Raw genomic sequence first — 288,358 nt, 5'->3', positions numbered from 1 at the left:
TTCTCTGAGCGTCCATGACTCTTCTTCAGCTTCAGTAGCAAACTCAAGCTATTAACAAATTTTCTATAGTTTCAGTTCAAAAACAGTTAAAATCCCAGTGGACTTTTTTTGTGAAACTTGACAAATTAATTCAAAAAATTTAATATAAAAGCAATGGATCTAGAATAGTCAAAGGAATTTTACAAAGAAAAGAAAAAGCTGAGGGTCTTAATATTATCAAACTATAGCAATCCAGACATATGGTATTATTGACTAGTATAAGGATAGACAAACAGATCAATAGAGCAGAATAGATGGTCCAACACTTTACCTTCACTTATACAATCAACTGATTTTCAGCAAAAGTGCCAAAACCATTCAATCAGGAAAGGAAAATATTTTCAATGAATAACACTGTAACAACTAGATAATAATTTGGGAAAAAAATAAATCTCAATCCCTGCTTCACACCAAATACAAAATTAATTTATATTAATCACAGACATAAATGTATAAGCTAAAACTTTAAATCTTCTCAAAGAAAATATAAGATAAAATCCCTGTAAATTACTAAACAAGACAATGAAAATACTAACCATTAAAAGGATAAATTAAAAATTCAGAAGACTACATTAAAAATATAATAAGCCACAGCCTGAGGAAGAAAATTTACATTACATAGGACTTGTATTCAGAATATATAAAGAGTTCCTAACACTCAATAGCAAACAGGCAAACAACCCAGTTTAAAAATTAGCAAAATATGCAACACTTCACAAAAGATAGAAAAATAACCAGTAAGCACATAATAAAACACCCAAACTCATTACACATCAAAGAAATGCAAGTAAAACTCTCCATGAAACTGAAATGAAAGCTTAACGCATACATTAGAGTGCCTAAAATTAAAAGACTGACAATGCCAAATGTTGGCAAAGAAGTACAGCAACTGGAATTCATATACATGGAATGTGGAAGAATAAAGTGTTATCGCTACACTGGAAAACTGTTTGGTAGTTGCTTGTAAGGTTAAGCATATATGTCTCCTGCTGCTGCTGCTGCTAAGTTGCTTCAGTCATGTCCAACTCTTAGCGACCCCATGGACTGCAGCCTACCAGGCTCCTCCATCCATGGGATTGTCCAGGCAAGAGTACTGGAGTGGGGTGCCATCGCCTTCTCCAATGCATGAAAGTGAAAAGTGAAAGTGAAGACGTTCAGTCATGTCCGACTCTTAGCAACCCCATGGACTGCAGCCTACCAGGCTCCTCCATCCATGGGATTGTCCAGGCAAGAGTACTGGAGTAGGGTGCCATTGCCTTCTCCTAGGACCCAACAATTCCATTCCTAACTCTTTACCTAAGAGAAATGGACCATAAAAAGCATACACACAAATGTTCAAAGTATCCTTATTCATGATAGCCCAAAATTGGAAATAACACAAATGTCCATCAACAGATGCATGGCTAAATATATGGTATATTCATACTCAGCAATAAAAAGGAGAGAACTACTAATACAAACTACAGCATGGATGAATCTCAAAAATATGTTGAGTGAAAGAAGCCAGACACAAAAGAATACATACAGTATGACAGTATTTGTATAATAATAAAATCAGAACAATGGTTGTCTTGCATATGAGAAGGGAGATTGTGCAATAGACTAGAACTCTAGGGTGCTGGGAATGTTCTATCTTGATTGAGATGTGGTAGTTACATGAGTGCATATATTTGTCAAAACACTTTCTAAAAACCATGTACTTAAGATTGTATACTTATGATCTGTATTTAAATTATACCTCAAAAATTAACATTAAAAACCACTTTTGTAAATTACAGAGTGTTATAGAATACTAGAAAATGTTTTAGGTTTTAAAGTCCTCTGAGAAAAAGATGTGTTTGAGGTGGTTAAAGTGCTGAACTGATGCTAAACAATCAAATAGCGATGAGTATCTCATTTTCATTTGGATATTTGATATGATTGGCTAAAATATAATGAGTTTGTTTCATGACTTAAAAAATGAATATACAGTGCCTCCTAACCACCCTAGCTAACAATTTTTCTTTTTTTTTAAAGCTTGGTACCAAGAGTGATCTGTATGAAAATACAAAGAACCTTGAACTTTTACTAAAGTGTTGGCATATTCACTGTATGTATTGCTGAAAATTTTAGAGAAAAGCCTTGAATTGAGGTAGAAAAAAAATGGAAGTTTAAGATAGGACAATAGATATCACATTCTGTAATGCAAATTCTATTAATAATCATACAATATGAAAGTATGTGAATACAGCTAAAAGATGAAAACTGATTTAAATATACCAATTTACAATAAAATCTCTACTAAATTTTCCAGGAATAGTATGGAGGTTCCTTAAAAAAACAAAAGTAGATTCCAATAAGATCCAGTAAAGGTATGACAAACCTAGACAGTATATTAAAAAGCAAAGACATCACTTTGCTTACAAAGGTCCATATACTCAAGGATATGGTCTTTCCAGTAGTCATGTATGGATGTGAGAGCTGAATCATAAAGAATGCAAAGCACCAAAAGAATTGATAATTTCAAACTGTGGAGCTGGAAAAGACTCTTTAGAGTCCCCTGGACTGCAAGGAGACCGAGCCAGTCGGGTATAAAGGAAATCAACCTCGAGTACTCATTGGAAGGGCTGATGCTGAAACTGAAACTCCAATACTTTGATCACGTGATGCAAACAGCTGATTCACTGGGGAAAAAAACCTGATGCTGGGAAAAATTGAAGGCAGAAGGAGAAGAGGGTGACAGAGGATGAGGTGGTTGGATGGCAGCACTGATTCAAGCAACATGAATTTGGCCAAACTCTGGGAGATAGTGAGGGACAGCGAAGCCTGGCATGTGGCAGTCCACGGGGTCACAAAGAGTTGGACACTACTTGGCCACTGAACAACAACTGATCCAGTAATCCCACTCCTGGTCATATACCAATATCTAGAGGAAACTCTAATTCAGAAGGATACATGCACCCCAACGTTCACAGTAAGCACTGCTTATAATAGCCAAGTCGTGGACACATATGGGGTTTCCTGTGCGGTTAAGAGATAGTGGTAAAGAACCTGTCTGCCAATGAGGAGACATAAGAAATCCAGGCTCGATCCCTAGGTTGAGAAAATCCCCTGGAGGAGAGAATGGCAACCCACTCCATTATTCTTACCTGGAGAATCCCATGGACAGAGGAGTCTGATAGGCTACAGTCCATAGAGTTGCCAAGAGTTGGCCATATGTATGTATATGTATAATGGAATATTCCTCACCGATAGTAAAATAATAATATACTCAGCCATTTGCAGCAATATGGACCTAAAGATTACCATAGGGACTTCCCAGGTGGTGAAATGGTAAACAATCTACTGGCCAATGTTGGAGATGTAAGAGACGTGGGTTTGATCCCTGGGTCATGAAGATTCCCTGGAGTAGGAAATGGCAACCTGCTCCAGTAATTTTCCCTGGAAAATTCCATGGACAGAGGAGCCTGGAAGGCTACAGTCCAAGGATCACAAAGAGTCAGACGACTGAGCATGCATGCACCCACACAGATTATCATATTAAATGAACTAAGTCAAAGACAAATATCATATGATATCACCTACATGTGCAGTCTTTTAAAAATGATACAAATGAGCTTATTACAAAGAAGAAATAGCCTCACAGACATAGAAAACAAACTTATGGTTACCAAAGGTGGAAGGAATGGGGGAGAGATAAATTAGAAATCTGGGATTAGATACACACTGCTGCTGCTAAATCCCTTCAGTCGTGTCTGACTCTGTGTGACCCCATAGACAGCAGCCCACCAGGCTCTCCCTGTCCCTGGGATTCTCCAAGCAAGAACACTGGAGTGGGTTGCCATTTCCTTCTCCAATGTAGGAAAGTGAAAAGTGAAAAAAGTGAAGTTGTTCAGTCTTATCCAACTATTAGCAACCCCATGGACTGTATCCTACCAGGCTCCTCCACCCATGGGATTCTCCAGGCAAGAGTACTGGAGTGGGTGGCCATTGCCTTCTCTGAGATACACACTCAGTTCAGTTCAGTCTCTCAGTCGTGTCCAACTCTTTGCAACCCCATGAATTGCAGCATGCCAGGCCTCCCTGTCCATCACCAATTCCCAGAGTTCACTCAAACTCACGTCCATCAAGTCAGTGATGCTATTCAGCCATCTCATCCTCTGTCATCCCCTTCTCCTCCTGCTCCCAATCCCTCCCAACATGAGTCTTTTCCAATGAGTCAACTCTTCACATGAGGTAGCCAAAGTACTGGAGTTTCAGCTTAGCATCAGTCCTTCCAAAGAAATCCCAGGGCTGCTCTCCTTTAGAATGGACTGGTTGGATCCCCTTGTAGTACAAGGGACCCTCAAGAGTCTTCTCCAACACCACAGTTCAAAAGCATCAATTCTTTGGTGCTCAGCTTTCTTCACAGTCCAACTCTCACATCCATACATGACCACTGGAAAAACCATAGCCTTGACTAGATGGACCTTTGTTGGCAAAGTAATGTCTCTGCTTTTGAATATGCTATCTAGGTTGGTCATAACTTTTCTTCCAAGGAGTAAGTGTCTTTTAATTTCATGGCTGCAGTCACCATCTGCAGTGATTTTGGAGCCAAAAAAAATAAAGTTTGACACTGTTTCCACTGTTTCCCCATCTATTTCCCATGAAGTGATGGGACCAGATGCCATGATCTTCATTTTCTGAATGTTGAGCCTTAAGCCAACTATTTCACTCTCCACTTTCACTTTCATCAAGAGGCTTTTGAGTTCCTCTTCACTTTCTGCCATAAGAGTGGTGTCATCTGCATATCTGAGGTTATTGATATTTCTCCCCACAATCTTTTTCCAGCTTATGCTTCTTCCAGCCCAGCGTTTCTTATGATGTACTCTGCATATAAGTTAAATAAGCAGGGTGACAATATACAGCCTTGACATACTCCTTCTCCTATTTGGAACCAGTCTGTTGTTGCATGTCCAGGTCTAACTGTTACTTCCTGACCTGCATACAGATTTCTCAAGAGGCAGGTCAGGTGGTCTGGTATTCCCATCTCTTTCAGAATTTTCCACAGTTTATTGTGATCCACACAGTCAAAGGCTTTGGCATAGTCAACAAAGCAGAAATAGATGTTTTTCTGGAACTCTCTTGCTTTTTCGATGATCCAGCGGATGTTGGCAATTTGATCTCTGGTTCCTCTGCCTTTTCTAAAACCAGCTTGAACACACTACTGTATATAAAATAGATAAACAACAAGTACTTACTGCATAGCACAGGGAACTATATCAAATATTTTGTAGTAACCTACAATGGAGAAGTATCTAAAAAAGAATACATATATATATTTATTTATATATATGTATATGAATATGTGTGCAATCACATATATATATATGTGATTCAGTTATATATATATTTATATATATGTATAACTGAATCACCTTGCTGTACACCAGAAACATTGTAAATCAACTATACTTCAATAAAAATAAATTTTATGAAAAAAATAAATTCTCCAGGAATCAAATTCCCTTCCCTCTGTTTTTTAACATGCAATATAGACTCCTATTCACCTTCCATAAAGTACAAGGAGTAGCATAGTTTGTAGGTGTTAAATCCTAAGTGCTCTCCACACACTCCTCCCCAGACCCAAAATTAAACTGTCAGGGATGCCCTGCCCTAGGGTCGGGTCTACTGATTAAACACAAGAAGCCTCTCCTTCAGCTCTTGACTAGGCATAAAAGCATATCCCTTGGTAGAGGGCCAGGTCTTTGCCGGCTTTGGTCATTATCAGTCCCAGTATCTAAAGCATAGTAGGGGCCATATACATTTTTTAGACTTTGTGATTCAGTGAATGGACACTGACATGACAGTAACAGTTCATTTTAACTATTAAATGAAGGAACACATTCCAAGTGTTAGCAGAACACCTAACACCTAGGTTGAACTTCAACTCCTTTCCCCCTTTCTCTATGCAGAATATTTTTCCTCCTTCAGGAAGCTGCTTCCTCTTATTAGATGACTAGATCTCATTTGTTTTAGCCACCACAACCCAACCCCTTTCAAAAATAGGAAATAATCTGATATGATTTATAGCTATCAAAAGACTGATGACACTCTGATGATGTGACAATTCAGTTCAGTTCAGTTGCTCGGTCATGTTTGACTCTTTGCGACCCCATGGACTGCAGCACTCCAAGCTTCCCTGTCCATCTTCCCGAAGCTTGCTCAAACTCATGTTCATTGAGTCAGTGATGCCATCCAAGCACTCATCCTCCGTCGTCCCCTTCTCCTGCCTTCAGTCTTTCCCAGCATCAGGGTCTTTTCCAATGAGTCAGTTCTTCACATCAGGTGGCCAGAGTACTATGGTTTATATGTTTTAAAGTATTATGGTTTTTATGGCCATATTATGGTTTATATGCTTCCTCACCCAGTAATGGACTTTTAGACACTTTTAATTGGGGAACAAAATACCCTATACTCTAATATTTGATAAGAGTTTCCAGAGATATCTGGAAATACTGTGTGTGTGTGTGTGTGTGTGTGTGTAACGAGCTTGAATGCATATACATACATGAGTGTATGAGAAATATTGATTTGTAAAATTCCATCAATGGACTTAAGTGTTATAAATTCCACTCCTAGAAAATTAAAAAACTATCATAAAATTTCCAATTACAATCTGCCTTTCAAAGTTGTCTTAGAAGATCCCCTGAAGAAGGAAATGGCAACCCACTCCAGTATTCTTGCCTGGAGAATTCCATGGACAGAGTCTGGTGGGCTACAGTCCACAGGATTGCAAAGATTTGGACACAACTGAGCGACTAACAATTTCACGTTCACTTTTAGAAGGTACATTGTCAAAAATACTCATAAGATCGTTCATTTTTCTTCTCAAACACAGTCAGTCTTAAGTCTAAGAAAGGTCTAATCAAGCCAATGATTTTCAAGTTATCTTGATTGAATTTTCTTGATCTACTAGCATAGGCCAGCATAGGGAAGCATACCTTAGAATAGAATGGCATGAATAAAAATTTTAAAGCAACATTAAAAAAAAAAAAGAATAGAATGGCATGGATGTCATCAGAGTGCAAAGGAGGATTCTTTGTGAACATTGATAACATTTTATGAAATTTTGTTTCAGTTATATATTTGTGATGTGTGTGGGTCACAATGTAAAAAGTGTTCTTTAATGTAAGTCATGGTCAAAGAAGTTTGAAAGCCACTGCTCTATACAACAGCATAAAACACCCAGGCAACAGTGGAGGTGAGACAGTGCAAATCCAGTAAAAGAACAAGAGTTTAGATACATCTGTGCATGGAAGGGAAAGAGGGAATTCCCAGGCAACCTAAAGAGAGACTTCATTTAGTTCACTGAGACAATCTTAGTGAGGTAAAGAAGGAGAACAGAAAAATCCTCCTCCACTTCCCAGAAAAGGTATAACTGCCATAATTGTCAGAAACGACAGAAAGAACTCAAACTACCTGGAATGAGCTATGTAAAATATGAAGCACAAGTCAGGATTCTATTTATTCGGTGACTATATAAATATTGCGCTGTTTTTTGATGGAAAGGAATCTTTGACTCCTTCGGTAAATCATCTCATGGAGAAATCTACAACTGTGACGGCCTTATAATCTGTTCCCGTCTCACAGAATTTTAATTGAGCCATGCCAGTGCCATTTAGGGTGACAGCGGGGGTGTGGTTGGGGACTGTGTGTGGTCTTTCCCTTGCAGACAAATTCCTATTCTTTAAAGAGTATGAGGCAGAGACTGGACAGACTGCTGAGGGTTTATGCCCTCGAGCTGCTGGACGGGAGATGGCTTCCCCCCACCCCGTCACTGTGATCCTTAGGGTGTTTAGGTCAAGAGCTACCCAGCTCCCAGCCCAGGTCTGCTCCAAACCAGCGATCCTCCAGAAGTTCATTCTGCCCCCTTTCTTACTTCTCTTCTTTTTCTACATACACACACACTCCAGATGACTCATGCCTCTCTCCATCTTTATTCCACTTCTAGTTGAGTTTCTCAAAACAAAATATATAGTTGAAATTCACATTCTTGGTTAAGAGAGGTCTTAGAGTTGGAGCCACATAATGCTCATGTGTTTCCGCTCTTAGTCTGTCATTAAGAGCAAGCCTCCCTCAGCCCACCCAGGCCTTGAATCCTGCCTCTGTACCCAGCTGTGTGACTTCGTGTCTCACTGCTACAAACACAGGCTTGCCTGTCCAGATCTTCAAACTTTGCTTCCTAAATCCCACCCCACCCCCTGCTATAGTCAGCAAGCCATTCAGAATGCTCATCATCTCCTTGCTGTCAAACAGTCCCTAAATCCCAGCTTACCTAGGACACCCTTATCTACACCTGCTGTTCCAGAGTAACGCTTAGTAACACGCCCTTTCATTTTCAAAAGCACTCTAGAGTGAAAAATCACCTTTCCAATACCCACTCAGCCTGCTTGGTTAGCTCCCTTCCTGTGGCCTGCAGAGGCCCATCCCTTAGGTTTGTGATTCCAGGTTGGCCAAGACTCAGCATCTCCTATCTCCCAGCATCCTCTTGAACTTCCAGAATGGAAAGCTGTCCTGGCAGGAGGAAACTTAGAGAAAACTATGATGTTATCTTAGAGTCTTTGTGACTCTGTTTTAATGTTTTCTCATATTAGGTATCTTTTACTGCTGAACAACCCACCCCAAATTAGTGACTTGAAACAATGACAATCATTTATTATCTCTTATGGTTTCTGTGGTTTGGGAATTCCGAGGGGATATATTGGGGCCAGATTGTCTCTGCTCCAAAATGTCTGGGGCCTCAGCTGGAAGATCATTGAGGCCTGCAATTATCTGAAGGCATATTCACTCATACAGGGATGCTGTGGTCAGTCGAGGTCTGGCTGTTCGGTGCTGGCCATATTCACACATGGCCTTTCCATGTGACGAGGGCTTCCTTGCCGCATGGTGGCAGGGTTTCAAGGATTAGTACCTGAGCCAGGTGGAAACCAACCCGAGGTTCACTTCACATCCCTCCACAGCCTCCTTCCACCATATTCCATTGACCAAGGAAGATGTTGGCCGAGATCCAAGGGCAAAGGACATTCAACTCCCACCTCCATTAGCAGAAGTGCAGTCAACCCTATAAGAAGATCAAGTGAGATGGGATGTCTATATCCATGCTTGGAAAATAACCAGCCACTTCTTCCAAGCACCCCACCAGCCATAGGCAGGATGTCATCATTCTTGTTAACACTTTCTCTCAAAATTTTCCAAGAAGTCCTTCGATAGAATGACATGGAGTGATAATTTTCCAATCAAAAATGCTACTACAATCCCCTGTAGTTGAGATGCTGGTTACAGTTTCGTAAATCTCTGTATCTGATCCTCATAATCCTGTGAAGAAGATAGAGCAGACCTCACTCTCCCCATTTTTAAGCAAACACAAGGGAAACACAGCCACATCAGTAATTCACCCAAAGTCACTGAGCTGAGCACTCAGTACAGTCGCTCTGATGTCGAATCAGGTTTCTTTGCACCACCAACTAACCTCTGCCAATGAGAAAGCAGCATGGCACAGGGCCTCTCAGCCCAGACTTTGGACAAAACAAGCCTGAGCTTGAGTCCTGCTTCTCCAGCTTGGTGGCTTTGGACAAAAAGTTAACCTCCCTGAGTTTCCCCTTTCATCCCTAGAATGAAAGCAGTAAAAACCTACTTTGCAGAATTAAAAGACGATAATTAAGTGCCTAGAGCAGTGCCTAAAGCATCTTGGGAACTTAGTAGCTAAGAAGTTAATGTTAATGATGATATGTGATCTCATGGGTGACACTATCTATTTAGAAGCTGCTTTTTAAGAAGCAAATGCTAGGGAATTCCCTGGTGACTTAGTGGTAAAGAATCTGCTTGCCAATGCAAGGTCGATCCCTGGTCCAGGAAGATCCCACATGCCATGGAGCAACTAAGCCCGTGTGCCACAGCTATTAAGCCTGTGCTCTAGAGCCTGGCAGCCGCAACTATGGAAGCCTGTGTGCCCTAGAGCCACAAGAGAAGAGAAGCCACCGCAATGAGAAGCTTGCATACCACAACTAGAGAGTGGCCCCCCTCACTACAACCTCGGATTTTCAGAGAAAAACCCAAGCAACAACGAAGATGCAGCACAACAAAAAACAAACAATTTTTTTAAAGCAAATGCTAATCCTGGCCACACACAAGAAAAGGAAGATGCTCTACATCTGCATATAGATGGGGAACCATCCTTAATTTGTGTCTAAAAGCCAATCATCTTAGATCTTTCTCATAGAGATAGTGTTCAGTAATTTGAAGAAGAAACCTTACAAAGGGAATCCAATTCTCATCTATGTAAACATTATTAAAAGGAATATAGACTAATGATTAAATCACCAGCTCAAAAGGCTGCAGGTGATGGGAGGTTTCTTTGTTTTGCAGAGCAGGAATCCATGTTGCTAGTAAAGAATCTCGGGAATTGGCCAGCCCTGGATGGCTGGGGCAGAGCGTGAGGTCAACACTATTGAGAAGCTCTCAGCAAAATGCTCTCCTATGTTATTTAAATGTATGGCATCCATTTCTGTGAAGGTGGATCCCCATTCACCTAACGTTTTGCTCTTCTTGTTTAAAGAGAATAGAGTGTTTTGCTTTATCCAATGGCAAAGACTACTAGATATTTGTCATCAATGAGTGACAAGTGAAGAGACTAAATGAGTCAATGTTTACAGCCTCTGAGAAATTTATCTACACTGTGGGAGGCTGAGAGTCTCAGATGAAAGTCCGAGAAGCTGCCTCGTTAGACCCTGAGAAAAAGGCATTCTGTTAGAGTTCAGAAATTGTTTTCCTCTTTCTTCTATCCCATCACTTGGCTCTGAGGCTTCAATTCTGCTTCCAGGGCCAAAAGGACAGCAGATTCACTCATAAGAAAGCCCAAGGAATACTTAAAATGCAGAAGGCAGTCCTCAGCTCCTACTGGGTATAGTTCTCATTCATGTTAGCAGGAAGCCTGCCTACAGGGCAGGGCACCTCAATTGAGTTCTTTCTCTGCTTTGCTGGTTCTCGATCAAACTCGCCCTGTGGCTGCTTTAAGTGTTGATGTCTTGGCATCAAAAGGCAGGGAGACAGCTCCATTTCTTCTGGCGCCTAGCGCCGGCTCTTTGGAGAGGCTACCCACCCCCTACCCCGGGTTGCTTTGGAATTCTCCCTGTTTATAAACTAAGCCCACATTGTAGCATGCAGCGCTCCTCACTCGGCAGCAAGGGGGAGTCCAAACATCTTCAGTGACCCTCTAGGGTAACCAAATTCCTGAATTCCCTAACGGAGTAACTGACTGTCTGCCATCCTGCTGCTTGTAGCTGAACAGCATTCTGTGTTTTCCATAGCTTCTTCATACACTTGAAGAAGCTGTGGTCTCCTGTGGTCTGGCAGACTCCGTGAGGGAGGCACAGCAGATGTTGTTAGTCCATTTCACAGATGAGAAGACTGAGACTCATACAGTTTGATCATGCATCTGGTGCCTTCTGGGGCTGGGTCCTAACCTAGCCATTGCATCTTCCCCACAATGACTGACAGTTACTTTCTCTTCCTTGCCCTTCTCTGCTGATTTCCCTCTCTCCCTTCCCCTCTCTCACCCCCTCCCCTTCTCCCCTCCCTCCCTTCTTTCTTCTGTCCCCTCTCTCAATCTCTTTCTCTCCACACTTTCCTCAACTCCCTTATTCCAACAAGGATTTCAGGCAGGACCATGAACAACACAGAATTATAGAGCCAATTTCACTATTAATCCAGTGACTTTAACAAGAACTTACACATCTTTCAATGGAAATCCCTTTGCTTCTCTGTGACTCATTTTCTCCATCTATGAAGTAAGGATGCCATGTGGATAAATACAAGATAACAGAAACAGAAGCCAGACAAGCCCAGAGAAATACTGAAGTAGGAGACATGCAACCTGTATCTCTTTAGGTCAAATTCATGTGTGCCTTGACATAGAATTTTCACTGTCTCCTTTTAGAATTTGGAATTATGTTTGATTAGAGCACTTGGAGTTGCAGCCAAATCCAGAACATTCTCCCCACACTACCCTTTCTACTTGAAGAGACACATAAACTAACTATTTCAAAGGTCCAGTGAAGAGTGGAGCCTACTTGGTCTTCTAAATAAGACTATCTTAGCAATTTGAAACATTAGTTCAAATCCAGCTTAGGCAGTTGATAACTAGTCTCATTAATCATTACACCAATGTCTCCTAACAGCTCCTCTCACCTCAATTGCTATTGATTTGAAGATGTTTGGAGGCCTACATGATACTGAAATTACTCCAAACTATGTCTGATCTCATTTCCTCCCTTCTTATGAAAATTGATGACATGAAGACAAGCTTTCATGAGGGCCTGTCTCCAGCCTCCAGTCTGTGAGGGCTGTAATGCTTGGAGAACATTGACTCACTATGAGGATTTAAATACTTCAAAGCTAATCTAGAGAGTCAAAGAAAGGTAATATCTCAAAACCATGTCTCTTGGCTCTTAAAAGCTGTAGGTCCAGTTTGTAAATAAGAGTCTGGGTCATTCCACCCTGAGAAATGACCACCACCTGGAGAAACCTGATGAGATTGCAAATAATTCCTTAGGGGAAAAAATGCCTGTAAGACAATATCACTGGATCATTGCAAGGGTCTGTGTGTATTTTTGTCCTATTCCCATATCTTTCAAAATCTATTTTATATCTTCCTTAAATTGCTCATCTGATTTCCTCTCTCCAGAGGCCCTGAATATGTTTTAACTCATTAATTGACTGAATATATGACATTTTCTTGGAGAAGGCAATGGCACCCCACTCCAGTACTCTTGCTTGGAAACTCCCATGGATGAAGGAGCCTGGTAGGCTGCAGTCCATGGGGTCGCTGAGGGTCGGACACAACTGAGTGACTTCACTTTCACTTTTTACTTTCATGCATTGGAGAAGGAAATGGCAACCCACTCCAGCGTTCTTGCCTGGAGAATCCCAGGGACGGGGGAGCCTGGTGGGCTGCCGCCTATGGGGTCGCACAGGGTTGGACAAGACTGAAGCAATTTAGCAGCATCAGTAGCAGCAGCATGACATTTTCTATTTTTAATATATTCCCTCATAACATCAGGGAATTGCAAGGTGCCTGCTAAAAGTGACTGATAAAGAGCCTCTTGATGAGGGTGAAAGAGAAGAGAGAAAAAGCTGGCTTAAAAACCCAACATTAAAAAAACTAAGATCATGACATCCAGTCCCATCACTACACAGCAAATAGAAGGGAAAAAGTGGAGGCAGTGACAGATTTTCTTTCCTTCGGCTCCAAAATCACTGTGGACAGTGACTGCAGCCATGAAATTAAAAGACACTTGCTCCTTGGAAGGAAAGCTATGACAAACCTAGATGATGTATTAAAAAGCAAAGACATCACTTTGTCAACAAAGGTCCATATAGTTAAAGCTATGGTTTTTCCAGTAGTCATGCAGAGATGTGAGAGTTGGACCACAAAGAAGGTTGAGAGCTGAAGAATTGAGGCTTTCAAACTGTGGTGCTGGAGACGACTCTTGACAGTCCCTTAGACAGCAAGATCAAACCAGTCAATCCTAAAGGAAATCAACTCTGAATATTCACTGGAAGGACTGATGATGAAGCTGAAGCTCCAATCCTTTGGACACCTGATGCGAAGAGCCTACTCATTGGAAAAGACCCTGATGCTGGGAAAGATTGAGGGCAGGAGGAGATGAGGACAAAAGAGGATGAGATGGTTAGATGGCATCACCGACTCAATGAACATGAGTTTGAGCAAACTCCGGGAAATAGTGAAGAACAGGGAAGACCATTGTGCTGCAGTCCATGGACTCACAAAGAGTCGGACATGACTGAGCCACTGAACACACACACTATGTTCAAGAAGAGCAAATCAGTCTAGATCCATGATCTGGATCAAGTGAGGTGGAGTACCCTACTACATAGTACTGACTTTCTGATGCTCAGATGTATAATAGCCCAAAGCACAGTGAGGGGCCTCAGTGTGCTATTCCTGATGTTAGCCCAGCTAATCCAACCCTGGCTTCCTCTCACTGGGCCAGCAAGAACACTGGACAGCTGCCTGTTATGGTGGGCCTGGGCAGCCTTCACTTCTTGCCCAATCCAGTCCCTTGCTGAGGGGCTTAGAACCTAAAATCAGGAGCAGTAGATGGCCTGGCCACCCAGCATGCTATTTGCTTTTCACATGGGCCATCCAGAAATTTTCCAGGGTTTCTCTGAAACAAGGAAGGACTGTGGCTTCTGTCACTTGGTCCAGAGACATCTGTTGAATTTCTGTAGTCTGATCCCCTATTTCTCTGAAGTATCTTCTTAATGCCAAATGCTTGCCTTGAAAAGTAATTGACAAATGACCCCATTTTAACAAAGAATCAGGAACTAATTAAGAGATGAAAGTGAAAGTCACTCGGTCATGTCCGACTCTTTGCAACCCCATGGGCTATACCGTCCATGGAATTCTCCAGGCCAGAATACTGGAGTGGGTAGTGTTTCCCTTCTCCGGGGGATCTTCCCAACCCAGGGATTGAACCCAGGTCTCCTGCATTGCAGGCAGATTCTTTACCAACTGAGCTACAAGGGAAGCCCAAGAATACTGGAGTGGGTAGCCTATCCCTTCTCCATGGGATCCTCCCAACCCAGGAATCAAACCTGGGTCTCTTGCATTGCAGGCGGATTCTTCACCAACTGAGCTATCAGGGAATCTAATTAAGAGATGGGTACTTAATTAACTTGGCTATATGAAATCCTCTTATTTTTTTTTTAATTTTATTTTATTTAACTTTACAATATTGTATTGGTTTTGCCATATAACAAAATGAATCTGCCACAGGTATACATGTGTTCCCCATTCTGAACCTCCTCCCTCCTCCCTCCCCATACCATCCCTCTGGGTCGTCCCAGTGCACCAGCCCCAAACATCCAGCATCATGCATCGAACCTAGACTGGCGACTCGTTTCATATGTGATATTATACATATTTCAATGCCATTCTCCCAAATCATCCCACCCTCTCCCTCTCCCACAGAGTCCAAAAGACTGTTCTATACATCAGTGTCTCTTTTGCTGTCTCGTACACAGGGTTATTGTTACCATCTTTCTAAATTCCATATATATGCGTTAGTATACTGTATTGGTGTTTTTCTTTCTGGCTTACTTCACTCTGTATAATAGGCTCCAGTTTCATCCACCTCATTAGAACTGATTCAAATGTATTCTTTTTAATGGCTGAGTAATACTCCATGGTATATATGTACCACAGCTTTCTTATCCATTCATCTGCTGATGGACATCTAGGTTGCTTCCATGTCCTGGCTATTATAAACAGTGCTGCGATGAACATTGGGGTACACGTGTCTCTTTCCCTTCTGGTTTCCTCAGTGTGTATGCCCAGCAGTGGGATTGCTGGGTCATAAGGTAGTTCTATTTCCAGTTTTTTAAGGAATCTCCACACTGTTCTCCATAGTGGCTGTACTAGTTTGCATTCCCACCAACAGTGTAAGAGGGTTCCCTTTTCTCCACACCCTCTCCAGCATTTATTGCTTGTAGACTTTTGGATCGCAGCCATTCTGACTGGCGTGAAATGGTGCCTCATAGTGGTTTTGATTTGCATTTCTCTGATAATGAGTGATGTTGAGCATCTTTTCATGTGTTTGTTAGCCATCTGTATGTCTTCTTTGGAGAAATGTCTATTTAGTTCTCTGGCCCATTTTTTGATTGGGTCATTTATTTTTCTGGAGTTGAGCTGTAGGAGTTGCTTGTATATTTTTGAGATTAGTTGTTTGTCTGTTGCTTCATTTGCTATTATTTTCTCCCATTCTGAAGGCTGTCTTTTCACCTTGCTTATAGTTTCCTCTGTTGTGCAGAAGCTTTTAAGGTTAATTAGGTCCCATTTGTTTATTTTTGCTTTTATTTCCAATATTCTGGGAGGTGGGTCATAGAGGATCCTGCTGTGATGTATGTCGGAGAGTGTTTTGCCTATGTTCTCCTCTAGGAGTTCTATAGTTTCTGGTCTTACATTTAGATCTTTAATCCATTTTGAGTTTATTTTTGTGTATGGTGTTAGAAAGTGCTCTAGTTTCATTCTTTTACAAGTGGTTGACCAGTTTTCCCAGCACCACTTGTTAAAGAGATTGTCTTTATTTATTTTTTTTTTTTAAACACCCCACCTTCCCAGACCAGATACAGGAAGTAGAATAACACTGTCACACTTCTGCAGTCTCCACACTTGACTGCCTTCCAGTCTTTGATAGGATCTTCCTGAAGACCTGCTGCTGCTGCTGCTAAGTCGCTTCAGTCGTGTCGGACTCTTTGCGACCCCAGAGACGGCAGCCCACCAGGCTCCCCCGTCCCTGGGATTCTCCAGGCAAGAACACTGGAGTGGGTTGCCATTTCCTTCTCCAATGCATGAGTGAAAAGTGGAAGTGAAGTCGCTCAGTCGTTCCCAACTCTTAGCGACCCCATGGACTGCAGCCCACCAGGCTCCTCTGTCCATGGATTTTCCAGGCAAGAGTACTGGAGTGGGGTGCCATTGCCTTCTCCTAAGAGATTGTCTTTAATCCATTGTATATTCTTGCCTCCTTTGTCAAAGATAAGGTGTCCATATGTGCGTGGATTTACCTCTGGGCTTTCTTCGTTTGTGACAGATTCTTTATCTTCTTTAGAACCGCTGCCAGTATTTGGTTCATCATTTCAGCAGGGTCCAAGAGAGCCAATCAGATGGCATTCTTGAAGGAGCTGAGATCATAGGTTGCTACACAGTGGGTATCATTTGTATCTCCCTGGTTCTTCTTTTCATCACTGGCATGGAAATCACAGTACCTTCCAAAGAGGCAGAGGCTGAGTCTGCTTCCTACTATAAGAAAGCAAAACTCGATTTCCTAAGAAGTACAGGCAAAGTGACTCAGAGGCTAAGGATCTAACCATCACAAAAGGAAAAACAAACCAGATTTGAGTACTCTTGGTCTTGTGCCATCTTGGAGCTACCTTCCAGGAGGCAGAAGGGATGTGATCACAAGTAGCATGTGGTCTCATCTTCACAGATTGTGGCTCTGAGAAACTCAGGCCCATGTTTGGGGGAACAGACTTGCTCTAGCAAGGTGGGCCAGGTCCAAAAGAAGACCTCTTGGGAGAAATGGAGTATCCACTCCTCTTCTGTATCTGCAAGGGATCTCTAGGTGGTCTTAGGAAGACAAGGGTCCAGACGTCAGTGTGTGGTACTCATTTTCTCTTGACCTTTTTTTTCTGTTACCAAATCAGAGAGTTTGTTAGCATCTGTAACCATTTCTAATTAACATCCACATTCCCTTAAGCAACTGGAAAGCCAACCAAATAAATGTAGACGCTCTTAGGAAAGCAGAGTTTAATTTAAAAATGAAACAAAATAAAGAACTGCCACCTCACCTAGCTAACCCTAGTGTGTGAGAAAAGACCGCAGGATAAAGGCAGACTGCCTGGGCTGCTGAGTCAACAGTAGGAAAGAGCTTCTCATGCTGAAAAGGCAACCAACAGCCCTAGTAAATAAAGTCATATTTTTCTCACCTACCTATAACTTACCGGTTATAACTGCAGGAGGAGTAACTGTTCCCAGTGAAGCCTCACTCCTTGGCTTGCATGTTCATTCATTCATTTGTCCTGACACCAAACATTTATTTAGCATCCACTTATACTCCAGTGGTTTTCAATTTCAGGTTTCCATTCATTCATTCAGAAAGTACTTATTGTTAAACCCCTACTTATGGACCAAGCACTGTCTTGGTGCTAAATGTATGAGACATAATTCATAATATGAAAAATGTAGTCTAGTTAGTAATTCATGCTCTAGTCTCTCATCTAGTCATGCATCCGTTCACTCATTCCTCTGACACATATTTGCTGGAGACTGTGTGCAAGGCACCATATTAGGCACCGTGACAAACATGTTCATCCTCTCCTTCTCTACCTTATTTTTAACCCCTTTTATCACACATATGCCATCATCACCACTGCTAAACACAGAAGAAAAAACAAGCCCAACAATTTTGGGGACTTACATGTGCGTGTTTGTGTGTGTGTGGTTATTTTAGGGGGAGAGGTGAGAGGGTTTCAGGTGGGTGGGCAGTGGTATCTAGTTCCACGGGGCTCCTTCAAGGAGACACAGGTCCCATTCAGGGTGGGATCTAAGAAGGCAGATAACGGTTTCCATACAGCACAAAGTGAACCTTTGAGCCATGACTGCTGGGGAGCAACGGGATAAGCTGCCTCATGACTTGGCGAGCTTCTCACCCCAGTATGTGGTCAGAGGTCAGGCGATGAGCTGCCAAGGACAGCACAGAAGAGATGCTGCTGCCCAGGAGACTTCTGATCCCTGGTCTAGAGTCTCTTTCTATTCTGAGTTCTCATTACCAAAACAATCTCCCTGGCACCTTCTAAGTATTCAGAAAATACTTGTGAAATGAATGATTAAATAATCCTTCAACCATGTATTGAACCTTGAGGTTCTTGAAAGTACAAGCTGGGCCTTATTCATGCCTTGTAGTCCCAGGGCTCCAGCCCTCTCCAGGGCACCAGGGAAAGTCTGAAAGCCTTTGTATTAGAGGATACCCAAGCTCCCTTCTAAAAATTCTAGACAGAAACATCTTCTTGTGGTTTAGTTACCTGGCAGACTCTCTCAGCAAGCCTAGCATCCTTTATAGGCATACTCAGTCATCTTTTCCTTAAACTCCAAGCTTTGTTTTCTTCCCAGTTAGCAAATTGCTGATCCATCTCCCCCCACTATGAGGCCTTATGTTCCCAGGGAATTTGTTTTGCTATCAGCTAGAAAGGCAAAATAAGCTATATAAAGAAGCTGAATAACGCCTTCCCAAAGCAAACAGTAAGATTGGCTTCTGTGTTTGCTCTCTTTGGAGTCATCTGTGCTGTGCCCCTCTCTCTGGTGGCACCCATCATCATAAAGAGGATACGTGATTGCTGCTCGAAACCTAGTGAGTGATCTGTGGCACTGTGGGCCAGACACCACCGCCTGAAGAGAGCAGGAGGCAGGAGAAGCCAGAGTCGACTTCAGGATTCTTGGGCCCCAGGCCACACCGTAATTCAGGTTATCTCACTTTGCCAAGGAAGCTTATCAAAGAAGAGAACAGACTGACATTTTCTGGCCTTTTTGGTTTGCTCTCGGAATTTGAGGTTGGACATTAGCCTGGCTTTCTGCATCCTGGGAAGAGATAGTAGAAATTTGAGAATTTTATTCTTTGATACCACTGAATGTGTGGCCTGGTACAGCACTGTGCATGCTGATTTATTTTAGCAAAACAGCTCAAGACACAAAGAATTTCAAACTGGAACTAGGACCTGACCTGCCTATTCACGGCTGTGTCATTCAGGGACAGCCCAAATCTGGCAGAAATAGCTGAAATTTTCTGCCACAGAACTCAACCTGTTAATTTAGATGAAAATATTACTGAGTGAACACTGATTCTAAACTCCCTCTACTCCAATAGGCCAAGAAACTTCCGGAAGCAATGTACACAGGCCAAGACCTGAGCTAGCAAGTGGCTAAGGAACATTTCACAGGTCATTTTGATGGCCAAATCTGAGAAAGCAATCACACTTTTAGCAAACGCACATGACCTTTCCAACAGCAGAAGGAATATCCAGTTCCTAGGACAGCTACAGAAAACTACTAAGCTTGTTTGCAAACATCTCTAAAATTACATTAAGTAACAAAGGAGTCAATATATCTTTTCCTGTTATTGATGTAAAGAAGACAATCAAATACACTGGCCTTCTCTGGCCTCTGGCTTTTATCTGTTAATGACCACCCCTGGGACTTCAAGTGCCATAGCTGTTCCTTGGGAAACCCTCTGTGTCATGATATGGAAGAGTCAGGATGAAGTGGGCCCAGTCCTTCAGGTAAACATGCTCTTGGATCGAACACACCAATCTGTCATCTCAGCAGAAAGACAGCATGGCATGGAATCCAAGAAAGGCAATTTTCTTTAAAACATTGAGGCAAGTACTTCTTTACCCCGAAGGGTAGGGCCTTGGCAGATCCTCTGCCCCCCAACACTCAGAGGAGCTCCCTAGACCAGGAGTCTCAGCATTGCCTGGGAACTTGTTAGAAAGGCAGCTTCTTGGGTCCTACCCAGATGCCCTGCCTCAGGAGCTCTGGGGTGGGGCCCAACAGTCGTGGGCTAACAGACACTCCAGGTAATTCCAGCACATGCTGATGTGGGAGAACCACGACCTATTTATGTAACTGAGTCTAAGTCATACTAAGTGTATATATGTTTGTGTGTACGTATACTACTATATTTATATGCATATTATAATCATGCATATACATAAGCACTAAAATTACTGACTTTTCAAAAAAGTCAGTTTAATACAACAGTAACTTTTATTGAAACCTCTGGCTAGTTGATGTGATAATGCTGAGTCCCTGGAGGACTACCTCCACATGCTTCCTGTGGTCTGAGTGCCAGAGAGGTTAAACAAATAACCCGGGAAATCAGGGGACTTTCTTTTGGCCAATTTAAAACAAACTATTAGGAATCTGATCTACCATTTAAGATTCTCTAAAAAAGTGAAATGCTTGGCCTGCTTTGCCATTTAGATGAGTCTGGTGAACAGAAAATTAAACAAATATTGGATATCTTCTTCAAAGAAGCTGATCAGAATAGTGGTAAAGAACATGGGCTTTGGAATTAGATAGACTGGGGTTTAAGTCCTTCTCTGGCACTTGCCAACCCAGTGAAACTGGGTAAATGTTCAACCCCTCTGGCTCTGCATGTAAGCCCTTCACTTATTTCTTCATTGATAAAATAGGAAGAGTGATAATACCGAGCTCTTAGGACTGGGGCTTCCCGCATAGCTCAGTTGGTAAAGAATCTGCCCACAATGCAGGAGTCCTGGGTTCGATCCCGGGGTCGGGAAGATCCGCTGAAGAAGGGATAGGCTACCCACTCATCCTGGAGAATTCCATGGGCTCTATAGTCCATGGGGTCGCAAAGAGCTGGACACGACTGAACGACTTGCACTTTCTTAGGCCCGATGTGAGGAATAAGTTGGATTGTACACATCATAGCATGCTTGATAGGTATCATCCCTCAAACATTGGGTCGCATTGATACTTTTACTGAGTTCATCCACAGCGAGTGTTATCAGATGTCCGGAGATTCCTCAGTACCAAATGCAGCTTCATTGGCTCTCCTTCCAATTCCTCAGGGACTATGTGAGACGATGAACGAGGACGAGAACCCTAGATTTTTGTGAAAATTCGGGAACGGTTGGAAAAGAGAGGGCTTTCCAGGTGGCGCTAGTGGTAAAGAAGCCTCCTGCCAATGCAGGGGGCGTAGAGACGACGCGGGTTCCACCCTTGGGTTGGGAAGATCCCCTGCAGGAGCGCACAGCGACCCACCCCAGTGTCCTTGCCTGAAGAACCCGGGGCAGAGGGGCCGGGCGGGCTACGGTCCGTGGGGTCGCACAGCCGGACGCGCCTGGGGATGGGAAGCAGGGCGCAGGCATGGGGTGAGGGGACTGGGGAGGGCGGAGGCTGCCCTATGTCTTTGGCCTCCGAAGCTCTGCGGTGGCCGCAGTTTTCCTTTCTCATTGTTAATGGCGTCTGGGCAGAGAGGCGCTCCGGAGCCAGACCTCTGAGGCTGTGTGTGGCGAGCCTGCAGGGGCTGGCAGTCGCTAAGGGCGGAAACCGCTGTTTGGGAGCTGCTGGCAGTTTAACTGTTTCTGATGCTCATTGCTGAGGATGAGAAAAAGGCAGGAGGGCCAGAGCATTCCATGTGGTGATTCTGCTCGTGGTAAGAGCTGCTTACCAAGAGAGCCAAAGGTTTCTTTGGAACCATAAGCTTATCAAGCGGCTTCTGGAAGGAGATTTTAGCTAGTTGCATGTCATAACATCAGTCTCCTAGACTCTTGTCTTGATTCTCTTTTTCTACGTATATCAAAAGAACTACTTGGCACATTTCAGAAGTCAATGATAACTGGAGGTTTACGGAGTCCTTGCTGAGCAGCTGAAATGATTTATCAGAGCCATTCCTACCGGGGCTGTGATCATTACTGTCCTCTAATATGCAAAGTAACCATAAGAGTGTAAATATCTCACAGCCTTTGGTGTGTGTGCTTCTGTCTCAAGGCTTGAGATACAGCTTAGTGTTGTCTTAAAGAAACAGAACATCCTCCAACGCATCGGTTTGGAAAAACAATAGGGGCATGGTTAACAAATCATGTAATAAAATACTATATTTGGGGAAAGATATTTTCAAGTGATATCAATACTCAATGCAATGCGAAGTTAAAAGAGCGAGAATGAAAGCCTTACAGAACAATGGATCTTGGGGTGTGGATTTCACCAGCAGCGGCAGCAGAGCCTATAAACTTGACAGAAATGCACATCGCCAGGGCCACCCACACCTACTGAATCAGAGACTCAAGGAATGAGCCATAGCAATGTGTCTTCCCAGACAGGTGAATCTGATGCCACCTTACAGTTTGAGAACCACTGATAGAGAGCATGAACCAATGTAACCACGTAAAATATATGCATATGGGAGAATATACACGAAAAGGTAAAGTAGTTCTCCCTGTGATAGGATTTTGGCTGATTTTTGCTTTTCCCTGTTTATCCTCTGTGGTTTTCATATATGCAACTTTTTCTAAAATGAACATATATAGCTTTTATATTTAGAGAAAAAGTAGGAGTAAAATTGTCAGATATTTCTTTTACACGTATATTACATCAACTCATAACATTAACATTTTCTTGAAGACAACTATTCATGCACCTTCAGTGTTCCTCCGTTTCTTATTACAATCCTACCTTCTTATGTTTTCTTTAATGAATTTTCTCATCTCTGCTGCCCTTTTACTGACTTTCTCACCCTTAAGTCTTGAAGTCTCTGCTAGTAACAAAAAAATAGGATTTGGAGACTGTTAAAAGTCTGTCTGCTTGGTTTGTCACAAGTAAGCAAATAGCTGTAGGTTTTGGGGGAGGGGGTTAAGCATGATATTTCCTTTTGTATATGAAAGTGAAAGTCATTCAGTTGTGTCCAACTCTTTGTGACCCCATGGACTGTAGCCCACCAGGTTCCTCTGTCCATGGAATTCTCCAGGCCAGAATACTGGAGTGGGTTGCCATTCGCTTCTCCAGGGGATCTTCCCAACCCAGGGATCGAACCCAGGCCTCCCTCAATGTAGGCAGATTCTTTACCATCTGAGCCATCAGGGAAACCCTTTTTATATATTTAGAGTTTAACACACTTTCAGGCATTAGTAACAATTTTTAGCTTCTGCATATATTTTCACACACAACTTACATTTTGTTTAGATTGATTTTTTTCACTACATCAACTCAAAGCATTTTTAACCACTAGACCACTCTAATTTCAAGAGTTCATTTACAAAGTAAGCAGGTATTGTGAGTTTGCATTCATATAAGGGGGTTTAAGTTCTAAAATGAGCAAATAAGGTAGATATCACATATAGTCAAAATTATTCCATCTGTGTGTGTGTGTGTGTGTGTGTGTTATTCGCTCAGTTGTGTCTAATTCTTTGCAACCCCATGGACTATAGCCTGCCAGGCTCCTCTGTCCTTGGAATTCTCCAGGCAAGAATACTGGAGTGGGTAGCCATTCCCTTCTCCAGGGGATCTTCCCGACTCAGTGATTGAACCCAGGCCTCCTGCATTGCAGGCAGGTTCTTTACTATCTGAGCCACCAGGGAAGTCCATTCCATCTCGGTAACAGATCATTATTCCTCAAGTCCTGGAAAAGACTTCACCTAGTACTAGATAACATGATTAGGGGCCATGTTATGCAAAAATGTACACCTTTCACGTACAGAATTACTTAGTGCTGTGAGATGCTCACCACATGAGCAGGCTCTCAGAGTCGGACCTGAATAAGAAAATAACAGACTGCTCCTCCTACCTTGCACTCATTTTCTAGAAGTGGCAGATTCTATTGCCTGAGCTGTTTAAATTATTTTGGAGGATTTGTTTTCGTCTGTTTTGGCTGATGATACATAAATGCATTTGCCTGAGTGAAATGCACATTCGCCATTCGCTGTGATTTCCCTGCATGTCTGCAGCATCTCCTGTTGTGTCCTAAGCGTCCTTCTCTCATCCTCCTCACATACGTGCTCCAGGCATGACTCTTCACCTCCTCCCTGGTATTTCAATCTTACCCATCCTTTAAACTCTTTTGCAAAAACTTCCTCCTGCACAAAGCCTTCCTAATCTTAGTAGAAAGCAATCCCCTTCATGCTTTGAATGTCTCTAGGACATTAATCACTGTTTATTGTACTGGTATTTAAGTGTGTTTTAGCTTGTCCAAGAAACTCTGGGCTTCCCAAAGCAGAATTCAAGTATCTTTCACACCAATCTTGGCTTTGAATCTTAGCTCTGCCCTTTCTAGCCAATTTTAACTAGCCAACATTTCTAAATCCTTCTGTACTTCCCTCCTCCTCCATAAAACAGGGATGGTCACAATACCAACTTCTGAAAATTCAAGTGGCTTTAAAGGAGACCCTGCACAGTAATGGGCAAACAGAATATCCAGCATATAGTAAGGGCTTCCGTGATGGCTTAGCAGGTAGAGAATCCGCCTGAATTGCAAGAGATGCAGGAGACACAGGTTCGATCCCTGGGTTGGGAAGATCCCCTGGAGGAGGAAATGGCAACCTACTCCAGCATTCTTTCCTGAAAAATCCCAGGGACAGAGGAGCCTGGCAGGCTACAGTCCATGGAGTATCAAGAGTTGGACCCAATGACGTACATGCACAGCACAGCAGCATATAGTAAACTCCAGTAAACATGAGCTGCTTTTATTTCTATCTCCATTGTGATTCCAATAGTACATTTTTGCTCCGTAAGTGTTTTTTTATTGAATGTATGAATGAATGAATACTATAGTTAGGTTCATACATAACCACTCTGAATTCTCAGTGCTCAATGGGGAGTTTGTAGTTGCAATTTGTCTATGAATCCATTAATGAACCCAAGACTCTCTTTTATTCTCAAGGCAGATATGGGGGCCGTTTGGGTAAATTTTCTGTCTTGAAGAAGCTGCCCCCTAACCATCTAGCTCAGACCTCATTCAGCTCTTTGTTTTCATCCATGAAATGGGAATTAGAACGTTGGTCTGTGATTTTGCCTAGACCCAAGGAGAACCCAAGGAGGACTAGGCCTTTAGGGAGAAATTTTATAAACAGAGACTGTTTGGGGTAATTTGAAGAATCAGAGCATGAATTTGTAAATTAGCATATTTGAGCTAGAGAGCTTCCAATCACATGGGACTCTAGATGTCGCTCAGTGAGGGCACAGGGCAAAACCAGCTGCTTTTTGGGTTTGTCAAGCATCTCAAGTTATTTCTCAGGAGTTGGGGTTTGGCAAAGCCTGAAACCCACATTGCCAAGTCCTCCTTTCCCCCTTAATTTTTAAGCTCATGTGTATTTTAAGGGAAATTTAATCCGTATGTTTCTGTTTCCTTTACACTTAACTCATAAAAATGGTTTGTCAGGGCAATTTGATGTCCCAAAAATCTTTGGAGCCTTTATAATGATATTTTTTAACCTTTCCCCCCCTTCCCTTAGACACAGGAAATTGCATTTTTTAAAAGAAAATGAATCAAACTGAAAGTCTCAAGGTCAGTGTTGATGGGTCAGATACACAATCTCATGGAACTGAGCATTTGCAAACATGGCATCTTCCCCTGCTGCCCCTGCAGGACTCTGGGGGTGAGAGAAAGATCAATTTCACATGCAGGCAGATGGCAGGTATTGGCAGTGTGTTCTGACAGAGTCCTCAAATATTTGATGGTTTGCCCATCAAGCTGAGAGTCCCTCTCCCATCCATAGTTCTGTATTGAGAGATCTGCTGCTTAGAATTTGGTTCCCTTTGCCTTGGTCAAATCCTAAAGTTAGCATCACAAATTCATGCACAGAAGTAATCTAAGAGAAGTCAGATGGCTAATTCTAAAACACAGTAATTGTTTTCTAATCTAGTTTGCCACATCATCCCTAGAGAGAGAAAACAGAAGTTAGCATGTTTGTATTAATCGCCAGAAGAAGTGTTCTCACAGGGTTCTGTAAAGATGGCACACCTCTAGGGTTAGTGAGTCTGCTCTCACAAGAAGCATTCACACAATCCTCAGATATCCACAGTGCAGGTAGAAATATGCCATGCACTGGCACCACATCTCAGTCATACGAGGGATTATCTGGGGTTGTTTGACCTGCATCAGACCCAGGTTTATGGCAATGCTGCCTCTTCGACCATCAGCTGGAGTTAAACTCCAGACAGGCTTTTTTCTGGCAGCATGTTCACTGCTGGACCGGATTGGGTCTTCTGGGTACTCAGGATCACAGACTCTCGTCTCACAGTGTATGGCGTGTGATAGTTTAGGACCAACCAACCACGGTGGTTCAGTTTAATCCAAAATGCCCTAAAACCATATGGCTGGCTTATTCTATCCCATTTTCACTATGATTTTAGCCTTTGTAACACAATGGCCCAAACTGAGACTTTCTCTGCCCTGTGGACCAAGAAGCTATGTGAGCATTCAACTCCCAAAACAAAACTGCTAATAGGAAATGCAATCAAAAAATGTCCTGGTGGCTCTGTCATTTCCAAATGGGGTTAAGTACAGAAGAGTTTGACTCATTGAATGATGAAGATTCTGAGTTTGGAAGTACTTCTATCACTGAGTTAGCTTATGATAGAAATGGAACAGTGAAAATTTAGACCAGAATGGCTGACAGAAGGGTAAAAGATGGGCATGTCTGAGGCAGGTGAATACCAAACCAGGGTACTGAGACTGCATGTTGCTTTGATTTTGGATACTGGATAAGAAAAGAAAAGGTAGGAAGTGGCCAGTTTTGGAAATTCAAGGAGTCCGTGGGGCTTGATAGATATCAAGGTTTTATACAAGTATTAAGTGTTAGGCAAGTGAGCTAGTCAGAAATCTTCCATTCTTTAACAGTCTGCTGCTGCTGCTAACTCACTTCAGTTGTGTCTGACTCTATGCAACTCCATAGATGGCAGCCCACCAGGCTCCCCCATCCCTGGGATTCTTCAGGCAAGAACACTGGAGTGGGTTGCCATTTCCTTCTCCAGTGCATGAAAGTGAAAAGTGAAAATGAAGTCGTTCAGTCGTGTCCAACTCTTCGCAACCCCATGGACTACAGCCTACCAGGCTCCTCTGCCCATGGGATTTTCCAGGCAAGTGTACTGGAGTGGGGTGCCATTGCCTTCTCCCTTCAACAGTCTAGACAGTGCTAAATATATCAAATGTTCTTTAAAAATTACCTGTTTGAGCCAAAACCTAGGTAAAATGCTTAACACAATGAATTCACATGATAACTTTATAAGCAAATTGTCATTATCCGTATTTTACAGATGAGGAACCCGGAGCTCTTAGATTCATTTACTGGGGAGATTAAGTAACCTGTGCAAATTAACATAGTTAATGAAAGTGATGAAATTCAGAAACAAGTCAGTCCAACTCCAAAGCCCATGCTCCTTCTTTCAGTTCAGTTCAGTTCAGTCGCTCAGTCGTGTCCAACTCTTTGCAACCCCTTGAATCACAGCACACCAGGCCTCCCTGTCCATCACCAACTCCCGGAGTTCACCCAGATTCATGTCCATCAAGTCAGTGATGCCATCCAGCCATCTCATCCTCTGTCATCCCCTTCTCCTCCTGCCCCCAATCCCTCCCAGCATCAGAGTCTTTTCCAATGAGTCAACTCTTCGCATGAGGTGGCCAAAGTACTGGAGTTTCAGCTTTAGCATCATTCCTTCCAAAGAAATCCCAGGGCTGATCTCCTTCAGAATGGACTGGTTGGATCTCCTTGCAGTCCAAGGGACTCTCAAGAGTCTTCTCCAACACCACAGTTCAAAAGCATCAATTCTTCGGCGCTCAGCCTTCTTCACAGTCCAACTCTCACATCCATACATGACCACAGGAAAAACCATAGCCTTGACTAAACAAACCTTTGTTGGCAAAGTAATGTCTCTGCTTTTGAATGTGCTATCTAGGTTGGTCATAACTTTCCTTCCAAGGAGTAAGCATCTTTTAATTTCATGGCTGCAGTCACCATCTGCAGTGATTTTGGAGCCCAGAAAAATAAAGTCTGACACTGTTTCCACTGTTTCCCCATCTATTTCCCATGAAGTGATGGGACCAGATGCCATGATCTTCGTTTTCTGAATGTTGAGCTTTAAGCCGACTTTTTCACTCTCCACTTTCACTTTCATCAAGAGGCTTTTGAGTTCCTCTTCACTTTCTGCCATAAGGGTGGTGTCATCTGCATATCTGAGGTTATTGATATTTCTCCCGGCAATCTTGATTCCAGCTTGTGCTTCTTCCAGTCCAGCGTTTCTCGTGATGTACTCTGCATAAAAGTTAAATAAGCAGGGTGACAATATACAGCCTTGACGTACTCCTTTTCCTATTTGGAACCAGTCTGTTGTTCCATGTCCAGTTCTAACTGTTGCTTCCTGACCTGCATACAAATTTCTCAAGAGGCAGATCAGAACGAAACACACTAACAACAAAAGATCAGAAAGAGAAATTAAGGAAACAATTCCATTTACCATCACATATAAAAGAATAAAACCTTTTGTATAGGAATAAACCTATCCAGGAGAAGCAAAAGATACTCTAAAAACTATAAGATGTTGATGAAGGAAATAAAAAACAACATAAACAGATAAAAAGATACACTGTGTCCTTCAACTGAGAAAATAAATGTTGTCAAAATGACTATACTCCCCAAGGGATCTACAGATTTAATGTAGTACTTATCAAATTACCAATGGCATTTTTTCACAGAACTAGAAAAAAAGTTTTTAATTTATATGGAAACACAAACAACCCCACCTGTATAGCCAAAGTAATCTTGAGAAAGAAATACAGAGTTGGAGGAATCAAGCTCTCTGACTTCAGCCTATACTACAAAGATAACAGTCATCAAAGCAATGTGGTACTGGCAGAAAAACAGAAGTATATATTAATGAAACAAGATAGAAAGCCCAGAAATAAACCCATGCATCTATGGTGAGTTAGTCTATGACAGAGGAGGCAAGAATATACAATGGAGAAAAGACAGTCTCTTCAATTAGTGGTGATGGAAAAACTGAACAGCTACACATAAAAGAATAAAGTTAGAATATTCTCTAATACCAAACACAAAAATAAACCCAAAATGAATGGATGAAACATGAATAATATACAACCAAAATGAAGTACTATACAGCCTACACTCTGTCTACTAGACAAGGCCACTTCCTTTGGCTTCCTTTGGCATTATAGTTCCTTTGATTTTTGAGTAAGTTATTTACCAAAGTGACTTTACCATTTTACATTCCCATGAGCAAAATATGTGATCCACATTCACTGCATCCTCACCAGCATTTGGTGTTATCAGCTATTTTAAATTTCAACCATTTGATGTTTGTACTTATATCCCATTGTGGTTTTAATCTGCATTCCCCTAATAGCTAGTGATGGTGAACATAATCTCATATGTTTATTACTTATTTTTTATCTGTCTATTCTCTTTGTTGACATGTTTCTTCTTATCTTTTGCCCATTTTCTAGTTGCAATGTTTGGATTTTAATTTTTGAGTTTTGAGAACTCTTTATATGTTCCATATATGAAGTCTATTGTCAGACATGTGGTTTGAAAATATTTTTTTCCCAATCTGCAGCTTGTGTTTTTATCCTCTTAACAGGAACATCTACAAAGCAAAAATTGATCTTGAAAAGGAAAATTTGATAAAATTTTCCTTTTGTGTATTGTGCTTTGAGCATCAAGTCTAAGAACTCTTTGCCCAGTCCTAGATCCTGAAGGCTTTCCCTTATATTTTTTCTAGAAGTGTTATATTTTTCATAATTAAGTCCATAATCCATTTTGAGTTAATTTTCACATAAAGTCTGAGGTTTAGCTCAAGTTTCTTTTCTTTTTTTTGGCCTAATTGCTCCCGTACCACTCTGTTTCCTCCACTGGATTATTTTTACACCTTAGTCAAAAGATCTTAGGTGACCATATTTGTGTGAGATAATTTCTGAATTCTCTATTCCTTTCCATTAATCTGTGGGTCTATTTTACCCATACCACACAGCCTTGATTACCGTAGCTATCTGATGAGTCTGTAGCTATATGAAATTGAGTAGACTGACTCCACCCACCTTAGTTTTCTTTTTCAAAATGGTTTCACTATAATAGTTTCTTTGTCTTTCCACCTACATCTTGGAAAAATTTGTTCTATACTTACAAAAATTCTTGCTGGGATGTTTATAGTAGTTATATTAAAACTCTATGTCCACTTGGGTGAAATTTGCATCTTTATTATGTTTTTTCATAGCAACGCATTTTATTGCATTTGTTTTTCATGGAAAAGAATTTTATTTTCAATGTAGCAGTGTGTACATGTCAATCCCAAACTCCCAATCTGTCTCTCCCCTCAACACTTTCCCCTTGGTCCCCAGAAGTTCATTCTCTAAGTCTGTGAATCTGTTTCCATTTTGCAAATAAGTGCAATTGTATAATTTCTTTTCAGATTCCACATATCAGTGATATTAAATGGCATTTGTCTTTGTCTGACTTACTTTACTCAGTATGACAATCTCCAGGGCCATCCATGTTGCTGCCAACGTTATTCTTTCTCTTTAATGGCTGGGTAATATTCCATTGTGTATATGGACCACATCTTCTTTATCCATTCATCTGTTGATGGACATTTAGGTTGCTTCCATGTCTTTGCTATTGTAAACAATGCTACAGTGAATATCAGGATGCATGTATCCTTTTGAATCACGTTTTGCTCTGGGTTTGTGCCCAAGAGTGGGATTGCTGGATCATATGGAAACTCTATTTTTAGTTTTTTAGGGAAACTGTATACTGTTCTCCATAGTAGATGTACCAGTTTACATTCCCACCAACATTGTATGAGGGTTCCCTTTTCTCCTCATTCTCTCCAGCATTTAATGTTTGCAGATTTTTTGATGATGGACATTCTGACCGATGTGAAGTGATATCTCATTGTAGGTTTGATTTGCATTTCTCTAATAATTAGTGATGTTGAGCATCTTTTCACGTTTCTCTTGTCCATCTACATGTCTTCTTTGGAGAAATATCTCTTTAGGTCCTCTGCCTATTTTGTATTGGGTTTGTTGTTGTTATTGTTTTTAATCGAGCCATATGAGCTGCTTGTAAACTTTGGAGATTAATCCTTTGCTGGTTACATTGTTGGAAAATATTTTCTCCCATTCTGTAGGTTGTCTTTTTATTTCGTTTATGATTTTATTTACTGTGCAAATGCTTTTGAGTTTAGTTAGGACCCATTTGTTTATTTTTTGTTTTTATTTCCATGACTCTTTGAGATAGATTGAGAAAGATATTGCTGTGATTTATGACAAAGAGCATTCTGCCTATGTTTTCCTCTAGGAGTTTTATAGTATCCAGTCTTACATTTGGGTCTTTAATACATTTTGAGCTTATTTTTGTGTATGGTGTTAGAGAATTTTTTTTTTCAATTGGAGGATAATTGCTTTACAGTATTGCATTGGCTTCTACCAAACATCAACATGAATCAACCATAGGTTTACCCATGTCCCCTCCCACTTGAAAATCCCTCTCCCCTCCCCTCTAGGTTGTTATCGAGCCCCAGTTTGAGTTCCCTGACTCATACAGAAAATTACCATTAGCTATCTATTTTACATCCAGTAATATATATTTCCATGTCACTCTGTCCATACCTCCCACCCTCTCCTTCTTCCCCCACTCCACCAGCTGTGTCCATAACTCTGTTCTCATTGTCTGTGTCTCCACTGCTGCTCTGCAAATAGATTCATCAGTACCATCTTTCTAGATTCCATATATATGTGTTATATGATAATTGTTTTTCTCTTTCTGACTTACTTCAGCCTGTATAATAGGCTCTAGGTTCATCCAACTCATTAGGACTGACTTAAATGCATTCCTTTATATGCCTGAGTAATATGCCATTGTATATATGTACCACAGCTTCTTTACCCATTCATCTGTCGATGGACATCTAGGTTGCTTCCATTTCCTAGCTATTGTAAATAGAGCTGCAATGAACATTGGGTTACACGTGTCTTTTTGAATTTTGGTTTCCTCAGGATATATGCCTAGTGGTGGGATTCCTGTGTCACGTGGTGGTTTTATTCCTAGTTTTTTAAGGAATCTCCATACTGCTCTCCATAGTGGTTGTATCAATTTGCATTCCCACCAACAGTGAAAGAGGGTTTCCTTTTCTCCACACCCTCTCCAGTATGTTTTGTTTGTAGATTTGTTGATGATGGCCATTCTGACCAGTGTGAGGTGATATCTCATCATAGTTTTGATTTGCATTTCCCTAATACTGAGTAATAGAGATCTCTTCAAGAAAATTAGAGATACCAAGGGAACATTTCATGCAAAGATGGGCTCTATAAAGGACAGAAATGGTATGGAACTAACAGAAGAAGAAGATATTAAGAAGAGGCGTCAGGAATACACAAAAGAACTGTACAAAAAAGATCTTCACAACCCACATAATCATGATGGTGTGATCACTCACCTAGAGCCAGACATCCTGGAATGTGAAGTCAAGTGGGCCTTAGAAAGCATCACTACGAACAAAGCTAGTGGAGGTGATGGCATTCCAGTTGAGCTATTCCAAATCCTGAAAGATGATGCTGTGAAAGTGCTACACTCAATATGCCAGCAAATTTGGAAAACTCAGCAGTGCCCACAGGACTGGAAAAGGTCAGTCTTCATTCCAATCTCAAAGAAAGACAATGCCAAAGAATGCTCAAACTACCGCACAATTGAACTTATCTCACATGCTAGTAATGTAATGCTCAAAATTCTCCAAGGCAGGCTTCAGCAATACGTGAACCATGAACTTCCAGATGTTCAAGCTGGTTTTAGAAAAGGCAGAGGAACCAGAGATCAAGTTGCCAACATCCTCTGGATCATGGAAAAAGCAAGAGAGTTCCAGAAAGACATCTATTTCTGCTTTATTGACTATGCCAAAGCCTTTGACTGTATTGATCACAATAAACTGTGGAAAATTCTGAAAGAGATGGGAATCCCAGACCACCTGACCTGCCTCTTGAGAAACCTGTATATACAGGTCAGGAAGCAACAGTTAGAACTGGACATGGAACAACAGACTGGTTCCAAATAGGAAAAGGAGTACGTCAAGGCTGTATACTGTCACCCTGCTTATTTAACTTCTATGCAGAGTACATCATGAGAAATGCTGGGCTGGAAGAAACACAAGCTGGAATCAAGATTGCCGGGAGAAATATCAATAACCTCAGATACACAGATGACACCAGCCTTATGGCAGAAAGTGAAGAGGAACTAAAAAGCCTCTTGATGAAAGTGGAAGAGGAGAGTGAAAAAGTTGGCTTAAAGCTCAACATTCAGAAAATGAAGATCATGGCATCTGGTCCCATCACTTCATGGGAAACAGATGGGGAAACAGTGGAAACAGTGTCAGACTTTATTTTGGGGGGCTCCAAAATCACTGTAGATGGTGATTACAGCCATGAAATTAAAAGACGCTTACTGTTTGGAAGGAAAGTTATAACCAACCTAGATAGCATATTCAAAAGCTGAGACATTACTTTGCCAAGAAAGGTCCATCTAGTCAAGGCTATGGTTTTTCCAATGGTCATATATGGATGTGAGAGTTGGACTGTGAAGAAGTCTGAGAGCCGAAGAATTGATGCTTTTGAACTGTGGTGTTGGAGAAGACTCTTGAGAGTCCCTTAGACTGCAAGGAGATCCAACCAGTCCATTCTGAAGGAGATCAGCCCTTGGATTTCTTTGGAAGGACTGATGCTAAAGCTGAAACTCCAATACTTTGGCCACCTCGTGCAAAGACTTGACTCATTGGAAAAGACTCTGATGCTGGGAGGGATTGGGGGCAGGAGGAGAAGGGGACGACAGAGGATGAGATGGCTGAATGGCATCACCGACTCGATGGACATGAATTTGGGTGAACTCCGGGAGTTGGTGATGGACAGGGTGGCCTGGCATTCTGCAATTCATATGGTCACAAAGAGTCGGACACAACTGAGCGACTGAACTGAACTGAATAGTGAGTAATGATGAGCATCTTTTCATGTGCTTATTAGCCATTTATCATCTTCTTTGGAGAAAAGTTTGTTTTTGTCTTTTGCCCATTTTTTGATTGGGTTCTTCCTTTTTCCTGGTGTTGAGCTGCTTGTATATTTTTGAAATTGATACTTTGTCAGTTGTTTTTTGAGAAGATAAACAAAATTGACAAACCATTAAGCCAGACTCATCAAGAAAAAAAGGGAGAAGAATCAAATCAACAAAATTAGAAATGAAAAAGGAGAAGTTGCAATAGACAATGCAGAAATACTAAGGATCATAAGAGACTATTACAAACAACTGTATGACAATAAAATGGACAACCTGGAAGAAATGGACAACCTGGAAGAAATGGACAGATTCTTAGAAAAGTTCAATCTTCTAAGACTGAACTGGGAAGAAATAGAAATTATAAAGAATCTAATCACAAGCACTGAAATTGACACTATGATAAATAATTTCTCAAAAAAACAAAAGCCCAGGGCTGGGTAGCTTTACAAGTGAATTTTATCAAACATTTAGAGAGGAACTATTCCCTATCCTTCTAAAACTCTTCCAAAAACATAGCATAGGAAGGAACATTTCCGAACTCATTCTATGAGCCCACCATCACCCTGATACCAAAGCCAGACAAAGACAACACAAAAGAAAAAGAAAATTACAGGCCAATATCACTGATGAACATAGGTGCAAAAATCCTCAAGAAAATTCTAGCAAATGGAATTCAGCAACATATTAAAAGGTTCATACACTATGATCAAGTTGGGTTTACCCCTGGGATGCAAGGATTCTTCAATAAACACAAATCAATCCATGTGATATGCCGTATTAATAGATGAAAGATAAAAAACATATGATAATCTCAATAGATGCAGAAAAAGCTTTCGAGAAAATTCAACACCCATTTATGATAAAAAATCTTTCAAAAAATAGGTATAGAAGGAACCTACCTCAATATAATAAAAGCCATGCTTCCCTGGTGGCTCAGAGGTTAAAGCATCTGCCTGCAATGCGGGAGACCTGGGTTCGATCCCTGGGTTGGGAAGATCCCCTGGAGAAGGAAGTGGCAACCCACTCCAGTGTTCTTGCCTGGAGAATCCCATGGATGGAGGACCCGGGTGGGCTATAGTCCACGGGGTCACAGAGAATTGGACAAGACTGAGCGACTTCACTTTCACATGATAAACCCACAGCAGACATTATTTTCAATGGTGAAAACTGAAAACATTCCCTCTAAGATTAGGAACAAGACAAAGGTACCCACTCTCACCACTATCATTCATAGTTTTGGAAGTGCTAGCTATGGCAATCAGAGAAGAAAAAGAAATAAAAGGAAACCACATTGGAAAAGAAGAAGTAATACTCTTACTGTTTGCAGATGATATGATACTATATGTAGAAAACCCTAAAGATACCATCAGAAAATTAATAGAGCTAATCAGTGAATTTAGCAAAGTGGTAGGATACAAAATCAATGCACAGAAATCACTTGCATTCCTATACATTAATAATTAAATATCAGAAAGAGAAATTAAGCAATCAATCCCATTTACCATTGCAGCAAATAGATGAAATACCTAAGAATAAACCTACCTAAGGAGACAAAAGAGTTATATACAAAAAACTATAAGATACTAATGAAAGAAATCAAAGATAACATAAATGGATGAAGAGATATTCCATGTTCCTGGATTGGAAGAATCAATATTATGAAACTGACTATACTACCAAATGTAATCTACAGATTCAATGCAATCCCTATCAAATTACCAATGGCATTTTTCACAGAACTAGAATAAACATTTTAAATTCATATGGAAACACAAAGACCCCCCAATAGCCAAAACACTCTTGAGAAAGAAGAATGGAGCTGGAGGAATCAACATTCCTGACTTCAGACTATACTACAAAGCTATAGTCATCAAGACAGTATGGTACTGGCACAAAAATAGAAATATAGACCAATGGAACAAAAGAGAAAGCCCAGAGATAAACCCACACAACTAAGGATAGCTTATTTTTGACAAAGGCAGCAAGAATATACAATGGAGCAAAGATAGTCTCTACAATAAATGGTGCTGGGAAAACAGGACATCTACATGTAAAAGAATGAAATTAAAACACTTCCTAACACCATACACAAAGATAAATTCAAAATGGATTAAAGACGTAAATGCAAGATCAAAAACTATAAAATTCCTTGAGGAAAACATAGGCAGAACACTTACATAAACCACAGCAAGAACCTCTATAACCTAGAGTAATGGAAATAGAAACAAGTGGGACATAATTAAACTTAAAAGCTTTTGCACAGCAAATGAAACTATAAGCAAGGTAGAAAGACAATCTTCAGAATGGGAAAAAAATAATAGCAAATGAAACAATTGACTAGAAAAAGTTATAATTTCATTTTTTTTTACATAGCTGTCATTATCCAAGCAGCACTTATTGAAGAGACTGTCTTGTCTTTATTTTATTAGTCTTGCCTCTATTGTTATGAACTCATTGGTCGTACAGGCTTTTTTGGGGGTTTCCTATCCTGTTCCATTGATTTTCACTTCCGTTTCTGTGCTAGCACCATACTGTTTCATGACTATAGCTTTGTAGTATAGTCTGAAGTCAGAGAACCTGATTCCTCCATCCCTGTATTTCCTTCTCAAGATTGCTTTGGCCATGCCAGTTGGGTCTTTTGTATTTCCATAAAAATTAGAAATTTTTTCTAGTTCTCTGAAAAATACCAATAGTAATTTCATAGGGAATCTGCAGACTCCTTGGGAAATAAAGTCATTTTGACAATGTCAATTCTTCCAGTCCAAGAACATAGTGTATCTCTCCATCTGTGATGTCTTTTATTTCTTTCATCAGCATCTTACAGTTTTCTGAGTACGTGTCTTTTGTCTCCTTAGGTAGGTATATTCCTAGGCATTTTATTCTTTTTGATGTGATGATAAATGGGATTGTTTCTTTAATTTCTCTTTCCTATCTTTTGTTGTTAATGTATAGAAATGCAACATATATCTGTGTTTTAATTTTGTATCCTGAACGTTATCAAATTCATTTATAAGCTCTAGTAGTTTTATTTTTTTTTTTCCATGTAATGGTACTATTGAATTTATTTATTTATTTATTTATTTTTTAATCATAACTGGAGATTTTATTTTTATTTTTTTAATTTTATTTTATTTTTAAACCTGAAACACCTTTAAGATTTTCTATGTATAGTATCGTATCATCTGCAAACAGTGACACTATTACTTCTTCCTTTCCAATTTGGATTTCTTTTCTTTTTTTTCTCTGATTCATGTGACTAGGACTCACAAAACTATGTTGAATAAAAGTGAACATCTTTATCTTGTTTCTGATCTTAGAGGAAATGCTTTCCAGTTGTCACTGTTGAGTATGATGTTATCTGTAGGTCTGTCCTTTATTAAGCTGAGGAAGGTTTCCTCTATGCCCACTTTCTGGAGAGTTTTTATCATAAATGGGTATTGGATTTTGTCAAAAGCTTTTTCTACATCTATTGAGATTATCATATGGATTTTATTCTTCAATTTGTTAATCAATCACACTGACTGATTTGTGGACATTGAAAAATCTTTGCATCCCTGGGATAAATCCCACTTCATCATGATGCTTGATCCCTTTAAAGTGTTGTTGGGTTTGGATTGTCAGTATTTTGCTAAGCATGTTTGCATCTGTGTTCATCAGTGATATGGTCTGTAATTTTCTTTTTTGTGGTATCTGTGCCTGGGTTTTGTGTTAGAGTGATGTTGGCCTTATACACTGAGTTTGGGTGTATTCCTTCCTCTGCAATGTTTTCAAATACTTGGAGAAGACTAAGTGTTAATTCTTTTCCAAATGTTTGATATATCTTGCCTGTGAAGCCATCTCATCCTGGACTTTTGTTTGCTCTGAGCTTTTCAATCACAGTTTCAGTTTCAATATTTATGATTGATTTTGTTCACGTTTTCTATTTTTTCCTGGTTCAGTCTTGGGATATTGTACCTTTCTAAGAATTTGTCCCTTTCTTCCAGGTTGTCATTTTATTGGCATCTATTTGCCTATAGTAGTCTCTTATGATCCTTTGTATTTCTGTAGTATCTGTTGTAACTTCTCCATTTTCATTTCTAATTTTATTGAATAGAGCCCTCTCCTTTTTTTTCCCCCTTTGATAAGTCTGGCTAAAGGTTTGTCATTTTGTTTATCTTTTCAAAGAACCAGCTTTTAGTCTCATTGATCTTTTCTATTATCTTCCCCATTTCTATTTCATTTATTTCTGCTCTGATCTTTATGACTTCTTCCCTTCTACTAACTTTGGGTTTTGTTTGTTCCTTTCTCTAGTTCCTTTATGTGCAAGGTTAAGTAGTTTGCATTTTTTCTTATTTTCTGAGGTGAGATTATGTTGCTGTAAATTTCCCTCTTAGAACTGCTTTTGCTGGGTCCCTTAGGTTTTGGATCACTGTGCTTTTGTTTTCATTTGTCTCTAGGTATATTTTTTCTCTTTGATTTCTTTAGTGATCATTGGTTGCTTAGGCTCCATTTGTATTTTTTAGAGTTTTTTTTTTTCTTTTAGTTGATCTCTAATCTCATACCATTGTTGTTAGAAAATATGCTTGATGTGATTTCAATTTTCTTACATTTACCAAGGTTTGCCTTGTGGCCAAGCCTGTGAGCAATCCTTGAGAATGTTCCCGTGCAATTGAGAAGAATGTGTATACTGCTGCTTTGGGATGGAATGCTCTATAAATATCAATTAATTCCATCGGGTCTAATGTGTCATTTAAGGCCTGTGTTTCTGTGTTGATTTTCTGCCTGGATGATCTGTCAATTATTTAGGGGGAAATATTCAGCCTTTCGCAAGAGTCGGACATGACTGAGTGACTGAACTGAATTGAACTGAATTCAGTCTTTTGGTATGTAATATAATGTTAGCAATACATTTCTTGGTAGATGTTTTTTTTTTACCAAGCTGAGTATGTCCCCCATTACTATTTTTTTCTGAGAACTGCCAACATAAATGAGTGTTGAATTTTGTCTAATACTTTTTATGCATCAATTTATGTGATCACATGAATTTTTTTTTAATTTCTTCATATGGTGAATTATACTGTTTTATTTCCAAATATTGAGCCAGCCCTGCATGCCTTGCATAAATGCCACTTGGTCATGTTGTTTAATTCTTTTTATATATTGCTGGATTTGAATGCTAACATTTGGTTAATGATTTTTGCATAAACATTTATGAGACTATTGTGTGATTTAATTTTGTTGGTACTGTCTTTGGTTACATCAGAGTAACTTTAAGTTCTTAAGGTGAATTGAGATGTGTTCTCTCCTTTTCTGTGTTCTGAAAGAGACTATATAAAATTGGCACTAATTCTTCTCTAATAATTTGGTAAAATTCTCCTGTGAAACTACCTTGACCTAAGATTTCAATTTCTTTATTATTCTTTTAATAGCACTAATGTTCCCCATTTAATTCTTGATACTGTTAACCAGTGTCATTTTCTTCTTTGTCAACAGAGGTATCAATTTTATTTACCTTATCAAAGAAGCATCTCTTTGTTTCATTGGTTTTCTCTAATGTTTTTCTATTTTCGATTTCATTGACTTCTGCTCTTATCTTTATTATCTTCTCACTTTTGCTTACTTTATTTTGCTCTTATTTTTCTAGAAACAGAAATTAAATTCAAAGATCATTTCATTGAACATAAGAGCATTATTTTCATATGAAAAATGATCTGCTTATTAATGAGGAAAGGAAGTTTAAATTTTTCGTAATTAAAAATACAGTAATAGATGAACCATGAAGCCACTTTTAGCGTCTTAAATGACCTCCATAAGTTATAGGGAATATCAGAGGAAACATTAAAATGTCATTGTCTATAATTATGTACATTTAAAATTGAATTCAGACAACATCAATTTTATAAAGAGCTACATCTTTTCAGAAAAAAAAATTGTTCTGAATCATCACCTGTAGATGTATGAATATGTGGATTTCAAAATGATTTATCAAAAATGTATACAAATATTATTATAACCTGTAAAATACTTTTAAGAGGTCCAATGATAATTGCATCAGCAAAAAAAATCCTCTCAAAATTAAAAAATAGTTTTGAGATTCACTCATATTATCAAGTAACGTTCCATAGGATGACTAAACAATAATCTGTTGATCTGTTATCCTACTAATGATCTTTGGACTGTTTCCAGATTGGCTATTTTGACCAAAGTTACTGTAAATGGTCCTATACAACTCTTTTTGTAGATATTTATTTTCTTCTCTTTTGGATAAAAACCAAGATAGACTTGTAGAGTCAAATCCAGGTTCGATGCACGATACTGGATGCTTGGGGCTGGTGCACTGGGACAACCCAGAGGGATGGAATGGGGAGGGAGGAGGGAGGAGGGTTCAGGATGGGGAACACATGTATACCTGTGGCGGATTCATTTTGATATTTGGCAAAACTAATACAGTTATGTAAAGTTTAAAAATAAAATAAAATTAAAAAAAAAAAGTATATTATATTAAACTGCCAAACAGTTCTCCAAAATTGTTATACCATTTTACACTCCCTTCAGTAATCCAAGTGCATTCAGTTTATTCCTCACCATCCTCACTAGCATTTGATGTTAACCCTTGTAGTAGCTGTAAACTGGTATCTCAGTGTGGTTTTGTTTTGCAACTCTCTGTTGATTCGTCAAGTTGAGCACCCTTCCATGTGCTTATTGGCTATTTGTATATCTTCTGTTTTGATGTGTCTATTCAAGCCTTTAGCAGGGTAACTACTATTAATTCCATTTTATAGACAAGAAAACTGAGTCTGAAGTCAAGTGACTTGCCAAAGATTGATAGCTAAAAAGTAGCAAACAAATTTTTTAGCCACATTTCCTGAATCTGACTGGTATTTCATTTCCCAAGTACTGTATTTTTTTTTTATCCATCAGATCCCTGACCTCAGCTTTCCTTATCTGTACCAGTCTACAGCACATGAGGGCCTATTTGACAAGGTTTGGTAGAAGAAGGTACAGATGTGGGAATGATTTTAGGTTATCTGAAGGCAGCAGTGGCTTTTTCAAACAGAACTCAAACCATTGCACACTAATTCTGGGGTCCTTGTGTGATGTCCGACGCCATCTCAGGCAGCAATCTACTTGCAGCCTCAACTATTCAGTGCTGCCAAACCCAAAATTAGCTCTTCTTGTTCAAGAGCAAGTGTGTGTCACTGGCCTGCATGTAACTCTCTTCAGCCTATGTAGTTTTAATCAGCTAAAATAGCCACAATTTCTTCCACCCACATGTCACATTGCACTAAATTTATTTTTGGCTGATGAAGTGTAAATGCTTTTAAGTTCTTGATTTTCTCACTCATATATCTAAAGGAGAATATGTAGTGTGGTGTATGTGTGTTTTAATTTAAGAAGTAAATGTATTTTAGAGCTGGACTATACGAAAAATGCCCACTTTGATGCTGAAGGTAAATCACTGAAGGAGCAGTGAGACTGAATGACTGTTAATAGCTCTGGCTGTATTTGATATGCTGAGTTTGAGTGTTGAGGATCTGAGAAATAAGTGGGACTTTGTGACCTCCCTTTCAAACCAAGTGGAGACTATCCTAGTTAGATTGGCAGCGCAGACGGAAGGCGCCTGTTGCAGTCCTTTTAATCCTCTCGGAGCAAAGTCTTGGATTTTCCCCCTAAATAATGAATGAAGTGAATAAGCCATTGAGCCTCTAATTCCATTCAATGCCTTTGCTCTCCTGCGAGGGGTATCCGGTAGGTTTGACAATGCCACAGAAGAATTACATTGAGTACTTGGCATATGTAGTCCTTAAAAAGGCTCTGCTGAGCAAACTTACAAAGTGGCCAGGGCACCTCATTTGGCCCCTCCTGCGTCTGCTCTCATGGGATTTCAGAGTCTGGGACACAGTAAAGAAAGGGAAATGGGACAGAAGACGGAAGACAGAACTAGGCCAGAAATAAAAGGGCTGTGCCAACATTTGTAAGGAGAAAATGGGAATAATAGAGATGAGGCTAAATTTTAACAAGATGAATCCTTAAAGCCTTCTTTTTAAGTATTATTACAAATTCTTTAACTTTACTTTTATTTCTTCCTGTTTGTCTTTCTTCTTCATTAAATACCTCTTTAGCACTATGGGTCAGAAGCTCCAACATTTGCACAGCAAACTTGATCTGGCATTTTTAAAAAAAGGGAAAGAAGTTTTTCCTTTTTGCTAAGCGTAGTTTTAATGGTTAAAGTGGCATTTACAGTCCAGGGTTTACGTGGCAGTGTAGACTGCCTTTATCATTTATGGGTCCTGTCCTGCAGCTATAGGTCTTCATTATCGTGTTTGAATGAGCAAATAAAATTTACGTCTTCACTTTTCCTTTCCATTACGATTATGAATTCTCAACTCTTTGTGATTAATTACAAAGACTTCTGTCTTCTCTATGAAGATGTGGTATCATGAAATTATCAAAATAAACCATTTGTCAAGCTGGGAGATAGTCCTTGTAGAGATAGGCAGATGGGCAATCTGGTGAGGACTGGATCCCAAGGCATCCATGCAGCTATCATCTAAGGAACACACAGGCTGAAAATGAGATGGAGAAAGCAGCCTGTAAAAAAGGGCAGGCCTCTTCAGAGGTTCATTTATTTATCAGCTAACCAAGGATAAGAGGACCTGTTATGAAATTTGGTCACAGGCACCTAGAATTCAACTTAACAAGACTCAAACTCCAAACAGAAATATTTCTAGTTTTGAAATATAATTTTATGAAACTCCATTTTTGGCTGGCATTCAGGAGAAAAAATAAATGAAGATGTAAGGAGAATTTTCTCTATGGCTTGATTGACCACCAAAACTACCAATTATTACTCATGCAAATCATTCTTCAGTGAGTGAGGACTTAGGATAATCAAAGGATCAAATGCTCCCATGCAATGTGGTAAACCCATACAAAAGCATCAGCCCTACCAACAGCAACATCTTGTTGACTTTCTCCAAAGAAAATGTGAATAAATATAGGGCTCTATTAATAAAGGAAGGACATCTACATCATTTTTTAAAAACAAATATTCCTGATAAATAACACATGTGTTACAAGCAAAATTACATTGTACTGTAGGGAAAGAAAGTTCACCTATATAAATTCTGCAGCATTAGAACATACAGTAAACTCTCCATATTTGTGGGCTCTTCATCTGTGGATTCAATGAAGCACTGACGAAAAATACTCAGGAAAAAAATTTCAAAAAGATCTGAAAAGCAAACAAATTTGGCATGAACCAGCAACAGTTTGCATAGCATTTACATTGTATTCAATATTATAAACTATCTACAGGGGATATAAGGTATACAGAAGGATGTTCATAGGTTGTGTTGTGCCATGTAAGTCCCTTCAGTCGTGTCCAACTCTTTGCGACCCTGTGGACTGTAGCCCGCCAGGCTCCTCTGTCCATGGGATTCTCCAGGCAAGAATACTGGAGTGGAGTGTCGTGTCCTCCTCCAGGGGACACAATACCTCTCAAACCTAGGGAACAAACCCACATCTCCTGCAGTTCCCACATGGTAGGCAGATTCTTTACCACCACCAGGGAAGCCCACTCACAGGTTATATGCAAATACTATACCATTTATCAGAGCAGGCAATGGCAAGCCACTCCAGTACTCTTGCCTGGAAAATCCCATGGACGGAGGAGCCTGGTAGGCTGCAGTCCATGGGGTTGCTAAGAGTCGGACACAACTGAGCGACTTCACTTTCACTTTTCACTTTCATGCTTTGGAGAAGGAAATGGCAACCCACTCCCGTGTTCTTGCCTGGAGAATCCCAGGGACGGGGGAGCCTGGTGGGCTGCCGTCTGTGGGGTCGCGTAGGGTGGGACATGACTGAAGTGACTTAGCAGCAGCATACCATTTATATAAGGGACTGGAGCACTGGGTGGGGGGTATCATGGAACCAATATCCTGTGAATACAGATACAGAGCAACGACTGTATTTCCAGTACAGACCAAAAGTAGCTGAGTGGAAATAAAGCAATTTATCTTTGCAGTAGCATGTGCAAAGTGCTCTCAGAGGTCTTTTGATATCATGAGATGTTAGAATCAGAAGTGCCCTTCAAGATATTCTAGTTTAACCCCTTCAATTAATAGAGAAGAAAGTTGAAAGTGTTGTTTGGTTTTAAAAAGGAGTGGGGAGCAAGATAATCTTTCAGAAGATTCTAGCTGATGTCAAGAGACACTATATACCAACCTGCTCAGACTGTTCTGCAGAAAGGAACAATTCAGCATGCCTTCCTCTTTGACTCATAAGAAAAGTGTGAATTCCAACCACGTAGTTGGCTTTCTTGCTAGACTGTTGCTGATTTTGAAGTTAACAAAACTAAAGCCCATTGTGAAGCACTATTTGGAAAATCAGAACTAAACTTACACTCTTTGCATGATCATTTTTTTAAGAAGATGACAGATTGGGCCTGCAGGAGGGGAGAGATTCCACCCTTGCCAGGAATAAGAGGATTCTCTTTCTGGTTTGTTATTTTTATTGTTTTCCCCTGTGCTTCCAAGAGCAGGTTTATCACCAAGGCTGTGGACAAGGCTAGGAATGTGGTGGACAATATGACAACAACTTCCTGCCTGGGGTATCCCTGAATGGCCAGAACAGTCAACATATAATCAGACAATCTACAGCTGCACTGTTGCTGCTGATGTCTTCATTATGCCTGTGATATTCAGCTGGGTAATTCATTTCCCGAGCATGGCAATATCTCCTGATATGCTTAATGAGATGAATGTAATTTTGTAGCTTTTCAAAATGAACGTCTACCCTTGCACTTAGCTTTGTCCTAATATGGGAAACAATGATAGCTGCCATTCGGAAACAGCATTGTACTGTTCAGCTTTTTAGTGCAGGTTGGGTCACCAAACCACAAAGGCAGGAAACATTAGTGATTAGAATGACACACTAGATGTGGGTCACTTCATGTCCTTTATAATGACCTTTTTACCTGCCTCTGCATTTAACCTTTCTATGGCCACGACTGTATTCTACAAAATACAGCGGTCTTGCCAATGATGTAAAATTAGTTAATTAATGGTTCCAAAGATGTGGTGGGCTTTGACAGTCACTTACCAATGCTGTCCTGAAATGGAAGAACTACAGGAGAAATAAGAAATGTGACCCGTGGGTAGTATCCAACACCCTCGCTGCAATTTTTCTTTAAATTAAGGACAAAGTATAAAATTGGACAAGAACTTGGGAAAACTCTGGGAGATGGTAAAGAACAGGGAGGCCTGGCATGCTGCAACCATGGAGTCGCAAAGAGTCGGACACGATTTGGTGACTGAACCACAACAGCAAAGTATAAACTGCATTCCTCTGAGTTCTATTTAATTCAGTTGAATTAAACATAGATGTATTGAACATCATTTACTATGCACAGGTTGAGCTCAGAAACATGACTCAGCGACCCAAATGTCAGGCACGTCTGAGCCCTGCCCTCTTGGAGATCTCGATACAGTAAGGAAAGAAGAGACCCAAGTGACTCTAAGAAAGTTAAACTGTGCTAACAGCACAAAATAGCTACAGATGCCACAGAGACAGAAGAGAAAGACGCTTATTCCATTTGGGGAATATAAAAGAAAAGGTTACATGCCATCTCCAAAGCCCTCTACTTTCCAATCTGAATTCTTTTGAGAAATTCTGTTCTCCTTTAGAATCTTACTGGAGTCAACTTCTCATTTCTGAGAGTTAGGACTCGTTGTCTTATCTGATTTCTAAGTGCTTTCCAGTTATCACTGATGATGATCAGTCCCAAGTATCCCAAATGAAAATGGAGAAGTCAGCATAAAAGTAGGGCAGCTTATCTTTGTTTCTACTACCACACCTGCTTTCTTGACTTCATAAAAGTAAATCCTACTATACAGAGTCTTATTGGCAGCTGGAAAGTAGAAACAGATTCTATGCTAATACATTTAACTACACATTTTCATATTAAGATTTTCTTTAAAAAAAAACAGGAGGCAAAAAGAATACAACAGAGAGTAGGAAAAGTGGAAAAAGAGCATACTTATAACTCAGAAGTCATCTTCTTGTTGTTGTTTAGTCGCTAAGTCTTGTCTGACTCTGCAACCCCATGGACTGCAGCCCACCAGGCCCCCTTCCCAGGCAAGAATACTGGAGTGAGTTGCCATTTCCTTCTCCAAAGAAGTCATGTATCTTTCAGTATTTTGATTTATCAGCTTGACTACTTTAACTTGTATACTGAATCCTTATACAAGTCCTTATGGACTCCGGTTTCCATGCTTCCTGATGAAGAGTGATATGATTTCATGGGTAGGTATACATGTACACAAGGTTTTGAAATCATATATTCTGAAAGTCGCTTTATTGTCCTGATCTAAACAAATTCTTTCACTGAATTATAAGTGCATGAACAATATCAACATTTTAAAATTATTTGAGGTTTCTACACAACATTCTTAGAGGAAGTAAAGACACAAAAATGCCTTTGGCTTTGAGTTGAAAACAAAAGATCTCCCCAGAGAATTAGCAGAAATGAAAGCTGTGAATAGAGAGGATTCCCAGTGTTTCTGAGATGGTTCATCATCCTCCCCGACAACCTCTTTATAGCCCAAATCTCACTACACAGATGCATGATCAAGATCTATCTAGCAACCAATTTACTGTAAATGCTTTTCTTTATGATAAAATACAGTATATCAAGGAAGGTAGAATGTCTTGGGGGTGGTTGTAAGGAGAAGTAACCTGTGCTAATTCCTCTTGGAGAGATTTAGGTGAATGCTGCCACCTATTGATAGGTGAAATATATGCCACAAAATCCTACTCTGATGTGGTGTTGTGCTAATTAATGTTTATCAGAGCAGATCTCATTACTCAGTTGGCCAAAACATTTTAACAGCCCTAAGTTCATAATTCTTCATGTATTTGTGAGTTAAAAAAATAAGTATGTTATACTAATTTAAAACAACTCACAAATTATATTTCTGGTAAGAGGCAAAGGAGTGAGGTAGAAATGAGGTAAAAATGCCATGAGCTTTGCAATCAGAGATCTGCGTTGAGTCCCAGCTCAGCCCCTCAGCACATAAACAAGTTAATTGATCTCTCTGAACTCTAGTTTCCTCATCAAGAAAAAGTGGATAATCCTTTTTGTGTGAGGATTCAGTGATACTGCTGAATAACACACAGGAGGCATTTGATAAATGGCAGCATTTATTATTATTTTTCACAGAGTTATTAAAAGTAACTATTTCTGATGCAGGGATTGGTAATATGACAAACCACATCATGTATCCGACTCTGGTGAATTCTTCTGTGTGGTTCAATTATCCTTCAGCAATGCTGCTTGTCTAGTATAGTATCTTTGACATTCAAAATTAGGACAGTGTGAACATAAATATTAGAACTTGAAGTGTGCCAATTGAGAAAATGAGGATAAATGAGCTTCATTACCAAATGTCTCTGGACTGCCCTAGAGGATATATGGGGCTGAGCAGATAAAGAATTATGATAAAAACTTTGGAGTTGTGTATAAATGGGGCTTTGTGACCTGCTGGATAAGGTGGAGACTTAGAGCCAGACCTAGGAGGTTCACATTCCTGCCTCTGCATGGTGTGGGGGATCCTGGGCTCACACAGACAATAGGGGATTCATAGCTGGAGAATTCTAATGATGACTGAAAGGAGGGTGGCAGCCAGAACAAGAAGACTTTTCAGAAGCAGGACCCTGATTATCACATTGGTGCTACAGCCCAGCGAGAGGCTGCTGAGAGGCCGAATGAAGCCGTTCTTGGAAAGCTTTCAGTGAAGTGTTTGTAACCTCCTTAAGAGAATCCCATTTCTCAAAAATGCAACGCTGGAAAATCTCACATGATTAGTTCAGATAAACACCCTGTCATCAAATCACACTAGAAGTCATACGGACCATCTCTTTTTGAAGAGTCTTTTTGAATGTCATGAGTCTAGTTTCCAAGACATAGAGAGAAAAAAAAAAAACCAAAAGAGGGTATCTCAGGATATTTGAGGACCTTTACTTTTAGTCTGAAAGGTCAACTGGTGCTTAAAACAAAATAATCAAGAAATACCATGCCTATGAACAGTTTGCACCTTTTGAAAAGGTCTGCTTGGGACTGAATAGCCAATGCCCTCCCCCATCCCTTTTTCTTTTTTCTTTGGGGCTTAGAAATTGAGAGGGAGGAGGAGGAAGAGTTTCACATTCATTACTAACAACTTCACACATAATAAGCATGTTCAGATACACCCTGGGGTGTTAGTTTTCTTTTCCTATTTTTTTTTTTTTTTTTTTTGTCTCCTTTTTAGCAGCTTTCGATAAGTAGCACATTTTATTTTTGAAAAAAGAATCAGAGCCGTTACTGAGCAGCCGCGCCCTAAGGAAGGTCAGGAGATTAGGGAGCGGAAGTAGGCTGGCCAAACTCTTTGCTGACCACAGTAAGGGACTGCCGCTTTCTTCCCATAATTTAATTTTGAGACTCTGATGAAAAGGTACCCCCTTAAAAAAATCTTTGCTGGGGAAAAAAAAAAGAGTGAAAAATTGTTAGAAAATGATCATCAAAAAGTGATCAATTTAAATTTATGTCTTACAAACAAACCACATGGAATTAACCGCAGGGCAGATGTGTATTGGCAATGGACATTCTCAAAATATGGGCATGCTTTTGCAGGAGAGACTGGACATTAGTAGCTTCTGATGTTGGTGGGTTTTGGACTAATTTCACAAGTGTTCTGAAATTCTAAACGTTGCACTTCACAAATCAGAGACCAGTATAGTACTAAAAGGAACCTTTGAATTTAACTGGCCCAGCTCACTCATTTTACAAGTGGGAAAAATGAGACCTCACAATAGAAAGTAACTTGCCCAAGGTCACACAGCTGATGAGGAGAGCTCCATGGCTCAAGTTCAGAGTCCACACCCCAAACCAGGGTTCTTTCCACTGTAAATAATTCAGAGATGGGAAATTGCAAACCCTCACATTTAATTGGGAGATCTTCTTTCAAGGGAAATTCTACACCCGTCTCCTTGCAAATGGCCCTGGATCTTTGCAGGCATGTGTGCTAAGTCACTTCAGTTGTTGCTGACTCTTCGTGACCCTGTGGACTGTATCCCGCAAGTCTCCTCTGTTCATGGGATTCTCCAGGCAAGAATACTTGAGTGGGTTGCCATGCTGACCCAAGGATCGAACCCATGTCTCTTATGTCTCCTGCATTGGCATGCGGGTTCTTTACCACTAGTGCCTGCAACTTTAGCTGTGGCCGAATGGCTTCTTCAAAGCCACCTAGGCACATTCATCTGACTCCAAGGACTTGGTCTCCTGCTCTCTTCTCTGTCTTCAAAATGTGCTCAGAACATTACATGAATGCCTAAGTTATTTCTATGTTTGATTACTCGGATTGAGTAATGCCATCATGATCTGCCATCATGCAAGTTAAAACTCAACTTCTTTCACCATCTCACTTCCTCCACCTGTACCACTGACAAATTCTATAAGCTCTACCTCCAAAGAATGTCCCGTGTTCATCTCCTAATTTGTACACTCACAGACCCTTAACAGCAATGTCTTCCTGCTTACAGATTCTTACCACTTCAATTCATGATCCATGATGGCTAGACTAGAAGGATCTTTAGTCAGCTGCACATATATTCTCCTGCTCAAATCTCTGTCAACTGTACATAAAGTCCAAACTCTTTAACACAGTGTTTGAGTACTCTTTTTAGCCCCTGCCTACTTTTGAAACTTAAATTCCATTAGGTCCTCCCATTACCCCTTACCCAGCCCAACTGGACTACTTGTCAATCCCCAAATATTCCAGGAATTCTATGCATTGTCTCCATTCCTTTCTCTTCTTTCCAATGTCTGGAGGTTTTCATTCCTCCAGATCCAGTTTAAATGCAACCTTCTCTGTAAATCTTCCCTACGTATCCCAGAAGGAAGTAATAATTGTTCTGTTCCCTTAGCACATTGCTCATACTTTTATGACATGTATTTAATTCTGCCCTGTATTATAAGTCACATCTCCCTCACTAAATAGATCTCTCCTATCTTTCAAAAGGTATCTCATTCATCTTGGTACCCCTCCTCACCATAATGTTCCATCCAAAGCTTTGCACATAATAAGCGCTTTTCTTTCTTAATATTTATTCAGCATTTACTATCTATAAGACACTAGGCCAGGCAGGGTAAGGGCTGGATGAAAAAAAATTTTTTAAATAAGTAAAATGCAATCCCTGTCTTCAAAGGAGCTTTAATCAGTGAGACACACTCATGAATGACCTAAGCAAGTGAATTAACTGTGGGGGTGGAACTGGGTGGAGGGGAAGTGCTAAGTATGGACCAAACATTCTCAGTGTTCCAAATGAGAACTCTGATTTTATGATATGGAGGGTGGGGTGATGGAGGAGAGGTAGAGGAAAAGAAAGAGTACGTGAAAGTCACTCAGTCGTGTCCAAATCTTTGTGACCCTATGGACTATACAGTCCATGGAATTCTCCAGGCCAGAATACTGGAGTGGGTAGCCATGCCCTCCTCCAGGGGATCTTCCCAACCCAGGGACTGAACCCAGGTCTTCCACATTGCAGACAGATCCTTTACCAGCTGAGCCACCAGGGAAGCCCAAGAAAGAACAAGGCTGCTTAAAAAAGAAAGAAAGAAAGAAAGAAAATCAAAGAGCAGGCAGAGTTAGAAAGGAACTCATGTTTGTTGATAAATTGAATGTGCTGATCTGTATACGTGGAGGCACATGTACAACACCTACAGGGAAGAGACTATTGAATAGAGTATGAAACAGAATAGTTAGAAAATAAAATCATTACGGGATTCAAAAAACAACAACAACAACAAAAATGCTATCTCTGGGCTCTGGTCATTATTAGGTCTGACTGGTCCAACCCATCCTTCCCCCAATACCAGAGTAACCTTCCCAAAGAGGGACTATGATCGCTTAACTCTCTGTTCAGATGTTTGTTGTTGAATGAATCAGCATCAAATAATTGCAGGCTTTTGTTAAGTGTTTTGGAGAATACCAGTTTGTAGGGATGAGACAAACTCCCGGAAACAGCTGGAGAACAAAAAGCAAGAACATGCTGTGAAAGTGCTGGAGGTGGTATGGGACAAAGTAAATGTGTGATTGGACTAATGGAGACAGAATAGTCAGAGAAGACAAGCATTCAACGATGGCCACTTGGCAAGAAAAATTACACATACTAGATGGACGTGAGTCTGAGTGAACTCCGGGAGCTGGTGAGGGACAGGGAGGCCTGGTGTGCTGCGATTCATGGGGTCGCAAAGAGTCGGACACAACTGAGCGAGTGATCTGATCTGATCTGATCTGAAGTGAACTTTAGGGTTCCTTTCAGTTCTCAGACCCCTGTTATTCTTTGAGATGGTTTATTCATCATTAAATAAATACATGCTAAGTGCTTCAACAAAACACTAAGTATTTTTTGAACACCTTCTATAGGCCAGGAACTCTGCAAGACACTCGCGTCAGAGCAGTGAATAAAAGACTTTGTATTTAAACTCTTACATTAAATGGGAATGATTGATGTCAAACAATATGCAAAAAAAAAAAATTGTGATGGATATAATGATGGGAGGGTATAAAGTGCTATAGGACTACAGAGTAGGAACCCTAAAATCTCAGGGACTAGAAAAATATCCCTGAGAGATGATGTTTGAGTTGAGACTCTAAAACCGTACATTAGTTAGCCAGACAAAAGGGACTGAGCATTCAGACAGAAGAGAATCATATGCAGAATTCTGGAGTTAAGAGACAGCATTGCATGTCCAAGGACTTGAAAGATATTCAAAAAAGTTACAGCATGAAGGGCAAGTAGGAAGGTAACGAGAAATTAGGCTAGAGGGACAGTCAGAGCCAGACTATGGAGAATTTTGTGAAAGTATAATGGGGGTTAATATTTATTGATAATTTTTTCATAACATTCAATATTTGGCATAGTGCATCTAGCCTATGTAATAATAATCATAGTAATGTAGTAATGTAGTAATAATCATAGTAATAATAAATGTCTGTTGAAGAGTGGATTAAGAAATGGATGGATGAATGGTTCTGCTTTTCAATAGACATGGGCTCATGAAATGACTCGGTCCCAAGTGTTTGCTCCAAAAAGCAACACCACTAGTATAGGAGACATCACCCACTTAGTTTTGCATAGCGGATTGAACTAATGACCCCTGGGAGGCAGCCCCTAACCTCAGGAGAATTACTGAGAGTCACCTGGCTTACCCCAGCAGATGGAATTTAAGTCAATCTGCATCAAAAATCAAAGCCTTCCTAGAGGTAAGAGTAAAGTTTTACCTGGCAATCACTTAGGTTTAAGCTGTGAGAGGGTAGCCTGACTCTTTTTTAATCCTTGATGAAAAAATTAGCCTTCTCAACCTCAAGGGCATGCATATTCCCAAACGATTATTTCTATCAATGCCTCCATGGACAAATAAGTTCAAGAAGAGAAAAAGAGAAACTTTCCCTTTCAAATGAGAAAAAAGTACAATTGTGCAAAGCCAAACTGAACTCCTCCTTTGGACACCCAGGTTTTATGTCACTGAGCCTTATCTCGGATCTCAGCCCCAGAACAACTACTTGTTGGGGATGACTAAGCTGCCAGGATGAGGTGCGGTCTCTGTAAAGCGGGAAGACTTTCAAGAATACAAGATGCCACTCCCAGGATTCTAATTGATAACCAGGACATATATTAACACTCCACCCTCCTGCTTATAACCAAGAGACTTTCTCCTGATTTGTTACAGAGTCACATTCAAAGTAGGGGAGTTGATTAAGCTCCAGGTATAAATCACAGACCAGTGTCAGTGCCTAGGAAAAGGGTCCAAAATTATTTCTGAAGTCATTACAGAAGCTAAGCTTTCATTTGGAAGAAACAGAATCTGAATAGAGCTTTAGAAAGATTTTCAGTGCTGTTGCTAGGGACGTGTGTGTGTGTATCTATGTGTGTATATGTGTGAGTGTGTGTGCGTATTCACATGTACTCTCAATCAACAATGCCTCTGTAAACATAATAAGCAGCCTGTGGAGGTCATTTGCCATTTTATTTCAGAGAGAAATATGAAAAATGCCTACATAAGTGGCTTTCTAGGAAATCCATTCCGTGTCTCACTCGTCGCATAAAGCATAACCCCGTGAAAGGAGCCAGGTGCATCCAGATGTGTCTGTAATGAAAGCACTGGAATCTTCTTCCTAAAAACTGAGCCTTTAGGTGTCCTAAGTCCCAAGTCTGTTGATTACTTTCTCAGACCCAGCTCAGACAAAAACTGGCATTGGTTGAGCAGCCCCAGGGGGATTGGGACCTTTCTAAAGAAGTCCCTTGTTCCTACTAGGAGAAGGATTGCTCATGTGCCACGAGGTGAGAGGATACGGCTGCCACCTGTGTGCTTCTGGTCGCAAGCAGCTGTGGGCGTAAGAGGGTATCTGGCCCCAGGAGGCTGTGGACCATTTGCAGTCACAAACTGCTGGAAGGGCTCCAGGATGCCAGGCAATATTTCTTCCCCTGCAGTTCGTACAGGGCAAAGCTAACTGGCTGCTTCATCGCCCCTTTGCTCATCCTTGAGTAACAATCTTTTCCGATTCAGTCTTGTTTGCCATGAAGCTTATTTTCCCCGTGGGCCATTCCTAATGGACCTCACAGTTACAATAGGCTAAAGGTGCACAGAAGTCATAGTACCCTTTCACTATGTGCACAAGGGCTTGAGAAATCAATCCCTCCTGGGGCTGCAGTCCTGAGAATACACCTAGATTCTGAGCCAAGCTGTTTCCTTCCCCCATCCTCTCTCTGTACATCGCTGGCTCTTTTATTTTGCGTTGAGATACCTTAGTGATCATGACTTCGGCTCTTGCCTGTAGTGATCCTCCTTGCATTTCACTCTTTACACAGAATAGGAAGGAGGTTTGCTTGCTTTGCGCAGAGGCTGAGCCACAGGAGAAAGCAGAGCCAATGTGATTTATTGAATGAAAGCACTGGACAATTACCAGCAACTTGCTCCTCTGCTGCCTCAAACAACCTAAACTGGTAAGTCCAATTTATTGTTGTCTTTCTTCATGTGAATGTGAGGCTTTTTTAGTTACTGATTATTTTTAAAATATGTATGTGTTGCTATGGTTTAAATGATGTAAAAAAAATTTGCATCTTCCAAAGTTAGCTGCAGGCAGCTCATGAAGATTGCTCACAGGCCATACACAGTGGTTCTGCAATAACACATGCATGTTTACATGAATAGGTAAAAATGGGAAGAGGGAAGCCCCATTTCTGATAACTGGGCATTTTGTTTGTAGCAAGCTTACGGATATTTTGTGCTTGCATAACCGATTAGCATTAGCTACGAAAAATATGCTGTTCTTTTGTTGTGTGAGATCATTTTCCACTGGGGTTCCTGCTGCTGCTCCTGCTGCTGCTAAGTCGCTTCAGTCGTGTCCGACTCTGTGCGACCCCATAGACGGCAGCCCACCAGGCTCCCCCGTCCCTGGGATTCTCCAGACAAGAACACTGGAGTGGGTTGCCATTTCCTTCTCCAATGCAGGAAAGTGAAAAGTGAAAGTGAAGTCGCTCAGTCGTGCCTGACCCTCAGCGACCCCATGGACTGCAGCCTTCCAGGCTCCTCCATCCATGGGATGTTCCAGGCGAGAGTACTGGAGTGGGGTGCCATTGCCTTCTCCGACTGGGGTTCCTGAGTACCTACAAAATACCTGTGGGATCAGGAAAAGATGGATCCCATCACGCTGATAATCCTGAATACAAATCTAGGCACATTGCTGTCTTTAATCCAGCATGCAGGCTGGACATCCAGAGCAGAATGTTAGCATTCTGTCCATCCTGGTTTGGCATGATCATAAATAACATCATGATTGGATGTTGAGGATACCTGCCAAGGGGACGCAGTGAACATGCATGCAAACCCTTGCCTGATCCACTGCCACTTCTACACCCATGTTTCTTAAGTCTTTTATTCCATGAACATATATAGTTGGAAGGATGTCTTAAGTTTGAAAGTGGAATATTTTGAGTGCTCTGTTACCCATGCTGGTTGTTGGCCCAGCCAAGGCGGCTGGAAGTACCACTGACAAGACTGAGTTTGCTTCTAGGCTGGGCCTCCAAAATCCCTGCACTCATTTAATTTTCTCATGTTCTAAATAAGACATAAACGAATTTCTGCAGAGGGGGAAAGTGAATGGAGAAAATTATTGTTTTTCCTACCATCACCACCACCACTCTCTCTCCTTAGTCTTTTGTTTGCCTGGCTACTGCAAGACTTTATGGCATCATCAATCCATTTCTGGTGGACTCAGAGTCTACATAAATGTCATACAGAGTTTGATGTCTTTGGTGCATTCTCTCTGCAGTATATCACTGGCTGTTCAGATGAAGCTGTGGCCTTGAGTGCTGACAAGGATGGATGATGTTGGAACAGTGAACAGCATGTTTCTCTAAATACAAAGCAAAGTTAAGAAATCTGAGAGAGGGGTGGCCTTTTGCCTAGTAGAAAGTATCCCCAGGCTACTCAGTCACAAGAACAGGGTCATTCTCCTGCATGATTTGGCTGTTTCAGCAAATGATGGCATCCTAACAGGAGGGAGACAGCATTGTTTAGTGGCTAGAGATGTCAGGAAAGCCAGTCCCTTTTGGTTATTTCCTCAATGAAGTGTGTGTCTTCGAGAATTCATTTACTCTCCCTGAATCTCTATTCCTCCACTCTTTCCTTTCCTAGTTGTTTCAAAGAAGACACAGTAAGGTCAATTAATGTATCTATGAGTTACTACTTAGATCTTTCTTGTTAAAGGATGCAATAGGCAATCAAGATCACCATTAATGAGCTTTAATCCAGAGCCTGTGTAGCAAAACCCTACAGATGAGAGTTTACACGGGGATGAGGAGATGCATGCCCCCTCCCTCATCTAACAGAGATTACACTTAGAGCATTGGAAGGGGAGCATAGAGATGAAAAATGGCATTTTTAAAAAACTTAAAATTCAAATAAATTGGTCATGTAAATAATTTTTTCATTATATTGCACAGTAATAACTGATTTTCTATACTTGGATAACAAGATATTGAAGGTCTTAAATGTTTGAAATAAACAAACATGTGAATACTTTGGGAGAGTTAATTCAAGGATGAAAGAACTCCATGTAATGAATTTATGACAACTTTAAGATGTTCAAATTACTCCTGTACCCATGTACATGGAATTAGCAGCTGCAAATGTATTATGATTTGAGGTGTTCTAGAAGGTTCATCTTCTCAAAAAAAAAAAAAAATCCATCTCCAGGACTAAAATAAATGAAATTATTTTATCTGGGATTCAGTTAAGCATTGCTGTCCTTTATGAAACACAGATATTTCTTCAGTTCAGTTCAGTTCAGTTCAGTCCCTCAGTCATGTCCGACTCTTTGTGACCCCATGAATCACAGCACGCCAGGCCTCCCTGTCCATCACCAACTCCCGGAGTTTACTCAAACTCATGTCCATCAAGTCGGTGATGCCATCCAGCCATCTCATCCTCTGTCATCCCCTTCTCCTCCTACCCCCAATCCCTCCCAGCATCAGGGTCTTTTCCAATGAGTCAACTCTTCACATAAGGTGGCCAAAATATTAGAGTTTCAGCTTTAGCATCAGTCCTTCCAATGAATATCCAGGACTGATCTCCTTTAGAATGTATTAAAATGGGCTGGTTGGATCTCCTTGCAGTCCAAGGGACTCTCAAGGGTCTTCTCCAACACCACAGCTCAAAAGCATCAGTTCTTCAGTGCTCAGCTTTCTTCACAGTCCCAACTCTCACACCCATACATGGCCACTGGAAAAACCATAGCCTTGACTAGACGGACCTCTGTTGGCAAAATAATGTCTCTACTTTTGAATATGCTATCTAGGTTGGTCATAACTTTCCTTCCAAGGAGTAAGCATCTTTTAATTTCATGGCTTCAGTCACCATCTGCAGTGATTTTGGACCCCCAAAAAATAAAGTCTGACACTGTTTCCACTGTTTCCCCATCTATTTGCCATGAAGTGATGGGACCAGATGCCATTATCTTAGTTTTCTTAATGTTGAGCTTTAAGCCAACTTTTTCACTCTCCTCTTTCTTAGGACAGATAATAAATTAAGCCACTGATCCACATGCATATGAAATCCCTTCAGTTGTCTCCAACTCTTTGCAACCCCATGGACTGTAGCCCACCAGGCTTCTCTGTCCGTGGGGATTCTCCAGGCAAGAATACTGGAGTGGGTTGCCATGCCCTCCTCCAGGGGATCTTCCCAACCCAGGGATCAAACCTGCATCTCTAATATCTCCTGCATTGACAGGTGGGTTCTTTACCACTAGCGCCACCTGGGAAGGCCCAGTCACTGATATCTTACCATAAATGAATGTATTAAATATTTTAAATGCATGAGTTAAATGTATTTAAATGAATGTATTAAATATTTTGTACCTCAGGGGAAACCCAAAGAATGCTACATTAATATTATATTAATTCTATTGCTTTCTATCTATTTTATACCTGTCTCCAAGAGGTTCCTTCATAATTATTATTTCACTCTTGAACAGAAAACTAAATAGCCCTTAGGACAAGCTGCCTCATTTTTTAGTGAAATGCTTAGATTAGACAGTATCATCTAGACTTCCTCTAGGACCTTGAGAGTCACACTGTAGAAAGCTGGACTCGCCATCTTCCTTCTTTAAATCCACTTTTCCTCCTGTGTTTTTTTTTGTTTTGTTTTGTTTTTTAATTATTGGTGGAAGGCCTATGTACCTAGATAGCCAAGCAGAGAACATAGAAGTCAATTTCCTAATTCCTTGGCCTTTCCGTCCAATCACTCACCATGCTTGGTTCATTCTATCTTCTTCGCATTTTTAACCTGCCCAGCCCTCTCCATCTCTTCTGCCACCCACTGTAGTTGAAGTCACCCACTCCCACGGGGGCTTCTTCAAGACCTTGGTTTTCACTTGTCACTAGTCCTTGTCACCACCCTCTTCCCTTCTGGATGCCTCCATAGAAATTCTCTAAAAGTGCAAGCATCAGCTTTGTCTTAAAATCCTCTGCTGCTGCTGCTAAGTCGCTTCAGTCATGTCCAACTCTGTGCGACCCCAGAGACAGCAGCCCACCAGACTTCCCCATCCCTGGGATTCTCCAGGCAAGAACACTGGAGTGGGTTGCCATTTCCTTCTCCAATGCAGGGAAGTGAAAAGTGAAAGTGAAGTTGCTCAGTTGTGTCTGACTCCTAGCGACCCCATGGACTGCAGCCTACTAGGCCCCTCCGTCCATGGGATTTTCCAGGCAAGAGTACTGGAGTGGGGTGCCATTGCCTTCTCTGTAAAATCCTCTAGCGATTCCTATTATGAACAGGTTGAAATCTGTGCTGCTTAGCGTGGCATGTGAAGTCCTTGATGACCCGAGCATACGACTTCTCCAGGCTTCTTTCTCAAGGTCCTGGAACGGTGGGTGAAATGTACCAGTGACCATGTCAGAGCCCAGAAAACTCCCATCAGAGCTCCTATAGACACTGATCTACCAGCAACACCATGATGGTTCACATCTCCCATCAGAGCTCCTATAGACACTGATCTACCAGCAACACCATGATGGTTCACATCTCCATGTCCTAACCTGACCCAGCCTGCCAAGAATGCCTTTTTCTTTCCTTCCTACATTCCTGCTTGGGCACCACCTTCTCTAACCCCTTTCCCCATACCCACTTCTCCCATAACCACCTTCTGTCACCCACAAAGTTAATCACTTATTCCTTTTGCTACTTCTTGGCCTTTTAGACATTTGAGACCAGTGTCTAGACGTTAATTTATCAGATATAGACCCTTATTTCCTGGGTCTGAAACCTACACAGATGTAGGTTAGATGAGGCACTTAGTAGTGCCTCAATTTCTATGTCGAGTGAGGATGATAATAGCCCTTATTTCACAGGGCTATTGTGGGATTCAATGAATTGATACGTATATTATTATTCTAAACAGTGACTGTCTCAGAGAAGGTGCCAGGGAAGTAAAATATATTATTATTACATAATTTCACATATCACACTATTTCATAGCTGCATATACTTGTATAACTGCCTTCATTTTTAGCCTATGAGCCCCTTGGGGTACAGGTAGGTCAATTAACTTGTTTCAAATCACCCAGGACTTTTCCAGTTTTAGCACTCTAAGTCCTGCAACCAGGGAAACCGCTCAGTCCCAGGCAAACCAAGCCAACTGATTACCCTATGAGGACCCTACCTTGTTCACTTCTGAATAAGGGTCTAACACAGGGTACATAGGTTACAAAGTAGATTATCCATAAGGATTTATTGAACTATAGAACCACTATTAATTGTCTTTTCACTTTCTACCTCATAAATATACTTTCAAACTTCAAAAATCAGTCTTCTTCTTGCTGTGAAGTCACAGCTGACTTTTAAAAACTTATCACTGAATAACTGAATATATTATTTTTTGAAAAATGCAGAGGAACTGAAAAGGATGCTTCCACCCTGTTATATACAGTCAGCGTAATAGAATCGGCCACACGCTAGCAACCGAAGACATACTCGTCATGTTAAGCAGCAGAGAATGGGGGAAGGGGTCATACTTTTCTGTCTAGTGACAGGCAGGCTGGAGTCTAAAGGTCCCTAGTTCACCTCACAGCCTGAAGAGCAATCTTGTCCCAGTCAGAAATGTCCCCTTCACTAAATGTATCTGTCTACCCAGCTGTCAGAAGTGGCTAGAATTCCTGTTTCTAATATGCTTTGTTTTACCAGCACTCCTCATTCAAACTGGCTCAGTTCATTTTTCACAGCACAAATACAACAAGAAAGTTCCACAACCAAGCGCCTATGAGACAGGGACTCTGGACATGCCAGAACTCATAATGAGGGCAAGATCTTGTCTTCAGAATCAAGGTCTAAGAAGCTGATAGGCAGCCAGAGCAGAATAATAGCAGAGTTGCTAAGAGCAGGAGGTTTAGAGTCAGCGTTCCAATTCTACCTCCTCCATTTACTAGCTATAGGATCTTGGACAAATTACCTCACCCACCCTGGGCCTCAGTTTTCTTGTTTTTAAAATGATGATGTATTAGTAGTGCTGATTTCCTCATGAAAGTGAGAGTGAAGTTGCTCAGTTGTGTCTAAGTTTTTGCAACCCCATGGACTGTAGCCCACCAGGTTCCTCCATCCATGGGATTTTCCAGGCAAAAGTACTAGAGTGGGTTGCCATTTCCTTCTCCAGGGGGTCTTCCTGACCCAGGGATGAAACCTGGGTCTCCTGCATTGTAGGCAGACGCTTTACCATCTGAGCCACCAGGGAAGTCCTAATGGTCCTATGATTTCCTCATAGGATTGTTATTATATTTTGTCTTAGCCTATGAAAACAAAGCCTGAGGCACAGTCAATTGCAAATATTCTATTTGGTACTGACAGATGCAACCTCAGGGCATCAAACTTGAAGGAATAAAAGAAAATGAGCCAAAGAATGAGGGGGAACAAATACAGGTGGTTTGTAGCTGAACTAGCCAAAACATCACAAGAAAACACATATGGCTGTTTGGTTGCTGGTGACTGCTTCCAAGAAGCCTTCAAAACAGTCCACAGGGAAGGAATGGAGAGAAAACTATCTGCTGGATGCTCCCAGTCTCCTGACTTTCATGATCCAGCTTTCCCATATCTGGATAACGTTACCCAGTCCTTCACTGTAGCCGTGATTGAGGCTGGAGCCTCCCTCCGTGGGTCTAGTTGGGTCAGAGCTGTTGAAGCTACTGTTTGTTAGAACAAGCATGATGGGCCCGCCCTTCACTTGTGACAGCTGGGCCGTAAGAGACGGGCCGACAGCAGCGGCCACGGCTCTCTGTTTGAGCAAGCAGCCAAAGCCCAGGAAACAGGTAGTTTTGAAATAAATCTGAACAGACTCCACTCTCCGTAGGTTATTCTTGTCATTTTGGATGTGCATTGTCCAGGCTACTCTCACTCTTGCCTTACAGCTTGGCTATTCACAGGTCCAGGCCATAATATGTCAAAGAGCAGAAGTCTTTAATTTTCATTAAGTCCAATTTATCAGTTTATTTTATGGTTTGTGCTTTTTGGATCTCCTCTAAGAAATCATTATCTTATTCACGTTCACAAAGATTTTCTTTTATGTTTCCTTCTAGAAGTTTTAGTTTTAGCTTTCAAAGTTAGGTCGATGATCTATTTCAATTTAATTTGTATATATGATATGAAGTAGGAGTTAGGTTCTTTTCTGCATATGTATATCCCATTGTGCCATCACCCATTGTTTCAAAAGAATGCTGAAAAAATAATTTTTCTCTATTGAATTATCTTGACCCTTTGTGAAAAACCAACTGACCATATATGTTCAGGCTATTTCTGGGCTCTCTATGCTGCTTCAGTCTCCTATATGTCTATCCTTATGCCATTGTCTTTATATATACAGCAATCCTTACACCAGTACCATATCTTGATTATTGTAGCTTTATAAGTCTTGAAATAAGGTTGTGTAAGCAACTTTGTTCTCTTTTCAACGTTGTTTTGACTATTTTAGATTCTTTCCATTTTCATACAGCTTGTCAATTTCTAGAAAGAAAAACAGACTGCTAGAATTTGCTTGTGAGCTCATTGAATCTATAGCTCAGTTCGGAAGAACTAGCAGCTTAACAATACTAATTCTTCTGATCTGATCATGAAGAAGGTCTACCTTTATTTATTTAGGTCTTCTTTAATTCACATATTAATGTCATGTAGTTTTAACTATAGTTTTGCATATATTTTGTTGTATTTAGTTCTAAGTAGATTTTTGTATATTTATTAGATTGTTCTACAGAGGTTTTATGTCATCTACAAATGAAGACAGTCTTCCTTGTTTCTTTCCAATCTATGTGCCTTTATTTTTCTTATCTTACTTCACTGGCAAGGATGCCTAGTAAAACAGAAAAGGTAAGAATGGACAGTCTTGCATTTTTTCTGATCCTGGAAAGAAGGAGTTGGTTTGTAATCATTAAACATAATGTTGGCTATAAGTTTTTGTAGATTCTCTTTATCAGGTAGAAGAATTTCCCTTATATTCCTATTTTTTTTTAATTTATAAATGGTTGTTGACATTATCAAATGCTATTTTATATACATCTATAAAGATGACCATATGGCTTTTCCCCTTTATTCTGTTAGTGCAACAAATTATGGTGAATGCTATACTAGCTTGCTTTCCTGCAATAAACCATGGTTGATCATGATATTATGCTTTTTGTATACTGCTAAATCCAGTGTGGATGTGTCTGGTAATGAAAGTAAAGTCCAGTGCTGTAAAGAGCAGTATTGCGTAGGGATCTGGAGTGTTAGACCCACAAATCAAGGTAAATTGGACATGGTCAAGTAGAAAATGGCAAGAGTGATCATTAATATTTTAGGAAACAGTGAACTAAAATGGATGGAAATGGGTGAATTTAATACAGATGACCATTATATCTACTACTGTGGGCAAGAATCTCTTCGAAGAAATAGAGTAGTCCTTAGAGTCAACAAAAGAGTCCAAAATGTAGGAGTTGGGTGCAATCTCAAAAATGAGAGAATGATTTCAGTTCATTTCCAAGGCAAATCATACAGCATCACAGTAATCCAAGTCTATGACCCAACCACTAATGCCAAAGAAACTGAAATCGAATGGTTCTAGGAAGAACCTCAAGACCTTCTAGAACTGACACCAAAAAAAAGATGTCCTTTTCATCATAGGTGATTGGAATGCAAAAGTATGAAATCAGGAGATACCTGGAGTAACAAGCAAGTTTGACCTTAGAGTACAAACTGAAACAATACAAAATGAATTTTGCCAAGAGAATGCACTGGCCATAGCAAACACCTCTTCCAACACAAGAGATGACTCTACACATGGACATCCCCAGATGGTCAATACTGAAATCAGATTAATTATATTCTCTGCAGCCGAAGATGGAGAAGGTCTGTGTCATTCAGTCACTCAGACATGTCCAACTCTTTGTGACCCCATGGACTGCAGCACACCAGGCTTCCCCTTCCTTTCCTATCTCCCAGAGCTTGCACAAACTCATGTACATTGAGTCTGTGATGCCATCCAACCATCTCATCCTCTGTCATCCCCTTCTCCTCCTGCCTTCAATCTTTCCCAGCATCAAGGTCTTTTCTAAGACTTCAGCTCTTCGCATAAGGTGAAGGTCTATACAGTTGTCAAAATCAAGACCTGGAGCTGACTGTGACTCAGATCATGAGCTCTTTATTGTATAATTCAGGCTTAAATTGAAGAAAGTAGGGAAAACTACTAGACCATTCAGATATGACCTAAATCAAATCCCTTATAATTCTATAGTGGAGGTGACAAATAGAATTAGATCTAGTAGACAGAGTGCTAAAGAACTATGGATGGGGGTTCTTAATACTGTACAGGAGGCAATGACCAAAATCATCCCAAAGAAAAAGAAATGCAAGAAGGCAAAGTGGTTATCTGAGTAGGCCTTACAAATAGCTGAGAAAAGAAGAGAAGGAACAGGCAATGGAGAAAGGAAAAGATATACCCAACTGAATGCAGAGTTCCAGAGAATGGCAAGGAGAGATAAAATCTTAAGTGAACTGTGCAACAAAATAGAGGAAAACAATGGAATAGGAAAGACTAGAGATCTCTTCAAGAAAACTGAAGACATGAAGGCAATATTTCAGGCAAAGATGGGCACAGTAAAGGACAGAAACAGCAAGGACCTAACAGAAGCAGAAGAAATTAAGAAGAGGTGGCAAGAATACATAGAAGAACTGTACAAAAAAGTTCTCATGACCCAGATAACCACGATGGTGTGGTCACTCACCTAGAGCCAGACATCCTGGAGTGTGAAGTCAAGCGGGCCCTCGGAAGCTTTACTATGAACAAAGCTAGTGGAGGTGATGGAATTCCAGCTGAGCTCTTTCAAATCCTAAAAGATGATGCTGTGAAAGTGCTGCACTCAATATGCCAGAAAACTTGGAAAACTCAGTAGTGGCCACAGGACTGGAAAAGGTCAGTTTTCATTCCAATCCCGAAGAAAGGCAATGCCAAAGATGTTCAAACTACCATACAATTGTGCTCATTTCAGATGCTAGCAAGTAATGCTCAAAATCCTTCAAGTTAGGCTTCAACAGTACATGAAGTGGGAACTTCCCAATGTACAAGCTGAATTTAGAAAAGGCAGAGGAACCAGAGTTCAAATTCCCAACACCTACCAGATCATAGAAAAAGCAATAGAATTACAGGGAAAAAAAATCTACTTCTGCTTCATTGACTTTGCTAAACTCTTTTACTGTGATCACAACAAATTGTGGAAAATTCTTAAAAAGATTGGAATACCAGACCACCTTACCTGTCTCCTAAGAAACCTGTATGCAGATCAAGAAGCAACGATTGGAACTGGACATGGAACAAAGGATTGGTTCAAAATTGGAAAAGCAGTACATCAAGACTGTATATTGTCACCCTGCTTATTTAACTTATATGCAAAGTACAATCATGTGAAGTGCAGGCTGGATGAAACACAAGCTAGAATAAAGATTGCCAGGAGAAATATCAACAACTTCAGGTATACAGATGATACCACTCTAATGGCATAAAACAAAGAGGAACTAAAGAGCTTCTTGATGAAGGTGAAAGAGGAGAGTGAAAAAGCTGGCTTAAAGCTCAACACTCAAAAAACTAAGATCATGGCACCCAGTTTCATTACTTCATGACAAATAGATGGGGGAAAAGTGGAAACAGTGACAGATTTTATTTGTCTGGGGTGGGCTCCAAAATCACCATGGATGATGACTTCAGCCATGAAATTAAAAGACACTTGCTACAATATCTTTATTTCAAGTTAAACCTGCAAGAGGACAGCTTCATTGAACTCTTTGCTGTGCAACATGAGGACTTCACTAAAGAAGACCTGATGGAATCGAAGGCCCGGAGAAAGGACAAAGAGAGACAAGGGGAGGAAGTAACTGAAGAGAGTCACAGTGCAGCAAATGGCAAGGGGATTTTCTTTATTTGAGGAGCACTGTTCGTGTTTGTGGCACAGGAGCTGAATATAGAACAGTGCACGAAAGTTGCAGCAGCTATTTGGAACGCAATCCGGAGCTACCATGTCATCTATGATAAGAAAAAGACCAAACAATAGCTACTGCCAAACATCACTGGGTTGTTTTTTCAAGAGTGTATATAGAAATGAATCCAACAAAGAACCAGAACCTGTGCCAGCAGGGTCAAGAGTGAGTGAAGCTGCAGCTTGCCCTCCGTCTCCTTTGGCTGGCAATCCATCACCTCTACCATCTCCACCCCCTCTTCCTTCTCCAGGCAGTAACTCCTCTTGCCTGGTCACTCACTGCCAGCCCCTGGATGCCATCTTTTGTACAGTTCTACTGTACTTTTCAAGGTTCTGTACTGTAAGATATATAGTGTTTTATTTTTTGATTTTTTTATATATGTTTGTGTATAGGTATTATAAACCTATTACAGAACAGTACTATACAGCTGGTTGTGTTAGTTGGGTACCTAACTTTGTTAGACCTACCAACAAACTGGATTAACAAATGTGCTCTTAGAACGCAACTCATTCATATGTAGGGGACCCACATATATATAAAATAGATAAATAACAAGGACCAATTGTATAGCACAGGAAACTATATTCATTATCTTATAATAACTTATAATAGAAACTCTGAATAAAGAAAATATATAATCTTATATTCAACTGAATTGCTTTGCTGTACATTAGAAACTAACATGACACTGTAAATCAACTATACTTCCATTAAAAATTAAAATTAGAAAAGAAACCCTACCATTAAAAAATCGGCCCTCAAAATAAAAAAGAATCAAAGTTAAAAAAAAAAAGAGTGAATGATAATGATTCCTTCCATTTTTATGAAATTCTGGAAAATGGAACCAAATCTATAGTGTTAAAAAGCAGACCAATAATTGCTTGGGAACAGTGGACCTAAAATAAATATATATTCAGAAAATATTTATGGAACATCTATTTATTTCAAGCATTCTGTTAAACAATTGGTAAGTGTGCTGCTGCTGCTGCTGCTGCTAAGTTGCAGCAGTCGTGTCTGACTCTGTGTGACCCCATAGACGACAGCCCAGCAGGCTCCTCTGTCCCTGAGATTCTCCAGGCAAGAACACTGGAGTGGGTTGCCATTTCCTTCTCTAATGCAGAAAAGTGAAAAGTGAAAGTGAAGTCGCTCAGTCGTGTCCGACTCTTAGCGACCCCATGGACTGCAGCGCACCAGGCTCCTCTGTCCATGGGATCCTCCAGGCAAGAGTACTGGAGTGGGGTGCCATTGCCTTCTCCGTGGTATGTGTTACTTCACTTAAAACTTTAATACCCCTTTAGACATGACTATTAAAATTGAGATGGTAACACTGTTACAATGAGGAAATCGAAGCTAATATTTTGCTAAATATCATCCAGTTAATAAGTTAAAAAGCCAAAACCTGAAAGTAGATCAGACTTATATCAAAGTCCTTACTTTCGATACTGTACTTAAAACCACATCCTTCTGGCCTCTATGATTTTTCTGATGAAAAGTCAGCTCTAATTCATTTTGAGGATTCCTTGTACATAAGGAGTTATTTCTTGCTTGTTTTCAAGATTTTCCCTTTGTCTTTAGCTTTTGAAAGTTTAATTATGATGCATCTAGGTGTGATTCTCTTTAACTCTATCCAACTTGGTGTTCACTAAATTCTTGGGTGTGTGTTTTTCATCAGTTTGAGGAAGCTTTTGGCCATTATTTTTTCAATATTCTTTCTCCTTCTGAAACTCCTATTAAATGTATGTTGCTTTACTTGATGGTGTCACAAAGATCTCCAAAACAATTTTTATTCATTATTTTTTCCTTTTTGCTCCTAAAACTGATTTCAATTGACCTGTCTTTGAGTTGGCTGATTCTTTCTTCTGCCTTTTCAAATCCGATGTTGAGTCCCTCTAGTCAATTTTTCATTTCAGTTATTGTGCTTTTCTTTTTGTTAGTATTATGGGGTTTTGCTGCTGTTGGTTTTGTTTATTTTTGGCTGCACTGGGTCTCCACTCCTGCACACAGGCTTTCTCTAGTTGCAGTGAGAGAGGGGGGTCTACTCTTTGTTGTGGTGTATGAGCTTCTCATTGCAGTGGTTCCTCTCGTTGGGGAGCACAGGTTCTAGGCATGTGAGCTTCTGCAGTTGCACTACTTGGGCTCAGTGGTTGTAGCACAGAGGCAAATCAGGGATCAAACGTGTGTCTCTGTATCGGCAGGTGGATTCTTAACCACTGGATCACCAGTGAAGTCCCAATTATTGTACTTTTCAACTCCAGAATTTTGTTTGGTTCTGGCTTTGCTTAATAAATTCTACCTTTTATTGGTATTTTTTATATGGCGAGACATTCATTCTCTTGATTTCCTTTATTTCTTTAGACATAAATTCCTTTAGTTACTTGAACATATTTAAGATATCCAATTTAAGTCTTTGTCTAACAAGTCCAACATTTAGACTTCTTCAAGGGCAATAGTAACATATTGTTTTATTTCCTGTGAATGGAAAATAGCTTTGGTATATTTAATACTTTTTTCTGTTGAAAACTAGGCATCTTAAACAATATAATGTGGCAACTCTAGAAATCAGATTGTCCCCTAACTGAACTTGTAAAGTCCAGAACTAAATCTGTAAAGCCTGTATTTTCATCATATGTGGCCACTGAAGTCTTTGTTTGGTTAACTTTGTTGTTTTTCAGTCGTTCAGTCATGTCCAATTCTTTATGATCCCATGAAGTGCAGAATGTCAGGCTTCCCAGTCCTTCACCATCTTCCTGAGCTTGCTCAGCTCATGTCCATGGAGCTGGTGATGCCATCCAACCATCTCATCCTCTGTTGTCCGCTTCTCTTCCCACCTTCAATCTTTCCCAGCATCAGGGTCTTTTCTAATGAATTGGCTCTACACATCAGGTGACCAAATTATTGGAGCTTCAGCTTCAGCATCAATCCTTCCAATAAATATTCAGGATTGATTTCCTTTAAGATTGACTGGTTTGATCTCCTTGCAGTCCAAGGGACTCTCAAGAGTCATCTCCAACACCACAGTTCAAAAGTGTCAATTCTTCAATGCTCAGTCTTCTTTATGGTCCAACTCTCATATCCATACATGACTACCAGAAAAACCATAGCTTTGACTATACGGATTTTTGTTGGCAAAGTAATGTCTCTGCTTTTTAATATGCTGTCTAGGTTTATCATAGCTTTTCTTCCAAGGAGCAAGCATATTTTAATTTCGTGACTGCAGTCACCATCTGCAGTGATTTTGGAGCCCAAGAAAAAGTGGTCAGCTAATGATCAAATAAAATTTTCATTAAAGGGCTAGAATCAATCTTGGCAGAGTGGCTCTATGTGTATGTTGGGCACCTTCAATACTCATCAGGCAGTTGACAGCTCTGTGGTAGCCTTCATTCTCACTGGCACAGTGGTAAAGAATCTGCCTGTCTGTGGCGGATTCATTTTGATATTTGGCAAAACTAATACAATTATGTAAAATTTAAAAATAAAATAAAATTTTAAAAAAATAATAAAATAAAATAAATAAGCAAAAAAAAAAAAAAAAAAAAGAATCTGCCTGTCAATGCACGAGATGCAAGAGATGTGAGTTTAATCCCTGGGTGAGGAAGATCCCTTGGAGTAAGAAATGGCAACCCAGTCCAGTATTCTTTCCTAGAAAATTTCATGAAAAAAGGAGCCTGGTGGGCTACAGTCCATGGGGTCGCAAAGAGTCAGACACAGCTGAGTAGTTAGGCACACACAGCACTTAGCCTTTACATCCTGCTTGCACAGACCTCAAACTCAGACAGAGATGAGAGCTTAGGACCTTCTCAGGTATTTTACGAGAATCCTCTCTCATCTGGGAATGCCTGTGATCTGCTACATCCCCAGGAATGGGTCAGAACTCTTCAAAGTCTTCTTTGGACATCTAATTCTCCAACATTTTATTTTAAGCTTTCTGGTTACCTACTGTTTGTTACCACTCTTATCCGCCACCTCAGACAGCTATAATATTAAGTCATCACTGGTGTTTGTTTTCAAACACATGCCCCAGAGGAAAAGTTATTTGCACTTGATGAGCTCTGAGTTAGATCAAATTTTAAAAAGCCTTGTGAGTGAATTCTTTCAGGGAAACACCAGACATGTCAAAAAATCACAATTCTCTCAAGATGGGTTTTATCTCTATCACCATTCTGCACCATCCATTGGCTACCAGACTACAGTTTAGTCTTCAAGGCTACCGCTGAGTTGATAGGAGTGAAGCATGTTTTAAAATGCCACAAAGCTCACTATTCTTAGCAAATTCAGTTACTTTTCTTGAATAAACACTTCCTGCATTGCTGCAAAACTTTGGTTAATTTCCTGGGTTTTGAAAAATTAATTCGGACAATTTTTGCAAAGAAGAGGATCTTCAGCAGTCCTAATTTTGGCATTCCCACTGTCATACTTTTCTTTTGCTTTTAATATCTCTGTAAAATGTTTAATTAGGTATACCACTTGTAAATGGCAATTTAAAAATCTCAATTGGAGAATTTTATCTTTTATTAGGAAAAGTAAACCATTTGAATGTATTGTGCTCACTAATAATATATTCAGTCTTAACCCTACTCCTTCATTTTACATTTCATTTATTATATTTTCTACTTTTATTTATTTTTATTTTTCAAGTATTTTTAGACTTATTTTCATTCCCCCCTTCCCCCTAATAGTTTGAAGCTCTACTTACTATTTCTGTTTTACCATAAGTTACCATAAACATACAGATTAAAATATATAAATGTATTTTTATCACAATAAAGGCTAAGTAGTATAAGTACATAAAATCAGATTTCAAGACAATGTTTAAAACAAAGAAAACTAAATTATTACAGTGTACTTTGGTATTTCTACCTTAGGAAAAAGACTTGAAGTAACTTTAATAATTGCTGCTATTTATTGAGTGAGTATTATGCACCAAACAGGATGCTAACCTTTCAGTTGTGAATTTATTTAATCTTCACAACTCTGTAATAAATCTTTTTATACATAATTAGACTAGCTCAGAGAATTTTGTCAAAGTGTCCAAAGTTACATCAATTACAGATAACAATATCATGGTTCAAGCTTGGCTCTGCCAAATTCCAGAGCCAAAGTTATTCTGCTTCTCAAATGTTTTCCCCTTTCCATGGTGAAAATTTAAGAGCACATTTAGTTGGGAGGGGGGCGGTGGTTGTGTACATGTTTATGAGAACAGATAATAGAAAATTGTCCTCCTAAGTATCTCTTGTCAGACAAAATTCTATGTATAAAGGAGAAAAAGAAAATATGATGGGTGAAATCTGGAAACATGCTAAAGGATGGCCTGGAAGGAAGGGACAGCTGGGATGGTATGAGAAGGAAGTCAAAGAAAGAGAAGAAGCCAGTCTCTTCTGAGTGAAGGGAACAGATGGGAGATGAGTAAAGACAAAAGAGGCCACGTGGGTAGGTGTCATCAGTTAGAGGGAAAGTCACCAGAATTTGATCAATCGACAAGAATTTATTTACTGGACTCCTGGGCACTGTGAGAGATACTAAAGAATGTACGCTCATTTGGGGAATGATAATGATGAGGACAAGACAGATGGCTCGAACTGGGGCAATAATGCTGAAGGAAATGACTAGAGGCAGGAGGAGGCAGAAATAAATAAGACAATCCCCATATGAGCTAGCTTGCACATCAGATATCTGACATTTCTATGAGAATGGTAAGATATAGAGGAAATGCTATAGTTTCTATTGAATTATAGGTAAAAGATTTGTGGACAGAAGGAGAAAGGTGCCATATCACCTGCCCTTTCCATTTCTGCTTTTGTGTAAATTAAAAGATTATTGAAGATGAATGAAAATGCACCCCCAGGTACATACATTACTACAGACAATGCTTTACATCCTCCTTCTAAATGTAAATATGGCCGTTTAGTGAAGACTGGGTAGGGCCTGATGAAGACTATTAATATCAAATAGGTCTAGTCTCCTCAGTAGGCACTAAGAAGCCTTTGTGTTGAAGAAAATTACAAGCAAGATTTAATAGGTGCCTAAAGACGTTCAACAATGTAATGAAGAGGGATCTCCACTCATTAAATTGCAAAGAAGTCAAGGTTAGTTGGTGCTAGTGGAAATGGAACCCAATTCAGAGGCATGAGCAGAAATAAGCTTTCTAGGTAGACCCTTACTATATAATATATAATAGATTCTCATATGTGCATTCATTTTCTCTCAAGTATCTACTGAATATATTCTACAACAAAAATGATAGCTGCCAGGAGTCTTCTTATATTCTAAGTTCTTTACATTCGTTATTTCATCAAATCCTCACAACCATAATACATAATTGTTGTTATTGTCCCTATTTTATAAATGAGAAAAATGAGATTCAGACACATTAAAACAACTGACTCAATATCACATAGTCAGTAGGTAGAAGAGGAACAATTCACATCTTCAGTTCAGTTCAGTCGCTCAGTCATGTCCGACTCTTTGCAGCCCCATGGACTGCAGCACACCAGGCCTCCCTGTCCTTCACCATCTCCTGGAGCTTGCTCAAACTCATGTCCATCAAGTCAGTGATGCCATCCAACCATCTCATCCTCTGTCATCCCCTTCTCCTCCCGCCTTCAATCTTTCCCAGCATCAGGGTCTTTTCCAAGGAGTCAGTTCTTCACATCAGGTGGCCAAAGTATTGGAGCTTCAGCTTCAGCATCAGTCCTTCAAATGAATATTCAGGACTGATTTCCTTTAGGATGGACTGGTTTGATCTCCTTGCAGCCCAGGGGACTCTCAAGAGTCTTTTCCAATACCACAGTTTAAAACCATCAATTTTTCAGTGCTCAGCTTTCATTATAGTCCATCTCTCACATCCATACATGACTACTGGAAAAACCATAGCTTTGACTGTATGGACCTTTGTCAGCAAAGTAATGTCTCTGCTTTTTAATATGCTGTCTAGGTCAGTCATAACTTTTCTTCCAAGAAGCAAGCATATTTTAATTTCATGGCTGCAGACACCATCTGCAGTGATTTTTGGAGCTCAAGAAAATAAAGTCTGTCACTGTTTCCATTGTTTCCCCATCTATTTGCCATGAAGTGATGGGACAGGATGCCATGATCTTTGTTTTTTGAATGCTGAGTTTTAAGCCAACTTTTTCACTCTCCTCTTTCACTTTCATTAATCTGTGTTATATTTCTTTTACCCTGAGACAGGCATCTTTTAAGAAGTGGGGAGATAAAAATTAATACTTGGCAGTCTTTGTTCTTGTGAAACATATAGACAAGCTGGGAGAAAGAATGCCAAACAAACAGTTGGGATGGGATAAAATAGTATACCTGTAGCGGATTCATTTTGATATTTGGCAAAACTAATACAATTATGTAAAGTTTAAAAATAAAATAAAATTAAAAAAAAAATATTTACTGTAACAGGCATATACTGAGTGAATGAGTAAAGAAATACACACATTTGCCTGGAGGTGTCAGAAACTACTTGAGCCCACACTTTAAGGATCAGCAATTGTTTTCCCAGGGGATGAAGGCACAGATGGAATTTTAATACATACAAATCAGTGCATATAATGACCCAGAGGTAGGAAAGAGTTTGAACTATTTAGGAAACTCTAAGGCGGTCAGAAAGACTGAAACATAAAAAGTAGAAGTACAGTATCAGATGAAGCTAGAGAGGCAAGCACTTGTTTGTCAGGCTGAAGAAGGTAGGTAATACCTGTAGGAACTGGAGAATCATGGAACTCTATCCTATGAAGAGTTTGGTCAATAAAAGAGATTTTACAAGATATTATTTCAGAGCCCATAAGGCTAAAAAAAATTCAAAAACTGGAGATGTCCAGGTCACAGCTAAATGGTAGCAATACAAATAGAAAACACTATTAGAAATTTGAGAGCAGGAGGTGTGAAGGCAGCATGTTCCAGAGACCTGGGTGCAATGCACCAGAGATTGCACCAGGATAGAGACACTTTGCACATAACTAACTGCCTTAGCCAGTTATTCCATTCTTGCATTTGTTCACCCAATACATATATGCTAGGCAACCATAGCCTTGGCAGCATTAGTATTTCAACAGCAATACCTACATAATGGTGGATGGCTTTTGAAATCCATGGCTGATCTCCTGGAAATTGACATCAGGTATGAGTGGCAACCCACTCCAGTACTCTTGCCTGGAAAATCCCATGGATGGAGGAGCCGGGTAGGCTGCAATCCATGGGGTCGGGAAGAGTTGGACACGACTGAGCGACTTCACTTTCACTTTTCACTTTCCTGCATTGGAGAAGGAAGTGGCAACCCACTCCAGTGTTCCTGCCTGGAGAATCCCAGGGACAGCAGAGTCTGATGGGCTGCCATCTATGGGGTTGTACAGAGTCGGACACGACTGAAGCGACTTAGCAGCAGCAGAAGCATGATGTTGGTGAACATTGCTTCTTAAATTGAAGAAAGTAGGGAAAACCACTAGACCATTCAGGTATGACCTAAATCAAATCCCTTATGATTATACAGTGGAAGTGAGAAATAGATTTAAGGGACTAGATCTGATAGACAGAGTGCCTGATGAACTATGGACAGAGGTTCGTGACATTGTACAGGAGACAGGGATCAAGACCATCCTCATGGAAAAGAAATGCAAAAAAGCAAAATGGCTGTCTGAGGAGGCCTTACAAATAGCTGTGAAAAGAAGAGAAGTGAAAAGGGAAGATATAAGCATCTGAATGCAGAGTTCCAAAGAATAGCAAGGAGAGATAAGAAAGCCTTCCTCAGCTATCAGTGCAAAGAAATAGAGGAAAACAATAGAATGGGAAAGACTAGAGATCTCTTCAAGAAAATGAGAGATACCAAGGGAACATTTCATGCAAAGATGGGCTCAATAAAGGACAAAAATTGTATGGACCTAACGGAAGCAGAAGATATTAAGAAGAGCTGACAAGAATACACAGAAAGTGAAAAGTGAAGTCACTCAGTCATGTCCAACTCTTTGCAACCCCGTGGACTGTAGCCCACCAGGCTCCTCCGTCCATGGAATTCTCCAGGCAAGATTCCTGGAGTGGGTTGCCATTTCCTTCTCCAGGGGACCTTTCCGACCCAGGGATTGAACCCAGGTCTCCCACATTGCAGGCAGACACTTTTAACCTCTGAGCCACAAGGGAAGCCCCGAGAATACACAGAAGAACTGTACAAAAAAGATCTTCACAACCCACATAATCACGATGGTGTGATCACTCACCTAGAGCCAGACATCCTGGAATGTGAAGTCAAGTGGGCCTTAGAAAGCATCACTATAAACAAAGCTAGTGGAGGTGATGGAATTCCAGTTGAGCTATTTCAAATCCTGAAAGATGATGCTGTGAAAGTGCTGCACTCAATATACCAGCAAATTTGGAAAACTCAGCAGTGGCCACAGGACTGGAAAAGGTCAGTTTTCATTCCAATCCCAAAGAAAGGCAATGCCAAAGAATGCTCAAACTACTGCACAATTGCACTCATCTCACACGCTAGTAAAGTAATGCTCAAAATTCTCCAAACCAGGCTTCAGCAATATGTGAACCATGAACTTCCTGATGTTCAAGCTGGTTTTAGAAAAGGCAGAGGAACCAGAGATCAAATTGCAAACATCTGCCGGATCATGGGAAAAGCAAGAGAGTTCCAGAAAAACATCTATTTCTGCTTTATTGACTATGCCAAAGCCTTTGACTGTGTGGATCACAAGAAACTGTGGAAAATTCTGAAAGAGATGGGAATCCCAGACCACCTGACCTGCCTCTTGAGAAACCTGTATATACAGGTCAGGAAGCAACAGTTAGAACTGGACATGGAACAACAGACTGGTTCCAAATAGGAAAAGGAGTACGTCAAGGCTGTATATTGTCACCCTGCTTATTTAACTTATATGCAGAGTACATCATGAGAAACGCTGGGCTGGAAGAAACACAAGCTGGAATCAAGATTGCCGGGAGAAATAACAATAACTTCAGATATGCAGATGACACCAGCCTTATGGCAGAAAGTGAAGAGGAACTAAAAAGCCTCTTGATGAAAGTGAAAGAGGAGAATGAAAAAGTTGACCTAAAGCTCAACATTCAGAGAAGATCATGGCATCTGGTCCCATCACTTCATAGGAAATAGATGGGGAAACAGTGTCAGACTTTATTTTTATGGGCTCCAAAATAACTGCAGATGGTGATTGCAGCCATGAAATTAAAAGACGCTTACTCCTTGGAAGGAAAGTTATGACCAACCTAGATAGCATATTAAAAAACAGAGACATTACTTTGCCAACAAAGGTCCATCTAGTCAAGGCTATGGTTTTTCCAGTGGTCATGTATGGATGTGAGCGTTGGACTGTGAAGAAAGCTGAGTGCCGAATTGATGCCTTTGAACTGTGGTGTTGGAGAAGACTCTTGAGAGTCCCTTGGACTGCAAGGAGATCCAACCAGTCCATTCTCAAGGAGATCAGTCCTGGGTGTTCATTGAAGGACTGATGTTGAAGCTGAAACTCCAGTACTTTGGCCACCTCATGCAAAGAGTTGACTTATTGGAAAAGACTCTGATGCTGGTAGGGATTGGGGGCAGGAGGAGAAGGGGACGACAGAGGATGAGATGGCTGGATGGTATCACTGACTCAATGGACATGAGTTTGCGTAAACTCCAGGAGTTGGTGATGGACAGGGAGGCCTGGCGTGCTGCAGTTCATGGGGTCGCAGAGAGTCAGACACGACTGAGCGACTGAACTGAACTGATGATGTTGGTGAGGATCTGTTTACAGATATGTGGAATAGTAGTCTAATACTACTTGGAGAATGCCAGCAGTAAGTGTCCTGGAGGACTCTATCTGGAGTATCTGGGGTGACAAGGGATGAGCCTTTGGGTGTATTTGTTCAGTCACTAAGTTGTGTCCAACTCTTTGTGACCCCATGGACTGCAGCATGCCAGGCATCCCTGTCCTTCACTATCTCCCAGAGTTTGCTCAAATTCATGTCAGTGATGCCATCCAATCATCTCATCCTCTGACATCCCTTTTTCCTCCTGCCCTTCTTCCATCAGCATCAGGGTCTTCTCCAACGAGTCAGCTTTTCGCATCAGGTGGCCAAAGTATTGCAGCTTCAGCTTCAGCAACAATCCTTCCAATGAATATTCAATGTTGATTATCTTTAGGAGTGACTGGTTTGATCTCCTTGCCATCCAAGGGACTCTCAAGTCTTCTCTAGTACCACAATTCAAAAGCATCAATTCTCAGCCTTCTTTATTGTCCAACACTCACATCTATGCATGACAACTGAAAAAAAAACATAACTTTGACTAGATGGACGTTTGTCAGCAAAATGATGTCTCTGCTTTTTAATATGTGTCTAGGTTTGTCATAGCTTTTCTTCCAAGGAGCAAGCATCTTTTAATTTCATGGCTGCGGTCACCATCCACAGTGATTTTGGAGCTCCCCCAAAATAAAATCTACCACTGTTTCCAATTGTTCCCCATCAATTTGCTAAGAAGTGATGGCATTGGGTGCCATGATCTTAGTTTTTTGAGCCTATGGGTACATGAGTACAAATTCCCCAAAAGTCTGGGCACTAGAGTAGTTCAATGAATCTCATATAACAGGCACAGTTTAACACCTTGAGAGAAGAAGATCTTCAGGAAAAAACCACACTCTCTTATACACCCAACAGAAGATAGCATGTAAAGTATAAGTAGCAAAATTCCAATTATATAAAGCCAACAAGAATTGAACAGACACCCTGGGTTATAGAATTCAGATATTACCTCCCAGTGGGACAGAGATCGAAAGATTTTGAGTAGAGGCTCAAATCATACATATGTTTGTATGTGAATGTATTTGTTTATATAGTAAATGAATGTTGTCATTTCATTCTTGTCACCAATTATCTGTATGGCCATAAACAAGCTGTTTCCCTTCCCGGGGTTACAGCTTTCTCATCTATAAGGTGAAAAAGCTGGATCTGATGATCTCTAAGTTCCCTTCCAGCTATAATATTTTATTAAGATTCCAGATGGTTACTGGAGATGATAAAATTCTTTGTCAACTTATAATTACACTATGTAAATTATTATAACATTTGATTTTTCTCCTCCTAGGAATTGTCGTGTGAAGATGACCCAACAAATGCAGAATTTACATCTTTCTCAGTCAAAAAAACACAGCACCCCTTCGTCTCCCAATGCTGCCAAACGCCTGTACCGGAACCTCTCAGAGAAACTGAAAGGCAGCCACTCTTCATTTGATGAGGCCTATTTTAGGACAAGAACTGACCGGCTGAGTCTCAGAAAGACTTCGGTGGTAACAAAACTCTTTTTATTCCCATCTTGGTTTGATTTGTGCCGTTGTGTTTGGATTTAAGGAGATTTTAAGATGATCCTCATTAACTTCTGAACCTGATGTTTGCAAGTTTATAAATGTTGAGAGTCAAGTAAGGCAGGAACTGCACATTTATATCTTAGCCAAAGTTGGACTGACTGGGAGATTTCCCTTCCTTTTTCTTAATTTCTTTTCCTTTATTTCCCCTTAGTTTTTCTTTCTCTAATAAACCGAAGAACTCCCAAAAGAGAGAGTTTGAGATCAGATAGGCTTTCTTGGGAGATCCAGTGTTGATTCAAATACTGAATAAACAATGAACAATATTCTATTTACTTACTTATAATGTGTACCCTATATGCTTTCCAAAGGCTTTCAAGACAGAATCCAGGCAAAAAAAATGCAAATATATTATATAATGGTAAATAAATGGATCAATGATAATAATGGGGGACAGCAAAGGAGTAGGAGAGGGACAAAGGAAGGAAGAAAAAAAACTAGAAAAAGAAAACAGTGAGGTTAGAAAGGGAAATAGATATACTAAAATCCTAGGCAAAAACAGTACCTGAAATTTATCATTACATTTATCTCTGAGTTCCCAGTCGGTCAAAGAAGAAAGGGAAGGACAATTGGTAACAGCACTCCATTAGCTAATAATTGAAAGTATACCAAATGATATCTTCCTGTTGCTAAGTCCTCTGGCCTTTATAAGATACAGTGAATGGAAATGGCAACCCACTCCAGTATTCTTGCCTGGAGAATCCCAGGGATGGGGGAGCCTGGTGGGCTGCCGTCTATGGGGTCGCACAGAGTCGGACACGACTGAAGCGACTTAGCAGCAGCAGCAGAATTATGTAATGGAGAATAAAGAGTAGTACTGGGGATGTTTTGACATTCTCATATGGGAGGTTCTTATATTGCCCCCTTGGTAAAAGCTGAGCGCATAACATTAACATGATCAAGAAGGATGTCTATGCAGGGGTTTATTTCACCATTTGTTTGAGCTTAAAACAGAAATAAGCCCTAGCCTTCCCATATAGAAGCATACTGGAGTTCACCAAAAAAAGCATGGAGAAGGAAATGACTTAAGAGTGAGAACAAATGCGATGGCATATGAGAAATTAGACATACTAAGAATCACAAAAAAATACACAACTGTGTTGTTTGGAGAGGGAAGCATATTAACTTTGCACTTTGGTTTCTAATTTTTCTCATTTCAAACACATCTTCTAGGAGGACTTGGTTAAGCTATGGCCTAAGCATCAGAGGCTCTTCAGCTTTAGCAAATTGTCGACAAAACACTTTTTTAGTCAGCAGACTGCCATGTGGCAAAGAGAACTGCATATCAAATAGCTCCACCCCTTGGGTCCCCATGGTCAAAACAAGTATTTGCATCATAACTCTGTGTTTTCCTCAAATTTCATTCATGTGTTATGCACTCAGTTAAGCCAACCTACAGCCTTTGAAGGAAAAAATAGATTTTTGATGAGACTAAAAATAAAACCTGCCAACCTTAGTATTTGGTTACTAAAGGTTTAATCAGACAACCCATATGCTAGGTCAGGACCACTGGTATTTCAACATGTTTAACCACCAGGCAATTCCTGGAAAAGATACCAGATAAATGTATGAATAGTATATGTGTTGCTCTTCTCCCATGAGCTATAAAAATATGTATTTGAGATAATTCTAAAGGTTTTCTCCTTTGTTTATTATTAATATTCTGAAAGAAACTTTCAAAGGAAATATATTGTCTCTAGCTATTTTTTTTCTATAGGTGATTTGTAGCCAATGAATATTGAAATTTTGGCCTTCTCAGGCAGCAAAGCAGTTTGTTACCTAATCCACTGAAACCTTCCCTGAACACTACCTCTTGATTCCCTCATCTGAGGTTTCAGAAATGCGAGGTATTCAGTGACTGTGACTCCAGGTTGAGAAAGCGCAGAGGTTAGTACAAAGGAGTTAGGGAGTCAGTCTGCAGGCAGTGTGGATCTATTAGAAATTTGTAAATAGCGAAGGGACATGTAGCATTGTAAATTTTAGAAAGATTACTCTTGTATGGAGTAGTGATGGAGGAGACTCAGACAAGAAACAGGTAGGTCGTTGCCATAATCTGGGAACAGTCTGAGCAACAGTCTGGACATGCGGCTGGAAAAGGAGGGGCTAACAGAGAAAGGGCATGTACTCTCAATTGCAAGCTAGTCAAAATGTAAGTTACCTGAGCTATGTTATCTATGCCAGCATTCTCCATACTACGTTTTGTAGAACATTATTCCAGGACAGTTAAAACAAACACAATGAAAAATATCTTCTGTGGAAAAAATTATTTGAAACAGGTCATATTTCTCACCTATGAGAGGATCATAATTGCATATTAAAATTAGTAAAGGCCTTGGGACTTCCCTAGTAGCTCAGGGGCAAAGAATCTGCCTGCCAATACACAAGACACAGGTTCTATCCCTGATCTGGGAAGATGCTACTTGCCACAGAGCAACTAAGTCCATGCAACATAGCTATTGAGCCCATGCTCTAGAGCTAGCGAGCCTCAACTGCGGAGCCCACAAGCCACAGTTACTGAAGTCCGTGTGCCCTAGAGCCCATGCTCCATAACAAGTGAAGCTTCTGCAATGAGAAGCTTATGCACCACAGCTAGAGAGGCGCCCCCACAGCAGCACAGCTAGAAAAAACCCATGCAGCAACAAGGACCCAGCACAGCCAAAAATAAAATAAAATTAGTTTTTAAAAGATGTTAAAACATAATAGTATACAGAAAATTATGTTCAGTCCAGTTCAGTCGCTCAGTCATGTCCAACTCTTTGCAACCCCATGGACTGCAGCACACCAGGCTTCCCTGTCCATCACCAACTCCCAAAGCTTACTCAAACTCATGTTCATGGAGTTGGTGATGCCATCCAACCATCTCATCCTCCATCGTCCCCTTCTCCTCCTGCCTTCAATCTTTCCCAACATCAGGGTCTTTTCCAGTGAGTCAGTTCTTCACATCAGGTGGCCAAAATATAAAATAAAATTATTTTTTAAAAGATGTTAAAAATAATAATAATATACAGAAATTATGTAATGTAATTTATTTTAAAAAAATTAGCAAAGACCTTGAGAGGTCTTACAGTAAAATAATGCAATAACTTGATGTAATCTAATATTGACCAATTTCATTTGACCATATGTTACTTTCTTCATAGAACACCTCATAATGGCCTCCTGAACAGTATTCCACAGAAGACTGTTTTGAGAAAAACTGATGTTTGCTTTTATCTATAGACTGTATACTGAATTGTCTCCATGCATCTAATTGTACAGATCTTTTCAATGCTCATTAGAAAGATGGAGGGAGGGCCCAACAGGGTTTGCTTTAGAGACCTTGGAGTAAAAGGGCTTCTCTGGTGGCTCAGTCGATAAAGAAACTGCCTGCAATGCAGGAAACCCAGGTTCGATTCCTGGGTCAGGAAGATTCCCTGGAGAAGGAAATGGCTACCCACTCCAGTATTCTTGCCTTGGAAATCCCATGGACAGAGGAGCCTGGTCGGCTACAGCCCATGGGGTAGCAAGAATCGGACAGGACTTAGTGACTAAACCACCACCACCATCATACCACTTATAAGTGGAAATGTAGTCCCTGAAGCAGTCCCTGAAATCTACAACAGCCAGGCCATGAAGACAAGCTGGTCGATGAAACTGTGCTAACCTACTTCATTCTTCTCCAGAACTTCCAGGGCAATGAAGCCATGTTTGAAGCAGTTGAACAGCAAGACATGGATGCTGTGCAGATCCTCCTGTATCAGTACACACCAGAAGAACTAGATCTCAACACACCTAACAGTGAGGGGTTGACACCTCTGGATATTGCCATCATGACCAACAATGTACCCATTGCTAGGATTCTTCTGAAGACAGGGGCCCGAGAAAGTCCACACTGTAAGTAAACTTGAGAATAAAACATATACTATTAAGGCCAGACCCCAGCTTTATACCACGGAAGTAGTCGTTACTGGCCGTTGGAAAGAATGATTGACTAACCGTAGGCTCTGAAATCCTTTACATGTTTTCATAAACTGTCATGCAGATAGTGATGGTGCTTATATGTCTAAACATCCAGTTACACTTTAAATAGAATATACGCAGTGGTATTGAACAGGAACCTCAAAGGAACTTCCTCTTAAGAATTCAACGCAAGTTTTAAGATATGCGAAATACCCCAAACAAGGCTATAGCACAGGAAGTATACACAGAGAAAAGAATGAGATAGAAAAAAGAATGAGCGTGTGTGTGTTCGTGTCTTTCTATTCACAGTCAATATGGTGGCTCCATTCATTTATTCACTTAATCAGCAAACACCAAAGAAAGGCCACGTTCTAAGGACTTGGAATGCAGTGGTGAGCAAGATAAAATCTCTGCACTTATAGAACTTATATTCCAGTGGAGGAGGTTTCCAACAAGCCAGAAAATAAATCAAATATAAATTCAAATAGTGATAAACACTAAGAAGAAATAAAGTGAATGAATGGGTAGAGATGGATAGAGTGGGACTATTTTAATAGAGTTGGGCAAGAGGAGTGTCTCTGGTGTAGTGACACGTGCTCCTAGTCCTAGATGATGCAAGGGATGATCTATGAGAAGATCTGGGGCTAAATCTAGGCAGAGTGAATGGCAGGTAGAAAGGTTCTGAGGCAGGCAGGAATGAGACTGCCATGTTTCTGAAGAACAAGAAGGCCAGAGTGGCTAAAGCAAAATGAACACAGGGGAGAGTGATGGCTGAGGGAGATGTCACCAGGACCAGATCCTTCAGGATTAGAGAGGCCACGGCAAGATGCTTCACTTTGATTGTAAGTGTGATAGAGACATAGTGAAACAGTTTAAGCAGATGAAAGACACCTTCTGGGGAATTCCCTGGCAGTCCCATGGTTAGAACTCCACACTTTCACTGCTAGGGCCCAGGTTCAATCCCTGTCAGGGAACTAAGATCCTGCAAGCCACATGACATGGCAAAAAAAAAAAAAAAGAAAGACATTCTGCTTTACGTTTTAAAAGATCCCTGCAGTGCTCTGCAGAGAAGACACAATGATGAGAGTAATTGTGAAATTGTAAAAACCAGCTAGGAAGCCCTTCTAATGGTCCAGGAGACAGATGCCAGTTACTTGGATTAGCACAGTAGTGACATTGATGGTGAGTAGGGGTGGAATTCTGGATGGATTTTTTAACAGCTTTATTGAAATATAATTTACGTGCCATATAATTCACCCACTTATCATGTATAATTTAAAGATTTTTAGTTGCACAGGCTTGTGCAACCATCATCACAATCAATTTTAGACCATTTTCATCACCCCAAAAGAAACCCCATACCCTTCCGCTATCACACCCCCAACTGCCCACTCCTCTCAGCCCTGGACAACTACTGTGTGTTTCTATAGATTTGCCTATTCTGGACATTTCACATAAATGGAAGCATTTAATATGTGATCTTTTGTGAATGGCTTCTTTCTGAATGTATTTTGAAGTAGAACTGATAGTACTTGCCAAAGGGAGCTGCTCTGGGGCCATCGACCCTGCCCAGGAGTGGATGGGATAAAATCACACAGCCCTTGCCCTGTGCCAGGCACTATTCTGAGCACTTTACATGTATTGACTCCTTTAATCCTCACACAACATTCTGAGGTAGGCACTCACATTCCCCTAGGTGCAAACTCTCTGACCCAATGACCACAGTGGCTCTGAGCCACCGTTTTTATGTTTCCTAAAAGAAAAAAGTAAACTCATCAAATTGTTAGTTTGACTAATACTGATTCACTCACTTCCAAGTGGTGAGACCCAGAAGGCTGAAAGAGAAGCAACAAATATATAATTAGAGGTCACATCTATGCTCCTAAATTTCATAAAACCCCGCCACCCAAAGACTAGGTACAGAGGCAGATCCTTGTATCAGAAAACTCTTTCTTTTAAAAATGCTAAGCTCACCACATCCATGTCAAAAAGAATGAGGATTTGGGTTCAGTAGCATGGGGCTCTTCAGTAAGAGCTCCTTCGTCAAAAGTGCCGCTTCTTTTTAGTGGAACTGGAGGATTTGGATGGATGGGCAAAGAAGGATGGAAGAAATGAGAAAGGTTTATTTGCTGCCTTCCAATTTATGTTGCAATAATGTCTGTCCCAAAGATCCAGTGAGAGAGCAGTGGAGAGAGAATCAAGGGGTCTGAACACAGAGAATGCAGACTGAGCCCCATTCTATAGGAACAAGGAGACCATTCATCCAGATGTTGCCTGCACTGAGCTGGATGAAACATTACTCTTACTTACCTGAGACGCTACAAAAAATGTCTGCATTTTCCACGAAACCAGTAAGACTCCCAATCCCCCCCAATCCCCTTTGTGCATAATTAAATCTCCATAAAAGAACCCAAGTACTAAATATCTAGTTAAACCAAAAGAAAATTCATTGAAAAGATCCCTGGTTTTTCCTCATTCCCTGTGCGATGATAACCACATTATCATCACCAAGTTGTAAAGGATAGTGAGAGAGAAACCCAGCTTTTAGCCTCTGGGAAATATGATACCTAAGTCACCTCGGCCACCCAAAAAGTTAAAGAGACAGGATCATGTATAGACTCCCACATGTGTAAGAATGGCAAAGGACAACTGATTGAGGGCCTATGAAATCTCCACATACATTCTCTCCAGTTTTTACACTGGCCCTTCAGGATAATGTTATTAACTCCATTTTGAAGACGAGGAATTTGTGATTCTGAGAGGTTATGTGACTGACCAAAGATCACACATCGAGCAAATGAATAAGGGTGTCAAGGATTGAAGTCCAAGTGTGTGGGATACCGTACCTGGGGTCCTGCTGTGCAAATTTACTGTCTTTCCAAGTAACCAGGATGGAAGGCTGTGGCCACTAGGCCCCTTTCCCTTTCCCTTTTTGCTATTTGCTAAAATTCCACTGTGTGTTTCTTTGTTCTGTTCTGTGCCCTGAGCTGCTATTTCTGTGGGAAAAAAAGCAGGATAGAAGAACACAATCTGTTTTCAGGGATTTTTAATTCACTTTATGTATCAAGTATAAAAGAAATCAAATTGCTTCTGTGCGTGAGTATGAGTCAGCCCATGAGAAAAACAGTCTGGCAGCCAGAACCAGGTAAGTAAGCACCTGTTGCAAACCGTTCCACAGAAGCAGTAGAGGCAGGATAGAAGAGTAAAAATAATAATACTAACAATGAGGTCTTCAGTTCTTAGAGTATTTTACACATTGCGAAAATGCTTTTGCTTACATGTGATCCTGACCACTGGTTTGTGAGATGAGAGTTGCCCAAAATAACAAAAGACCAATAATTCATCCAGTGCTCCAAAGCTAATAAGTGGTGGACCCACAATTTGAAACCCTGATCTTCTATATTAAATGCTTTGGTGTTTAGTATTAAATGTATTTAGTATTTGGTATTAAATGTTTTAGGTATTTGTAGAAAAGTATTAGCCCACTTCCTGACACAATGTGGATATTCAGTTCCTTTCTTCACTGACTCTCCTCTGCCTGTCCATCTTCTATTGCCTGTCAAATATTCAGGATTTCTAATAGGGTAAAATTTCTGTCTTCCCTTCCCCTGTGTGTTCCCTTCTGAAAACAGCCCAATACTCTTTTCACTATGCCAACCAAAGATTTCAACATAATGCAGAAGAAAGTCCTCTGTATTTGTCTCCATTTCAAAACAGGAATCACAAAAACACAGATATGTTTGGGGACTTAACCTCCTAAGCCATTGGTCAGGCATGTTGTCCAGATTTTAACCCCTCAATTCATAGAGCTATATGGAGCTGTTCTTAATAAACATGGCTTGAAATTCAGCCATGTACATTTCCTTATTCGTAAGCGAAGTGCCAGAAGCGGCCACCCAAATTTGCACACTGCCCCAAGGTTAAATATATACAGAACTTCAGCCTGCTCGTTAGATGAATCAACTGTCTTTATTTGGCAACTTTTTTCTGTTCCTCCCACCTTTAGGTGAGCAGCACAAAGTAATATTCATTCCTTCTAGAAGAAAACATCAGCCATTATTGAAGTAGAATCCCACATAGGTGTGCCGAGCTTAGGAAACAGGCCCAGAATCTCAAAGGACCAGACCTAGGAAAACTAATGCACAGAGGTACTTCAGGATACCTGGGGACTATCTCTTTGACTTTTTCACCCACTGAGTATCCCCCTTGCTATAACACATACTCAGTTGAACAACTGCTATCTGAGAAAGACTTGCTCCGTATCTGAAAGTCCCCTGTCATAAACCCCTCCCTTATTCCAACTCATATCCTGCCCTCCCCTTGGACTCACACTTCCACAGTCTCCAGAGGAGTTTACTGAATCATCGGTGCTTTTCTGAGGTTGCTACCTACTTGGCATCATTTAGTCTCTCCCCATGGACAGAGGAGCCTGGCAGGCAGAGTTGGACCTGACTGAGTGGCTAAGCACAGCACAGCATAGGCTGTATAAACAGTGATCATAAAGAAACTAGTTATTTTTGGACACCTACCATATGCAAATCTGCCCACTCACATGAATGTTATCTCATCTTTTGATCCCAACCCCTGGCACACAGTAGGAGCTGAGAAATTTTCAGGTGAAATGTTAAGACCTGTCTTATGCTGTTGGGAATCACAGGTATTGAATTTTAGCACACATACATGAGCACTCACACACACAGTGCATGAAGAAGACTTTGTCTTCCAGTAATTTACACTGTGGGGAACTTTCTGTGGCTGCCATTACTGTGTCTTCCAGGCACTGTTTTGAAATTTGGTTGCAGACATAGCCTGACTTTTTGTTTTTACACTGATTAATAACATGGCAGACTGTTCTTCTTTCTGCCCTTTCCTATAGCTGCATTCTCCCTTCTGCCCAGACCCTCTCCTCCCTCTCTGCATTCCGTTGTGAACTCCTCTCTCTTGCCTTCCCTTGGGTACTGCCTGTGGCACTAGGAAACGTCTCCCAGAATTAGTTATGTTCAGTTACTTCCTAAAACGCAATCTCAGACGAGCTGTCATCTGAGTGTGGTGCAGACACCAATGTCAAAATTTGGCAGCCTTGTCAGGATGCACCACTCGCTTCTGCAGTAGTCGAGGGTCCATGCTGCTGCTGGGACTGGTTCAGGGCACGTCTAAGAGGTGTGACTATAAACTAATGAGGCTGGCTTTATGTAAACAAACACACCAGAAAGTCTACAATCCGCACGAATGTTATCCTGTAACGGGGTCCTCATGGGAGACCCCACACTTGCTTCAACAGGGCTGCCATTGCTCTAAACACTTTTAGATTTGTCCTCAGAGCCAGTTTATGAGAAAATCTGACTCGTTGCTTAGAGTCACACCTGATTTTTGTTCCAAAACAGCGTTGCTCAGCGTCATCACCCTCCCTGTTTACCAGACGTGGCTGCCAATGATTTAGAAAGGTTTCCTGAAATCAAATCCACCCCCAAAAGACAATGATTTTCAACCATTAAAACTATGTAAAGGACAAGGCTTAAGCCGGTCTCTAGAATGTGTCCCCAGATATTTTTGTCTGCTTCATTAAAATAGATGTACAAACCATCACCATGACTTATGAACTTGCTCCTCCTCAAACCTTATCCCATACTGCTCAGCCCTCACCTGTGATATGCAAACCTCCATTCCATTCCTCAAACACACCTCACTATCTTATTAGAGGGCCTTTGTATGGCTATTCTCCATGCTTGAAAAGATTGAGTGCTTTTAATCTTGATCATTACATTGCCAACTCCTTCTTAACATTTCAGTTCAAATTTCACATCTTCAAGAGAGGCTTTCTTTGGCCACCAAGTCCAAGGTCTAAAGTCTCTTTCTTTCTTTTTTTTTTTTCACCTTGAGTTTACAGGGATCTTTAGTCTCTTTTAGCAATTTAAAGATGTTGGGAGCAGCGATAGAAAGTATATAGAAAAAGGATGTAAGGCAAGAACTGTTCTCCATATCCACTGTTTTGGGCATGGGAGGCCATTTTTTTAAACAAGATTTTACCTATTTCATTTTTATGTAAATAAGTGTATTAGGCTAGACTTTGCTGTAGTAACAAAAATACCCTCCCCCAATTTCAGTGAACTTACCACAAAGGTTTATGTATGGCTTATGCAAGCTTGCTTGGGTTCAGGCCACCCTCCCTGGGCAGTTGACCTCCATGCTTGAGTGAGAGGAACTGGGTGGCATAGAGTTGTACATAGTCTTAAGAGTTTATTCTGCAAGTAAAGCCACTTCTGATCACATTAGTTTATTTTAGTTTTCTGCATAGCACTGAAATCACTATACAGTATTTTCTCACTGTTTTGATTTCCTTATTTTCTCTCTCCTCTGCATTAGAATGTAAACTCCAAAGAGCAAAATTTGTCTCATTGGTCACTCCATCCCCATCAAAGAGTAGGCACTTGATAAATAGTGTTTAGTTGAACTGAATAAATCCCAAGACTACTTCTACTTCTTTTGAAGGGTGTGAGTACCTTATTAATTTCGAAGGGAATAATTTTACTAAATATCAAGTGAATTTACCTCTTTTATTTCCAAATAATTTTTGAGACATCAGGTGTCTATAGCCTAAGTTCCAGTCACTTGCTTTTCAAGAGTTGATAACTGTTCTTTCATTCTTTTTTTTTAATTTTTAAATATTCCTGCAACACTGAATGTATTCTCCTTTCCCAAAATTAAAACATGCATAAGGTATAAAGATACCTTTGTTGGCCAACCCAACACCACATGTGCACATGCACACACTCACTGTCCAGGCTTCTGTCCCTCAATTCAACCAACATAACCACTGCTCTGCTCTAAAGACAGGATTGCGCCAGAGGATCCACTTCCAAACTTACTCAAGTGACTGCTGGTGAGAGGCCTGTGTTCCTTCCTGTATGCGCCTCTGCATTGCAGTGCTCCCTACCATGGCAATTGGCTTCCCCTGCTGCTGCTGCTGCTGCTGCTGCTAAGTCGCTTCAGTCGTGTCCGACTCTGTGCGACCCCATAGACAGCAGCCCACCAGGCTCCCCTGTCCCTGGGATTCTCCAGGCAAGAACACTGGAGTGGGTTGCCATTTCCTTCTCCAGTGAATGAAAGTGAAAAGTGAAAGTGAAGTTGCTGAGTCTTGTCAGACTCTTAGCGACCCCATGGACTGCAGCCCACCAGGCTCCTCCATCCATGGGATTTTCCAGGCAAGAGTGCTGGAGTGGGGTGCCATTGCCTTCTCCTTGGCTTCCCCCAGAGGACATTATTTAAGAGAGAGAGAGACCAACCTCGATGGAAGCACCAGTCTCTTTTGTAACCTAACACCAGAGGCGATATGTTATCACTTTTGCTGAATCTTGCTGATCTTGATGTCCAGCGCAGATCAGCTCTGGTACAAGGTGTGAAAACTAGGACAACGAGATCACTAAGGGGTCTCTTAAAGGCTGGCTCCTCTACTACCTATCTAAGACCATTGAGAATTAAACGCAATAGGTTTAAAACATTTCCCTGGCACATGGTAAATGGTCAAATAAATTGTTAGCCAATATAACTCTCAGAAACAAAATAAAACAAGCCAGGATTTTCTGGTAGAGAATTTAACTATTTTACCCATCTGTTGTATGGTCTGTGCTGTGAAAACACTGTCCAATATAAGCGCTTTTTAAAGTTTGTAGGATTTTGTGTTCTAAAACTACACTGTCAGGCATAGACATACGACTGCTGAGTACTTGAAATGTGTCCAGTCCAAATTAAAATGTGTTTTAAATGTAAAATTTACAATGAATTTTTAGGGTTTAAATACCATATATATATAATTAATAATTTTATACTGATTCCATGTTGAAATGATACTGTTTGGATCTATTAAGTTAAATATATCATGAAAATTAATTTCACCTATTTCTTTTTGCTTTTTTACTGTCACTACTAGGAATTTTTAAATGATGTAACACACTGTATTTCTATTGGACAGCTCTAAAAAATCAGCAGAAGTTACAGCTATCTTACTTCATCTTTAACCCCTCTATGACATTATGGAGAAATCTGCTTTGGATTTTCTAAATAAGTTCTGCAATTATTTTGTGTGTTTGTTTCAGAGAAAATGTCCATTTGCCCCTTGGAGTTTGGGAGAGGTGGGCAGAAAATCTCTCTATGTCAATAGCTCTAGCTTCTTAAAGAGCAACAATTACAACTTACGCTATATAATGTGGACTTTGTGCGTCCACATTCTGCTGAAAGTAGCAGAGAAAAACATTCCAGAGCCCCATGTCCAAGTTGTAATGAGTTCTAAGAGAAGAAAGTTCACAGTAATTGAAATGAAACGTTCAATCTCCAAATCACTAAAACGTTTTGGGAATCACACTCTCAAAGTCCTTGGGAAAACCTGAAAATAAGACGAGGGGTTGAGACCCAAGTGAATTTTGAGCCCTGAATCTTATTAAGACAGGTAAATTGCAACTTATGTTTTGAGTTTTTTTAATTAAAAAACATTTAATTATTAAAATATCTCTATATTACTTCTTTTGACGTTCCTAGCTGGAAACAAGTCAGCTGTGAGGTTGTTAGAAATCACAAGTCATTTATGATCAGCAAAGATAAATTTTATTAACTGCTATTCTTGGTTGCTCAGAGGATATTGGCTTACAATGCAAGGTTTATACATAAGTGACCTTGTTTTCTCCTTTGAAATTAAAGATAGGGTTGAAATTGACACCACTGAGTATATAATATATTTTTGAATGGAAGCTAAAACAGAGCATTTGTATCTGGGGCAAGAGATTTTTATTTTTTGATGGAAGAACACAAGGTATTTTATAAAAACAAGTATTTGATATATGTTTGTGTGCCTCTTAAGTATAACACAGACCAATGGGTTTAATAAAAATTATATAAACCTGTGCTAATTGAGAGTCTTCCGTGTACAGTTACTGGTGAGTGATGAGTTCCCCTCATGAAGAAAATCATACAGAACCAAGGGTACTATAGGAAGAGGCACCTAAGGCTAGTGGTAAACATCCTTCTACCACTGAGTTTAAATGATTATCTTATTGCCCCGTATTTCTCACCAGTGGAAACAAGGGAAATGCCAATGACAATAGAAAAGTTATCACTACATTGCAAAATAGCGTATCATTAGTAATGGGCAAGTGTATTTTTTTAAGTAAGCCAAATGAATCATTCCCTGGAAGTGTCAATAAAAAATTAAAACTAGTTTACATTTTACTCTTTTATATTTTTCAAGCTTTAAGCAATTTAGGCCCCAATTCACCAATTGCAAGGTAAAAGAAAAAAAATTAAGGCTAATAAGTAGTTGCCAATCAGTAGGTTAGATTCTGATGGTGAAGAAAATCCACTCGGTCTGATTATTACTTATCTCAGGATTTAAACAGTAACCGTAATTGTATTCTTTGAACACCAAGTTCCTGCCCCTCCCCCCGTTCCCACCCCAGCAGTTAATTAGCTGGGCAGGTCTTAGAACAAATACCCACTCAGAAACACTGGGTGGTAGAAATGCTGTTGATAATTAAGTACCACAATAGCATGGAGCCTATTTCAGGAGCCAAGTGGTCTTGCCCCAGCCGAACCGCTCACCACACACTCACAGACCCTCTATTATGCTGGCTATGTCTGCACAGAGGGATAGTTGCCTGACTGGAGAAGGGATCAACTGCAGTAAGAGTGAAAAGACCAAACCTCGCAAACAGGTCCCGGAGTTCCGGACTCAAGGGGAAAATATCCAGAGAGTAGAAGTAAAAGGAGAATGGATCCAAGAAGGGAAGTCACGGGCAGGAAAATTGATCACAGAATAGACGCTAACCTTTCTAGTTTCTCTGTCCAAACGAACCACCAACATAAGCTCACCAATCTTGTGCCAAATAGATAGCACTTAGAAAAGAGCAATACATAAAGAATAGGTTGATCTGCATTCCATTTGGGTTTAGAGGAAGTTCACCGAGTTGAAGGTTTTTAAGTTGGAACATCATCCCACCTCCCTGGATATCAGTTTATCTTTAAAAATAAGGGGGTTGAAAACGTTCTCATTCTGGGTAGAAAAAATAGGAATGAGATTCCCCACACAATCTCCAAGGTGTCAAAAAGCTTAACAGACACATCATTACTCAAGATAAAACTACACAGTCTAAATATGATTATCATATTTACCTGCTTTTCCTTAAAACATTAACTCAGTTTGTTAGGTTTGATTATCTAATGCTGAACAGACGCTTCTATTGGCAGTTATATAGGTCATTATTAATAGGGAGAAAAATGATTAAGTCAGCTGATTTGGCAGTCAATAAAGAAAATCTTTCAAGAGAGAGTGTTTTATTAAACTATTAAAAAATCCATAGGATAAAAATAATAAAAGGTTTGCTTGGTGAAATGGTTTGAAACCACTGGCTCAAGTTAGTACCTCTCCAACTCGTGCATGAAATTACCTCTAACGGAAGCAAGTGAGTAGGTATATTCCCAGGGGCACCTGGGAACTTAGCCTGGAAAAAAAAAGAGAGAAAGAGATCTGTAATCTTTCTTTTCTAATCTTCATTTTTTTAGGAATATGTTCCACTCTTCTCCATAAGAGAAGAGCTTGTTTTAACTTCTAAATAATTTGCTTTCATCAAAATCTGCCTAGAAAATTCAATGTTCCTGAAAGACAGACATATTTATTCTGAGACTTCAGAGATACCCACTGAACTCCAACAATACCACCACCATACTGTGTTGTAAGTCAGATGTCCCAGTTTGAGAAGCACATGTAGCTAAACCATCTTGGAAAACTTACTCGGCCATAAAATTCTCTGTATCTTTCTTGTTATTCTATGAAGAGGTGAATGCTTTTATTTTAAAGATTCGGAGTCCTTTTACCACTACAACTCAAATAGCATCAAGTCTACAGTCTAGGAATAGAGGCAAAGTCTAGAAGCAAAATGTGTTGTGCTAGGAAAAGCAGGAAAAATTTCAGGGGGAGCCAAGCACAGCTCAGGAGAAGCTGTCCATCTGAAATACCACCTGGAATTCACACCAGTAATAACTGTTGTGGATATTAAAAATTAATAGGGGGGATTTCATAGTATTAGAAAAATTTATTTTTATAAATCATGTGTCTCTCGCCCAAGTGTTGACGCATGCATGCAATTCAAACATCAGGCTCACAATAAAAGCTCCCTGAATGACTTAGCAAGGACAATTCCCCCATTTTGTCCATAATTTGGAGTAGAAGAAGGCGGGGGGAGTGGGTAAAGGGTGCAGTTACTGGGTCAATTAATCAACCTGAAAACTCTGACACAAACTCTGACGCCTAACCTATGTCTAAAAATACACAAACGTATACGAATTTGTTTTAAACTGTCAATGCCTATATTTAGGACCTTCCCAGCAAGGCTATAATGAGACTGTGTTTGAGGGCTTCAGTCATAGCAGACTCTACCATTAATCTGAAGTTAGTTAAATTAACAGCATTTAGTACTGACTTGTCAATCTCACTGCTTCAGGAAATTGCACCTTGAGGCTACTAATATTGCCAATTTTTCCACAGGAGTATGCGCCTGCGTGTGTGAATGTGTATTTTTTTTTTTCTCCAGAACCTCTGTGTTCATACAGCATCATTGCTTCCCTACACCCACAGCACTTACATTATCATTTATTCTGGCCTCCTTTAGCCTTCCCAAGGGGTTCTGCATAGTGTAGCTTCTCAGTGAAAGAGTTTTTTAGCTCTATATTTGTTTGTTTATTTTTCTGTCATGGCTCATGACTGAGGCTTTAAAAAAAGTGTGACAGTATTTAGAGTACATGATTGACTCTTACAGCAACGTGCATTAACCATGACAAACCTGCAGCAAAACACAGTCCTGAGTGTTCTAAACAGCAACTTTAAAAAGAAAGAAAAAACGAAAAAGACTCAACTAATTTTTCATTGACTTCATCTGTAAATAAATTTAGATTGATGGTAAGCAGGGGCAATAATAAATTAGTATTCATTTCCTGTAATTAACGCAAACATGCCTATTAACACACGACAATATGAATATATAACCACGTAATTTCCATTTCAAAATACACCTAAAATTTTTCACTTTGTGTTATCTTCATAATATTTTCCCTCTTAATTAGAAGAATAAAATGGTTAGATATCTTTCCCACCCACCAGGGGGAAATATTGTTTTGGTCACAGAGAGTGTCAAACACGTTTTGGTAACAGATGTGCAGAACCTGGTTCTGCTCTGTTATATTATTTGTGTGATCCTCTACCCTATGCATGCTAAGGTTCTCTTCTCTTATTTATCACTAACCAGGAAGAGCTCCACCAAAGTGGCCAAGTGACCACCTAGGCAGGCCCTCACATGCATGAGTGCCATGATTGGACAGCAAGAAGCAGACTCCCAATCTGACATAAGAATTTGAAATGTTCTGTCACTGACATGAACGTTCACTCACACAGGTTGGGTAAATAATATGATGTGAATCAAATAAAGATTATTACACACACTGAATTAAAAAAAAAATACCAAGCCTGACAACCTCTCTTGGCAAGAGGAGTTAGTCTAACTTGCTCTCTTGGGCACGGGCATCTCTAGAAATCATTCGGACAGTCAGAGCACAATTAAAGGGTAAAACTGATCAAAGATCACACCCAAGTCATCCAACCATCAGGACTCACTGGTTCTACTGTGGCAGCAACAGTGGAACACTTTGTTAACAATCCCCGGGTTGGGAAGATCCCCTGGCGAAGGGATAGGCTACCCACTCCAGTATTCTGGCCTGGAAAATTCCATGGACTGTATAGTCCATGGGGTCGCAAAGAGTCAGACACGACTGAGCGACTCTCACTTTGTTAGCAATAAATAAATTGACTAACAATAACAAAATTACCACTAAGTAAAATCCCTATGAGCTAGAAAGAGTATAAAAACAGAAGATTTCATCAGGTTCTACAAAAACAAAAAAACAGCAAAAACCAAAAACACATCTTCAGCAGAATGCAACTTGCCTCATGGATGACTTTCCTTAAGACCTTGCTAGTCCCACAAAGCTTTTGCCCGTAAGTGTTTGTACCTCTGAAGATCCTGGAAACAAGAACGTGCAACATGAAAGAGAAGTGGGCCTCTGCCAGCGGCATTCTAATGACCTCTGCTAGGCAGCTATTTGGGCCAGAGGGCACTGGGAATCTCTTAAACTGATATGTTTACCATTTAATCTAGTTGTGTCACCAATTAGACCTTATCACAGTAAGATAGCTAATAATGAATGTAGATTCCACTTTCCCCAGGCATTTTTAAAAACTCGTAGTAGACTCCCAGATACCCTGTCAACAAAGCAGAGTTTCCCCGGAAAGAAAAAGCGAGTCAGCCCATCTCTTTCCTTCCAGTTGTCAGCCTGGAAAGCCGATCTATGCACCTCAACACACTGGTGCAGGAAGCCCAGGAGAGGGTGAGCGAACTGTCTGCTCAGGTGGAGAATGAAGGATTCAGTCTGGACAACACAGAGAAAGAGAAACAGCTGAAAGCTTGGGAGTGGAGGTACCGACTCTACAGACGCATGAAGACAGGCTTTGAACATGCCAGTGAGTATAAGCAGAGGACTTGTTCGTTTAACTAGTCTGAACCCTGGTTTGAGACAGCAGGACTTCTTTCACTGATTTTTTGCCACTCGAGGGATCACGGATGGCCGTTGTCAGCCTCTTTGGAGCAGGGGTTCTGGGAGGCTGTCAAAGGGGCTTTTGTCTTGCTTGATTTTCTGGCTCCTGATAGGTTCTTTGACCACAGCCATGAGGCTTTAGTGCTGCTGGCTGCCCTCCATCGTGTCACACTCATCTAGCACTTTCCTCCCGCTACACCCTAATGTCTAATGACCTGGATGGTCTGATTCCCTAAGTGGCTTTATTTTGAGATGTGGAGGTGGAAAAATACTTGTTTGCCCATTTGTCCAGTTTCTGCTTCAAGTTCAAGATTAAGTTGTTTTCAACTCTCTACTATATACAGCTTATATAAACTGACCTTCAGAAACACAGCCAACAGAGAAGGGTAACCAACCTATGAATTACGCTTTTGTCTGCACTTCCATTCTCTTTACCAGTTCTTTTGTTAATTTAAGGAAAGCTTTGTTTCGGGATAATACTCCTTAGCATTGGAAGGCACAGCTTAGTGTCACCGTGATATAAAAATTCATATACAATCCAAACACTTGTGAAACATTAAACTCTTATTCCAAAAGGTGATCTTATTTAAACAACAAAAAAATTAGACTTGAAATGTTTAATATAAGGAAAAGCTCAGTTCCTTAATTTGGGAACTATCTGCCTCTGCTTCGTGATAAACACCAAAGGCAGAGAAATTCTTGTTTTCTGTAGTATCGTATTCTAACTACCAAATCTAGGCCTAATCCTTTCTCTTGAAGCAAATAGCTTAAGTAACATTAATGAAAGGTTGCTTTTAATATTAACAATCCCTTTAGTAATGCTAATAACATGCTTTAAATAAAAAGCATTTCAATAATTGTTGAAATTATTTTCAGCAACTGTTTCAATAAATGCATTTACCATTGTACCTCATTTAGGATAGATTAATACTAGAATTAATACTAGAATCATCAAATCATTAACTTGATGCCATTTTAAAATTTTTTTCTAAATTAAAAAACATCTTCTGGGTGTCAAAAAGTACCCTGAGTAACAGAAGTCCTTTAAAACCTGGGGTTAGTGGACATGACATTTGCCCACAAAGTCTTTCTTAGAAAAATAGTATGTGATGTCATCGGAGGCAGAGAGAGAGCAAGTCAAGTTAGCATTCCATACTGGGAAGAGCCCAGAATTGGGCATCTGAAGCCATGGACTTTCATCCTAGCTTTATATTTACTGTGTTCTTGAACCAGTAATTCGGCCTCTTTGGGTTGAAGTTTCCTCATCCTAAAAGTGTGGATGTGGTTACTCATTCTTTCTACCCAACAGGGTTGCAAAAAGGCTCCAGTGAAATGATTTACATGAAAGTAGTCTCTACCTACAATATTGATTCCTGCTAACACTTTCTGACCTCCTCTCCACTGGTCCAGCCCAATCTTCTATTGTGTTTCTAAGACACTTTGAGAAGGCTTAACTGGTATTATTTACCCCTTCAGAAGATGTTCTAATGCTCAAATAAGACCACGATGGCAACAAATAAAGGCCATTGAGGCTTCTAATGAAAATGCTCAAAGGCAAAAGCTATTAGGCTCTACAAACAAATGTCTCCATCGTGTGTGTTTCAGGGTATCCTTTGAAGAGACAGGAACATTGTTTGAAAAGGATTTGCTCTGTTAAGATCCTTGTGTTTCTCCTTCTGTCCCAGGAGCCCCCGAAGCACCAAGCAGTGCTTGTCTCACGGTAACCAGCAGCACATCACTCACTGCCAGCTTTCAAGAGCCTCTTAGTGTTAACGCAGCTGTAGTAACCAGATATAAAGGTACTGGATTCCAAATATTTTTGTCACTGCTTCTCCTTAAAATACAAACTGCTGTTTGAGGATCAATTGCACATTTTGCATGTTTTTTTTTTCTGCTGAAAAGATTTTTTTCATCCCATTTACTTTTTCAAGCTGAAGTATTTCCATAGGCATTCACACAGAGAGTGATAAGGTGATGGAGAGTGTCACAGACTAATAGTATTAATATTTCATTCTTGCTTGCAGAGCAAGCACCTCCTCTGTGTAGAGCATTCACTTGTGGACAGTTCTGAGTAGGACACGCTAAAGAAGCCGCCTCTGTCTACAGGGCTCAGAGGTTAAAGATATAGCACATACTGAATAGGGGGCATATGAATTAGTAGCTGTAATAGCAGGTAACTAGGGTTGATAATTAAAACAACAATAATATTGGAGGTCAGAGAAGGAGGAGGGATGGTTAAATGATAGAATTGGAAAGGCCCCAGTGAAGCAGTGGCAACTGGGCCTGGCTTTTAAGGATGCCTGAGATTTGAGCCAGAGATATTCGAAGGAAAGTAACTCCAAGTGAAGGGAACAGTGAGCACACATACAAAAGCAAGAACATTCCAGAACAAGTAGAGGAGAGCAAGGGAGCTTGCAGTGCAGTAGCTCCAGGACAGAGTTCATGAGAAGAAGCAGTGAAATATACAATTGGAAAGTGGAACTAGGGTTAGAAGGGAGGGATAGAATGAGGCTTGAAATCAAGATTAAGGAATTTAGACTTGATCTGATGAACTCTGCAGACCACTGAATAAGATAGGGACTAAATCAGAGCTAGATTTTTCAAACATTCAAGTTCCAACACTGTGTGTGATGTAGCTTCCCAGGTGGCAGTAGTGGTAAAGAACCCACCTGCCAATGTAGGAGCATGAAATACACGGGTTCAATCCCTGGGTCAGGAATATTCCCTGGGGAGGGCATGGCAACCCACTCCAGTATTCTTGCCTGGAGAATCCCATGAACAGAGGAGCCTGGCGGGCTACAGTCTATAGGGTCGCAGAGAGTCGGACACGACTGAAGTGACTTAGCACGCACGCACATTCAGTGTATTGGAAGACATGTGGATTTGGAATAAGGAAATAAATTAGGAAGCTATTATATTCAGGAGAGAGGTCGTGACAGCCTGACCTCACTGCTATAGTAGCCCTGGGAAAGGAGAGAGCCCACAGGAGAAAGATTTTACGGAGATGCTATGAGGATAACAGCCAAGGCTTACGTAGTGCTTACCACGCTCCAGGCACTGTGTAAAGCCTTTACATGTATTAACTCTATTCCTCACAACAACCTTATAAGGTAGGTGCTGTTATGGTTCCCATTTGCAGATGAGAAAACTGAAGCAATGAAATGATGAACTTACCTCAAGACTCACAGTGGAGCCAGAAATATCACATTATGTTGACTCTTGAATGTGATGGACAAAAAAGAAAGAAATCTATTTTCCTGATTCAGGAGGACGTATGAAAATTCCCTGAACAATTCTAAAACTTGATAAGACTCTCCACACATATTCTGAAATGCCAGGCCACAAGGCTGAATTTCTGTGTTCAGGTCACTGCAATTCCCATGGACCACAAAAATGTCCAAGTAGTGTATGCTTCCTTTCTCCTTCTAGGGCCTGTTCCCAGGAGGACTTTCTACGTCTCCAAATTACCCACAATTTGTAGCTTTCTGAGTTACTTGGAATTTTCCAGATATCTCCACTATTTTTTATATCTTAGGTAAAACAGCATTGAACTGTTTATCACTTTGGGTTTTCTGTATCAAGCTAAGAGAGGGCAGCCTGAGGAAACAGCAGATAAATGAGACCACCAAGAATGGCTGCCCACAGCCATCCTTCAATTCAATTCTGATACTTTCTGTTGGATGCCAAGATTTTCTGAAATTCAGAGCAAGTGTTTGCAAGCAATGTTAGACATGACATTTTCCTTTCTTTCTACCTCCCTCCAGCCCAGGGCTTTGATAAAGAGTTTCATCAATGCTGCCCAACTTGACATTTTCTTCTTACTTTTGATTAGTGTGCTATCAGGAGCTAATTAATCCAGACTGTCAGCTATTTAATGCCCAACCATAATGCCAGCAAATTCAATCAACATTCACATATTAACACGTATCGTCTCAGGAGACTTGCATTTGGGTGAAGTTGAAATGAAAGGTCACAAATGGGTTTTGTTAGAGACTGGAGAGGCTTAATTAAGTATTATAAATAGAATTGTCTGTTGCATTATGGAGTAGGTTTCCTTGTGTTAATTTATAAGGTCATAAATTGAGTCCTTAACCTGACCACTCTCAAGGGTTATTTAAAACAGCTGCCAGCTTACTGTTGGAGAAGGCAATGGCACCCCACTCCAGTACTTTTGCCTAGAAAATCCCATGGACGGAGGAGCCTGGTAGGCTATGGTCCATGGGGTCGCTAGAGTCAGACACGACTGAGCGACTTCACTTTCACTTTTCACTTTCATGCATTGGAGAAGGAAATGGCAACCCACTCCAGTGTTCTTGCCTGGAGAATCCCAGGGACGGGAAGCCTGGTGGGCTGCCGTCTATGGGGTCGCACAGAGTTGGACACGACTGAAGCGACGTAGTAGCAGCTTACTGTACCTAGAGACAGCAGGACAGTTTTTAATTCAGCGTTGAAGTAATTAATTATGGAAATACTAACAAAACTACACTGAGACAAGGCTAACTGTTTTCTTTGCATTTAAAAAGAAGAAGAAACAATTAAGAAATCCACAAAATGAAGTGACAGTTATTTAATTGGTTAGAGGGAAGGTTTAACCCTGCAGTATTTAGGGTTTGGCAAAAACATATTGCTCTCCAGAACTTTTGGGTTCAGCAAAACCTCAAGCCTATTTTGACAACTGGATATTTTCCCCCTTCATGCTTAAGCCAGTTTTTGAAAGAAAATCTGAATCCTTCTGTTGCTTCTTATTTACATTCAACTCATCAACATGTCGGAGAAGGCAATGGCACCCCACTCCAGTACTCTTGCCTGGAAAATCCAATGGGCGGAGGGGCCTGGTGGGCTGCAGTCCATGGGGTCGCTAAGAGTCGGCACGACCGAGCAGCTTCACTTTCACTTTTCACTTTCCTGCATTGGAGAAGGCAATGGCAACCCACTCCAGTGTTCTTGCCTGGAGAATCCCAGGGACGGGGGAGCCTGGTGGGCTGCCGTCTATGGGGTCACACAGAGTCGGACACGACTGAAGTGACTTAGCAGCAGAAGCAGCACCAACATGTGGTTTTTTGTTTTGTTTTTTGTTTTCAAAAAACATTCACTGATATCCAGAAATCTATTAGAGAGCATCTCTTTATACACCAGGCCAACAGGCATCACAACTTGGAGATTAAAGGCATCCATTTCAGCTCAAAACCCAGAAAACGATCTTGAGTGAGACTCTGTAGACTCTCTGCCTGCATGTTCCTTGAAAACAGTAAAATGGAGCTCAGAGAGCTAGTCTATTTCTAGGTGTTTCTTCCTTGCATTCCAAGAGTGCTTACATCTTTTGGTCCCATCTCACCAGTTTTCATGGCTTACAGAGCAAAACAAGAGTTATTTCAGATGCTCTGATGCTTTGGACAAGTGCCAGAACTTCGTTCCACATTTTCTCCTTGCTGCCTTGGGTGACCTACCCGGAGCTCTCATTTGCAGAGGATATGTCATTTCCCAGCAGTCCCAAAGCAGAAAATTATTTCAAAAGTGACTTTACTGCCCTTTGCAGGGCTGAGGGTGGATAGGACAGCATCCTTTAACAGGTGCGGTGCAGCATCTGTTTTCCATCTACAGGATGATTCATTTTCTAGCTTTTTTTTAAAAAAGCAGGCCTTGAAGTGGTGACACTTTGCAATCTGCCAATGACAAGATGCTGTGGCTGCTTCAGTGCATGTGGGCAGTACCTTGGTTTGGATGACGTCCTTCCCCACCTCTCTTCCCATCTTGTTCCCTAAGAGATTAGAAACTGCCTCCCTGATTCCTTCCTACAAAGGCTTGAATAGCAAATTATTGAACTGCTCCTCATTTCATGGCATTTTCAAAAATAAATAAAAAAGCACTTTTTCCCGCAGAGACTGCCAGGACCTTTCGGGAGTTGGTAGCGTATCTGCTTCTTCAAAGACCAGGCTGGTGCTTCTGCCAACCACTTCCTCCGGTTTCTTTCTCAGAAGGAGAGGAAGCCAAAGCATTCCAGAGAGATGTCTGGGGGCACTGCAGCTTCTAGGAGGGAAGGTCCACCATCTGCACATTAAAACCCTCAGGGTTGATAATTTACAATGATAGTGTGAACTTGATTATGATTTGATCACTTAGGCCGTCTTTTCATAAGACTTAAGAAAAATCTGACTTCACAAGACTTGGGTACACACTGCTCAGTACTTTATACTATTTTTTACCCCTTCTATTTTTTTCCTCCTATATGTTGTAATTGGAAAGATACTTGTCTAAATAGAAAAATATATTGCATAGGAAATATAATTATTTTCCATGTTTAATTAATTGAAGAATTGATCTGATCATAAGCATGAGGGGACTACTTTACTTTACTTTACTACATTACTAGACTGAAGTGATATCATTCCACAAAGTGATATTTATAGCTTTATTTAGCTTGTTTGGGCAGAAGTGAAGCCTTAAGTATGCAATGAAAGCAACTCAGAGAGGCAGAAGTTGTTACATCCAGAGGACATACAATGCAATGCATTAACTTTTTGCACACAAGTGAAAATGTGGAAGCAAGTTGAGTGACATGTATGATGAGGAAAAACAGAAGATCCAGTGAGAGTGACAGAATGCCTACACTACTCAAAAGTCATTTCTTCTAAGCTGCGATAGCCTTTGTATCCTAGTCCATCATTCCTCCACTAGTAACTCAGTAGTCAGCATCCAGCCAGCTTACTCTCCAACCAACCTGTAAAGTTTTCTGTAGTAACATATGTCGTGAATCATATCCTTTCTGCACTGTCTTCATTTAGAAAAAAAAAAATCTAACTTTCAAAACACACAGTCCAGAATTACACAAAAGAAAAAATCAAATAAATATCAAGTGATGTCATTTACACATGGAATCTAAAAAAGAAAAATGATACAAAGGTACTTATTTACCAAACAGAAACAGACTCACAGACTTAGAGAAGGAACTCACGGTTACTGGGGGGACGTTGGGGGCAAGGGATAGTCAGGGAGTCTGGGATCAACAGGTACACTCTGCTGTATTTAAAATGGATAACCAACAAGGTCCTACTGTGTAGCACAGGGAACTCTGCTTGGTGTTACGTGGCAGCCTGGATGGGAGGGGAGTTTGGGGGAGGATGGGTGCATATATATGTGTGACTGAGTCCCTTTGTTGTCCACTTGAAACTATTACAATATTGTTGATTGGCTATACTCCAATTTAAAATTAAAAGTTTAAAAAAATAAATAAAAGTTTAAGACTTTAAAAATTTAAGAAAAAGTTGAGATTTACCCTTTTCTCAAGGTTACATCTCTATCACCAAGTTATCCTCTGTTATGAGTTTAATGTGTAGACTTACAAAACCTTTCTTGATGTATGTGCACATATGTGTATATACACCCAGATGTGTAGTATTGTTTGTGTACTCTAAGATAAAATCATGCTCTTTGTCTAGTTACACAGTTAGATGTTTTTTCAGTTCAACAATATACATGTCAGTGTGTTTGGATATTCATCCTTTTAAATAGTTATATAATATTCCTATTCCATAGACAGAGGGATCATAGTGTATTTAATCATTTGCCCACTGATGAATATAGGTGGTTTCAATTTTTTTCCTATTTTACAATGTTTCAGCCCTTGTATATGTCTCTTTTACCTGTGGAAATATTTTTTCCTGGGATTTTAAACTGGAAGTGGAAATATTTATATAGTCCCATACTCTGTCTCACTGCCTATACCTATGCTAATACCATATAATAATGTCATAGTATATTTTAACATCTGGTGTGGCAATATCCCATGGATGGAGGAGCCTAGTAGGCTGCAGTCCATGGGGTCGCTAAGAGTAGGCACGACCGAGCAGCTTCACTTTCAGTTTTCACTTTCATGCATTGGAGAAGGAAATGGCAACCCACTCCAGTGTTCTTGCCTGGAGAATCCCAGGGACGGGGGAGCCTGGTGGGCTGCCGTCTGTAGGGTCACACACAGTCGGACATGACTGGAGCAACTTAGCAGCAGCAGCAGCAGCATGGCAATATGTTCCTCCAAGATGAATTTTTAAACTGCATCATATTCCTAAATTAATTTGGAGAGACTTCTCACCCATGACATATATTTCCAACAAAGCTGAGTTTTACATTTTCAGGAAAGTTTAATAGCTATTTATTTATTGATCTTCATTCCTGTAAAGTTTCGTGCTGAATGTATTTTTACAGTTCATTATAAATGAACTCTCTTTTCAAGATATTTTCTAATGGGCTATTGTGGTACAGTTGAAGAACTCTTGCTAATTTTAGAACAATCTTTAGTTGACTGCTTTACTAAACTTAGATAGCCTCTTTCGTCCCAATAGATTGTCTTGCATCTCATGAATTTTGTCATTTCATCTTCAAGAAAGGATCATTTTGTCCCTTCCTTTCTAATACTTTTCATTTCTTTTCAGATATCACTTTATTAACTAGAATCAATATGAGTTCTAGTTCCCACTATATTGCATATAGTAACTAGAATAGTAGGTATTCTTCTCTCTTACCTTCTTTGTCAACATGTATCTAATATTTTACTATTAAGTATGATGTCTACTGTAATTTTCTGGTAGATACCTTTTGCAAAGTTATGAAAGTTTAGTTTAGATTATGATTATTGATAGAGTGGTGAACACAATTTTTAAATATCGTCTGTGGTTAGAGCCCCTTTAGAACCTCAAAAGTCATATATTTGTGAGTTTCCTTTTAGAATTTTGATTATTTGTCTGTTTTATTGGTTTGTTTGAAAAATTGACTTTTTGATTCATAAAGTCTATTATTGCTTATTTTCTATTTTATTAATTCGTGGCTTTATCTTTGCCAATTCTATTGCTTTCTGTGGGTTTACTTTAATGTTTCTTTCCTAGTTTTGTGGTGTTTTTTTATTTGAAGGCTTAATTTACTTGTTTATGTGTCTTCATTTCTAATTCATGGATTTTAAGCTATAATTTATCCCCTGATTAATATTTTGTCCATATCCAAAAAGTTTAAAATGTATTGCTATAATGATCATTTATTTATAAATAATCTGTAATATGTTTCATTTCCACTTGAATCAAAGTTTTTAGATGAGTCACCTTAAACTTGTAACTGGCCATACATTTTTACTATGGTTTATTGTTAATTTATAATTTTATTCTATTATAATAAGAACATTTTAAAATGTGGACTGTATTCTGTTGAGATTTTTTTTTTTTTATTCCTACTTGTTGCTAACCAATGAATCAGTGGATATATGTACCACACTTGGTGTTTGAAATGCAGACAATTCCACTGGGTATAAAGTGTGAATGTGTGTGTGTTATTTAAATCCCTGTCTTTTTCTAAAGTACTTGTCCCTTTGATCTTTGATCTCTGAGAAGCTGTTTTATTTGTCTTGCCTAATACCCTCAGTTTCTGTTTATGATTAATATTGCTTTCTATGTTTTCATTTGCCTTCTGTCTTTTTGTATTTCTTTTATTTTCAACTTTCCATGACATTTGAAATACCTTTGTCTCTTGTAAAAAAGTATAGAAACAAATTCATATACTCTGAGAGTCTCTTTCTATACACTTTTAATTTTTTTGTCCCAAGTGATGTATCCTTATAAGAATAGGATTAAAAGGCAAATTTGCGTGAAAAAACAGCCATTACTTGCTCCATTTTTACCATCCTTCTTCCCCTCAGAGCCAGCCACCTTTAACTCCTCTACTACTCATGGTTATGCTATGCTAAGTCACTTCAGTCGTGTCCAGCTCTGTGCGACCCCATAGACGGCAGCCCACCTGGCTCCTCTGTCCCTGGGAATTCTCCAGGCAAGAACACTGGAGTGGGTTGCCATTTCCTTCTCCAATGCATGAAAGTGAAAAGTGAAAGTGAAGTCGCTTAGTCGTGTCCGACTCCTAGCCACCCCATGGACTGCAGTCCACCAGGCTCCTCCGTCCATGGGATTTTCCAGGCAAGAGTACTGGAGTGGGGTGCCATTGCCTTCTCCACTCATGGTTACACGTCTTCTTTAATTAATATGCTTCTATCACTATTTTTTATCAATTGCAGGTTTTATGTATGCAATAGAACTAAAACAGAATTTAACTCTCATTATACCACACACTTTCTTATTCTCTCAATTTAATTATATTTCCATTTTTAGTTAAGGCAACAATGTTTATATACACTATTAGCTTTTGACATTCCAAAATAAAGTATTAATGGCATATTTGATTATATTTCCTTCCCTATGTATTTTTTCTCAATTCTCTAATTTTCTTTTTCTCTTTCTTACCCTACTTCAGTTCAGTTCAGTTCAGTCACTGAGTCGTGTCTGACTCTTTGCGACCCCATGAACGGCAGCACACCAGGCCTCCCTGTCCATCACCAACTCCCGGAGTTTACCATTATTTTATTCAAAATTAATTTCAAACAGTCCTTTCAGAGTAGTATCTATTTCCCCAAGAGTGGTATTTACTTTCCCTCTCAGAATACTCTCTGCTCATGTTCCACTGTATAATAATAGCTCATTAGGTTTCCATTAGGGAAAGGCTCATTCAAATCACAATGAAATATTACTGCATGTATATTACAGTAGCAAAAACTCAGCACCAAATGACTAGAATGCAGAGATATCAGGTCACCCATACATTGCTAGTGGGAATGTAAAATGATACAGGCACTTTGAAAAACAGTTTGACAATTTCTTCAAAAACTAAACATGAAACTACCATTCATCCTACCAATTGCATTACTAGGCATTTATCCTACAAATTTTGTGTTTATGTAAAATCCTGTATATAATGTTTGTAGCAGCTTTATTTGTAATTGTCCCAAACTGCAACAGTTCAGATGTCCTTCAACAGGTGAATGACTAAACAAACTACGGTACATTCAAGCCATGGAATAATACTCAGCAATAAAAAGGAACAAAATTATTGATATACTCAACAACCTGGGTGAATCTCCAGAGATGTATGCTGAGTAAAAAGCCAATCCACAAAAGCTTCATAGTATATCATTCCATTTATATGGCACTCTTGAAATAACAAAATTAGAAAAGTGAAGAACAGATTAGTGGTTGCAGGAATTAATGAGGAAATAAGGAGGAGATAAATGAATATGCATGACTCACTTTTTTGTTTTCTAATGAATTGATATATTCTGGCATACTTATTGCCTGGAGACTCCCATGCACAGAGGAGCCTGGTGGGCTGCAGTCCATGGGGTTGGGAAGAGTCGGATACGACTGAGCGAGTTCACTTTCACTTTTTACTTTCATGCATTGGAGAAGGAAATGGCAACCCACTCCAGTGTTCTTGCCTGGAGAATCCCAGGAACGGAGGAGCCTGGTGGGCTGCCGTCTATGGGGTCGCACAGAGTAGGACACGGCTGAAGCGACTTAGCAGCAGCAGCAGCATACTTATTTACCTTTTAAGAGATTTGGAGAGAAAAGGGGTAGGCAAACATGCGTCAGTTTAGCATCTTAATTCAATCTCCAAGTCACTTCTCTTTCTTAGCCAGACTGTATGCTCAGTAAACATTACCTAATACTAACATTATCCTAAGCCAACATACTAATGAAATCATAACTGCTATTTCAAAAAGTTATGTGAGCTAGGTGAGGACAAACTTGAAACCGGTTTTTACTCAGCTAGTGAAAGATTATTCCTAACATTGATGTCTTCTTCTTGTTATATTTGGAAAATGATAGACCCTTAGAGTAATGAGTTTGGGGAACATTTTTCTCTGATGTATGAGGTGTTTGTTGAAGGCAGAAATCTTGGTTTTCACTTTTCCCTTCACATCCTACATTCCAGCAGCCTTGACCTTCTTTCTGATCCTAAACCATTTCCCCCCACTGTGAGTTCTTTACACATGATGATCCCTCTACCAAATACAATAACGATGGAAGATGTAAACAACCCACTCACATTGATAGGCAGATCTTCCAGACATAAAATCAATAAACCAACAGAGATCCTAGGTGATACAACAGAACAGTTAGACTTATGATATTTTCAGAACATTATATCCAAAAAACCCAGAATATATACATTCTTTTCAAGTGCTGTACATGGAACCATCTCTAGGACTGACTATATACAAGGACATAAAATATAAAATATCCCTTCAATGACTTTAAGAAGGTAGAAATCATTTCAAACAGCTTTACAGATCACAGCAGCATGAAACTAAAAACCAACCACAGAAAGAGAAACAAAGAAAAAAAATTACATGGAGACTAAACAATAAACTACTGAAAAACCAATGGGTCAATGATGTAATCAAAGAGGAATTAAAAATATGTTGAGACAAGTAACAATGAAAACACAATCCTACAAAATCTATGAGATGCAGCAAAAGTAGATCTCAGAGGAAAGTTCATAGCAATCCAGACCTTCCTCAGAAAAAAAAAAAGGAAGAAAAATTCCAAATAAAATCCTAACATACCATTTAAAAGAATTAGAAAAAGAAAAAAAGCAAAACCTAAAGACAGCAGAAGGAATAATAAAGATCAGAGAGGAAGTGAATAAAACAGATATTTTTAAAAAGTTGCTGAGTTGCTAAGTCTCCCTCCACTCTTTGTGACCCCATGGACGGCAGCATTCCAGGCTTCCCTGTCTTTCACTATCTCCCAGAGTTTGCTCAAATTTCTGTCCATTGAGTCAAAGATGCCATGCAATCATCTCACCCTCTGCCATCCCCTTCTCCTCCTACCATCAAACTTTCCTAGGATCAGGATCTTTTCCAGTGACTCAGCAGTTCCCATGAGGTGGAAACTTCGGCTTCAGCATCAGTCCTTCCAATGAATACTCAGGGTTGATTTCATTTAGGACTGACTGATTTGATCTCCTTGCAGTCCAAGGGACTCTCAAGAGTCTTCTCCAACACCACAGTTCAAAAGCATCAATTCTTTGGCTCTCAGTCTTCTTTAAGGTCCAACTCTCACATCCATACATGACTACTGGAAAAATCATAGCTTTGACTATATGGAACTTTTTTGTCAAAGTGATGTCTCTGCTTTTTAATACATAGTCCAGGTTTATCATAGTTTTTCTTCCAAGGACCAAGTGTCCTTTAATTTTTGTGGCTCTAGTCACCATCAGAAGTGACTTGGAGCCCAAAAAAGTAAAATCTGTCACTGTTTCCACTTTTTCCTCATCTATTTGTCATGAAATGATGGGTCCAGATGCCATGATCTTAGTTTTCTGAATGTTGAGTTTTAAGCCAGCTTTTTCATTTTTCTCTTTCACCCTCATCAAGAGGTATTTTAGTTCCCCTTCACTTTCTGCCATTAGAGTGGTGTCATCTGCATATCCAAGGTTGTTGATATTTCTCCCAGCAATCTCGATTCCAGCTTGTGATTCATCCATCCCTGCATTTCACGTGATGTACTCTGCACAGAAGTTAAATATAAGTTATACAGCCTTCATGTACTCCTTTCCCAATTTTGAACCAGTCCATTGTTCCATGTCTGGTTCTAACTGTTTTTTCTTGTCCTGCATACAGGTTTCTCAGGAGTCAGGTAAAGTGGTCTGGTATTCCTAACTCGTTAAGAATTTTCCACAATTTGTTGTGATTCACAGAGTCAAAGGCTTTAGCATAGTCAATGAAGCAGAAGTAGATGTTTTTTCCCTGGAATTCTCTTGCTTTTTCTATGATCCAGTGGGTGTTGGCAATTCAGTCTCTGATTCCTCTGCTTTTTCTAAATCCAGTTTGTACATCTGGAATTCTCAGTTCATGTACTATTGAAGCCTAGCTTGAAGAAGTTTGAGTATTATCTTGTTAGCATGTGAAATGAGCACAATTGTATGATAGTTTGAACATTCTATGGCCTTGCCTCTCTTTGTGATTGGAATAAAAACTTTTTCCAGTCCTGTGGCCACTACTGAGTTTTCCAAATTTCCTGGCATATTGAGTGCAGCACTTTCACAGCATCACCTTTTAGGATTTGAAATGGCTCAGCTGGAAATCCATTACCTCCTCTAGCTTTGTTCATAGTAATGCTTCCTAAGGCCTACCTTACTTCATACTCCAGGATGTCTGGCTCTATGTAAGTGGCCTCATCATCATGGTTATCCAAGTCATTAAGAAGGTTTTTGTATACTTCTTCTGTGTATTCTTTCCACCTCTTCTTAATTTCTCCTGCTTCTATTAGGTTCTTATTATTTATGTCCTTTATTATGCCATTCTTTGCATGAAATTCCCTTGGTAGTCTCTTGAAGAGAGCTCTAGTCTTTCCCATTCTATTGTTTTCCTCTATTTCTTTGAACTGTTCACTTAAGAGGGTGTTCTTATCTCTCCTTGCTATTCTTTGAAACTCTTGTATTCAGATGGGTATAGCTTTCCTTTTCTCCTTTGCATTTAGCTTCTCTTCTTTTTTTTTTAATATAAATTTATTTATTTTAATTGGAGGCTAATTACTTTACAGTATCGTATTGGCTTTGCCATACATTGACATGAATCCGCCACATGTGTAAGGCCTCCTCAGACAACCACTTTGCCTCTTGCATTTCCTTTTCCTGTGGATGATTTTAGTCACTACCTCCTGTACAATATTATGAACCCCCATCCATAGTTCTTCAGGCACTCTGTCTACCAGAACTAATCCTTTGAATCTATTTGTCACCTCCACTGTAGAATCATAATGGATTTTATTTGGTTGGCTCATATCTGAATGGTATAGTGGTTTTCTCCACTTTCTTCAAATTTAAGCCAGAAATTTGCAATAATGAGCTCATGATCTCAACCACAGTCAGCTCCAGGTCTTGTTTTTGTTGACTGTATAGAGCTTCTCCATCTTCAGCTGCAAAGAATATAATCAATTTGATTTCAGTATTGACTATCTGGCAATGTCCATGTGTAGAGCCATTTCTTGTGTTGTTGGAAGAGGGCATTTGCTATGACCAGTGAGTTCTCTCGGCAAAACTCTGTTAGCTTTTACCATGCTTCATTTTGTACTTCATAGCCAAACTTGCCTGTTACTCCAGATATCTCTTGACTTCCTACTTTTACATTCCAGTCCCCTGGGGTGAAAAGAACATCTCCTTTGGCAATAGTTCTAGAAGGTTCAACTTCAGCTTCTTTGGCATTAGTGGTTGAGGTATAGATTTGGATTACTGTGATGTTAAATGCAAAAAAAAAAAAAAAGTAGGGAAAAATCAATAAAATCAATAACTGGTTCTTTGAAAGGGCAAACATAATTGTCAAACCTCTGACCAGGGTCATCCATAAAAGAGAGAGGAACCAAATGAAAAAAGTAAGACATGAAAGAGGAGAAATAACCTCTGCAGAAATAAAAAAATAATAAGAGAATACTATGAACAATTATATGTCAACAAATTGGACACACTGGAAGAAATGTACTTGTTTCTAGAAACATGCAACCCCCCAGAACTGAATCAAGATGAAATAGATAATTTGAACATACCAGTCACCAGAAGTGAGATAGAATCTGTAATTAAAAGCAAACAAACCAACTCCCTGCAAACAAATATCTAGGACCAAATGACTTCACTGGGAAATTCTACCAAACATATGAAGAGGAACTTATACCAATCCTTCTCAAAGTCTTCCAAAAGATAGAAATGGGAGGAACATCCCCAAAGCAATTCTAAGAAGCCACCATCACCTGATACCAAAACCAGAAGGTGACAATACCAAAAAAGAAAAGTACAGGCAATATCTTTGAAGAATAGAGATGCAAAAATACTTGACAAAATATTAGCAACCAAATACAACAATATAAAAAAAACACCTCATATTCTACAATCAAGTTGGATTCATCCCAGGGTCACAAGGATGGTTCAGCTTATGCAAACCCATCAATGTGATAAATGAAAGAAAAGACAAAACCACATGAACATCTTAATAGATGTAGAAAAAGCACCTATAAAAATTCAACATCCATTCATGATAAAAAGTCTTATCAAAGTAGGTAAACAGGGAACATCTCTCAACATAATACAAGATACTTATGACAGACCTACAACCAACATAATACTCAATGGTGAAAGGCTGAAACCTTTCCTGCTAAAATCTGGAACAAGACAAGGACGCTCAGTTCATTTCAGTCACTCAGTCATGTCTGACTCTTTGCGACCCCATGGACTGCAGCACGCCAGACCTCCCATCCATCACCAACTCCTGGAGTTTACTCAGACTCATGTTTATTAAGTTGGTGATGCCATCCAACTATCTCATCCTCTGTTGTCCCCTTCTCCTCCTGCCTTAAATCTTTCCCAATCTTTCCCAGGGCCTTTTCAAGTGAGTCAGTTCTTAACATCAGGTGGCCAAAGTATTAGAGCTTCAGCTTCAGCATCAGTCCTTCCAATGACTATTCAGGATTGATTTCCTTTAGGATGGACTGGTTGGATCTCCTTGCAGTCAAAGAGACTCTCAGGAGTCTTCTCCAACACCACAGTTCTATAGCATCAATTCTTTGATGCTCAGCTTTCTTTATAGTCCAACCCTCATTTCCATACATGACTACTGGGAAAACTATAGCTTTGACAAAATGGCCCTTTGTTGGCAAAGGTTGCTTTTTAATATGCTGTCTAGATTGGTCATAACTTCTCTTCCAAGGAGCAAGCATCTTTTAATTTCATGGCTGCAGTCCCCATCTGCAGTGATTTTGGAGCCCAAAAAAATAAATTCTGTCACTGTTTCCACTGTTTCCCCATCTATTTGCCATGAAGTGATGGGACAAGATGCCATGATCTTAGTTTTCTGGATGTTGAATTTTAAGCCAACTTTTTCACTCTCCTCTTTCACTTTCATCAAGGGGCTCTTTAGTTCTTCTTTGCTTTCTGCCATAAGGGTGGTGTCATCTGTATATCTGAGGTTATTGATATTTCTCCCAGCAGTGTTGATTCCAGCTTGTGTTCCAATAGATGCTGGAACTCTCTTCATTTTTCGATGATTCAACAGATGTTGGCAATTCAATCGTTGGTTCCTCTGCCTTTTCTAAATCCAGCTTGAACATCTGGAAGTTAATGGTTCATGTATTGCTGAAGCCTGGCTTGGAGAATTTTGAGTATTACTCTGCTAGTGTGTGAGATAAGGATGCTTACTCTCACATTTTACTCAACATAGTACTGGAAGTTTCAGCCACACCAATCAGATATGAAAAGGAAATAAAAGATTCCCAAGTTGGAAGAGAAGAGGTAAAGTTGTCATTATAGCCCTGTAGATTCCACACAAAACCTAGTAGAACTGATAAACAAACTCAGCAAAGTAGCAGGATACAAGATTAACATAGAGAAATCTGTTGCATTTCTTTATACTAATAATGAAATATCAGAAATAGAAAGCAAAAAAAGGAAGTTGAAAAACTTATATGCTGAGAACTATAAAATATTTTATGACCAACCTAGATAGCATATTCAAAAGCAGAGACATTACTTTGCCAACAAAGGTCTATCTAGTCAAGGCTATGGTTTTTCCAGTGGTCATGTATGGATGTGAGAGTTGGACTGTGAAGAAAGCTGAGCACCGAAGAATTGATGCTTTTGAACTGTGGTGTTGGAGAAGAGTCTTGAGAGTCCCTTGGACTGCAAGGACATCCAACCAGTCCATTCTAAAAGAGATCGGTCCTGGGTGTTCTTTGGAAGGAATGATGCTAAAGCTGAAACTCCAGTACTTTGGCCACCTCATGCAAAGAGTTGACTCATTGGAAAAGACTCTGATGCTGGGAGGGATTATGGGCAGGAGGAGAAGGGGACGACAGAGGATGAGATGGCTGGATGGCATCACCAACTCAATGGACGTGAGTTTGAGTGAACTCCAGGAGATGGTGATGGACAGGGAGGCCTGGCGTGCTGCAATTCATGGGGTCACAAAGAGTTGGACATGACTGACCGACTGAACTTAACTGAACTGATAAAATATTGATAAACTGATCTACAGATTTAATGTAATCCCTATTAAATTATTCATGACACTTTGTATAGAACTAGAACAAATAATTCTAAAATTTATACAAAACCATAAAAGACCCAGAATTGCTAAAGCAATTCTGAAGAAAAAGAACAAATCTGAAGGCATAACCATCCCAGACTTCAGACAATACTACAAAGCTACAATAATCGAAATAGCATGGTAATGGCACAAAAACATACAAATCAATGGAACAGAGTAGAGAGCCCAGAAGTAAACCCACATATCAACAGTCAATTAATCTTTGACAAAGGAGTCAAGAATATACAATGAAGAAAAGAAAGTCTCTTCAGCAGGTGGTGTTGAGAAAACTAGACAGCCACATGTAAATCAATGAAGTTAGAATACACCCTTACACCACACACACACACACACACACACACACAAACTCAAACTGGCTTAAAGACTTAAATATAAGATATGACACCATAAAACTCTGAGAAGAGAATGTAGGCAAAACATTCTCTGACACAAGTCATACCAATAATTTCTTAGATCAGTCTCCCAAGGCAAAAGAAATAAAAGCAAAAATAAACACATAGGACCTAATGAAACTTAGAAGCTTTTGCATGCAAAGGAAAGAATAAACAAAAGGACAACCTATAGACTCAGAGAAAATATTTGCAGACAATGAGGCCAACAAGGGATTATTTTCCAAAATATATAAACAACCCATGCAACTCAATAACAAACAAAGACAAAACATTGTAAATCAACTATAATTTAAAAAACAATGATCCCTCTGCCTAGAACATTGCTTCCCATTCTCTGCCCACTGATTGTTCATGTCTCTATTGAAAGTAATTTCTTCAAGAGAAGCATCTTCTAGTCTTTAATATAAATCAGCCTATTGTAAGTTCTATTATGTCTTTCACCTTTTCTCCAAAGTAACGGTCTTGGATTATAAATATCTCTAATTTTGTGATACATTTTTAAGTTTAAACATGTTTCTTTATTATAGAACTCATTAGAGTCATTAATATCTTATATATAATAATGAATTATTCCCCAAATTTAACTTGAGCATCGTTGGATGTTTCATGGGAATAATGGTTTCCTGAGGCCCTGAGAATGTTTTGTTAGTTTCGGGTGTACACCAAAGTGATTCAATTATACATTTATATTTGTATATATATTATTTTTTACATTCATTTCCATTATGGTTTATTATAGGATATTGAGTATAGTTCCCTGTGCTATACAATAGAACCTTGTTGTTCATCTATTTTATATATAGTAGCTTGTGTCTGCTAACACGAAACTCATAATTTATCCCTCCCAAAACCTCTCTCCCCTTTGGTAGCCAAAATCTTATTTTCTATGTCTGAGTCAGTTTCTGTTTCATAAATAATTCTACTGTGTCATATTATAGGTTTCACATATAAGTGATATCATTTGGTATTTGTCTCTCTCTATCTGACTTTGCTCCCGCCATACAATAATCTCTAGGCTTATCCATGTTGCTGCAAATGGTATTATTTTGTTCTCTTTTATGGTCTATTAATATTTCATTGTGGATTTCCTTGGTCATTCATGATAAAGAATCTGTCTTCCAGTGCAGGAGATGTAAGTTCAATCCCTGAGTCGGGACAATCTCCTGGAGAAGGAGATGGCAACCCACTCCTCTATTCTTGTCTGGTCCATGAACAGAGGAGCCTGGTGGTCCATAGTCCATGGGGTCACAAAAAACCTGGACATGACTTAGTGACTAAACAACAACAACACTCTTTTGTATGCATGTATGTGTGTGTGTGTGTATATCTTTATTTGTTATTCTTTATTATATAACTCATTAGAGTCATTAATATCTAGTATATATAATAAATTATTTCCCAAGTTTGAGCATCATTGGATGTTTCATGGGAATAGTGTTTCACCAAGTCCTGGGAATATTTAGGATAGTAATTCTCAGACTAAGCTGAATGATAGGATCACTTTAGGGTTCACGCCAGGGTCGATTTCAAGACCAGTCAAATCTGAGTCTTGGTAGGATAGGAACCCAAGCACAGATAGTTTTCAAGAGCTATGAGATGGCTCTAATATGCAGCTTGGTTGTTAATGTGTGGTCATGTTTTTTATATCTGCACCTCCCTTCAGACTGTAAGCCTCATATGAACAGGGACTTTTTTTTTTCATCTCTGTGCTCCTAGAACTTAGCACAGGACTCAAAGTTTTTATGGTAGGTACTCAATTCATTGGCACAATGAATACAATAAACGCAGTTTTCCTTGTTTATGGTGCTCAGAGGTTAGTGGAGAAAATAAAACTCACCCACATAAGAATTCAGTTCACTGCTGCTGCTGCTAAGTCACTTCAGTCGTGTCCAACTCTGTGTGACCCCATAGACCGCAGCCCACCAGGCTCCCCCGTCCCTGGGATTCTCCAGGCAAGAACACTGGAGGGGGTTGCCATTTCCTTCTCCAAAGCATGGAAGTGAAAAGTGAAAGTGAAGTTGCTCAGTCGTGTCCGACTTAGCGATCCCATGGACTACAGCCTACCAGGCTCCTCCATCCATGGGGTTTTCCAGGCAAGAGTACTGGAGTGGGGTGCCATTGCCTTCTCCGATTCAGTTCATAGTATAAAGAAAATAGGGCTTGTCATAGACCAAAGTGTTGAGGCTGGAGTTTTTAATTGGCTTTGTCCAATACCCTCTTTTATTGAACCTCACCCTTCATCCCTGCACTTTATATGTAGTTTATATTTCCCTTCTCAGCGACCCCCTCCCCTTGCCTTCAGTTTCATTCTTCTGTACTATGCTGTCTGCCCTAAACTCGCTGTCTTCAACACACTCGCCACTGGAAAGTTTCTGCAAAGGTGAGTAGTGTAGTTTATTTCTTCCTCCTCCCTCTCACACACCCCTCCAGGAACTCTGCAGCCATGAACCTCTTGGCAGAGAGTGAAGCCTACCAGGCAGCTCTTTATTGCCTTGCAACAGTGAGATTCCTCTTCATACTTCCTCCTGAGGAAAAATCAGCCTGCCAGTCGAGATTTAACAGCGGAGCGGTGCACAGTTAGGTGCCAAGCCCCGCTTCCCCTTCAACCAGTCACATCACCACCTCACACCACCATGCCCAGCCCTGGACTGAACACACTGTATCACTTACCCGCTGCGAGCCTGGCAGTTGCTGAGCCCAGACGCCACAGGGGCTGCTGAGTCTCCAGGGGTCACAGAGGCAGGTCTCCACTCAAGGCCCAGCTCTGTCCACAACTGCCCAACTAGGCATACAGCTGGCACTACAGATGATGAGCCACTTTCTGAGCCACCCTCTCCCCATGGAGATTTTCTCTTGATTCGCTTTTGGCCAGAACCCTTTGCAGCATTATAGTTTGTCAATAGTCCGCGACTGCTTTCTAGAATTTCTCTCCAGGAGAAAGTGTGTTTTTCTAAGAAATAGGTGTTGTAGCCTGAAGCCTAATTTCATGTGAGGGCTCACAAATGAAACAAAAATAATCACCCTGAAGCCTGAGCACTGAGGGGGCTCTCCACGCGGTGAAGAGTGCTTCCTTTTGGGAGGTGGGAGGCAGGGGGTGGTCCTTTGTGCTTCTTAAGTACAAATTTTCCAATTATAAAAATAACATATGTTCCTTATATCACCCAGAGTCCCAGGAGAAAACACACTCAGCATGAATTTTGAAGAAAGGGAATATTTACATAGAATTGAACAGTGTTTATAAGTGAACAAGGAATAGCAAAGCATGCAAGACTAGCGACACTGGGAAGCTGTTATCACCCCTTCTCTTGAAAGAGCAAGGGGAAAAGCCGGGGTGGGGACACCAGGCAGGAGTTGCTGTATGAAAGGATACAACTAGCCTCTGACTGAGGCACTGGATGAGCCCAATTAGAAGGCGCTGGAGGAAGCATCCATAGAGGTCAGCCTCTAGAGAGACCAGAGCAGCACAGAAAAGGTGAAAAAAATGTTCTGGGGTGAAAAGAGAGTGTAAGGAAAGAAGCAAAAACAAGCATAATAATTATAGAACATTACAAGGAAAATTTAAACAGAGAAACAAATCATTCATCCTTAATCCCACATTCCAAAGAAGTCTCCTCCTTAAAGGAATGCCCAGTATTTATTGGTATATCCATTAAAACTGATATCATATATATAATGATGATGATGAACATTTGTCAAGCCATGTGCCAGGCATTGGGTCAAGGCTTTACAAGCATTGCTTCTCCTAAACCTCACACAGCTCTATGGAATAGGTACAGTTATCACCCTTTCCTCATAAATGGGGAGCCTAAGGCAAAGAGGGGAATTTGCTGGAGGTCCTATAGCCACGCTAGAGTTCAACAGAACCTCCGTCATCTGTCCCAGAGCCTCTACTCCTGATGACTGTACCTCACTGCCTTTTCCACTTCACATCCCCGTGTTACAGCTTTTGCTTTGAAGAAGTCCTGCTTTAATCCATACTTAACATTATATGGAATACGCATTTTCCTGATTCTTGGCCATTCAAGTTGCTTCCAACTATTTCACTACTATAAATGCTGCTGCCATGAACATCTCTGTATTTAGAGTTTTTCCTGCACTCTGGAATATTTTTTAAAGGAGAATTCTACTAATTTTTCCTCCATTTTAAATTCAGTCTTGACTTTTCTATTGCCTCTGAGTCACAAAGTTGTAAATAGCTAACTGTGGACATGGGAAATAATATTAAAATTCTCCTATTCTACCACCTACCCCACCCCCAAAGAAAAGAAAAATAAAGAAAAGTGTGGGGGGCGAGGGGGAAGCATAATAAGGCTTGGCATGAACAGAAGATGTTCATGGCAGCAGCATTTATAGTCATGAAATGGTTGGAAGCAACTTGAATAGCCAACAATCAGGAAAATATGTATAACATAAAATGTTAAGTATGGATTAAAGCAGGACTTCTTCAAAGCAAAAGGAGTTTCAGTTTACAAGCAATAGCTTCTAAATAGATTGAGGATCCATCACCCCTGCTTAATCCCTCTGACCCAGGTGGTAAATGGGGACACGACCACGAGCAATGAGTGTAGGGCACACAAGAAGTGCTGTCCACACATTAACCAAATCTAAGCGAATGGCATTGAATCTTTTCTATTCTGATCAACCACTTCTGATTAAGTCTCTGCCAGAGTACCCTGATGGATAAAAACAATTCACCAGGAAAACTTAAGTCAGACTGTTAACTGCAGAAGAAGAGTTTTCCATTGACAAAGGAAAGATGTAGGATATTCCACAAAGTGCTTTAAATTCTAAAAATGTGCATTGGGTTTAGGGACATTCATCCCACCACTCTTACATACAATAATCAATATCTCACTCAAGGAAAATGAGACAAGCTATATTCTAAAAACTACCTAGCCTTGTTGGCAAGCATTTGTCAAAATCTTGATTTGCCTCTTCTATACAGTGTGCTGATTATGGCATGGTATGACTGAAGTCAAAGTGTCCAAGTAACGCTGTCTCCTGGGAGCCCATGATCCATGAAGGATTGTGTCCTTGCAAACTTTGGTGGCAGAGCACGAGTCTGCATGAACAGGTCACTCCTTGTATGGTAGGAGAAGCCCTAACCAGCAAGTCAGGGGGCTGCTGTTCTAGCCCTGGTTCTGCTCTAACTAGCTAGATAACATCCCTGGGTAAGCCAAGTCTCCTCTTTGAGCTACAGTTCTCTCCTCTGAATAAATGAGGGCATAAGATTAGATCAGTGGTTTTCAAACTGATCCACGGACTCCTGCTGCTGCTACTGCTAAGTTGCTTCAGTCGTGTCCGACTCTGTGCAACCCCACAGACGGCAGCCCACCAGGCTCTCCCGTCCCTGGGATTCTCCAGGCAAGAACACTGGAGTGGGTTGCCATTTCCTTCTCCAATGCATGAAAGTGAAAAGTGACAGTGAAGTCACTCAGTCGTGCTGACTCCTAGCGACCCCATGGACTGCAGCCCACCAGGCTACTCCGTCCATGGGAGCTTCCAGGCAAGAGTACTGGAGTGGGGTGCCATCGCTTTCTCCGATGGACTCCTAGGTCTCCACAGAGATGCCTCAGGACAATGTGGGAGGGCAGGATTGGGGGTAGGTGGAACTGCAGGAGGTTTTCCAGACTCTGCAGTCTAAATAAAGTCAAACTCATTAAAAAAAAAATCTTCAGCAGAAAGACTATAAGCAACATAAAAAATACAAAATTTCTTACAATAGACACAGACCCATCTTTCTAACGTATAGACAGATTTTAAAATCTGTAAGAAAAAATGAAGGATGGATAGTTCATAGAGAAACACAGATGGTCCCTAAACATATAAAAAGGAGTTCAAGTTCTCTCATTGTTAAAGAAATGGAATTTAAAACTGATCTGAAATATCACTTCTCACCTCTGTGAATGGCAAAAATCCAAAAGTTTTAATATTCTCTATATAGATTAGACTCTAGGAAATAGTAACTCTCATATAATAATGCTGGAAGAATAAATTTTTATGACCCTTATGGGGGGCAATTTGGCAATATCTATCAAAATTACAAATTCAAACAATTACAAAATGCAAATAGCAAATGTTTTTAACCGAGCAATCCGTATTAGGGATATTTATCCTATAGATGCATTTATAGATGTATAATATAAAATATGCACAAGATTATTCACATGATTGTAAGAGTAAAAAAAAAAGAGTAAATACATCATATTCAGTTTATAAGAGTAAAATATAGACTTATCTATCAAAAATGTGCATGCGTGCTAAGTCGCTTCAGTCATGTCCGACTCCTTGTGACCCTATGGACTGCAGCCCACCAGGCTCCTCTGTTCATGGGATTCTCCAGGCAAGAATACTGTAGTGTGTTGCCATGCCCTCCTTCAGGGGATCTTCCCAATCCAGGGATCGAACTTATGTCTCATGTGTCTCCTGCGCTGGCAGGCAGACTCTATACCACCGTGTGATTGCTAAGTCATGTCCGACTCTGCGACCTCATGGACTGTAGCCTGCCAGGGTCCCCTGTCCATGGGATTTTCCAGGCAAGAATGCTGGAGTGGATTGTCATTTCCTCCTCCAGGGCTTTACCACTAGTGCCACCTATTCTAATTAAATTACCATACATTGTAAAAATCAATTTATATTGAATGGAAAGATCTCCAGGAAAAATTAAGCTTAAAAGAAGTTTAGAAGAGTACATATAAATATACTACCTTTTGTGTAAAATGAGGGTGGGGTGCTGATCTATATTCTTATTTGCTTGCATATGCATGAATAAATTCGGGAAGGTTATATAAGACACTAAGAACAGTGTATACCCATGAAGGGCAAATCTGGGAACTGACAAGATAATAGACGAGGAACTGACCGAGACTTATCCCTGTAATATTGTTTACACCTTTTGGTTTTTGAACCACATGAATCTATTCAAAACATTAAATTTAATTTTAAAAAGATCCAGAAATAAATAAATAAAGTTCATGGGATACAGAGAAAAACATGTGAGTCAATGAAAAAAGACCTATCAGACAAAAGATACCATGAAGTGATAGCCTTTATGGAAAAAGTGAGGCCAGGAAGAGAGACAATTTTCTCCCCAAACCCGGGAGAAGAAATGCTCAAAAGTAATCCTTTAAAAAATGAGAAAGAAAAAAAAAAATGAGAAAGAGAACAAAATTTTTCTATAAATTTCCAATGTTTTTCCTGTATTTACAATCATGAGAGAATAATACATAAACTAAAGTGGGAAAATTATTTCAAATCTTTTAAAGGGAAAGAGAAAAGTATCTGTTGCTATCATTTCCATGACCATACTGGGTGAATTCCATGGAGCAGGCTTCCATGTTATTCAATAACAAATTTCTCCAAAGAAGTGTTTTGTAGTGCTTATTTAAGCTATCAGGAAAATGAAGAGTCTTAAATGACAAGAGTGTTTACATATTTAATTTTTGTGTAACATTAGAACGGTAAAAGCTCTCTCTTTAAGACGGGGAATATATGACACATGCAGTTAATTTCCACATTAAATTATTGATTGAAAAATATACACATTATCCTATCCTAATCTAAGATTAGGTCAGGTCAAATTTTATTGCTTTTGGCCAAGGGCTTTTGTAAGACTTACAAGGCTAAGAGCAAGTAGAGGGTTATCTTTGGAAAATCAGAACGAGATTCTGAGTGGGAAAATACTTAGCATTTCAGAGGTAATTTCATGAAATTCATCATGAGACTAGCACGTCACTGTGTTGATTTAACTGGAACTTTATAAGATCACTTTAGCAATGGTTTCTGAAACTGCCAAGTTTCATGTATTCATTTGACAATAAATAATTACCCTTTTCTAGATTGATCTGTAATGGATGCAAATTTGAGCTACCTCCAAGAATTCTCTGACATGAGACCAAATAAATACGGCAAAAGAAAAAAGGGAAGAAAAAGTGGGTGATCCTTCAGCTTAGGGATCCAAAAGTAAATATTTGATGGGTTAAAGGTATCTAACAGTATCTACCTTCAAACTTGGACATGGACATGGAATCTGGAAAGAGTTTAATTATTCTGTCAGAGTAAAAAAAAATTTGTATCTGATTAAAAAAAAAAGAAAAACACACACACACAAAAAAAACCCACCAATCTAGCATATAGGGCATATTGAACAAAGTGTTATCCTTTAGATTGGTTTATGAAGAAATGTAGTAAAAATGGTAGCACTAATAGTAGGAAATGTTTACTGAATTTTTTACAATGTGCCAAGCTAAATGGTTTATCTGTATTATCTCATTTAATCCTTTCAACAGTCTTATGAGATAGGATCTATTCTTCTCTTCATTTTGTGGGGGGACATTAAGAAGTTGCCCAAGTTGTACAGCTAATAGGTGATAAAGTCAGAATAAATACATTTCTCCAAACAACATACCCATAACAGCACATTGGACCTCCATTTATGTTAAAACATATACAGGCTTTTATTGCTCTGTAGTAGGTCAGAGCTAACTCATAATCAATAGATTCTTTGTATTTGATTAAGGCTTCTGAAACATAGGCTTGAAATAAGGGAATATCAACCATTCCTAGCACAAAACTGCCAAAGTATCAGAGGACTTCAAGATAGAAAATAATTTAGAACTTACAAAGAATTTTAGGCTATATTTTCTGTAGATCATTTCCATTCCATATGTCCATATCAGAAACAAGTTCAGTTCAGTTCAGTCTCTCAGCTGTGTCTGAGTCTTTGTAACCCCGTGGACTACAGCATGTGAGGCTCCCCTGTCCATCACCAACTCCCAGAGCTTGCTCAAACTCATGGCCATCAAGTCAGTGATGCCATCCAACCATCTCATCTTCTGTCATCCCATTCTCTGAATGGCATGAAAAGCCTTTCAGTCTTTCCCAGCATCAGAGTCCTTTCCAGTGAGACAGTTCTTTGCATCAGGTGGTCAAAGTGCTGGAGCTTCAGCTTCAGCATCAGTCCTTCCAATGAATATGTAGGACTGATCTCCTTTGGGATGGACTGGTTGGATCTCCTTGCTGTCCAAGGGACTCTCAAGAGTCTTCTCCAACATCACAGTTCAAAAGCATCAATTCTTCGGCACTTAGCTTTCTTTATGGTCCAACTCTCACGTCCATACACGACTACTGGAAAAACCATAGCTTTGACTATATGGACCTTTATCAGTAAAGAAATGTTAGACTGGAATAAATTCAGAACCATATTTTAGCAAAGTGCCTAGACGCTTTCTTCAGTGACTATAATTACTGCAACTATTTTCAATATGAACTTTCTAGAAAAAATATTTTATTAAGCTTAAATAGCTACATATTTAAATTTCTTATTGACCAATTAGCTGGTCCACCATAGTATTTTGGGTGTCTTTCTGAAAATTGTAATAAGTGTTTATGGGAGTTTTCTCTCCCTATGTACATTTGTTATTTATCTTTCCTCCATCTGTTTTCTTTGAGACATTCTGTTAAATCTATATTCCTATTATGAATTAACAGAGGTTTACATTGCTAGTGAATTAGGATAAAGACACCTGTGGAAATGATGGGAGCTTTTATGTAGACCTGCCAGGGATACTCTCCTGTATTATCTTTGTGGTAGAGGAAGACAGCAATCAGATTCTTTATTCTCAAAAACTACATTTAATTCACAGACTCATTTTCACAAATAAAACAGGGAAGGGAGTCAGAAAAACTAAGATTAGATGTTTGGGTTATCAAAAGCTTTCATTTCTTTTACAACTTTGAAAATATAAAAAAGTAAAGACAGAACTAAACTATGGTGTAGTCTCTAGTATTGACATCCTTCCTGGTTACAAACATAACCAGTTTCTGAAAGATCAGCATAACAGATTCTGTGGAGGCAGTTAAACTGATACAAAACTTCTCCACTTCAGACTGGGTTTGAAGGAATTAAAAAGGACTAATAACTAATAGCTGGGGGTTGGGAGGAAGTCATGAGATCATGTTACTTAGAAATAGTGAAGCTAAGTGCTTTTAAGGTGTTGTTTTGGGTTTTGTTTTAATTTGCATCATATAACTTATTTCTTCTTCCTATGAGATTCCAAAGAAGGAACTGGGTTGCAATAAACTTTAAATCTCACCCAGGGAAAATGTACACTTAGAAGACAGAGTAGACATCTTTTCCCCAATTCCTCCTGCTAAATACAACTAAAAACACTAGATACCCTATATAGAAAAAGCATAAGAAGATCCTGAAAGAAAAGAAGGCAGACTGTCTAAGAACTTTGAGACTCAAGAACCACACAGAAGTCACTTCCCTGGGTTTTCCTTTGCCTTATCTATTCAGGACTTGGAGCTAAAGAAGCCAGAACTATTGGTTGCAGACCAAAAAAAAAAAAAAAAAGCCTAACAAAAGCTCTCTCTAGCCAAAGAACCAGGAAAGGGGCAGATTAGCAAGACAGAAAAACGTTAGACAATAATGGCTCTACTCCAGCCAGATACCATAGGAAAAAACTGTGACCCCCATCCCCAGCCTTGGCAATAAAGGCCAAGAGGGGAACCCAGACTCCCCCATTGCCAGACTCTAATGAAGAAGCCACACACTTCTGCCAGGGTAGTGTCAGAGAAAACCAAAGAGAAATTTCATCCCTGCTGGTCTGTAACAAGGTCCCCTTTTCTTCCGGGGTGGAGTCAGGAGAGGTCTAGTGAAATGTGGGAAATTTCACCATTGTTCATTGTTAACAAAGTCACCCTGAAGCTGGAACATCCACCCTGCCCAGCCGTAATGACGATGGTGACCCCCTCTCCTCCGCTATTAGTGGAGGCCAAGTGGGAAAACTGGAGTTCCAGCAGTTAGAGGGAGTTCCCTGCTTCCCCTGCTGGAGTGATATCCGAGAAAGCCAGCTCAAATAGAAGTTTAAAAAATACCCCAAGTCTCATCAAATAATACAAAAATGTCTAGTCATCATTTGAAAATCACTCACTGAAAGAAAGAAATCTATCGGTAGGTGTCAGGACACCAGAGATGAAGAGTTTTCTGACAGTGTCTACTTCAGCAGTGATGTTTCAAAGGCAAGTACAAAGATGCTTGGCACAAACAAAAAACAGAAATTCTAAAGCAAAATAATAGGAAGTCTTAGCAAAGAAATAGAAGATGTATAGAAGAATTAAATGCAAACTGTACAACTGAAAAATGCAATTATAGAAATACAAAGCTCAGTGGATGTGCTTAACAGCAGAATGGAGTGGGCAGAGGGGGAAAGAGTTAGTCACCTAGAAGACAGAACAATAGTAATTACCCAGTTTGAAAAGCAAGTTGAAAACAGACTGAAAAAAAAATAATAGTCTCAAAGACCAGTGGGATTATAATGAAAGATCTAATATTTATGTTCTTAGAGTAATAGAAAGGGGGAGGGGGGAAGGGCATTGCTGAAAAAGCACTAAAAGAAATAATGACGGAAAACGTCCCAACTCTGGCGAAGGATGGAAATCTGTATTCAAGTAGCTAAGCTACCCAAACGAGATCAACCAAAAGAAATCCATACCACATGACAGTCAAGTTTCTGAAAACTAAAGACAAAGGAAAACAACTCTTGAAATCACTAAGAACAAATACATTCAAATGACACTGGATTTCTCACCAGAAACCATGGACTTCAGACAGAGGTGGAATAATAATTTTCAATGATGAAAGAAAAGAACTGACGACTCAGAATCCTATACCCAGCAAAATTACTTATCAAAGATTTTCTTGGTAGATTTAGACAATGCTGTTTCAAATTTATATTGACAGGCAAAGAAATTAAAATAGCTACAATAATTCTCCCAGAACTAATTAGTGAAGGGTAGAAGGGATTAGTCTACCCAATTCCAAGATTTCTTGTATAGCTGCCATAATCAAGACTGTGCTTTTGTTGGTGGAAGGACAGACACAAAGATCAGTGGAACAGAAAAGACCCCAGAATTAGAGTCACACAAATAGGCTCAACTGATTTTTTGACAAAGGTGCGAAAGCAACTCAGTAGAGGGGAGATAATGTTTTCAAAAAATAGTGCTAGAGAAATTGGATGTCCACAGAGGGAGAAAAAAGAAACGTTACTCTAGGATTCAAACCTTGTTCAAAAATTAAGGTGAAGTGAAACATGGACTTAAATATGGGAAGGAATAGAAAAAATTAAACCTATTTTAATTTGTGGACATCACGAGCAACTTTTTATTTCCTTTAAATCTTATGTTCCTTATTTTAAAAAATAAATATTTTCTTCAAAGCTGTAGAAAAAGTCAATGAATGATATGATTTTCATAATGATTATAAAACTCTTTTTAAGAATGCCTAAAATATTAGGTATTTCTACAGAAAGAACGATGGGCTTCCCTGGTAGCTCAGTCGATAAAGAATCTGCCTGCAGTGCAGCAGACCCAGGTTCAATCCCTGGGTCAGGAAGATCCCCTAGAGAAGGAAATGGCAACCACTCCAGTATCCTTGCCTGAAAAATGCCATGGACAGAGAAGCCTAGCGGGCTGCAGTCCATGGGGTCACAAAGAGTCAGAGATGACTGAGCAACTAACTCTAGCTAACTAACTAACTATGGAAAGAATGATAGTCTCATTTACTTAAAAGCTTCTTCCTAGGGGCTTGTGAATAAATCCCTATCCTAACAACTCTATGATGAAGAGAGCTCTACAGAAGTTTATCAGTATCTCTTTCAATGAGATTCAAATAGCTCCTTCATGACCTTGCTTTTCCTCCTTCCTCCTTACAGCAAGTTATCGACAAATAACTAAATCATGTCCTCTCTCCTATTATGCCTGTTTTTTTTCCTAAAACATGAGTTTAATGAAGGAGGAACAAGTATTATTTTTTAAATATAAGCAATCACAATTCCCTTCCTCAGTCTTTGAATTTGTTCTCAGTTCCTCTGCTTGTTAGCTGTGTGACCCTGTTGTTCAGTCACTAAGACATGTCTGACTCTTTGCAGCCCAAAGGACTGCAGCATGCCAGGCTTCCCTGTCCTTCACTATCTCCTGGAGTTTGCTCTAATTCATGTCCATTGAGTTGGTGATGTCATCCAGCAATCTCATCCTCTGTCACCCACTTCTCCTCTTGCCCTCAATCTTTCCCAGCATCAGGGTCTTTTCCAAAGAGTCAGCTCTTTCACTTTCATCAAGAGCCACTTTCTGCCATTAGAGTGGTATCATCTGCATATCTGAGGTTGTTGATATTTCTCCCTGCAATTTTGACTTCAGCTTGTGAGTCATCCAGCTTGGCGTTTCACATGATGTACTCTGCATAGAAGTTAAATAAACAAGGTGACAACGTACAGCCTTGATGTACTCCTTTTCCAGTTTTGAACCAGTCCCTTGTTCCATGTCCAGTTCTAACTGTTGCTTTTTGACCTGCATACAGGTTTCTCAGGAGGCAGGTAAGGTGGTCTGGTATTCCTGCCTCTTTAAGACTTTTCCACAGTTTGTTGTGATCTACACAATTAAAGGCTTTAGTGTAGTCAACGATGCAGAAGTAGATGTTTTTCTGGAATTCCCTTGATTTCTCTATGATCCAGTGGAGGTTGGCAATTTGATCTCTTGTTCTTCTGCCTTTTCTAAATCCAGCTTGTACCTCTGGAAGTTCTCAGTTCATGTACTATTGAGATCTAGCTTGAAGGATTTTGAGCATTATCTTGCTAGCAGGTGAGATGAGCTCAACTGTTCTGTAGTTTGAACAATTTCTGGAATTGCCTTTCTTTGTGGTTGGAACGAAAACTGACCTTTCCAGTCCTGTGGCCATTGCTGAGTTTTCCAAATTTGTTGGCATATTTAACAGTATCATCTTTTAGAATTTCAAATAGTTCAGCTGGAATTCCATCAGCTCCATTAGTTTTGTGTGTAGTAATACTTCCAACTGCCTACTTGACATCACACTCCAGGATGTCTGGCTCTAGGTGAGTGACCACACCATTATGGTTATCCGGGTCAGGAAGAACTTTTCTCCTGGTGGCCCAGACAGTAAAGAATCCACCTGCAATGCAGGAGACCTGGGTTTGATCCCCGGATTGGGAAGATCCCCTGGAGGAGGGCATGGTAACCCACTCCAGTACTCTTGCCTGGAAAATCCCATGGACAGAGGAGCCTGGTGGGCTACAGTCCATGGGGTTGCAAAGAGTCAGACATGACTGATGACTAAGCACATGCAAACAAGAACTTTTCTGTCTACTTCTTCTATGTATTCTTGCCACCTCTTCTTAATCTCTTCTGCTTCTGTTAGGTCTTTGCTGTTCAGTCCTTTATTGTGCCCATATTTGCATGAAATATTTCCTTGGTATCTCCAATTTTCTTGATGAGATCTCTAGTTTTTCCTGTTCTATTGTTTTCCTCTATTTCTTTGCATTGTTCACTTAAGAGGGGTTTCTTATATCTCATTGCTCTTCTCTGGAATGCTGCATTCAGTTGGGTATATCTTTCTCTTTCTCCTTTGCCCTTCACTTCTCTTCTTTTCTCAGCTATTTGTAAGGCCTCCTCAGACAACCACTTTGCCTTCTTGCATTTCTTTTTCTTTGGGATGGTTTTGATCACCACCACCTATTATAATGTTATGAACCTCTGTCCATAGTTCTTCAGGCCTTCTGTCTACCAAATCTAATCCCTTGAAGCTATTTGTCACCTCCACTGATTTAGGTCATACCTGAATGGTCTAGTAGTTTTCCCTACTTTCTTCATTTTAAGCCTGAATTTTGCAATAAGAAGCTCATGATCTGAGCCACTGTGGTGTTGGAGAAGACTCTTGAGAGTCCCTTGGACTGCAAGGAGAGCCAACCAGTCCATCCTAAAGGAAATCAACCCTGAATATTCATTGGAAGGACTGATGTTGAAGTTGAAGCTCCAGTACTTTGGCCACCTGATGCAAAGAGCTGACTCTTTGAAAAGACCCTGATCATGGGAATGATTGAAGGCAGGAGGAGAAGGGGATGACAGAGAATGAGATGGTTGGATGACATCACCAACTCAGTGGACATGAGTTTGAGTAAACTTCAGAAGTTGGTGATGGACAGGGAGGCCTGGTGTGCTGCAGTCCATGGGGTCACAAAAAGTCAGACATGACTGAGCAACTGAACTGAATTGAACTGGTCTGAGCCACAGTCAGCTCAGGTATTGTTTTTGCTGACTGTATAGAGCTTCTCCATCTTCCCCTACAAAGAATATGATGAAACTGATTTCAGTATTGACCATTTGGTAATGTATGGACACACCATGGACACATGGGTGTAGAGTAATCTCTTGTGTTGTAGGAAGAGAGTGTTTGCTATGACCAGTATGTTCTCTTTGCAAATTTCTGTTAGCATTTGCCCTGCTTCATTTTGCACTACAAGGCCAAACTTTCCTGTTACTTCACGTATCTCTTGACTTCCTACTTTTGCCTTCCAGTCCCCTGTGATGAAAAGGACATCTTTTTGGTGTTAGTTCTAGAAGGTGTTTTAGGTCTTCAGAGAACCATTCAACTTCAGCTTCTTTAGCACTAGTGGTCGGGGCATAGACTTGGATTACTGTGATGTTGAATAGTTTGCCTTGGAAACGAACCAAGATCATTCTGTCATTTTTGAGAGCGCACCCAAGTACTGCATTTCAGACTCTTTTGTTGGCTAGGAGGGCTACTCCACTTTTTCTAAGTGATTCTTGCCTACAATAGTAGATATAATGCTCATCTGAATTAAATTTTGAGCAAGTACTTAATTCCTCTGGCCTCAGTTTCTTCCTAAAGTAGGAAAGCAATGGTTGTGCTATTTTCAGTCATAAAATCGATCCACAATTATTTCAATGATATACAGTCTAAAATAACTGAAAGCACAATAACTATTAAGGAGAAGAAAAGTTGAGCCAGTTTTGAGAGGTGAAGACCCAAAGGACATTTTCTTTGCCCTGAGGCATCTGCTTGTTATCACCAGAGAGCTGTTAGAATTCTCCAGGCTTCCCAGGTGGCTCAGTGGTAAAGAACCTGCCTGCCAGTGCAGGAGACACCAGAGACACGGGTTTGATCCTGGGTGGGAAGATCCCCTGGAGGAGGAAATGGCAACCTGCTCCAGTGTTCTTGCGGGGGAGAATCCCACAGACAGAGGAGCCTGGCGGGCTACCATCCATGGGATCACAAAGAGTCAGACCCAACCGAGCACACACGTTAGAATTCTCCAAAGTCCACGTCTTTTCTTTCTCCAAGAAGTTAGGTCTTAAGATAGCTTTGTCCCAAAGGAGAAAGGGCACTTCCTTATAGGCTTCACCTTTCCTACATGACTGTTTTCTTGAATCAGAATATACTTTGTTTGGTTTTTTAGTCAGGGAGAGAGAATATAATTTCTTGCTAATTCTATCTCAGTGATTTTCACTTGAATAGTTTTAACTTCCCAACAGAAATGGTTTGCTAAAACTTCCCCATGATTTCTAAGTAAAGATATTCTTTTAAATGATACCTATCTTTCTTTTCTGATATTATTCTTCCATGTTTAAACAGTCCAATCTACCTAACACTGTGGTAGTAATTTCTTTGTTAATTAATAAAGCTAAGGAATGTATTTGTGTTGGCTGGATGTTCTTTAAGATCAGAGGATAAAGATTTGGACTTAAGGATCTTTCGCTCATATCCTCTGATCTAATTCTGGAAAATCAAAACCCAGTCAAAGTTAGCAAAAGGATTGGAATATCTTTAATGGTCTTAAGAGATGACCCTTTGTTTTAAAACATTAAAACAGAGTGAAAAAAAGGATAAAATTAAAGATTTTAAGGTATAAATATAAAAATATATAAAATCAATTTTAGAAAAGAGTTTTACTTAAAATGGTGATGTTGTGAGAGCCAAAATACAGCAATAAAATAGTAAAATACTAGGAGCCACATAAGATATGCATAGTACATAATGAAAGAAAAATCCAGGATCCTGGAATTTAATAACCAAAGAAAAGCAGAGATCATGTGGACCAACTTAATCTTTTAAAACTATGGAAACCGAGACCCAGAGAGGTGAAGAGACTTGCTGAAGGTACAAAACTATCTGGCAGAGCCAAGATAAAAGTCCTAGATTCCTCCTCCTAATTCACTATTATTTTGCCCATAGCATATTACTTCCCAAGAAAAAAATCACCAGAAATCACACAGAGGTCTGAAGCCTCAGCTAGGAACTTCAGGGGTTAAGGCGCCTGGCCCATAATCTGAGCAATTTGTAGAACTGAGGTGAGATTTCTTGAGTTTGCAGAGGTTGAGAATTCTCAACAAAAGGAGCCTGTTTAATTCTGATCCCCTTGGGATTAGAGTAAAATGCTGAGAGCCCTTAGATGCTTGCTACTTCTGCTGACATCAGAAGTTTACATCTCAGGCCTCAGATTCTTGCATTTCTAACTGGTATGGATCATGGTAACCAATACATCAGGTCAGAATCTCCAGACAGTTGGTCAACCCTCAATCAATGCACAGGACTAGCCCACTGGCCTTCCCTCTCCAGAACTTGAAAAAGAAACAGAAATGTAAGAGATTGATTTTCCTCTTTATGTAGTTTCTCTCAAGTACAACCAGCTTTAAGTGGTGATGACATGGGTCCATCCTCCTTAACATATAGACAATATTTTCACAACCTGGTCCCAACATTCCCTTCCATCTGCATCTCCCACCTCTTATCATCTTGCATTCTAAAGCCAAAACTACAGAGCAGCTCGCCTTACCCTGGGTTCGTCATACAACCTCATGCCTTCATGCACTTTCACATGCTGTTCCCTCTGTAAGACATGCCCTCCCACCTTCTCCCAACATCTAGACTGAACAAATAGACAGCTGGATGGATGAACGAATGGCAAATAAATGAGAGAATGAATAAATATAATTTGAGAAGCACCAGAAAAACCTGCCATCTTAAAGCAGCTCCAGCCCCCACTCAAAAAATTAAAATTAAGCCTCTATTATTTGAATAGTCTCAGCTTCCTTCTTGTATCACGCCAGTGTTGTTATAGTCAACCACGAGGTGTTTATATAGTTTAAATAATGATTATGATATTGCAGTTGGAGTCTTGAGCACAAAAGATGTGACATTATACCTACGGTGCATGTGGTTGGGCATAACCCTGGGTATTTCCATGGGAGTGCAGCATATACCTGTAACCCATTATGTTTCCAGTAGAGGAAACAAGTTTGGAAACTTTGTAGTAGCAATAATGCCCTACATTATTATCTTTTGATAAAAACACTTTGGGGGAAAAACGAATAATCAAAATATATAAGTGAAAATAGTCTCACCGCATGTCTTTACACTGTTAGCCATCATTCATACTTTGATGTAAAGCAATTTATTATTAGACGTGCCTTTAATTTTTATTAGATGTTGAACTTCCTCTGTGACAGCTGGGTTCAGAATTTGGATGATGGGAGAAGACAAGGTGGTAATTTTGGAAGCTTGGCACAGTGGTGCAAGAGAGTAGCCTTATTTGGAGGAATGGGATAACTCAGTGAGGAACATACAGACATTGCTCTGGGTGAACAGGAGAGAGAGACCCAGGAAAAGGGGAGTTAGAAGGCCCTAAGGAGAATTCTAAATTGTTTCACAATCTTCATCCTTTCCTTCCTTTGATGCACATTCAATGAACAGGGCACAATCCCAAGAAAAATGGAACTCAGGCTCTAGAAGACTGGTTCTAAACAACTTTGATATCATTCTCCCTTAGAAAACCTCGTGGACACAATGGCTTTGCCTGCCCAGGAAAAACACAGAACAAAACAAACCAAAAAATGCACTTATTCGTATACCCAGTATATTTTATCTATAACTTCTGGACTTTCATAGACACTGTGAAGCCAAGACTTGTAGATTTTATAGTAGTCCATTAACTTTAGGTTAAGGACTCCATGGCTGGTTAATATTTGCAGACTGTTCCAAAGTTTGGCAAGTATTTTTCATATCATTATGTCATTTAACAAGCCAGTTCACCAGGCATTCTGTCATCTTACTCATGAGGAAATAGTACATCAGCCTGGTTTTTCAGAGAATATCCTCTATCACTATCCATATGGAAAATACCTAGAGGAAAAGCCAGGAGCTGGTACCAGTGGTTGCCTCTGGGAAGCAAGTTAAGGAAGAATATAACTTTCTGTAGTGTTTGTATATTTTCTGTGTGTGATGTCACTTAAAAAAAATACTAAAGATATCAGATCTCCTACTTTAAACTTGCATTTTTATCCATTTCAATAGGTGGAAAACTTAGAAAAATCAGATATTTTCAATGTCTTCTGAAAATGAAAGCTTTTATTACAAATTTATAGATCATTTTAAAATCACTTATCTCCCAACACTAGTCAGATCATTTATAGGTAAATAATACATTTTAAAAGTAAATATCTTTGCAGCATGGTGAGGTGGTATCTCGCAAATATGTCACTTATATATGTAACAATTAAATGTTTTATTGGGTGTCCTTGGCTTTTTACTTGCAAATTAGTTTTCAGTAGAATTATTGGACTGTGAAGTTTTATGCCAGACTTTTTGATACAGTAAATACTAAAATAAGTAAAATTTCTCTTCCTTCTCCAGTCTCAGGCAGCATTTAGCCAAACCTCCCTAACTCCAACACACATGCATTTTTAACCATTTCTTCTCTTTGTGTGCTATTAAAATTTTTAATAACTAAAAATTAACTAAAAAAGTAACTAAATAATCAGTTCATCGTACATGCTATTTAAAAATCAAAACCCTGAATCATGAGATGCTTATTACTTTTCTATTTTAAAGCTTAAAGAAATAAAATAAGTGGTAGGACATTTTTAAACAAATAGTGATGATGAATACCTTGATGTGACACTTTACCATTCAAAACGATTCAAAATAAATTGAGTGGTGATCATTAAGATGCCGGAAACACTTAATTTCAGCTGTGACCCAACTCCAGTAGGTTTTGCAGTTTCTATTAAAATGGAAGAATCTAGTCCCTAAAGGGGAAAGCTAAAGCCGTGTAATTGTTTTTGGCTTCTGACTGGACTTGCATTTACTGCTGGAGCTCAGTGGCAGAACTGGTGATGCAATTGTGAACTTGAAGAAGAGCCACAGGGAGAGACACGTTCCAGGTCTGGAGCTGCAGGCTCCCAGAGGCCTGGTCCTCGCCTACGAGGGTGAAAGCAACAGCGTGTTTGAACAGCAGCAATTATATGACGTGGTTCAAGCATCTGTCAGCACCATTCACCAGTTACTCCGAGGAGATTCATCTTAGTAACTGAGTCGAAATGAGGTGGGTGGGGGGAGGGGGAAGAACTGTATAGAAAGGTCACAGTTCTCAGGCATGCCAGACCTTCATGGGAAATCTAAGTTATCCAGGCACAGTGTTGGTAGTGAATGAGTGGGCAGACACTCCAAATATTATAAACCATAGGCCCTCCGGAAAAGAAAGAGTTTGGGGGCCATGTGTAACACAGGCATGTGGTGTCTGTAAGAACGAAGTCAGAAATTCTGCAGCTGAGTTGTAATACCGGCACGTACTAGCTGTGTGAAAGTCAGTGAAACATTCTCAGGAATTAGCTCTCTTACTTAAGATGTAAGAATAAGCAGCGTCTGGGAGATCTAAATGCCTCTCATTACTCTCCTTGCACCAACACTGGTCATCAAGTTAAAACATGAGCTGATCATGTCATTCCCCTGCTCATTAACCTTCACTGGCCCCCAAGAGATAAAATCCAACCCTCAGCACTGCATCAAGGACTTTCACGTATCAGCCCATCCCTCAGCCCCCACATCCTTCTTTCCTCTGCTGTGACTTATCATGCTCAACTCTTTCAACCCTCAATTTCTCCCCCTGGAATGCCCTTCTCTGTGTGGCAAAATCCCACTTAATCTTCAAAACCCAGACCAAATATCACCTTCCTTTATTCCACCCCCTCCTAGCTTTGACGGTCCTTAGAACTTCAACAACATTTTGTTCACCTGCAAGATCACATCTTACTGTAGTTGCCTGTATCTTTATCCATCTGCCCATTGGTTTGTGAGTCCTAGGGCAAGGGTGATGTCTTATTCCTGTGTATATCCCCATCACCCAGCACAGTGCCTTCCAATCTTAAAGATGCTCAAAGAATTATGTAATCGTATATGGAAATGCGAATACATGAAGGCGTTTTGAAACTGGAAACTGTGATTAGCATTAGTAAAGGTGAAGAGGGAATCCCAGGCGGCACTAGTGGTAAAGAGGCTGCCTGCCAGTACAGGAGACTTAAGAGATGCAGGTTCAATCCTTGGGTTGGGGAGATCCCCTGAAGGAGGGCACAGCAACCCCTCCAATATTCTTGCTTGGAGAATCCCATGGGCAGAGGAGCCTGGTGGCCTAGAGTTCATAGGGCCTCAAAGAGTCAGACACGACTAAAGTGACTTAGCATCCACTCATGCACAATGGTGAAGAATCTGAACAATAAGGAGAATTTGGCCCCAGAATTTTCTATCAGAACACTTCTTATTCTAGATGCCACACTTTTTCCCACAACCCTGCAGAGGAATGGGTGGGTGCACAAGCAGATGAGCCCCTTGGTGTTACAAGGCACGGCACACCCTAATAATTGTGGGACAGAGTTGGTCCATGGAACAATACCTTCATCTGACAGGTAATTGAAGATTCAGAAGGAATCTCTCCGATTTTCTCAAAATTAAAACTCACAGATCTGTGTAGTTCTATGTTTTCCTCTCTACAGCCACTGTTTCCGTCACCTCTCAGTACATGCTAAAGTTTCATTTAGCTATAAGGGAAAGAGGCACTGGATTTTTGAGACCAGACAGACACAGGTTTGAAATCTGACCCTCCCATTCATTCCCAGTGTGTGGCCTTGGCCAGTGTACTCAGTCTTGAAGAGTCTTTGACCTCACCTCTAAAATGAGAAAAATGCATAAGGCTTGTGGAAGTCAAATGAGAAAAATGTGGAAGAAGGTATTGCAAACTAAAAATGTTTTGGAACTGTAAGTTCTTATTCTCCTGATGAGAAGTAGACTTATCAGCCACATGCTCACCTTCTTTTGTTACTTCTTCTCCCATTTCTCTCTCTGGGATTCTTTGCAGAGGACCCACAGTATGGATATACATCTCAATGGGCTTGGGTCTGGTTTTGCATAGAGGAGTATTTGCTCCAACGCCCAGTAAGTGTGATCTACTTTCTTCTCTGCAAAGGAGAACTTTTGCAAGGGAAATAACAATTTCAGCAGCCCCTGTGGTAACAAAGCATTTCTTTGATCTCTTGCCACTATCTGAGTGTTGTTTGGAAAGCTACTTAAGGATGAAAGTATCCTCCAAGAAACCTACTGTCAAAGAAGATTTCAGCTCACCTCAAATTCAACCAGCTCTTGAGGTTTTGCATGTGGAAAAATGAGATGGGGACAGCTACATAAGTATTGAATGAGCAATGAGATGTCAATGTTTTTATTACTGCTTGCAACTGAACTCTGAGTCAAGCTGAGACTCATTAAATATACCTGAAGGGAGAGCATGGTTTTTGATATGACTAGGATATTTGATTTGGAAATTTTTAAGTATACCGTGTTGCTAATAGCTCTTAGTTTAAAAAAAAAAAAAATAGAATAGAACTCCAGTATTCACCATTTCATATGAGAGTTTGAAATGCCAAATATTTGAATTTATATAAAAATTTGGCTCATAAATGTCTCAGTGAATAGGAAAAGGTATATCGTTGTAGCTAACGAGAAGTCAGGCAATGTCCTCCTCTTTACAAAGGGCAAGATAATGCCAGCCCGGAGCTGGTAGCCTGTCTCACATGAATCACAGCACTAGTAGAATCTTTCTGGTCTCCCTGACTACAGCCTTGCCTCTCTCCAGTTTTTCTCCCATAAACCATAATAGAGGGCTTTCTAAAATGTAAATCTGATCATATGAAGGCCTGATCTTTCAATAGGTACAAAATGCCTTCAAAATAATGTTGATACTTGTTACCATGATGAGCTCCTGCCTCCCTATGGAATCTCATCACTGATTAAAGTCACACTCTCATCCCATGCACCTCTTCTCTTCTCCATAACTGCCCTGCCATCCCCTGACCAGCTGTGATTCTGTGTCTCTGCATACCCAGAAGCTTCTGCTAGAATGCCTTTAACACATCCTTCAGGAATCTGCCCAGAGCCAGTTTGTCCAGAAAGTTATTCCTAACCACCCTCTCCTCAGATTTCTGAGGGTACCCCCCTCTAAGCCTGCCTCTATGTCAGCACTCATTGCATTATAACTTATCGGCTTGTCTTTCTCCCCCATTGAACTGTAATTATCTTGAGTTTTAAGATTAGGCTTCTTCACATTCATATCCCCAGCACTTTACATCATCTGGTGTCTAACAGGGCAGCACTGAAAGTCTTGTCAATCAGCCAAACAGTACTAGATTGAAAGTTGAACTTGATTTATTATCCCAAATATGTCAGCAATTATCATGGTGTTGGGTGTTGGACAAATAGATACAAAATTCAATAAACTCAACTATATTTATTGAGATACAATTACGTATGTATCCTTCTAATCAAGCCACATAATTCTTTTTCTCACCGTCTATGGGCCAGGTATCTTACTATGGATTTAAATATTGCCAATGGCTTTCCTTCCCTGCCTTATTATCTATATTAAAATAGATAAAAGGGTTTTCAAACTCTGGAGAGCTTTATCATCCCTACAAGTGGATGACCTCTTTTGAATGTTTGCAAAATAACAGTCTTGTTCCTCATTTTTAACTGTGAACATGGAAAAAATCTCTATTAAATAAATCATTGCAATCATTCATTTCCGACATCTTTATGGGAAACCCACTAAGTTCCATTTGTCCCCGAGGGCCAAGATAAAAGGCGTGGGTGAATCTGCCAGTTAAGCAGATGAGCTGTAAAACACTCAGCACATATTTTAAGTCCAAGCTACTGGTTCAAATATGTTTTGTAAGTATTGAAAACTTACAGATATCACGTATAAGTAGAAATGTTGAAACCAAAGACAACAAACAAAATAAAGATAACTAGAGCACTACCTCCAAGGAAAGGGATTATGCCCTTCAAATAGCTCCATCTAGGATTCTATGGAATACATTCTACATTGTGATGTATAACTTTTCAGAGGGAGCTGTGGGGGGAAAAAATACGTGTATGTTTCTTACAATATGAAGGGGTTTCTTTAATATTCTGAAGCCCATTTGGGATTTCTGGAACTCAAGCAAAGAATCCCTCTTTGAGCATATTGAGGTTCATGCCCTCATCATCAGCTAGTCTGATCCTCCACATAGAAGCAGAATCTGAGTCTGGGAATGGGGGACAGGGCTCTTTGTCTCCCTCAGAATCTCTGAAGGGCTTATTCTTGCCTTAAAATCTAAAACTGAATTTTTCAGGATCAATACAGGCACCTTGTTGAGTAATTCACAGTAGAATGTGAAAACAAATACGGAAGGGAAGTACCCCAAACACACATTCCCCTTGGTGAGATACAAAGGAAGGAGGACTGTGGTTAGCTGCCCTAAAGTGGTCTTATTCTTCCTTTTCTTTCTTCCTTTCCTCCCTCCTTTCATCCTTCCTCCTTTCCTTCCTTCTTTTTCTTTCCTCCTTTCTTCTTTTAAATTTTGTTTCTTTTTGACTGTGCTGCGTCTTCACTGCTGTATGCAGGCTTTTCTCTAGTTGCGGTGCACAGGCTTCTCATTTTGGTAGCCTTTCCTGTTGCAAAACACAGGCTTTAGGGCACAGGGGCTTCAGTAGCTGTGGCTCAGTGTTTAGTTGCTCCAGGGCATGTGGAATTTGCATTTGCAGGTCAATTCTTAATCACTGGCCCACCAGGGAAGTCCTCTTTCTCCCTCTCTTTCTCTCTCTCTTTTGTTTTTTCTTTTCCTCCCTTCTTTCCACTATCTTCTGCTGCTGCTAAGTCGCTTCAGTCGTGTCCGACTCTGTGCCACCCCATAGACGGCAGCCCACCAGGCTCCCCCATCCCTGGGATTCTTCAGGCAAGAACACTGGAGTGGGTTGCCATTTCCTTCTCCAATGCATGAAAGTGAAAAGTGAAAGTGAAGTCGCTCAGTCGTGTCCGACTCTAGCGACCCCACGGACTGCAGCCCACCAGGCTCCTCCGTCCATGGGATTTTCCAGGCAAGAGTACTGGAATGGGGTGCCATTGCCTTCTCCACTATCTTCAGTCCCTCTTAAACCACAAACAAGGAAATCACAGGATTGGAGACAAGGCTGGCCTTTGGGGAAACGAGACAGAGCTGCCAACCTGGAGCCCTGTCTTAGGTTCACACACTGGAAGTCAAATATTATAAGCACTTTCTACAAACTCTTCACAGCTGGGGCTTTCTCTAGCTTAAAAGACTTCAACATGGCTGTTAGTCCATTTATCACTTTCTCCTCATATGGGCTTGGGAGGAAGACAAACAGACAGAGGTTCAAATCCATATATAGCTTATATGTGCTGATAAGCTATATATCCTTAAGCTATTTATTCTTTGGGGTCTCAGTTTTCTCATTTGTAAAATGAGACAAATATTATCTGTGATACAGGATCATAGATACTCCAATAAATCAAAGTACTCCAATAAATATTAATAAATATCTTCCCAGTGTCCTCCAAAGATCACTGGGCATTAGCTTCCTCATAAACCATCATCTCTTTATGTCTAATTCAGGATTTTCTTTTTACCTTTTTGTGTGTGTGTGTAGCATTTTGCACATGCAATATTTTAAAAGGCAATCCATAACCTTTTGAAAAATAATTGGAGCAATTTTCATAGGAAAAACTGCCAACACATCTTTTGCCAATGTTTTTTTCCCATAATTAGAAAACACTGAGCCTAACTCACCATCAATGAAAAATACTCTTTCTTGGGGCACTTAAGGTACCTATAGCTACTGCTCTCTGAGAAATATGCTAGAATTCATGGCCCCTCATTAAAATGTGCCCCCAAACAATGCACTGTAGATAAGGTAGAAAAAGATGCTGTACACATTTTATTATTTCTTGGGGTCCAGCTGACAACAGGTGTTTTCTCGCTTTGACTCAGGAGGAAAAGGAAATAAGTGTCTGGCACTTTATTCAGTTAACAGCTATTTTTGAAACTATTATTATTATTCCATACAGGACACAATGTTGGTCACGATGGGGGATACAAAAATGAGTCAGATACAATGTCTTCCCTGAAGAAAATTAAGGGAAAAGTCATTTAACATGGTTTTTTGAATGCCCCCAGTGTGCAGATCCTCTTTTAGGCCCTGGGGATACAGTCGGGGAAAAACAGACAAAACATGAAGCTCGTATTTCTTGAATAAACACATAAATTTAAACAAGATGATTTTAGATAATGATAAGAACCCTAAGAAGGCAAAAGCAACCCACTCCAGTGTTCTTGCCTGGAGAATCCCATGGACGGAGAAGCCTGGTAGGCTGCAGTCCATGGGGTCGCACAGAGTCGGACACGACTGAAGCGACTTAGCAGCAGCAGCAGCAAGAACCCTAAAGAAAGAAAGATAATGTACTGGAGAGAGATGCCGATGAGCTTGGGAGAAATAACTTAGTAACTGAGAGAAAGAGAGTGCAGATGAAGCAAAATGGGTAGAAAGTAGGACAGGGGATTCCAAAGAAGTAGGCAGGCGCCAGATCATGACTCCTTGTAGACGAGAGGTCTACAAATTCTTTCTATAAAGGATCAGATAGTAAATATTTCAGGCTTTGCAGGCCATATGGTCTCTATTGCAACTATTCAAATCTGCCATTGAGACAATATGTAAAAGAATGAGCAGGGGTTGTGTTCCAATAAAATCTTATTTATGGATACTGAAATGTGAATTTCATATAATTTTCACAACTTACAGTACATTTTGATGCTTTTTTCAGTATAAAAACCATTCTTAGCTCACAGAACAAAAACAGGTGGCAGGCTGGATTTGGCCCACAGGGTCTCAGTTTGCCAACCCCTGTTGTAGACTACGTTAAGGTGTTTAGATTTCATAAGGTTATAAGGTTTCAATGAAGGAGAGTATTGTGATATTATTTATGTTTCAAAGAGACTGTTCTGGCTTCAGTAGACTAGGGGAAGGGGGAGCGGGTGTGAACAGAGGGAGAGACCGTCTGGTTCAGCTCTGAGACTGTCCTAGGAGTTCCAGTGTGAAATGGTGCTAGCTTGGATGAAGGTGATAATAATTGAGTTTAAAAAAATTAAAAGGAGAAAAACTTGAAATATGTTGTGCAGCTCGAGTTGAACATGCAGTCCATGAATCATTCTAATACAAAATAGAGAGCATTAATGTCAGAAAGAAGGACAGATAAAATTACTCTGAGGAAGCAGGAAGAAGGACCAAGGTTGAAGGAGCATGAGCCTTTCACTCAAGTAGGTTTTGATAAAGGAGATGGGAGACGCTTCAGGCTGGAAAGACAACTTGTTTCCTGAGAGTTGGCATGGTGATGGAGTAAGCACATTGGTCCGAGACACACTTGATCTCCCTGTATCTCCTGTCATTATCTAAAAAAAATAGACGATAATATTAAAGTGTAAGCTTCTTAAGACTAGGGGCCATGGCACTTGTTTTCTATATACACACAACCTAACTGAACAGTAATCTAATATCTATTCAATAAATATTTATTGACCTACTGCAATGCAGAAGACCTGGGTTCGATTCCTGGGTTGGGAAGATCCCCTGGAGAAGGAAATGGCAACCCACTCCAGTATTCTTGCCTGAAAAAATCCCATGTACAGAGGAGCCTGGCAGGCCACAATCCATGGGGTCACAAGCATTGGACACGACTTAGCAACTAGAGAGAGAGAGAGACCTACTATAAAGTAGTGAAGTGTTATTCACTTAGTCATGTCTGACTCTTTCAGACCCTGTGGACTATAGTTCACCAGGCTCCTCTGGCCATAACATTCTCCAGGCAAGAATACTGGAGTGGGTAGCCACTCCCTTCTCCAAGGATCTTCCCGACCCAGGGATCAAACCAGGTCTTCTGCATTGCAGGCAGATTCTTTACTGTTTGAGCCGCCAGGGTGGCATATACTAGCTATTCAGTTCAGTTCAGTCGCTCAGTCATGTCCGACTCTTTGTGACCCCATGAATCGCAGCATGCCAGGCCTCCCTGTCCATCACCAACTCCCAAAGTTTACCCAAACTCATGTCCATTGAGTCAGTGATGCCATCCAGCCATCTCATCCTCTGTCATCCCCTACTCCTCCTGCCCTCAATCCCGCCCAGCGTCAGAGTCTTTTCCAATGAGTCAGCTCTTTGCATGAGGTGGCCAAAGTATTGGAGCTTCAGCTTCAGCATCAGTCCTTCCAGTGAACACCCAGGACTGATCTCCTTTAGGATGGACTGGTTGGATCTCCTTGCAGTCCAAGGGACTCTCAAGAGTCTTTTCCAACACCACAGTTCAAAAGCATTAATTCTTCAGTGCTCAGCTTTCTTTACACTCCAATTCTCATACACGACTACTGGAGAAACCATAGCTTTGACTAGATGGACCTTTGTTGGCAAAGTAATGTCTCTGCTTTTGAATATGCTATCTAGGTTGGTCATACCTTTTCTTCCAAGGAGTAAGCATCTTTTAATTTCATGGCTGCAATCACCATCTGCAGTGATTTTGGAGCCCCCAAAAATAAAGTCTGACACTGTTCCCACTGTTTCCCCATCTATTTGCCATGAAGTGATGGGACCAGATGCCATGATCTTCATTTTCTGAATGTTGAGCTTTAAGCCAACTTTTTCACTCTCTTCTTTCACTTTCATCAAGTGGCCCTTTAGGTCCTCTTCAGTTCAGTTCAGTTCAGTCTCTCAGTCGTGTCCGACTCTTTGCGACCCCATGAATCACAGCACGCCAGGCCTCCCTGTCCATCACCAATTCCCGGAGTTCACTCAAACTCACGCCCATCAAGTCAGTGATGCCATCCAGCCATCTCATCCTCTGTCGTCCCCTTGTCCTCCCGCCCCCAATCCCTCCCAGCATCAGAGTCTTTTCCAATGAGTCAACTCTTCCCATGAGGTGGCCAGAGTACTGAAGTTTCAGCTTTAGCATCCATTCCTTCCAAAGAAATCCCAGGGCTGATCTCCTTCAGAATGGACTGATTGGATCTCCTTGCAGTCCAAGGGACTCTCAAGAGTCTTCTCCAACACCACAGTTCAAAAGCATCAATTCTTCGGCACTCAGCTATCTTCACAGTCCAACTCTCACATCCATACATGACCACTGGAAAAACCATAGCCTTGACTAGATGGACCTTTGTTGGCAAAGTAATGTCTCTGCTTTTGAATATGCTATCTAGTTTGGTCATACCTCTCCTTCCAAGGAGTAAGCGTCTTTTAATTTCATGGCTGCAGTCACCATCTGCAGTGATTTTGGAGCCCAAAAAAATAAAGTCTGATACCGTTTCCACTGTTTCCCCATCTATTTCCCAGGTCCTCTTCACTTTCTGCCATAAGGGTGGTGTCATCTGCATATCTGAGGTTATTGATATTTCTCCCAGCAATCTTGATTCCAGCTTGTGCTTCTTCCAGCCCAGCGTTTCTCATGACGTAGTCTGCATAGAAGTTAAATAAACAGGGTGACATTATACAGCCTTGACGTACTCCTTTTCCTATTTGGAACCAGTCTATTGTTCCATGTCCAGTTCTAACTGTTGCTTCCTGACCTGCATACAGGTTTCTCAAGAGGCAGATCAGATGGTCTGGTATTCCCACCTCCTTCAGAATTTTCCACAGTTTATTGTGATCAGAATATATATTCATAGCCATTGTCTTCACAGTGTTTTTAAGATTAAAAAGATAACTGAAATAATAGGTAATCACTATGCTACTATTAGGAGAAGGCAATGGCACCCCACTCCAGTACTCTTGCCTGGAAAATCCCATGGATGGAGGAGCCTGGTGGGCTGCAGTCCATGGGGTCGCTACGAGTCGGACAAGAGTCAGCGACTTCGCTTTCACTTTTCACTTTTCTGCATTGGAGAAGGCAATGGCAACCCACTCCAGTGTTTTTGCCTGGAGAATCCCAGGGACGGGGGAGCCTGGTGGGCTGCCGTCTATGGGGTTGCACAGAGTCGGACACGACTGAAGCGACTTAGCAGCAGCAGCAGCATGCTACTATTATCTATCTGAGACATGTAACAGGGGTGTTAATTTTATCTTGATGAGAGAACACTTTCGTGCAAAAGTGACATTTACAGTAGAAATGTAAGGGGAAGGAAGGGACAATGACAAAAGTCAGAAAGGAAAAAACAGTTCCAGCAAAATGAACGGTATGTGAGGAGAAGAAGAAGCTTGACATGCTTGAGGATCTAAAAATCAGAAGAAGAACTTGTAAGTGCATTGAAATTGAAGCTAGAAGAGGGAGAAGGTCCATGTTACCCAGGGCCTTGCAGACCAGGACAAAGGCAGAGGATATTATCACAGGCTCAAAAAAGTTTTTATGTGAGTTTTGGGTTCACACAGACCTGGCTTTAATTCCCAGTTCTGCACTTGTTAAATTGGCAGAATTATTTTAGCCTATCTTGCAGGAATATTGTGAGGAAAAACCATAGCAAAATTATCTGTGAAAGAACCTGGTCGATTTTCATTAAGTGTTAGTTTTCTTTTGCTGGAGCACAGAGCAAATGCAGAGAGTAGTGAAAAATAAGGCTCAGAAATTAGCTTAAACGCCCAGGAAAGAAGTTCTTATTTTGTAGGTCAAGGGAGCAAAATGGACCTAGGAGAACTGTCCCTCACTCATGTATGTCCACATATAAACCCCCTCAATTTGACTCAAGTCAAACCCTGTCAATTTGAGCCTGTACTCAATAATTCTATAAGAGTGGAGTGGGTGTCCAAAAATCATTTTGGCATGAGTCCTTTCCTTAGGTAGTTTAATGAGTTCAGGACAGTCCATGGAATTCTCCAGGCCACAACACTAGAGTGGGTAGCCTTTCCCTTCTCCAGGGGATCTTCCCAATCCAGGGACTGAACCCAGGTCTCCCGTATTGCAGGCGGATTGTTTACCAGCTAAACCACCATGGAAGCCCAAGAAGAAAAATGGGATGTTAAAACTCGGTATAGTAGATTTACCATAGCTAAGATATGAAAACAACTGTTCAGTGCCCACCAGTGGATGGATGGATGAATGAAGATGTGGGCCACACACACATACACACACCAGAATACTATTTAGCCACAAGAAAAGATGAAATCTTGCTATATGCAACAACACAGTGGACCTTGAGAGTATTAGGCTGACTCAGAAGGAGAAAAATATTGTGTGATTTCATTCTCATGTGGAAAATAAAAAATTTTAAACAACATAAATTAACAAAACAAACCAAATTAAAAACAAATGCATAGATATGGAGAAGAGAGTAGTAGTTACCCAAAATAAAGGGAGGTAGGGAGAGAACCAAACAGGTAAAAGGTGGCAATGTATGGTGACAGATGAAAACTAAATTTTTAGTGGCAAGCACAGTGGAGTGTGTACACAGGTAGAAACATAATGCTATACACATGAGACTTACAATGTTGAACACATGAGACTTATAATGTTGTAAACCAATGTTACCTCTATATTTTTCTTAATGGGTAGGAAAATTACCCCCCACCTCCAAAGCCAAATAGAATATTCTTCTCTGAATGAAAATTGTCATCTGGCAGAAAAGTTGGAATGCCTTTGCTTTCTTTTTAATTCCATGAGGATTCAATAGGATTTAGAAAGCTGTGAACTGATCACATATCTTGAAACTTGTGTGTATAAATCAGACAGCTGATCCTGCACTTTCCTACTCTGTATGCTTTAGAAAGTAAAACAGCTTGTCAGAGTCTCTCCCTGCAGACAAGAAGGGCATCACTCCACTGGAAGCAAAACAAAAACAAAAATCCTAGCATCTCAGGAAGCTCACAGAGCAGCTGTTACCCCATGGAACAGGTTTCAGATGCTGCCTATTCTCAGAGGAGGAGCATGGGACAGAGGTCCCAGCCTTCAGATCTCTACTTGTCACTTGGTCTTATGCCCCTGCTCTTGTCCACCTTTATCCATTGCAGCGTTTAAAAAGTTTACACTTCTTTAATGAACAAAAATTATTATCAAGAGAGTTTTTCTTAAAAAGCAGTCTAAAATAAGTGAAAATCTACTTAGGCATCTTATAACTTCAGGTTCCTTAAAAAAGCTTTAAAAATAGACTTATCATTGTTGTCATTTTTTCAGTTCAGTCGCTCAGTCGTGTCCAACTCTTTGCGACCCCATGAATCACAGCACACCAGGCCTCCCTGTCCATCACCAACTCCCGGAGTTCACCCAAATCCATGTCCATCGAGTTGGTGATGCCATCCAGCCATCTCATCCTCTGTCATCCCCTTCTCCTCCTGCCCCCAATCCTTCCCAGCATCAGAGTCTTTTCCAATGAGTCAACTCTTCCCATGAGGTGGCCAAAGTACTGGAGTTTCAGCCTTAGCATCAGTCCTTCCAAAGAACACCCAGGACTGATCTCCTTTAGAATGGACTGGTTGGATCTCCTTGCAGTCCAAGGGACGCTCAAGAGTCTTCTGCAACACCACAGTTCAAAAGCATCAATTCTTCGGTGCTCAGCTTTCTTCACAGTCCAACTCTCACATCCATACATGACCACTGGAAAAACCATAGCCTTGACTAGACAGACCTTTGTTGGCAAAGTAATGTCTCTGCTTTCGAATATGCTATCTAAGTTGGTCATAACTTTTCTTCCGAGGAGTAAGCATGTTTTAATTTTATGGCTGCAGTCACCATCTGCAGTGATTTTGGAGCCCAAAAATGTAAAGTCTGACACTGTTTCCACTGTTTCCCCATCTATTTCCCATGAAGTGATGGGACCAGATGCCATGATCTTCGTTTTCTGAATATTAAACTTTAAGCCAACTTTTTCACTCTCCACTTTCACTTTCATCAACAGGCTTTTTAGTTCCTCTTCACTTTCTGCCATAAGGGTGGTATCATCTGCATATCTGAGATTTTTTATATTTCTTCCAGCAATCTTGATTCCAGCTTGTGCTTCCTCCAGCCCAGCGTTTCTCATGATGTACTCTGCATATAAGTTAAATAAGCAGGGTGACAATATACAGCCTTGACGTACTCCTTTTCCTATTTGGAACCAGTCTGTTCCATGTCCAGGTCTAACTGTTGCTTTCTGACCTGCATACAGATTTCTCAACAAGCAGGTCAGGTGGTCTGGTATTTTCATCTCTTTCAGAAATTTCCACAGTTTATTGTGATCCACACAGTCAAAGGCTTTGGCATAGTCAATAAAGCAGAAATAGATGTTTTTCAGGAACTCTCTTGCCTTTTCAGTGATCCAGCAGATGTTGGCAGTTTGATCTCTGGTTCCTCTGCCTTTTCTAAAGCCACATGTTTTGAACATCTGGAAGTTCACAGTTCACGTATTGCTGAAGCCTGGCTTGGAGAATTTTGAGCATTACTTTACTAGCGTGTGCTGCTACTGCTAAGTCACTTCAGTCATGTCTGATTCTGTGCGACCCCATAGACGGCAGCCCACCAGGCTCCCCTGTCCCTGGGATTCTCCAGGCAAGAACACTGGAGTGGGTTGCCATTTCCTTCTCCAATGCATGAAAGTGAAAAGTGAAAGTGAAGTCGCTCAGTCGTGTCCGACTCTTAGCAACCCCATGGACTGCAGCCTACCAGGCTCCTCCGTCTATGGGATTTTCCAGGCAAGAGTACTGGAGTGGGGTGCCATTGCCTTCTCCATTACTAGCGTGTGAGATGAGTGCAATTGTGCAGTAGTTTGAGCATTCTTTGGCATTGCCTTTCTTTGGGATTGGAATGAAAACTGAACTTTTCCAGTCCTGTGGCCACTGCTGAGTTTTCCAAATTTGCTGGCATATTGAGTGCAGCACTTTCACAGCATCATCTTCGAGGATTTGAAATAGTTCAACTGGATTGTTTAGTCACTCAGTCATGTCCATCTCTTTGCAACACTATGGACTATAGCCCACCAGGTTCCTCTGCCCATGGAATTTTCCAGGCAAGATTACTGAAGCAGGTTGCCATTTCCTTTTCCAGGGGATCTTCCTGACCCAGGGATCAAACACGGGTCTCTATGTCTCCTGCATTGCTGGTGGAATCTTTACCACTGGGCCATGGGGGAAGCTCATAAAACTCAGTATTTACTTATAAAAATTAGTTTCATTCATGGAGGAAAAATTCAAACTTTATAAACTTGATGTAAAATATTACTAGTTACTTCATATTTGAGACAAACAGATCAAACCAAAAAGCTCTCATTTTCATAATACCCCTTAAATAACAAATTATCACACACATTTGTACATATGGGTGCACTATCTTCTTAGAATATTTTTATAAGTAACCTAAAATCTGATTTGACAAATCATTCAATTGAAAAGTACTGTACTGATTTTATTGTCAGTTTTGACTCAACAGTGGCTTTCAGCTTTACCCATATACACATAACATAAATTCCCAAATATTTGAGACAAATATTCTCAGATATTTGAGGAAAGCTGAAATTAATAAGGCTAATAAAATAACAAGTAACAAAGGCTTTCCCTAATCCTAGAGAATGAAGCAAAAAGAGAGATCTTGTAAGAAAAATTAGAAAAGGAGAAGAATTTGAAGTAAATTTGGCCTAGGACCCTTTTACATTGCTACTCCTTCTATTTGCACAAATTAAAGAATAAAAGAAACTAATAACTATTTCTCAGTGGAAAAGGCTGCAAGGAAAGGAACTCAGTTGAGTAGTGATGGAGAAAATACAACAAAGAATATAAAAATTTATAGCTACGATAAACAAGAAATGATGTCACAACCATTCTGAAGTTGAGAAATGGCAAGGAATAATCAACGAATTAGAAAAGCAGTAATCTGCTGGGCGTTTTATATGGCAATGTTCCAAAGAAAAAGGAAAAGTGAGAGGTTTGTAGGAATTAATGACCAATGTTTCCATTTTCAGGCCACAGTGTCTTAAAAGTGCCCATTCATAAAACCTAGATAATCATGAAATTAAATATTAATAACAATAATGTATAATAATAAAATATAATAAAGACTATAATAATAATGAAGCTGATGACCCTGTTTAGGCATGGCGCTCTTACAGGCCATCAGAGGGAATAGACTAGGATGTTTTGCCATATATACAGCCAACATTGAGGTTTTGGTTGGCCAGTCCATGGTGCTGCCATCCTTGTTACAATCAGGTCCACAGATGCCTGCCCTACAAGCTGCATGCTGTGCTGGTTCCTGGGCTAGTCCTGGCTTGGGCAAGCAGCACTGATGTAAGGAGTCTGAGCACCTGTACAGACCAGTGCCTGGGTCTTGGCCACTGGACAGACCTCCCAAATGGTAATTCCTTAGGAAATGAACATTTCTCCCAGATTCCTTCACTATGCCACTCCTGCCTCTTAAAAGGCTTACATACCTCATTTTCATCTTAGATAACAGACTGTTACCTAAGTTATCCTTGAGAAATCTACCCTCCATGGACACTATACCCTGCTAGTCAGGATACATCCACACTCATACTTTATCTGAGCAACCATCTGCACTTATCCGGTGGTATGATGGTCAATGTTAAACAGTTGGATCTCTGAGGAAAAAAAAGTACACATACACACACCAGCCTTTTCATAGATTTTACTGATAGGATATGTAGCCCACAATTTTAAAATAATAATAATAAAATATACCATACACTTCCTTATAAATCCCTCACAGCCTATCCCCTTCGTGGGTCACAGCCTTGTCCCAGCAAAGAGGCTTGTGTAACTCAATGAAGCTATGAGCTATACTGTGCAGGGCCACCCAAGACAGCCAGGTTATAGTGAAGACTTCTGACAAAATGTGGTCCACTGGAGAAGGAAATGGCAACCCACTCCAGTATTCTTGCCTAGAGAATCACATGGATAGTATAAAATGGCAAAAAGATATGATACATGCAGATGAGCCCCTGAGGTCAGAAGGTGTTCAATAGGCTACTGGAGAAAAGTAGAGGGCAATTGCCAGCAGTTCTAGTAAGAATGAAACGGCTGGGCCAAAGCAAGAATGATGCTTGGCTGCGGAGGTGTCTGATGGTGAGTAAAGTCCGATGCTGTAAAGAACAATACTACATAGGAACCTGCAATGCTAGGTCCATGAATCAAGGTAAATTGGTCATGGTCAGGCAGGAGATGGCAAGACTGAGCATCAACATCTTAGGAATCGGTGAACTAAAATGGACAGGAATGAGCTAATTTAGTTAAGCAGCCCATTATATCTACTACTGTGGGCAAGATTCCCTTAGAAGAAATGGAGTAGTCTTTATAGTCCACAAAAGAGTCTGAAATGCAGCACTTGGGTGCAATCTCAAAAATGACAGAAGAATCTCTGTTCATTTCCAAGGCGAACCTTTCAACATTACAATAATCCAAGTCTATGCAACAGTTAGAACTGCACATGGAACAACAGACTGGTTCCAAATAGGAAAAGGAGTACATCAAGGCTGTATATTGCCACCCTGCTTATTTAACTTCTATGCAGAGTACATTATGAGAAACACTGGGCTGGAAGAAGCACAAGCTGGAATCAAGATTGCCAGAAGAAATATCAATAACTTCAGATATGCAGATGACAGCACCCTTATGGCAGAAAGTGAAGAGGAACTAAAAAGCCTCTTGATGAAACTGAAAGAGGAGAGTGAAAAAGTTGGCTTAAAGCTCAACATTCAGAAAACGAAGATCATGGCATCTGGTCCCATCACTTCATGGGAAAAAGATGAGGAAACAGTGGAAACAGTGTCAGACTTTATTTTCCTGGGCTCCAAAATCACTGCAGATGGTGACTGCAGCCATGAAATTAAAAGACACTTACTCCTTGGAAGGAAAGTTATGACCAACCTAGATAGCATATTCAAAAGCAGAGACATTACTTTGCCAACAAAGGTTCGTCTAGTCAAGGCTATGGTTTTTCCAGTAGTCATGTATGGATGTGAGAGTTGGACTGTGAAGAAGGCTGAGCACTGAAGAATTGATGCTTTTGAACTGTGGTGTTGGAGAAGACGCTTGAGAGTCCCTTGGACTGCAAGGAGATCCAACCAGTCCATTCTGAAGGAGATCAGCCCTGGGATTTCTTTGGAAGGAATGATGCTAAAGCTGAAACTCCAGTACTTTGGCCACCTCATGGGAAGAGTTGACTCATTGGAAAAGACTCTGATGCTGGGAGGGATTGGGGGTGGGAGGAGAAGGGGACGACAGAGGATGAGATGGCTGGATGGCATCACTGACTCGATGGACATGAGTCTGAGTGAACTCTGGGAGTTGGTGATGGACAGGGAGGCCTGGCGTGCTGCGATTCATGGGGTCGCAAAGAGTTGGACAGGACTGAGCGACTGAACTGAACTGAACTGATGCCCCAATCACTGACGCTGAAAAAGAAGCTAAAGTTTACCTATTCTCTGAAGACCTACAACACCTTCTAGAACTAACACCAAAAAGAAAAGTGTCCTTTTCATCATAGGGGATTGGAATGCAAAAGTAGGAAGTCAAAAGATACCCAGAGTAACAGGCAAGTTTGGCCTTGGAGAGCAATCTGAAGCAGAGCAAAGGCTAACGGTTTGGTCAAGAGATCACTCTGGTCATAGAAAAAACCTCTTCCAACAACCCAAAAGATGAGTCTACACACTGACATCATCAGATGGTCAATACTAAAATCAGATTGATTATATTCTTTGCAGCCACAGATGAAGAAGCTCTAAAACAAGAACTGGAGCTGACTGTGACTCAGATCGTGAGCTCTTTATTGCAACATTCAAGCTTAAATTAAAGAAAGTAGGGAAAACCACTAGACCATTCAGGTATGACCCAAATCAAAACCCTTATGTTTATACACTGGAGGTGACAAATAGATTCAGGAGTTCAGCTCTGGTAGACAGAGTGCCTAAAGAACTATGGACAGAGGTTCATAACATTGTACAGGAGGCAGAGACCAAAACCATCTTAAAGAAAAAGAAATGCAAGAAGGCAAAGTGGTTGTCTGAGAAAGCTTTACAAATAGCTGAGAAAGAAAGGGAGAAGTGAAAGGCAAAGGAGAAAGGGAAAAACACGCCCAACTGAATGCAGAGTTCCAGAGAATATAGAGAATAGCAAAAAGAGATAAGAAAGCCTTAATTATAAAAATTAATTAATTTTTAAAAAAGAAAGCCTTCTTAAATGAAGACTGCAAAGAAACAGAGGAAAACAATAGAGTGGGAAAGACTAGAGATCTTTTCCAAAAAACTGGAAATATCAAGGGAATATTTCATCCAAGGATGGGCACAATAAAGGACAGAAACAGTAAGGACCTAACAGAAGCAGAAGAGATTAAGAAGAGGTGGCAAGAATACACAGAAGAACTATACAAAAAAGGTTTTTATGATCCAGCTAACCCAGATGGTATGATCACTGACCTACAACCAGACACCCTGGAGTGAGAAGTCAAGCGGGCCTTAGGCAGCATTGAAACTGAAAGTGAAAGTGAAAGCCGCTCAGCCGTGTCCGACTCTTTGTGACCCCATGGACTATACAGTCTATGGAATTCTCCAGACCAGGATACTGGAGTGGGTAGCCTTTCCTTTCTCCAGGGGATCTTCCCAACCCAGGGACTGAACCCAGGTCTCCCACATTGTGGGCAGATTCTTCACCAGCTGAGCCACAAGGGAAGCCTAAGAATATAGGAGTGGGTAGCCTATCCCTTCTCTAGTGGATCTTCCCTTCCCAGGAATCCAACTGGGGTCTCCTGCATTGCAGGTGGATTCTTTACCAACTGGGCTATCAGGAAAGTCCATTAGGAAGCATTACTTTGAACAAAATTAAAGGAGCTAATGGAATTCCACCTGAGCTATTTCAAATCCTAAAATATGATGTTGTTAAAGGGCTACACTCAATTGATCAACAAATTTGGAAAACTTAGCAGTGGCCACAGGACAGGAAAATGTCAGTTTTCATTCCAGTCCTAAAGAAGGGCAATGCCAAAGAATGTTCAAACTACCATACAACTGAACTCATTTCACATTCTAACAAGGTTATACTCAAAATCCTTCAAGCTAGGCTTCAGCAGTATGTGAACCGAGAACTTCCAGATATACAAGCTGGGTTTTGAGGAGGTAGAGGAACCACCAGAGATCAAATTGCCAACATCCATTGGATCATGGAGAAAACAAGGGAATTCCAGAAAAACATCTACTTCTGCCTCACTGACTATGCTAAAGCCTTTGTGTGGACCACAACAAAGTGGAAAATTCCTAAAGAGATGGGAATACCAGACCACTGTACCTGCCTCCCGAAAAACCTTATGCAGATCAAGAAGCAACAATCAGAACTGGACATGAAACAATGGATTGGTTCAAAATTGGGAAAGGTGTATGACAAGGCTGTATATTGTCACCCTGTTAAATTAACTTCTATGCAGAGTACATCATCCCAGCTTTGATGAATCACAAGCTAGAATCAAGATTGCTCAGAGAAATATCAACAACCTCAGATATGCAGATGGTACCACCCTGATGTCAGAAAGCAAAGAAGAACCTCCTGATGAGAGTGAAAAAGGAAAGTGAAAAACCTTGCTAGAAACTCAACATTAAAAAAATAGAGATCATGGCACCCAGTCCCATCACTTCATAGCAAATAGAAAGGGAAAAAGTGGAAGCAGTGACAGATTTTATTTCCTTGGGCTCCAAAATCACTGCAGATGGTGACTGCAGTCTTGAAATTAAAAGATGCTTACTCCTTGGAAGGAAAGCTATGACCAACCTAACAGCATATTCAAAAGCAGAGACATCACTTTGCCAACAAAGTTCCATAGAGTCAAGGCTCTGGTTTTTCCAGTGATCATATACAGATGTGAGAGTTGTCCATAAGGACAGGCTGAGTGCTGAAGAATTGATGCTTTCAAACTGTGGCACTGGAGAAGACTCTTGAGAGTCCTTTGGGCTTCAGGGAGATCAAACCAATCAATTCTAAAGGAAATCAACCCTGAATATTCTTGGAGGAACTACTGCTAAAACTGAAGCTCCAGTACTTTGGCCACCGATGTAAAGAACCGACTCATTGGAAAAGACCTTGATGCTTCAAAAGAGTGAGGGCAGGAGGAGAATCAAGTAATAGTTCTGAATACTGGAAGAATATTTCCTCAATTATTTTGTGTTATTCATAATATAACAGCCACAGAGACATTTAACTTTAATTTGAATTATTAACTCTCCATCACTTTCTTAAGTCTAGACTAGTGGTCAGCAAATTTCTCTACAAAGGACCAGAGAGTAAACATATTAGGCTTTGTGAGCTACATGTGGTCTCTGTCCCATATTCTGTGTGTGTGTGTGTGTGTGTGTGTGTGTGTGTGTGAATGCATGCATTTACAGTCCTTTAAAAATGTAAAAGCCTGACCTCTGGCAAGATTTGGCTTTTAACTATAGTTTGCAACACCTGGTTTAGACATTCCAGAAAATAAAAACTCAAGCTTTGGTTTCATAGCATTTGCTGACTTCTATGCTGCACATATTCCCACCACACCCAGTTTGAATGTGATGTCAGTAAACAGACTGGGGACATAAGTCTAGTAGTACATCATTATATCCTATTTCTACCAGACTGATAGAACATGTATCAATAATCTTAAGAGCATAACTAATAATAAAACGCAGTAAATTAGGAAGCCATGAGTTTTGATTATTTACTGTCTTTTTAACACAATTTATTTAACTATAAGATTATACAATTTAATTTTTAATGATGGCTATGTTTAACTTCTAGCTGGAAAAATTCCTGAAATTTTAACAATCAGCTCTTGGAAGCCATATGGGTCAACTCCAGCACCCACTGGAATTATCCGATCTAAATATGGTTGGAACCAAGCTCTGACTTTCTCCTTCTGCCTCTCTGTGCTGTCTCTAAAACACCCTATCGTATCACCTAATCTTAGATATGACATAAGGAGATTTTGCACTTTGTAGTTTGTGATAAATCTCAGACCTTCCTAACTTAATTTAATGTTTTAGGAAAATCCAGTAGATGACTCTAGTAAGGAAAGAGATCCTAAAAATGAAAAGAAAAAAAAAGTGATTTCTATATGATCTGGGATTGGGGGTATTATACTTCCAGTAACACCAGTAGTAGAGATTATTAAGACTTTCTCATCCCCAAACTGCAGAAATTACTGAAGAAATTTTTGCTTAAAGGCACCTCTGGTTAAGAGACCCAAAAAGTACAAGAGGTGAAGCTCTTTGAATCTCACTGAAGACGTTAAACTGATGGCAGCCGGGCCTCTGAAAGACTGACTGGTGTTCCTTCAACAAACACTTCATGCCATGCTTGGAAAAAGAGAAAGAACTCTTAGTAGTAGTAAGACTCACAAAAATTATGTATTTCATTTAGAAAGCAAAGAGGATTGAGAGAAAGTACGAATTCAGATGAGAGTCATAAGAGGAAAGCCATTAGGAGATAAAGAAGCAAATAGATCAGATTGTGGAGCTGAGTTTTGTTGCTGGCACTTATACTCTTTTGCAGTGTTATGCACTTTTCAAAAACCTGAACATTTAGAATCTCTTCATCATGTCTGTATCTATAGGTAGTCTGTCATATGTCAGGCAAAACTAAGACAGTACATAACCTATACAAGTAGAGCCATATTATTTTTATGGATGGCAGAATCTCACAATAAAGAATTGAATATAATCTTCCAATTCCAACTGCAGTTTTAGTCTTCTAGAAGCAATAGGTGCAGGAAGGATTTACTAGTGTCTCCCCCCACCCCCAAAAAAAGCCTTTTGCCCTTAATTTAAATCATTGTTTTTCTAGGGAAATTTAATTTGGGAAAAAAATGTTTTTCTAATTAACTGGAAGACTGTGTGCTATGCAAACAATAAAGATTCTTGTTTGAAAGTAATGCATGCCCCTGCTCCTCGAACTACCCAGGGAATTTAAAATAAAAAATGCAAGCGGCTCCAATCTCGTATGTTGCCAGACCTAAACAGAATTCCCAGATTCAGAGTTTTCACGTCAGTTCCCAATTTAAACCTCACAAGTGTGGAGTGGGTTCATGCTTTAGCAAGACAGATCTTCTCATCTCTAGAAATGACTATATTTGATCTTTCTCCGGATTTCTAGGCATGCTCCTCTCTCCCTCTCTCTTCCTCTTGTGCTATGGTTGGCCTGAAAGGTTAGAAACTGCACAATTAGATGGATCAAGGGAAGATTTCATAGTGCTCTGGTGCTGGGCTGGGCAGTCTAGCCAAATTCCATTCATTAGCTAAGGCGCTGGGTGAGTGTGGCCAGTAAAAATGCTGTTTTGGTTCCATAGAAGTGCTGATAGGGAATAGGAAATAAACTTTAATTTTGGGGGTCCTCAGAGGCAGTATAGACAAGTGAACAGCCTGGGATGCTGGGAATCTGAAAGCCAGGAATTAATCTCCATCTCAACTACTTATTAAGCAGCTCAAACAACTTCTGTTCTCTTTTGAGTGTAATTTTTTCTATTATAACACTGTTTTCTTATTCTTTAAGTACCAGGGTCAGATTTCTGTCTATCTTAGTCTTCAAGCATTCCAAAGTCATGAATCAAGGGTTCAGTTCACCCAATATATACTGAGCCACCTATATTGTGCTAGGTGCTAGGATAGATGCATGGTATTAATGGTATTGATGCAGCTTGGTTCAGGCTCTCAGAGAGCTCATAGACTAAAGAGGAGACAGATCTCTTAGATACAAAATAATAAAGTAAGTGCAATGTAACAATGTATTACAATTGCTCTGGGGAATTTTTCAAAGGGGCTTCCCTTGGAAAGCCAAGAAAAGCTGTGAAAAGGAAGGGTCCTGGAACCAGGAGTTTGAATGAAGTGGGTAGAAGATTTGGGGGAAGGCGAGCATACCAAAAGAGAAAACAGCATAAGCAATGGGCCTGAAGTCGAGTGGCTGGTGAGGCTCAAGTGGAAAGCTTGGTTAGGGCCTGGACAAGAAGATGCCTTTTACAGTCTGCCCGGCTGATGTGTGAAGAGGGTAGAACAACTTCTCTAGACTTTGAGTCATGTGAGATTTGAGGGAGAAGCTGGACAACAGCAAGTTTTAGATTTTTTTTTTTTAATCAATTGAAGAGAAACTAGACATTGCTGCAATGTTACCTCTTTATGCCTTTCCTTTTACACAGTCCTCATCACCACACAGTAGAGCATGCCTCACTGAGGCTCCGGCAGACTCTGGATGGCCTCTTCATTTATAACACTGTTACAACTCCAGGGTTTGTTAATCCCTCAAGCCACAACATGAGGCATGAAATTGACCTGCATTTTGACTAAGTTCTCTGCTTGCATACCCTAACGCTTCCAGTCATGCATTTTCTACCCTTCTCCCTGGGACATTTCTCCTTACATTATAGACTTCAAGTGACAAGGCCAAACCCTTAGGAGCTCTTTTTCTTCTTAAGCTTTCAGTCTGTGGTTTACATAACTGTCATCAGGAAAATGGTGATGGTTCAGCTAGAACTCTCTCGCCCAGCTGACATTTCTAAAGCTTAGATAAAAGCGAAATATTTGTTAAAATAGCAAATCACATTTAAAATATTCATAGCTATTTGATATAAATACACTGATTCACAGTTTGAGCCAGAGCCAAATGTTAAGAAATACTAACACCTAGGTTTTGTCTGGCACCTTTTTTACTAATGTTCAACTGCTGTGAGCTATTGCATGATTGAACCCTGCTTCTATGTCCCAGACCTAAGTAGAAACAGTTGCCCTAATCCTTATCTGAAAATTATAAGTCTTATATAGTCTTAAACTTCATATACACAGCTCCAACTCTTTAGGGATTTAGAGCAGACTTATAAGTGATTTTTCTCATGGCTTTAATATTAAATCTTTAAACTACCTACACATAACTTTCCAGAGAGACCTTACTAAGTTGCCTTCTTAGAACTCCCAATTGACTCTCAAAGTTATTTCTACTCACTCTATTTCCAGGAGTGAGCAGAATCACCTTTCTGTATGTCAAAAGAGCCCACCAACCCAAGGAAGTACATAGAGGGAAAACAACTACGTTTTTTCAGTCCATTCTAGGTTGTCCCAGAATGGACTGGCCATTCCAACGTGGAGAATTTTTTTCCTTTCACGTGAGTCTTCTCTTTCTCTAAATCCTTCCGCTGTTGAAATCTACACACATTATAAAACCAAATTAGACTTAAACGCTTAAACCTTTCTATTAACTCCTAAAGAGGACCATACCTCCCTACAAAACTGCTTCTATTTGTTTTTTTTTTTTTTTTTGCGTGCTGTTTTTCAAGAAGCCAGGCCCTCTTTTCCATCTGAAACATGCTTTGTAGAACGTATTTCAATAGAACATGACAGCATTTATTCAAAAATAAATTGTTGTTTCTTCAGAAATTGTAAAGACTGCATCTCTGAGAAACTTTTCATTAATCATTTATCAAATAATCTGCTCTTGTTCCCACTAATCCTTAGCCCTTCTTTTGGATATTACCCTGAATCCTCAGCCCAAAATCAGAAGCTCTTGATCCTCAGCCTTGGACTTGGGGCTTCACCACATCAGTCAACCATATATGTCTCAGTGGCAACCAAAGATATTTTTGTTTCTAGAATTTTCCTATATTCTTTGTTCTTTATAAATGTTCTTGCACATGTGCTACTGATTTTCATTTTGTTTGTGATAATTCCCTCAGTGACTGCTCTTTTTTCTTTAGCTTAAAATAATATGCAACATTATTCTCTGATTACAAACTCTCTCTAATTTGACTTTAGGAAACTTGGCTTTTTCAAGAGCTAAGCGCTCCTAAGCATAATAAAACATTTGGGAAAAAATTATACATATATACACACATATATAAAACACATATATTAAAATACATCCATAGATATATTTTTAGAATGTGTATTTATAATCAGGTATAGGCTTGATTTGAGAGTAAACACAAAACCTTAATCATTTGATTCTAATTAGACTTTATAATGTGCCTGAGAGCTTCAAAGGGCAAGAATTTGGAGAAAGAGAAGATTCACATGAGAAAAATATCTCTATGTTGGAAAACCAGTCTATTCTGAATTGTGTGTGTGTGAGCATGTGTACATATGCAAATGCACACAATAAAACAAATATATATGTATTTGATTTGTGAAATATTTAGTAAGCATCTTCTATGCACCAAGAACACAGATCCACGTGTGGATCTAGAGGGAAAAAATGACTAACTCTTTTCTTATTCTTAAATTTCCCAACGTCTAACAAGAAAAAGAGATACATACAATAAAGCATAATTATGTGCATTAAAGCTTATTTCTATACATATAAAGTACTTTGGGAACACAGAAAAAAAGATGTATTTAATTAATTATTCCTGAGGAATTTAGAGGGTTAGTAGGGTTTTGACAAGCAAAGTTGGAAGATGAACACAAGACAGAGGCATAAAAACATGCAGAATAATAGCCAGGCAACAGAGATTTATAAAGCAAGGACTTTGCTTTGGGAATGGCAGGACATAAGCATAGTAGAATAAGGTTGGGACTAGACTGTGAAGGTCCTTGAATGCCTTGTTAAGATTACATCTCACTTTGAAATCAACTAGACCCCGAGAAAAGATTTTAGGCAGAGAAACTAAATAATTTGATCTATATTTTAAAACTATAATGCAGGTTATAATAAGAAGATTGTATATAAGGATACGGATATGAACAGAAAAATCAATTAGGAGAGTTTATTAATTAGGCCTAAAAAAAAATCAATTGCAGAATGGATGCTCATGATTATGAGAGTCTGCTCTAGAATAGCTTCAGTGAGGGAAGAGAGGAAATTTATGGGTGGCATTTAAAAACAGAATTTACTGGGTATAGTAATCAACCGGTTGTGAGGAACTGGAGAAAAAGAGGAGGAAAGGATGCACCGAGTTTTAGGTTGGTAGACTAGATGTGTGGCAAAGTCATGAGTGGGAATTAAGAAAAAGAGAAGAGTAACATTCCTATAAGAAAAAGTACTTAATGGAGTACTTCCACAAGCAGAGGAATTGTCTTGAGTCTGGGGGAGCAGCAGGATTTAGACGGTTTGGCTTAATTTTGAAGTATTTAAGTGTCATAGAGAATATAATTTAAATCTTAAGGTTTATAGCTTGTCATCATGAGGTTTAGAAACATGCAGGCCTTGTCATCCATGTGACTTAAGCTCACGCTTCATTTAGGGTTGCCTCAAATCCTGCCGTGTATAAACGGTCACTTAAGACGCTTTTTACTGATGATGTACAATGTCTCTCTCCTGACCATGGGTTTATCCAGCCAGTGGAAAATGTTAGGAAAGAGCATGTCTCACAGTAAAATGGGGTGTTACAATTTGAGTGTTAGGTTTAACTGTGAATGAACACCCGTTCTGGAGATGTCAGGCGTATGGGGAGCACTAAAGAGGTCAGCCACAAATCCCAAATTCTCCAGCTGAAAAGAAGCCAATGAAAAAGCCTGGAAGACACTATCATGGAGGAGAAGCAAAGCCAGAGGAGTAGAGCGTAGGACACTAAAAAAAGAGAATTATTCTAGAAGGAGGAGTCAAATTATGCAGGAGGGCATGAAAGGAGGCTTCCTTATTTGTGAGAAGAATACCCCTGGGATCTTCAAGTAAATCTCTCAGTAAAATGGTGAACCAGAAACCAGACCTGGGGAACAAATAGAAGGTAATATCCTAATGAATCCTTCACTTCTAACATGTAATAAATAACTTATCTTCTATACACAACAAACTTGTATATAATATGTCTTAGCATGTGTGTATCTATACGCATAAATACATACCAGGTGGCACTGGGATAAAGAACCTGCCTGCCACTGCAGGAGACTTAAGAGATGCAGGTTCGATCTCTGGGTCAGGAAGATCCCCTGGAGAAGGGCATGGCAATCCACTCCTGTATTCTTGCCTAGAGAATCCCATGAACAGAAGAGCCTGGCCAGCTACAGTCCACGAGGTCACAAAGAGTCATACACGACTAAAGTGACTTAGCACACACAATCACTATTGAGTGAATGAGTGCTTTTTTCCTGCTTTTGTTTTAAAAAATAATGGTGGACATGGAAACTGCCTTACCCTGAGAATTGTTAGATTGCCAATATAGGGGAAAGATGATAAACTTCACTGTTTTTGAGAGAGATTCTTGATAGATGACTCTTCTTCCTTTTTCTTTCCCTATTTTTCTCTCTCCCTCTCTTTCCCCCCACCCTCCCGTTTCCATCCAGTGGAATGGAGCATGTCTAAAGACTTTTGTCCTCTGGCTGGAGAAATCATCATGGAAAACCTGCAGACCCTGAAATACACAATCACAGGACTTACAACGGTAAACGCCATGTCCTCCCGTCACACTCCCTGCTCCCCTGCCCCTGATGTCTGTGCTGGGATATTCGTAGCAAATGCCTACTTTGGAAGCAACAGCCAACGCCCATTCCTCTGGCAACAACTGCCACTCATTAAGCATGATATGTCTGGTATCCATAATCTGAACCCCACAAAGGAGAGAGCAGACAGCATGAACTACTTTGTAAGCTGCCATGTTCTACAGAGATCAGAAAAAGACTGGCCTCATGCAAGCCTTGAAAGCTGCTGCTTTCTGGATCACAGTTTAATCTCGGGGCTGGGGGGAGGGATCAAAGGCTCTCAGAGATCCAATTTTGACTCCCTGTCTGATGGTAAAAATAACAGCCTCATCTAACCCTCACCCCGACAGCCTCGGTTGAGATCAGTCATCAACTGGAGTCACACAATTTCCTGAGAGAAATCCTTTTCCCCTGATTACAGAAAAAAAAAAAAAAAAAAAGTGTGTCTAAATCTGCTTTCACAAAAAAAGAAATTATATATGGTGGCTGTACACTTCTCAGTAACTTGAACCAATTTAAACTGTAAATGAAAAACTGGAACAAACTGTGCTTATTTGTTTAACCAGTCTAAATGTTAATTATTTATAGAACTACAAGCTATATGAGCATATGAAATGCAGTATATAAAAAACACCTAACAACTCAGTTCAGACTGGAACAAACCCTATATTTCCTCAAACAATTAATGCAACTAAACTGGATCATCAATTTTGTTTTAACTAAAAAGGTTTCAGGTAAACTTGAACCTGTATTATTTTCTATCCAACTCAAATAATTAATATCTTAGGACCTTCAAATGTGAGAGGCAGAGGGAGAATTTTCTTGTTTTTCTAAAAGGCTAAAACAGTTATCTGTAAAGCATAATCCTGAAGCCCAGAATTAAAAAGCTGTGTTAGGTTGCACTTCTTCAAGTTTGAACCAGCTTATTCTAAGAGAATTCTTGGTGGTTGGGTCATCATCACAGAATCTTAACTTTTCATCTTACTTACACGTCTATACCAGGGGCCAAAACTATGGATTAGCAGAACAAACAAACCCCTGAGTGGGTGGCCCCCAGAGATGCTATCGGCATCTGATTCCCAACACTATAGCTCACACGATGGAAGAGGGCCAGAGAGAACCCAAGGGAATTTCCACTGCTTAAAAGAAAAAGTGATATGGTGATAAAAATGGAAAACTCTCCACAGAGGATTCTCTAATATTTGAACTAATTTTTATAGGGATTAAGTTTTTCCACTTGGCCGTCCAATGAGAGTAATGCAGACACTATCCTAATCACATAAAAGCCTAGAAGCAGATTTACACTTCTACAGAATCTCCATAACGTTGAGGTACATAGAAACCCATTTTTAATGTTATAAAAATTAAGTTTATAATAGGTAAGGCCACTATTATTAACTCCCTAGCCAAGGCTCTACAAAGATTGCTATTTTTTTTTTTTAACTTCAAACACTATTTTACAGATTTTACAAGCAACGTTTTAACAAGTGCTGACTTCTGAAATACCCTTCTGGGGGAGAAAAAAATATTCCTCAAAGCAAAAACATAAAACCATACAAAACATTTTAAAAACACTATAATCAGACGAAAAACAACTTAATTCTTTTTTACAAATTGACGCGTATGAGACCTCCCTGGTGGTCCAGTGGTTAAGACTCCACACCGTCACCGCAGCTGCACAGGGAACAGGTTGGATCCTGACCGGGGAACTGAGATCCCACCCGCCAGGGGCATGGCCAAAAATAAATAAATACAGAGAAGTCCAGTTTATTTACAATGTTATATTAGTTTCAGGTGTAGAATGTCGTGATCCAATATTTTTATAGATCATACGTCATTTGAAGTTATAAAATATCGGCTATATTCCCAGTGTTGTACATTACATACTTGCTGTGTCTTCTTAATTTTTTACCGAGTGGTTTCTACCTCTTAATTCTCTTCTCCTTTCTCTCTCCTCCCTACTTCTCTCTCCCTACTGGTAACCACTGATTGTTCTCTGTATCTGTGAGTCTGTTTCCTTTTTGTTATATTTACTAGTTTGTTTTATTTTTTAGACTCTACATATAAGTGATATCATACAGTATTTATCTTTTTCTGGTTTATTTCACTAAGCATAATATCCTCTGGGCCCATCCATGTTGTTGCAAATGGCAAAACTTCACTCTATGGCTGAGTCCATTGTCTGTGTGTATGTGTGTGTGTGTGTGTGTGTGTATGTGTGGTGTATATGCGTGTGTGTGTATCACATCTTCTTTATCCATTCATATGCCGATGGACACAGATTGCTTCCATACCTTGGTTATTGTAAATAATGCGGCTATGAACATTCAGATGAATATATCTTTTGAAATCAGTGTTTTGCTTTCTTTGGATAAATATCTGGATGTGGAATTGCTGGATCATATTGAAGTTCTTTTTTTTTTTTTTTTGAGGAACCTCCACACAGCCACAACTCCTTAATTCTTGATATCTTAAGACATTAAAGATATAAACTATTGTTTTAATAATGGTTTTTAAAAGGAAGTAACATCAAAGATTTAATTTAAAAAAATTGAGTAAAGAATATTTATTACAGTATTATTTATTGTATCGTAAAATGTGGAAACGATCTGCCCACCGATGAGGGATTGGTTAAATAAATAAATGTGTTTAACCAAAGTGGAGTACTATGCAACCACTGAAAGAATGGAGCAGACCTTTAATTATTAATCTGAAAATGTGTTCATTACAACTTGTCAATTTTATAAAGCAAGATGATCAGTTAGAAAAAGGTGATAGCATATGCCACTAGGGAGCAGAAAAAAAGGAAAAACAGATAAAGGGTGAGAAATTGCAGGTTTTGGTAAACCATACAGGACTATGACTTAAAAACTGGTGTATAATATTTGGGGGGAGGCCAGGAAAAACAACTATGATATTCCAATTTTGGAAAAAAGAAAGCACAAAGAAATTAAGAGGGCACCCCAAACACATCTATTATCATGTAAAACCATAGTAGTCAAGAAAAGCTAGACAGTTAAAGTGTGGGTCATGGGATGAATGAGTTCATCAGACACAGAGTAAAACTGACTAAATAAAAGTCCCAGTGCGTCATTCTCTCTGTTTCGATACTTTGCAGGGCCAACAGTATTTTGTCCAAGTGTCGGCTTATAACATGAAAGGATGGGGACCTGCTCAGACCACGACGCCAGCATGTGCCTCTCCTTCTAGTAGGTGGTGGCTGTGAGCTCTCCCAAGCCTGGCCAGGCTCCAACTCCAATTCCATCCTCGGGATGCCACTGCCATTCCCTCTCCCCACTGCTTCGGACTAACAAGACCTCCTCAGAGTAGCATCTGGCCACGTAATGAATGAGTCCTCTGCAGAAATGTTTCCCTGGGAGGCAACTCAGTGGAATGAAAGAAGGGGGAATCTGGAACCAGCAAAACTGAATTTGATACCCATTATACATTTTATTAGCTGCATGGCCTTAAAGATTTCCTTAAACTCTCTGGGTCTCAATTCAACATCTGTAGAATGGGTAGGATCATACCCTTCACAGGGCTTTTGTGGGGAGGTACTGAAATGTCATACTAGGACGGGCTGGCCCCGAGTACATGCAATCCACTTTAGCTCTCACCTCCCCTCCCTCACCAAAAGTCTAGCAAATCTTACTTACATTCCGTCCTTATTAACAGGCACTCTGCTACACTCTGCCAAAAACAAAATCTGTAATATTTGTAATGGTGGCGGAAAAACCCAGCAAAGCCCCTTAGTTTAAAATTAATAATTTATGTGTGGTATATTTGGTAATTCTCTATTAACCAGAAAATTTAATAAGAAGAAATATCTCCAGACATACCACAATATGACAGATTTTTCTGTATGATAAATCTATTGCTCTGAATTATATTTTAATTTAAAAAGAAATCTTCACTAATGTGATCATTTTAAATGGTATCACATGTTCTTGTGAAAGTGCAAACTGCTCCATCCTTTGTGGAAAACAATGTTTATATTATATCAACTGCTATAAGAACATTCATTTCTTTCTATCCCATAATTATACATCTAAGAATATAACCTAAAGAAACAGATGCAGAGACACAATCATGAACAAACATGGGCACTGCAGCAATATATTGATATAGTGAACTATCATGTGTGATGGGGAGAACAAATTCCAATATCAACTTCATGGTTAAATAAAACATGATGATTAGGGATCCACACTATAGAGCAATATACAACCGTTAAAAACGGTGTTTTTAAAAAACCAACATTGTATAGAAGACATTCATATAGTATAAGTTTTATATAAACAAATTTCACAGATTTTTCTCATTTAAACTGTGAGTCTGACCACAATTAGGTAGGTGCATCTGCATATAATTATTAAAATTTAACAGTGGATATTTAGGCTACAAGATTATAGGCTCTTTGGTTTCCTTTTTATACGTTTATGCATTTTTCAAGTATTCTAATAGCGCTTACCTGGGAGAAACCATGAACCAGGTGGTACATTATGAGCTCTCAGAGTTGGTATGTCACTTAACCCCAACAGCAGTGTTGTTCCCATCTTGTGGACAAACATCACCATGATCCTCTGCGTCACTATGAACACCAGCGCTGACATTTCTAAAGCTGCTCATACGCTGCATGTTGACCTAAGAATTTTATACTGATTAAGTCAATCTTCATAACAAACCTGTTGAGGTGATTTTTACTATTTTACTGATGAGGGAACTATTAATGTTGATGTACATAACACACACACATATAGCCCAACAACACAAAATTAGCAAGTACTGAAGCCAAGTCTAAACCCTGTGTCCCTTGCTCTTAACCACCATGCTCTCCTCCTCCTCTTCTAATAAGGAAATTAGGATTGAGAGAAGATGTTGCCTTGCCCAGGATCACAACTTTGGTACATGGCTGAGCCAGGATTAAGTCGGAACTAGTCAAGACTCTATGCAGTAACTAGCGCCCTGCTATCAGGCAGACAATCAGACTAAAAGCCAACCAGCCAATACCAACTCCTGCCTGCAGTGGATTATTGCTGTTGTTGTTCAGTCGCTCAGTCGTGTCTGACTCTTTATGACCCCATAGACTGCAGCACGCCAGGCTTCCCTGTCCTTCACTGTCTCCTGGAGATTGCTCAAATTCATGTCCATTGAGTCAAAGATGCCATCCAACCATCTCATCCTTGTCCTCCCTTCTCCTCCTGCCTTCAACCTTTCTCAGCAGCAGGGTCTTTTCCGGTGAGTTGGCTGTTCACATCAGGTGACCAAATTATTGGAGCTTCAGCTTCAGCATCAGTCCTTCCAATGAATATTCAGGGTTGATTTTCTTTAGGATTCACTGGTTTGATCTCCTTTTTGGCCAAGGGACTCTCAGAAGTCTTCTCCTACACCCCAGTTAGAAAGCATCAATTCTTCAGCGCTCAGCCTTCTTTATGGTTCAACTCTCACATCCATGCATGACTATTGAAAAACCATAGCTTTGGCTATACAGACCTTTTTCAGCAAAATGATGTCTCTGCTTTCCAATATGCTATCTAGGTTTGTTGCAGATTTTCTTCCAAGGAGCAACCATCTTTTAATTTCATGGCTGCAGTCAATGTCTGCAGTGATTTTGGAGTCCAAGAAAATAAAGTCTGTCATTATTTCCATTTTTTCCCATCTATTTGCAAGAAGTGATTGGACTGGATGCCATGATCTTAGTTTTTTGAATGTTGAGTTTTAAGACAGCTTTTTAACTCTCCTCTTTCACCTTCATCAAGAAGCTCTTTAATTCCTCTTCATTTTCTGCCACTGGATGATTATCAATATTTCTGAGGTTATTGATATTTCTCCTGGTTATTGATATTTCTGAGGTTATTGGTATTTCTTCTAGCAATCTTGATTCCAGATTGTGATTCATTCAGCCCAGCATTTCGCATGATGTACTCCACATATAAGTTAAATAAGCAGGGTGACAGTATACAGCCTTGATGTACTCCTTTCCCAATTTTGAACCAGTCCATTGTTCCATGTCCAGCTCTAACTGTTGCTCCTTGACTTGCATACAGGTTTCTTAGAGGCAGGTAAGATGGCCTGGTATTCCCATCTCTTCAAGAATTTTCCACAGTTTTTGTGATCCACACAAAGGCTTTAGCAGAGTCAATGAAGCAGGAGTAGATGTTTTTTCTGGAATTCTCTTGCTTTTTCTATGATCCAATAGATGTTGGCAATTTGATCTCTGGTTCCTCTGCCATTTCTAAACCCAGCTTGTACATCTGCAAGTTCTCAGTTCACGTACTACTGAAGCCTAGCTTGAAGGATTTTGAGCATTACCTTGCTAGCATGTGAAATAAGTGCAATTGTGCAGCAGTTTGAACATTCTTTGACATTGTCCTTCTTTGGGATTGGAATGACAACTGACCTTTTCCAGTCCTGTGGCCATTGCTGAGTTTTCCAAATTTGCTGGCATATTGAGTGCAGGACTTTCACAGCAGCATCCTTTAGGATTTTAAATCGTTCAGCTGGAATTCCCCATCACCTCCACTAGCTTTGCTCATAGTAATGCTTCCTAAGGCCCGCTTCACCCTCCAGGATGTCTGGCTCTAGGTGAGTGACCACACCATCATGGTTATTTGGGTCATTAAGAACTTTATTATAGAGTTCTTCTGTGTATTCTTGTCTCTTGTGGATTCAGATAGCTAAATCAGACCATACAAAGCCTTGGACCACAAATACCAAAGATCTCTAAGACTCCTGACTCCCCTAGCGTTTGTTGATTTAATAACTATTCCAGTCTTACCTGGGCATCTTTCTTACTGAAGGCTTGCCAGAAACACGTGTGGGGAATATTGCAAGATTAAGATAAGATACTACTATACTGTCTAGTATACTAAGATACTTAAGGATCCAATCTCATTCCAGGGTGGGACAGAGAGGAAGGATGTGTATTTTTGAAGATGGAAGGATAACAGGAATAGAAAAGCAAAAAAAAAAAAAAAAAAAAGGAGGGAAAAAACAGTATGCCTGAAGGTGTAAAAGGGGGGAAGCCACTCCAAATGCATACCCCACGCAAGTTCTGACTTATGTGTTTACTTATAAACATCAGATGGATCCTGGTTCTGTAAACCTCAAATTCTATTCAGATACTCTCCCTCACAGCTCATTTGAAGAGCTTTCTCCAGAATGAAAAGAACAGTTGTCCAGGGCTGGGAAGAGTTACTTATTACTCGGTAATTAACATAGCAAATGGCAACACTTTCTAAAACAGCACATTTGATTAGTAGGGGTATCTGGCAAAGAACTGAAATCGAAACATGTCATTACAGTCGCTGCAGACTTGCCATGTCACTTGGAAAGAACAATATAAAAACACTCTGGTTCTATTTATAAACAGAGTATGACATTGTGATGTAACATATATCAGCATTCAGATATTTACTAGAGGACAATGTATTCTAACATGACAGAGTAATTGGAAATTTGGTAATATGTTCCAGTAAGCTATAAAGCTTTTTAAAATATTTTTACAAAAGGCCTTAATGTGTTTTTATAGACTGATGTTAAACGGCATGGTACGTACCAAGAGAACAGGACCCAGACAGGCTTGTCTGAGTTACGATCAGGAGAGCCCTGATATCGCCAGCGAATGTAAGCTCTGCGTTGTGTTGCAACTGGAGTGTTCTTGTTACCAGAACAGTGAACAGTATTATGTGGCACAATCTGCTCTTTTCCTACCACACTAAGTTTATTCCTGTCAGGTTCCTGATTTCTTAATATATTTTCAATTTTCTTCCTCATCCCTAAAGTCTCCTATTTTATGTAGTCATCAGAACCTTCCAAACATCTATGAGAAAAACTCATTCTTTCCAAAAACCTTGGCATCACGTCCAGTGCTCACTAAGGCTGCAATTTAGCATTAGCAATTTTCTAATGTATCATAAAGTCATCAGTTCAAGCTCACCTCTGATGTAATAGGGCTCAGCTGAAAGGGCCAGGTCTAATTCATCTCCCCCTGAATTGATGGCAGTATTAACACTCATTAGAATGTATGAGTACGTTCAGAGTCATGTAGTAATTCAGCCACCCAGGAGTCTCGCTCAAGCAAACAGCTTTGCTCATCTTATCTGAGTACTTCAGATATATTCACCTAAGAGAAAAAAACACATAACAGCCTCTGGGAATTCATGAGAGCATTGTTTATTCTCACTGTGTCCAGATACCAGGGACACTATAGATAGTCCAAGGGCCACTTGGAATTTGTTTCCTTGGACATTTCTAAATTTCCCAGTAAAAGCTCTTTCCTAGCCCATTCTACATGAACACCATCATGTTTCAAGTCACAATGCTTTACCAACATTTAATGAGCATCTCCAGTGTGCCCAGAATAGTGCTTTACTTACATTATTCCTCTGAAACCACAAATAACCTAAAAAAGAGATTCAAAAGCTCACTTTACAGAGAAGAGCCCTGAGGCAGAGAGAAATTAAGTCACGGTTTCTGCCAACAAGGCACAGCATCCACAGAAAGCACCTATGCCAACTCCCTGTCTCGAGTCGACCACAACTAAGCCACAGCACAGACTCCAACCAGACTCCCACCCTCCCTCTCAACAGAAAACAAAAACAAAAACACCACCATGGTATAAGGAAATGAGCGCTGTACAGAGGGTCATGAGACTATGTTATAGTCCTGGCTACGCCACCAACAAGCTGAATAATTTAGAACTGGAATGGCTCTCTCCGGGCCTTCATTTTCTGAGAGGTGCAAAAGGAAGATGGGTACATGGTGAATAGATGAGAAGGAAGAGGGATTAGAAAATCTCCGAGGCCTTCCACTTCAAAGGGAATTATCTGCTAAGGTAAGAAATGATGTTTCCATATACACCATTCAGGGAGTTCACCAATGAGGTCCCTTCTTTTTAAATTATTACTTACATAAGGCTTGCCATGTAACACTGTGCTGAATATCTAATATAATACACCTCTCATTTAATCCTCACAAAAATCCTGCCAGATAGATACTATACCCCTTTTTCATACTACTGAGTCAAGTCGCTGTCAGCTTACAGATACCAAACTAGGAATCAGAAGTGTTAGGGTTTAAAACCAGACTTATCTGACTCCATAACCTGAGTCCTTTCTGACTATGCTGAACTGCTTGGCCTGGGATGGACCAGTCCAGAATGCTTTTACTGAACATAACTGCCATGGCAGCGTTCCCTCATAGCTCAGCTAGTAAAGAATCCACATGCAGTGCAGGAGATGCCGGTTAGATTCCTGGGTTGGGAAGATCCACTGGAGAAGGGAGAGGCTACCCACTCCAGTATTCTTGCCTGAGAATTCCATGGACTGTATAGTCCGTGGGGTCACAGAGAGTCAGACACAGCTGAGCAACTCTCACTTTCACTTCACTTTCAACTGTCATGGCATCAGCTTAGCAAGAGGCTGAACAAGAGAGACTCGCTATTTTAAAATAACTCTAGGTGGAAGGAACTTGAAACTTGTTCAATTAGAACTTAAGCCTCAGATATATTCATGAACTAACTGGCCTTTCTTGAAAAGAATGTCTACCAATTTTAGAGAAAGCATTTAAACTAAGAAGCACTTTAAGTTGCTGCTTTTGAAAGATCCAGAAAGTAAAAGCCAGGGGGAAAGAGATTAGAGGAGGAAAGGGATGGACTTTGAAATGGCTGACCTGCTGAAAATAAATAAATAAATAAATAAAACTAGAGTTGGAGACAGCAGAATTATAATCTTGATATTAGTCCCATACGGATTATTACTTTTGATATCATCATAGCCAAATGGAATGAAAATAGAAGGGGGAGAAAAATCTCAGTGGGTATTGCAATTTAAATTTGCCATGTAAGCTAATACTGTATATTTAGAGACTGAGCAGACAGGGTGGTTGGTGGCTCAGAGTATGTGGAGGAGCTGCCGTGCCAGCTAACCAAAGCAGACATTCATTAGAGCTAAAATGTAGATTTCCATTTCTTGGCATCTGACATGGGCTCTTTCCTTGGAAAGAAATGTCAATTTGGCCAAAAGTGTGAAACCTACAATAAAAGCATTGGGACTGTGGATTTCATCTAGTCTGCACATTCCCACCCCTTTCTTTCCTTCTGTGGGAATGCAGTCGCGACCTGGGGTGCTGAATGGAGAGGTGACAGGGGAACTGATTAGGACACGGATGCTCAAAAGGAGGGTAAGGAGCTGCGGGAGGGGACACTGGACTCCCAAATCCTCTATTTTCTTTTGGCTTTCGATTACCATTTTCTCTTGCCTTAAAACGGCCCAACACAAGACACCAACCACAATTACTGTTTTGTACAGGGCCTGAACAATGGCAGCTTCCAAACCCTTGGCAGTCCCTGCTCCTTGTGCGAGTGCTGGGTGCTCATCCACAGAGCCTGTGGGTAGTATAAGTACAACCCAGCTCCCGAGGCCAGGCAGGGAGGAGGCCTCTCCTACTTGAGAATTTCACTCTGTTTGTTTCTTTTGTTCAATAGACTGGAAAGACTATGACGACAGAGCACCCAGACACAAGGGACAGAGTGAAGTTTTGGAAGGTCTGCTGCAGCAGGTCCGAGCCCTTCATCAGCATTATAGTTGCCGGGGTAAGGATAAAAATCTCCTCCGGGCCATCGACTGAGGTCTCGGTGGCGCCGGTAATTTTAGCAGCTTCCTAACTGGGTCATACCTTCTCATTCATCAAGGAGGGAGAGAGATATTAATATTTGTACATCTGGAATCACTTTACAGCACTATCTTGCTTTAACCCTTGAGAAGAGACTCTCCCTTCCGTCCCTTCCTCTTTCTTGCGCACCCTCACTCCATAGGAACAGTTTGCACACAAGCACAGGAAAAATAGCGACTGCCACTAGTTTTGTTTAAACTGCACCTTCACAGAGCCTCTCCGTGTGCCGGGTCTTTGGGACGTTCACCCTCAGACTTTTTGCCTGCAACAAAAATTCTCTGAGCATCCTGTGGAAGCCCAACCAATTGTATCAGCAAACTTTTGTGTGTATTTATAATAAAGTTTACACGCAATTTCACTTTCAATATCTCTTTTCATCCTCATTTTGGAAATTATCCCTGAGGCTAAGTGACTTGACCAAGGCAAAATGCCAAGAAGAAACAGAATCAAGATACCAACCTAGATTTTCTGTCTCCAAGCCAGTCTTCTTGTTACACCTCAATTTGTGTCCCACTCTTCCATCAGGACAGGGCGCTGGCTTTTACTCTCCCCCTGAATTTTAATCTTTCCCTGTACTACTGCTCACGACAAAGTAGGGCACACCTTCTCTAGACATAGCTAACTATACCCAGAAAATCTCTGCAAAGCTTTAAAAAGATTATTTTCTACTTGAGCTGTTCAAATGGGACAGGGTCAGGTTTCTGATTGGTGTAATGATTTGTGGAGCAGGCACTTAGTTTTATTTGGAGAATTAAAAGTTCCATAAAGTTTTCATTTTCCATGCTCCTTCACCCATCAGAACTCTAACTGCATTGTATTCTCTAGAAGAGGGCACTGCTGGACCAGCTAGGTTAGAAATCTATGGTTGAAACTAAGAAATGCTAAACGGGTTTTGACTGGGTATAAGAAAATCATATTAAGCACTAGCAAAAGTTGTTCCCAGTTGCTATATAGCTATATAGAGCTGTTAAGAAATGCCAGCTATAGCTAGAAATGAGGGCAAGTGTTTGCAAGAAAATCATGTTCTAATGAGTGGCTGGTTCATTAGGAAATGTGAATATGCATGGAGGAAGCTTGAGAAGGAAACCCAAGGGGAATTTCATTCTTGGATCTCTAGGAAAACTTTAGCCAGAAAAGAGCCTTCAACATTCCACACTGGCCAAAATACCCTCAGTTCTCAGTTATCCAGGGCCCATTTAACCAAGTCAGGTGTTACCTAGGCTCCTTTCTCTTCTTCTGCCTTTCCATCATTTCCCTGTCCCTCAGCTCCTGCATGGCATGCAAAAATGATAAAGCAATTGGATAGATTTTTCTTTGCAACTCATAAGCCATTTTGTGTTTTCTGATAAAGATCAGAGGGGTGAAGCTAACACTATTCGTGGAATGAGGGATTGTTTTTTATATTATCTGAGGATTTAGATGCTCTCACCAATACCACTGGTTCACAGTCCAATAATCGAAAAATGATTGTCTTGACAGCTCAGTCATTTCTGTAGTTGCCATTCAACTTTTATCATGTACATATTTCCCCCCACAGGGATGTAAATATACACATGGCATCAAGCAAGATTTAAGGCATTAAGTAGAATTCCCAAAAGAGAAGAGTATTTTTATATTGAAATGAACATTGGATATTTAAACAGTATCTCAAGTGTGTTCCAAAGAAGAGTGGTTGCATAATTTGCTCAGCTGAAAGAGGGTCTCTGGTCAAGTAAATGTGGGAATTGTTACATTATATATCCCTTTACTGGAAATGTAAAATAGACATTAAATATTAAAGACTCTGATAAAAAGACATTTTGAATTTGGTTAAGCCAGCATTTTCCAAACTTATTTGGCCATTGTAAAACATTTTTCACAGAATTAGTGTTCCAAGGCACAAACTTTGAGGAACATTGACCTGCCATACTCCAGGATAAAACAAATGATCTTCCAAGATGATACAACATAAATCTTTCTAAGTCTAAAAGGATAAATGAAGGATAATTAGGTATGGCATACAGAAAACTATAAAACTTTAGTTTAAAATATTCAAGTACATTGATACTATGTGGTTTACAACTCTCGTAATTAGAAAAAAAACAATTATTTAAAAATCCCATTTTTACCACTTACTGTGTATACTTAAGAAGAGCATTTAACCTCTCCGAGCCATAACTTCCCTATCAGAAAAAGCCAGCATAATAATATCTATCTTTCAGGATTGTTATAAGAGTTAAATTAGATAATGGATTAAACTCATCTGGCATAGTGTAGGCACTTGGCAAACTCTAGCTTCTTTTTTCCCATTGTTCTTCCAGTTGAAGAATGGTGCACCCTCCATCCTCAGTGCTTTATATGTCCTGGAATTAAAATGGAATCACTGACCAATTGTAATGAGGCTGTAGTACTCAATAAACACAACAGCATATTCTAAATGCAGAACTAATAACAAAACATTCCTTCTCCTACCAAAGCCCTACACGGAAGACACCAAAACCCACATTAATTTCTTTATTTTTGGCTAAAGAACTGGCCACAGCTAATTCACAGCTTTAGAGATGGAAATTCAGTGGAGGTATTGCACAGCTTTTATTGTTCACAAGGTTAATGCCCTGACATACATAATGAAATATAAAGGAGTCAACTGTGTTCACTAAAGCAGTCCCCTACAGGAGTGAATTTCAATTATTTTCCAATTTTTCAACTGGCAAACATCAGCTGAAACATTGTCTACTACGTGTTAGGTGCTAGATGTACTGGTATGAATAAAATAAACTCTCTATGCTCTAAGCACTTGAAAGCTAAAGACCAGCTGCATTCAGAGTCCAGAAAGCTAATCATTGCTCCAGAACTCTGAACTAAGCAAAAACAGAATGGCAGCCACAGTGTTCTTGGGAGAGAAGTGAGCTTAAATCTTGTATCAGTCTGGTGGCTCAGACAGTAAAAAATAGTCTGCCTGCAATGCAGAAGACCTGCGTTCCATCCCTGAGTCAGGAAGATCCCCTGGAGAAGGGAATGGCTACCCACTCCAGCATTCTTGCCCGGAGAATTTCATAGACAGAGGAGCCTGGTGGGCTACCGTTCCTGAGGTTGCAAAGGGTTGGACACAACTGGGTGACTAACACTTTCACTTTCATCAGTCAAGATGGGCTATGTCATGCTGTGGTATCCAAATGAACTGCAAAATATTTATTTCTCCCATATGCTACTACTATATGTCACTGGTCAGCTGAGGGCTGGCTATCCATCAGTCTTGTCATGATACTCTTTCTAGAAATATTTGTCAGAACCCACGGGGGTTCTTGACACTTGAAGGTCTCATATGGACAAGACTAACATTCACACTCAAAATCCATTAGCAAAACTGGTCACATGGCCCCAACCCTACCACAAGAGCTCCAAGAAGTGTAATTCTACTGTTTGCCCAAACTGGAGGAGACCTGGAATATTTGACATTTTCATGGGCTCCTTCCCCAACTAGTAGCAGCATTTCTCATTTTCTCTTTTTTTAGCCTAATTTTTTTTGTTTAGTCTTCATTTTTAATTAAGTTATATACTTAATACTTCAGAGTTCAGTGGCCTGTACTCTGAAGCCAGATTATGTGGGTTCAAACACAGGCTGAACATTTACAAAGCTGTGTGATCTTAAGTAAATTCCCACCTTCTCTATACCTCACTTTGCTCACTTGTAAAATGCAAATAAGAATTATGTAAACCTGTCAGTTATTTGAGAACTGAATGACTTAAAATAAGTAAAGCATTAAGAAAAGCTTTATTGTTAAAGAAAAAGAATTTCTCCCATCATCTGTTTTCTATTTCCTAAAGGCTCAATTATTTTGATGTTTTTTCTCTATCTCTAAATAACAGGGTTATATTGCTAATTCCTGATTTTAAAAAATTATAGTTACTATTTCACTAAGGAAGATAATTATTTCTTTTTTATCCCTCCACTCTCTTACAAGCACATATAATTCCTACCCCCTTATCCTCCTTACCCCCCAGAGAAGAGAATGGCAATGCACTCCAATATTCTTGCCTGGAGAATCCCATGGACAAAGGAGCCTGGTGGGCTATAGTCCATGGGGTTACAAAGATTTGACATGACTGAGTGACTAAGCATGCATGCATCCTCCTAATATTGTAATTTTAATAAGGTCAATATTTACTGCTAATGCTATAATGATCATATAAATTTTATGATCATTTTCCTTTCCTACATAAACTTTTATTTCCCCTGTAGATAATACTCAACTTTTATTGTGTGTTTTTTTTGTCTTTCCGTGTTATAACTAATTAATCCCCAAGCTACTCTCCGGATCCATCAGTTTTTTTCTCAGTACAATCAGATACATAAGTATAGTTTTAAGTACATCTTCTTAAAGAAACCTCTCAGAGAGTCCTCTAACCTGCTCCAGTCTAGACTGGTTACTGTGTGCCTCCGTGTCTGTTATTGAGGATTCTTCTTGCCACTCTCCAATATTAGAGTTCTCTGTTTACCATCTCTTCCTTTGTCTGGGATTTGTCTGTCATTGGTGCAGCCTTTCCTCTAGTAGCTTCCTCATAGGATCCTTGGGAGCTAATTTTTGGATACATTAAGTGTCTGGAGATGTATTTATTTTATTTAAGGATTTGGATACATGTAGAATTCTCAACTGAAATAATTTTCCTTCATATTCATCATTTTCAAGCCTTTAGCGCTAAAAAGTCTGACACTATTCTGATTCCAGAAGTTTTATATGAAAGCTACTTTTTCCTGCCCTGGAAGTTTTTAAGTGGCATTGGAGAAGACTCTTGAGAGTCCCTTGGACTGCAAGGAGATCCAACCAGTCCATTCTGAAGGAGATCAGCCCTGGGATTTCTTTGGAAGGAATGATGCTAAAGCTGAAGCTCCAGTACTTTGGCCACCTCATGCGAAGAGTTGACTCATTGGAAAAGACTCTGATGCTGGGAGGGATTGGGGGCAAGAGGAGAAGGGGACGACAGAGGATGAGATGGCTGGATGGCATCACTGACTCGATGGACGTGAGTCTGTGTGAACTCTGGGAGTTGGTGATGCACAGGGAGGCCTGGCGTGCTGCAATTCATGGGGTCACAAAGAGTTGGACACGACTGAGCGACTGATCTGATCTGATCTGATAACTTCACTATTTTAAAATTTCACTGCTATGTCCCCTTTGAGTGGCTCTTTTTTTGTCTGTTGTGCTGCACATTTGGCAAGGCCTTTCAATATGGAAACTTACAGCTTTCAATTATGGGATATTTTCTTAAATTATTTCTTTAATTATTTCTTCCCCTCCTTTTGCTCTGCTCTCTCCCATGAGAACCCTAATTCAGATACTGAACCTCATAAACCAGCCCCTTCTGTTTTTTTTTCCTCTCCTACATTTTCATGTTCCTTTGCTCCACTTTCTTGCAGATTCCCCCAGTTTTATTTTTTGTTTGGCTTTCCAGACTTCAATAACATAGTTCTAGTTTCTGATGCTCTCTGTTGTTCTCTGAATATTTCTCTTACAGATACGTATCTCTTTTACAAGGATGCAAAGCTTTGCTTGTCTCTCAGGCTATTCATGATTGGCTTTTTTTCATTTTATGTTTTCTTTTTTCAACATAGAGTCCTCTCTAAACTGCTGTTTTGCTTGTTTTGGGCCGGTGCTTTTTCTGTTACCTGCTTTCCAAACTGCCCAGTGATCCCTGTAGTATATGTGCTCAGATTTAAGAGAACTCAATAGCTGTTGAGAAGCTTTGAACACAAGGATCGGGCTCTTAAAAAGACCCCAGATGACACCACCCTTATGGCAGAAAGTGAAGAGGAACTAAAAAGCCTCTTGATGAAAGTGAAAGAGGAGAGTGAAAAAGTTGGCTTAAAGCTCAACATTCAGAAAACGAAGATCATGGCATCTGGTCCCATCACTTCATGGGAAATAGATGGGGAAACAGTGGAAACAGTGGCAGACTTTATTTTTGGGGGCTCCAAAATCACTGAAGATGGTGACTGCAGCCATGAAATTAAAGGATGCTTACTCCTTGGAAGAAAAGTTATGACCAACCTAGATAGCATATTCAAAAGCAGAGACATTACTTTGCCAACAAAGGTCCGTCTAGTCAAGGCTATGGTTTTTCCAGTGGTCATGTATGGATGTGAGAGTTGGACTGTGAAGAAGGCTGAGCACCAAAGAATTGATGCTTTTGAACTGTGGTGTTGGAGAAGACTCCTGAGAGTGCCTTGGACTGCAAGGAGATCCAACCAGTCCATCCTAAAGGAGATCAGCCCTGGGATTTCTTTGGAAGGAATGATGCTAAAGCTGAAACTCCAGTACTTTGGCCACCTCATGTGAAGAGTTGACTCATTGGAAAAGACTCTGATGCTGGGAGGGATTGGGGGCAGGAGGAGAAGGGGATGACAGAGGATGAGATGGCTGGATGGCATCACCAACTCAATGGACATGAGTTTGAATGAACTCTGGGAGTTGGTGATGGACAAGGAGGCTTGGCGTGCTGCGATTCATGGGGTCGCAAAGAGTCGGACACGACTGAGCGAGTGAACTGAACTGAACTGAACTGCAGGGTGATTTGGCATAGCTTTATCTTTAGGAAAGTAATAAAGCCAATGTCAGAATCTTTAGGTGCATTCATATGCTAATCAGAGTCTCAACAGACACTATTTCCAGTGTTCTGCCTGGAGGATAGAAGTTTGAGTACCAGTGTTCTCAGAGTCCAGTGGGGAAATACGCTGTAAGGAAGCTTTCATTTAATCCACTTGTTTTGAGTACATACCACTCCCCTCTTCCATTTATAACCACACATATCATGTCTTTCACGCCAGAGAGCTCTGTTTTTATTCTTTCCTGAAATTAAGCTATGGTCTTTCATCTAGAATGAGGAAGGGATAGGGAAGGCCATCTAGACCTCTAACTACTTTTTAAACAGATTTCAACAAACCCTCCTCATTTTAGCTCCACATTCACCATTCACTTCCAGCAGTGTGTGATGCCCATGGGGTGAGTCATGTTACTTTCCAACTTTTTCCACTGTTGGTTAAGGATTCATCTTCCTCAAGTCTACTAAATCCCTCTGTCCATCTGCTTTCTAGCTATCAAAATTCACTTGCTTTTATCTCCTTTCCCATCTCTTGGTCTTTATAGATTTACATCCCTTCCTCTTTTAAAATCTCTTAAATTTTTAAATCTCTTAAGCAAGAGAATTCAAGAGAAACATCTATTTCAACTGGAAAAGGTCAGTTTTCATTCTAATCCCAAAGAAAGGCAATGCCAAAGAATGTTCAGATACCGCACAATTGCACTCATCTCACACTCTAGCAAAGTAATGGTCAAAATTCTCCAAGCCAGGCTTCAATAGTACATGAACCGTGAACTTCCAGATGTGCAAGCTGGATTTAGAAAAGGCAGAGGAACCAGAGATCAAACCACCAACATCCGTTGGATCATTGGAAAAGAAAGAGAATTCCAGAAAAACATCTACTTCTGCTTCATTGACTCTGCTAAAGCTTTTGACTGTGTGGATAACAACAAACTGTGGAAAATTCTTGAAGAGATGGGAATACCAGACCACCCTACCTGCCTCCTGAGAAACCTGTATGCAGGTCAAGAAGCAACAGTTAGAACTGGACATGGAACATTGGACTGGTTGCAAATTAGGGAAAGAGTACATCAAGTCTGTATATTGTCACCCAGCTTTAACTTATATACAGACTACACCATGCAAAATGCCAGGCTAAATGAAGCAAAATCTGGAATCAAGATTTCCAGGAGAAATATCAATAACCTCAGATATGCAGATGACCCCATCCTTATGGCAGAAAGCGAAGTGGAACTAAAGAGCCTCTTGATGAAGATGAAAGAGGAGAGTGAAAAAGCTGGCTTAAAACTCAGCATTCACAAAACGAAGATCATGACATCCAGTTCCATCACTTCATGGCAAATAGATGGGGACACAATGGAAACAGTGACAGACTTTATTTTCTTGGGCTCCAAAATTACTGCAGATGTTGACTGCAGCTATGAAATTAAAAGATGCTTGCTCCTTGGAAGAAAAGCTATGACCAGCCTAGGCAGCATGTTAAAAAGCAGAGACATTACTTTGCTGACAAAGGTCCATCTAGTCAAAGCTATGGTTTTTACATTAGTTATATATGGATGTGAGAGTTGAACCATAAAGAAGGCTGAGTGCTGAAGAACTGATGCTTTTGAACTGTGGTATTAGAGAAGACTCTTGAGAGTCCCTTGGACTGCAAGGAGATTGAACCAGTCAATCCTAAAGGAAATCAACCCTGAATATTCATTGGAAGGACTGATGCTGAAGTTGAAGCTCCAGTACTTTGGCCACCTGATGCAAAGAGCTAACTCATTAGAAAAGACACTGATGCTGGAAAAGAGTGAAGGCAGGAGAAGAGGATGACAGAGAATGAGATGGTTGGATGGCATCACTGACTCAATGGACATGAGTTTGACCAAGCTCCAGGAGATGGTGAAGGGAAGCCTGGCATGCTGCAGTCCATAGGGTCACAAAGAGTCAGACATGACTGAACGACTGAACAACAACAACTCTGCTTTTAGTGAGGTTTGGAAGAGAGTAGCATGTGATGAATATGTTCGTAGCATGTGATGAATATGTTCAGTGTGCTGCCTTTAATCAGAACTCCCAGCAGCATTTCAAGTAGGATATGGCCAGCCAAATTCATGTCCAAGTTAGAAGAAAATGCTTTCGCTTTGTCCTGGCAGGACTAACCACTATCAGCACAAGCTTGAAGCTGGCATGAAAGCTTGCATCAGTCAGCTCATTCCCAACTTGTCCTATAGGATCATAGGCAGAGCCACATGGGGCCTCAGGCACAGGCCATCTGCCCAGGTTTCCATGTCTAAGAGCAGTGATAGACTGTTCTCATCCCCAGTAACAAGTCTGTCAAGAGTTTGGTGACGACCCCAACAACCTCATCTTCCCTTCATTAATTATACTTAAGAATTAAATCAGTGATCATCTAGTTCAGCTTTAGGTAGCACTGCTTGCAAATACTGTTACAGAAAATCTACTACTTTTTTTTTTATAATTGAAAGATAATTGCTTTACAATGTTGTGTTGGTTTCTGCCATACAGCAACCTGGATCAGCCATAAATATACATATGTCCCCTCCCTCCCACCACCTACCCCATTCTACCCCTCTAGGTTATCACAGATAGCACCAGATAACCTACCACTCGGAGAAGGCAATGGCACCCCACTCCAGTACTCTTGCCTGGAAAATCCCATGGATGGAGGAGCCTGGTGGGCTGTAGTCCATGGGGTCATGAAGAGTCGAACACGGCTAAGTGACTTCACTTTCCCTTTTCACTTTCATGCATTGGAGAATGAAATGGCAACCCCCTCCAGTGTTCTTGCCTAGAGAATCCCAGGGACAGGGGAGCCTGGTGGGCTGCCGTCCATTGGGTCGCACAGAGTCGGACACGACTAAAGTGACTTAGCAGTAGCAGTTACCTATCACTAGGTTATCACTGAGCTGCCTGTGTTATACACCAACTTCCCACCAGCTGTCATTTTACATATGGTAATGTATACGTTCCAATGGTAGTGCTTTTATCAGTGAGAGCTCCAGATTGTAAATAAAAGAGCTAAACAGAAGCAATGGATGATTTGCTCATCACAGTAACCACAGAACCTAACATACAGCAGTGTCCCAATAAATATTTGTTCAGTGAATAAATGTATTATTCTGGGTACTGGTTTTTTTTTTTTTTTTTTTTTTTTTTTTTAGACAAACCTTAACCTCTCTATGTCAGTATCTTCTTCTGAATAATGAGGATGTTAAGCGTGCCTACAGCTATTTTTGTAAGCCAACATACACACTGGAAAAAACAAAAACTACCCCAGAATATTAGCAATGGTTCTGCTAAAGTGGCTGGATATCATGTGTGGGGTTTTGTTCATTTTCTATGCTCCAGACTTCCTGTAATGTGCCTATATTAATTTTATAATGAAAAAAAATTAATGGAATATGTAGTCTAATAAGAGTTTTGCCAACATTGAGAAGTGAATATTAAAAGGCAATATGGGCCGGGAACAAAAGTTGATTCTATTTCTTTTTATCCCACCTCGTAATAAATAAGGAGGATATAAACAGAACACCTGCGTGATTGCCCCTGGAGTTATAAACGTTACTCATCTTCAACAGTTTTGAGGAGCTATTCATTAACTGAGTTAACTACTGGTATCTCAAGATACAGAAACTTCTGGACAAAGTGAATGAGCTGAGTCCCTCTGAAACTGAATATAAGTGCCCTGAGAGGACAGGGGAGAGAAAGGCAAAAAGATGGGAGGAAGGCTCTGAGAGTGCTCTTCTTCCAGTGAAATTTACACTATATTTTTTTCTGTGTTCCAGAAAGTTCAAAATTGCAAACCTCGGGCCGCAAGCAGTCAGTCTCCAGGAGCCTGAAACACCTATTCCATTCCTCAAACAAGTTTGTGAAGACCTTGAAACGGTGGGTCCTTTGTAGTTTTTCCAGGAAGTCTTAGCATCTCAGGAATCTACTGATTTTGGTTCTGAGTGGAAACTCGGTAAATATTTCTGTTTTATTATTAAAAGAATATAAAACTCACCTTTGTTCTGAGAATCTGAACAAAAAAGTTATTTCTTTGTATTCTAGCCAATAAATTTGTGGTACTTAACAGGAATCTTTTCATAGGTATATTTCAAATTATCATTTATCATGCCCCAAAATATTATTTCCATGATTCAGGCTTGGAGAAGATGGTTGAGGACAATTTTTATTTTGCTTTTTCTTTTCAGGGGACTCTACATAGCTGTTATATTTTATTACAAAGACAATATGTTAGTCACCAATGAAGATCAAATACCGATTGTTGAAATAGATGACTCGCACACCAGTTCCATTACACAAGATTTTCTGTGGTTCACAAAGGTATCCTGAGTTCTAATTTTATTCTTCCCCACTTTGCACCAACAGTACCTCACATAAATCTCTAAAACTTTAGTTGAGAAGTTGAGGAGTCTCCAGTGAGCAAAATATTGGAGTGGGAGTAAATCATCTCAGTGGTCTCTTTTTGGCCCAATATGCCCTTTGTCATTAAAATGCTAAAATAGTATCTACACTACATTTTCAAAGCAAAGAAGCCTCCATCCTGTCAGATTGTGTCTCCACTATTCTGAGTTATGGGATCATTTGGCAAAGACTAAAATGGGGATCTGATTGTTTCATTAACATTCAGATCTTTTTCCAATTGGACAGAGATCAAAAAGTTGTTTTGCATGTATCTGAAAATGGACTGGAGAACAAACATCGGGTGTCAGGTTTCCTTCCCCCTGCTTTGCTTTGATGCCACATCCTAAATCATGCACTGGCTTGGATGATGATATGACCTCGTGAGTTCTTTTGCAGCTGTCTTGTATGTGGGAAGATATAAGGTGGTTGAGGCAAAGCGTACCGATCTCCATGTCCTCGTCCACAGTACTACAAACTCGGCAGAAGATGCTTGCAGCAACAGCCCAGCTACAGGTGAGGGGCTGGGTTTCAACGTAGATCTCCAAGGAAATTTTGGAAACACATGTCAGTTAAGTTACCAGTCCCACCTGGAAAGGGAAAGGGTGGGCTCCTTGCTGGTTTAGATCCTTAGACATATGAAGTCTTCTCGGATTCTCTGAGCTGTACACCTGTCTTTGTAGTGAACCTGTGCTTTTGGCACTCTCCTGGGGGAGGAACAGAGGTTTATCTTGAAGAATCTAGAAGTAAACAAGGAGTAAAGAGACCTGAATTCTGGATCTGATGTTAATCGGTCAACTCATTTCTGCTTTCTGGATCTGAGTTTCATCATTTGCACAATAAGAGTTTGACTAGCTCTCTTGATGAGTCCTGGATGTTTTGGCATCCTGTGGATCTGTATGAGTGTACAGAGATGGAAAAAGAGACCCTCAGATATTTCAAAGAGCTTCTTCGCTTGATGTTATGGGAAAACAAATCTATCTGCATACATTTTTAATAATTAAAAAACAAACCAAAAAAAAAAAAACCTCTTAAAGACTTATCTTTCATTCTGAATTTAACCCTTCTGTACTATTAACCCAATCAGATCATATCTCCAAGCCCTGCAAGAATCTTTGTCAGTTACAGAGCTCCTCTTAGAAATGACATTGAATTCTAGCCAGGCATTTCTGGGTTTCCCTTTCATTGTTCTGTTTTTGTTTCAATATTATCTGTATTTGTGGTTCTTAGCACAAGAAAACCTCTGCTACATAGAATTAGGATGTTTAAGGTATCAATGAGGCTTTATCAGAGATGGGTTGGTGATGGTGTTCAGTTGCTGGCTCGTGTCCAACTCTTTGTGACCCCATGAACTGCAGCACACCAAGCTTCCCTGTCCTTCATTAACTCCCAGAGTTTGCTCAAACTCGTGTCCATTGACTCAGTGATGCCATCCAACCATCTCATTCTCTGTCGCCCCCTTCTCCTCTTGCCCTCAATCTTCCCCAGCATCGGGGTCTTTTCCAGTGTGTCAGTTCTTCACATCAGGTGGCCAAAATATTGGAGCTTCAGCACCAGTTCTTCCAATGAATATGCAGGGTTGATTTCTTTTAGGATTAACTGGTTTGATCTCCTTGCAGTCCAAGGGACTCTCAAGAGTCTTCTCCAGAACCACAGTTCGAAAGCATCAATTCCTGGTGGCTCAGACAGTAAAAAGTCTGCCTGCAATGCAGAAGATCCAGGTTCGATCCCTGGGTCAGGAAGATCCCCTGGAGGAGAGCGTGGTGACCCACTCCAGGATTCTTGTCTGGAGAATTCCATGGACAGAGGAGCCTGGTGGGCTACAGTCCATGGGGTCGCAAAGAGTGGGACTTACCATGATAGGTATCTACCTACAAAGCTAGTGTATAACATAGGGAGCTCATCTTTCCCATTCTGTTGTTTTCCTCTATTTCTTTCATTGATCGCTGAGGAAGGCTTTCTTATCTCTCACTGTTATTATTTGAAACTCTTCATTCAAAAGGGCATACCTTTCCTTTTCTCCTTTGTCTTTAGCTTGTGTCTTCAGTAAGGTCTAAAAAACAAAAAGTGCCCTCAATTTCAACTCACTCTTTTTTTCATTAATTTATTTAACTGGAGGATAATTACAATATTGTGATTTTTTTTCCATACATCAACATGAATTGGTCACAGGTATACATATGTTCCCCCCATCCTGAATCCCCCTCCCACCTCCCTCCCCACCCTATGCCTCTGTGTTGTCCCAGAGCACCAGCTTCGGGTGCCCTGCTGTATATATATGGAATTTAGAAAGACAGTAACCGTGATCCTGCAGGCAGGGCAGCAAAGGAGTCACAGACGTAAAGAATAGAATTTGGACTCCGTGGGAGAAGGCACGGGTGGGATGATTGCGAGAATAGCACTGAAACATATACATTACCATATGTAAAATAGATGACGGCCAGTGCAAGTCCAACTCACTCTTGACTGCATAATCTTCTTTTTTTTTTTTTTTTACATCATCTTCTCCTTCAACTCAAGATGTTCTTGGAGCTGGGCCATAATGACTGTGCTAAATTCAAAGAGGCTTTTCCTTTCCTCACTGACCAGCTATAATTGGACTAAGCCGCTATACCTCAAAAACAGCTCTTTGTTTAGGATAAACTTCATTCTCAGTAGGCCCCTTGGTCCCTTAGTAAAGTTCTTTCTCAGGAGTCCTTAGCGGACCCTCCCATTAGCCTACCATACAACCCAGGAAAGTTTAGATTACGAACTGAACAACTTTAGAATTTCAAATGGGGCTCTTTATTTTATGTTTATTAGACTCTTCCCGAAACATCTTCATCTAATATCAGAGAAGGACTAGGCTGTCTCAAGTGATTGCATTTAAACACTGAGGGGCTAGAGAGAAGCTATAATGGTCAGTGTGCCCGACTCAACAATTCAGTTCAGTTCAGTTCAGTCGCTCAGTCGTGTCCGACTCTTTGCGACCCCATGAATCACAGCACACCAGGCCTCCCTTTCCATCACCAACTCCCGGAGTTCACACAGACTCACGTCCATAGAGTCAGTGATGCCATCCAGCCATCTCATCCTCTGTCGTCCCCTTCTCCTCCTGCCCCCAATCCCTCCCAGCATCAGAGTCTTCCAGTGAGTCAACTCTTCGCATGAGGTGGCCAAAGTACTGGAGTTTCAGCTTTAGCATTATTCCTTCCAAAGAAATCCCAGGGTTGATCTCCTTCAGAATGGACTGGTTGGATCTCCTTGAAGTCCAAGGGACTCTCAAGAGTCTTCTCCAACACCACTCAACTATTACTCCCATTGAAATAGCTCTTGGATTTGGTCCCCCCAATATATCGGCCCCCATCACTTTTCATAATGCATCTGCCCTCTTCTGAGGTCATTTTCCTCTTTGTCTAACTTAGATTATTTGGCCCATAATAATTACCCCCTTGAAAATCCTCTAAATTTCTGACCACTCCCTCCCTCCACATTATTTATTTGGAAAAGATCCAAGCCTGGATGACTCCAACATGCATTCACTACACTGAAGCAGTTGCACACTTCTGCATTAAAAAAATAAAATAAAATTACTAAACAGGGCAGGGGGTATGATTGGCTTTATAGCTTATGTTATTACTGCAATTCTCATGTATAATATTACCTACTGATCATGTTCCATTTCTCTACTAAATTCACTTTCCCAAATTACAAGGCAACTATTTAAAACCTTCTTCATTCTACCACATCCCCTCCCCTTCCCCACACTTTCCATCCCCACATCAGGATATAGTTTACTGTATAACTCTTTAAGAAAATAAGTGGGAAATAATTATTTGTCTACGACCAAATTGCAAAGCCTCCTTGCACTCTTCCTCTTCCTTCCTCCCATTCCGAGAGACAAAGCCTCACTCCTCTTACCAAAGGCTCATCTCTCACACGTGCTCTAGATTTCCGTTCTTCCCTCCCTTCTTCAACTACAATCACTCTTCTCCTCCTTAGACCCAAACTTGAAAAAGTAGCCAGCATTCTCTTTCTCCATTCATGTCCTCACTTCCCCTTTAGTTCCAAGCTCTCTCCCTGATTTTGCTAACATCATGCCTACCAAACTGCTCTCTCAGGCCACCAATAATCAGAGGCAGATGACGCTCATAAATCTTGAGCTTCAGGGTCCCTCACTTGCATGATCCCCTGTGGGTGTGGGAGTTGTGGAGTGTTTAGGGAGGGGAAGCTAAGTTACAACCAGCAAGCATTTCTGGTAAACTACCTAAAGAAAGGGCTTCCTAGGTGGCTCGGTGGTAAAAATCTGCCTGCCAATGCAGAAGACACAGAATTGAATCCTTGGGTTGGGAAGATCCCCTGGAGAAGGAAATGGCAACCCACTCCAGTATTCTTGCCTATAGAATTCCATGAACAGAGGTGTCTGGTGGGCTACAGTCCATAGGGTCACAAAGAGTTGGACATAACCGAGAGACTGAGTATGCATGCATGCCTAAAGAAATCCCAGATCAAAAATTCCAAATACTCCAGTATTGGGGGAGATTTTCTTTCTAAGTCTAAAATATTCACTTTTATTTTTTTAAAGTGACTTTTATACCTAACCTTCATATTTGTAATTTTTTTATTCTTTATCTTAAAGAGGGCCCCCAAACTGTGTGGTCAGATCAGATCAGTCATTCAGTCGTGTCCGACTCTTTGCGACCCCATGAATCACAGCACGCCAGGCCTCCCTGTCCATCACCAACTCCCGGAGTTCACTCAGACTCATGTCCATCGAGTCAGTGATGCCATCCAGCCACCTCATCCTCCCTCGTTCGCTTCTCCTCCTGCCCCCAATCCCTCCCAGCATCAGAGTCTTTTCCAATGAGTCAACTCTTCACATGAGGTGGCCAAAGTACTGGAGTTTCAGCTTTAGCATCATTCCTTCCAAAGAAATCCCAGGGCTGATCTCCTTCAGAATGGACTGGTTGGATCTCCTCGCAGTTCAAGGCACTCTCAAGAGTCTTCTCCAACACCACAGTTCAAAAGCATCAATTCTTCGGCACTCAGTCTTCTTCACAGTCCAACTCTCACATCCATACATGGCCACTGGAAAAACCATAGCCTTGACTAGACGAACCTTTGTTGGCAAAGCAATGTCTCTGCTTTTGAATATGCTATCTAGATTGGTAATACCTTTTCTTCCAAGGAGTAAGTGTCTTTTAACTTCATGGCTGCAGTCACCATCTGCAGTGATTTTGGAGCCCAGAAAAATAAAATCTGACACTGTTTCCACTGTTTCCCCATCTATTTCCCATGAAGTGATGGAACCGGATGCCATGATCTTTGTTTTCTGAATGTTGAGCTTTAAGCCAACTTTTTCACTCTCCACTTTCACGTTCATCAAGAGGCTTTTTAGTTCCTCTTCACTTTCTGCCATAAGGGTGGTGTGGTGTGGTACTGGCCCCTAAAAAACTTGCATCCATCCCTCCAATAATTTCAGTTTCACTATATCCGATAGATACTTTTAAATCCTCTTTGAAGCTGACATCTCAGTAGCATTTGATACAATGGTCTTATTCATTTTAAAATTTTAAACTGTCACATCACTTGGCTTTCATGACTCCATACTTTCCAGATTTTTCCAACTTCCTGGTCTGGCTCAGTCTTCTTTGCTAGCTTGAATGCTATTTCCTCTGATTAGAATCTGCTTTTGCTTCTTTGTCTCACTAATTCCTACTTATCCTTCAGATCTCAGCTTCATTTTTTTAAATTAATTTATTTTTTATTGAAGGATAATTGCTTTATTCAGCTTCATTTTTATACTTCCTCAGGGAGCCTTTCTCTGATCTCCCAATTAAGTGAATCACTCGCAGAGCACCTTGTATTCTTCATTCAGAATGGTGACCAGAATCCCATCTGTTAATTATTCATATCATTTTTGGTCAGCGTCAACTTGGACTGTGAGTCCCTGAGAGCACGTCTCTGTCTTGGCTATCACTATATCCACCATGTGTGGCACATGGCAGATCCTCTTTACCTACTTCCTAGATAAATGTATGTATCAGTCCAACCTCTGTACCCCTAAAATCACACTGGAGGATACTCTATCTGACCAAAGGGAAAAGGGATTACCATAGTTTACCATAGATTGCCATAGTTACCACCTGGATAGTTCTCTAGCCCCTCACAGTGACCAGTGCCTTCGAGTACTCAAAATAATTACCCCTTGCAGCACCACAGGCCAAAGCACTGGCTGCTGAAATAATAGAAGTCACTTTCATCTTTTTTCTGTAGGAAATATTGCCCAAGTTCCTTACTGATCTTTAAGTGAAAATGTCTGGACTTACTGAAGCCACTCTTTTGGGGGGAGCAGGGGGTGAGAGGGTACAGGAAAAACTTCACAAAATAGGAAGAAATATAAATTTGGGGAGATTTATATGTAATATTTTAGGTCTCCTTACTAAGCTAAAATTTCTTACAATGTTCTGAGAAACAGCATTCTTAAATAGCTTGATTGATATCGCCATACATAGATCCTGTTGCTTTACCTATGATGTATCTCATTTTAATCTCCTCCCATTTCCAGCATCACTACCCCAGTTATATCAAAAGCTTCCAAAGTCATCCTCCTGCTTCCAGTCTTCACACCCTCCAATCCATTCTCCATACTCCTGCCAGAGTAGCCAATAAAAGGTCCTGACCATGTCATTCCATGACTTACATTTTCTCGAGAGTGGCCCAGACATTTGACCATGGTACGCACAGGTCTTCCTTGCCATCTTTCTTCCCCTCAGGGGGCTATGAATCCATCATCATAGCACATACAAACCGCTGTGCCTTCTGAGCCTTTCTTTCCAGTTTCTGCTCTATAGGGAGGCTCTTTAATACATGATAATAAATAACAATCACAAAACAACTTTCATTTCCCTAACAGAGTAAATGCCAGGCACTGTACTAAGTTCTTTACAAACTATAGCTCATTATCTTCACCACACCATAATGTGAAAGTAATATTATTGGCATTCACTTAACACAGGATAAAACTGAGGCCTAAAAAAGGAAAATAACTTGCCCAGGGTTCCACAAATACAAAATAGCAGAGTATAGATATAAACTCTGACATATACGACTCCACAGCCTGCGTTTTTTCCCAATATTTCATCATCTTATCGTGTATTCATTTTACAAAAAGCAAACAAAAATTTTGAAGAGAAGAAATTATCTACATTATAGTCTAAAAAGAAAAAGTGAAAGTCTGTCCTGCCTCATTTGGAGTCTATATAGTAATGAAGTGAAGTGAAGTGAAGTGAAAAAGTCACTCAGTCGTGTCCAACTCTTTGTGATCCCATGGACTATACAGTCCATGGAATTCTCCAAGTCAAAATACTGGCGTGGGTAGCCTTTCCCTTCTCCAGGGGATCTTCCCAACTCAGGGATTGAACCCAGGTCTCCCACATTGCAGGCGGATTCTTTACCAACTGAGCCACAAAGGAAGCCCAAGAATACTGGAGTGGGTAGCCTAGCCCTCCTCCAGCAGAAGTTCCTGACCCAGGAAACTTTATTTGGAAGAAGGTAAAGTCACAGAGACCAAATTGCCAACATCCGCTGGATCATCGAAAAAGCAAGAGAGTTCCAGAAAAACATCTATTTCTGCTTTATTGACTATGCCAAAGCCTTTGACTGTGTGGATCACAATAAACTGTGGAAAATTCTGAAAGAGATGGGAATACCAGACCACCTGACCTGCCTCTTGAGAAACCTATATGCAGGTCAGGAAGCAACAGTTAGAACTGGACATGGAACAACGACTGGTTCCAAATAGGAAAAGGAGTACGTCAAGGCTGTATATTGTCACCCTGCTTATTTAATTTATATGCAGAGTACATCATGAGAAATGCTGGGTTGGAAGAAGCACAAGCTGGAATCAAGATTGCTGGGGAAAATACCAATAACCTCAGATATGCAGATGACACCACCCTTAGGGCAGAAAGTGAAAAGGAACTAAAAAGCCTATTGATGAAGGTGAAAGAGGAGAGTGAAAAAGTTGGCTTAAAACTCAACATTCAGAAAACTAAGATCATGGCATCTGGTCCCATCACTTCATGGGAAATAGATAGGGAAACAGTGGAAACACAGTGGCAGACTGTATTTTTTTGGGCTCCAAAATCACTGCAGATGGTGACTGCAGCCATGAAATTAAAAGATGCTTACTCTGTGGAAGGAAAGTTATGACCAACCTAGATAGCATATTCAAAAGCAGAGACATTACTTTGCCAACAAAGGTCCGTCTAGTCAAGGCTATGGTTTTTCCTGTGGTCATGTATGGATGTGAGAGTTGGACTGTGAAGAAAGCTGAGCACCGAAGAATTGATGCTTTTGAACTGTGGTGTTGGAGAAGACTCTTGAGAGTCCCTTGGACTGCAAGGAGATCCAACCAGTCCATTCTGAAGGAGATCAGCCCTGGGATTTCTTTGGAAGGAATAATGCTAAAGCTGAAACTCCAGTACTTTGGCCACCTCATGTGAAGAGTTGACTCATTGGAAAAGACTCTGATGCTGGGAGGGATTGGGGGCAGGAGGAGAAGGGGACGACAGAGGATGAGATGGCTGGATGGCATCACTGACTCGATGGACATGAGTTTGAGTGAACTCCGGGAGATGGTGATGGACAGGGAGGCCTGGTGTGCTGCGATTCATGGGGTCGCAAAGAGTCGGACACGACTGAGCAACTGAACTGAACTGAAAGTCACAGTGGTAAAGAATCCACCTATCAATGCAGGAGACACAAGAGATGCGGGTTCAACCCTTGGGTTGGGAAGATCCCCTGGAGTAGAAAATGGCAACATACTCTCGTATTCTTGCCTGGAAAATTCCATGGACAGAAGAGCCTGGCAGGCTACAGTCCATGGGATCACAAAGAGTCAGATGTGACCCAGTAACGGAGCAGACACACAAAAAAAATATGAATATTACCTGAGCAGGAGAGATACATATCTGCCAACATTTGGATTAAAAAAAAAAAAAGAAAGAAAGAAAAAATATTAGAAAGCCTGTAAGTGACCAAGACCCCATAATGTTTTCCCTACTTTTAGGAAAATGGCAGAGGCCCCAAAATGCAGAGGTGTACCTTCCTCCTACATTGAGAGGTGTCCCAACTACTTATCCTCAAAATACAATAATCTGACATTATAGATTGGGTTATATTAAACTTCCCTCCTCTACAACTTTTATTTTATTTTTGTGAATTCATTTATTTTTTAAATTTTTATTGGAGTACAGTTGATTTAAAATGTTTAGTTTCAGGTGTATAGCAAAGAGAATCAGTTATACATTTACATATATCCAGTCTTTTTTGAGATTCTTTTCCTATACAGATCATTAAAAAATATTGAGTGGAGTTCTCTGCACCATATTCTAGGTCTTGTCCTTATTAGTTATCTATTTTTATATATAGAAGTGTGTACATGAAATGCTAATCCCAATCTCCTAATTTATCTCTCCCTATCTTTTCCCCCTTGGTAACTATAAGTTTGCTCCCTACATCTGTGACTCTATTTCTGTTTTGTAAATAAATTTATTTCTACAGTTTTTTTTTAGATTCCTTCTCCACAGCTTTTAGAAATAAGTGTTAATGAGCTAAAGCCAGATAACAATTCATGAATATTATGTCTTTTTCATTTTTCAAGGTGGGGGCAAAAGGGTTTTCCCCCAATTTTATTATTTTCCAGGCCTTCATATCTTATTCCAGACTTCCTTCAACTTCCCGTGGCACTCCAAACTGAATACAGATCTTTAAGTGTTGTGCATCTGTCTAGGGCTTACTGACAGCCCTGCGTTGTGCTGTGGTTACACCCTAGACGCTTGCTGGTCAGCCATCATATGGCTTTACCTCTCTTCACCCTGTAGAATCCTCAGGGCTCCCAGATCTCCTAATCTTGACTGCATAGCATGACAGGTATTAACATGGTCTGTTTTTCCTTCAGGCTCTAAAGAACCCCACGTTTGTCCCCTTAGGATATGGCTGCAATTTACTTTCACAAGGATATTCTTCTTTCACGTTGGGCTCTTCCCAGAGCTAACTATCTAATTCAATTAACTATCAACATCGAATTTCAGAAAGATTTCTAGCGCTTTCTTGTTTAATCCCTTAGTCAACACATCCAAAGCTAACAGTGGACCAATGATAATAACTCTGCCTAAATGCAATGATCATCTCATTCAATGTCTACCCACCCACTTTGATCCAAAGCAAATCATATTTTCCAGTGTCCTAATGATAACATGTAAATTCAGACAACAAAAGTTTCTTGAGCTATTACTATGTACCAGGCACTGTGCAAGGAGCCCAGAGAAACAGAGATGGATCTCACGACATTTACATCAATACACAGGAGAGCCAGGGTCATGCTAAGATACAAGTTGGTACCAGAAACAGTAGGGGACAAAAGAGGAGATGCTAAATTCTGCCTATGAGAGTTGAGAAAGTCCTCCCAGAGGAGGTGAAACCTGAGATGAATCTTAACAACAAGTAAGTGTTGTTTTCCAGTGGGAGCAGTAAAGAAAGCCTATACCCTACCTACCTGTATCAAGCTTGAGAGGGTACAAAATAGTTTCTCATACATTGCTTGATTTAATCCATCACTCTCTAAGGTAAGGATTAGTATAAGGGATGTCTGAGCTATAAGGACTCTTAATTTTAGCTGATGAAGCTCGGGGCCAGAAAGAGTAAGTCATTTTTCAAAAGTCTAAGTGTTAATGAACAGCAGCCAGCCTGAAACTCAACACCAGGATAACTAAAGACTTAACAGCAGTAATGTGCTGGAGTCAACTTGTCCTCACTTAGAAGAGCCAACTGTTAAGTAGTCAGAACTTTTCAAAGCCTGCTATCAAACTTTTGGTAACGTGAAATAAAATATTGCAAGAGTATTTATACCACAAAAATTGGCATATTCTATATATCAGGACTTCTTTTTTTTGATGGCCAGTTTACCAGCATGCCATTGCTGATTAAGCCAGTATGATCTTGCAGCAAACTGCTTTATATATAAGGCTGTAGTAAGAGCCTTACCCAATTATTTCCCTATGATATAGAAGTTAATTGTTGGAAAGCAATAATCTGACTGAGTAGTTAGGCCATTTTTTAAAATAGTAAGCCTGCCAAATGAATTTTTATAATGTCAATAATTATTTATGAAATTTCTTATTTCTCAATATGCATTCTGTCCTTGTAAATTAAGAAGAAGAAAGAGACACAGTGCTTACCTATGAGGATCATGCCAGTGTTTTTGTAAATGTGGATACTGATCAGCTGGCTCATTCATTTTTAGGTCATCCTAATTACTTATACAAATTCCAGTTCTACTTTTGCTCTCCTGCTAACAGGCTATCTTGTCAGCACTTATGTGAGCTCACAAAAATCACAGCTAAGCTCTGAGATGATTAATAATTAAAAAAAAAAAAAGCCATAGATATTCAAAGGAAAGGGGGATTTTATCCTATTCATCCACTGCTCTAAGTTAAAAATCTCTAAACTTTGCATATTTGTAAAACTGCTTATTTTAATAACATCTGCCTGGGCCCCTCCAAAATTTAATGTGGCATCCTTCTCTTCTTACCTTTCTAAAAGTATTGTCTACCTTGTTGACCTAGCTCACAAACAATTTCAACAAAATTTTAAATAAATAGAACTCTCTCAAATGCAGATAAGTCAAACCAGGCCAATCTTCCAATTAAAGTATCTTGAAGGGAATGTGCAGTCATTTGGGGACCTGTACAATGTGCTACATTGTCAATTCACTTCTTCATTTTGAACAACCCCACTTCATACCAGCTTACCGTAGATCTCCTGAAAACTCCACAAGTAGCATACTTGAAATATCAGGCATTTTTCTTTAAAACATCTGGGATTCTCTTCAAGTGCTGGTAACTGAGGTTTATGTGCTGGTGTGTCTATGTGGGTAAGAGATATTTACAGACATTAAATTTGCTTAAAAAAACATAATTTTTGTGTCTCTTGCTATAATCTTCGCAGGCTTATGGTAAAGACATTTTCTTTGAGCTTCTGTTAAGTACATTTCTATGATGCTACATATTCTAAGTTTAAATCTGCTTAACAACAACAAAACAGCTTCTCAGAAACATCAGATAAGTATTCAGTGTCTTCTGTTGCAGTTATGTTGCTTTGTTTGCACATGATCAAAGCTACCAGAAATCTGTTCGTTTCTAGAATTTACTTGGGACACACAACTTGGGAAGAGTTTACTATGAACCCATTAAAGATCGACATGGAAACATCCTCATAGTCACCATCAGAGAAGTGGAGATGCTCTATTCATTTTTCAATGGAAAATGGATGCAGATCTCGAAACTGCAAAGCCAGAGGAAGTCTCTCTCAACACCTGAGGAGCCAACAGCCTTAGACATTTTACTGATAACCATCCAGGTATGTAGTCTTTCCAATTTCCTAAAGCATTTAAAGTTCCAAACTCACTTAACTGAGGCTCTAGTGAAATATACCAAGAGCCATTTACATATGCAGTAATGGAATGAAGAGGTCCAGAGACATATCATTGTTTGCATTCCACACGTAGGAAAGATTCAGAAACATCCTTCAGTTCTTCACTTCTACAAGCCCCTTCAAAGGCCCAAACAACTTCACATTTATAATTTTCTATTCTTTTCCTTAAGAAAAGCATCAAAAATGGAGTTATTTTCAGGCCCCATCAAACTTGGATTTGCCCCTAAACATACAGCTAGAAAATGGCAGAGCTGAAATCTGAATTCAGATCTTCTGTTGGAAGCAGGTTTCTTCCTGCTGTTATAACATCACATTTGGGGGCAGGAGTTAGGATTTTGGTGAGTAGGGGATGGGATAGAGAACTAAATAGTCACGGATGTGCGAACACCAGGCAGCTGAGATCCAGTCTCTCACCTGGACGGCAGAGCTGGAATGCAGACCTGCATCTTGTGCTCCAAGTTCCGTGCTCTCTCCATGCCGCCCCACCGCCTCGGGTGTTCTTTCGCTCTCTCTCTCTTTTCTTCTTTCTCTCTCACACACTTTTTTTTCTTTTTTGTCATGCTGGGTCTTCCCTGCAGCAGGCAAGCTCTCTAGTTGCCCCACGGCTTGTGGGGTGTCAGCTCCCTGACCAAGGATCAAACCCACATGCCCTGCATTAGAAGGCAGGTTCTTAACCCCTGGACCACCAGGGAAGTGCCCTCACACGTTCTTACGTGAACATGGGCTTCAAGCTGTGGTTTTGTTTTGTTTTTTTCTTCTTTTAAACCCAGTGATGAGAACGAGTTCTGTAGAGCTCTCCAGTCGTGTGGTAAAGCTAGGAGAAACAACTGCCTTAAGGCCTACATAACCAATGGCATATATCCACAAGATGGCCAATCTGGAATAATGGGAAAGGGCTCAATCTCACAAGCCAAACCTAAGCCTTGACCCAGTAACCCCACATGATCACCCTAAACAGCTAAACCACTAGCCTGCTGACTTAGGTCCATCCTCCACTGAGGGGTGGCTAGTACAATAATCTCACCTTTCTATGCTCCTCTGGCCCAGACCAGGATAAAGTCCATCACAGCAAAGGTAAGCTAACTGGTCAAAGCCAATACCTCTGGATTTGGTTTCATGGAATTTGGGTTCATATGAAATTTATAGAGGGTGATGGTGTGTGTATGTGTGTGTGTGTGTAGGTGGGAGCAGGGAACACAGACACATTCGTGGTTCCCCTTTCACCTTTTATAAGTAAGTGCTAAAAGAAACATTTAAAAAATCATAATAAATTGGGCTTTTACAGGGTGACTAATACACTAATCCCTTATAGGGATAAACTGGAGTCTGGGCTACCTTGCTCCTAGAAACGAAACACATCACAGGCCCCAGCATGATATAATACCTGGTTTCTCCTAGACTTATTACATTAAAAATGTGTTACAGGTGCAGAAAAATTCCAATCTGGCAAAAAGTTGTTAGAGAAGGAGACCAAAAATAGAGGCAAGATCAGGTTTCCACAGGGATCCAAGTGGAAAATTTACCCCCGCTGACTGGCACATTCCTGCTTGATGTCATTCCCACCCACCCCCTACTTCTCTTTTTTCCTCCTCCTCCTTTTTCTCTCTCCCCTCCTTCTCACACAGGTCTCACACTAAAGAGGAAGTGGGTGAATAAAATCCCTAGGGTAATCACTCTTAGACTTAACATTTAATTACATTAGGAGGTAACCCCACCAATTCGACATAGAGATAGATCATGGTATTGACCAAAGGAGGCTGGATAATTCCCACAATTACAGGCCACAGACCATTCTTTTTTCTTAGGGTCACTAGAGTGATGACCACTAAGCCTTCTGATTGGAAGCCTGAGCTTCTTTCTGTTTCATCACACCACATTCTGAGGCACTGCTATGGAATAAGGCTGATGGTATGAGTCTTGACTCCACCGTTTCTGTTTATGTTACTGCTGCTGCTGCTGCTGCTAAGTCGCTTCAGTCGTGTCCGACTCTGTGAGACCCCATAGACGGCAGCCCACCAGGCTCCCCCGTCCCTGGGACTCTCCAGGCAAGAACACTGGAGTGGGTTGCCATTTCCTTCTCCAATGCAGGAAAGTGAGAAGTGAAAGTGAAGTCGCTCAGTCGTGTCTGACTCTTAGCGACCCCACGGACTGCAGCTCACCAGGCTCCTCTGCCCATGGGATTTTCCAGGCAAGAGTACTGGAGTGGGGTGCCATTGCCTTCTCACTAGAACAAGTTATTTAATTTCTTACCTCCTGTCCTTCCTCTTCTGAAAATAAAACCAACTTCACGGGTCTCTAATGAGGATTAAATGAGTTAAATATATAAAGCATTAGAAGAACAGCACAAAGTGAATGCTTAGTAAATGCTGTTGTTATTCATCAGTCACTAAGTTGTGTGTGACTCTTTGTGACCCCACAGACTACAGCATGCCAGGCTTCCCTGTCCCTCACTGTCTCCTGGAGTTTGCTCAAATTCATGTCCATTAAGTTGGTGATGCTATCCAACTGTCTCATCCTCTGTCACCCCCTTCTCCTTTGGCCTTCTCTCTTTCCCAGCATCAGGGTCTTTTTCCATGAGTCAGCTCTTCGTATCAGGTGGCCAAAGTATTGGAGCTTCAGCATCAGTCCCTCCAATAAATATTCAGGATTGATTTCCTTTCGGATTGATTGGTTTGATCTCCTTGCTATCCAAGGGACTCTCAAGAGTCTTCTCCAGCACCACAATTCAAAAGCATCAGTTCTTCAGAACTCCCTTCCTTTATGGTCCAACTCTCACATCCGTACATGACTATTGAAAAAGCCATAGCTTTGACTATATGGACCTTTGTTGGCAAATTGATATCTCTGCTTTTTAATACACTGTCTAGGTTTGTCATAGCTTTCCTTCCAAGGAGCAAGTGCCATTTAATTTTATGGCTGCAGTCACCATCTGCAGTGATTTTTGAGCCCAAGGAAATAAAATCTACCATTGTTTCCCTTTTTCCCCTTTTATTTGCTATGAAGTGATTGGCATTAGATGCCATGATCTTAGCTTTTCTAAAGTTGGGTTTTAAGTCAGCTTTTTTACTCTCCTCTTTTTCACTTTCTTCTTTCACCCTCAGAAGACTTTTTAGTTCCTCTTCACTTTCTTCCATTAGAGTGGTATCATCTGCATATTGTTGTTGATATTTCTCCTGGCAATCTTGATTCCAGCTTGTGAGCCATCCAGTCCAGCATTTCCAATCATGTACTCGGCATACAAGTTAAATAAACAGGGTGACAATATACAGCCTTGTCGCACACCTTTCCCAATCTTGAACCAGTCTATTGTTCCATGTCTGGCTCCAACCATTGCTTCTTGACCTGAATACAAGTTTCTCAGGAGACAGGTCTGTCTGGTATTCCCATCTCTCAAGAATTTTCCACAGTTTATTGTGATCCACACAATCAAAGGTTTTAACATAGTCAATGAAACAGAAGTAGATGTTTTTCTGGAATTCCTTTGTTTTTTTCTATAATCCAATGAATATTGGCTATTTGATCTCTAGTTCCTCTACCTATTTGAAACCCAGCGTGTACATCTGAAAGATATTGGTTCACATACTATTGAAGCCTAGGTTGAAGGATTTTAAACATAACCTTGCTAGCTTGTGAAATGATTGCAATTGTATGGTAGTTTGAACATTCTTTGTCACTGTCCTTCTTTGGGATTGGAATGAAAACTGACCTTTTTCAGTCATATGGCCACTGTTGAGTTTTGAAAATTTGCTGACATACTGAGTGCAGCACTTTAACAGCATCATCTTTTAGTATTCTAAATAGCTGAGCTGTTAGTTATTTTTATTATTTCTCTACTCAGAAAAATCCAACCAATACTAGGTTCCCCTCAGGGCACACCCAGTTCATCTCCTCCTCATCCCTACTCTCCCAGGAGACCTTAAGTACTGGTTCATTCAACCCTTGGAGTATTTCACTACTTCCTCTCCTTTACATAAGAAGTAAGGAAAAACTGTATAAATTTAAACTAAAAATAAAGACTATGTGATTCACAATGGAATTTTCAAAACAGATAAGGGCTTTAACACAATCTGGACCCACAACTAATGTACTAATCCTTTAGGGCCCCAGGGAACTTCCAGGGTCTAACCCATTCAAATTCCCGACCCTCTCAAGTATCAGACCTTCATAACAGGCCTCTCTCATGTATCTGGAAGGGAAAGAGAAACCCCTCCCACAGTTTCCTGGGAAGGAAAAGGGAGTTAGTACAGATGAGTTAGAATCCCCCTGAGCAAAGTAACTGGCGATGAATGCACAGCTGACCCTTGAACAAACATGACAGGAGTTAGGGGTGCTGATAAGCCCACCTCCAGCAGTGAATTCACATATAACTTTTGACTCTTCCAAAATTTAACTACTAATACCGTATCACTGACCAGAAGCTTTACCAATAACATAAATAATTGATTAACACATATTTTATATGTATTATCTAGTATATTCTTATAATAGGATTGAGAAAGGAAAATGCTATTAAGAAAATCATAAGGAAAAGAAAATACACTTTCAGTACTATACTGTATTTATCGATACCATAAATTGATATCACCTCTTTACAAGATGAAACCTCCATCTGTCAGTACCTATCAAAACACTGTCTTATACAAAACACTGTAGATGTTATGCCCATTACAAACTGTTGATGTTCAGTTGCTTAGTCATGTCCGACTCTTTGCAACCCCATGGACTGCAGCAGGCCAGGCTTTCCTGTCCTTGCTAGACATCAAAAATGAAAAGGTAATGTGAAAAAGAAATTCATATTTATTTATTAAGTATAATAATTCACACATTGATAAAGAAGCAGCAGTATGATTGCTTTGTGGTAGCCTAATCAATCCAATGTTGCTGAAGCTGAAACTCCAGTACTTTGGCCACCTCATGCGAAGAATTGACTCATTGGAAAAGACTCTGATGCTGGGAGAGATTGGGGGCAGGAGGAGAAGGGGATGACAGAGGATGAGATGGCTGGATGGCATCACTGACTCAATGAACGTGAGGTTGAGTGAACTCCGGGAGTTTGTGATGGACAGGGAGGCCTGGCGTGCTGTGATTCATGGGGTCACAAAGAGTCGGACACGACTGAGCGACTGAACTGAACTGAATCAATCCAATTGTTTCACAGTAGTCTATCCTATCGGAGAAGGCAATGGCACCCCACTCCAGTACTCTTGCCTGGAAAATCCCATGGATGGAGGAGCCTGGTAGGCTGCAGTCCATGGGGTCGCTAAGAGTCGGACACGACTGAGCAACTTCACTTTCACTTCTCACTTTCCTGCATTGGAGAAGGAAATGGCAACCCACTCCAGTGTTCTTGCCTGGAGAATCTCAGGGATGGGGGAGCCTGGTGGCTGCTGTCTATGGGGTCGCACAGAGTCGGACATGACTAAAGTGACTTAGCAGCAGCAGCCTAGCCTATAGGCTATGAATGGTCATGAAATTTTTATGGCATACAGTATTACAGTCACATTCATAATACAATATAGGAAACATTGTTACTTTAAAAAAAATCTAATGCGATGATAGGCTTATAGGCAGTTTCTCCAATTATGAGAGACGAAATATACTATATGGTAATGTAATTCTTTGAAAGCAAAGTTATAAACCAGTAAGAAAACTAAAACATTACTAATTTTACATTAAATATTCCTCACCTTATGCCTATGTAAGGATAGGCTATCCACTTCAATACAAGTCTTGTACAATACAGGTGTACACATTATTCTACACATATATTTTTGCATACTTACTGAAATCCATTGATAAGTAGACTCACACAATACAAACCCATGTTGTTTAAGGGTCAACTGTATTTCCATCAGAAAGGCCCCTCTCAGGTGCTGAGTTTCTCTGACCATAATCTTCAGGGATCACTTCAATAACTAGAAACTTCACCGGTGAAGTTTTTTTCTGAAGATTAATCTCTCACGCTTGTACTTTAAAGTTTATAACACTTTGTCACATCTATTTGACCCTCATGAAAACCTAGTGAGGTTGAGTGGAAAAACTGTGTCCAATTCATAAATGAAGCTATGGATTTCAGGGAAGTAACTCACCAAGGTCATACCAGCCAAAAATGAGCCTGTGGGCCTAGGACACAAGTCTTCTGACTCCTAGCCTGGTGCCCTTCCCATCTGCAGGGATGCTTTACTCACCTTCCCCCTCTTTTTCTCCAGACCCTTTTTAAAACTGTGGTCCTAGAGAAGCTGTGATGAAGCTTGCCTGTATCTTCCTCCTATCCCTGCTTTCCTTCTCTTGTTCTCCTTAGGCATTTCCTGTCACCTGAAGACACCCAGTATCTTCTTTTTACACCTGATGTGCTCAGGACCAACGATCTCTTCTGTCCTTTTCTGCTATTTTCCTGAACATTCCTGCTGTGCCTCCTAGGATCGCCTATCATAGGGGTTTAAAACTACTGAAATCAGGAAGATTAATGGAAATGAGTCAATTGGACTGGGAATAAGAAACAACTGGGGTCACACAAAAACTTGTTCATCAGTGTTCAGAGCAGAAGTATTCACAACAGCCAAAGAGTGGATACAACTTAAACGTCCAATAACTGATAAATGGATAAACAAAAGTGGTACATTCATACAATGGAATATTATTCAGCCATAAAATGAATGAAGTACTGATCCATGCTCATGTGGATGAAAACATTATGCTAAGTTTAAAAAGCCAGCCACAAAATGCTACACAATTAAATACCCAATGCAGGCAAATCCATAGAGACAGAAAGTAGATGAGTGATTCCAGAGGCAGGAAGAGGAGGGACTGCAGAATGACAGCTAATTAATGCAAGGATTCTTTCTGGAATGATTAAAATAATCTGGAATTAGATAGTGCTGATAGTTGCACAACCCTGTGACTTTAAAAAACCGCTGAATTTCATACTTTAAAAGGGTGAATTTTATGGTATATGAGTTATATCTCAATATAAAATAGTGGAAGTAATAAAGACTACAGTTATCTGGAGAGCCCTTGTCTCATCTGAAGAACAGCCCTATTCAGCCGCAGCTAATTGCAGTGGAAGAAAGTGGTCCCAATGTTGAAATATTTTTCAATTTTTAAAGAGAAGTCAAAAGTCCAGAATTTTGGATTAAATTGCTTTATTTTTTTAAAGTTAGAAAATAATTCAGAAACTTTACATTCTTGGCAGCCTGTATAATCTTGGGTGACCGGCCACCATTTTATGACCTCTGCTAACCCTGGACAATTCAGCTTCCAGGCCTTATCCAACCAAACAAAAGTTAATGGACAAGCAACTAATGTTGCTCCTCTAACAAGCTCTGAGGCTATCTGGTCAATGAAGAGAAGATGAGTAGCCCCTTCCTCTGTACCAGCACCACATGTTCTCTCCCCAAGGTCCAGCCCCAGACCCTCACTACGTCTGGGCCTTTCACTTCATATTTAATAAACATTTTTTTCAGCACCAACTATGTGCCAGGAACTCTTCTAGGTGCTATAGAAAAAACAAATGATTAAGTCAAGGTCCTTGCTTTCAAGGAGTTCAGTCAAGGGAGGGAGACAGACATGTAAACAAATCAAGGTAATACAAGGCAGAATTAAACCAGAGCCTGATAGCAGCACAAACAGTGTACTATGAAAACACAGACAAAGTGACTATTAATTCTACCTGGAAATATCAGGGAAGGCTTTGTAGAAGAGGTGACATTTGGCTGAGCTGTGAAGTGTAAGTTCACAAGGTAGAGAAAAAAAGAGAAAGACGGTGGGGGGAGGGCAGTTAGAAAAAAAAGCAGAAGATGAGAGGGAGGGAAGAAGAAAGGAAGGAAAGCAGAAAAGAAGAGAGGAGGGAAGAAATTAAATAGGTAATTAAACAGAGGGCATGGTTAAAAAAGAAAAGAGGGTGGAAGCTGGAAAAGTAGATCCCACCCTCCCTTGCATCCACAATGGACATTACACAACCTTCATCACACCAGGCTAAGAAAAATTTACATGTCACTCTCACAAACCGAAATACGAGTTCCATGAAAGGAAGGATCATGTCCTATTGAGCTTGATGTCATTGACATCCTAGCATAACGCCTCATACACAGTAGTAGTAGTGTGTGCTCAGTCGTGTCCGACTCTTTGCCACCCCATGGACTGTAGCCCACCAGGCTCCTCTGTCCATGGGATTTTCCAGGCAAGAATACTGGAGTAGGTTGCCATTTTCTTCTCTAGGTACTCAATGAAAGTTGGCAGAATGAGTGAATTCATGAACCAATAAAGAATCAAAGAAGAGAGATTAGGCTATATATGAGGAAGGGAAAAACAATCCATTTTGGTTGGAGGTAAGAAACTCAAGAGGACTGTAGTGGAAGTAGAGACTAGAAATGCAGATTAGCGGTCAAAGCAGGCAATACATAAACCCATAGGCATTTGACTTGGCTTAGGAGGCCTTTCTGGCTTCCCTGGTGGCTCAGCTGCTAAAGAATCCGCCTGCATGGTAGGAGAGCTGGGTTCGATCCTTGGGTTGAGAAGATCCCCTGGAGAAGGGAAAGGCTACCCACTCCAGTATTCTGGCCTGGAGAATTCCATGGACTGTATAGTCCATGAGGTCGCAAAGAGTCGGACACGACTGAGCGAGTTGCACTCACTCACTCAGGAGGCCTTTCTAATGTACCTCAGATCATGTGAATAGGACAGCTCTTTCTCTTCCCATGCATTTCACAGGCTCCGAAAACATTCTGACTAACGAAGGATAAATGACTATGTAAAGGCAGGAAAACATATAGTAGATGCTCAGTAATAGCCATTACAAAATTGAATGAAAGAGTGAATTACTCCATCCCAGAGTGACATTGTTTTTTACGTAACCACAGTATGTTCCCAACTCACTTTCTATTTGTGGTCAGTTCTGACCCCATGTTTTTTCTTATACTCATACCCATCCTATATTTTTACTCTTGGGTTTGGGTCTTTACAAGCACATTTTCTTATTAAGTTTCAACCCTAATTATGATAGGCTTATTTTTCCAATGCATAGGGTCATTCAGAGCTTTATTACTATTTTCCAGAAAATCAAAACCACACCAAATTTGGGACCCACAAATTTGATACACACATTCTTTATTTGTCTGGGACATCAATAAATATGCTGAACAGACTGGCTCTCAAGACCAGTCTCCACTGCGCATCACTCAATATGTCCTGCTCTCGCCATAATATCCCCATCACCCACAAATCTTCAACCCTGGTGTTCAGCCTACAGATTATACTGGAGACATCTCCCTGGTCTATGGATTCTGTTCTTTTGCTATTAGAAATGAGAGTTGTCCATACGATTTGCCCATCACAAAACCAGGTTGACGCCTATGTAATGTCTCAGGGTCTCCTAGTGACTGCAAATTGATTGCTTGATAGCTCACTCTCATTCTTCCCAAAGATCAATAAGTTGGCGGTCTTTAATTACCAGGGTCATTCTGTGTTTCTCCCCTTCCTATTTCAAAGATAGGCATATTTGCCCTTTTCCAGTCTTTAGGGACTTTTCCAGTTCTCGGTTACTTCTCAAAAATAATGACCTGTGGGTCTGTGGCCACATCTTGTACACAAAGTACCCCTAGGGTGCATGTCATCAAATTCTGCTGATGTGAATACTTCCATTTTTCCTTCTCTCATTAATTGTTCCTTTCTCCTTGATTACCTGTTCATGTCTCAAAATTTCACCTTGACTGAACTTCCTCTAGTTAACTATCTGCGATCAGCTCTGAAGAGACAAGATGAAAAAATTCAGCATTATCAATCACTTGATATAAGAGTTCCTTCCTTCTTAATCATGAAGTTAAATTTTTCAAGTCTATTTTTTGCCATATATCATAAAAGTTATTTATTTGCTTTCCGATAATGCTAGGTACGTCCTCCTCCCAATTGTGATCATTCTTATTTTGTCCTTCTTCTGCTTTTCTCATACATTCTGGTTTTTTTTTTTTTTACTTTACAATATTGTATTGGTTTTGCCATACATCAACATGCATCCTCCACTAATATATGGAGAAATATACATGGAATTTAGAACGACATACATTCTGTTTTAAAGATAAGGCCTGATTGCCACATGTGGCATACCTGTTATATGCAGAAATAATACTGGGTACTAAAGAAACTGCAATTTAAAAAAAAAAAAGCCCTGCCATTAATTTCATAATCTAGTTCAACCAAACAACATAAGAAAAATATAAGTTAAATACTCCTTCCTCTGTATGCCTACATTGCCTCTATTTTAAGCAGGTTTCAGTATATTGTAATCATTCTTTTACTTACCTGTTTTTCTTAACCTCTTTAAAAGTAGGGATTGTATCAGGTTCACCTGAAACCCCAGTGTCTCCTATAGGACCTGAATCTCAGTATGCTTGATAAGGATGTGACAAAGAAGACAATACAAAATAACATATGTTATTCTCACTGCAAGAATAATGGAGTATGTAGTCATTCCCTTCTCCAGGGAATCTTCCCAACCTAGGGATTGAACCCAGGTTTCCTGCACTGCAGGCAGGAGCGAAGCCCATGTTAGATGTTACAAATGGTTCATCTACAGAGGAGGGGTCACTCCTTCATACATTTCTGTTCCATACTGAATTCTATACAATTCTAAATACTTTTTTTTTTCCTCTTCTTTTTTGCCTTCCTAGAGGTAGCATTGATTCCCTCTTTTTTTACCCCCTTTGAAAACAGGCTAAACTCTGGCATATAGGAATCCTTCTCTTAGAATCAGTTTCCTGAGTCATCATGCCTATTTATTTCACCACCACACTGCTCAAATGTATACAAAGTCTTACCTACTGATATAGGGGGAAAGGGAGCATCTATATCACCAAATGTTTATTATCTGAGTCCCTGCAGTCATGTAGAGAAGCAAAAGTCACAACCCTAGTAAGTTGGCACTTCTTGCTGCCCCAACTTCATTCGGTCTCTGCTGCCTATGGAATAGTGTAACGGGACAATTGGCAATTCAAGGCAAATTCAACGCAAATCTATTACAAGGTGAACTTTAAAATCTTGTAAAAGTTACAAAATTTTGTGAAGCTGATGAAGACAAGGAGACCTAATCAAATAACATGCATCAGTTCAGTTCAGTTCAGTCACTCAGTTGTGTCTGACTCTTTGCAGCCCCATGAATAGCAGCACGCCAGGCCTCCCTGTCCATCACCAACTCCCGAAGTTCACTCAAACTCACGTCCATCGAGTCCGTGATGCCATCCAGCCATCTCATCCTCTGTCGTCCCCTTCTCCTCCTGCCCCCAATCCCTCCCAGCATCAGAGACTTTTCCAAGGAGTCAACTCTTCACATGAGGTGGCCGAAGTACTGGAGTTTCAGCTTCAGCATCATTCCTTCCAAAGAAATCCCAGGGCTGATCTCCTTCAGAATGGACTGGTTGGATCTCCTTGCAGTCCAAGGGACTCTCAAGAGTCTTCTTCAACACCACAGTTCAAAAGCAACAATTCTTCGGTGCTCAGCTTTCTTCACAGTCCAACTCTCACATCCATACATGACCACTGGAAAAACCATAGCCTTGACTAGACGGACCTTTGTTGGCAAAGCAATGTCTCTGCTTTTGAATATGCTATCTAGGTTGGTCATAACTTTCCTCCCAAGGAGTAAGCGTCTTTTAATTTCATGGCTGCAATCACCATCTGCAGTGATTTTGGAGCCCCCCAAAAATAAAGTCTGCCACTGTTTCCACTGTTTCCCCATCTATTTCCCATAAAGTGATGGGACCAGATGCCATGATCTTCATTTTCTGAATGTTGAGCTTTAAGCCAACTTTTTCACTCTCCTCTTTCACTTTCATCAACAGGCTTTTTAGACCCTCTTCACTATCTGCCATAAGGGTTACTGACATCTGAGAATCTAGCTGAGGCAGGCCAGTTAACAAGTGAAGAACACACAAGGAACAAGGATCATGTAAGAGACTGACTTGAAGATCAATTGTTTATGCCAGAGGGGAAAAAAAATATATGGAGCCTTCAAATCCTTTTGCAAAAATTATCCTGTTCATGATCACAGTGTGAAAGTCAAATATTAGGAAGCGCATTCCAGCTATGATATAATTTAGGAGTGACCAATTATAACTCAAGTGTTAATAAGATATATTGCTATTACTTGTTTCATTTTTCAAGATAATCGGTCAAATTCTCTTTTTTTCCTACTTACTATAAAACTTTGACCCTTTTCCTGACACCAGTTGTCCTGAAATAATGAGGCTTTTCTATACTGCTTTATCAGTTTTTACACTTACAGTTATGCCCCAGCTAAACAATAAACACTCCAAGGATAGAAATTATGAATTCTATTTTTCTTTAGTACCTTCTTCTACCACCATCAGCCCATTCCAAATCACAACTCACACATCTACTTGTGGAGCAGACATCTGAGGAAAATAAGCATGCAGAAAATATTACTGACTGCCTACCTGACTTGGAGGCTAATTCTCCTGAAGGTTAAGATGGCTGTACCCACAATACATTCTCAACAGTCATGATGGTGATATCCAAGTTTTCTAACTAATCACTTAGCTACAGCTCCTTTAACTCATGACACAGTGTACCTAAGAAACAAAAAGAGATTACCTTTTAATGTATTTTTTGTTTTATTTTTCATCCTACAGGATATTCTTTCCTATCACAAAAGGAGTCATCAGCGTCTCTCTCCTGGATTATATCTGGGTTACCTAAAGCTTTGTAGCTCTGTGGACCAGATCAAAGTTCTTGTTACCCAAAAGCTGCCTAACATTCTCTGTCATGTGAAGATCCGTGAAAACTATAACATTTCCAAGTAAGCTATAAGTTTGGGTTTTTCTTGTGATGAAACAATGGTTGAAGGGATGGGTTTGATGTGCCAGAAGGAAACTGAAATGTGACTGCGGGTGAAGTCTTTATGATGAGACGCCTTCAGGGGCCAGCACACTGGGGCAAAGCATCACTGGGTTTTAACATTAGGGTAAGGAAAATGGAAGTGTTAATCGCTCAGTCATGTCCGACTCTTTGTGACTGCATGAGCTATAGCCCGTCAGGCTCCTCTGTCCATGGAATTCTCCAGGCGAGAAGACTGGAGAGGGTTGCCACGGCCTTCTCCTGGGGATCTTCCCAACCCAGGGATCAGAGCCAGGTCTCCCACATCACTCTTAAAGGCATAGCTCGGTTTTAACATTAGGATAAGCAGTGCACCTATTTAAACAGGATGCTCTCCTTTCACTTTCCTCTCTGCAGCCACTGACATTCAGGTTAGTGAACAGATGCCCTTTTCTTTCAACACTTCTATTTCCAAAATCTTTTCTCCATAAAAAGTCATATTTTTAAAAAATCACTTGTGTGAACGGGTTCTAGGAGAGTAACTGATTTCCCCCTAATCTTAAAGGACCCTCCCTACTCTCATTCTTCCAACTCCTAATCCCCTGACCTCAGGACTCCGTATGTTTCCTATGCTCTACATGGTTCTCTGGGGGAGAAAAGACGTAACAAGGCCTGAGTTTCTGAAAACTGCTCTCTGGTTTGGCATTATGGTGAATTGCCCTGTTAACTTTGGAAAAGTTGCCCAGTCTTGGTAATCTGACCCAGCTTTACAACTAGCCCTCTAGTAGCCCTCTGAAAGTCTACTAAAATGAACTGAATTGTGCTCAACACGCAAAGACTAGATAAGAAAAGAAAAAGAACTTGGAAAAGGCTTTGTCAGGCTTCGGTGACAATTGAGATCATCCTAATTGCACCCACAAATTTGCTTAACCAAAGGAGACTCTAATTTGGTCATTTAAAATCTGGTCCCTAAAGTGCGAAGGACTTATTAACTGCAGTGTCTCACAGTATATACTAAATACGCCTTGCTGACAGTGAAGGCAATGAGGATGACGCGTGAGGTCTTTAGAGCACTCGCCAGCTGCCATATTCTCTTCTTTCCCTTATCACACACACCCAGACTTTAAGTCTGCCATCTGGTGGCCACTTCTACAATCAGCAGCAGTTATCTCCGGCCTTCCCAAGAGGCTCGTTTGTGGGTGGATTCTGCAACGGTTACTTGCATCCATTTTCTAGATTTGTGTCTTCAAGGTTTAGATTCTATCTTTTAGTGGTTGTACCAACTAATTTCCATGTGCCAAGGATCCAAGTTTCATTTCTACAAAAGATTCCAGTAGCCTTCACTGTGCCAGTTCCATCTCCCTCATCCTTAAAGGCTAAACTGATTAGTTAGTGGTAGATGTTTAATGGTATTCCTCCTGGTAATTTATTTTCTAATTTGATTACAGATATTATTTTAGCAATGTGGTCCTTTAGATTTTGTGCATACTTATGCTAGTCAGAATCCCTCATCTAGTTTGGTATCAGTGATGGAAGAAAAGATAGAGTTCCCAAGCAGGTTCTCAAAGATTTCAGTTATTTGTGAAGCCAACAGTATGCCCAGATTGAAGTGGGATTTAATTTTCATTTTTTTTTCCCTCTTATGGAGACAAAGGGTATATTTTTCCATAGTCTTTTCCAGTGTGGGAATTGAAATGAAACTGATATCATGAAAACAGAAACTTTTCTAAGAGGGGAGCTGGTTAAAAGAGCGTGTATTCTGATGCAAAGCTTATGTCACAATCAATTTCATTTTCTGGCTCATAGCTTGGAGCCCCGGTGACTATAACCCATCAGGGAGAGCCCTCAGAGGATTTTCACGAGGGTGGAAAACACGTTAGCACCTCCTCTCTTTCCATCCCAGAACAACAGGGCTTTCCTTTCCTCCCTAGCCTGCTCCCGAGAGCACATTGCTTCTCCTTGCTGTCAGGAGCAAATGGGCCAAATGAATCTGTTTAGGGACTTGTGCTAAAACACCTTACAGAAGCAGTGCTGCCCAAGAGGTATTTCCCTTGATCTTTTCAAGATCCTTTCAAAGAGCAGCTTTTGGGGGACAAATTGGATGGGCTTTCCCCCCACCTCCCTTCTTTCCCCTTCCTTTTTGCAGAACATTTGGAAAACTTCATCGGGAAGGATGGTAGAGCATGCAGAATAAAGACACAGATGACCGGTTTGAAAAGAGGACAGGATCAGGGATGTGTGTCCCCTGGTTCCTTTTATTGGAATTGTCTGGTGTTCCTGTTTGTGATTCTCCTCAAGCTTTTGGAAAGGGAAAGAAACCAAAATAGTGCCCACGATTACAACAGGGCAGGGTTGAAATGTGCCGTGTGGTTCCTTGCCTAAGTTGGACCAGAGTCCTGCGGTTACCCAACTGCTGAATTAACCAGCAGATGCCCCTGTGGTAAAATGTAGGGTCTTAGAACTTACAGGGGATCTTCAGGGAAAGAAAAATTATTTCAAAATATTTCAAAGCTCCAATCTCAAAAACTGATTCATTACAAATCAGACCTGCTGTTCTGAGGTATATGTGGTTTGATAGGTGAAATAAACTTGAAAAGAGCTCATTTTAAGCTCTCTTTGGGTGGCAAAAAGTTCAAATTTCATGAACTGCATCAAGTTTTAACCACCAAAAATTGGTTATTCAGGTTCTGGACATATACACTGAAAATGTTCTGAGCTGTGTTCTGAACTTTTGTTGTATTTCTAATTTTAACTTGACTCAACATACAGAGAGGAGTGGGAATGGGTCCAAAAGCTTTCTGGCTCTGAATCTATGGAAAGTGTGGATCATACTTCTGACTGCCCCATGCAATTGTTCTTCTACGAGCTCCAGATGGCAGTGAAAGCTCTCCTTAAGCAGATCAATATACCTCTATATCAGGTACTAGTCTTTACCCTTATTTTTATCTTCTTTTTATGACTCATGGAAACTGCATTATGGTGTAAAACTCGAGGTGAAAAATTGCACGTATATACATTTTGTTCATTGATTTACATGTCGCTTTGCACATACATGCACATTTTCAGTCTGATGCCTACACGTGCACACTGAGTACACTTCTGTGCCTTTACCCTAGCTCTTCCATGTTGACGTCTTCCAAAGTTCCCAGACCCCACTTTATCGTGGTCTGGTCAGACAAGGAAAAATTGGCTAACCCACCCTGAAAGACATCGACTCTTAGCTTCAGGAGAGCATGAAGCAAGGGAAGTAAATAAATAAGTGTATAGTTAGATTTGCAAATGATTTCCTTAAGAACAGAAGATTACTGGTAATATAAATCTAGAGCAGTGGCCAAGGTTGTTCCATGCTGTGTCTCCACAAACAGAAAATTTGCTGTCAAAATTACTGTCTTGTCTAAGTCCAATCTTACCTCCACTAATAAGCAACTTTTTAAAAAAGGAACCGTTGGCTTAGAAGACAAGAGTGAAGGTTTACTAGGCTCTGTCTAGCGAGCTAATATCATGTAGCATTAGATTCTCTTCTTTTTGATCTGCATGTACCATCTCTCTCCACTCAATACACACACATACTATTCCTATACACACAAGTAAAATAAGCCAAGTTTAGCCTGCAAACAGGGAGACGGTAACAGGAGTGACTGGCTCTCTTTAAATAACAGAGAGACAACCTGAATTGGCCTCTGACCCAAGGAGACAAGAGGATAGATTAAAGACTCTAAGAGTGTTCTTCCGTTAGGGCACTACTCTGATTACAAGTCAATGTTGCAAAGCTAGTCCAAAACAGCTAACGTTGAAAAAGGATAAATTGCACAAGATGCCATAAAGACACTAGGGGAGTTAACTGGATTATTCCAGGGGTGGCCATATACTCAGGAGGAGGGAAAAAAAATGCCAGCTCAACTTCTGACAGTAGATACCATTAAAGGGTTTCTTGGGCTTAGCAGGTCTGAAGCAGCTCATATTTCATTGGTGACTCTTGGGCTACGCATACATTGGGAGCAGGCTGCCCAACTGCCTAAGAGTACATACAACATTTTTTTTTTTTTTTTTTTTTTTGGTACTTGTAAAATTTTCTCAGTCCTTGGCCAGAAACTACATTTTCCCCCCTTAACCAACTTAAATTGAAACTAGTGGATTTTTAATTCAATCCATTTTTGTTGCTTCATGTAATTATATTCATCATTTTGAAAAGCCCACAGAACGCAATCATTTTCTGCTTTTATAAGAAGCATAAATGTTGTTTTCAGAGTTTATGTGGAACATTACTGCCTTAAATCTTGATTTTATATAGCATTATTAAATGGACTGAACCCTAATATTTATGTTGTATAAAAATTCCAAGCTTAAAGTCATGTAATTTTGTTAGATGTTTTATGCCAGTTTGGTGTTGTTTATGTAAGTGCCATGTTGTAACTCTCCTATTTTTCCTCCGTGCGTGTCCCTCTGCAGGCAAGGAACTTCCGCCTCTACACACAGGAGGTGTTGGAAATGGGTCACAATGTCTGCTTTCTTCTCCTGCTCCCTGCCTCAGACGACGTCTGTACAGCCCCAGGACAGAATAATCCTTACACCCCACACTCAGGGTTTCTTAACCTCCCTCTTCAGATGTTTGAACTTGGTATAGTAGCTTGTTTCACCTAGAAATATTAACCCAGCCTCCTTATAATAAAATCACAAAGTTATATCTGTTCCCCCTTGTCCCAGTGGAGGGTCAATAAATCACATGATGGCTTTGGCAACAACCCTTCCTAGAACTGTGTACAAGTCTGAGAGAAAGCAAAGCTCCAAGACTATGTGCCTGAGCAATAATTACTGAAACTTAGCTAAGGCCCAATGGAGAGGAGGGACTTCTAAACAGAAAGTTCAGTTATCAGGCTGCAGTTCTTGCCTCCCCCTTGCTTTCCTAAAGCATAAATATAAGAACTGATGTTTTCATGAAAAGCACTGCCCCTTCTCTTTCTTTTTTTCCTCTCTTCCCCCTCTTCCTGCCCCCTCTTTCCTCCAACTGGGGAAAAAAAACTGAAATTAGAATGTAAAGTGTGTATCAATTTAAAGCAGAAAAAGGTCTGTAACTTTAAGTAGTGCTAACTTATTAAATAGACTCTAAATTTCTAACAGACCATTGGAGAAATTGACAGGGTCTCCCAGGATGCAATATTGTGATTATATTGTGGGATTCTCAATGGTAGAAGATCTCATCCTGACTTTCAAAAATGGGTAGCCTGGGCCCCGAGTTCTCTATTTTTACAGAGACCCCTGCTGCCCCTGAAAATGTGAATAGGGAGGCTTTGTCTCCTCCCCATGCTTCATCTTGTAACAGGCCAATGAGAGGCAATTAACAAGAGTTCCGTCAGTTCAAATGGACTGTAGGATTTGTGGGAGTGGGAGTGAATGGGTGAATGAAATGAAGGCAGTCTCTCTTTGGATTGCTCCCCAGCTGCCAGATTTAGAAAGAGACAAGGCAACTGCCCGATGTTTCATTTCGAGACCTGGGCATCTGAATTTGAATTTATCTCGAGGATAAAGGGATGAAGTCTCCCAGTTTCCCTTGCTCCAAGGAGTTTACATGCTCAAAAGCTGATGAACAGCAATTGTTACTTTCCAGAGGAGGGAAAGTTGTTAAGAGAAGCCTGAATCGGACTTGCAGACTGAGACTTGAGGGTACTGGGTCCCCTACTGTGTGGCACTGGCAATCAGTTAGCTTTCCTGTACCTTTTCTGTGCCACATGACTGATGATATTGGTCATACCACTCCAAAGATGCCTGAATGTGAATGTGACCATTTAATGAGTTCCACATACAGTGAACATTTTTAGTCTATGATATAACTGCCCTGCTATTACAAAACATAGTTTGAGTCAAAGTATTTCAATTCAGGTCCACACATACACATCAGGTGTCTACTGTGGAGATTAAGAGAGGAGTTAAGACAACGACTCTGCCCTCAAGGGGCTTTTTAGGACAGTGGTAGGAGTGAAATAAAAATACAAATTAAATTTTAAAATACGTATAATGTGCTTAAATCTTACGTATTAAGTGATACTGAAAAAAAGAAAGGAAAGCACGTTTTCTTAAAGAAGGTATCAGAAAGCCACCTTGGAGAGAGGATATTTGTTGCAGGTGTTAAAGAATGGACTAGATGCTAAGAACAAGGATAATGAAATCTCTTTTGTCAAAGGGAGCAGAATGAGCAAAGACATAATAGAAGAACTCAGAAAGAATCAGAAAAAGAACACGTGGTCCAGTTCAGGTAGATCTGGGAAAAGGCCTGAGGCAACAGTAACCGTCAACCTGTGAGGACAAGCTGCAGCCATATTGGGCGGTATTTCAGGAATCAGGCTGAGGAATATATTTAAGATGAACTGAAAGCAGGATTGGGGAGATAATTCAGAGGTTATGATAATATTTTGATGTCACAGCAGAAACAAATACAAAGGAAATAAGTGTAGATGTGAGAAGCATGGGAAGCAACCGACAAGACTGGGCAGCTGTTTGAATGAGGACAGTCAGAGCTCCGAGACATCTAAGCTCCCCCGTGGTTTTCAGTTTCAAAGACTGTGAGGATATTGCTACCATTACCAGACATAATGAAATCAGAAAAGAAAATGCTGTGGGGAAGAATACGATGCTCTTAGCTCCGAATATCTTGAGCTCAGTGGTAAAGAATCCACCTGCCAAAGCAGGAGATGGAGTTTTGATCTCTGGGTGGGAAGATTTCCCCTGGAGTAGGAAATGGAGATGTGCTTCAGTATTCTTGCCTGGAAAGTTCAATGGGTAGAGGAGCCTGGCGGGCTATAGTTCCTGGGGGCCCAAAGAGTCAGACATGACTGAGCATGCACACATCTTAAGTCTGCAGGTGTTAATTCAACATCCAAGTGGACATATGCAACTGGCAGTAGAAATGCAGGAGACAGAGTTGGTTACTAAACACAGGAATTTGGCTGGACTCTACTGATAACAGATGAAGCCATGAAAGTGAGTGATTTCCCATGGGTAGATAAATGACAGAGAAAAGAACTAAAGAAAATCCTTTATTGGAGAGTGAACTGAGAGCCCATTCTACATAAAAAGGCCATACTGTTCCATGATTACAGACAAATAATACATGAGGCTCATTTCTCGATGTTTCAGTGGCCTGGGTGGGAACAATCAATGGTTTAGTATCAATCATGATAGTACATGACTCCCAAGACCCTGGAAAACCAAGCCCTGCAAGCATCCTATCTTTCTTCTTGGGAGGCTCCCACACTATTCTTGGGCAACCACTTTATCCTACCACCTTTACTCTCCATTCTACAATTTCCTCTCTTCACTCATTTCTTCATTAATTCATCTATAAGTATTTATTAAGTAACCCACTATGTGCCCCTCTTCCCAAGTGGCTAAGTGGTAAAGAATCCTGCTGCTAATGCAGGAGATGCGGGTTCAATCCGTGGGTCAGGAAAATCCCCTGGAGAAGGAAATGGCAACCCACTCCAGTATTCTTGCCTGGGGAAATCCCATGGACAGAGGAGACTAGCAGGCTATAGTCCATGGGGTCACAAAAGAGTCAGACACAACTTAGCGACTAAAACTTAGCAACTAAAACAACTATTATGTGCCAGGCATTATTCCAGGTATTGAAAAATCAATGAACAAACTCCTCATGGAGCTAATAATATTCCAATGGGGGAGACAAAATAGTAAACCAATCAACAAACATTAATATTGGAAATGTCAGACAGTAGCGAGAGCTGGAAACAAAAATAAATCAGGATAAAAGGCTAGACTGAAGGGACAGGAACTGCACTTTTGTATAAGATGACGAGGAAAGGCCTCTCTGAAGAAGATAATCTGAGCAGAGATGAGAGATTTCCATGAAATGAAAATAGCAAGTGCAAAGGCCTTAACAGTAAGAGTGTGCTTGGCTGAGACATCAGTATAGATGGAATGTAGGTAAGCAAGAGCAACAGAGAGAGGAAATGATATCAGGTCAGCATCAGAAGATCATTCATGGCTTCATAGATCATAATAAGGACTTTGGATTTTATTTTAAGTGTGTTGGAAATCCAATGGAGATTTTCGAGTAGCATGACTTTTTAATATAAGCTTTAATATAAGTAACTTTTAATACAAGCTCTGCAGAATACAGTAGTCCCATAGGGTGTTCCTTCCTAGGATTATCGATGGGGGAGAGAGACAGTCCTACAGGAGGATGCTGTGAGACTCTATGAGCAGGGTCAAGCTGGGGCAAAGTGGTACAATCGTAGACCCACTGCCCCCCGCAGCTTGAGGGCTGATATCCCTAGCCCTTTGGAGAGGAAGAGGATAGCACTCCTCTGCAGTTATAAAGCATGTGTCTGGGGGACAGCAAGGGTCACTATTCATGCTGCCCCAGAAATAAAAGGAAAAGCCCTTAGAAACTGTCCTGAGATGTGGCCTCTTGGGGATTTGCCTATACTGAGGAGGTCACACTGCCCTGACCCCATGGGCAGTCACAGCTGACTGTAGGCCTATGAAGAGGAAAGCGGACTTTTATCGATTTCATTGACTCTATGACTTTGACTGCCTCGATGAGCAAGATTAAGAAACTGGGAAATTTTTTAAAGCCAATGTGAAGCCTGGTATGCATTTTATACTTCAGTGTTCGGCTACATGCTTCATTCAACAAACATTTACTGAGTTTCCACTATATTCCAGTACTATGCTAGGGCTGGACACACAGACATTAACAGGACACAGTCTGCCCACTGGAAACCTAGAACCCAGTGGGGGATATTATCTATACCAACAGTCCCAATCCAATGAAAATTCTGTGAGAGGTCAGTTGCTGAATTTCAGAGGAAAAACACCTAATCCTTTCTTACAGAGATACGATTTAAGATAGACTTTGAAGTACAAGTAAACATTCAGGAAAAAAATAAAGGTAGACCAGGAAAGGAAAATCATTGTAAGCAGAAGGAATAGCATGCACAAAGGTTTGGAGACCTAGGAAAAATGCATCTCACTTAAGTATACTCTGAGTAGTTCACTGTGACAGATGCTTCAAGCATCTGAGCAAGTGTGACGGGAGACAAAACTAAAATTGAAAAAAGGAAAAATCACGAAGGGTTAAGCCACCCCAAAGCAGTTAGACTTTATTCTATAAGCAATAAGGAGTCATTAAAAATTTTTAAGGAAAAGAATAATATGGTCTTACTGGGTTTTAACCACTCTGTGGATTGCAGGACAATGAGAAAAGGGCTGGGCCTAGAGGCAATGAGACAGTTAAGAGACCGGCCCAGGTGGGCATTGATAAGAACTCAGACGGAGACCGCCACAGCAGGCGGACAGAAGAGAAGGCAGGGGCAAGAGGAATTTAGAAGTTAAAATCAATAGGACTTTGTGATTGATTCAATGTGGTTGAAGAGAAAGATGGAGGAGCCACGGAGTCTGAATACGGTGCTGAAATGGATAACGCTGCCATCTACCAAAACAGGAAATAAGAGGGGAGGAACAGGTTTGGGGGAAGGGAGAGATGATGAGTTAGTTCAGTTTGACAAATGATGAGTTTTGTTTGAGGTGCCTGTGGGATATCCAGGCATTGAGCCTAATGGAATCCAGGCCACAAGCTTATAAGAAATGGCACAGTCCCAACCCTCATTCCTAATGCCCATTTTTCATGATTTAGGATACCATTCCTGAATTCCAACTGTCAACTCGTTCACTACCAGGAATCTTTAGAGAGGCATCTTATGCCCAGGTTCTTTCTGATACCTTGGCAGAGAACCATAGAACTAAACTGACCTTAAGAGGTAATCTTATTGGTTCCTTAGCTTCCAGACTAGGCTACATGGCCCAGACTGATGGGACTCTATTGAGTAAGAGATCTTTAGGAAGAATATTCTAACCTCAATCCTGTTCTAATATTCAAACTACTAATTGCCCCATTCTTCCCAGGGGGATGGGCAAAGGATGTGAACAAAAATTCACTTTGCATCTGATATGTGCCACATGCTGTCTAGGCACTTTATTATTATGTTGTTTTATCCTGCTGATGCTGCTGCGTCGCTTCAGTCGTGTCCGACTCTGTGCGACCCCACAGATGGCAGCCCACCAGGCTCCTCTGTCCCTGGGATTCTCCAGGCAAGAATATTGGAGTGGGTTGCCATTTCCTTCTCCAGTTGTTTTATCCTAGGTGGACATTATTATCCTTGTCTTAGCTATAAAAAAAACCTGAGGCTCCCTGGGGTTATATGCCTATTATGAAGGTAGTAAGTGGTAGAAGTGTAATTCAAATCCAGTTCTGTCTTATACCTAAGCCTGAGTACTTTCCGCCCTACAGTATCCCCAATCTGACTTCCAGTGTCGGTGCTGACGGCATTTTAGTCTGTCACTATCTTATAAAGAAAAAAGACAGAGAAAACACCACAGAAAATTAGTCTTCCTTTGTAAATTACTAACAAATCATGCGGTCTGGGATAATGCATTTTTGTATCCTTATACCATTTTGCTTGCAAAATGCATGTGATTCACATTAGGAAAAAAATTAGAAGCTTCCAGTCTATCCTCCCCTTCTCAGTGATGGCTACCAAATGTATCATTGCTAAACCACAAAAGACCATGTTAAAGTCACATTTGTTAAAATGACATTAAAGGCTCCGGATGAAAACCACTAGAGTGGGAAAGTGAAGCACCGTCCTTGCCGTTGGAAGGTCCTCGGCGCTCACTGTGGCGGGTGGCGCGGCCGTGTGGGCGCTGGGAGACCACCCACTGATCCGAGGCTCTGACCACAAAGAGACGCAGCGAGAGGGAGCTGTGGACACCCTGGCGTTCTAGAATTCAGATGGGACTTATAGCATTTCCTCTAAAGAAATTCTTCAGGGCCTCTATCTTCCAGTCATATTTTAGAAAGAAGGGAAAAAAGATGATTTTTTTTTTTTTTGCAACTTGGTTTGGAAAGGCAGACTGTGAGACACTTCACTCTTCAGCCAAGAGAGGACATCTGTCAAGCGCAAACAGGATATAATTCCTCCTTGAAAGGCATGAAGACACATTCAGGGAGCTACAAGGGTCAAGAGTAAGCTGAAAAGTAACCATGACTCTTTCCTGTAGAGCAGCCAGTAAATATCAGACTTGAAATATACCTTTTGAAAGAGGAAAATCAAACGCATCTTGAGGAAAGAGAATAGAGGGGGAAAGGAGACTTTGGAATAAAGGTCAGCTCTCTTCAGATCATGGCATACAAAAGTTTTGTTGTTCATTCAGGCAATAAACTTTGAGAAGTTGGTTTCCCTGGTGGCTCGCATCATAGAATCTGCCTGCAGTGCAGGAGACCCGGGTTTGATCCCTGGGTCAGAAAGATCCCCTGGAGAAGGGAATGGCAACCCACTCCAGTATTCTTGCCTGGAAAATCCCATGGACAAAGGAGCCCGGCAGGCTACAGCCCATGGGATTACAAAGAATCAGACACAACTGAGCGACTAACACTTGACTTGAGAAGTTATAGTGTTTCAAGTTTTGAGGAAATAAAAATTAACAGGAGATATGTTTTTTGCCCTCAAAGAAATCAGTCAAGTAAATATTACAATAAAGCAGGATAAATGTCCCGGTGTATTTAAAAACAAGTGGTCTAGGGCCACAAAAGACAGAAACTAATTCTGCCTGGAGTGGAAGAGGTACCAGTTAAGATTTCACTGAGGAGAAGATATTTAACCTGAATGTTCCAGTATGAGAAGAAGCTGACATGAAGGTATTGGTAGAGAAAGTACTGGAGGAGAAGGAAATGGCATGTTCACAAACACGGAAATACAAAAGGACCTGTAGTCGGCTCAGCTTGACCAGAGCATAGGGTCGATGCAGGCAGAGGGTGGAAGGCATGACAGAGATATGACTGAAGATATATGAAAATCCTAGATCTCAAGGAGCTGGCTTTACTGTGATGTTTGGATTGTATCCTGAGTCAAGAAGGTGCTCTATGCTGCTGCTTCAGCTGCTAAGTCGCTTCAGTCGTGTCCGACTCTGTGCGACCCCATAGACGGCAGCCCACCAGGCTCCCCCGCCCCTGGGATTCTCCAGGCAAGAACACTGGAGTGGGTTGCCATTTCCTTCTCCAATGCATGAAAGTGAAAAGTGAAAGTGAAGTTGCTCAGTCATGTCCGACCCTCAGCAACCCCATGGACTGCAGTCTTCCAGGCTCCTCCATCCATGAGATTTTCCAGGCAAGAGTACTGGAGTGGGGTGCCATTGCCTTCTAGGTGTATAATCAAGGGAAAGCATGAAATGTAGATTATTTGGGAAGAGCTCAATAATTTGCATTTACTGAGATCAGTTCTTCTGAGTGTTAGACAAGGAAGTGTTAGAGCAAAGGAAGTAGAAGGAGGGATCTAATACAAGAGAGAAAGGGAAAAAAAAAACAAAACCAAAACTACCCGAAATCAGAAACCACTCCTTGAAACAGTGCCCAGTGGGATTAAGGACAGGCCACTGGAGCCTTCACTCCATTCTTCTCTACCCCTTCCTTCAATACAAGCAGATCCAACAGAGCAGGTCACCCTTCCCCTCACCTGAGTTTTATCCTGAGGGAAAATCAAGCAAGGAAGCAGGCAGTGGTAAGATGGGAATTGTAGGGTACACAAAATCTCTCAATGTGCAGAGAAGTAGGGCTTCCTCAGTGAGGTGTGGAGATGACCAGATGCCCCGTTTTGAGGTAGTGTGGTTTTAGCTTCCCAAAATGGCCAGGTCTAGGTCTCTGGAATCAATAGCAAAGAGGCCTGAGGGCAGTAATTAGATGTTCTTCCTAGAATTCCTCACCAAAGAAGCCAGAATAAAAATGCTTCCACAGATCTGGTGAGTTATTACAGCCCTATTTCCGAAGCCTGAAGCATACCGATACAGGTCAGAGGGACACAGAGTGAGTGAGGTTCCTGGGAAGTGACTCTCCAAACTCAGCAATGCCAGGAAGAGTCTGGTACTACACAAGTCTGAATCAGAATGCTTGCCTCATCTTACTGGACTCTGAAGTTATGGCATGTGAGCAGAGCCGATCAGAGAAGTATGAAAAATCTGACCACCTCAGGCTGCCTGCGTCAGGCTGAGACCCACGCCCCTCTCTCCCTTCTCCATGGCAGAGATGAAGGTTAGGCTGTCTCCACTGGCCTCCAGCCCATTATCTTTTAAGAGAAGAAGGGAAAAACAAAAATGGTCTGCAGCGCACTAGCTCCATCATCTTTCCAGAGGAGTTGAGGAGTGGAGAGGCAGAAGAGGAATCAAAACTCATCATACTAGGTCCTTAGGAAGTTTTCCAGCCAGACAAAACACAAAACACACCCTGAGAAAAACATGTCTTTTATCTTCTGGGACTTCTGGCCTTGGAAAGGAACATGCAAGATACACACTAGAAATCAGACATAGTAATCAAAACTGGGTTTCAGATGGATATTTGTCTCTTTTTTTTTTTTCTCTTTAAATCGGTAAGCAAACTTATTTTCCCAATAGTAGCCCAACTTTAGGGGCTGAACATAAACTGCAGCTTCAGCCAACTCCACTTCCCCATACCCTACCAGGACTTGGTAAACCTTAAAAGGGAATACTGTCTGACTAAAGCCAGACAACTGGCCCCTTAAGAGCACATTTATAATTTATTTATGGCCTAATATTTTCCAATGATAGGATTAATAAATCATGTTTTCATTCAACTTGTTTTCTCTGAGGTATGAATTTCTCTATTTTGATACCAGATCTTAACATGTTTTATTTTGCTTGTCCATTTTCCAGTTCATTTTTGCAGCTACAGGGAGAAATTTATTAGTCTGTATTGCCGCCTTTCTGCTGTTGTGGAGCTGGATTCTCTGAATACCCAACAGTCCCTGAGGGAAGCAATCTCAGACAGCGAAGTTGCAGCTGCCAAACAAAGACACCAGCAAGTTTTAGATTTCATTCAGGTAACAGTTTGTTTTATCGGAGGTAAAAGTAAGAAAGAAGGGACAGGGTGGTGAGGAGAACCAAGCATGAGAAAGAACAGCAGTCTGGGTGAAAGACCACGATGTGCAAATAGACTGTTAATTTGGTTAAAATGCGGAACTCGGGGAAATATGAGTTTTTAAACAAAGGCTTAAGAAAAAGCTACAGATAAATCAGTGTTAATAAGAGCTCTATCGGCCCCTGTGGTGGGTCGCTGTAGTCTCCTATGTCAAACAGAAAAACAACTGCCAGAAGAAGTAGAGATCAGAATAGTAGTACCCAGTAGCCCAGTAATAATTCCAACAAGAAGAAAAACTGTATTAATTAATTCAATATCCCAGAGAAAAAGAACAGAATGATCCATCGGCTTATGTAAACCCAAATTTGGGACATACGATTTCTCATTCTTTGGACTTCTTTCTGGCAGAACTGACATTTTAATGCATAGCTATAAAGGCTTAAAAATGTGTGAGCCCTATGGTAATGTCTCAGGGCCTTGAGACAGTGGGACTGAGTAGTCATCAAGAGAATTTGGATCTGGTCTGAAAGTGCCCCTAAATCCCTTGGACAAATCTTAGGATCTTTATGCCTGTGCGTGCATGCATACTAAATCGCCACAGTGCTGTCCAACTCTGTGTGACCCTATGGACTATAGCCTGCCAAGCTCCTCTCTCCATGGGATTCTCCAGGCAAGAGTACTGGAGTGGGTTGCCATGGGATCTTCTCCGGGGGATCTTCCTGACTCAGGGATTGAACCTCTGTCTATTACCTCTCCTGCACTGGCGGACAAGTTCTTTACAACTAGTGCCATCTGGGAAGCCCTTTTATGCCTGCAGTATAACCCAATTCACAAAATGAAGGCACAGTCCCGTCTTAACCTCAGGGAATACATCTCAAGACTGGATGACTGAAACTGCAAATAGTACTTAACCCTGGATATACTATTTTTCCCTATATGTACATACCTATGCTAAGTTTAATTTATAAATCAGGCACAGTAAGAGATTAGCAACAATAATAAAATAGAACAGTTATAACAATATATTGTGACAAAAATTATGTGAATGTCCTATCTCTCAAAATAGCTTATTGTACAAATTTAATGTCTTCTTCCATCTTAACTAAACACTTATTATGTACCGTGGCCATGACTTTTGCGATTTGAGATATAACAGCCAAACTACTAGGAATTTCTTTTTCCTTTTTCACAATTTCATGGAATGAAGATTCATTCTTATCATAGATCTTAGCAATTTCATCATACAGGTTTTTTTCCCTTACCTTATTAAGTATAGGCCTTTCAACTGTTCAATTAAAGAAAGCACTTTGTAGTTTCTCTTTGTCATAACCAAATTGCCAGCATCTTGCACTCGTGCACTTTGGGGCCATTATTAATTAAAATAAGGGTTACTTGAACACAAGAATTATGATACCACAGCAATCTGATAGCCAAGGTGGCTGCTTAGTGACTAAAGGGTGGGATACGCTGGACAGAGGGATGATTCACATCCTGGGAATGCTGGGCAGGATGACAGGAGATTTGATCCCGCTATTCAGAACAGCGGCAATTTAAAACTTATGAAGTGTTTACTTCTGGAATCTTCCATTTAATATTTTCAGACCTCAGTTGACCAACTAAACTGCAGAAAGCAAACCATGAATAAGAGGGGACTTCTATAACAGCAATAGCCCCATCATGAATATCACTTTGACATACATTCAGATCAATCTGATAAATACAATATTTGTTGGACACAAGTGTCGGGCACTGGAAGGGAGATACAAAGTTGAATTACACATGGTCCTTGAACTCCGTTTAAAATTCATTAGGGTAAACAAGAAATGTGTACAAATACTATCTGTAAAAATTATTTAGGTGCCAAATTTCTTGCCTCGTCACTCAGTCATGTCCAACTCTTTGTGACCCCATGAACTGTAGCCCACAAGGCTCCCCCATCCATGGGATTTTCCAGGCAAGAATAGTAGAGTGGGTTGCCATTTCCTTCTCCAAGGTACCAAAAGAGAAATATAAAAAAAAAAAAACAAAGTATAAATGTCTTGTGTCAACACAAAGAAGTAAAAATTTACTTACCTTTGTGGGCATAAAAAAAAATGCCGTAGAGGATGTAACTGATATGTGAGCTGGGCCTAGTGGCATAGGATAGTCTCTAGTGAGGAGAAACAGAATGAAGAACTGCCAAAGAAGAAGCATAAACAGATAAGGGAGAAAGAGTGGAAAAATCCTATCTGGGGAATGATGTGTGATCAAGATTAGTTTGGGCATAAACTGAGTAAAGGACAATAGTGAAAAATTAGGTAAGAATGAAAGGAGCAATGAAATCAGATCACATGAGGCTTTATTAGAGACCATAGTAAGAAATTTGTACCTGATGCTGTAAGGTACCTACAGCAGCCATGACTCTCTGCCAAAGTGTTGGAGAAAGTCAGTAAGAGGATCTCACAGATGTTTAAGATAGATTCAAGCATTGGAGGATGTTCCTCCCACTCGCATCGGTGTGGCCACACTGGTTGTTCACAGTAAACGCTCATTCTCATTGGCTACTAAATAATTTGCACGTCATTCCTAGACCTAAGGAGAAGACTAAAGGCAGGGAAACCAGATACAAAGCTATTACACAACCCTCCAAGCAAGTCATGAGGACCTAAGATGAGAAAATGCTGTGAACTCTGGGCAAATAAAGTTCTCTAAATCTCAATCTCCTCATCTGTAAAATAGGGATGATAATAACAGGACTAGCTTTCAGTGTCACTGAGAGAATTCAGTACGATAATACATATAACGATTTCACTGAAGTGCCTGCACATAATAAGTATGCAATAAATTATACATTCATTCATTAATAAGAAGGGAAAATACTTTAAAGCATGATATGCAAGATTGGGGGTTTATTAAGTACTCATGAAGAAGATATTGTAATATGCTTGCAAAGTGTGAGCCAGACAAGTCCTAGCCTACTTCTCTCATCCTAAATGAGATATTTTAGGTGACCTCTTAGACTAAAAAAATAAACCTTTCAAGAACTTACTTGCTTTCTTGACCTGAAAACACAGTATTTAAAAATTAAAACCATTTCCATCTTTTTTTTTATTTCTAGTAAAAATGAAATACTAATAGGGTAAGGGGGTGGGAAAAAGATGAAAGAAGCAGAAGGAGGATAGGAAAGATTGGCATATCTTTTGAACCCAATGTAAGGAATAGGGGAGCATGGTAAGAAGAAGAATGACCAGAATTCAGTTAGCATACATTTTTAGTCTGGAATCTTCCACTGATAAACCTTGGACTATTGGACAATTTATTTGATCCAAGGTCCTCAATTGTAAGAACTGGACTGGATGACTTCTCAAGCACCGAGTTGGCTCTAACATTTCATGACTTCTTTAACAGCCATAATTAGTTTTATAGAAGCACTTCTTTAACTTTACCTTAGGTTCTATTTCCACTTTATTCCAACTAAGGCTCCCCTGAATCCATTACGTTCAACCAAGAACACTGACTTTCTTTAGCCTGTCACATACTCCAAGAGTCCCTGGCTCCATTCTTACTTCCAGATGACAGTCCTCACCCCTCTCTTTCTCACCTAGCCTATGGCTCCACCGCTTTCTTCTCTTTCCTTTTCAGCACACCATTAAGTGGGATGGATGAAGGCAAGCGAGGCCAGGAATTCTTTAAAGTTCTAGCCTGCTCTGGTTTCCTAAAGCAGGTAACTTGAGAGCCCTCTCTATGTACTCTCCAGCTAGCCAGCCAGGTAAACGGAGACTTGGATGAAAGCCAGTTCTCCAAGAGTTCAAGAAAGCACTTCTTGGCCAGGCTAAAACCAGACCATCTTGCACCCACATCCTTCAGTGGACTGCCCTGCTCCATCCAACATGGATAATTTCACTGACTAGAGTTAATGCAGGATCATCTCTCTCCTTAACGAGATTGGGCTTCTCAGTCTCTCCTGCTCAGAATGAAAACCAGCTGCAGCCATTCACCCACTGGCATCCACCGCTCAGTCCACCACACACCATAATCGGCAGAGGCAAGTGCCAGCTGTGGGAGCATTTGTGTGATTCCAGATCTAAGACAGTGTTGAAGGCACTACACAAACCAAACATTGTAAAGAGCAAGGGAGTCTATGTAAATACAGTTGGGAAAAGAAGCCAAGCAGTGCAGCCAGAGAGGAAGGGCTGGGCCGGGGGAGGTGTAGAAAATCATAGATAAGGTATACAGCCTTTACAGACAGCACATGCGGCAGAGATGTCAGAGTGCGGAGACTTGGCACTGGGCATATTTGGAGCTGCTAAAGCCGAAAGGGCAATTAGGCTATAATTTATATACTGGAATGCTTCAAATGCTCCTAAGCTGTAATAGAAACACAGCTCATTAAATATAGCCAATCTATCATCCCCTCAAGCACCTTGTAACTGTGCTGTGAGAAAACCAATCACCTTTACATTTTAATAAAAATATTATCTTGCCTGCGTACAGAGAAAGGAGTGTAATTTATGGGATGAAAACCAAAATTTTTAAAGGGCAAAGTGAGAAATGGATGCAAAACTTTTAACCAACAGACCTAGTGAGTTCATGGTCTTTCTTTTTTAAAAACATGTCAGCAAGTCTTTAGAAGCTGTATTTGGACCTTAAAATCAAGGGGATTATGTTGTCAGTTATTTTTAGATCAACAGTATAAGGTAAAATGAGTGAAAATTGTGCTTCTTTTAGAGCTACTTAACTAAGTCCGTTAAACTCAGTCCATAGGTTTCCCTCTACCTATGTTTCTGATTTTTCTTCAGTTAACACTTCTTCACTGCATCACTGAGAAAATTAAGAAATAAACATTGTCTCTACACATAAGTGTTTAAATTTTTGTACTAAATCTCACTATCCATCCTCAGTTAGTAAGGCTAAAACAACCTATCCAAAGAGAACAAGTGGAGGACAAGTTATTAATAATTGTATTCATTTCTTAAGGCTGCTGCAAGAAATTGCCACAAACCGAGTGGCTTAAACAACAGGAATTTATTCTCTCACAGTTCTAAAGGCCAGAAATCTAAAGTCAAGGTGTCGGCAGAGCCACACTCCCTCTGGAGAAGGGGAGAATCTATCCTTGGCTTCCTCCAGCTCCTGGTGGCCACTGGCATCCCTTGACTTGGGGCTACCTCAATTCAATCTTTGCTTCTGTGGTCACACAGCCTCCTCTTCCGCCAGCCACATCTCCGTCTGCCTCACTCTCATAAGGATGTCTTCATGCAGACATTCGTCACTGGAATCAAGGCCCAGCTAGATAATCTAGGATAAAATCCTCCCGTCAAAATCCTTACCAATCACATCTTTTGCCATAAAAGGTAACATTCACTCTTTTATCATATAAAGTAATACAGGTTCCAGGGATTAGGATGTGGACATATATTTTGGGAGGTCACATTCTATCCACTACAGTAACCGTGATAGTCATTTTAACGACTGAAAATTTTATAAGAACATACAGCTTACATTGTGCACTCACCTACATCATCTTACTTAACCCTCATAATAATTCTGTCCAAGGACAGAGATCTCAAGTATTAGATAACCATTCACTCATACCTTCACTGGCTGAACAATCATTTACTGAGTACCTATTCTTTGCATAGCCAAGAGTAAAAGGCACAGAAGCACGGTACCTGCCTTGGCAGGACCTCCAAAAGCTGTCCATAGTCATGCAGTGCCTCACTTTGAGACAGGAGTATGCAGCGTGAGGTGGGATCAATAAAAGCTAGCTGAGAAAGCAACAATCTCATTAAGAAAATGTGTCCAAGCGTTAAATGGAACTTCCACTTTATTTACTCCTTGAACTTCAGATTCTTCCCTATATAATGTTCAGTGGGCCTGCCACTGTTGAACCTTCAGCCCAAGTCACTGGCTGACAAAGCCTGAAGCTCAATTTCATGCTTTCATTAACAACACTAAAAACTCTGCCCAGTTCTGTCACTCCAGGATAGAACATTACCAGAAAGCAAGGGAAAATGGCAACCAACCATGCAGTGCCATGCATTAGCTCACTCAGACTTGCCTGTCACTCTGAACTCACAGTTTCAGAAGCCACTCTGTATTAACTGGGAGCATCTGGTTTGTGGATATTCTTCGAAGAGTATTCTTTAAGTACAGATTAAGACTCTAAAAATTGAAATTTGAAAATAGAACATTAGATAGTCCCTTCTATAATCAGAGACACCTTAACCATGTAGTATCCATACAATAAACATCTTCTAGCTGGAAACTGAGTGACCCCAGCTTTCTAAGGGTTCTTCAAAAATAAATTATAAAGTGTCAGAGCTGGAAGGGACCTTAGACATCATCCAGCCCAGCCTCTTCTTTTCACAGCGAGGTAAATGGGTCAGAAGTCAATGGCTTGCCCAAGGCACCCAGTGAAATTAGATGCAAAGCTGTTTATTCCAGTAATGCTTTACTAGTTCACACAGGACTACAACTACATTTCTTTTTCCACCTGTTCTGAAATTCAGACTTTATCATATGCCTTCCCCATAAATCCTAATGAGGAATATTTCATTACATGCTGAGAATTAATAACACTTTACATGTGTGAGAAATATACCCTGCAGTTTTACAAAGCACCTTCAAATTTATCATTTCACCCAATCATCACAGCAGTCCTGTGGCGTATAAAAGAAATATTTTGTCCACATTTCACAAATAAGGCAACTAAAGCTCAAAGGGGTCAAGCGATTTGCCAAAGGTTGTTCTAGAACCAATAAGTTGCAGATCCCAGCTGGAATCCAAGTCTTTCACTATTTGCCTTAAATGAAATAGCCTCTTGGGTAAAAAACATGCAAGACACAAAAGGTTATAAAAACAAGGTATTTTCTGGTTTAGTAAATCTATGTTGAAAATATTTTACCCACGCTCAAAACCAGATACTGTAGAAAATGTATCATGTTGGACCCTCAGGGAAACTTAACAGCTTTTTAAACCTGTTCACTAATTCAATGCATGCATGTATGCTAGGTTGCTTCAGTCATGTCCGACTCCTTGCGACTGCATGGGCTGTAGCCTGCCAGACCTCCCTGTCCATGGAGATTCTCCAGGCAAGATTATTGGAGTGGGTTGCCATGCCCTACTCCAAGGGATCTTCCTGACCAAGGATCAGTTCCGCATCTCTTGCTGTCTCCTGCATTGGCAGGCAGGTTCTTTACCACTAGCATCACCTGGGAAGCTAATTCAATGTATTTTACCATTTTATTCCAAAGCAAATAGACGAAGTTTGGCGTGAAATGAGGTGGATCATGGATGCTCTACATTATGCAAGATACAAGCAACCCGTTTCTGGCTTATCCATCACTAAGCTGATAGACCCTTCAGATGAGCAGAACCTAAAGAAGATCAATTCTACATCATCACATATAGACTGCCTTCCATCACCATCACCATCCCCAGAGATGCACAGACGAAAGGCAGTGAGTGGTAAGCAATAAGATCCAAATTTCTGTGTTTCAGTCACCAGATGCTTGGTCCTCATCTCCACTGATGAGGTTTGTGCTGAGTCATTAGACTCAGCAAGCAGTAGAAAACACTGCTCAGCAGTAAGAGTCTAGAAGCAGAGAAGACACAAAATCAGAACAGGGGAGGGTAGGAAGCTCAGGCAATGACCTGAGATCATATCCAGTTAGGAGTGGGAAAGATTCATGCCAGGTCTAATTCAAGCTTCCCATATACAAAAGGAATTTGACCAAAACCAGGGAGTAAAGAAAACAGGCCCAGTCTCCAATAAATAGGGACTAACAGGAATGAGGCAGGAAGGAGGTCCTAGCCTGGGTAGGAGGTCCAGGCAAACTTCCCACCAACATGGCACCAGTGTCCCGAGGTGAAGATGGGAAAGCAAGAAACCTTGGGTAAACTAGAATCCTGAGCCTGAGGCCAAATAAATAGGTTGGTCTCATCATGGATACAACAATCTGGAGACAATGTTACAGACAAGCTGCAGGAGATGCCTAGCAAGCCACCTCCACTCTCGGGAATTAAATTCGACTTTACGTGGTAAATACTAACTGAAAAATCATAGTTAACACAAACTTCTGCAAAACCCTTTTATACTTATAAACAGAGAGAAAACATACTAGTCAAAGGCAATATAATGAATGTTCTTGCCTAGAACATGTTGAAACAAATGCCATTTTTCTAATCAATTAAAAATGGTATTCAAAGCATCTTTATTCTATATCTTATAAGAGCCAATTTTATATGTTCTACAATGATAATAATTGATATTTTTAATAAACAGTTCTAAAATGTGAACTTGTCCTATAGGGGGCAGCATGGTGTAGCAGAAAGAGCCTGGCCTTAGAAATCAAAGACCTGGATTCAAATTCCAGCTTTGCTTTGCTAGCTGTATGCGCCTGAACATATTACTACATCTGAATCTGCTTCTTTGTATATAAAATGAGAATAATACTATATACACCTTGAAAAGTTATTTGTGAATAAGAATCTATGTCAGAGGTTCACAGAACATAATAAACAATAAATTGTAATATAGTATTTAATGTTATTTTTATTTCAGAAAACTTTAGCGGGGTTATGAACCTTTTCTATAAGGAAGTTTATGTACATTCTAAAAAACCTCAGTGTCTAAAAATCAAAACTTGGCAAGTGTAAGAACTTGAGAGACAGCTTATTTATATTACCAAAGGGTTCTATCACTTAACAAATAATTCAACAAAATAATTAGGTAGGTTTTTATAGATTCCCAGTAAGCTCAGGATACAAATAAAACACTATCCCTACCAAAAGCTAATTAATGGGGGAGACAGACACATTACAAACAACTTCATACTAACTGCATATGTGCTACTGGTATAATAAGGATACGCACAGGGTGCTACAGAATCTAATGGAAGTGTTAACCAGGAACTCATAAAATCAAAGAGAGCTTCCTGGAGGAGGTGACAAAGTCAAGTACTGAAGGATAAGCAGAATTTGAACTGAAAAAGAGGAAAGCATATAAGCAGAGGATGCAGAATGTGCAGGTGTGCTGTAGTTCAGGGAGCTGTAAGCAGTCTGGCTGAACTCAGGATCTACGGATAGTATCCTTTTTTTCAATTAAAAAGCATTCATTGGTCACCCATTCTGTTCCAGGCACTCTTAACGGTAAAAAGGATATAGTGTGTGCTCCCATAGAGCTGGCGTTCTAAGATGACAATGAAAATAGAAACAAGATGATTTCAGATAGTGAAAATTCCAAAGTATAATACAAAACAGCAATTAAGGTGGCTAGGAAGGGTGCTGAATTCACTAGGATAAACAGCAGAGACCTGTCTGTGAAAGTTACATTTGAACCAGGCAAAAAAAAAAAAAAAAAAAAAAGGATCCAGTTGTGCAAAGATCTGGAGTTGGAATATCCCAAGCAACAAAACAGCAAAAGGCCCTGAGGTGAGCGAGGGGTGAAAAGATGGCCAAAGTCTTTGGAGTAGATTAAACAAAGGGGCTGGTGATGAGAGAAGGGGTACAGAGAAAGGCAAGGAGCAGATCAGACAGGGCATGGAAGGAAGCTGGAATTTTATTCTATTTGTGATGGAAAGCCATTGAAAGCTTTTAAGCAAGGATTGATTTATTGCAAGGATTTAAGCAAGGATTGAATTATTCTTTAGAATCAAATCTGTCTGTTGCTTGAAGAGACCAATGTTGGAAACGGGGAGATCAATCAGAAAGCTATTAACAAAGAAGATAGCAAGTTTTCTGGCATCAGGAAATTATGATGTCATTTACCAAAAACAGATGGACAGGAGGAGAAAAAGTTTGAGCAAATGGGCATGGTGAATTTAGGTGAGTTTTAGGGCATTCCATGCAAAAAGAAACATTCAAAAGCAAATAGGATGCATGGGGTGTGAAGTTCAGAAAAGATAAATGAACTAATAATATAGATTTAATAATTGTTGACATATGAATGCTTGATATTCCCTATGAAAATGTTTTATATTCCCCATGAATATGCTTGATATTCCCTAGAGAGAGTAGGTAGAGTAAGAGAGGAGAAGGAAAGATGTCTGTGGAACAGAGCAGCAAAACTTCTTAAACTGAGAAGTGAAGACGAGAGGAAGAAGATAAAAAAGAGAGCAGTGTCACAAAAATTAAAACATGTCAAATGATGGTAGGCAAGGTTAAATAAAACTGAGCAGCTTCTATTGTTTTGTTTCTTCTTTTCAACAAGAAAGTCGTCAGTAACCTTGATGATAGCAGTTTGAGAAGGAAAGGAGACAGAAACCACATAGAAATCGATCAGGGAGTAACCCGGAGGTTAAAAAAATGGGACCAGTAAGGATACACTTTTCAGAATCTTGTAGCTGGGGAGGTGTGAGCTTGAAAGGGCATGTTTACAAGGCAGGACAGATATACCCTCTGTTGTTCCCCAATTCACATAACTCTACAAACAACTCTTCATTTTACTCCCACCTTCACAGCCGTTGTCTGTCCTCTCTGCTCACAGAACTTTCTCAGTGTTTAATCTTCTCTTAGCCACAGGCTCCTAAGTAGGTCCCCCCGGCTGTATGCGGGTGGCCTCTCCTGTGCCACGTAAGTGCCAAATTCTCACGTTGCCCAGATGACGGGTTACACACACTCCCTGCTGGGAAGATCTGGCCAATTACACTTGGATTTTATTATTAACTTAAAATGTGAGCGATCATCATTCTGTTTCTTAAAATATAACTCTCTCTTGGGTCCATTTATTTCTCTGAAGCCAAGATTCCATGGGCTGTGAAACACAAAGATGTGGAGGGCAGTAAGTGAAAAATGGAACCCGGGGACAGGGAAACTGTTGGGAACAGGGAGAAACATTTAGCATCCCTGCACAAAAGCAGAAGCGTTTCAGAGCAACAGAATCTGCACCTTCATACTCTGTCCTCTCCACTAGGGTGACTATTTTTAATTGCTTGGAAACCATTAATGAAAAGGGGAAAATCCAATTTAGAGGTACATCCCCTCTGGGTTGCTCATAGGTCAAAGTTTACAACAAAGTTCCATTCAGTGTGAGCAGGGGTCACCTAATTTCTGAGAAGTCTGCTGGAAATGCAAAGCCTGTCACAAGCCTAGACTCTGGTACCAGCCCAAGATTCCGTTTGAAGGCTGTTGAGTACCTTGGATTTGTTTGTGTGTGTATATGTGTATGTGGTTGGACGGGCAGGGTGGGAGGGCAGTGGAACTCTTTTACTTCCCATTTCTGTGTGGTTTTCAGACACAAAGTACAACTCCTCTGAGTCAATTAAAATTAAGCATCTCCCAAAGACCCAAGGGGGAAAGTTGGCTCCTAGCAAAGGCAGCACAAGGCAGGGGGTGGGATGACTGGTCCACGGCTAGGTATTTTCTCTCCCACTCCTTTTCTGTGGGTATAGTGGTCACAGACAGCAGCAATTTTTTTTTTCCAATACTGCTATTTCTCCTAGTGATGCATGGGTGAGGCAACAAAGGGGAGGGGAGGCGTTGTTTCCTTCAGATGCATGTGAAGATTATCCTGATCTTCCAAATGTAAATCTTCCCAGTAAGATTTCCCCAGATGAAGTTAAGATTAAGAACACTGTGGCATAAACTAAACAGCTCAAATAAATAAATAAATAACAGGAATCTGAAGATGGGAAATTAGAAGGTGAACAAACCCGTGAGCTTCTACTCAAGGCTTGATGATTTATTAAAATTCTTTGTTTCTAAATTATCTAAATTCTACCCTAATACAGTGGAAATAAATTCAGTGAAGCACACACACAGAAAGTACCAGTTTGAACAGTGATATATTAAAAATGTGCAGATAGATTCTTAGGGCAAATACTACTTCTTTTTCCTTTCTTTCTGTCCTGCCATGCCCCTTGCCTCTAAGAGAAAAGCAATAGCTTTAAATCAGTTATTCCTTCCTGCAGTGTCATCTCCCCATAACACCCTCAAAATCCACATCAACTCTACTCTGCTGTTGTTGGCCTGGTCCGCAGAGGCCAGGAGTTGCAACACCCATTACAATGGCAAGAAAGCCAGGCTTCCTGAGCCAGCTCTAATACTATGGGCAGAACTTCCATCAGACAGCTCGTGGGTCAAGCAGAGGGGAAACGCAAGGCTCTACCAGTGCTGGCCTGCCCAGTGGGCCCTCTAAGGGAAATTGAGGAGCACAACCAGCTTTACTAAAATAACAACCGGGCAAGGCGCCTACAATGCTTAATGGAGCATATGGCCTGGATCTGGGGATGGAAGCTGCACTTTGCATTCTTTTCCAGGAAGGGAGGGAGTGGCAGTGGCCTAAAATCCCTGGAAACTCTCCTCGGTGCCCTGGCTGGCATCCTGGAGATTTTCCCAGCTTGTTCTGGGAGGGGTATCCCACTCTAAGCAATAGGTTCCACTAAGTCCTATAATAAATAAGACAACCACCATGGAAGTCAAATATTTAGATTCCCACTAGAGCAGGGTTTCCAAAGTGCAGGTCCATGAACTTACAATATAATATTTACCACTTCATACTTAAGCCCTTTTTCATCTCTTTCCTGGGTTACTACAGTTATAACTTGGTCTTTCTCTTGATTTATCTCCTATCTCTCTTGCTCTTGGGAGTTATAGTAAAAATTTACATAATTTACAAATTTTTTGCTAAATCTAGGATGAGAAATACAGTACTGGACTAATACAAGACACCATTCAAGACATTATTGTTCTTTATTATCAATACAATTCTTACAGCAAAATCTTGACGGTTTCTTTATTACTGGTTTGTATTATTAATGAGTCACCTCTTAATACGTTTTCTAGCTATTCTCTATTTAAAAGTGAAAAAGATTTCAATATTAACACCTTCTGTTTGTAAGGCACTTAAACTATGTTTAACAAACTAATTTAATCCTTATAGCACCTATAGAAGATAGGTAACATGATTACCTATATGCTACAGATAAAGGGGCTAAGTTGGGAGGGGCTAAGTGATTTGTTCCACATCATATACACTGTGAGGAGCAAGGCAGGACTTCAGCCTAATTTTCAGATAATTGTTCTTTCTGCTACAACCGTGCTGACTCAAGTTAAGAGTCACCAAATATAAAGCAAAATGAAAAAAATAAAATGAAGTTAAATGATGTAGATGATTGTTTTCAGACTATTTCTGTGGCAGATTAAATTAGATCTTTTCAGACTGCTTTCAGTATTGTTTTTAGGAAGCAATCAAATCTCACTCTTTAAGCTTTCAGATTTCAATATTTGTTTCAGTTTCAATTCCATGCAGCATTCTTTACTGAGACTCTTGTATGTATCAGATATAGCACAACAGGCTAATAATACAATGATGATGAATTCACACTCTACTCCTCATGGTCTGTTCATATGTCCATGTTCAGATCTGGGAAATATAGAGGATTTATATGTCCCTTTGCATAACTCCTTCCTTAGTCCTTTCCTTCACTGACTGGCTTCTTCAACATTTACTAAGCAGAGCTGAATAAGACACGGTGCATGCCCTCTGAAGTTTACACTTAATGAGAGAGATAAAAATATAAGAGAATAATTTATAATAAATCTTGATAAATGCAGTAACAGAGATATAAATAAAATGCTTTATGAGCCAAGAGAACTGAGCAACTAACTCAACTTGGGGACATCAGCACCAGCTCTTCCTAAGATCAAGTCTTAAAATGTGATGCTCAATCAAAATATCAGAATGTCAGCCCTTAAGGCATACCTTCATATACTCACTAGTCCCCTACCACCAACAAATTCTCACTATCTGTATGCTGTGGGGTCAAAGTGCAAACTGTTCTTGTAGAGCATTTGACCTGACTACAGGCTGGAAAGAGTTTAGCGGTACAACCCCCTTAGCACTTGCGTCTAGACATTTTTACTATCAGACATCTAGCGGGTTAAACGGTGGCCAACCAAAAGACATGTTTGTGTCCTAACTCTCAGAACCTGTGACCTCATTTGGAAAAAGAATCTTCACAGAGGTAATTCAGAACCTTGAGATGAGATCATCCTGGATTATCCAGGTGGGCCCTAAATCCAATTACGAGTGTCCTTAAAAGACACAGAAGAGGGTCCATGTGAAGGCAGAGGCAGAGACTGGAGTGATGCAGCCCAAGGTGTGCACAGGCACCAGCAGCTGCTGCTGCTGCTAAGTCGCTTCAGTCGTGTCCGACTCTCTGCGACCCCATAGACGGCAGCCCACCAGGCTCCCCCGCTCCTGGGATTCTCCAGGCAAGAACACTGGAGTGGGTTGCCATTTCCTTCTCCAATGCATGAAAGTGAAAAGTCAAAGTGAAGTCGCTCAGTCGTGTCCGACTCTTAGCAATCCCATGGACTGCAGCCTTCCAGGCTCCTCTGTCCATGGGATTTTCCAGGCAAGAGTTCTGGAGTGGGGTGCCATTGCCAGTAAGAGGCAAGACATTATATTTTCCCCTAGAGTCTCCAGAGGGAGTGCCACCCAGCTGACTACCATGGCTTCAGACTCTCACGGCTTCCAAAGCCGTGAGGGAATACATTTCTGTTGTTTTCAGCCACACGGTGTGTGGTCATTTGTTACAGCAGCCACAGGAAACTAATACAAACCTAACATATTTCTCTCACTAAAAGCTTAATATAACTGTGTGGGCATCACACCAAGTGGATCACATTAAGTAGGCCCAGCCCGCAGGAAGCTTCCACAGAAAGCCATGGGAATAGCAGTAGAGCAGGTCTTTGAAAGAAAGAAAAGAAAGAAAGTGAAGTCGCTCAGTCATGTCTGACTCTTTGCGACCCCGTGGACTGTAGCTCACCAGGCTCCTCTGTCCATGGGATTCTCCAGGCAAGAATACTGGAGTGGGTTGCCATTTCCTTCTCCAGGGGATCTTCCCACCTCAGGGATCAAAACTGGGTCTCCCGCATTGCAGGCAGATATTTTAACCTCTGAGTCTTTGGTCTTTGGTATGACACAAATCTGCATATGGGTTCCTATTCTGCCACTTATCAGCTTATATGAGGTGGAAATTTTAATAAGCCTAGGCTTCAGTATCCTTATGTCCGAATGGGAACTGGTATAAGAATTAAATAAGATAAAGCTCCTAGAACACTGAGCATGATGGCTGGCTCACAGTAAGCACTAAGTAAACATCAAGCACTATTATTATTATTGTGGATACAAATGAATAGTATATATGGATAGCTGAATAGACGTCAGTGATCAAATAGAGAAGGAAGTTTGACTAACTGGTCAATTACCAGTTAATTGCATGGATCTTATTTCCAGCCCAGTGTCAAATCTTCAATTAATCTCTCTTCATCAAGGCCCTATGGCACCTACCACTACCATCATCAAAAACAGCTAAGAGTTCTGAGACTGTTTTCTGTTTCCACATGTGCACCTGTGGCTGATTCATGTTGATGTCTGGCAAAAACCACTACAATATTGTAAAGTAATTAGCCTCCAATTAAAATTAATTAATCAATTTAATAAATAAATTTTAAAAGATAGGGAAAAGGACTGTCTAAAAATTGTTTTAAGAAAAGCAAAGTCATTCAGCCCAAGTCTTTATCCACTTCTCTTAACTTGAAAAGCTGTGTCTGCCTTCTTCCCTAACCAGGAGTCCTTACATTTTTTCACTAAAGATCGATGACAGCCCCGGTGCTCCCAAGTGATCCTCCTTGCTAGTTCCATCAACTTATTGCTCACATCTTCAGTCGTTCCCTTTCCAACAGTGTCTTCTTTGCCCACAAACACCTTCCCTCAACTGTACTACCCACCATGTTCCCATTCCAGCCCTCCAGGATGGTTTGGCCAACCGCTTAAGTTCAATCTGTCCCAAATTAAATTTACCATGTCTTCCACTGCCCGACCCTCTTGCAGTTAAACTCCTCTGGTTTGATGCTATTCCTATCTTCCAGGCACCAAGGCTAGAAACATATTTGTCATTTCAGGGCCTTCACACTTGCTTCTCCAAGTTGCCTAGAACACTATTCCCTTAAATTTTTATAAAGCTGGTTCCTTCTGATCATTGAAGTCTCATCTAGACTCCAGAGATTCCTCCCCTGGCTACCTTATTTAAAGAACCTCCCTCCCAAGTCACTCTCTAGCTGAAATCCAGTTTCATTTTATTCATAGAACTTTGCACTCTCTGAAATTAATCTTAGGTATATTCTGACTTACGTGTTGTCTAATCCACCCTCTATGAACTTCTTGAAAGCAGAGACCATGTCCGTTTATCATAAAATAGGTGCTCGGTAAACATCTTCAAATGAATGACTTTCCTGGAGTTCTATTTTCTTCCTCATAACCACCACTGTCGCTCAACCGCACAACCTAAAAAGGGTAAATATTTAAAGGAAAAAACATATCTTGGACAACAGCATCCCAGCTGGCCTCCCTGTTCTTTCCTCTTGATTCAGTTCATCTTACATCCTACCTGCAACATAATTATTATAAATTTCAGCTCTCATCTTGCTAACTATTTCTTTAAATTTTTCTGATAATTACCCATTGGCTACAAAATTAGGTACAAACTCCTTATCTAGGCATTCACTGTTCTCCTCTGGCTCTATCCTGTCTTTTAAAAAAAATAACCTCTTTTAACCATGTATTTAAAATAATTGTTAAGAACATCAGGTTGCAAAGAAATGTACAGGAATTTCCATGTTCTCCTTCCCCAGGCTCTCCCCAGTGTTCACATCTTACACAGTTCTTGCACAATATCAAAACCAAGAACCTGGTACAATCTACTGTTCATCTAAATTTCACCAGTTATACTCATGCATGTGTGTGTGTGTGTGTGTGTGTGTGTGTGTGTGTGTAGTGTGTGTATGCACATAAGCATGTAGGCTCAATTGCATAGCTCTGTGCAATCTGTCATATGTATAGTCTTGGGTAATCACCACCATAGTTAATTGTACCAAATCCACAAAACTTCCTGTACCCCCTTTATACCTTACACACCACACCCCACTCCCGCCCCTACCCTGGCTACTACTAATCTGTTCTTCATCTCTATAATTATTTCATGAATTTTACATAAATAGAATTCTTTATTTGTATTTATGAGTAGCATTTCATTGAATGGGTGTATCACAATTTGTTTAATCACACATCTATTGAAAGATATTTGGGTAGTTTCCAGTTTGGGGTTAATACCAATAAAATTGTTATATGAGCATTCATATACAGGTTCCTGCATGAAAATAAACCTTAATTTTTCTAGGATAAATTCCTAGAGTGAAAATGCTGACATCTTACTTTTGTAGCCCCATTTTCCCCAAATTCCACTCTTATTCCCATCATCAGGACTACTTATACTGTTTCCTTTCACTCTGTTTTCTAATTCTTTCCTCAACATTTGTATATTTATTATTAAAAGCTGCCTCAAATAATTTTTTGAAAGTAGATGAAGAAATAAATTAATATACATAGAAACAGAGATGAATGAATGGAGAGAAAAAATAAACACAATAGTGTTTTATCAATCCTGTCCCAATAAAATATGATGTTTTATAAACCTGCATCTTACTTGCTAAACTTCTTTTATAAAAGGTATGTTCTTCCACAGTCTCATAGATGCATATGCCCCACTTCCATTAAGACAGTAAAATCCCTGAAACAGATCATTTCTTATTAATTTTACATTCAGTCAGCCACCAAACACGGTGTTTCTGTTAGAGCAGGAGCTCAAGCAAAACAAAATCTTCATTGTTGATCAAATGGATGAATTAAGTATCTTTGTCGGAAGGGGGCTCTGGTCCAACCAGGAAACCAGGATGTTATATTTGCATTAAAATGATAACTAACAATACAAGTCTATACAGGCTAAGCGCCAAAAGATAACAGAAGCAAAAAATATTTCAGAAGTGCAGACAAGTGGGCCATGCTTTCTGGGACAGTTGAAAGATACTTTCTAAAAAAGGCTTTGTTTGAGGGAATCCTTGAATAGATGAGTGGAACCAAAATAAATAAATAAAGGGAGTCCTTTTTGATAAACATTAGTTAAAGAACAACATATGAGTTGATCTCATTCTCTGTAGCTGGATCCATAGTAGGGATGTGCCCAAATTTGTAAACCATTCCCCTAATAAAAAACATTTAGATTTGCATCAGTTAGGATTAAGTCTGAATCTGTGTTACAGAAAACCCAAATAAGGATGTCATTAACACAAGATACTTTATTTCTCTCTTATGTGAAAGAAGCCCAGAGATAAGACAAATCAGGGACAGTTCGTAGACTCTATGGTCTTCAGACACCATTCCCCATTTTTCAGCTCCACCATCCTAGAACATGGCTTCCTTTTCCAAGGTTGCCTCATGAGCCCAGCCAATACATCTTGTTACAGGCAATTGGAAGAAAAAACAAAATGGTCCATCTCCCAGCTAAGCCAGCTCCTCGAATGCAGATTTCCAAAAGCTTCGTACCATACTTTCAGTTCTATCTCACTCGCCAGAATTTAGTTATATGACCATGCCTAGCTGCAAAGGAAGCTGAAAAAAAAAAAAAAAAAATGTGGTCTTTTACATGAATGCACTGCTGTCTCAAACAAAATTTAAGATTTTGTAACTAAAAAAGGATAATGGATATTGGGTAGCAGCCAGCAGCAAGCGAACAAAACTGAAATCTTGTCCTGCCAATGAGTAAGGAATGTCATCTTCTACAGCCAGGAAAAAAAGGAAAAGAAACACTTCACTCCCTGACCCTGAAATAAACAAACAACCAAAAAATATATATTACATCTGGTTCTAGTCCCTAAAATAGAAGAAACCTTAATCCCATTTGTGTAAATTACTCCATTAACAAAACATTTTTTTTCCCCTGAAGCTTGCAATATTCTTCTGATAATCATGTCTGATTTTCCACCATGAACAGACTAACTATAACCTTATAACCCTGTGGGTTTTCATTTCAAATACCTGTTGTATTTTTTAATCAGCAAGCCAGTACTGAATTTGGACTCCCTTGCAGAACTTTGCCAAGTAAAGTATTTTTCTTTTCTTAAACTATTTTTCTTTTCTTAATGCTTCTGTGTCTCTAAGTCTTCCTTTCACAGTAGTCTCAGCCACAAGGTTATTTCTAGTTTTTCACTATTATAAATCATGTTACAGTAAACAATTTGTAAATGCTTCCATGTACACATAGTGACAATTTCCCAAACATAGATATCTAAAAAAAGGACTTGCTGGGACAAATGATATGCACATTTTTAATCTATTCTACAAAGCTGCTATCCAAAGAGCCAGACCAGTTTATAGTCCCACCACCATTATATGAGGGTCTCTGACTTCCTACACATCACCAACACAAGAGATTATCATTCTTCTCAACACAGGAGTTGATCATTCTATTTATTTTCAGCAAATCTGATGGGCAAAAAAAAAAAAAAAAAATGCCCTGTTTTTACTTCAACTGCATTTCCCAAATTACTACCTAATTAGTAATTATAGTCTACCTAGGTTGAATAGCTTTATTATGCTTACTGGCCATTTGTATTAAATATTCTTTGAAGTGTTGGTTATCTTCTGCCCATCTGGATTGTCTTCTAATTTACAGGAAATCTCTATGTAGCCTGTAAAATTAATCTTTTCTTATACATATTATCACTATTTTCTTTCAATCTAGCCCTTACCTTTACTTTGTTTATGTGATCATTTCAAAGTATTAAGCGTTCATATATTCAAATTATCAGTTACTTCTTTTCTGACTTCTGGGGTTTTATCTTGCTTAGAAAGACCTTCCTACCCAAAATTACAAACATACTGTTTTCTAATACTTGTAGAGTTTGCTTGCTATATTTAAACTACATGGAATTTACTTTTATATGTGAGATGACAGAGGACGTTCTCGAATTATTTTACTAAAGGATAACCACTTGCACCAACACTATATACTGAAAACTCGATTCACTCCCCTAGTTTGAAGTGTTATCTTTACCCTATGTTCAATCATCACACTGAATTAAGACAGTTCCTGAACTTTATATTTCTGTTTTACAGGTCCATCTGTCCATTATACATCAATTTCTATTAGAAGTTTTAATTACCAAAATTCTATATGCTTTGACACCTCATAAATCAGGCTCTTTCCTATTGGACCTTAAAAAAACCTTAGTTATTTTCACAAATTTTCTTTTCCTGATAAATTTAAAAATCAATTTACTAAATTCCATTTAAAAATCCCATGGAAGGGATTTTCCTGGTGGTCTAGTGGCTAAGACTCGGTGCAGGCCCTAGTGAGATCCCTGGTCAGGGAACTAGATATTGCATGCCACAACTAAAGATCCCTGCTGCCACATCTAAAACCCAGTGCACCCAAATAAACAAATAATCCTATGGCGATTTTTGAATGGGACTGGCTCAGATTTGAAAAGGAGTGATTGCTTGTTCTTTTTAAAAGGACTTGAATGTTTTCAAAATTAGCTTATATTTACCAAGTACCCCATATGGGCTGAATTCTGTGGAAAATTCAAAGGATTTTAAGACAGTTTTTGTCCTACAGAAATGTACAACCTGGTTGGGAAAAAAATATAAACATTTTGTACGGCATTAAATTACAAATACTGTATTTACAGAACTAAACTTCTGGTTCACTTATGATCAGCATAGCATGCCCTCTGAGACTGATTTTCCCCTGTGATTTTACTTCTGTTTTATTTTCTCCTTTGGCCTTGTTTTTCTTTTTAAACACTGACAACAAGGTTAACTGGACTTCCCTGGTGGCTCAGACAGTAAAGCGTCTGTCTACAGTGCGGGAGACCTGGGTTCGAGCTCTGGGTTGGGAAGATTCCCTGGAGAAGGAAATAGCAATCCACTCCAGTACTATTGCCTGGAAAATCCCATGGACAGAGAAGCCTGGTAGGCTACAGTCTATGGGGTCGCAAAGAGTAGGACACGACTGAGCGACTTCACTTTCACTTTCAACAAGGTTAACTATTTATATGTATAAACGATTTTTTTACAGTCACTTTAACTAAGAAGTTCTATTATCACCCCCATTTTGCAGATAAGAAACCTGAGGCTCAAAGGGGTTAAGTAACTTTTCCAAGATCACAGAGCAATCTGGAGGACAACCAGGGTTTGAATCCAGCTTTCCCTGACTTCTGCCACCGTAGGACCTCCTCTTCTTTCCCCCTTTTAAGTTTCTGCTATTTTATCAACTGTAAAAATCACCTCTGAAATAAGATTAGGGAACGAATAAATGAATGACATCCAGCTTTATTTCCCGTTTCACCCTCTCTCCACAAGTCCAGGGAAAAGTGAATAGTAAAATTAGGTGTGGGCAAGGGAGGGCATGTTGCTCTCTGCTGCTGCAAGGCTGGTTGGTCCAGTCAGACTCCCTCCCCCTCCTTCTGCTTTTAGCTAAGAACGGAATCTACTACATAACTTATATAGAGTCCTACACAGAACGACAGTGTGGGACCCCTTGCTCAAAACTTACTAAAATATCAAGAAATGAGCGGAGACCACTAAACAAAGCGTAAGCCTTTCTAGGAACGGGGGTGTGAGCTCAAACATAGGACCGTACTTGAGCCCTGGCTAGGAGTTTCTTTTTTTCTAAGCGCAGTCTCTGGCTTTGCAGATTCACAGCCTTGCTCTGACGAAGAAGGCTGCTCAGAAGTCTTCCTGCCCACTGACAGCGACTACGACTCCAGTGATGCCCTGAGCCCCCGAGACCTGGACCTGGTCTACCTGTCATCGCACGACATTGCCCAGCAGTCCCGAAACGGACTGAGCGGCAGTGCCCCCGACGTCCTGCAGGTGCACGATATGAAGCCTCCTTCGGGGCCAGGCCAGGACACCGACCACTCATGCGCCGAGCTCCTGCACAACCTGACCCTCACAAGCCTCCCGCCCAAGAACCACGCCAAGATGGCACCAGGAGCACGGCCGCCGCTGGGCTTCCTGGGAAAACGGAAGTCGGCCAAGCAGCCGCACTACGGCGGCTTCAGCCGCCATCACCGCTGGCTGCGCATGCACGGCGAAACGCAGTCGCTGTCGCTGTCAGAGGGCGTGTACACACAGCACCTGTCCAGGGCCTGCGGCCTGGCCCAGGAGCCTGAGGAGGCCGAGCGACTAGGACCTGCCCCCGAGGGGCCACGGGGCCTGCCTCTGACCCATGCTGCCAGCCTCCCGGAGGAGCGGAAAAGCAGCCTCCAGGACCCTGGGCCTGCGGTGCACCGCATCTACGTGGAGGCCTACCCTGCAGCCCTGGTGGACACCAAACCCTGGGCCACCATGAGTCCTGCCATGGTAGGCCACCCGGGCCTGCCCAGCGCCGCGGGCCCAGAGTTGAGCCCAGAGGACCCTACCACCGCCCCTGTGTCAGAGATACTCAGCAGCATGCTTTAGGGAGGTTTACAATTGGCTGTCCACTTTTCACTGCGAGTCCCTGCATTTGCCATCCCCGTACCCCAGTCCTCCTCCACCCATGTTTTCACCCAATTTGAACTGCTTTCAAGGTTAAAAATCCAAAGGTTAGAGGTTCAAGGTCCTCTTTTTTAGAGTTGGAGTGGAGGCAAGAGTGGCCAGTCTTATACCCAATTCAGCCTGTAAAGGACATAAAAAAGCTTTGGTGTCAACATGGAGTCCTGGACACAAGAGTTCAAGCATACCTTCCTGATGGTCGCACCTGTGGCAGAGGTTTGTTGTTCAGTTTCTGAGGCGTGTACAGCTTTTTGTGATGCCACGGTCTGCAGCAGGCCATGCTCCTCTGACCTGTACCTTCTCCTGGAGTTTGTTCAAAGTCATGTCCATTGAGTTGGCGATCCTATCTAACCATCTCATCCTCTGCTGCCATCTTTTCCTTTTGCGTTCAATCTTTCCCAGCACCAGGGTCTTTTCCAGTGAGTCCACTTTTCGCACCAGGTGATCAAAGTATTGGAGCTTCAACTTCAGCATCAGTCCTTCCACTGAATATTCAGGGTTGATTTACTTTAGGATCGACTGTTTGGATCTCCTTGATGTCCAAAGGACTCTCAAGAGTCTTGTCCAGCCTTTCAATTTGAAAGCATCTATTCTTCACAGCTCTGCCTTCCTTATGGTCCAACTCTTATATCTGTACATGACTACCAGAAAAACCATACCTTTGACTATATGGATCTTTTTCTGCAAAGAGATCACTCTGCTTTTTAATACCCTATCTGGGTTTGTCATAGCTTTCCTTCAAAGGAGCAAGCATCTTTTAATTTCATGACTGCAGTCACCATCCACAGTGATTTTAGAGCCCAAGAAAATAAAATCTGTTAGTGCTTCAACTTTTTAGTCTTGTATTTGTCATGAAGTGATAGGCCCAGATGCCATGATCTTAGTTTTTTAAATGTTGAGTTTCAAGCCAGCTTTTTCAATCTCATCTTTCACCTTGATCAAGAGACTCTTCACTTTCTGCTTTTAGAGTAGTATCATCTACATATCTGAGGTTATTGATACTTCTCTTGGCAATCCTGATTCCAGCTTGTGATTCACCCAGCCTGGCATTTCCCATAATATACTCCGTGTAGGTGTTAGATAAGCAGGGTGAAAATATACAACCTTGTACGCCTTTCACAAATTTGAACTCAACAGTTGTTCCATGTCTGGTTCTGTTGCTTCTTGACCTGCATACAGGTTTCTGAGGAAACAGGTAATGTGATCTGATATTCCTATCTCTTTAAGAATTTTCCACAACTTACCGTGATCTGCATAGCCAAAGGCTTTAGCATAGTCAATAAAGCAGAATTAGATGTTTTTCTGGAACTCCATTGCTTTTTCTGTGATCCAACAGATGTTGGCAATTTGATCTCTGGTTCCTCTGCCTTTTCTAAATCCAGCTTGTACATCTGGAAGTTCCCGGTTCACATACTGCTGAAGCCTAGCTTGAAAGATTTTGAGCATTACCTTGCTAGCATGTGAAATGAGCCCAATTGTACAGTTGTTTGAATGTTCTTTGTCATTGTCCTTTGGGATTAGAATGAAAACTGACCTTTTCCAGTCCTGTGACCACTGCTCAGTTTTCCAAATTTGCTGGCATGTTGAGTGCAGCCTTTTAACAGCATCATCTTTTAGAATTTTAAGTTCAGCTAGATTAGGATTTTAAATAGTTCATCAGCTCCACTAGTTTTGTTTGTAGTAATGCTTCCAAAGGCCTACTTAATTTGGCACTCCAGGATGTCTGGCTCTAGGTGAGTAACCACAGCATTGTGGTTCTCTGGGTCATTAAGACCTTTTCTGTATATTTCTATGTATTCTTGTCACCTCTTCTTAATCTCTTCTGTTTCTGTTAGGTCCTTCCCATTTCTGTCCTTTATTTTGCCCATCTTGCCTGAAATGTTCCCTTGATGTCTCCAGTTTTCTTGAAGAGATCTCTAGTCTTTCTCATTCTGTTGTTTTCCTCTGTTTATTTGCATTGCTCTTTTAAGAATGCCTCCTTGTCTTTTCTTACTATTCTCTGGAACTCTGCATTCAGTTGGGTATATCTTTCCCTTTCTCCCTTGCCTTTTATTTCTCTTCTTTCTTCTGCTGTTTGTAAAGCCTCCTCAGAGAGCCACTTTACCTTCCTGCATTTCTTTTTGGGGGATGATTTTTGGTATGTTACAAACCTCCGTCCACAGTTCTTCAGGCACTCTGTCTACCAGATCTAATCACTTGAATCTATTCATCACCTCCACTGTATAAGGGATTTGATTTAGGTCATACATGAATGGTCTTCCCAGGTGGCTCAGGTGGTAAAATCCACCTGCAATTCAGGACACCCGGGCTCAATCCCTGGGTCTGGAATTGGTTTTCTGGCATGGCAACCCACTCCAGTATTCTTGCCTGGAGAATCCCGTGGACGGGGGAGCATGACAGGCTACAGTTCATGGAGTTACACAGAGTCAGACACAACTGAGCAGCTAACACACACACCTGAATGGTCTAGTGATCTTCCCTACTTTCTTCAAGTTAAGCCTGAATTTTGCAATAAGGCACTTGTGATCTGAACCACAGTCAGCTCCAGGACTTGTGTTTGCTAACTATATACAGCTTCTCAATCTTTGGATGCAAAGACCATAATCTATCTGATTTCAGTTTTGACTATCTATTGATGTCCATGTAGAGTCATCCCTTGGGTTGCTGGAAACAGGTGTTTGCTCTGAACAAACAAACCATGTTCTCTTGACCAAACTCTGTTAGCCTTTGCCCTGCTTCATTTTGTATTCCAAGGCCAAACTTGCCTGTTATTCCAGGAATCTTGAGTTCCTACTTTTGCATTCCAGTCCACTATGATGAAAAGGACATCTTTTCTGGTGTTATTTCTGGACAGTGTTGTAGGTCTTCATAGAATCAGTCAACTTCAGCTTCTTTGGCATCAGTGGTTGAGACATAAACTTGGATTACTATGATGTTACATGGTTTGCCTTGGAAATGTACTGAGATCATTCTGTCATTTTTGTGGCTGCACCCAAACACTGGATTTCAGACTTGTTGACTAGGAAGGCTACTCCATTTTTTTCTAAGGGGTTCTTACCCACAGTAGTAGATATGATGGTCATCTGAATTAAATTCTCCTATTCCTCTCCATTTTAGTTGACTGCTTCCTAAGATGCCAATGTTCACTCTTGTCATCTCATGCTTGACTGTGTCCAATTTATTCATGGCCCCAAACATTCCTGGTTCCTATGCCTTATCGTTCTTCATAGCATTGGACTTTACCTTCACAACCAGACACATCCACAACTGAGCATCATTTCTGCTTTGCCCCAGCCACTTCATTTTTTCTGGAGCTATTAGTAATTGCCCTCTGCTCCTCCCCAGTTGCATATTGGCTGCCTGCTTTGGGGGGGGGGGGGCTTATCTTCCAGTGCCATATCTTCTTGCCTTTTAGTGCTGTTCATGGGGGGAGTCTCAGCAAGAATAGTGGAATGGGTTGCCACTCCTCCAGCGGACCACAGATTGTCAGAACTCTTCACTATGACCCATCTGTCTTGGGTGGCCCTGCACAGTATGGCCCAGCTCATAGCTTCATTGATTATGAAAGCCCCTTCACCATGACAAGGCTGTGATCCATGAAGGGCTTGGCTGAAGTAGGACAACCCAAGAGCCACCCGCAGCTCTGCAGCTGGTTCTGTAGTCTGACTCCTGAGTTTAGTCTCTTTCAAGCACTTGTGATTGATAGAAAGGAGTTTTACAGATGAAAATAAGATTAGCATTGTTCCCCCCACCCCTCCCCATTCCAAACCTTTAGAAGAGTTTGAGGAAAGAAGCCCAAGTTGTGTCTCTAGGGAATAGGGTCAGTGGCCTTGTCCTGGGTTCCCTGTCAGATAAACCAAGTTGTTCCAAAGTGAGTGTTTCTCAGCAGCTCATCAAATCCAATCTGTCCATCAGCACTGATCTGATTATTAGGCCTTGGGTAGGCCTTTTCTTCAATTTAATGCTGTGTGGAAACCTCCAGAAATGAAAGTAGAGGAGGCATCTCTTCTAGCTCTCTCTTGCAAAGATAGAATAGGCCAGGAAGCAGCCTATTCTGTCCACTCAGATCCCATTCAAGCATGAAAATGGGCCATGAATTATTCCTGGGTGCAAGGAGATGGCCGAGTTAAGTGGAAGTCTGGGTTGGAGACAAGACAAGGGAAGGGAGATGGAGACATGTGCGAAATTGTATTTCCTTTCCAGTCCTAAAATAAGCAGAGCCATGGGGGCTGTGACTCTGAGAATGATAATGGATCTGTTGCAGGTTCTTAGATGATAGAAAGACAAGAAAGTGCCCTTCAGACGTGGCCAGGCAGAGATGGAATTTTCTCAGTGACTCCGGCACATGTCCTCACCCCCACACAGGTCATCGGACAGACTGTCCAGAGTTTCAGACACTCTGCGTTCCCTTTTTCAATCCTCAGTTTTGCTCCTAGGTCAGCTGCCCCATTGGCCTCGGGAAAAATCTTTAAAGGCCTTGTCAGTGGTTCCATGGCTATGCCCAAAGACACCCAAAAACCTTGCTTTGGTCTCAAGGACTCCCACCTGCCTTTCTCACAAAGGAGAAACCCAAATCAAAGAGCAGTTACATTGTGCATTCAAAACAGGCATGAGTCTTCTCTCCTTTCCTGGAGCCAAGATCCATTCAGTTCACTGATACTCTAAACGGTCCTTTTCTGCTTCACAGGCATTTTGGTTAAATATTGCTCTTTATGGTCCTACCCCCTGTCCCCACAGTTCTGAGATTCCTTCTCATGGAAATTCATACAAGGTCACCTGTTCACAATGTTATTCTGATCCCTTCCATTTTTAAAACATTTGATTTAAACATAAGTAATTATCCTGGTGTATAGGTACAGATTTGGCCTGTGGCCTATGGTCATTAGAAAACTAAAGCCCAGAGCTCAGTCTTTGTTTTAAGAGATTTTATACTCAATGAACCACTCCCCACACCCAAAGAATCTTGATCAGAATCACTGCAACTCCTTTCCCAAGCCTGAAAGGATTTTAAAATGCAATTTTATTCTATTCTGATTGAATTCTATTCTAGAACTAGAATAAACCATAAAATTAGTCTAAGTCCTGGCATTTACAGATGAGGCAGTTAAGGCCCGGAGAGATTAAGTGACTTATTCAAGGTCACAGAGCTAGTTTTGTCTTAGAGTTAGGGTCAGAACCCAGAACCATTTCCTTTAGGGCAGACTGTCCCATTGGTAATTGGTACATACCTAATCAGCTTTGGATTATCTATACTCTACTTACTTAGTTTACAGATCATTTATCTACTTCTAATTCCAAATTCAACTCTTTTTCTCCACCTTTATCTAACAAATTTCCAATATCACAGAGCTCCTTGTTGCTAGAAAATGCATATTTCATACAATAGATATCTAAGCAAATTAATTAATTATAATTAGGTTAAAACCTAATCAGGAGAAATGCATTTAAAATTGCTTACCATATGACTCCAGTTTAAAAACAAAAATAACACAGAATTGTCTCCACTCAATTTCTACTTATCCTCTAGTATAAGACATTACATACATTGAATGAGTATGTGAGATGAGATGCTGAAATTGTCAAGGATTCCCTGATCATGACCTTTCTGGTGGCATGGAAAGAAGTTCGTGACTGAACTAGATACGAGGCATTTGACAGGTAACCAAAGCAAAGACTGACCCATCCCTCTGACCCCCTCATTCAGTCAGCACATTTTGATATATTAGGCCAAATAATGACTCATTAAGTAAAATGGCATTAAATTCAAACCCACTAATTTATATTATGGACATGGGGGATTTTTTTCACTTTCTATGAGGAAAAGAGAAGCATGCCGGTGAAGTAAATAAATGAATGTTAGATTTCAGCGGGCATACTCAATCAACTTGAAAATGCATTTTCCTAGCAATATTCCTATTAGAAAAGTAGACATTATATCCTCGATAATCCACTGTTTGTTCACGGAGCTTCCCCCCACCCACACCTCCACTTTACAACTTCTTGTGAGCCTAGTTTCAATTAATAACTTCTTGTGAGAAATAATTGTGCTCTCCAAATCATTGTCCTTTATTCAGCTGTCCAGTCTTCTTATTTTAGAGTCTTTACAAAGTTTAAGGATATTTTGTTTGTTTCTTTTGCTTTGTCTTATCAGCTTTATTTTGTTTTGTTTGTTTCGAATGTGATAGACTTTTGTCTTTTATTCTTTTTAAGTCCACCCAGGGAGCCTCTGGAGGAAACTTTCCTGATTCAGATCTTCTTTTCCACAGTGTTTCTCCCATGCTTAATTTTCACTTTTATGAAACCCTCAAAAATCACTGGTCAAAGTCTTCCCTGGGACTCTATTCTAAGTCCCACAGAAAACAAAGTAAGCAAGTATGGAACAGATTCCCAGGCCGCAGGGAGCTCACATTCTGCTTTGAGTGTGACCGTCATCATCATCCATTACCTTACCCATGTCTTAGGAGAAGCGGGAGCCTGTCGCCTCAACCAGGCCCACACAGCGTATGTTGGGCTCAACATCTTTGGTTTCACTCTTGCTATCTATTCATAAAAGAAGATAGCCTGGAAAATGCAATTCATCAATACCTAGGCTCAGTGGTCATTTACCAGGTTATCACAGCATTTTTCTTGGTGAAGGTACCTGGGAGACAGTCATCAAAAACATCCACTCTGGGGAGTGGGTATTTTAAGAAGTGATTATTTAAGATAAGAACCATTCCATTTTAAGAACATTCACTAATGTTCAAAGCAATAACTGCACTGGATAAAATGGTTCCATGTGGTTTGAAAGTTGAAGCCAGTTAGTAATAATATTCTTCCAGCCCCCATTCCTGAAGGATCTCAAAGCACTTTATGAAAAGCACTGACTGAAGCCTTGTTGTACTCCCCTAAAAAGACCTTGTCTGTCCTGGAGCCACCTGGCAAACACCTACGCCATCCTTGCCAGCAGATCATGCCAGACAAGTGGGAAAGAGGACTGGCTTCTCATTCATTGTTCTCCTGCCACATGAATGTGCACCCTGGTGAACGCTGAGCTCTTCCCTCGAAGACAGTCTTAGACAAGTAGGCGTACAAGATAATCCCACCTCCTTGGCACTGTCTCGTTCTTCACGCTCCACCCTAGATACACTCCCTTTCTCTTGGACAGCCGTCAACTCGAGCTGTTAAGGGGTCTGCAGGGCGTTTCAGTTCCCTAGTTCTGTCAACAGCACACAGAACTCACTGGCTTTTTAAGATTGATACTTGTTCGAAAGTTGATGGCATTATTCTGCAGCTCACTCAACTTTGCATGTAGCAGAGCTACGGCAGACAATGTGCATCTCTTGGTATATTTATTTATTGGACTATAACATACCAATTAGAGAGGGTAGTTATAGATTAACAAGAGAGCACTCTCAGAGAATTGAAAGTGCTACATTGTCACTTTATAAAGTCTAAATATTTTTCCAGATGATTCAATTAAGCAAATCGGAACTTTTTTCTGGTCATACCTTTAAGGACATTTTTAAAGGAGCTATTTGGAAAGCAATGATACCTCTTCACAGGTAGTAGGGTGAACAAGGCAAAAACTTGTTTCTTTGCCGGTCTCCTCTCATAAGATGTTCAAACACATGGCTTATGACTGTTAAGCTAAACTTCAATGCGGCCTTACAAACAACAAGGGTAGTGTATTTGAAACTATGTGTACAGCTTGGAAACTTATTCTAAGATCTTAATTCAGAGCTTTTCTGAGGTGTTGAACTTTGCCATTAGCAAAAAGTATTTTTAGAAAAATCCATTGACTGTTTATGAAGCACTGATTTTGCCATATTTCAGGTCTCTGGTTTTTCCACCACATCTGCACACAGTAGTTATATTTGTTTTGTTTTGTTTTTTTAATTATTTCTTCCATTTCCATTATTAATGAATTTGTAAACTGTTTATTCAACAGGAGAGTTGGTTTTGTTTAAATAATCATATAAGTAGACTGTGGCAATATTCTCTTTGGATAAAGGAAGGAGATTTGTTGTTGTTTGTTTTCAATATTATCCTACGGTCTTTACTCTCTAGATATATACCTTTTTTTATTTTAGGAAAAGTTAATATTTAACTTAGTGGCAAATGTTAAGAAGCTCTTAGTTAATACTCTGCTCCTCTTCCTTCATCCCATGACATAAAAGTCTGAATATGGTCTCACAGTTACCACCATCCAGTAGCTGATTTATAAAACCAAGACCAGCAAATTGTTGCATTAAGTCACTCTGAGTTGCTGTGTTGCTTCTTGCCCCGTGACAAAGCTGACATTTGGGAGCACTTATGTATACTATCACAGCATCAGTTTAATGTTTTTTATGGAAAATGAATTTAAAGAAGTGTGGGGGTGGGGTGGGAGAGTAGGAGTGTTTTATAGAAAAAATAATTTAAGTGACGTTCTATTAGGCAATGTTTAACTGCTTTCTGCCTAATGTGTACATAGAAATTTGGCTGATTATTGGTTGTTATTTGTTCAGAATTTATTGTATCTCGTTGCTACATATGCAACTGATTCTATGTAAAAGTTTAGACTTCAGTATGTTATCTGCACAATTTTGTGTGCTTTAAACCTCTGTAAATATACAGAAGAATCATGTACGGTGTGTTAAATGTGACCTCCAATCTTGAAACAATAATATTTTGTAGTACGTACTTTTGCAGACTATTTGAGCATTTTAAATAGATATTGTAACTGGCCAGTACCCTCAGTCAAAACCAACACTGGTGAAATGCATGCCTCTTGAGCCTACCAATTTATATGAGGTCAGGGGTTAATAAGAATTATGATAATTTTTCTAATGGCAAGTATTTTTGATAATTTCCTACCTGCCTAATTGTATCTGAAAGAAAAATTGTCAACAGAAGAAATCTTACCCGTCAGAGGGAATGACTTTATTTCATAAGCATTAAATATTACTAATATACTTTATATCTAATTTGATGTTGTTGAAACCTAGTTCAAGGAGGAAGAAGTCAAAAATATTGTTGATTCTTCATAAGATCTTTTGTTGTTTAAAGGATAATTTCCAAGCCCTTGTCTGCAGTGTGGAAAAATGTCAATTAAATAATAAACTAATAGAATTGTCAGTACTTGGCTTACCTGTTTTTCCCAAGTCTCTATGAAGACAAAGATTTTTCAGTCTGAGTTTTTAAAATCTCACTGAAACTTTGAAAGAGTTACTATTTAGGGCATTGTCTTGACAATTATTGGAAAACTCTTAACCTGTTGGCCCTCTATCGATCAATAGCAGTTGAGTAATTTCTCTTGTACAGTTGGTTGGTGTCAAGTATTGAAAATGCAGCAGCAAATTACCATGGCAAATATTCTCATCAGATGCACCCAGGAGCTCAGGCATCTTGACCTTAGCCCTCCCCCACTGCATGCATGTTTAAATGTCTTCAGTGCGTTTCTGCATGCGCTGTCCTATCTCTACCTCTCTATGCCTTTGTTAGTACACCCACAAAGCGCTTCCCTTACCGCTACTCCTTCTGGCTGAGATTTGAGATTTCTTCTGTGTTTGAGAATACTACAAACAGATTACTTCAATCCCAGGAACTTGCACAAAGGTCCTCTTGAATTCCCAAGAACAGAAAATATACTGCTTTGGACTATGTATTTGTCTTATGTTGTTTTACAGAATTCTTTTAAATACACACACACACACACACACAAATTCAACTTTTTTTGGCATGTTTGTGGTCGGCTTTCCTGACAGCCTAAGAAGGCTGTTCTGTTGTCCTGATAAAACGTGCTGTTTTCCCTATGTAAATTGTCATCTTTCTAAGCAAACCATTACTTTTCTCTTCCTAATTCTGTCTTTAAATAAAAGTTTACCTTCTTTTTCAAACCAAACAGATGACACGGCTCTTTGATATCCCCTTTCTTCTATGGACACTCCTGGGGAGGTGTTGGGAGAGGGACAGAACAGAGTAAGGGCAGGTCTTTCAAATTCAAGCCAAGTAAGAAGTGAGCCTTCATTGACTGCTTAGCCCTTTTGATAAGGTATGCCAAGCAATATGCAGTATTTCCATCTGCCAGCAAGAAATAATTTCTTCTTCTCCAGAAAAATTTTTGAATATCATGTTAGAGAATTAAAGACTCTGATGCTGGGAGGGATTGGAGGCAGGAGGAAAAGGGGACGACAGAGGATAAGATGGCTGGATGGCATCATCGACTCGATGGACACGAGTCTGAGTGAACTCCGGGAGTTGGTGATGGACAGGGATGCCTGGCATGTTGCGATTCATGGGGTCGCAGGGAGTCGGACACGACTGAGCGACTGAACTGAACTGAAACCAGGAGTTTCTTATTGATTTACAGTGACTGCCAGGCAAGGGAAAACACTCACCAGGAAATTCTCTAGCCCAGTATTATCTGTCAAGTAAGTTCGATTTTTGCAATGATTCCTTGACTATGCAAATGCATTTTCTTCTTCAGGTAGCACATGGCACACTCACCTTTGCATAATGCTTCTTATGCTGTCTATACTACTACTAATAATAATAATCCTTATTCTATCATACAATCCCTCTTCCGTCAATCATTGTACTGTTATTTTGCCACAGAAGGGACTGGCGTTAGACACAGACTAGAGGAAGCTAGGCCCCAGCAGTACCCTAGACTGGATCAGGATACTAGACTAGTCTATACTAGACTAGATCAGATCTCTAACTGCCTGTTTTTTTTTCCCATTATGGCTTATTACAGGATATTGAATATAGTTTCCTGTGCTATATAACAGGACCTTGTTGTTCATCCATTCTATATGTAATAGTTTGCATCTGCTAGTCCCGAACTCCCAGTCCTTTCCTCTCCTACTCCCTTCCCCCTTGGCAATTGCCTGGCTTTGTTTGGTTTTTCTTTTTTTAATCTTCATCTCCCCAGCACATTTCATAGCTCCTGGTACAAAGACTTGTTAAATGGGTGATAAACTGATGAAGCGATCCACTGAAAATCAGGTTAATTGTCATAGTTTGCTTAACTTCTCCACAGAGAAATGAACTCCAGGACTTTTCCAAATGCCTATCAGCCTGCAGCTCTCTATAATGGATCAGATGATGCTCCTTCAGGCTGCATTGAATGGGTTTCCTGAAAAACTCTACCACGAACTCCACATGCCACCTCCAGAGTGCTTTGATTGAGGTCAGCCTCCTGAAGGAAGTCGGTGGGAAACGTTGCCGTCCAGACGGCCCATTGGATCCAAGAGCCCAGCATGCTGTCCAGTGGCTGGACACCATGGAGATGGATACATGCTGGTCACCCATCCCAGCTGCACCCTCGGAGCACCCACAAAACCTGCAAAAGTATTGTCCCAATGCCTGAAAGGCCATTTTTGCCCACACCACTTATCCCACCAAGCTTTTGGTAACTGCACTCTCCTATATGTTTATAAAAGACTTTCACAAGCACCTTCCTATTTGAGATTGACAAACCTCCCTGTGAGGTGATCACAGCAAGAACTTTTGTCTCCATTTTGCAAATAAGGAACTTGAGGCTTAATGAAGTGAAATCCAGGGCCCAAGACTCCTGACTATCCAGCATGCTCCATGCCGTAGACTTAGGTCTTAGGAGAAAGGAAGGACAGTGCCTCAACTGGCCACCAGAAGCTCTCTGTCTCTGGAACAGATACCTTGCATGGACAGACACACAGAGGACATTATGTACAAAGATAGTGACCACAAAGGAAGCTGAGTCAGATAGCAAAGCACATAGACCCTTTCCCGGGAGGCGCATGTTTTAGCTCAGGGTCAGGCACTCTGTGTCTATAAGCCAGACAATTTTCCCTCTCTGAACTTACAGATGAAGACATCTATCAAATGCGCAGGATCGTTTTCAGCTTTGAAATTTCAAATACTCATGAGGGGCTCAGTGGTAAAGTATCCACCTGCCAGTGCAGGAGACGCAGGTTCGATCTCTGATCCAGGAAGATCCCATATGCCGAGAAGCAACTAAGCCCATCCACACAGCTATTGAACCTGTGCCCTAGAGCTCAGAAGCCACAACTGCTGAAGCCACTTACCCTAGATCCAGTGCTCCTCAACCAAAGAAGACAGCTCAATGAGACATCTGTGCATCACAAATAGGGAGTAGACCCCGCGCCGCAACTAGAGAAAAGCCCACGCAGCAACGAAGACTGGCCACAGACAAAGCTAAATAAAGTTGTATAAAAAAATATGAATTGGTCAAATACAAAATTTTAAAATTTCAAATAAAAAAATACTCACAGTGGGGACATATCAGAGATGAGTCATGATTCCTCTCTGAGCATCTCTGTTTTGTTTATATGTTTGGTGCTGCCTTTGCTCTTTGGGGAAGAGCACGTGGGTGAGGATAGACACGACAATGAGTCTATCCCAGAGCAGAGTGGGGAAGGAAAACAGCTGAGCGATTCCTGCTCAACATCCTGTTCCAATACCTGCCCCCGCAAGTTCCTCCTTCTGCTCCACTCTGACCCCAGTCCCTCTCAGAAAACAGCTTTGCTTATTTCCGTTTCCCTTTCCCTGATCATCCAGACCATTGTGGAGTCACGGTGGATAGGGTCTGGAATAGCCCTTGGAGTTGCCCTGGCATCCTGACTTGGCATCAGCACCATTCACCAGCTGTTCTCTTAGATCCTGCCCAACCACTGCCCTACCATCCCTTCCCTGGAGTGTCCTGGAAAGGGTCAAGGCACTGCACAACTCCAGGGGGCACTATTATAAAGTGTGGAATGTTCTCCATCAGCCATTTCCCAGAACCCAGGAGGGAAGCAAGCAGGCCTTCTGCCAGGCAGCACGCCTGACGTGGGCATCTCCTTTGGGCTGGAAGGGAAGTGGAAGGATTGGCATGGGACAGCTCAGGGCCCCTGTCCTGCGGGATGTTTGTCCTGCCATGGTGGGGCCTGCTTTGAGGCACGATGGTAGACACACCCTTGATTCTTTCGAGTCCGGGGCAACTCGAGCCCCAGCCCAGCCCCCGCATGGGCCATTCGGCCTGGCTGGTGCCAGGTGCCAGCCATTGTCCTCCTCCCATCCTCAGCAAAGCCTGTGAGGTCAGGACAGCACGGTTCCCTGACAAACGTTCAGAACATTTCCTCGGGTCCCAGGAGGCTTGATACTGAAATGTTTTCCTCCTCACAGTTATATTTTCCTTGGTTGAAAAAGTTTTGTTTTGGAAGTTGCTACCCTGTCGAGGTAGTGAGTCAGTTTGGGAGGCCGGTGCAGAGGGGAAAATGCACATCACTGGCAGAGGCCCACAGCATGGGGGTGAGGGAAGGTGGGAGATTCCGGGGGGAGAGCCAGGGCCCCACCCTCCGCCCCCTCCCACTCCTGCAGGAAGAACACGGCCCCTCCTTCCCAGCTGGGGCGCCTCTTCACTGGGGTCAGAGGCCCAGCCCCGCTGGTGCTTTCAGACTTATTCCTGGGAAAGGCCAGGTAGGCTGGGAAGGAACTGGCATTACACGCCACCTTTGGAGTGCCAGCGAATCATCGGCTCCCCACCTTCTGTGAAAGTTGGTAGTGGTATCCTCCACATTTTCCAGGTTGGCAAACTGAGGCTCAGGATAAGGGGAATCACATGCCTGACATAACCCAGCCAGCAAGTGGCCGAGGCCAGAATTCAAGGAGTCCCCTGCTGGCTATGCCACGTGATCTGGCTACAAGGCTCATTCATTCCTACCCAGAAAAGGCCCAAGTAACACCAGGGAGGGACAAGAAGACACACCTAGAGAGACAACCAGGGAAGGACTTAGGCGGTGGGAGAAGAGTGGGCTTGCGGGCCACCCCTGACTCTCCCTGCCATCTTTTCCTCAGTTTCCCCGCCCGATACATTCTCTTTATCTGGAGAGAAGACTCATAGAGATACAAAAACACACATAGATGCACCAGCACTCTCAGATCCCACCCCACACACGCAACACACACACACCCATCATACCAGCACAGAGGCACACACATCTGGAGGTAAATCTCGGGATTCAAGGGCTGGCTCCATGCCAGCTCTGAGCCCCGAGTAGCCCACTGAGGAGCCCTGGTCTGCCTCACTTTGGGAGGTCAAATCAATGAAAGAGCCCTGGTAGTTTAGAAAAGAGAAAGGGAGAAAAAAAGAACACCAGCACCTCTCATGATGGGAGGTCAGAGCAAATGAAACCAGGAGGAGGGGGTAGCAGTATAGGGGCGAGGGGGAGAGGGTGGGGGTGGGGAGCCTGGTGCTGGCAGCTGAATTCCTACCCTGGCCCAGCTCCAAAAGATTAAAATAGAGCTCTTAGAGTGTCCCCTCCACAGACCAGCCTGCCAGGGGCCAGACAATACGTGGGTTTGTGCTCCAGCACAGGCCTCCAGAGAGGTGATGTTTTTACCCGGACAGCTAAAGGCACAGAGGCAGGTCTAAAGCAATTCCAAAGCTCCTTTGGCCCACAGTCCCAGAACAGGCCACAGCCGAGGGAGAGCTCCCGGCTGCTAGGACGCACACAGTTCAGCTCTTTTCTCGTCTCACCCTAGGGCAGGCCGCTGGACTCACACTTCTGCATTCTATCTGCCCCCAAAACATCCAACTGGCAGGGCAACGTGGGATGAAGTCTTAGCGAATTCGTTATACTTTAATTTGAAAAAAAAAAGAAAAATCTCAGCCTGGCTGTAAACAGGCAGCTCTACTAATGAGGAATGGTTAGGGTGTCCCCTGGGGTTATCAGAAATACTCAGATAAGTACAGACACCTCATTTTCCCTACCCAGGGAACAGAGTTCCCCCAGAAGGAAGCCCCACTGGCCACTCGAGGTTTCATCTGCTTCCTTGGCATTGTTGAGGATTTCAGGCAGCTGGGACTGAAGTCCAACATCTCAGACCACTTGCTAATACAGAGGATGAAAACGAGTATGCATCAGCTAGGCGCACAGGTTTTGGGGTTTGCCGGACGTGGGTTCTAATCCTGACTCTGCCACTTGGTTGCTTTTTGAATGTGCACAAATTATTTAATCTCTCTGGGACTTGGATTATCTCTAATACCACCTACTAATGATCCTTAGGGTTAATTGAGAAAATGCATTAAATGTGGAAAAATCAATGCCTGGCATCTATCTAACAAAAGCTAGCCAACAATAACAAAAAATTCCCTCCTACTGGGTTTCTGGAAGACCTCTCCCCCATAACTAGGATGAAAATATAATTTGTCATCAAAATCAGAACACTTTTGACAGTAAGAGTGGACGCTAACTGGACAGAGCCTAGGACACTGGCTTACCAGGGACTGTCTCTGGAAAACTAGAACAAATGAGCCCCCTTCCCATAACTTTCTGAAGGGTTCCTATATAATATTCCATTAAAATAATTCTTTAAAAATGGCCCTAAATGTAATTCTATATCATGAAGCCCACTGGAAGTAATAACCCTCTATAACATACCATGATAGTCACACATGAAATTGTAATTTTAAATATAATTTTATTTATATTTAAAAATCGTAAGGTTATAGTGTTAATATATATTATCACTGATAATCATAAGTGATAAGTCATATTTGGATGGAGGATTGAAAATTGATAAAATTCTACTGCTGTTTTAATTTTTTCATTTCTGATATTTGAAAAAAAGAAGCTCTTATTTAAGTTTAATGGAAAACTCCTCATTCTAGTTCACAGAACACCAATATTCCATAAGAGCAACATTTGAGAATCTCAGTCTTAAAGAACCAAGAATAACCCCCCAGGGAGTAAGGGATGGAGGGCAATTTTTGTGATAGTGACATATTTTCTTTTCTTTAAACAGTTTTAGCCATTCAAGAATGAAGATCAAGATGTGGGAGGTCTCAGCTCTTCACTAAGTAGCTCTCTCCATAGGGCCGCTTGAGTATCCTCATGGCATGATGCCTGGCTTCCCCAGAGCAAGGGATCCAGCAGCGAGAGCAAGGCTATCTAATCGTGCCCAGGACTGAGGACAGCCCCAGGCATATCACTGAGTTGGTTGCCTTAATGAAAGTGGTAAAGAATCCTCCTGTCAATTCGAGAAGCCTGAGAATTATCCATGGGCTTCTTGGTACAGGACTGCAAGCAACAGCTTTAGTCTATTAGAAAGAATCTTTATACCCCAAACCAGACAGCTCTCCAAAAGTAATCCTGTCAGCCAGGTAAAATCTGGGACCTCAAATGCAGAAAATGCCAGAGCAGCTCTTTTTTTTTTTTTTTTTGCAGAACTATTTTGAAACACACTATTGATTGTAAGCTTATGATATCTTCCACTCAACCCAGCCAAACCTTTTCTAGGCTTTGGGTGCCACCGGGATCTCAGATACCCTCCTGAGTTTCTTGAAGATTCCTAAGGTCCCTGTGGCCCCTTCTGACTTGATGTATTTGTTGTTTGTTTAAAAAAAAAAATGCATCTTCCCCTGGAGTGTTTTGATTGCACTTTTGCTGCTGCTGCTAAGTCGCTTCAGTTGCGTCCAACTCCGTGCAACCCCATAGACAGCCGCCTACCAGGCTCCTCCGTCCCTGGGATTCTCCAGGCAAGAACGCTGGAGTGGTTTGCCATTTCCTTCTCCAATGCAGGAAAGTGAAAAGTGAAAGTGAAGTCGCTCAGTCATCCCTGACTCTTAGCGACCCCATGGGCTGCAGCCTACCAGGCTCCTCCATCCATGGGAGTTTCCAGGCAAGAGTACTGGAGTGGATTGCCATTGCCTTCTCCATTAAATGCATTTAAATCACATGTGTAGGGCTGTATGGGCTTCCCAGGTGGAGCTAATGCTAAAGAACCAGCCTTCCAATGCAAGAGACATAAGAACCATAGGTTTAATCCCTCGGTCAGGACGATCCCCTGGAGAAAGGCATGGCAACCCACTCCAGTACTCTTTCCTGGAGAATCCCTTGAAAAGAGGAGCCTGGAGGGCTACAGTCCATAGCGTCCCAAAGAGTGGGACACAACTGAAGCAAAGTAGCACGCATGCACACACAGGGCTGAATGGCTTCCATTGTGATCTCTCTTTTAATTCTTACAACCTGAAAGGTGGTCACTGAGATGATGCCCATTTTTCTCATGAAGATATCAACTCTAAGAGAATATATATAGCCAGTAAGCAGAGAACCAGAAAATGTAGACCTAGGTCTTCTGACTTTAAATCCTATGCTCTGTCTAGTACCTCACACTTCAGTATTACAATCCCTTTATTTCATTTAACATGAAATGCTATTTAGACATGCTCACTCCTTGCATTTCAGCTAAGTCATTTAAACCACAACACACACCTTCACATCTACACTCACTGGCACACATGGATGCACTTCAAAACTGGGTCTATAGAAATTAGCCTACCCTAGATCCCAACTTAGACAACGAATAGATGCATTTTCCTGGGTTTTCCTTCAGTCACACTGCCACTTTGAGAAACTGGCTACTGCATAAATAAAATAGAATAATGGCTTAGAGAGTTGCTTTAAGGTAGAGAAAACAGTACATTGTTTATTATACCATTAACCAGTACAAAGGAATATAAGACATGGTACCTAGTAAAACCAAAATCCCACCTTGGGAAATCTCAATAGTGATAAAAGAGTCAAGAGATAAGAATATTTGTGCAGGATGCTTAATGCAGCTTTGCTGTTCGTGGCAAAACTAACTAGAAACAACCTGAGTGCCAGTGAACAGGGAAGCGTTGGACAAACTATGCTGCTTCTCTAGTGCCACTATGAGATTCCCAGGTGGTTCAGGGTAAAGAATCCACCTGCCAATGCAGGAGGCACAGATTCCACCCCAGGCTCAGGAAGATCCCCCAGAGGAGGAAATGACAACGCACTCCAGCTTTCTGCCTGGAAAATCCCATAGATGATGGAGACCAGCAGGCCATAGTCCATGGGGCCGCACAGAGTTAGACACGATTGAGCTGGCACACAGTGCTGTTATCAAGAGTAAGAGCCGCTTATATTGACCTGTAAATATCCACGGTGGGTTGAGAGGGGGAAAAAAAAAAAAGATGAAGGGGAGGGAAGGGAAGGAGAGTGAGAGTGTAAACTGTATTTTATGACCCAGCCTGCCGTAAGTAATTTTTTAAATCCTATTAATGCATATGTGATACATATATATGTGGAGAAACATAAATTGTAACCTCCGACTTTGGACAAAAGAGGGAAGCGGGAGATTATTAACATTTTTGCATACTTCAGAATTATCTGACTTGGTTAAAAAAAGAGTACCTATTATTTCTATAATTTAAAACCATAATAAAGCAGATCAAGATAAAAGAAAAAATAAACTAAGACCAGAATTTTGCCAAGTCTGATTTGAGCAAAGGAAACTCAGATTCCTGCCCTTAATGTCTTTGACTTTATCCAAATGCACTCTCTTAATTGGCCCCAGACACTGACATCTGTGTGGAATACCTCCACTCCTCACTCTTCCTTGGTTTTCCAAATGGCCATCTCTGCTGGATGTTCAGACTTTAGTTGAGGCCCATCTTCCCCACCCCCAAAATCTCCCTCCACCCACTCAAATCAAAAAAGACTTTGGTCCCTGCTGAAAAGGCCAAGAATAAATCCTTTCCACCCCAATTATTCCACCAATGCCTCATTCTCCCCACTCTTTTCTCCCCAAACTCCAGATGGTGAACTCTGGAAACGGGTGACTGTGGGAGGAAGTGGAATCTCGCTTTCTAAAGGTCTTTACTGAGAGAGGCGCATCTGTGGGGGATGGCTTGGATTAACTGAAGTTAGAACAAGTTAGTTACGGGTGGCTTGCCATTTTTTGGAGCACTGATTGCGTGCAGAGATCAGTGAGAAGGAGAGACCGGAAATCAGGAGCTCTGGTGGCAGAGAAAATATCCACAGATGAAATAAGTTGGTAGCCTGAAGAAGCAGTAGTTAATCAACAGTCTCTGTGCAGTTCTGGGCTACCTAAACCTAGGAGAGACAACTTGAACTGGCGACAGGCTCATGATTCAGAACAAGCTTGATCCGCAGATGTCACTTAGTAGGGATTAAAGTTCCATTATTTACGTTTAAAAAAATCCAAGGACAAGATGGGAGAATTGTAACTGGGCAAAGGATTGGGGAAAAGTTGATTTAAGCATTTTACTTAACAAACTCCCAATTAAACAAAAGTTTGAAAATCTGTTAAGAAAAAGGACCCCCCCCACACACACACCCATGAGTAAACTAATGCAGTCTTCAGCTATTTTAGTACAAATAAGTCTATCCGTATAGTAATCCATGTGTTCATTCTTTCAGTAGCAAACATTAATTGAATGCCTACTATGTGTACCAAGCATGGGCTAATGAGTTCTAACAATTACGTAGTCTTCTGTATTCATATTTTGGGTCTCCTGCCCAATTCAAGGTACCCTGTTTCAGCTTTATGGACACACTACATGAGAAAAGTAGGGGGGTATACAGCAAGTCATGCGCAGAATAGATAAAAGAATTGAGGATATTGAGCCAGGAGTGTGCAGTCAAATATCTGGAAGGCTACCATAATAATTCAATAGGCTTATTTCCCATGGTATCTTTTAGGAGGATTACAACCATAGTAATGTAAAAATGTATCCACAAATTCTTCACATCCCTTCCCTTAAAAAGGTGGAAATTTATTTCCCTCCCTTTGAATGTGAGCTGGACTCAGTGACTCCCTTCTAATGGAATGTGAAGGAAGTAACAGTGGGTGACTTCTGAGACTGGGTCATAAAAGGCATATGGATCCTTCCTTGCTCTTCCTCAGACCTCTTGCTCCGGGGAAAGTCAGCTGCCATGCCGTGAAGATGCGTGGAGGAGCACTATGGCGCTCTATGAGGAGCACTATGCTGAGGCCCACCTGGCGAGGAATTGAGACAGTCATGGGAGGAACCACCTGCACGCAGGCCTGCCTGCCTCCAATAGAAGCTGTGTTGGCTGCAATCCTGACTGCAGCCTTAGCCACAACATCACAAAATGCTCTGAACCAGAACCACACAGCTGAACTTCTCTTAAATTCTTGACCTTTAGAAACACTGTGAGATAATGAATGTTTGTCTTTAGGTGCTAAATTTTGGAGGAATGTGTTATGCAATGGATAACTAACATAATAGCAAGATGTATCTGTCAGGGAGACCAATTTAATTTTAACAGAAAAAAAAAATCACAATGATCCCAGTTGTCTGAGTGTAATGAATGGTACCACCACTGAAGTAGTGAGCTCCCTGTGTTCAACCAGGAGGACTGCCGCCGCCTCTCAGGGATACTGTAAAGGTGATGTCTACGCTCGGCGCCTGAGGATGAGCTTAGAGCCCAGATTCTTCATTTTTTCATCTTTATCTTTCATATTCCAATAAGCCACCATTGATTTCCTGACCTTCATGCCTCTCTCTGGCTAAGAAAGTGACACCATCCTCATACTGTGGCAAGGCAACTCTAGGATGGTTTTCCTCTGGGTCTTAATTTAGATCCAAATTGGCTTGTCCTCACCAGGAAGATGCCTTTGCTTTGTTTGTGCAATGCCATCTCTGCCATGATTCAGAGATCCATCAAGTGGAAGTTGGATTTAAGACGTCATTGGCCCTGGATTGCACCCAGAACACAGAAATATCTTCAAAGCCCAAGTTGCAGTCAACATTCCCCCTGCTGCTATTGATAATTTGTACCATATTGGCTAGGTTATTTAACATTTGCAAATAGGATTCTGTAGTGGCTGGAAGTCAAATATTATGGAATAGCTCTTCATCATCCTGGAGCCTGGTGCCCACACTCTCTGCCCACCCTTCAGCCACCAGAATGTCAGACGGCCCAAGCTTTCCTTACCAGCCACATACCCCCCAGCTCCTTGCCCTGCTCCTGCCTGGGATAGAGACCTCTGCCATGTCACATGAGCAGCTCCCAGGGGGATGGAGGGGAAGAAGGGGTCAGTGGGGACAGGGGAGTCCACAGAACAAGCTCAAGGCAGGTGAAGCATGCTCAGGACCTGAAGGATCCAATTAAGCCCAATTCACTGGGATCCAGTTTTCCTACCGAATTCCTGGGGAAACCAAATTGAATAATGTGTGGCTTATTCAGAAACACACATCCCTGTGTTGTTGGCCAAGGCAAGGGCAGTGTGGCAGGGGGTTTAGGCAAGGGATGCAGGTGCACCGAAATGAAAACAACGGGCTAAAACAACAAGCTCCCGCCTGTGAGGAACAGCCCCGTGTTTGGCTGGATTACTGGGGTCGGAGCATGCATGTGTATATACGTGGGCTCTTGTGTGCATATGCAGCTGGGCCTAGGGGTGGGGCCGGGGGGGTGTGGGGGGGGGCGGTGGGGGGGGGCTTCCAGGGAGGGAGCAGAAGCGTGTCTACATATTTTAAATGGCAATTGCGAAGAAAACCATCAGAGGTGCTCTAACGCGTCTGACCCTGCCTTGTGCCAGCTCCTACAATAACTTCAGAATCTCCTCCCTCATTTCATAAACATTTTATGTACGTTTTAAAATGGGAATATTTTTGCTCGTTTGGGAAGAGAGTGCCTTTATGCAGTTCAATCAGCCTAATTGGAACCTCACACGCTTCTCCTGGGATGGGAAGCAGGAGGAGTGATGGTGACTGAAATGGGGAGTAGGGGACAGGGTGGGTCGAGATGGGACGGAATTGAGAGACGGGAGAGGTAGATGACTCCATGAAAAAGAAAATTCTGTCATTGTCCTGCTCTCGGCCTGTCCTACACCTTTCCATGGAAAACCTGTTTAACCTGCTTTAAACACACACACACACACACACACACACACACACTTGCAGCAATTGGAAGTTATGAGTAAGGGTTGTGTTGCCTTTCTGTTCGACCTCCACTCCTGCAGACCTGAACAATTCCATCTCTCTTTCCCAGCTTACCTGTGGCGTGTGGGGCCTGCTCAGCGTGAATAAATGGCTGTTTATGGATGATAGCATCTGGTCCACCCCTGATGAGGTCACCTTGTTATGTTAAATATTTCTACCTCCTGGTGGAGGAACCGAAGCTGATTGCTCTCAAGACCACCTCTGCCCAGAACAGAGAACACAGCACCCAAGGCAGGATATGCACTTTCCAAAGGCTTAGGTAGGCTCCTTTGTGAACTTGAAAGATTCCTTTCGGGCCCCAGGACCAGAGCAATGGATCATGACTTGGGCCTAATAATGCCAATATTCATCCCACATGTGGAGAAACTATTGTAGAGGGTTCTGAACACCTTGTCTGTGTCCATTCTCACTACAGCCCTGGCAACGGTGTTATTGTTGATTTGATCTCCATTTTACAGACGAACCAACTGAGGCTTGAACTTGCCCAAGGCCCCACCAGAGTGAAGAAGATACAGGATTTGAACTCGGCCTCTCTGGCTTCCACATTTAGGATCATCCCACTATAGATTCTGGGGGAGACAACCTGGAAGAATGAAAAGAATCAGAAATGCTGTGTGGTCCAGTGATTCAGCCTCCCTGGGCACCAACTTCCTCACCCGTGTGAAGCGGGAAATGACCACCTTTACTAGGTAGGACTGTCATGGGTCAGCAGGGATCTTACAGATGATTTACAAATTTATTGAGTAAATTATCAGTAGATGATTGCAGCCAGATTATTGACTAAAGAAAGAAAAAAAAAAAAGAGAGAACATGGATAAACATTTCTTCAAATGAAGCCCACTGTTACTCAGAGGAGGAATCCCCTGCTGATTCCTAGGTTTCTGACCAGAAATGACAAATTTGGAGCTAGAAATCCAGAGTTTCCCAGATGAGTCAAAGAACCGAAGCCCTCTCCTCCCCAACATAATTCCAAAAAAGACATGTTTTTCCAATGTTCTTGAAGTAGCTATCCTAAGATGTGGAGGAACATGTGAAGAAAACAAGCAGATTCATTTGTTTTAATGAGGTCAGAAAGGAATACCAAACATCTTGGATCTCCAAGGTATCTGCTTCCTTCCAGCTGTCCACGGTTTTCAGCTGGGTCCTGAAATGGAGTTCAGGACACCCAGACAAGTAAGTAATTCTAAAGAGCAGTGCCAGGAAAATATTAGAGTTTTAAAAAAATAAAGCAGAGATTCATTTATTTTTTAAATATATACATATCTTCCTATAACATTCCTGATATGAAGGAACTCTAGACAATTCTGCCTCCACCTGATCAGGCTCAACCACCTCAGGGCCTGCTGAACCCAACCTTACAAGCATCACCCCAACCTCTTTTTTTCCTCTTGACACGATTTTCTTGTGTCCACTCCCCTGTGGACACAAGATGAATTGTGGGATGAATTGGTTCTCTTCCGAACACAGTGGGGGCGTTCTGCAGTGCTGACGCTGTTGTGGTAAGTCAGGCCTCCAGAACTATTGGGTCTGAAATCCTCTCCAACCCTGGCCTTTAGAAGGCCAGTTCCCCAGATGGGGCAGCTCTGGACTGCTGTCTCCTGCCTTGAGAATCAGCCCGGGGTTCACAGAAGGAGACCCCAGAGAGCTGTAGGGTTAACCAACCAACCATAAACATTACCTCCTCCGCTGATCTTCAAAGGCTCAGGAAAAGAAAACAAACCACATAAATCTTTATCAGGGCTCCTTACGACTGCCCTGGGAGGTGGCTCCTGGAAGAGCTGGGTGGTGACTCTGTACAGAGGATAAAAAATAATTTCAGTTAGCGGTGCTGAGTCAGAGATGGATTGCTTTTATTTCTCTTTTCTCTTCTTTTCTTTCCCTCCCTGACTCCTCCTATTAAAATGACTTCCTTTTGTCATTTGCTGGCCAGGAGTTCTGTAGTGACAATCCTCAATCCTCTACCAACTTCCTGGTTTCCATAGCTATTATGAAGGGGGTTACAGAGTAGGAAGTATGAGATGGCTACCCCGCTGAAAATATTTCAATAACACACCTTGCCATCCAGGACAAACTCTCCAAATCCACTCCCAGCTTCTATACATGCATACATAACGGCGGGGCTTGTATTTAAAAGCACAGGAACCAAATGCTACTCGTGATGCTCAGGGAAGTCATTCATCCTCTGCAGGCGTCATCTCCTCACTGTAAGAGTCACAGTTGGTGGCTTATGAGCCACCTAGTAACTCCGACTTAGCACGTGGCTGAGTTCTTGTCTATCATCTTGAACACAGAATTCCCACCACAACTCTTTGAGACTTTACACATCCCACTATACAGATGAGGAAACTGAGCCTTGGAGAGGTTAAGGAACTCACTCGAGGTCACACAAACACTGGGATAAGAGCGCTTACCTCATAGACGGCTGAGGAGCGGATGAGATAATGTCTGCAACGTGCTTAGCATGACTCCTGGCACCTTGTGAGTTCTCATTCAGAGAGCGCACTCTCATCTAGAAATCTTCCCTGACCTTCTCCCTCCCCGACCCCACATACATCTCTACCAGATCTCCGCTCCCAGGTCCTTGCTGGTCTCCCAGCCTCAGGAGTGCTTTGGAGGTGAAGGAAGATGTGTCTCACCTCTGCAGTGCCAACCAGTGCTTGGCACATAGTAGGGACAGAGTGAAAGTCAAAACAATGAATGAATGAACGGTATGAACAAACACCCAGTTAGTAGACAGTTTCTAAAAAAAAAAAGTAGTCAAAATAAATACTACTAGTAAAATGACTTTTTCTAAAGACGGTTAAAGATCTGAAATTTCCTGGAGGAGCTTGTGGTGCTAGTGGAAAAATGTGCAAAAGGGAACGAGGAACGAAGTCATCCTCTTTTTTTAAATACCAGCTCTCACTGTAGTTTAAGGGCTTCACAGACTTCTCCAGAATGCCCATGAATCATAGGAAGAGGACCCAAGAGTCCTGAGTCCCAGCCATTCTGACTAACTTCAGCAAACATCATCAGTTCCAGGGAATGGGGGCTTGCAAGAAAACCATGCCCATGCCTACCTGCACACACACACACACAAGCACATACGTACACAAGACATACCTGTCCCACCAACCAATCAATCTCTCAGCATTGACTGAGCACCCACTCCATGCAGTACCCCTTACAAAATTCAGAAAGAAGACATAAAATATCCTAAAGACCCCAGGACTTAGTGGGAAGAATGGACAGTCTAGCTACTGAATTGGGACTGTGAGAAGTGAGGTTGGTGAAACAAGTTTATTGTGATAAACTAGCTACCATTTTCTGGACATGTGCCAGGGACATTCCCAAGGACGTGTAATTTGAGGAAGTACCATTGACCCTCAGACAACACTGGTTTGAACTGCATGGGTCCACTTATAGGCAAATTTCTTTCAATAGTAAATATTATGGTATAGTATAACCTGTTGGTAGTCGAATCCACATTCCATGTGGCACCATGGCTACATAGAGCCAACTACAAGTTACATGCAGACTTTTGACCACACAGAGGGTTCCCATCCCCAACAACAGATTGTTCAAGGGTTAATTGTTTATTCGTTCATTCAACAAATGCTCACTGAGCCCATTATGTGGTGGGCACTATTCTAGATGACAAAGATAAAACTGTGGCCAAGCTTACCTTCTAATCCTAGATGTGTAAAAACTATAAATTTGTTTAAAAATGGCAACAAAATACAAAGCAAACTACAGAAAGTTAAGCTTGACACCATGCTCCACACTTAGCAGAGATACACAGAGACAGGCGTCCTCACAGGGAAAGGGGTGGTGGCCTCAGCAGAACCTCCAGGGGTTGGGGTGGAGGGTGGGGGCTTGTGGGTTTCTCAAAAGGCAGGAGTTCAAAGAAGCCTCCAGAAGGTTAGGGCAGTTACCCAATGCCCCCCAGTTTACAGCCCAGGGATGTTTCCACTGGTAAAATCTCCTCCTCCTTCACATCCTGAATCACATCAGCAGGATATAATGGAGGAAAGGCCATCACCCCAAAACCAGAGTGCATGTGAGGCCAGACCAGACACTCGCTCCTAACAGCACGCTCACTCACCTCCTTGGATTATTATGTGATAAGGAAACTGAGTGTAAAAGTCCCTAATGTCAGAATTCACTGTTGTTGTTATGACTGCCAGAGCCTTCAGGCTCACTCAGGCTTCGTCAGTCTCTCTCCAGTCCCATCCCTCCTCTGCCTCGAGGCCTCAGATAGATGACAGGAGCAGACACCGTTTACCATGGGACGACATTAGGCACTGTCCCACACATTGCCTCAGTTAATCCTCTCAGCACCCTGAGAGGTGCCTACGCCCTGTGACTGGCACAGAATCCTACAACGGGGAAATTGCCAAGGTGGCCTTTGACTCAAGATTCCAAGCACTAAACCACTGGGCGGTACTGGCCTCTGAGTCTCCTGAAAACGCTGCGTGGCCCATGGTCCCCCCGCCCCCCACAGGAGGTCCAGAACCTCCGCCTGCCCCAGTGATGGCCAGCTATATTAAGTCCGAGCATTCACTTTGGTTGACCAGATCTCCCCATCGGCATCTGTCACATCAAGAAGGAGGGCTCCCTTTTGTGTGCTTTGCCCATGTGGTTTCCCACCCTGAGGGAGGGGAGCCCTTTCTGAGGGGCTCTCTCTATCCAAATTTTCAAGGCTTATGTCCCTGTCTTTCTCTTCCACGGGCCTCCTACAGCCTCTCTATCCCTTCCTGATCTCCATCTTTTCTGAATGTCCAGATCACATTTACAGTCAGCATCACCCAATTTAACATCTACCTGTTTCCAGCTCAACAAGCATTTATTGAGCTCCTTCTGTGTGCCAGGCGCAGCATGCAGACTCTGAAAGAGAAAGGTCCTCAAGGATCCTACAGTCTCGCAGGGGGAATGACAAGACAGCCTGCACCCAAGGCAATAGATTGGCGGGTCCATCGGAGAGGTCTGTGTAGCTTCGCTTATGTTCATCCAGAGTCATCAGCTAAGGGCTTCTCATGCAGTATAAGGCAGTACAGGATCGGGGATTAAGAGTGTGGGCTTGAGAACCAGAATGTTGGGGCAAAAAGCCATCAACTCTGTGACTTTAGATAAGATACTAAACTTCTCGGAGCCTCACCTTCCTCATCTGTAAAAATGAGCATAAAGACGGTATCTACCCACGCTGGTAGTGGGGACTGATAATAAGGGAGGTTACGGATTTGTGGGAGTAGGGGGTATATGGGATACCTCTGTACCCTCTCCACAATCTCACTGTGAACCTAAATCCATCCTAAAATAGTCAGAATGAAAGAGGAAGGAAGAAAGGGGGAGAGAGAGAGAGAGAAAGAAAGAGAGGAAGAAAGGGAGAAAGGGAAGGAGGAAGGAAAGAAGGAAGAGTAGCTCTACCTCATGGGTTGGCTGTGAGGATTAAAGGAATTCCTGGATGTAAAGCATCCCCTTATTTCTGTGCCAGTACATAATAAGTGCTCAGTAAAAGTCTGCTTTTAGTAGCGTTAATATCATTACCTAAGCAAAAGCAAAGTCCTCATCTCCACTGTTGTTCGCACTCTCCTTTGGCTTTTTTGAGCCTGGGGGAAGTTTTTGTCATCCTATCTGCGTCCTGTTTGCAGACTGTATCGTCCAAAGCCCCAACAGAATTCTCTAGCTGGTAGCTACATGGGGCTCTTATGGGTTTCAATCTATGAGAGTTGCTTTCCTGCCTTCCCATGCTTTAACAGATTGCTATTGTTTTCTTGTCTGTGGGAAGAACAGGGGAGTGCAGTTTTCTGAGTAGAATCAACGCATACAGCCAGGAGCTGGGCTTCTCCTTCCCGCAGACACAGCCCTGCCCACTGCCTCCCATTCCTCGTTCACACAGTCAGCCCCTCCAGTTTATCCCTCCCAGCGGGGCGGTAATTTTCAGTTCAGGCCGAAAGGCTTTGTTTAAATGTGGCGCTTATGTGGTAATAGAGTGTATTGCAGGGCTTGTTTTTTCTGAGGGTCAATGTTGAATTTAGTCTCCAGATAAACAAGTCTATCTTCTTCCCTCCTCTCAGAGTTGTGGGTGGGGCTGAAAAAGGTGGAGGAGACAAGAAGCTGAGGAAGAAAGAAGGAAAAGAAGAGACAGGAAAGAGTCGGGGGGAGTGCAGAGAAGGAGAATAGGCACCACTGTCCTCCGCAGACGAGACCTCCTGTCTGGAGGACGATTTCTAAAATAACAAGGCCAGCGATTCCCTGAGAGGCTGCTGCGTGTCAAACAGTGGGCTCAGTGTGTGAGCCGCAGAATCACATTCAGTTTCCATAAGAAGCCCTCTGGAGTATGTGTGATTGTGCCCACCTTACAGACGAGGATACTGAGGCTCAGAGAGGTGAAGGAACTTGCCTCTAACTTCACAGCCAGTGAGACGACCAAGCTGAGATGGGAACCTAAGTCTCTTTGAGTTTCAGGCTCTGTCTTCTATCCTACGGGGCAGCAAGCAAGGGCTGTTCAGTAACAGGATTGGTGAGGGGAGAACTGTGTGATCATATATTCCAAACCACTCATTGGTAGAGAGTTTTATTAGATGAAAGCGAAAAGTGTTAGTCACTCAGTCGTGTTCAACTCTTTGCAATCCATGGACGATAGCCTGCCAGGCTCTTCTGTCCATGAAATTTTCCAGGCAGGAGTGGGGAGTCATTGGAACAAACCCATGTAACACCTGATATAGGATCCACCTCAGAATATGTAAAATAAGTGATTCCCCTAAGGGGGGAGAGGGTTGAGGTGGGAGGCCATAGGACAGGCAGGACATGATGAAACAGGTCATTTAGGAGAGGACTTGGGGATGTATCCCCTACTGGAGAGTGAGAAGACAGAAGGCTGGGGACCGAGGAGACAGGGAAGCCAATAATTACTTTCTAGAAGCAGGTCTACCACTCATGGAATGCTGCACCAAGGGATCAAAGGAAGCCTCGAGTCTTGTGCTTTGGGCAGAGGCAAGGGTGGGTCCCAGGAGCTGTGCAGCAATAGATTATCACAGCCGCCACCTAAGTGCCCCCAAGCAGCTGTGTTGGACTCTTAGCACAGAGGGGTCGGCAGGTTTTTCAGCACTCCTATTAGAAAGTTTAAAGGGTTTATGTTTTCTTTCCAAGAACCTAGCTCAAAACCACTTCTCTGCCAAAAGCGCTCTCCAGGAATTCTTGCCTGTGAATATCTTTCTTACCAAGTTATTTTATGGCATGAACACTCCCCGCACCCCATCCTGAAACAAATTGAACTGGGAAAAATTGAAGGTCTGGACCATCTCTCTAGTCTGTCTCCAGAGAGATGTAAAGAATGTTGGGGACATAGTGACCTCAGACAAAGTTAGACAGTGTGGACACTATGCCTCCTCAACCAGAATTTTGTAAGGACTTAAAAATCAGTCCTTTGTCTCTTCAAGCCATTGACTTATCTTGGTGCTTGTTACTGTATCGTGCATATTCTTGCTCATCCTGTGGAAGTCGTGAAATAAGAAATAAATATCAATTCACAAGAAGAAGAATGGCTGATGATTTGTGCAGCCCAGCAACCATGATGCACGCTGAAGGAGTCAAAAGTCAAATCTTATTAAAGCATCACAATCCGCGTTAATATAACGGACCAGAATAACTCTAAGAGAGCCATTATGGTCCATTACGAAAATAACATTCATTTGCAAAATAAGGAACATACCAAAATGCAAGTTGTTCCAGTTCTTTCAGCTAAATTACACATTAAGCAAGCAGACTTCCTCTTCCAACATTTTGAAATGGTTTAATATGCACTCAGGCTGGCCAGGGCGTGGATTTTCTAAGACTGCCCCAAAGGTGAAGCCTGGAAAAATGAGGACTGATTGCCAGGGAGACATTCAGCCTTGCCTGGGTGTTGATCAGGTGGGCATGACTGTGCTTTGGAACTTCTCCTGGGGGACACGCCTGACACCAAGAAGCAGCTGTGAATCCCAGCTGGCTTCATCCGAGAGCTTATTGGCTTCTCACCTCTGCTGGTTTATTGGTGAGAACTTAGGGATGAAGTGTAGTGGACGTTTGTTATTTTTGCCTTTGGAGCATTCATTCATACGGTTTTCTGGTAACGGTTCCCTGAATTTCATTTGGGAGCCTATTCCCTATTCTTGATCCCTGCAGTAATACCTAAGAATGATAATGAGTGGGCATGAAGCTTGCACGGTGGGCCAAGCACTGGCCTAAGCATTTTGCACGCATCAACTCTTTCGGTTCTTACACTAGCTCCATGATGTGGGCTCTATTATTATCCCTATTTCAGAGATGTGTCAACTAAGATAGAGACAAATAGAGACAAATATTTACTATTTTGTGCGTAAGTGGCAGAAGCAAGATTTACAAATCCAAGCCATCCGCATCCAGTGCTATGGTCCTAACCACAAGTGGTTAATGTGTGTGTGTGTGTGTGTGTGTGTGTGCACGCATGTGTGTCTGATTCTTTGCAACCCCTGGACTGTAGCCCACTAGGCGCCTCTGTCCATGGGATTTTCCAGGCAAGAATACTGGCGTGGGTTGTCATTTCCTCCTCCAGGGGATCTTCCCCACCCAGGGATCAAATCTGTGTCTCCTGCGTTGACAGGCAGCTTCTCCACCAGTGAGCCATCTGGGAAGCCCACAAGTGGTTAGGGCTAACCTCTACTCCAGTTCCAGGGACAGGACCATGATCTAGGTCTGGCCAATGCAAGTTTCATATATTATAGATCCGCTTCCAGTGGTGATTGATTCAGAGAGGAATATATTAGCCATGCTAGACTAAGTTTGGCCAATCCATGCAAACCCATGGAGCCACACTGGAACTTCTAGAAATAGTTTATTGAAGCAGTGTTTGTTTCCTCTGACCATGAACCTGAGACAGGAAAGCCTTGAACGTCTGGGAACCACCATGTCAGGAGAACCTAACAATGAAGCCAGTGCAGATAAAATCAAAGAGGTGAAGGTCCTGAATAATAACACTTGAACCCCTGAAGTTATTATACACCCTGACCTTTTCTAGGAGCCAATCAATTGTCCTTTTACTTAAGCCAGTTTGACTGGAGTTTTCTGATACTTGTTACATAAATAGTCCTAATTAATATAGAAATTAAGTGCTAGAACTTAACAAAATTGACAAGATTTTTGGTATACACTGCTTCACCAATTATTCATCTATTCAGTAAATCAATAAACCTTTACTGTTCATCTAATTATAGTCGTGGACATAAGTTGGGGGTGCTCTCCCCACTTCTAGATACAGTTAGTTCCCATAACTTGCCTATCACTGTTGCAGAGCTAATTTCTATTTGCTATATTTACTTATGTATGTAAGAAAAGATAAACCCCTATGAGTTACAGATTTATTTAACCTGGGATCCCAGATGTCCTCTCAGGTCCCTGGCACACACATTCATTCCCTTAATAGTACTTATTAAATACCTTTCTTGCCTTATTAAATACCTTACTGGGGGCTATGTAACTTGTCAGCATTCTCAGTTGTACAGGACAAACCCAACTCTAGCTAGCTTACATAGAAACAAAATTTCTGAAGGAGTATCAAGTAGCCCAGAGGATCAGCAGCAAGTTTGGAGAACCAACTTGCAAAATAGATGGCAGGACAAAGGGAAGTCGGGCAGCCTGAGCCCAGGCAAAGCTGTACCTCAGAAGAGTCTGGCACAGCTAATATATAAGTGTCCAGGCTGCCCCCACTGGGCAGAAGATGCTACCACCAGGGCTGCTAGAACAACTCCTAAACCCCTGCTTCTCTGCATTAGTAGCTCAAGATTCAAACACCCACACAGAAACATCCAATTAGCTGAGCTCAGGGCACATGCCATGAGATACAGAGGGTATTGGTTTTCCAGATCTCTTTCTGGGAGGTTAATTCTGCCTTCCCTGAAACTCACACCATGGAAGTTTCCCCAAACATTTCTTGGTGGCCACAAAGTGACAATTGTCGGTTACAAATGGTAAGCCAATAAGATGAAACAAAGATCAACATGATCTTTGCCCTCATAAAGTTGACTATTAAGGAAGAAGTCATAAATTAAATAATCAGGCAAGAAAATCAGAGCCACAGCTGTAGATGACTACGGTGAAAGAGAAGATTTATATGCCGTAAGGAATATAATGCTCTAAAGTGTGTTTCAGCCATCCATTGCTGTGTAACAAACACACCCCCAAACCTGATGGTTTAACACAACCATTTACTTCTGCCCCTCATGGTTCTGGAGCCTGACTGGGCTCAGCTAGGTGGTTCGTACTTGGAGTCTCACATATAGTTGTTGACAGACAGCAACTAGAGACAGAGTCACATGAACGCTCAACTGGGCTGAAAGTTCAAGACGGTTTTTTCACATGGTTGTTGGCTGATGCAGCTTTCAGCCGGGCATTAGCTGGGGCTTTTGACAAGAGTACCTGTCTATAGTCTCTCCTTGTAGCCTGGGCTTCTCACAGCATCCCCCCTAGAGCAAGTATTCCCAGAGGCCCCTGTGGAAGAGGCATGGATCCTTACGACCTAGCTTCAGAAACCGCATGGTGTTACTTTTGCCACATTCCACTGATCAAAAAATGAGCCACAGGGCCAGAGTGGATTCAAAGAGAGAGGACGACGCAAAGCATAAATGCTAGAAGGTGTGAGTCATCGGGGGCCATCTTCGGAAACTAGCTCCCACAAAGAGTGCGTACTAGAAGAACGTGGCCTGGCTTGCGTGGTCAGGAAAGGTTTCCAAGGAAGTGTCAGTGAGCCAAGACCTTATAGATGAGGAGGGATTGATACAGTAAAGACAAGAAGTGTGTCTTAGGAAGAGGAAATAGCGTGTGTGAAGGTCCTGTGACAGTAAGAAGCATGGCAATTTCAAGTACATAAAGTGAGTATGGCTGAAATGCAGCAACTAAGGCAGGATGAACTGATGCTTTTGAACTGTGGTGTTGGAGAAGACTCTTGAGAGTCCCTTAGACTGCAAGGAGATCCAACCAGTCCATCCTAAAGGAGATCAGTCCTGAATGTTCATTGGAAGGATGATGTTGAAGCTGAAACTTCAATACTTTGGCCACCTGATGGGAAGATCTGACTCATTTGAAAAGACCCTGATACTGGGAAAGATTGAGGGCAGAAATAGAAGGGGACAACAGGGGATGAGATGGTTGGATGGCATCACCTACTCAATGGACATGAGTTTGGAGTAAACTCTGGGAGTTAGTGATGGACAGGGAAGCCTGGTGTGCTGCAGTCCATAGGGTCACAGAGTCGGACACAACTAAGCAACTGAACTGAACTGAACTGAACTGAAGGCAGGATGTGGACCAGGATAAAATAAGAGAGACTGGGCAGGAACCGGTTCTAGAAACCCTTCTATAGGCTACATGATATATTTTAGTCTTTGTGTTTAAAATGGGAATATTTTAAAGTGGCAATCAGAAAATATCTCTAGATTACATGGATAAGGGGATGACTTCATTCAATCATTCCACAGATAGCTATTGAACATTGACACTAGGCAGGAATAATAAATGCTGTGAATAATAGAAGTGTTGGCAGCAAAGGGTGTCTGGCTTCTTTACAGCAGATCTTTGCAGATGGCCTCTCTGAGCATTGGACATTGGAACTGAGAAACATACAATGAGAAGGCACCAGTCATGAGAAATTGTGAGGGAAAACATGTCCAGGAAAGGGACGCAGCAAATGCAAAGGCCCTGTGGCAGAAGCGGGCTTGAGGTGCTCCAGGAGCAAACAAACAAACACAGGGCCAGGGTGTCTGCAGCACCCCATCCATGTAGGGAAGAACTCAAAACTGTCTTTCTAAAAATGGCAGGGCCACCAGCAACGCTTTCCTATCAGGACAGCGTATCACCAAGCTGCGGCTTCGGTGACTCCAGAATGTCTCCTTCTGCTAGAATGCTTGGAATGCTCTTTCTCTTCTGGCCTGGCCCTGCCTGTCCTCAGCTATGAGACTCATCTTTCATCATGTACTTCCAAAGCTCAGCAACCCCCAAGGAAGCAATTTGGCAGAATGTTCAAAGAACCTTAAAGATGTTCATGCCCTTTGATTCAGGGATACCCCATCTAGGGATCTAGCCAAAGGAAATAATCATAAATATGGAAGAAGACTATTACACAAAGAAGCTCATCCTAGTATGATTTATAATAATGAAAAACGCTAGTAAATCAAATATTCAACCATAGGGGAAAGATTAAGTAAATTAATGTACATCTCCTAGATGTGGGCATTAAAAACTGTGCTCCTGATGTATTGAAATAACATCAGGAAATGCTTGTGTTATAATGGTAAGATTAAAAAGCAAGATATAAAATAGTATATATGTGATTTCTACAAAATTACACGCAAGGAAACTACTGACAGCAATCATTTCTTTAAGAGGAGATTATAGGTGATTTATTTTTCTTCTTTTCCATAATCCTTCTACTTCCTGTAATGAACATTATTACTTTTAGGATGCAAAATAGACTTTATCTCCTTAAAATAAAAAAGAAGCAATTGTTTCCCACCATCTTTAGGATCACAGACAAACACCTTAGCAAACCTCCTATCTGGCCACAGATTACATTTTGTTTTTAAAAATTATATGTTTTTGACTCCCAAGATCTTTTTTTACCAGAATTTGATACACCAGCTAACCCAAGTGTGCCTTCTCCCCCAGATAACAATCATTTCTGATGGTAGATATTTGGGTACCTATCCTCTTCCTACCTGGGGCTTAAGGAAGGGAAGGAGCAAGAAAGAACCATCCAGCCTCCATCTGCTCTCATCTGGCTAAGTCCTCCCCATCTTTCAGCACCCACCTTGAGCTCCTCACTTCCCAGAAAGCCTTTCTTGACTAAGCTGGCCTAAGTGACCTCCCTTTTCTAACAGTCTACAGCCTTTCCATGTCTGTCTGCACGGTTCACATTGCAGGTTCAGCACACATGCTCTGACCCCGCTCCACGGGGTCCCACGTAAGACTCATCAGCTCCTGAGAGTTTCCTTGCCTTTTTGTACCATTGCATCTTGCCCCCTAGCAGGGAACTATCTTGTTCAGCTCATGGGGGTCCATCAGCATTCCATAAAGGAATAAACCAGTGACCATGCTTGAGTAAGTCTGACAGACAACACGGCGTCTTTGGGAGATCTCACTCACGTCGAGCTCAGGCCCCGCTCTTGACGGGGATGTCTTCCTCCGGCAGAACGCCCCCTGCTTCCCTCCCCCGTTCTCCTCCTCCATCCACCACCAACACTGACCAGCTCCAATGCAAAAGGACTCAAGCCGGGGCTGGCGACGTCAGAGGGACGTGTACAAACTCCCCACACATCAGCTACTCAAGAAAGGACCCTTTTGTCTGCTTCCCCATGGGCCCCCATAAATTATGAGCCACAGTCTTTTTTTTTTTTTTTTAATGAACCTAAGGTTAGGGGAGAGAAATCGTAGCTCCCTGGCAGAAGTGCTTTCTGTGGGAGCAGATGTGCGCTAGTTCTGGGCACAGGCCCACCTTAGGGCTTCTGGTTCTGTGGCGATAAAGCTCTCATCTCCCTACACAAGTATAGCGATGCTGCTCTCTACTCCCAGAGCGCACACCTCGGAGGGGCCCTCTCACCCCGTGGGGTAGTTATTCCTTTGCTTGCATCTCTGAGGTCTCCAAAGGGCCATGCTGAGTCTTTCTTGCCTTTGTTTACTCAGCACCAAGAACAGTGCCCGGGCCACAGAGGCCTCAGACTGTGAGTTTGTGGAGGGAGTGAATGAATGAATAGTAAAGACCGCAGAAAACTCAGAAAGAGCTTCCAAATATGGACTTCCAGAATACAATGACAAGTTTATGCCCTGTATTAGTCTCCTAGGGCTGACGAAACAAATTACCACCAACTCGGTGGCTTAAAACAAAAGAAATGTGTTCTTTCATGGTTTTAGGGACTGGAAACCTAAAATCACTTGGGCCATAGAGAAGGCTGAATGCTGAAGAAGTGATGCTTTCGATCTGTGGTGTTGGAAAAGACTCTTGAGAGTCCCTTGCACAGCAAGGAGATCAAACCAGTCAGTCTTAAAGGAAATTAACCCTGAATAGTCATTGGAAGGACTGATGCTGAAGCCCAATCCTTTGGCCACCTGAGGCGAACAGCCAACTCAATGGAAAAGACCCTGATGTTGGGAAAGATTGAAGGCAGGAAGAAAAGGGCACAACAGAGGATGAGATGGCTGGGTGGTATCACCGATTCAATGGACATGGGCTTAAGCGAACTCTGGGAGACAGTGAGGGGCAGGGAGGCCTGACGTGCTGCAGTCCATGGGGTCACCAAGAGTCGGACACGACTTTGTGACTGAACAACAGCAACGAATCTAGAAGGGAGGGGTCTGCAGAGCCCTGCTCCCTCCAAATGCTCTGGAGGACAATCCTCCCTTGTCTCTTCCAGCTCCTGGTGGCTCCAGTCCTCTGCCTCCATCTTCATGCAGCCTTTTTCTAGTCTCTGCGTGTGTCTCTACCCTGTATGCCTCTTATAAGGACACTTGTCACTGGATTTAGGGCCTACTCAGATAATCCAGTTGGAGAAGGAAATGGCAACCCACTCCAGTATTCTTGCCTGGAGAATCCCAGGGATGGGGGAGCCTGGTGGGCTGCCGTCTATGGGGTCGCACAGAGTAGGACACGACTGAAGTGACTTAGCAGCAGCAGCAGATAATCCAGAATGGTCTCATCTTGAGGTTCTTAACTAAATCTAGTTATTAAATATGTAATTTAATTACTAAATTACATACGCAAGACCCTTCTTAAAATGAGGTCACATACATGAGTTTCCGACATTAGGAGTGTACTATATATATCTTTTGTGCCATTCAACCCAATAAATGCTCTATTTTAAAGCTTTTATTTATTTATTTTTGTCACACCACTCGGCATGTAGGGTCTTAGTTCCCTGAACAAAAATCAACCCATGTCCCCTGCAGTGGAAGCTTGAAGTCTTAACCACTGGCCACCAGGGAAGTCCCAATAAATGCTCTTTTCTATGGTCATTCAGTCAGTCAGTTCGGTCGCTCAGTCGTGTCCGACTCTGTGACCCCATGGACTGCAGCGCACCAGGCTTCCCTGTCCATCACCAAATCCCGGAGCTTGCTCAAACTCATGTCCATTCAGTCGGTGATGCCATCCAGCCATCTCGTCCTCTGTTATCCCCTTCTCCTCCTGCCTTTCAATCTTTCCCAGCATCAGGATCCTTTCCAATGAGTCAGCTCTTCGCATCAGGTGGCCAAAGTATTGGAGCCTCAGCTTCAACATTAGTCCTTCCAATGAATATTCAGGGTTGATTTCCTTTAGGATTGAGTGGTTTGTTCTCCCTGCTATTCAAGGACTCTCAAAAGTCTTCTCCTACACCACAATTCAAAAGCATCAATTCTTGTTAAAGAAAGCGTCCATCTTTCTTTACCACTCTCACATCCATACATGATTGCTGGAAAAACCATAGCCTTGACTAGACAGACCTTTGTGGGCAAAGTAATATCTCTGCTTTTGAATATGCTGTCTAGGTTGGTCATAGCTTTTCTTTCAAGGAGCAAGCGTTTTGTAATTTCATGGCTGCAGTCACCATCTGCAGTGATTTTGGAGCCCAAGAAAATAAAGTCTGTCACTGTTTCCATTGTTTCTCCATCTATTTGCCATGAAGTGACAGGACCGGATGCCATGATCTTAGTTTTTTGAATGTTGAGTTTTAAGCCAGCTTTTTCCCTCACCTCTTTCACTTTCATCAAGAGGTTCTTTAGTTCCTCTTAGCTTCCTGCCATAAGGAATACTTTTTGAAGGTAGAGACATATTTATTGCTATCTACCCTAACACCTAACTCGTGTGTTCAATCACTCAGTCATACCCGACTCTTTGTGATCCCATGGACTGTAGCCCACCAGGCTCCTCTCTCCATGGGATTCTCCAGGCAAGAATACCAGAGTGGGTAGCCATTCCCTTCTCCAGGCGATCTTCCAGATCCAGGGATCAAACCTGGGTCTCCAGCATTGCGGGCAGATTCTTTACCATCTGAGTCACTAGGGAAACACCTAACCATAACACCTACTCTAAGGTCAATTTTTTAAATGGAATGGGTGGTTATTCTGCCACTAACCACATCTAGGATATTGAGTTAGCACCTGCTGGCAAAAGGTGGCTGGGAAAGTTTCTCCCAAGTGCTAATACCAACTCTTGGGAACTTTTTTCCCCACACCAAAGACTGATGCTCCTGGGATCACACATGTACTATCCCTCCATCATTTCCCTACTAACATAAAATACTGGAACAGCCATTTGCAGAGAAGATAAATTATTTGACACAGAAATCTTGGTGTAATAACTACACCAAAGGATTTAATCCATGTTTATTGTATTGAGTCATATCAATGTAATTCCGTTCCAGGAAACTTTGATAATGTACCTGAATTTTCTGAACAAAACGTTCCCTCTCCTGGGCACACTACCTTAGAGCTGTCATCTAGTGAATTCTAAGTTTTTCTTAAAGGCAGACAGTACATGTTCACCTTCCAAAATGTGACTAGTCCCTCAGGTTAACAGCCCCACAGACAACACGGTCAAAAGCAAACCTCATTTGAATTGCTGTTGATCTGGACGGAGTGAGATGATTTTCAGCCCATATTTGTCTGTCGTGTGAGAGAAGGATAAAAGCAGTGGCCGTAGAAATGGCACTATTTGGGAGCAAGCTCTCCCATGAGCAACACGTGTGCGGGACCCAAGGACATCAGCACCCACAAGGCTTGTGTGTCACTTGCAAGCGTGTGAGCAGTGGGGATTTGAGGCTCAGTCTGACACACCCCACAAATGCAGCTATTTTGGCAGCTTGAATCCTGGTGTCATGTCGGTAGAGGACAGAACAAACTCAAGTTAACCCTAGTTACCTCCTTGGGTTCTGCTCTTTGGGAAGGAGTCAGCCAGGCAGACAGCTGCCACTTCAAATTCCACTCCCCGGGAACAATGCAATTTATTTTTGGAAAGAGGATAAAACAAAGGAGAAGAGAGCAATGCCGACAAATATACATTTGCTTTTCTATTTATGCAAAGCCCCGGCCCCTTCATCACCTCAGCCACCAGTTGTTTAGAGCAGCTATAGAATATATAGACTTGTAAATAGTCACTGGCCTGCATCTCAGGAGAAAGTAAGACAGGTCAGCTCCCAGGATGGTACATCCCACGGCTGTAAAGAGCTACGTAAATAACAGGATTATTTCCATGACAGACTGTTGGCCTACATGGTTGTGATTAATGCTCCTATATGACAAATACTCTCTCTAGATCCTTTCTATGTAAGAGTCACTCTCTGCAGCAGTGGTATTCTAATCATAGGCTCTTCATTATACAAGAGGAAAGAGAGAAAGAAAAACTGCCCTCTCGTTCTGTTTCCATCATTTTCCCTCTCTGTACTCACTACTTTCCACAGGATTTCAAAAATCATCGTAATCATGCTCACAAAGCATCATCCCACGTGAAAAGCCTACTGGTGGAAAAAAAAAAGAAAGGACAGAGAGACAGCAATAGAGAGACAGAGACAGGCAGACAGAGACAGTGAGAGGAAGGACGGGGGGAAGAAGGCATGGGGCAGGAGTGAGAGAGGGAGACAGGCAACAAAGGCAAAGAAAAATTTAAAAACAGCTCCATAGGAGCAAGGACGATGTTTGTTTTGCTTACCACTACATCCCCATAACCTAGCACAACCTACTAACCCTGGCACATAGTAGGCTCTTGTTGTTGTTCAGCTCCTCAGTCGTGTTCAACTCTTTGCAATCCCATGAACTGCAGCATGCCAGGCTTCCCTGTCCTTCCCCGCCTACTGGAGTTTGCCCAAGCTCATGTCCATTGAGTCGGTGATGCCATCTAAACATCTCATCCTCCGTTGCCCCATTCTCCTCCTGCCTTCAAATTTTCCCAGCATCAGGGTCTTTTCCAATGAGTCAGCTCTTCACATCATGTGGCCAAAGTATTGGAGCTTCAGCTTCAGCATAAGTCCTTTCAGTGAATATTCAGGGTTGATTTCCTTTAGGATGGACTGGTTTGATCTCCTTGCGGTCCAAGGGACTCTCAAGGCACAACAATTCAAAAGCCTCAATTCTTCAGAACTCAGCCTTCTTTTTAGTCCAACTTTCACATCCGTATATGGCTACTGGAAAAACCATAGCTTTGTAAGTAAGCCTTTAATTATTTAATGAATAATTAGGATAAGTGCAAAAGTTGTCTAATAATTGAATGGAGCATAGTTCAAAACCACCTGTATAATAGTTTCCTTCTTCTGCTATTGGTCATCTTGTCACTTAACTTGTTCCCTCTTAGAGAAAAGATTGAAGATTGATACTTCAGATTGATACCTACTACTATGTGCCAAGTATTTTGACTTGGTACCTCAGGCAAAGCTACACAACAGTTATCCTAACTATTTGATAAGTGGTACATATATACTGAAAGAGGTTACATAACTTGCCCACAGTAAGACAGCTACTAAGTCGAGGAATGGGAATCTAAACACAAGCCTGGCTGACTACAGAACCAAGAAAGTGTAACTACATCTTGCTGCTTCTTGGGTGATTATCAAAGTACATCAGCAGCATCCTTTAGCATCAGCTTCTAAAATGGAGCTGTGATTTACTAGGTTTCATTAGGATTTGAATTTGACTGTGATAACTCCATTGGCTACATAGAGGAATTTTTCACAATGAGATCTTAGCTGCAACGCATAATACTCAGAGGCAGTTTTTTAAAAAGACACTAGCCCTATTCGATTTACTCCTTGTGAGATTTCTAAAGAAGGTTGCCTGAGGAATTAGAATCACTCGTATGTGGAATATAAAAAAACAAATGAACAAAACCCAAAATAAATGAACAAACCAAACCAAATCGGAACAAACATGTATATACAGAGAGCAGGGTAGTGGTTTCCAGAGGGGAAGGGGCAGGGGGACTGTAAAATGAGTAAAGGAAACCAAGTCTATGATGATAGATAAAAACTAAAATTTTGGTGCTGGGAGGCTGTAGTGTATACAGAGGTAGAAATATAATGTTGTACACATGAAACTTACATAATGTTATAAAGCAATATTATCTCAGTTAAAAAATAATTTTTAAAAAAGGAATTAGAACCACATACTTATTGATTGTTTATTGACTTTCCTTCCAGCATGTGAGAAATGGCAAGAAGGGACCGTATCAGTTCTGCTCATTGTTGTAAACCTGGAACCCAGAACTATATGGTGTGGACCAAATATGTAAGTTGCTCAGTCATGTCTGACTCTTTGTGACTCCATGGACTACTGCCCACCAGGCTTCTCTGTCCATGGGATTCTCCAGGGAAGAATATTAGACTGAACTATATGGTGGTACTCCATAGTTAACGAATGAAAGTGAGGTTAATGAACTCCCCATCAGGTAGACTTCTGCATCTCTGGATTAGGATTCCAGGCAGGCTGGGATGATATGTGTGAAACTGGGACTTTGGGGAATCCAAAGCATGGTCCTGTGAAACAGCTGGAGAAAATGAATTCAGACTATGGAGAATTATTCTCTCCCACTCAGTTATATTTCACATTCCTCCCACACAATAGGCCCCAAATCAGATGGCAAGGAGCATTTACTCAAACTTCAGGCCCTTTTTAGTTGCAGGCAAGCATCCTCTAACTTCCCAAACACTCCATATGGTGGCTCCTATCAGCAGCAGGCTGTGAAAGAGACTTGATCTACCCTAAGGACTGAGTCTTCAGAGGTTTGGGACCCTGAGTCAACATCATTTAGCTCTCAGAGGTGGAGAGAAGCAGAAAGAACCCAGGCTTTCTTTGGAGCATGGCCTCTTGAGACTGAAAGAAACTTAAATGTCCTTCTCATTTGTCACCTGAAAAACATGGACCCAAAGTCATCCATTTCATTAGTAGGAGAGTCCAGACTCGAACTCGGGTCTTCTGACAGCCTCTAATCCAAAATTATTTTACCCACCCTCATCCCCACTCAGGTAGCTGTGTAATTAGAGAGGCAGCACAACACAGAGAGGGAGCAGACAGCAGAGTCACTAACCTCATGAACTGTCTGGTCACCAGAATCCTTAGCTAAGTAAAGGACAAAGAGAAGGACAGATATGCCCTCTGAACCCTGAGGGACCTGTGTGTGAGTGCTGTCTGAGCCAGGCGAAGTAGAGCTCTGGAATAACATAAAAAGCAGGATGTTGAAGAAGCAATACAGGCATGGAGTCAAAAACATGGGTTTGAATTCTAAGCCAGCTCCCTGCTAGTTCTACAACTTCTGCCAAGTTACTGAAACTCTCTGAGTCTCAGTTTTGCCATCTGTAAAATGTAGACCCACCTCACAGGGTTATTGTCATCAATTAATAAAACAATGAATGCAGAACCTCTAGCAGAATTCTTGGCATGTAGCGGAGAGTTGATCAACCTTACACCCACTCCTCCTCCATCAGTCTAGGAAATGGGAAGGGTAGATTCATTTATATGCAAATGATAGGGAAATGGCAGGTATATATTAACACTATTTCATTTACCATGAATGTGGTGCAGGATCAAAGTAAGACTTTTAAAAGGTTATGTCTTCAGCGATGAAGTCATGGCTCTCTCCTAAGGGAAACAGGCATAATGATTAAGAGAAAAGAGGGCCTCAGGCAGCACACAGGAGTCATATGAAACCCACTGAGCCCAGTTGATTGGAACACAATTGAAATTCTAAACAAAGTCCCCAGTCCAGCACAAATTACCATGGACTGTCGTAAAAGAAGACCTGGGCCAACTAGATTTCTTTTCTCTCTCTAAAAGTTAAACTGAGAAATATCAGGAGAATAAAGCCTTTAGCCGCTGAAGACAGAAGATTATGAGACAGAAATAAACCAGAGAGACTGTAACACACATCATGAACGAAATGCAGTAATGAGAGTCAGAAACTAGGAAGTCAAGAAAATATAAAGAACAGAAGGTGAGGAAATCAGGCAGGAGGAAGAGGAAAACAGCCATGAAGAAGAGATGAGTCATGAAAGCGATGGAACACCGCAGTCACGATCCATACACTCCTGAGGCCAACATTCCTGGAACCACCCAGGATTCCAAATGACTTTACAATTCCACTTTCAGTCTCTGTGTGGCCCAGATTCTGCTGGAGTTCTTGATCTTCCCAAGGCCAATTGAATAACTTTCCCCAAGTTCCCACACACATGTAACCTTAAGACGAACTTTTGAATAATTTGAATGAATTTGTTTTTTTTCACCCAAACAAGTCTGATTAAGTCAGCCTACTTGCTATGTTTGACATATAACTTGGGTTTCCTGGGATCAGTCCAATTTCACGAATTTGCCCTAATTCTTGAAAGGGGATTCATTAAAACTATAAAAAAAAAATTAACTTTCATACTTGTTTATGACTTTTTCTGCCAAAAAAAAAACTCATGAATAAGAATGGACTGGTTTTGAACTTAGTAAATAGGGTCATCTTAATGATGTATGAGGCAACTCACCAGGCTCTGTGGGATAATAAAGTAGGGAGGGAAGGCATGGAGCTAGGTAAGTCTCTCTTCCTCCTTGAAATCAAGAATGCTTTCAGTTGAGTTATTTCAACAGAACTCTACCCCAAAGTCCTACAGAAGAATGAACAATGAAGTTCCCTAAGAGCAGATATCATATTTGCCATATTCATTATATATCTCCAATACTTGGCACTAAGGCTGGAACTTAAACAACACTTTAAAAAAAAGAGAGAGAGAGAAGGAAGGGAGAAAGAGAAGGAAGGAAAGGAGAAAGGGAGGAAGAAAGGAAGGGTAGAAGGGAAAGGGGCAAAAGCCATAAAATGTGCCTCTCAGATCTCCTGCTACCAAGAGCATTATCAGCAGCTGATAGAGGCAGTTGCTGAGTTCCAAGTGGACACCAAGACCATGCACCCCATCACTGCCTTCAGCCAAAGAGTAAGCATGGTCAGGGAACTAAGGCCACAGTTCCTGTGGAATGTGGGATCCCTTTGATGTGGACTTTGGCTCAAGAACTCCCCACTGACCTGGCTGAAACTCTTTTAGAACTACAATGCCATGTAAGATTCTACATATCCAAGTTTTCTTCCTCTTTCCTTCACAGATGTCAGACTTGTGCCATGGTCTAATGGCTCTCCCAATCTGCTTTGGCCCCCTCCCCTTTCTCTCTCACCATCATCTTAGCATCTACATCTCAGAGAACCTAACCAATGTAGGGAGGGAGGAAGGAACAGAGAGGGAGGGTGTTGAGCATGGCCAAGCTTAGAAATGAGCCCATCTCAAAAGTTCTTGACCTTGGAATCATGAATCAGGTTTTTCCGTTCTTTTTCAGTGGTACAACTAAAGTAAGAATGACCTACTTGACACACACACCCAGATTCACCCTCTGCCCAGGGAGCCTGACTCCTATGGATTGTGCCTTCCAGACTCTTTCTCTGGCTGTCTTCAGGTTAGATTTGACCATTGAGAGCACCAGTAGGACACTGGAGGTCAGACAGAGAGAGAGTGGGTAGGATGCTTCTTCACTGCTCCTCCCTGCTTCAGCACTGCGTTTC

General features: G+C 41.0%; 1 protein-coding gene across 1 annotated transcript; it reads left to right on the top strand.

The window, feature by feature from the left end:
- Positions 1–54,066: 54,066 nt before the first annotated feature.
- On the top strand, positions 54,067–244,488 carry ANKFN1 (ankyrin repeat and fibronectin type III domain containing 1). The gene is made up of 18 exons (XM_006076245.3): positions 54,067–54,222; positions 77,340–77,541; positions 81,279–81,489; positions 94,916–95,110; positions 96,870–96,983; positions 160,678–160,775; positions 163,931–164,021; positions 171,299–171,406; positions 181,860–181,959; positions 182,268–182,400; positions 182,878–182,994; positions 194,665–194,880; positions 207,597–207,763; positions 210,550–210,700; positions 212,230–212,398; positions 221,515–221,681; positions 228,952–229,165; positions 243,238–244,488. Exons 2-18 carry the CDS (start codon positions 77,356–77,358, stop codon positions 244,005–244,007), a joined length of 3,207 nt encoding a protein of 1,068 aa, XP_006076307.1. The 5' UTR covers positions 54,067–54,222; positions 77,340–77,355; the 3' UTR covers positions 244,008–244,488.
- The last annotated feature ends 43,870 nt before the right edge of the window (positions 244,489–288,358 follow it).

This window comes from Bubalus bubalis, chromosome 3, assembly GCF_019923935.1.
Source record: "Bubalus bubalis isolate 160015118507 breed Murrah chromosome 3, NDDB_SH_1, whole genome shotgun sequence".
NCBI classification, from domain to species: domain Eukaryota; kingdom Metazoa; phylum Chordata; class Mammalia; order Artiodactyla; family Bovidae; genus Bubalus; species Bubalus bubalis.
The sequence above is the reverse complement of the archived record's forward strand: the minus strand, read 5'-3'. Positions and strand labels throughout refer to the sequence as shown.

Bases quoted from the DNA above. Each gene is read 5' to 3' on its own strand.
- ANKFN1 (XM_006076245.3), top strand. From the start codon at position 77,356: ATGACCCAACAAATGCAGAATTTACATCTTTCTCAGTCAAAAAAACAC. The intron at 171,407-181,859 runs GTAAGGATAAAA...TCTGTGTTCCAG, and splicing joins TCAGCATTATAGTTGCCGGG to AAAGTTCAAAATTGCAAACC. The intron at 182,401-182,877 runs GTATCCTGAGTT...GTTCTTTTGCAG, and splicing joins ATTTTCTGTGGTTCACAAAG to CTGTCTTGTATGTGGGAAGA.